The sequence below is a fragment of the Spea bombifrons genome, chromosome 13 (assembly GCF_027358695.1).
Source record: "Spea bombifrons isolate aSpeBom1 chromosome 13, aSpeBom1.2.pri, whole genome shotgun sequence".
NCBI classification, from domain to species: domain Eukaryota; kingdom Metazoa; phylum Chordata; class Amphibia; order Anura; family Pelobatidae; genus Spea; species Spea bombifrons.
In genome coordinates, this window is record NC_071099.1 from 21,815,423 (window position 1) to 22,103,780 (window position 288,358).

Genomic DNA, 288,358 nt, shown 5'->3' on the forward strand with positions numbered 1-288,358 from the left:
ATATCACTTAAATATTGTTTATGAGAACATTAATTTGTAATAAAGGCAGGTGTCCACATGACGCTCTTCAAGGTTCCAAGTCTAGAACCCTGTCTCGAGGTTGGATCTCCATTAGCTACGGTTGTAACATTCAAGGTTCCTTTACTTACGCAGGACGAGGACACCCTCGATATTACTGTTTATTTTGAATATGTTGAATCGTCTCCGTATCCTTAAATACTGTCCGTGTTCCTCTCTGTTACAGGAACTAGATTGCGATCCGAAGAATGATACAATGGCCACCTCCTTGGAGCCCATTGCAGTCAGCGAGCAGAGCAGTGGGGAGAGGTCCTCTTCTTCTGAGTCCAAGGACCTGGTCACAAGCAGAACTGAGAGCACTCTCTACAGCAGCTCCAGAAGCGAGTCCCTTTGGACCACGGCCCACAGGAGCGCCTGGGACACCTATCAGAAGCCAGTGGTCATCATGTCTATTGGAGGGTCAGTGTTCCTCCTGGGTATTGTACTGACCACCATGTATTTTATGAGTGCCAGTGCGCCCATATCTAAAAACCTTGGACCCGTCGCCTTCTCCATTGGACTCATGGTTCTGATCGTCGGATTGGTTTGGGTCCCGATCATCAAGAAAAAACAAAAACAAAGGTCTCACTCCAGGATCTTTAACCATCAAAGGGGGCTTTTCTTCCATTTTTGAATGTTTTTGGAAGCCAAGCCCAAAGACCAGGCATTGTTGCGGGACTTGGGCGATCCGCTCAGCGGTCCTCTCGGTGGATCTGACCAGAAATGGAGCTGCCACGTAATCCCCGTGACTGTTGAGCGTCGGATTTTGCGACCCTTAAAAACCGGAGGGTTTTATTTTTTATTTATTATGGATGAACGGACGTAGAGGTCTCACCACATCACGTGCGGGAAAACTTCAGAGCTTTCGGCTACAGATACCACAATTATTCGGCATGAGAAGAAAATATGCTAAACTCAGCGTTTTGTCTTGGCTTCTGGGAATGAACCCGTGCTTACCGAGCGTCTCGGTGCCAGGTGGGCTAGCAATCTATTGCGCAGGAAGGCAAAGCTCTGCCCTCTGGCACTGAAAGGGCTAACATGGGACCAACCGGTTAACGGACGGCTATTTTTACTTAATGGGTTGTTTTTTTTAGCATTTTGCTATTTTCTGATAATTACGCTCTTTTTCTGCTGTGAGAGATCGGGGCTTCCCAGGTGACCTGAAGAGCTCAGGTATAACCTGGGATGGGTAAGTGCAAATATCAGATTGGGATAAGAAATAGATACCCCGACACCAAAGAGATCTCCTGCCTCAATCCTAGAGATCCTATTCCTCACTGATCCACTGAATTGATCCCTCTGTGATCTCGTTTCCCATTTGGAATCTGCTGATCCCACGAGATACCATTTCTCACTGATGATCACCTGATCCAAGATAGATCCTGTTCCTCTATTGTAATTTACTGATCCTACAGAGACCTTGTTCCGTCCTAGTAATCTCTGATTCCATGTAGATCCCACCATTCCTATTAATCTCGTAATCTCTGATCCCACAGAGATCACGTTCCACCCTTGTGATCTCCCGATCCCCCAGAGATTCTGCTCTCTACTAGTAATCTCCTGATCACAGAGATCCCATTCCCTACTAGTAATCTCCTAAACCCACAGAGATCCTGTTCCTCATTAGTGAGATCACTAAAATCACTGAGATCTCTGGAGCCCACAGAGATCCTGTTCCTCACTGCTTATCTTCTGACCCCACTGAGATCCCATTCCCTACTAGTAATCTCCTAAACCCACAGAGATCCTGTTCCTCATTAGTGAGATCACTAAAATCACTGAGATCTCTGGAGCCCACAGAGATCCTGTTCCTCACTGCTTATCTTCTGACCCCACTGAGATCCCATTCCCCACTAGCAATCTCCTGATCCCACCGAGGTCCCGTTTCTCACGAATGATCTCCTGATCCCACAGAGATTCTGTTCCTCACTGCTTATCTTCTGATCCCACAGAGATCCCATTCCCAACTAGTAATCTCCTGATCAACAGGATCCCATTCCCCACCAGTAAGATCCTTTGCCACCAATCAGCCTCCCTGTTCACGATTTCCAATAAAAAAGACGAGACTCCAGAGATCTGCCCTCCCAATATCCCCGGGCTGCCCGTTACCATTAAACATACTGGTTTCCAGTGAGATTTCCAGTTAACGGGCGCTGACACTTGAGTCTCTAATCGCAGCCCCTCCATGTATTAGCGAGTGGTCTGCAGGGGCCCGAGAGCCACAGGGGAAGCCGCTAAGTACTGGGGGCCCGCACTAATTTCCAGTACAAACCAATTAAATATAGGAAGGGGGGTAAGGGCCCCTAGCAGTTGGGTTGGTATCTCAGTATCTCGTAGGAAAGCTGACATTTTTATTGTGCCCAGGAATGAAGGGAATGTTTCCTTAGGTACATGGAGAAAAAAAAGATTGCTAGCTCTTAAGGTCACAGGAAATGAGTCTGCAAACACCCCCCCATAGCCCTCCCCTCACCCACGTGATGGCTGTAAACTGTGCAAACAGGTACATGGGGGGAGGGTGGCAAAAGGGGTAAACACAGGCGCCATCAGCCCCGAGCACAGTCCTGCTGTTAGATTGTTTGCATAAAGTGCTCTTCCGCGGCTCTGCTGTCTCCCGGCAGATTTTTTTTCCATTTCCGCTGCTTTTTAAAAAAGATACCAAAAAAAAAATATGCGGCGATGATCATTGTATGATGTAATCAGCTTGTTTGTATCACCCGTTCGAATAAAGTTACAATTTAATCGTATATTTTGTGTGTTTCCGCTAAAAACACACATTTACGGATTGTGCTAATTGTTTTCCGCCTCGTGTTCACTCGGCCGGGTTCCCAAGCCCGAGATATTTTGGGGTCCCTCTCCACTGCGGTACATGGGGTATCAGGGGTCTCACATTCCTGGCAGTCTCTAAGAGAAGCACGGAGGTCTCACAGACACAGGGGCCGTCTTCCTCCTGCCTTCCTGTGCGTTATGACATCACACTGGGTCCTCATCATCACACTGCGTCCTCATCAACTTGCGGGGCTGTCGTCACGGCAACTGAGCAATTGAATAAGAAAAGTCTTATCTGCTGGTATTCGTATTTCTTTGCGTCATGAAAACCAATGCAAATCTTATCTGCGTTACTGGAATCCGCCAGAAGCCCGCGTTCCGCGTAAAAGCTCTTCACAAGCCGCGCCGCGACACGAGAAATGTTTTTTTTGGGTATAAAAAGCCTAATTCGAGGGCCTTATCTCTGGATTTTCTACTCTAAAGAATCCTTAAAAAAAGAAAAGGCTTTTATCCCAAACCTTGTGTCAGTGCCTTTATTTCCAGCCGCCAATCAACTGGTTTGCCATTCAGGGTCCCGTAACATGGAGGCGCGGAATGGAGTGACTTCATAATCCCCTCGTCCTGGCAGTTAAACGGTTAAAGCCCCGAAGGATCCGAATAAAACAAATAAAGAGGAGAAGAGAATGTTGGGATTTTCTTTCCGGTACCCGCTGCGTTTCGCGCTTGGTTCCGCTCCCTCGCGCCGGGCTCTGTTGCCGGGCAGCAGGCTTTCGCTTGCGGTTAATCGAGGCTCTGGCTCCTCCTCCCGCCCGCGAGATGACTTTTCAGTTACTAAGTGGATCAAATGCACTTTTTGCTCTTAATCCAATTTGATTAGCGAGCGATTCAGGAAATTTACTGCTGCCAACAGCATTAGGAATTAACCATTAAACCGCCAGCCGCCGACGGCGAGGCACGGGCTACACCCTTCGCGCGCCAGAGGGAAATCGCTTTCTTTTAAATGGGGTAATAAAGGTTTTGGGTAAAGGAAGCGTCGAAACGATATAACGTCAGATTCATAACACGTGATGCGATTGAAGCCGCGAGTAATTTAGTCTGATGTCAGCGAAACTTTATTAAATATGGATGGAGGAACAGCGAGAGTTAGGAGTGCAGACTATTACTCACTAATGGGCTATCAGACACTTCATACGGGTTCTTCTTCGTTCTCCTTTTCCACCGCTAGGTTACAGGCAGAGGCGCGACTAGGAAAGGGTAAACAGGAGAGTCTCTAGAAAGGAGTCAGAACGCAGCAGAAAAAGACAAGAAGCTCTTAAAGCTTTTAAATAAGCAGCCGAGGGTTAGAGGAGGAGAAGGAGGGGGGGGTTTCAACGGATTCATTTTCCTGATCACGCTTTAAACTGTAGGCTGTAAACGTACGTGAAACACCGCTTGGGTTTTGGAAATGTATTTTATGGAATTAACTAGATGATTGCCGATGAATATTATTACAATCCTGTACAAAACATATTGTGCAGGTTGGTTGACAATAAAGGCAAAGGAAAGGCATTTGCCCTCCAGCCCCACACTATAGGGTTAATCATTTATTTATAGGGGCTGTTATTACACCAAACACTCACAGCCTGAAACATCGCAGCCGAGACGGGACTAAGTAAGGTAACGTCTGCCCCAAGGAGCTTACAATCTAACATCTGCCCCAAAGAGCTTACAATCTAGCGGACATCTGCACCCTGGTGGGATTCTCTCCAAGGTCATGACACATGGAGGGATGCCCTGCAGAACCTCTCACCTTGGGCAGATGCCCTGCAGAGCCCCCTGGAACGCGATGCGATGCCCTGCAGAGCCCCCTGGAACGCGGTGCGATAGCCTGCATGCTGCTCTGTGGAGGACGGGATGAACAGGCGTGGAAAGGTGATCGCACTCACGGTCCGGGCAGGTAGAGACAGGTCCTCTCTGCACCTAATCTGCACCTTTATGCAAAAGAAAGTGGAAAGTCAGGCTGAGCCGCTGGGCGTGTCTTCCCAAAATATGTAAATGTGGAGTGAGGTAAGGGGGTGGGGATCAAGGTGAGACTCAGAGCGCTGGGCTGGGGGCTACCTGTGGCTCAGGAGGGATGCCTTGCCCCAGGAGGCTCGCTGGAAGGTGTCCGGCCTTCTTCCTGTTCGCCGTGTCCTTCGATGTTCTGGGACTCGGCCTCATCCTGGTTGGAATCTTCGTGAATCTGGAGAAGGACGGCAGGAGCTTTGGCGAGTTCCTCATCTATGGCGGTGGGATTATGGTCTTCTTCAGTCTGCTCTGGTGGCTGGCTTGGTATTCCTTCAACCTGGAGGTGTCCATGCAGGACCTGCTCAAGGACCCCAGTGTGGCCCCCAGGAGGAGCAACCTGGTGCAGCTTGCAAGAAAGTTCTCGGAGAGGTTCTCCAAAAGGAGCAGGAGAAAGGGGGTCTCTAAAGATGCACTGGGGATCTCAAACCCACCTGGAGACCCCCTCCATTTGACCCCCACAGCCTTTTTCAACACTGGATTCTCAACCCAACTGGATTCCCCCAGTGCTAATGGGAGACACCTGGAGCTGAGCAGAGTCGGTAGTTTGGGGGGTTCCCCTGGGATTGTGGGGACCCCTGACCCTGTGGACAGGCTGATTTAATCATGAGAGGTAAGGTGTCCTATATCAGCGACTTTCTATGATTGATCCCATACCCTTGCCAGGTCTGCTATCCCTCTACTCCTACTGCAGACCAATCTATTGTTTAACCCTTTCTGTGGATGATGAATGCCTCCCTCCTGGCCATGAAAGGGTAGAATGTGTGGCTTTGGCCAGTTGTCTGTTTGTGTTGCCTTTTCAATGAGATGATACAATGTGTCCGTGTGATGTTGTAATCATGCAGTGATTGACACCCGAGTCCTAATTATACCCCATTTACACATAAAGTTACCTTCGCAATAAAGCTTATCCTGATTTTACCCCCTACTCCTGCCCCCTGCCCCCCCCCGACCTTCACAGGAATGTAAAACCCTCCCAGGAATCCTCTGAATGCAATCCGCTCCGGGACTTGTGAGGTCTGCTCTACTGCCCTGGGTGGAATGGGAGATATTTGCCCCATGCGTGCAGCTGCGGGTAACCTTGTTATTGCATATGCTTCTAGCTTGGCTCTAAATTGCATTATTGCCCCTTCCAGGTCACAGTTTGCCCCAAAGATGTCCAAAGTGACAAAAGGGCAGCTGTGCCACGGAAGGGTCCAAGGGCACAGAACATTCCAGCGGGGCTGATATACTAAACCCCAATCTGCCCCTCGACTAATGCAGACAATTAACCAATTTTTCTGGGGTATATTATTATCACTATGATTATTATTTAAATAGCACCGGCGTATGCTGCAGCGCTGTACAGCGGAATAGGGTGAAATGAACAGCGTTGAGAGGACACATACTGAGGGTTGTAGAGGGGGCAGATTTGCAGGGTGTCCGAGTGAATGGGCAGATTCCTGGGAATGGCCGTGAGTCGATACACAGCGGTTCCCTCATAAACACCCGCTGCGCACGCCCCACGTGGGACCCTCGCACGCCCCACGCGGGACCCTCGCACGCAAAATCAGGCAGCAGACAGACGTCTGGGCTGCACAAACTCTCAAGCGTCAAAGGAGATCGTTGTAAAGTTTGCGGCGCTGATTAATGTGACGCAAATCAGAGTCCGGCTCATGTTTTACACCAAAACATTGTATAGATCAAAAGTTTCCCCTATTTGAGTCATGACTGGTCAGAAGGTAGAGATATTCTAAATGGAGTCACCTGTATTCAAGCAGGGATTCCAGCTGGGAGAAAAGCACCAGTGGCGATGCTCAGATTTATTAAATCGGAGAGGAGAATATGAAGGAGGCAGCTCCAGACTCTATCACCCTGAGGATCTGCCCATTTACCCTGAGACTGGGGTAAAAAACCTGAGAATCTGCCCATTCACCCCAAGACACTGAGGCTGGGGAAAAAAACCTGACCATCGGCATGTCACTGCTAATAGGCTGCGTGATCCTGACACCTACTGGTCAGATACAGTATTGCAACATAATAGGGACTGTGTCTCGCCCAATAGGAGCTCAATATTACTGCCCCTGATACTGCATCACCCGTCAATCAAGGAGAAGCCAAGCTTTGCTCTCCCATCACAGAATAGACGCGTTATAGTATGTGTCAGACCGGCCCCCGTCTAGTCACCCCATAACGCCTGCCGTAAAGACTGAAACCTTAAACAGTCTTTGGTCTCGTCTTAGATTCAGGAGCTGTATGTCTATCCCATCCATGTTTAATACCCTCACTGTATTACCCTCTGCTGGGAGGCTGGGAGGCTATTCCATTTATCTACCACTCTCTCAGCAAAGTAAATGTTAATCTTGGTGTGATCTCTGCATTAACCTCGGGTATCTTTGATTTTAGGTTCATGGAGAGGTAACGTTTACATAAAGTCTCCCCTCCGAAGACCTTTGGCTGTTCTGAAGACTTCATCGGGTAGCAAATTCTCCCTCCCTCCCCCAAAATGTCGGATTCGGGGTTTACGGGCAGCACAGACACTTTTTATATCTCTTCCTGCACTGAACGTACTTTCGTTTAAGGATCGTTATCGAGTTGTGTATTTCTTGACCATTTGGTGCTGAGACTTTGTTGCGGATTCTTATACTTCATCGCATTTTGGGCTGGAATAACCTCTGTTGAAATGCGTCCTCTTGGCCTGGAGAGAGTTAAACCAAGTGCTCAAGAGGTCAGGACTCCATCTCATTGATGCACTCAAAGGGTTAATGTCTCCAGTGTCGAATGTACCGATGCAGAGAGGGGGTCTCTTTTTTTATTTACGTTTTTTGGATAATCTTCTTCATAAGTATCTATTTTGCTTTTTTGCAACATTGTGTTCGCATCGACCAAAAATCTTCTTTCCTTTTTCATGGCATTCAATACTGAAATAGAATTCCTCTGTGTTAATGACAGGGTTGATGTCACGCGGCAGTAAGTTTAGTTGGCTTCAGATAAAAATAACACATTTAGTATTTCCCTTTTTCCCCTTTTATATAGGATTATAATAAAGGATGGTAAACCTGGCGGCGTCTGGCTTTTTCCGTTATACGCGCTTTCCGGAAAATTGCGTTCAATTTGATTTGACAAAAATCGCAGATTCTGCACCATTTCAACAGCAATATTTTTATCATTATCGGCTGCCTAATGCACGCCCCGCAAGGAAAAATTAACATTACAAAGGTTACAAACCCTTGAAAAAGTAACCGGCCAATCAGGAAGAAGTTGACCAGTGCATGATGGGTAACATGTTCTAAGCAAAAGAATCTCGTTTGACTTTCTATATCTTCGTTGATTTTGGATTTGCCCTTTAGGGGAATCTGATTGTTTCCCCTCCATGGGAAGACCCCTCTAAACCGGACTAGAAAAGCCAAGTCAACCGCTACGAGATAACAGAATGCTGTCACCATAGCAACAACCAATCAGGGTGATCTGTTTCAGAATGTTCCATGCGTGGCACTGAGCAGAGGGGAAAGAAACCTAAAAAGTCTTTAAACTTTTTTTTTGGGGGGGGGGTATTTTACTCAGGAGGGGGGGTTATTCAGCTTGTATTTTTCTTTTAAATATATATAATGTGATACGAGGCTCTTCCAGATACGGCGGCTGGGCTCGGAATGTTTCTTTCCTTCGTCTGTTTTTCCTTTTCTGTTTCGAATCGCTGTGTCCAAAAAATGTCTGTTTTAAATGTTTATAAAGGATGTTTGTTTTTTTGGGGTTTTTTAAATGTATTTTTTTTACGCTGTCGGATATTAAGTCAGACACAATAAAAATCGGGTTTTTGTTTTCAATTTGTTTTTTTTCAAATTTGTTGCACATTTATAGTTTTTCCAAAACAGAAGAAGGATTGGTCGCTTCCCAGCATGTATGGTCTGCGTGTTGTGCTTTTTTTGTTGTCACCACTAGAGGGAGCCGCATGCAGCCGCTTAGAATCCTTGACGGCGTTGACGCAGTTCATTCATTTATTTATTTATTTTACCCCTGAAAGTTGTCTTTCTGTCATATTTGGGCCGGCTGGATCATTTTACTTTATTTTTGTCTCGCCAAAATGAGCAGTTTAGTAATTTTCATCTTCCAAAAAAACATTACGCCACTTTGTAAAAATAGAATCTGCTGGCAGATCGGCCCCATCCGGCCCCCGTCTAGTCGCCCATTTCAACTGCTGTAAAGACTCAAACCTTAATCAGTCGTTGGTCTCGTCTTAGATTCAGGAGCTGTATGTCTATCCCATGCATGTTTAATACCCTCACTGTATTACCCTCTACCACTTCTGCTGGGAGGCTGTTCCATGTATCTACAATTATCTCTGTATTTGATAGCTATATGCCTGATGCATGTTTAAAGTCCCTCGCTGCATTAGCCTCCAACCATTTAGGGTGGAAAAGAATAGTGGGCTTCTTTAACTACTTCATGGTCTTGCACCAAGTGGTTAATGTACAGGGTGGGGCCCGGGGCCAGTCACGGTCCTCTCTGCTTGCTAAGTGACTGCACGCAATCTGTTCAGGTAACAAAACAGAACAAAGAGGTAACAGCCGCGGGACAAAAAGGTGAAAGGTAATCCGGGATGTGAGTGACACTCGATACGACTGCGAGTCAAGAAAACAGCGTCACCAACAAAGCGAGAGACAGTAACAGTCCAACGAGGCGCTCGTCCGGATTACAGGCGCTCGCCCCGGGCCAGGTTGCAGGCGCTCGCCCCCGGCGTGGATTACAGGCGCTCGCCCCGGGCCAGGTTACAGGCACTTGCCCCCGGCGCGGATTACAGGCGTTATTCCGTAACGCTTCGAGAATTAAAACCTAGCGCCGCGGACAATCTCCCCGTCCCTCTGGAACATTCCGGCCTCGGATTTCTCTCCACAGATCCATTCAGATGTCTTGGGGGGGGGGTTAATTCTCGTCTAATGTCATGTGACAGTTTTTATTGCCATAGCAGCAGAAAATCAGTTTTATTTATTCAAATAACAGATCTAGATTTCCACAAAAAAATTAACGTTTCAGGATCTGTGAGGAGGAAAAAGGAACGTTTCCCGAGATAAGGGGCAAAATATATTTTAATATATAAGGGGCAGTATTATGTAGGGGGTACTAGATAAGGATATAAGGGGCAATAATATGTAGGGGGCAATATATATTTATTGATATGAGGGGCAGTATTATGTAAGGGGTAATATATATTATATGGGGCAATATTTCTAGTTAAAAATGTGATTGTTTCATTTTTTTGTTTGTTTTGTTCATTTGTTTGTTGTTTTTTTGCAAATAATGGATTTTACGGCTACTGAATCATTTCCGTGACACACAGACGACGAGTTTCTGAACCCGTCCCGCAGGGTGAGCGCTACCTCCGGCACTCAAGGAATGTACCCTGGAATTAGAACACAAAGCGGAGTCAACCGTCAGGTTTTTCGGGGTTGACGGGCCGTTTGAGCCGCCGCGGCCACCAAACGGTTAACAGCCATCCGTGTTAAATCGCTGTCATCGCACAAGGTGTGTTCTGTTTAAACGGCTCGGTCTGTAAGTCGCGTCCAGCGCCTCAGACACTCGAGTGTGCGAGCGCCGAGCCCGGCCACCATGAGGTTCTCCCGGTTCATCGGCCGCTGCGCTTTCCTCTTTGTCCTGGCCGTGATCTTCGACGTGGCCGGGATTATTCTGCTCCTGCTGGGAATATGCTCCGGCTTTACTTCGTGGGATTTCTTCGTGTTCACCGGGGCCGTGGTCCTCGGGCTCAGTTTAGTTTTGTGGAGCCTCTGGTACACGTTCAACGTGGAAGTCTCCTACAAAGAGCTGGGGCTGGCCTTGTGACCGACGCGTTTCGGGGACTCAATATATTCTTTACTTTTGGGGACCAAATGGGAACGATTGTGCTTTTCTGTCTTCCGAAAGTTTATAAAAATCAAAGTTTTTTTTTTACCAAACCCCGTTACCGGAAGGAGGAAGGGGTCGCGACTACAACCCCGCGCTTTGACAAGAGGTATATTGAGGTTTCTTTCGAGTATAAAAGTAAATTATCCCTTTACTGACTTACAAGAGCTGGTTAATGATATTTTTGTTTTCTGAGCTTTTTGGAGGTTTTTAGATATTTCTTTCCTGTAATTAAGATCCGTGACTTCCTCCTAAAGTAACGAGGCATCTATACTGGGATAAAACGGGGCAGATTTTACCAGCCGGGGACCCGCTGCCCCATGTATATTAGGTGGGGAGAGGCGATGGCGAGAGATGGGGGGGTGTTCTAGAGGAAGGAGGGGGTTCTAGGATGGCATGGAGGAGAACATGGACCCGATGGGGTAATCCTGTTGGACGAGCAGAGGTTTTGCCCAGGGCTCCTTTTGCTTTAATGACAGCCCTGTGGCAATTAACTCAGTATCTCTCATGGCCCATGGGTAAAGGTGTGATCCGGAACACTCTAGAGTAAAATGCCATTATTTTGACAGCTATACGAGCGTAATTTATGTTTATGCTTCACACATTTCATGCACTTTCCTAATAAACCCATCAGCAGCCTTACATTACAATGCAGTAAAACCACCGGTGATTTCTGGAATGGAAGTCCTTCAACAAAAAAGATAGGGAACAAACGTAACAGCCGTGTTTGAGCGTCACGGACCCTTATAAAAAATGGGGTAGGTTCCGTTGTAACGTTTTTAATAGACGGAGGCAGACAATGTGGGGTTGGGATCCGAAGAATGCACCGTGTTTGTCCAGGGAAGTTTTGCCGAAAGACACCTGTTCTTACACTCATTGAAATTCCAAGACTTGGCCGACAGGAAAAACCGTCCCGTTGGCCTGAGGGTCTTTCTCAAAAATCTCAGTGGTATCACCTTTCCTAAAAAAAACTAATGGCAGAAAACGCTCTCATCTGATAAAGAATCCTAAGTCACTAAATGGAGACGTGCTAAAGGAGACGTGCCCTCATTCCTCCATGCTCGCTCCATTCCTCCATACTCGCTCCATTCCTCCATGCTCCTCCATGCTCACTCCATTCCTCCATGCTCGCTCCATTCCTCCATACTCGCTCCATTCCTCCATGCTCGCTCCATTCCTCCATGCTCACTCCATTCCTCCATGCTCGCTCCATTCCTCCATGCTCGTTCCCTCATACTTCTCTCCAACGTATGGTCCTTCTTTGACGCTTCCACCCAACCATTCATCCACCTCTCTCTTGCTTGTACTGTCTCTCAAACCTACGGTCTCTCCTCCCTCCTTGGCTCAATTTTGGTGGAATTGCCCCGACTCTCTCTATTTGTTGGGCTTCAGACTGACGCCTGTCTGTTAAAGGAAATTGCTACAAATTTTGGGGTGGTTTATATTTTTCTAATCTTCATCCTATTTTTTTTTTCTTTATACTTAACCATTTACCGTGGTGGATCTAACATGTCTTTCCTTCTCCAGCGTATTAAGAAGGCTGTGTCGTGATACCAGAAGAAGAAGAAGAGTCCCCGGACCTCTCCTAATGACCCCCTAGAAGGTGAAAGACACTGCCAGCCCACCCCGAAACGGGGGCGAGAAGCCGGTATTTATAGTTGTCTGAGAGCGGCCATTTTGGATCGTTGGTTACGATGGAACGCGATGCTTTGGGGTTCTGTAACGGGGGGATCCTAATAAGTTGGTGGAGGGTTCTGTGTCCTCAAATGGGACGCTCTTTGAAATTGGGGTGACTTTATGTGGGGGATATGTCAGTTCTTTGGCACTTCAACAAAAAACGATGGAATCTACCTCAATGTGGACAAGCAAGCCTACTTGATACTGTTACAACCTTTGGGTTACAATGTATGACACCGGTGTGCCCCTAAACCGCTATTCCTCACCTCCTCCGACTGGTGATTCCGCAAATCACCCCGACGTACCGGACGTAAACGGTCGGAGAAAGCGCCTCGCGCGGTTGGAGGCATCTCACAGGCTTCTGTAGACTTGCTGATCTTGTTTACCAACCTCCCCAATCCCATGCAATATCTACGCGGTGCTACAGAACTATAATCCATAGTTAGAACGAGTTACATAACAACTCGAAAAGTATATGCTGTGGTAACGACACGTCGGTAAAATTCCAAAGAATGATGGAGGTCCGTAGACCCTACTGAGACCACCAAGTCTGATTGTTGGCTTCTGGAACCTCGAGAACCCAACCAGAGTCACCAGGAAGGGGAATTACTTAAATTACTTACTACTTATCAGAACGTAAGCACTAAGGCAGAGGGATGTGGTTTTGCCAAGTTTCTATATATATTTACGTGAAGATTTTTTTTTGTATTGTTCCTCTTGACGTCAAACGTGAAAAAAAAGAAATACAAAGATTTTGAGCTTTGAGATTTGTGTTGATTCATTTAAGTGTAAAATTAATAAAAAGTTAATAAAGTAATAATGTTTCTTTTTTTAAAAAACGTTGTATCAAAGTGTGTTTATTTATTTTTTATCTGATCCGATGGAAAGAACCCGATAAGCCGGAGGCCGGGCTCGGCTCTGGATTCTCACACCGCAGGAAGTGTTTCACCCGCAGGGTGGATGCAAGAAGATTCCTAAAATAGCGATGCTTCTTTTAACGAGCCCCAAGTCGCCGGGCAAGTTTAATGCACTCACGCCTAACCGCCGGGTTTGTTTATATTTGTCGCCGGCTCGACATTCATGTAAAACAACATTTTTGTACACGAGGAAGAGAATTTTTCTCCAAAGAAACCCCCCCCAAAAAATACACATTATTATTATATATTTATATATACATTATCTTATTTAAACCCTTAAGGACAATGGGCGGTCCCTAAGCCCATTGGAAACAATGCATTTTGAACCCGTACATGTACGGGCTTTGTCATTAAGGGGTTAAAAAAAATAAAATGTTCTGTTTTGGAAACAGAATATTTATTTGAGTTATTATCGATTCATCGTTAGGTTTGAAGCAAGACAGCCTACAGGACTCTGGATAGAAACAGACCCTGCCGGCAGATCGGCCCCATCCGGCCCCCGTCTAGTCGCCCGTTTCTCCTTCTGTAAAGACCCAAACCTTAATCAGACGTTGGTCTCGTCTTAGATTCAGGAGCCGTATGCCTATCCCATGCATGTTTAATACCCTCACTGTATTACCCTCTACCACTTCTGCTGGGAGGCTGTTCCACTGAACAGTTTATGAAAGAAGAGACACAGAAGCAGAAGTTGTGGGCAGAGAAGGTAGGGAGACATTCAGAGAGTGTAAGTGGGAGTGAAGGGGCCCGAGAAATTTTGTAGCTTTTTTTCTTGTTTTTGTCCGGGGGGTCCGTAGGCAATAGCCTAGTCACCCGTTGGCTGTTTTTCTTGGGTGACGCGTGGTTTCTCATACCAAATTCTGCCCAAATTCACCCAAATTGCTGCAAAAAAAATGTTTCCATTGGACCCTGGGAAATAAAGCCTCATGTCTGCTCACAAGGTCCCAGTCCTTCTCAGCACCCACCGCGCATGTTCCTGGCATAACTACTTTTGGAGATACATGTTTGTTTCCTCTAATCCTCTATCAATCTTACAATCAAAAATAATGTCGCCTTCACTTCGCACAACAGACGCTCACAATCCATTGCCGTAAATAATTCATCGATGGAGATTAAATATGATTTATCTTCAGCCAACAAAGTCAGGTTTCTTAATAGCGGCGCCATTAACATAGGATGCGGATCTTCGTCAATCCCTCATCTGCTCAACGACTTCAAAGGGGAAACGTTCAGTAAACAGAGAAGCTCTTTACATTAGCGTCAATTACAGCGAGAGCCATCGGATCCTGAATTATTCAGCAGCTTCTTGAAAGGGATTGCTCTGACACCCTTCCAAAATAATGAAAGTAAAGATACAAACCGTACGAGAGCAGCCATCTCATTTCTTTATGATATGCAATTAATATTATATGGTGCAATACTATGGGTTTTTTTGCTTATTTACTATCAGCAGTGTTATAAATGATTGTCTCTATGATAAAAATGTAACATTGCAAACATTCTGAAATTAGAATGCGGCGTGGGGAAGTTTTGGAAGCATCCTGTACCAATGCAGCCACTTCGGTGAGTGCCAAAAAGGTACTTAAAATGATCTATAGTGTTTGCCGTGGGCACTACAGGATAGGAATATTTATCCACATAAAAACAAAAAGCACAAGTATTTTCTGGCTATAACGAGAAATAAAACATTCCAGACGTAGCATTAGCTGTTTTTAATACGCTTACTGTATTTTCTGCGAAATAAACAGGCGAAATTGTCACTGGTGATGACAATATGTTGCTATTCAGTAATGCTTAATGCATGAGTGACATCACTCGTGAGGTCATAACTGTAAATACTGTGTTCAACACCAAAATTCTTAAAAGAATTCTTTATTGAAAGAATCATAATTCTTTCAATAACTCTTATGGAAGGGCGACACCTAGTGGGGCAGAATGGAAGCGCTGCTTGTCTAGACTGAAAGTGAGAGGACGGGGTAATCTGGCGCCACCTGCTGGACAATCAGGGGACATGCACGTCCCTAGAGGCTAGTAGGATTTTTGCCTGCATTGTCCAGCAGAGAAGCTTCCCCACTTCCTATAGTAACCTGCAGCCATCTAAAGCGCCAACATATTCTGTAGCGAAAATAGTGAAAATGAATAGTAACATTAAACCTGGCAGGATACAATGTGACAATAAGATAAGAAGTGCACTGTTCTTGTGAGCTTACATTCTATTAGGAATACCTGCCCCTTTGGTGACCCTCAAGGTCTGTTGAATTCTGCATATTATGTCCCCAGTGCCATTGGGGGCATTACTTCGCCCTTTATTACCCTAAGGTGTAAGGGTCCAGATACACCGCATTGCTCACATACCACCGACAGTCCCCTCCCCCAGCCTTTGTCTTAGTGACAGATACGCAAAAGAGAATAAAGGAACAATAAATCCTTTTTTAAACAACCTGTTATTTGTTATACCATATATGGTCAACGAAGTCACTATTCCGGGTGCTTTTAGGCAGAGAGGTAAGAGGGATACTTACAATTATCTGCAGTCTCCTTCCAAATGCCATTAAGCTGCATGACTACAGGTCTTATCATCCTTGAGAATGTGATTGCATATCCTGACAGCAGGCCCGGGCATTTAAGACTGAGCAGCCCATTTTTATTTATTTATTGTTAAACCAAATTCTGACAAATGTAATATACCATTTCTTGTTGTCTATTAGTTATATTTCAGCATGCTTTTGTCACTGTAATCAATTAGCATTACATAAATATATAATAAATGAATCATAACGTCATGCAATTTATAAAGCGCTAGATTTTTTATGAAAGATTTAAAACAGTAACTCATCTTTGACCATTTAGAGGCAGTGTGGCCTTCCTTGGGCCTCGGCTGGTCAGATCACCCTCACGACGAGCGAGTCTGTCAGTCACAGACTCACCGCACAGCAGAGAAGAAACTCAGACCTCAGACCACCCCAACCGAATTGCGGCACTCAGCCAATCCTCTAGGCAGAGCAATGTGACTAAAAATAAAGTCATCGTACACGGGACCCCTGAAGCCACAGTTCACTGCCACTGATCCTTTTCAATAAGATACGCAGGTTGAAATAGAATAAATAACACAATACCTTTACTTTTGCTCTCACTGATTTCTGGGCCTAGAATGTTTTGTCCTCTGAAGTGACTACAAATTCGGGAGGGCGTTTTATCGTTCTGGATAAGAAAAATTAAACGGTTCAATTTAGTCCTGCAGAAAGTAAAGGGCCACAAAACAGATGACTAAATACACGTGTGTTATTGCAGCGATCAGTGACACGCAAGTTCCACGGCCACAATGACAACGCAGGACCCTAACACAATGCATCAACTGCACACACTATGCACACGCATCCCCTGTACACACACTGTACACACGCATCAACTGCACACACACTATGCACACGCATCAACTGCACACACGCTATGCACACGCATCCCCTGCACACACGCTATGCAGAAGCATCAACTGCACACACACGCTATGCAGAAGCATCAACTACAGACTTTTTTCAGGCTGTATACGGGTAACGCGGGAGCCCCCGGGGGCCACAACCTCTCAAACATACAAATAATTGGGGAAAAAACAATAAAGACACAAAATGTACTTAGAGTGTAAGCTTCTGAGACCACCAAGGTCTTTTATTCAGTTACGTTATGCTGTCCTAAAGGGCAGGTTATTGGCCTAGAAGCTTGCACTCTACTGCAAGGCCCATTGAGTTGAATTTTCCTCTATTTTATTGTTACTATATCACTGCCTCTCCCCTCTGCCCCTTCTCACTGCACCCCCACCCCCTCACTATGTACCCCCTCTCCCTGCTTACCTTGTTGCCGGAGTCCTGCTGTGGGGGCGCGAGGAGTTCGTCTTCCCGCTCTGCCGCGGTGCGCGCTTCACAGCTGAGCGCCGGAATAAGCCACCATTTCCGGCGCTCAGAATGAAACGCCGGCACCGCGACGGAGTACGAAGAGTGAGGGGCGCCGAGCGGTTGCTGAAAACATCACGAGCGACCGCTCGGCGCCCTGGCCCTGAACTTCAATTAAAACATCGGGGGGGGGGTTAACTTTATTTAACAGGATGTTAAATAAAGTTTTTAAAAAATAAAAAAAAAACACCGATGTTTTAATTTAAATCCCGGGCAGGCGCCAGTTGCTGCGGGCCTAAGGGGCAGGTGCCCCTTTTGCCCTGCGTTAGGCCCAGTCAGTCCGGTATTTTAATGCACGTTACAGGCTTATGTTATGGGGACAGTTTATCAGTTAATTTATTTTAACCCTACATTCGCCAAAAGAACCATACATATGCAGTATTATCACCATTAAAGGATACCTCCAAGTATATATTAAACAGTCAAGGGGCATTCTCTTTCAGGGGGTGTAGTTAGAATGAGTGGTTGGAGCGTTGCCATGGAGATAAGTCCACTTTTAAAGCTTTGCACCAAAATAGCTCTTTCCTGGGGATGTAACACAATATGCAGTACTCCATTTTATTGTTACGATATCCAGCTACAGACATGCCCGGCTCCGCAGGCTGGGGCACACGCAGGCCCGGCTCTATGGCTACCATGCTGCCTCCTGCCCTCATTGCAGGAAAAGGCCATTGCTGCCTGACAATCAACCTTGCTAGCGTCAACCAAACACGTAACCCCGCCCCTCCCGGCTGTCACAGAGTGCTTCAGCGACAGTGCGGCCACACCCACTTGGTTCAAACAGCCTTCTCTTGGCTCACGCCTCAACCGAACGCCTGGCCCCGCCCCGCCCCTGTCAGTGCCGGCTCCTCCTATTGGCTGCGTGCGCTTCACGGTTGGGCTGCGCCTCCCCCTTTCCTTTTCTCCTGCTGGCGGAGGGGTTGGAGCCGCCGCCGCACCCGGAGCTCCCGTCACCTGCCCGGGCGTGCTGGAAAGATGGCGGCGGGCAGCGGGGTGCCGATCGTGGCCCGGTTGGAGGGCCGCGAGTTCGAGTACCTAATGAAGAAGCGCTCGGTGACCATAGGCCGCAACTCGTCGCAGGGCTCGGTGGACGTGAGCATGGGCCACTCAAGCTTCATCTCCCGCCGGCACCTGGAGATCTTCACGGCCGGCGGCGGGGACGGTGAGGGCGGCGGGGATTTCTACCTGCGCTGCCTGGGCAAGAACGGGGTGTTCGTGGACGGCGTGTTCCAGAGGAGGGGGGCCCCGCCGCTGCAACTACCCCGAGTGTGAGTGGGGTACTGGGGGGCGGGGCGGAGTGGTTGGATTATGTATGAGGGGCGGAGCTAACGGGGGCGGGCTAACGAGATTGGGGGTGCAGGGGCGGAGCAGAGACAGTGGGGGGGACAAGGATGGGACAAAGATGCAGGGTCAGTGGTGTAGAGGAGCTGAGGGTGATGGGAGGTGCTGTTAGTGGGGTACAGAGTGATGGGGGGTGAGTGGGGGTACTGGGTGCAGAGATGGGGTGATCTGGGTGGAAGGGGTATTGTGTGTTGGTGTATGTGGCGCTGTCATGTCCTGTGGGGTATCTGGGCTGATGACAAAGTGCTGAAGAGTTTAGTGATTTGTAAAGATACCCTGGTCGGGTACGAGGTTACTGCCCCGGGGGGGCCGTGTGGGTTGTGTTTATAGGATTGTGGCCCCGGGCCCCGTGTGTTGTGGATCTGGTGGTCTGTTGTGATTGTTTACATGTGGCGCGGGGTTATACACAAGCAGCCTCTGTTTTGCACTGTAGGGTTTAGGTGACAGATTCTTGCCCTGTTCGGGGGCCGCTGGACGTTTGCCCCGCTTGCCCCCGGTGTCAGTGCACCCGCCGAGGGTGGCGACGGGCTCCCGGGGGACGTGTCACCAGCCACCAAAACAACAACATTTGTCTTGGAGCCGATCCTGACGAGCAACAAACCCGGCCATTCATTGAGCGTCACGTGGCCGGGCGGCAGGCACTGTTTACAGTCGCATCTCCCGTCATGCACCGTTATATTGCTTTGTATATGTGGACGCTCTCGCCCGCCACGGCGCTCCGTGGCTCGCCTGTTACGCGCTTCATTCTGATGTCGAATCGCGGTTGCTACGGAAATATCGCACATAACGCCATCGCTGTTCTGGGCGCCGCACTCTAATCAGAACGTCCCGTGGTCTCCTTTTGCGCCGCGGTGTTGCGGACGCGACCTTCGCCGGGCCACGGTTACCGTTGGCGGTTCATGAGCTCCGTGAAGCTGCCGCTTGGCACCTGCAGGATATTTTAGGGGTCTTTTAGAGCGCCGCGTGACGAGCTGTAGTGACCCCTGATTATTTGGGGACTGTAAATAGAAATTCGTGGATGCGAGTCGCACGTCTTCCATCCTTTCGCGGCTCCGTTTTAATAATTATCACAGTTTAACCGATTCACTGCCTGCTTAGTTTTCCACCCATCGCCTAAAGAGTTAAACCGCGTGTGCCTATGCAGCGGATGTAGATATTTGCCCAGAAATGCCCCGCGGTGGCCCGTCCACTCTAAGCGCCTGAGCCACGCACCTGCAGGATGTGGCAGTCTGGCTGGGCAGTGAGGGGTTAATCCATCCTTACGGTACGGAAACACGCCTCCACCCCTGGCGTGTTTGTCTCCCATGTGTTCTGCGCTGTTAGTATGCTAGAGGGATCCGTGTTTATTTTTTACACGCGTTGCCGCGGCGACTTCTGTTTTGTCCTCTCACACGCGTGGTCGGCTCGGGCGCCTGGCGCTGAGTGTTTGTGTTTTTTTTGTTGTTGTTGACAGAAATCGAGGTTTTTTTTTCCTTGTAGTTTTGGGTGTTTTAGGAACTCACTGTGCGTCGCCCCGGCGTGTTTCACGGACAACACATATGACCTGCGCCGTGTACACGCCACGCTGTGTGGTTTTTGTGGCTTTCCCTAAGTTAGGCAGAGGTTGCAGATGGTTTTTGGCTGACTGTGGTCTTACGGGCGAAGGGCCACACGGCCCAGGGGCCCCTTTCCGCGGTGTCCGTGGCATTATGTTGCACCTCGTAAGCCCCCTGACTCTCTAGTCGCCGTCTGTTCCCGTTCTCTAGTGTTTAAGACGTAGAGCGCTAATGCACCAGTAAGAAGCTTATTGTGTTTGACGTGGATTTGTGTCTGTCCGTGACGGCCGTCCGTAATGTCTCCCGTAATCCGTGGCCAGGGGTCTGCCCCCCGCGGGGTTAAAACTGCAGCTTTGGATTCTTCTGAGGACTCTGAACCTGTTAGGAGCCGAGCGGCAAACGTGACTCCGGTGACTGCCTTCCTGCCCCGGCTGATTAATGATTACCCCCCCCCAGCGTCCGTAACGGGGTTAAATCATGTTAAACCCCACCCCCTCGGTGCCCGTAACAGGGTGAAATGAGGATTACCCCCACCCCCCCTGGTACCCGTAAGAGGGTGAAATGATGATTACCCCTGGTGCCTGTAACGGGGTGAAATGCGTAAAGCTGCGCTGGACGCGCGTTTTCTGCCGGCAGCTTCTGTTTTTCAGGTTTCTTCTCTTTTTATGTCGGCAGGAAAATGATCGGATTTGTAGACTTTCAGCAATTTCGTTTTTTTTGACGTTTTTGTGGCGTCCGGTGCATGTAAGACGTTTTCTGAAGGCATAACATTGTGTCTCTTGTGCTTTGAGCTTCTCCCAGCCCCCGGCGGCTCGGTAAGTATCGGGGGGGGGGTATCTGACGGGGCGTTCTGCGTATTATTTATAACGATATGCCTGCCGCTCTTCATTAAGGAATGTCTGCCTCGACAATAGAGTGCAAGCTCCACAGTCCAGGGTCCTCTCTCCTCCTTTGGGCGGCGCTGCATGTAAAGCGTGTGTATTGCCACCGCCGCTGCTGGACGTGAAGGTGTTAAAAGGCGGCCCACCCTGCGATGTCATGACGGCTGGGTCAGTAGGGAGTCTGTGTTGCCGTGGCAACATCCCGTAAACAATGCCGGGGAAAACAGCAGCCGAATGCGGCGTTGCCATGTATGGGCTGCTGGCAGATGCCTCCTCTGTGTCCGCGGATTGTTTGTAGCCGATTGTTTTTCCTCCCCACCTCCTGGGTCACGTGAGCCTTTGTTTACAACAGACGCCGCTCAAAATAAAACAGCCGGACTTTGTTTGCCGCGCGGGAAGCGATGGGATTTCTGCGGGGCCGTCTAAATACAAAGCGTGTGGAAGGGCGCTGCGTGCCGACGGTGTGAGGGGCCGGGGTTTGTGCACGGCGGGGGGAGTCATTAGGGGGGCTCCGGGCTGACCCCCCCCATTCCTTCTCTGCCTTTTAAACATCAGTATAATAGTTAATACAATTCATATGGGGGGGGCGCGTGTGACCCTCTCTCTGCCCAGCGACCGTTTCTTCTGCGTTTTTGTTTTTGTTTAATAAAGTTAAACAAAAATAAAAACATTTTCCTAAAGTGTGTGTTGGGTTTTGTTTGTTTTTGGTTTTGCTCCTTTGTTTTGCTTGTTTTGGGTGGGTGTTTGGGTTGTCATGGATTTAACTCTTTCTTCCCCAGTCCCGGAGAGGCGTGAAGGCGCAGCGCCGGTTATTCTCGGCGGTCTCGCCACTTCGTTCTCGGAGATAAAGCCGACTCGCTTTGTGTTTAAGGACCGGTCACCTAAATGGCGATCGGCTGCAGTCCGTGTTGGGAATTATATTGGCAGTTCCGGTGAATGTCCCTCAGTGTCCTTTGCTTGTAGCCGTCACGCGTGTTACGTCACCGCGCCGGATAGTTCAGATTGGTGGAGATGCTCGTCCTCGCCTGCCGTGCTGCAAATGAATTAACCCCTCCTGTGAGCGTGAATGAACCGTCCGACGTCTGAATCTGTGCAGCTGCAGCTTCTCCTGCGCGGGTTACGTCTGTTTACTTGTTGGTCTTTAACACTTGCATTGCCGGGGTGTAGTGGATACGTGGAGAGAGCCGCCTGAGAGGAGTTTAAATCGTCCCGCGGGTGAATTCGCTTGTGTGCATTCCTGAAACCCGCTCAAGGGGAAGCTGCAGCTCCAGAGCTGCCTCCGTGGTCTGGTGTTTCATGCCATTGATTGGCTGCTTCATGTGCAGGGGGTGGGGCATATGGGGGCTTCTGCAGCCTCCCCCAAACCCTTGCTATGTGAACACATAGATTTAAAGGAACCCCTCGCCATTAAAGTGCATGTGTCGCTTTATACCTGGCATGCTTCTGGGCGGCGGATCGCGGTGGGCACTTTATCCTTTCGGGGTCCGTGGCTTCGTGTTCGGAGAAGGGCTGTTTATTTTCTGCGCCGCGTGTTGTATGTGGTTCCGTCTGGAGCGTGTACAGGCAAAGGCGTGATCAGCGATTGTTTGCTTGTGTAAACAGGGAAGCGGCGCATGCACACGCTTGCAGCTTTGTCTGATGCCCCCAGCAGCGTTGCGTAACCCCCATTACCTGCATTGTTTTTAACGCTTTTGTTTATGTTGCTGCCGAGCGGCGGATTTAATACGGGAGTCCATTGTCAAGGACTCCGGTATTAAGGAAGCCGAGCGCCATCTCTGGGATCCTTGGTGACCTGGGGGCTCGGATGGACTTTTTTGGGTACGTTTTGTCGCGTTTGTGCCACCTGCGCCGGGTTTAGGAAGTTCAGTAAAGTTGGCAGTACGGTGCCACAAACCACGGTGGTCTCCCGCTGGGGCAATCTTTGGAAACAGCAGTAACGTTACTCGTTTATGGTTTTGAGTGCGGCCAGCGCTATACGCTTCGGCAACTCGGTTTTCATTGTGCCTGCCTCCACGCGGCCCAATTACATCTCCCCCGCCCTAATTTGTCTAATTAATTAAAACAGAACGAAGTTAGCGGCCTGCGCCGGAGAACAAACAGACCGCCTGCCCCCCGGACTCGTCCACACGCCTGCCCCCCGGACACGCCGGCCTGCCCGTGAACTCATCGACACGCGTGCCCCGGACCGGATTAAAGAGGCCAAATGACGCTGCCCTGCAAAGGCACGGAAAGGAGCTTTGGCGACCCGTTTAGTCGTTAATCCTCCGTCTGTGACTTTTAGAGCATGTACCCCTTTATCCGCGCCGGAGCCTTCGCCGTGTACCGAAGGGGTCTTTCCACCTTGGCAACAAACGCAACGCTCCCATCAGCAGCATGGACGTGAATTGGTTACTATGGTATTAACACCTAAAGCTAATGCTTTGATCTATAGAGGGGTTAACGCTTTTGCCGGGACAATGTATAGATCAAATAAACTCACTAGAAAGGCTTCCTAAACCGTATTTTCATGACGAGTGCCTCTGCAAAGTGTTTATTTTTTGTTTAAGATGCAGAATATGTTGCCCTATGTCGGCTGTGAGTGATGGGTGTCTCGGAAGTCCATTTGGCCAGAGACTGTTCGTGAAGCTTTGCTGCAGACCACCAAGGGGAAGGTGTCACGGCCGCCTCCTCCGTATAGCTGCTCCACGTCTTTCAGTCTGAACACAAAAGCTCAGCGCTGTTCCCACTGCAGACTGGGGGGGGCTCAAATTCCTCCGGCATTACGCAATCGGGGGTTAACACGTTGGTCGCCGGCAGCCCATCTGACAAGGCAAATGTCAACTGTGGCTCCTGAGTATTTCCGCCCCTTCCTTTAAGCAGTTGTTCCCTCTCCATCTTTTGTGCCCACACTCCTTTCCATCACGAGCAAAAGCGAGAGGGGGGAGAGGCAGAAATGCAGGGAATCGCTAAAAAGCTGGTTTCTACAGTAACAGGCTGCCCACCATGCGGCCCTCTGCCGGCGGCTTCATGTTTCCCTCAGCCTCGAAGAGACCCTTCAGCCCCCGCGCGTCCTTCCCCCAGCTTCTTCCATTGCTCTGACTTCTCCAAGCACTTAAATGGTTAAAAATGGTTTAAATGGTTAAAATTGACTCCTTTTTGGTTCTGCCTGGTTTTGCCGTTCAGTGTGTGTGTGTATGTATGTATATGTGTGTGTGTATATATATATATATAAAATTACACACACATACATATATACACCCGGGCACTAGTTGTCAGGGTTCTGGTTTAATTTTGTTGCCTTTTCATCGCCGTCCAAGGGGCCAAAATGGTTTCTTAAGGCTTTCCTGACGTCTTTGCTGTTTGGCGGAGTGACGCTGGCGGACGGCGAAGGGTTAACGGGCCGCGTGGATTCGCAGCCGCTACGAGCCGCTGCCGACCGCCGAGTGCTTCCTCGTATTCAGCGACATCCTATTTGCTGTTCTGTGGTTTGGGAGGATGTAAGCCTTTCCGGCAAGCAGAATATTACTGTTAACCCCGCGTGTTATCGCTCCCAGCTGTGGCCCCTGGGCTGTGCGCGGCCCCCGGTCTTTACCGCGTCGCAGGCCAATAACCCAGCCGTGGTTTCCAGTAATGTCACAGTCTGCCCGATCTCAGTCTCCCCTGTGATGCAAGACCCTGTCAGCAGATCGGCACCATTAGGCCCCCCTCTAGTCGCCGTATGTCTATCCCATTCATGTTTTACCCTCTACCACTTCTGCTGGGAGGCTGTTCCACTTACCTCCCACCCTCTCAGTAAAGTAATGGAGGCTGATTAATGAGGCCGTTTAATGGGAAGGCAGCTTTAGATGTCTGATCGTTCCTGTCCGTTCGGCCCTTTACAGGTACGGAGTCCCGGGGAGTAGTTGGCTGAGCGTCTGCCCCGGGGTAGTGGAAATTTCCAGCTTGTTGTTCAGATGTTTCTTTTGGGTCTTAAAGGTGAAAGGCGGCCCCCCGGTTTACGGCTCTAATAAGCAGCGAGGGATTAGCGCGAGCCGGTGGTGCTTTAATCCGGTCTCCAGAGGAAGTGATTAACTCTCTACTTCCACATATTAATCCAGCAAAAGCGCGGCCATAAAATAAAAATTTGGGTTGTAATCGAACGTCTAGTCGGTAGCGGCTCTATTAAACGGGCAATGGGGGGGCGATAGATTTACTCACCAGCCTGTTCCTCTCCCTCACAGATGCACCTTCAGGTTTCCGAGCACAAACATCAAGATCACGTTCACAGCTCTGGCCAGTGACAAGAAAGAGAAGCAGGAGGCGCCCGAATCCCCCGTTAAGCCGGTGCAGCCGCAGATCTCCCCCCTGACCATAAACATTCCAGAGAACATGGCCCATCTGATCAGTCCTCTGCCCTCCCCTACAGGAACTATAAGGTACGGGCCAGCCTGGGCAGTACATTAAAAAGAATGAGTAATGGTGACTTAATGCAGAACCTATATAAATAGCAAGTACTTAAGCCCCACCCCCGAGGAACCTGACTTCTAATTTTAACTTTTAAATATATATTTTTAATATTTTTTGAGGAGTCTTGCTCATAAATTGCAGGCCTCTTTAGCGCCTACTTGTTGAGTCATCACGTGAACACCTATCCATTTTCTCTCGTGCAGCGCTGCAAACTCTTGCCCCTCCAGTCCGCGGGGTGCAGGGTCGTCGGGGTTCAAAATGGGCCGAGTCATTGCTTCAGACCTTCACTTAATGACAGAAAACTCCCAGTCTGAGAATGACAAGGAGGCCTCGGGAGGAGACAGCCCCAAGGTAGGTGCCCGGCGCCCGTTAAGCCACCGCATTCCCCGCTCTGCCCAGATACATCGATGATTTACTTTAGATACAGGCAGTTAACGTCCGATTGCTAGCTCTTGGGGTGTAGATTTAACCTTTTGGATACAGGAAGGTTAGGATAAATCATTACTTCACCCCGACCCGGTGGCTGGATTTCTGCGGAGACCCCCGTGTACTCTGGGCATTGTAACGCTCTCTCCTCTCTCTCTCGCCCGCAGGATGACTCGAAGCCCCCGTACTCCTATGCACAGCTCATAGTTCAAGCGATCACTATGGCTCCCGACAAACAGCTGACGTTAAACGGAATCTACACACACATCACAAAGAACTACCCGTACTATCGAACCGCAGATAAAGGGTGGCAGGTGAGCTCACAGCATGATTGTCTCTGATTGGCTGGTTACTAAAATGGTGAGCAGGCGGTATGAATGGGTCTTGACATCATACAGTCGTTTAACCGGCGAAGGGCTGACCTCTCGTGGTCGTCGAGTAACCGCAGGGGGTTCTGTGTAACTTTTTTCTTTTCTCCTGTAGAACTCCATACGTCACAACCTCTCCCTGAACCGATACTTTATCAAAGTCCCCCGATCGCAGGAAGAGCCTGGCAAGGGTTCATTTTGGAGGATAGATCCATCCTCTGAGAGCAAGTTAATAGAGCAGGCGTTTAGGAAACGCAGGCCGCGGGGAGTTCCTTGCTTCAGGACCCCTCTAGGACCTCTCTCCTCAAGGTAAGTTGGTGGGAGAGGGCAAAGAACCCTGTCCGGGGGGGGGGGGCGAGAGAGACGGCAAGAAGCCAGTACCCCGCGGTTCCACCAGCTGTGTGAGCGATGGCACGGCGGCCATGCGCGGGGTGGGGAATATGCCAGAGGCAGAATAATTGGCGCTGCGTTAAATACATAATACAGGTTACTTTAATGGTGCGGTAAATATGTTTACAAGCCGTGGATACGGTTCTCAAAGTTGAACCTTAACAGGGTAACTTCGTGCCTCAGTGGGGTGTTAGCCCCCTCGTGTGTTGACATTTGGTATTACATGCAGTCAACTGAAGCAGTGTTTCCAACCTTCTTATATATTATTCATATATATATATATATATATATATAATATTTATTTAGCATGTGTGTTAATCCCTGTTGTACTAAAGTCAGAATTGGGTCCTGTGCAGTTGCCCGGAGACTTTATGGTGGTCGTACCTGAGTCCTGGGCTGTACGCTTAGGGCCGCTGGGCGCCTGTGTTCTCGCACGGGCCGATGATTTGACGCGTCGGTGCGGTTTCGAGCCGATATTTAATTCTTCTGTTTCCCGGGGCAGGAGTGCACCAGCGTCTCCAAACCACTCCGGAGTTTTATCGGCCCATTCTAGTGGCGTCCAGACCCCAGAGAGCCTGTCCAGAGAAGGTTCCCCCGTCCCTCTGGATCCTGAACCTTCCATCCAGCCAAAGCTCGCAGTGATCCAGGAAGCGCGGTTTGCACAGAGCGCTCCAGGTACGGAATGAGCCACAAAGCGCTCCTTTGCAGGTCCCGTTCCTGCTTGGGACCTCCTTGCCCTCTCTGCGTGACACCAAGCGTTGGGCCCTCGTTCTCATTAAAACTCCTTCCTTTGGGTTTGTAGGATCTCCGCTCTCCAGCCAGCCGGTCCTCATCACTGTGCAACGGCAGCTCCCACAAACCATGAAACCGGTCACGTACACGGTGGCCACGCCGGTCACCACCTCCACGTCCCAACAGACGGTCATGCAGACCGTGCATGTTGTGCACCAGATTCCAGCGGGATCGGTGACCGGCGTGACAGGCCTGACCCCGGTCAGCACCTATACTGTGGCAGGGCAAGCGGTGGTCGCGCAGGCTGCTGTGATGGCCCAACCCAAGCTAGAGCCACAAGAGAACGGAGACCACAAAGAGGTCAAAGGTGAGCGTGCACCGTGATCCGCTAATCCCAGGCTTTTAGCTCCGTTAGTCCTCCTTGCGGCTTTTTTCTTTAACTTGTAGTTTTTGTTGGCAGTTAAAGTAGAAGCGATCCCCGCGATCGGCCACCCGGCGATCAGCCACCCCACTCTCAGCACGGCGAGCCGAATCATCCAGACGTCTGCGTCGGCTCCCCTCCAGACGGTTACTATCGTTCAGCAGACACCTCTAGGTCAACACCAGCTCCCGATCAAAGCCGTGACGCAGAACGGGACACACGTGGTCCCGATCACCGCTGCCATACAGGGACAGGTCACCGCAGGTAAGCGGGAAGAGGGTGCCATCAGCCAGCCGGGGCGTACGATGATGCTGCAGGGTGTCTTCAAGGAGAAGAGCGGGCGGATTGGGGTTTTAGCCGATAGACCTTGTCTGTGTTTGATAGGAGTCGCATTTCAATTAGTGGGAAATCCTTAATTGTTAACTTGTAGGAATCTCAGCATGTTCAGGGTCCTTCCAGCTGTAAGACTGGGTCCTTCTAGACTGCGCTTATCCCGTATAATCTCAGCCGGTGACTTCTCAATGTTACGGCCCTTTGGGACACGCCGTTTGAAACATTACTTGAAAATGACCGCAGTGACCCCCTGCGTCCGTGTATCCAGCCTGTATATACGCCAGCGTGTCCGGGACGGTGGGGGTCTTTCTTTGATCAGTATGAATATTCAGATGATCGCTCCCCATGTTCTCCCTGCGCCCCCAAGTTTTCCCGGGACAGGTGATTGTGTCCCGTTCCTACATGCAACCAGATCTTTAGCTGAATATTTCTTTCAGCGAACGCCATCTCCTCGCTGATTGAGAGTCCCTGGCAGTGGAGAGGAAGTGGAAACAGAGGTAGGACTCGGCCGCGAACCGGTCAATGTCTGCTTTTTCTCTCTGATGAAATGAACTCTGCACAGCCGTGTGAGTGTGCGCGCATGGGGGTGTGCGCATGGGGGTGTGTGGTTTAGTAACACGATGGTGTCGCTGCCGGCCAGCACCCGGTGTAATAGTAACCACGGGCTGGGGGAGCGGATATTCCGCAGTAGATGCCGGTGTTGGCGCGCTCTCTTTTCTGGCCCCCGCCGCTCACCTCTTGTCGCTTCTCTCCCAACCTGCAGCCGCAGCGAGCCCGCTCCACATGCTGGCGACGCACGCCTCCGCCTCGGCCTCCCTCCCAACCAAGAGACAGAACGGAGACCAGACCGAGCAGCCCGACTTGAAACGGGGCAAAACTGGAGACCGAGAAGAATTGGTGATTGCCGTCAACCTCGACGCCCAAAAAGAGGGAACCGCCGCGTCAAACAACCAGGACGCCAAAAAATAGGACCTGTGACGTCATTTTTCTTTTTCTTTTTCTTCTTTGTTCTCATTGTGTGTTTTTTGTTTATGTTTGGAAGTTACACACATTAGGAAACGCAGAAGAAAAGGTGCCAAAAGCAGACACTGTCTTATCAAACGGGGCCCTGTGGAAAAGATACGAACTTAGTAGATCAGCACTGAAATATAACACAGGCGGCCTTAGGAACTTTTAACAATTTCCAAAAAAACAAACAAAAAAAATAAACCAGGATCCAAACCGCGACGAGGGCGTACTGTCTCTTCCCCGGTTATTGTAAAGGCTGCTCCTCTCCGTTGGCTCGGTACCCGCTAGCGAGGAACACGGCGGCTCTTAAATGACTGCATTCGTAGAAGCGTTGTTACTGAATTTTATTTTTAGTTTTCCCCCCCCCTGATACTGAGCACATTATTGTGGTTTCGCATGATAAGCGCTTGGTGTGGACTGGATAAGATTTCTAAAAAACCTTTTTTAAAAGGGAGAAGCGATGATTTCCACCTTGTCGGCAGCTAGCCTCCTTTTCTTTTCTTTTTTTCCACTACCGAGCTAGGCAAGAGCTCGGTGCTGGTTGTGAAAGGGTTAATACACCTTCTATTGCGTTTGTTTTGCAGTATTTTGTGCTACACCAATTTTTAATTATTTTTTTTGCTTTCCAACCTCAGAGACGGTCTTACATTTCACCGTTTTCTACCCAGACTACTTTATATTGCAAATCAGCGTTCATGCTTTTTTTTTTTTCTTCTTCATAAAACTGAATGTAGATTTTTTTTTTATATTTGCGTTAGGTTTTTTTTTTTCTTTTTTAGATTGCCCCCCCCCCTTTTTCAGTCTGTCCGAGTAAACGCTACATTACTACACTTGTATTTGTATTATTTTAGCCTAACAAACGCTACCCCATTGTTTTTTGTGTTTTTTTTTTTTTGTTTTTTTTTTGTGGTGATCAAAAATATTTTTTAAATATTTTTTGGGCGTGCATGTAAAAGACTTTTTGGGAAGAAGAAAAGGAAAAAGAAGAAAAAAAACAAAACAAAATCCAAATCAAGACATTTAACAAATTGTAAAGAAACTGCTATGAGTTTTGATGAGAGCTGCACTTAACTCCTCCCCCTTCCATTTTCTGCCCTATCATGTCCTCCCGTCACTCCCCTCCCACCACTTCTAGATTAAATCGTCTCGGCTTCATATTGTGTATGTTTAAAAGGCAGAAGCAATTGTTGAGCTCCCACTTAGAGAAGAAAAACAACAAAAAAAAAAGAACCTCAAGATTTAAAACAAAAATATAATAAAAAAAATTGTAAAGCAATCGTGTCCGGGGTAAATCTGAAAGTTTTTTTTGTTTTTTTTTAACCAGCTTCGCCGTCGTTGACCAATCGTTTAGTTTAATGACACCGTTTTATTTTTGTTTTATTGTTCATGCTGCTTTATAGTCTCCACCAATCCAGCAGGACCTCGCTAAGGACAGGGGCCGCCTGGCACATTTACAGGGTCATATTTTTATTTTTTTTGGGGACCATTAAGATATTTATACTCTTGAAATGAATAGAGCCAAGAGTATAAACTTTTCACAAGATATCTGCTTTGTTACAAGAGGGGCGGTTGATGCTTTGGGCTCAGATTCCGCAGAATCTGGTTCTTTTTAATAGTTTTCTCATCGCCATTAAATGACACCGGACTCTCCTCCTAACCGTTTCTGCCATCTCTTCCATACTTTGTATTCTAAAAACGTAAGAGCTGATTGGTCGGGAGCCCCCGAGTCTCTTCATTCGACTGAAACGTTATTGGGTAATAATCCGTGAATACTAATTTAACGGCCGCCATTCTTAAGTGTCTACATACAGCTGTCTTACAAAGTGGGGGGTCGGCGTTAAGCCCCCTGCTGACGATCTATGGGGGGGTACGAGATTCCATAGCGCACGTGACACACAAGCAGGTAACATGGACCGCTTTGCTGTCATATGCATTAAAGTGAACATGATGGCCGGAGTGTCATTTAAAGGCATGTTTTTAATGATTGAAATTATGCATTTTGGGAACGGGTGCGAAGTGTTCCCTGGAATCAAACAATTTATAGACTTAAAGATCAAACTGACAGGCTGATGGCGGCACATGCTGCATTGTGGAGTCATTATATAAATATAATATATATTATACAGGTCCTAGGTTGCCTCCTGAACATATAGTAGAAGTACTTGAATATGCATTATTTAAATCTGGCAATAAATAAATGACTTACCCACAGGAGAAGCTGCAGTGAAATGCTTTCTGCGTAGTCCAACATTGGCTCCACTGATTAACGGGACCGCGTTCCTGCAGCCAAACGCTTGTTGACCAAAATGTATGACAGCTGGAGCGTCCCTGTAACGTAGCGGGGATTGGGGTACACCCCAGGGCCGCGCACGGCAGGGAAACCTGATGTTAAAATAGAAACTCTTCCAAGGGGGACTCTCAATAACTTTATACGCTTTGGAATTTGGTCACATTTTATTAAAAAGCAAACATATCTTACAAACAAGTGTGCAAAACCTAAAGAAGTTATGATTAATTACACAAAGCAACATGCACAACCCTACAGGCAAAAAAAATTATCTAAAATGTTTAGTATTGAAAATGAATTGAATTTCAGAGGCAACAAAAGTGGCTTTTCTTTCCCTAGAATCGCAAATCCAAGTGGTCTTCTGATAACGATCGAGGCCGGAGGCAGCCGACGGCCGGCTCAGACCACAACTCCCATGAGTCTCAGCGTGCAGAGGTCCAGCCAAGTGCTGACTGAGACTCATGGGAGTTGCAGTTAAAACACCAGAGAGTTGGCTATTGGTTACCCCTGAAATAAAATAGCAGTGCTGACCGCGGTCGGGTCCTGCAGTTTGTGGCAGCAGATAAATGGGTAAATATCCACTGATTAAAGCATTTTGCAGTAAAAACACTAGTGTGACATGGAGTAGTTTTTGGGGGACGTGCTGGAGGGGTGGGGGGTGTTTGGTACAGTATTAACTCATTAAATGCCAAGCAGGTGAACAAGGCATTTGGCTGTCAGAGATGTCGGGGAACTCTGTCCTCAGACATTTCGCTCGGGTCTGTTATTTATTAAATAGTCTATCTTCATATAGATAATATCTGTACTAAATCCCATAACGCTTCTGAAACGCGTACAGCTTAAAAAAAAACCCAACAAAACGGCATCCGGCAGATGTATTAATCGCTGGCAGGAAATGAAGGAATTTAAGGACGGGCTTCATTAACTAAATTCCTTTATCCGAGTGTTAAAAGAGCACCTCCGATCAGGTGACGACAGGACAGAGAAAAGACAATCCGAAGCCTTACGGTAATGAAATGATCTGAGCGCTACTACCCGGCGGAACGTGAAACCCAACGGAAAGGAGTTCGCTGTAAGAATGCCGGAGCTACCTTCTGCTCGTCCTGTTTCTGCATCCAGAATGAGTTCCTTCAGCAAAAGCTTCCCCGCTCAGCCCCATCAGAGTTTGTCGTCCGTCATTTCCAAAAACTGCGCGTAGACGTCGCGCGTGCACTCGCCCTTCTGGTTAAACTGGAACTTGTAGTAGCTGCCGTCTGCGCAAATTGCTAAAGGAGACACACAAAAAAAAAAACGCGTCAGCCACACAGCTCAGCACAAGAGACCCCAATGGCTTTCTCCAAAGAGGGGGGGGGCAGGGGGCTTACCTATGACTGAATTGGGCTCGGTTCCGAAGGCACAAACACAAGGCGATCCAGAGGGGACCTGAAACTTTGAGAAACTCCACTTGGAGCTGAAGTACTTCGGGAGGAAGCTGGCGGAGGCCAAACTGAAAAAGAAAAAAGGGAATTAAAATATAGAGCAGGGCATCATCACGCAACCAATGTGAGCTACGCTATGATGTCATTTTACATCATCGCTTTAATAGAGGACACATAATATCTACTTAAGGAATTACCCTTTACAAATCTCTTACTTAGCAGCAGTAGACGGCACAAGGCTTTGTCCCGCCAGGGCTTAAAACTCACTAATTGTATGTATTCATTTTATGGCACCGCAGAAATACCGGTAGGTAGCTACCGACCCACGTACCTGGACTGCTTATTTCTCTTTGGATCCTCTGCAGCAAAGACGTGAATGGTACCATGATCGCTAGAGACGCAGATCAGAGAGGCGTCTTCATTGAAATTAATACTGCAACAAGACAGAGACAGACACTGAATTCCGTTGCAGTGAAATCTGCTTCTCAACCGCCCTGACTGTACAGCAGGAGAATGACGTATAAACACAGGTGACGGCATCAGCCGTGAGAGCAAAAGGTTCCAGTGACTCGGACAAAGCGTTCAAAAGATTTGATTTCCCTTCGCTATTAAAAAGCTGACTGTAATACAGAGCGAAGAAAAGGAAACTGTACTAGTTCGGACCTCGTAAGCACCCTTGAAATAAGGCAGGTATGAAGAACAAGGCGCAACTCACCAATATATGTTAGCCGCTTGTGATCCTCGGCGCAGCTCCTGGATTAAATGCCCGGATGACGTATCAAATATTCTTATGAGAGTTCCCTGCGTTAGAGATACAGAACATAACCTCGTATCACGCGGCTGCCAGACAGTACATAACGCGTGTTAATTACACAAACAGGAATGCCCTCCATATCATGTATTTTATCTTCAGGACTGCGTGTTAAAATATTCTTTCAAAGGGTAGGGCGGCTGTTTCGAAACCCCATCCTATTTATTTGAGCTGTTATACAAAAGCCCAAACTTTAGTAAGGACACTGCAGAGGCTCACGGTTTCGCTCCCAGACTAATTGCTCTTAGTGAATCGACCCCGACAGCGTATCTGCTACGAATTGGGCTCACCTTCTCCGACGCAGTTGCGATTCTGGTCCCTTGTAGGTTTAGCGCGATGCAGCTCAGCACTCCCTCGTGAGCCGGGATATCCAGAGGGGGCTTCTCAGTGCTGGCCAGATCCACAATCTGTACGTGGCCGGTGTGAGCTCCTGGGAACGCCAGGAACGAGTTGTTGCTGTTCGGACACAGGACGCACAACCCTGGAACGCACAGGTTTCATACAGGTCACGGACATAGCAAGGAAGGACGTATCGGTAACAGAGCATCGTCACTTTATTAGGTGCGAAACGCGACAAGGAAATAGGTGATAAAGCAGAAAGGTAAACACAAGAGATGCCTTCAACAAAAGAAGCTCAAAGGTTAACCCAACAGGCGGTATAAGTCACACCTCACCTTTAGGGTTATAACACGTCTCGAACACATGAAGCTGGTGAGGGTTGTGTGTGAAAGTGAACACTTTAATCATGGAATCCAAAACCACCACAATCCTGCAAGACACAGAACAAGGAGCATCCGGTTATACCCCAGACACCCCGCACAATAAAAGGTGGGGGCTACAAACAAAAAATCCCTGCTTTCTAGGACAATCTTCCAGGGCCTGTGTTTGCCAAAATAAACTCGTCTTCTGTGATTTTAAATGTCGGAGATCGGCAAGTACCTTGTATACTAAAGTATAAATCATAAAGGAATCCTGGGTTAAAATAAAAATATCCCACCGCTGAGGTACAGCAGGCGAGGGGTTAACGATTACTCAGGAAGCCTGTAAGGTCCAAAAGGTTTTATTGCGGAGATACAGACCGGTCTCTGCGAAGTTTCACCGCCTTCACCTCCGTGGAAAACTCAATTTCAATCACGGTTTTCTTCTTTAAATCGTCCCAAATCATCACTGAGGGGAGAGGGGGGAAAATGAGAAATTTGGTACAAAGTAGTAAAAGGCATGGAATTTGCTGATAATTTAGTATCTGCTTAACTACAGATGCCTTGTAACCAGTGGCGTCTCCAGCTTTCATATTTAGGGGGGGCACATGGGGGGCCAGGGACCAAAGTAGGGGGGCCAATTATAAAACGGTACATATACACTATATATATATATATATATATATATATACATACACACGTTAGACGTGCATTTTTAACTACGTAATATGTATTTATCTCTTTGAAGTAAAGACTGTGATTAAAATATGATTTCAAAATAAAGTGACAGTTATTTTTAATTCTTTAATATTAGCCCCTGCTGACAATATATATAAATATTAGACCCTGCTGCAGATATATAGAAATATTACACCCTGCTTCCGATATATATTAATATTAACCCCTGCTGCGGATATATATTAATATTAGCCCCTGCTGCGGATACATACTAATATTATTCCCTGCTGCCGATATACATAGAAATTATACCCTGCTGCCAACATATATTAATATTAGCCCCTACTGCCGATATATATTATTAGTCCCTGCAGCCAATATATATAAATATTAGCCCCTGCAGCCAATATTTATTGATAATAGGCCCTGCCGCCAATATATATTAATATTAGCCCCTGCTGCCGATATATATAAATATTAGTCCCAGCTTCCGATATATATTAATATTAGCCCCTGTAGCCAATATATATTAATATTAAACCCTGCTGCCAATATATTTGCCACACTGACTGCAGATCAGGGGAAGACAGTGAGAGTCAGTGCAGTGTTCCCTCCTTCTGACTGCACCGTGACATTGAGAGGTCCTCTCCCCTGTAATCATCCCCAGAGTCCCTTTGTCCCCTCATTCACTAAACCATACCGCTCTTTTACTTACACCCTGTAGTTCAGGTATAGATCAAATAAACAACACATGGAAACAGCACACGCAACTGAATGAGAAAAAAAAACCTGTATTTGCATGAATACATAAATAATGTATGGAAACATAGCAGATACAGATCAACAGAATTTGACACACTATTTGACATCCAAACAACTATAAATCATTCTTTTTTATCACATTATTAAAATCCCAGAAATCAAAAAAGTTAAAAGGCCCAAATAAATTAAGGAGATTAGACATAATGGAAACTTCAACAAAACTTTTAGCCATTAATGCATCACAACCATTTTAGCGCTGCGTCACCAAATGAACAAATGAACACTCATCACAGATAACACAATGCATACAGCTGCATATAACTAAGCTGAGTAGCACTTGGTCTGTGAAGGCCGTGAAACCAAAGGGGAATAGCGTCCTGTATAATGAAATCAAGAACTGAGTTTCTCAAACTCTCAACCAACATCTAACTTTTAATAATATATTCAGATTGAAATAAGAGTAAATAACACAAAACCTTTACTTTTCCTCCGATTTCTAGGCCTAGAAAGTTTTGTCCTCTGAAGTGACAACAAAATCTGGATAAATAAAAATTACAAAGTTCTATTTAACCCTCTACAGCAAGTAAAGTGCCAGGAAACAGATGACCAAACACATATCAGGCTCTGCCACACTGACACCCAAACACATACCCCAGGACAGGCTCTGCTGCCACATGGACCCCCACATCAGGATGGGATAACACATTGCTTTGCTGTTTGTGTGTATTGACCCTTGTGTATTTGTGCCCCCCCAGCCACCCCCCTTTGTGCATTTTTGCAATACACCCTTCTGTATTGATTTATTTGATGCCCCCAGCCAGCCCCCCTCCCTTGTGTATTGATTTATTTGATGCCCCCAGCCAGCCCCCCCTCCCTTCTGTATTGATTTATTTAATGCCCCCAGCCAGCCCCCCTCCCTTGTGTATTGATTTATTTGATGCCCCCAGCCAGCCCCCCCTCCCTTGTGTATTGATTTATTTGATGCCCCCAGCCAGCCCCCTCCCTTGTGTATTGATTTATTTGATGCCCCCAGCCAGCCCCCCTCCCTTGTGTATTGATTTATTTGATGCCCCCAGCCAGCCCCCCCCTTGTGTATTGATGCACCAACCCCTTGTACTGGTTAATATAATGGCCCCCATACCCATGTGTATTAACACCCCCCATTTGTGTATTGATATATGTGACATCCTTCTAACCACCCTGATGTGTAATTATGTCCCCAGCCACCATCTTTTTGTATTATTTAATTTTCCCAATGCAGCCCCCCCTTGTTAATGTCCCTCCTTCTGTCACCTCCACTATTTATTTAAAATAAAATACTTTTTTTGCTGGCCTTCATTCTTCCACTGTAACACAGCAGGCTGCTCTTCTCCCTCACGCTCTTCTCCCTGTCAGGCAGTGACAAGCAACTGCTCCGTAAGAGCCCGCCCCCTTCAAAGGGGCGGGACGAAGAGCCTCAGTCAGTGATCGGCATGCCTGCAATCCATTAAGCAGTCAGCGGAGGCGGTTTTACAGCCGCTTTGAAACTGTCAGCCGCATCGGCTGCAATTAGAGCTTAGTGTTCCGGCACACCGGGTCAATGGTATAGCGTTTCAATTGGGGGGGGCACACTGGGGGGCACAGCATAATGTAGGGGGGGCCATGGCCCCCTCTGGCCCCCCCCTGGCGACGCCACTGCTTGTAACCCTAATCCCATCTCTTCATCACATAGAAATGGTTTGGGTTTCCAGTATGATTTATTACACCCGTCACATTTATACCCCAAACCATTACAGCCACGTAGAGACTGCCAGAGACGGCACCGAAGGAAGCTTAGAATTATCACATGACATATTTTACCTTTGTTGGGGGGGTATTTTGGTTTCTTCCCCCCTCCCACCAGAGCCAGGTAGTTGCAGCGAAAGAGCATTTCCACGTAGCCGATGCCGCCTTCCATAAACTCTGCGGAGAGAAAAACACAAAAGGTTCTAGAGTTAGTCGGACAAACAGCTAAAAATGCAACATCGCCCCAGACACACAGATCGGGATCCAGCCTACCGGATATATAACCCAGTGACCGCCAGACGTGAGCCGCCCCCGGCACCGCAACTAAACCTGTCACTGCACAATGTACGGAGTATCACAAAGGGTCACAGCACCTGCTTCAGAATATGAATTTACGCACAGAACACGCCCCAGACGTCGGAACCCGTCTCCGTGTGAAGGGGTGCATTATTAGGCGTGTGTCGCCAGCCGCCATCAACTGTATACTAACAGATGCGGTCTTACTAGCCGACATTGGCCGCTGTCATTAATGATGTAAGAGCGTCTTGGACGTTACAGTTAACCGGGATTGCTGGCCGGTCCGTGCGGTCACAGAGTCTCCTCACCTTGTTTCTCCTTCTCTTTTAGCGGGTCTGTGTTGTACACGCGGAACCCGTTCTCCATCCCACATGCAAAACAGCCTGCAACGCAGAACAGGAAAACCATTAGAAGCGGTGATCAGACGGCTGCGTATACCGGAGAGAGGCGAGCTACACGTATCGTGGATAGAATCATATCTCATTATTTAACTAGAAATATTATATGATTTATATTATTATACAATATATATATATATAAAGGTTATATATTCCCAGACAGCTAGCAGAAACAAACACCCCATTAGAAAAAGAATGTTACAACGTGTCAGTGGATGAATGTAACATTTTTTCAGACAGTAGCTAATTAAGATTAGAAGAGTTTTTTTTCTACAGAAACTATTTTCTGGGTTTTCTCCCTAAATATGTTTTACAAAAAGGATAAAATAATAGCCGTATGAGCCAGCAAAGAGTTAATGGCCGTTACAGAAATCAGGAGCCGGAGCCCAGTCAGCATCCTGGGTTTGGTTGGAACGTGCGAGTGAATGTTGAGGGACGGCAGGAACGCTTAGTCAGGGGGACACAGGAACATACGCGTTTCTGGTATTGCATATTATCTATAGGTTCCAGAGAGATCAGCCATTCCTCTGATAATGTTATTCCATACGCACAACACTACAGACTGGTGACTTCTTCTGTGTATTCACTAAACACTCTTATTAACGAATATTAAATTAATTTCATGGTTAAAAAAGAAATGACAATGAGCTGAGATCTGCTGCTTCCCTGAACTCGGGGAAAATCACGAGGAAAAAAAATAAATGAAAAACCCAAAAGCTGCTGCGTTAATTCTCTCTCCATGAACCCTATGGGGGTAAGTATAAAAAGTGTCTGTGATGCATAGTGTGGTCCTATCACCATAGCAACAGATGGAATGGTCCAAGCAGCTACAACCTTCCAGCTGGTTGCTATGGTAATAAGACAACTTTTGCATCATCATCACCTCCTGCATATAAGCCCCATAGATGTGTCTCTCCTTTATCACTATTCACCGGCTAATGCGCTCCTCGCTGTCAAGTGCTCAGTCTCCATCATGTCACCCCCACTGTCTCCAGAAGCTTCTCTCCCTGACACTCCATCCAGGAGCCCCCACGTCTCACACTCCACATCATTGTCATTCTTTCATACACTGACTCACCGCCCTCAAGACTCATTTTGCCCTCTCACTCACACTCACTGCCTAGTCTTTACTCCCATATCCTGCCTGCTTACCCTCACACACCCCTATTCCATTTCCACCTCAGGCCCCTGCTTTTCACCTATACTCCGGGCCCCTTACCCTTCCCTCTTACCCCAGCTGTATGTCCCTTTCTGCCCCGTCTCTCCTTTTCACCTGGCAGCCCCACTCCATGCCCCTCTCTGACCCCTGTCCCCCTTTTACACCAACTCCTTGCCCTTCTCTGCCCCTCTCACTCACACCATTCATTGCCTCTTTGTCACCTGCCCCTCCCTTTCACCCCAACTCCTTGCTATCCCCTGCCACTCCCTCTCACCTCCACTCATTGCCCCTTTCTGTCCCCTGCCCCTCCCTTTTGCCCCTCTTCGCTCACCGTGGTCCTGGTTGAAGCCCGCATACAGCAGGCCGTTGCCGTGCGGGTTACTGGGTAACAAATTCATGCTGGCAGCTTTCTCTCCGTCCCACTATCGCTGTTAGAGCCCCGGCGCCGCCGGTTACATCATCACCGGGAGACCGAGACGCTTCCACCACCGTGACACAAAACAACTTCCGGCTTCCGCAGGCAACTTAGCAGAGCCCCGAGCTGCACGACCAATCCCAGCCACGTGACGCCTCCCAGCAGAGCCGATCCCCAGCACGTGACGCACTTGACGAGTGCCGAGCAATCGAACAGAGCTTATTCCCAGCAGGATAATAAAAACAATAAAATAATTAAAAATAAATAAAAAAAATATTATGACTATTAGGATTATTATTGTTTATTATTATAAAAAGACAGTAAACATAATCCCTCGATATAATGCTGGTTTTGGAGTCTAGAAATAATTATTTTTATATATAGGGTTATCATGTCTTGAAAATACTCTGTACTGGTTATTACCTTCCCCTACTGTACCAAGTGTCCCGGGTTTACTTTGGGCAGTCCCTCTCTGGGCCCCAATTCTTGTATAGAATTATTTTTTTTTGCGACGAGTCTTTTCTGCTGCGCGCAGCGTTATGAACACAATAAACCCGAGCAATCGGTTCGTTGGGTTACCTGCCTGACGCACCCAAAAACGCCCTGCGCCAGCAATCCTGATTGGCAGGAAGTGCGATCGTATAAGGGAAGGATTGGACGATACTTGTTGGACGGTGGATCACGCTTACTCCCCTCTCCTATACCAAAATCCACTTAGCGAACAAATCATTGAGATCTAGGACATACGGCAGACGAGGCGGGATAATCCACATATGCCATATACATTAATTCATATACATTCAATTCATTCACATTCAATTCATTCATATACATTAATGGATATCCATTCAATTCATATACATTAATTCATATACATCCCATTCATATACATTCAATTCATTTACATTCAATTCATATAAATTAAATTCATATACATTCAATTCATATACATCCCATTTATATAAATTCATATACATCCCATTCATATACATTCAATTCATTTACATTCAATTCATATACATCCCATTTATATATGTTCAATTCATTTAAATCCCATTCATATACATCCCATTTATATAAATTCATATACATTCAATTCAGACTATTCTATTGATTCTATTTTCTTGTAATTTTGGGCGCGTCAATAATACGCAACCATTTTTCGGGGCTGATTGCATCATATGCAGGATTTTTACAATGTGTGAATTTGGGACAAAGAACAATACTTGTGCAATCACCATGGTAACGATGGAATGTTCCTGCCGTTCTTGTTCAGTTTATGGTTGTAAAGAAGCGCTTAATCTTTTCTATAATCCGTATTCCGGGGTCAGGGCTGTTTCCATGGAGATTTCTCTAGTGCTGGAACACTTCTGTATAATCAGTCCGCGCATTCCTGGGTGTGTAGGCGGCCGAGGTCTTCAACATCCTAATGCCTTTACTCAAAACACCAGCCAGATATACAGCCATATTCATCACACCCATCACTCTGATCCGTTATCCATCTGCGTAAAATCTAATCTAATTTCTTTCCGACAGATTATCTGCACATCTGATAGAGGTTCACAGATTACTTGATGACAGATTAGGACATTTTACACAATGCACGCTTTAGGAGACGGGGGCAATTTTAATCAGGGTGACATATATCAGCTATTCACCTCGGTACTAGTCTTACTTTACTGACAGGGTGGTGGATAAGTGAAACAGCGTCCCAGCAGAAGTGGTAGAGGGTAATACAGTGAGGGTATTAAACAAGCATGGGATAGACATACGGCTCCTGAATCTAAGACGAGGCCAACGACTGATTGTTTGACAGCAGGAAAAGGGGGCTGACTAGATGGGCCGAAAGGGGCCGAGCTGGTGTCAGATTCTATGTGTTTATTTTATGACCGCTAAAGAAAAACTACTAATTTCTAACCCCACTTAATGAAACCCAAATGTCACTCGTGATCTTTTCTTATGTTAAATCAATTTCAGGAGCCTGCTGATGGATGGGAGGGACGTGTTGGGCCAAAAAATAATAAAATATACATTAATATAATATATTGATTTTGTGTATATTTGCAAATAACGGCGAGCAGTCCGGCTGTTGAAAGACATTTATTTTTTAAATAATAGTGTTCTCTCTTATAAAACAGTTCATCAAATCACGTCCCGTTCACCGATTCCTCGCACGAGAAAACGCTCAAAAGTCAAACACGTCTTTGGCTTTTTTTGTTTTTTTTTCCTCCTCTTTAAAACACGGCAACGCTTATTACATCTGGTACAAAATGGTCAATTTTACAGAAATAGAAGCATATATATTATATATAATCACTGATTAATCCCAGAAAATATTAAATAACAATTAAAATAAAAACGCAAAAAAAAACCAAACCATTATCAAAGAACCGGTTTCATACACAAATATAACGGTGAGTGCATCCTTTGTACATCTCTGCAGCGTATGTAGTGCCTCTGGGTTACAAATCTGAACTTCATTTTAAAGTTTTATTAAAAAAAGCAATAAAAATCTAGAAAGATCAGATTATAGTTTGGGTCGCTGCACCCCTTGTTTGCTGGGGGGGTCCGCGCTCTCTAAATGTTCCCGTCTGCGATTATTCCGCAAATTAACTTACCTTAAAAAAATAAAAGCAAGTGTGCAGTTGGCGTGTTACACGGAAACGCGAGGCTGGGTACGGATTCCATCACAAGCTCTGAATTACGCAAAATGAATTCCCTTTATAAGCACAAAAAAAGGTCAAACACAAAAAAAAAAAAGGAAATAAAAATCCTCATGCATTTTGTACGCGGCGGTTACCGCACGGCGACGGCTCGCAGACTCGTAAGAACGCGTCCTTTCGCCCAAATCAAAGCAGCTTTATCACCAGAAGACAGATCCTTCCGTTACTTCCCGCTCCGCGGAACGCTCTCTCGCTCCTCCCGGCTCCGGAGACAGGCGGCTCTCCCGAGGCTCCGCTCCAGCTTGGCGGTCGGCGACTAGGAGATCTTGCAGCTGTTTCTGGAGCAGTTTTTCGGGGGGCTCTGGGGGGGACGGATAATCTTGGCTTTTTTGAGGCTGTTCCTCTTGTTGGCGTTGTTGGCAGTGAGAGAGTAGGAGCGGCCGTGCATCATTCTGGCGTTCAGGCCGTTGGCCATGGAGAAAGACTTCAGATGGCTTCTTAAGGCAACCGGCAGAGGGAGCTTGTCCACCAAATGCACCGGCGTGCAGGACACGATCGCCCGGCAGCAGAGGTCCTGCAAGCTCAGTACTGCGATTAAAAAAAAAGAGCGATAGGGGTTGTTAAGATCCATCACGCGAGACAGAAAGTATTTAAGGGTTAAATCATTATTTAGATTTAGAACTTCTGTAATTTGGTCTGTTGGACGGCCACTAGGTGGCAGTGTGTGCCAATTAGTAGTCACCCGGAGCGACTTCCCAGCGAAGGCGGCTGTTTTTATTATTCTCTTTTATTTATATAGCGCCAGCATCTCCCGCGGAGCTTCTTACAGCGACAGTCCCTGCATTTAAAGGGTCTGACAAGACTAGAATTACAGATTAACACAAAATGGATACATCATGTAAAGAGGACTCGGCCCGCAGGCTTACAATCTAAAGGATTAACGTGAAAGCATTCTTTGGCAGACGTACCCTTGTTTGGCCTCCACAATCGGTCCATGCCATGGCGCATTAACACTATCCTTGCCAGCTCCGTGAAGGACTCCGTGATATTAAAGTTGCACAACGGACTGACTTCAAAAAACGTCATCCCCAGGCGCTCGGCGTAGCTCTGGGCTTGCTCCGTAGAGACCTGGCGCTTGAACGCCAGGTGGAGGCGGTTTCCCACCAGGATTTTGGGCACCCCAGGGGCATGCTGAAGGAACGAAGGGAAACAGAAGCTTAAAGGGGAAATCGCATCAAATCCTACCTTTTAAACATTCATAGTTTTTTTTTTAGTCACATTCTCAGGAGCGGATAAAGATATTTGACGAGTAAACACCACATACCCTCACCTGCAACATTAAAATATGACTATTATAAGCGGGATTGTGGGTGGGCTACCACTTAGCCACACCCCCATACCACCCACGGAGTGGGTGTGACCAAATGACGCACTGCCACCATAGGGTGATACCGATAAACACGAGAGGAAGCGACCGGATCACCAACCTCATCAATCTCCTTTATCCATCGGTCAATTCCATCAAAAGACCACCGATTTGTGATGTCATAAACCAGGATCACGCCCTGCAGACGGAAAAAAAGGGTTTTTTAATCATAATTTGGTAAATTAAATGTTACAATGGCATCGCTCATCAAAGCGAGATCTACTCTATTGCCGTAATGCTGGCATGACCGAAGATTTTCATGTTTTCTTTAATTTACCCTTTTAGCCCTTTACAAAGAAAAAAAAAGGTTTCTTAATACCTTCCTTGGGGCATAAAAAAAAGTACTAATTATTTCCATAATGCCGCTGCGAGGCGGATGGATATATTTGCTGTAATCTCACCTGAGCTCCCCGGGAATAAGAACGAAAAATAGTGCAAAACCGTCCTTGTCCTGAGGTGTCCCTGAACGGGAGAGAAAAAAAAAAACGACGGGTTCGTTAATACTACATATTAATATATTTTACATTTCTTTTACTTTCTTGGAGAGGAGCTGATTGGACGACCCCTTGAGATCATATAGGGTTAAATAACACATTCGGTGGAAGGCCGGGCGCCTGTTTAGAGGAGGCTGTGATTGGACACGTGGAAAAAAGGGTGTTTAAGGGATGGGGATGATTCTCCTTAGCCAAGAACTGTGGCCCCTGGGGCCAAAACTCATTCGATAGGTAAACTGAAGAATGAAAGCACTCACCAGAGCTGCAGTTTTATCCTCCGGCCGTCCAGAAGGATGGTTGTCGTTTTGTAGTCAATTCCTGAAAGATAAGAGAATTTTATTTGCCAAATATTTTACAATCTATCGTTTCCCTCAATAAAACCCTAACAATAAATCGGTATTTCCGGTAATCCCGGTAAAGCCAACTTCATGTAAAAAGGGAGAGAAAAAGCTCCTGCGAAAATGTACAATCGCCTCCCGCTACTCAAAAAAAAAAAAGAGATATAAATATTTAACACACACACTCATACGCACACATTCACGCTCGCACTCATTCATTCATACACACACATACACGCTCGCACACACTCACTAATATGCACATACACACGCGTGCGCCAGAAAAAACAGCAAATCCTGACTGATATTGGTGTACCGGTGTCATTACGACGGCGCACGAACAATCCGTGTCCCTCAGCGTGAAGCTACTTCAATGTGATAAAATTAAATATAGGACTTATTTTGTAATCCTTTGCTGTACTGGATGCTGAGTGGGCACTCTGGGCATGTTACCCGAGCTGCATTCACTTAAAACCAAACAGATAACTTTAACAGTAACAATAATATTAAAGACGATAAACCTAAAGCATCCAAAGAGTTAAATAGGGACAGCTCAGCGTGACACCCGGCAGCCGGTAATGGAGGTGTGATTCATTCTCTTCACAACGGGTTATTTATATCAGCCACGGGAGGTGTGATTTCCCCCGTGGAATCGTCTCCCTGTAATGGTTAAACTCACTTTGTGAGTGCTTTGTTTGGTATTGCACAGGTTAAAGGACTGGCCTTTTAACCCACTGGTACTGCACGGGTTAAAGGGCTGGGCACTGGCCTTTTAACCCACTGGTACTGAACGGGTTAAAGGGCTGGCCACTTGCCTTTTAACCCACTGGTACTGAACAGGTTAAAGGGCCGGCCACTGGCAGCCCTCTGGATCCCGCTTCCCGTGACGACGCGGCTTCCTGTTAGTTTCCGGGAGGCGGTGGAAACGTCGGGGTCCCGGCTGATAAAATATTCCGGAAAACAGGACAAGCAGAGCTTAAAATCTGACGGTGAATCGGCTAAAACCCGGCTTCCGTATGACATCATTTCACGCGAAGGCATTCAGAGCCGCTCACCCATTCACCGGTACAGAGGTTCCTGCGGGGTTATTCTCCATGATACCACTTACACTACTAGCGCCCTCTGGGGTGACGTGTGGCTCTGTGCATGTCATACATGTGCTTGGCGTGTATCTGTCCAGGTGAGTATGCCACTCGGCGGTTTCAGACTTGGCCCGACCCTCATCCTTTCCACTCGCCCAGACGACCTTCACCCAACCTTTGGCCTCGTCACCCGCCTGGCAGAACCTCGCCGACGGAGCCAGCGGTTACAACGTAGCGTTAGAAGATATAACGATGCTAAAAACATTCCTTCTGATCCCGAAACCTCACTGAAGACGGTGCTGACATTTCATTATCCCCACGGCACGGTTACCGATCAGGTGATCCCTCTTGGTCTCCTCCAAGTCCGAGCGAGGCTCGGTTAGCTTGGCTCCATTGTGTTAATGATGTCATCGTTTGAATTTGGAGAGCTGTAGCCTGAATGTTAACAAGCAGCAAACCATGTGAAATAAGCTGGAAATGAGACAATTCCCCACCTCCCCTGACCATGGAGGACGAGCGCGAAGGAAGACATGGAAAGGTCAGGAGAGGTTTCCACCAAGGACTCCACGCAAAGCCCCAGCCGCCGGCCAAGTTCTTCTCAGCAGCGCAGACCCGGAGGGGTTTTGTTTTCAAACTCCCTGACCTGAAGCTTTAAAGCACACGATGCGTCAGCGCAGCCGATAAACATGAATAATTTAAGAGTACAAAGCAACAGCGAAGCTGCGAGCCGAGCCAACTCCGGCGGAGGACCAGCTCCTAACGCACACAACAAACACGGAGCTCCATCACGCCGAGCAGAGCTTCGGTAATCGCAGGAGACGCTCTACGGAGTCAGAACCTCGGGGGAGTCAGAAACCCGGAGGGGGTTTGGAACTTTCAGGGTTCCGTGTCTCATATATCAAACCGGCAAAAAAAAAAAAAAAAAAAAAGATTTCCCAGGCCACGGTGGAGATCGGTGGGTTAATGAGTGAGGTCATGGTTGGTAAACCTGGGTTCTGGGAGCCCCAAGTGCACCCTAAGTACTCCTCGTAGGGTAGTCGAGATAGGGGGCAAATGTTTGCTCCCATTTGTAAAGACCCCCCCTCCAAGAGTAAAACCTCAGTGTTCCGTGCTATGATGTCATAACCCACCAAAGATCCATCCTCTACGCAGATCTACATCAACTCCATAAAATTAACAGCCAATGATTGAGTCAATAATAATAACCCCGATCAGCGCTTTATTATCGCCGGAGGATTCACGTCCCCCGGTATAGAAAATGCCCCCCACCCATGATTTTTTTTTCTTTACCCCAATAAAGGTTTCGGGTACAGCTTCCCAGCCGCGAGGGTTAAACGGCTTGCTTTGCGGGGGTAATTACGTAAGAAAATGTAAAGAGGACAAAGAGAATATTTTTAATCCGTGACGGGCAGATAATTGGCTGTGTAGGAGTGTAAGCGCGACAGGTTGGCAGCGAGGGGGAGGTGGGAAGCGCCAACGGCTTCTGATAAACCCGACGACCGGAAGATCTCCGGAGAACGCGGCCGGGGAGGGTGCCGCCCCACAAACGCAAAAATACTAAAACGCGTGCTTAGTAGACCAGCCCCAGGGAGTATAAGAGAATGCGTGCTAATATACGCTCCTAGCCGATTAACCAAGTCCAGCTCTATGCTGGTTTATACAAAAAACATCCGCCCTGTACAGATACCTTATGTTTTTACCCCAAACTGAATGACCCGCACCAGTCTGGTATTAACCCTTCCACTTTCTAACGAGATCCTTTAAAGGTTCTGTTCCCCTTACACAAAAAACTCAAACTCCCTCCAGTATGTTATGCAAATAAACTTTAGCGGGTCTCATTTTAGCATAGAAAGGGTTTACAAAGCTTTCTTTTTTTATTTTTAGCTTCTATGGCAACAACCTATCAGTGCCTGCTTTTGTGTCACATGGTAATTACGCATTCCCAGGCAAAAAATATAAATGTAGCAAGATTCCAATAGATTCCGTGGATGACGACTCCCAGCTACTTCCCCCGAGGGCCACGGGAAGAGAACAGACGCCCCCCCCCCTCCCCGGCAGCCGGAGCAACCGCTAATGAAATATTCAATTTCTCCTTCTTCCTGCGATCTATTATTTAAAATGAAAACTGTGCCGCCATATGTTCCTGCATCTTATTCCCTCGCAGCCCAGGGAACCTGCATTTCTCAGAAGCCGGGTGGATTTAACCCTTTATTCTACAATAGTCAGGTCCCCGTCCCATCAGTGACACTAGGGGGGTTGTTACTGTCTACAGCGCTGGGGGGGTTGGCACCGTCTACAGTGCTGGGGGGGTTGTTACCGTCTATAGCGCTGGGGGGGTGTTGTTACCGTCTACAGCGCTGGGGGGGGCTGTTACCGTCTACAGCGAAGAGAAGTGTCCATTCATTAAGAAAAGTCTTAGTTATGGGACACAGAAGGTGTTTTACTGACCCCGTTTAAAACCAATGTCCGTGGTAACAGGAAAGCACGGGCTCCTGGCTGTTTGTTGCCCCTGTGCTTGCGCGGCGGATGCCCCTCTAACGGATACGCTGCTTTGCGTAATAAATGCTGACGAGGCCGATGGAATAACAGGTTATCGCAGCCGCGCGGGAATCGAGTTCTGTAGCATTCCTCGGGACAATTATCGTTCTGCGATCTCTCCTTCCGTCAGAGGCAATCATCGTACGAAGCTTCTGCTCGGAATCTCAGAATGAGCTCCAACCGGCCGTTAGTGGCCATCGAGAAGGTCTTCTGATTAACGCACCCGACGCGGACATCGCTTTTAACACCGGGACTGTCCGTCGGCAGGCAAGTCCCAGCTTGTTCTAGATCACGGTGCATGAGGTAACACGGCATGGAGATTCGCTTTCATGCAAGTCCTGGGGAGAACCTTTAAAGCAGGAGAAGTCCCACCATCCTTAAGGGATTATGGGAACTGTATTCCTAAAAGCAACCCTGCTATTAACAGGTCCCAGCGGTCTCTTTCCGGGAAGGTAATATTTAATCATTGAAGATGTTGTTATAAACTCTCACAAGCCTTAGGCTGTCAAGCGGAAAGCTTTCAAAATGATGATCGGGGATCCCTGAGAACTTCTTTCCAGACGAGTTCTAGAAAATGACTCGCTCCGTAAGGGCCGGGCATACAGGCTGGCTGAGGGTTATGAGACTTTAACTCAAAAAGTTAGCTTTTAGTGCCTTTATTTTAAGGGAAAAGTCTCAAGGTGTACCCAAACCAGAAGTCTGTCCAACGCTCCGGTGAAACGCCTGCCCGACGGGCAGTTCAAGGTGACAACAGGAAGCTATTTCATCATCATCGGTAGTGATGACATCATGGTTTCCCATGGATTGTATCTGCTAAGCAGATTGGCACGTATGGCGAAAACGGGACATGACAGAGCAGACCTCGCCTTTAGTTCCCTAACCTGTCCCCGTTTAACGAGTTGACCTCGGCCATCATCTCCTGATCCAACTGCGAGCGGTGGCTTCGTTGTCACAATATGTGAAGACAACAGACCAAAAACGAGACTTCACAAGCCTGGCGCTTTCAAACCATTGCATGACATCATCAAGGACGTCAAAATAAATATTGTTTCATAGAAACGACTCGCAGTACGGGAAGCGGTGGGTTAAGGGAACGGCGGGAATCAGCCGTGTCATTAGAAATGCGCGGGGCCGGGTAACCATGGCCGTGTTCAGACGTTCCTCCTCGTTGCTACAAGGTTTCTGGGAATAAATAAATCCCTCTGCATATCTCGCCCACTCGCAAGTGACTAAGTAGCGGGAGTGGGAGAGATCGCGCACTCGCTCTATAACAGGGTGGGTGACAGAAATCAGCACCCCCTCTCGCTAACGAGAACAGCAATTATCTGCACTATCCAAATAACTACAATCCCCATCACCCTGCAACCGAGCAAGATGGGACTTGTAGTCCCGCAGCCAGCTTGCGTTCATGTGGTGGCCCAACAGCATCCGTTTGTTTAAACCCATGAGACAGAGTAGTAGATACAGGGCCTTGGGAAACAGCGAGATCAAAGGGCATCTGGCACGTGGTGGCGAATATTAGAAGGCCGGCTACCGGGGGGGGCTACCATTGCCAGAATGTAACACTGTTTGTGATTGGCCCGCGGCCACACGAATTCCATACAATATGCTCGGCTCTGATTGGATATCTGAGCTGTTAAAGCTGATAACGGCGTGACTTTTGGATCTGCAAACAAAACAAGCGGTAACTACAGACGGCAAGACGGAGCCAAAAAGAAGTTACGAGCCGGATGTAAAAATCTAGAAACCCAGCTCCTCGGGGGTATCCGGCCCCCCGATCAGAGCTATTTACTAAACATTCCTCGGAGAAGAAATACCCCGTCCCCCCGGTCCCCTGCTGTGCCGAGGGGGTTTCCAGAAGAAGCCCGATCCGTGCTCTCTGGGAACGGAGACGCTCTCCGAGCGCAAAGCAGATAATCATCCCGAAGCCGCGGAACATCGGGAACAGCTGCTCTGCATTACGCAGTCCGTAAACAACAACAACAACAACGAAAGCTGGACGTTCTAGAGCGTCCCAAGTTAGAACCGGTTCTTAACGACGCCAAGTCCGAAGCTTCCAGAAAGAAAAAACAGAAAAAAAACCCAGAAAAAACATCGTTTCCCTCCGGTTTATCTAAATTGCGAAATCACCCAAATATACAATTTTTTTTCTAGTTCACGTTATGATGATAGAACCCTCCGGCAGATCGGCCCCCGTCCAGTCGCCCGTTTCTCCTGCTGTAAAGACTCAAACCTTAATCAGTCGTTGGCCTCGTCTTAGATTCAGGAGCCGTATGTCTATCCCATGCATGTTTAATCCCCTCACTGTATTACCCCCTACCACTTCTGCTGGGAGGCTGTTCCACTTATCTACCAAAGCTTTTAGGGGGTGATGCATATTGCTCTATCATGCAAACAGTTAAATCTCAATACTCGGCCCCAGAGCCTGTTTGTGAACGTGCCAGATTGCAATTATTTATGTGCTGGAACCAAAATTAGAATCCACCTCCTGGAACACGCACACAGCTCCCACACGCTCCATCCCTCTTAACACCCGCATGTAACACGCCTGCCGGTTCCACCAGCTAAACAGACCAAGAACCCACCTGGCGCTCGCGCTGTTTAGTTATGGGGTCTCAGAGGACTCAGAGGTTTTAGTGACGTCACAGCAGTCAGCCAACACCTGAAGCTTTACGGACGAGATATTCCGGGTTACACAAGGAGCTCACGGGCAGATCTATCACAACATGGCAAACCGCCAAGACCCGCGGCTACAGCTGAGCAGATAAAGCCCTATACATGCTTCTACTCCTTACACCAGGTCCTGCTGCCATAACCGAGCAGATAAAGCCCTATCCATGCTTCTACTCCTTACACCAGGTCCTGGTGCCATAACCGAGCAGATAAAGCCCTATCCATGCTTCTGCTTCCTACACCAGGTCCTGCTGCCATAACCGAGCAGATAAAGCCCTATCCATGCTTCTACTCCTTACACCAGGTCCTGCTGCCATAACCGAGCAGATAAAGCCCTATCCATGCTTCTACTCCTTACACCAGGTCCTGGTGCCATAACCGAGCAGATAAAGCCCTATCCATGCTTCTGCTTCCTACACCAGGTCCTGCTGCCATAACCGAGCAGATAAAGCCCTATCCATGCTTCTACTCCTTACACCAGGTCCTGCTGCCATAACTGAGCAGATAAAGCCCTATCCATGCTTCTTCTTCCTACACCAGGTCCTGCTGCCATAACCGAGCAGATAAAGCCCTATCCATGCTTCTACTCCTTACACCAGGTCCTGCTGCCATAACCGAGCAGATAAAGCCCTATCCATGCTTCTACTCCTTACACCAGGTCCTGCTGCCATAACCGAGCAGATAAAGCCCTATCCATGCTTCTACTCCTTACACCAGGTCCTGCTGCCATAACCGAGCAGATAAAGCCCTATCCATGCTTCTACTCCTTACACCAGGTCCTGCTGCCATAACTGAGCAGATAAAGCCCTATCCATGCTTCTTCTTCCTACACCAGGTCCTGCTGCCATAACCGAGCAGATAAAGCCCTATCCATGCTTCTACTCCTTACACCAGGTCCTGCTGCCATAACCGAGCAGATAAAGCCCTATCCATGCTTCTACTCCTTACACCAGGTCCTGCTGCCATAACTGAGCAGATAAAGCCCTATCCATGCTTCTGCTTCCTACACCAGGTCCTGCTGCCATAACCGAGCAGATAAAGCCCTATCCATGCTTCTACTCCTTACACCAGGTCCTGCTGCCATAACCGAGCAGATAAAGCCCTATCCATGCTTCTACTCCTTACACCAGGTCCTGGTGCCATAACCGAGCAGATAAAGCCCTATCCATGCTTCTACTTCCTACACCAGGTCCTGCTGCCATAACCGAGCAGATAAAGCCCTATCCATGCTTCTACTCCTTACACCAGGTCCTGCTGCCATAACCGAGCAGATAAAGCCCTATCCATGCTTCTGCTTCCTACACCAGGTCGGACTCCGAGGCAGGGCGAATTGTTACAGGGCCGTCACGATGTTGAATATTACCTCCATCTTTACAGTCTCTCGGGGAAGCAGGATCTCCAGCTCTCCGTGAATCAGGAGGCAGAAGCACAAAAGAGGTTTTATCCGCTAACCTCTCGCAGCAAGAATTCCAGTAAAAACGCGGCTATTTATGAAGCAGGGAAAAAAAAAACACGACACACTACTCGCTCTTTCATGGTCCTTTGCCAAAAGCTGTCAAAACTGTTTATTGCTTTTCACATACCCCAAAAATGTGGAAAATAAAAAAAAAACCCTTACAATAAATTTCTTATGTACGTTACAAAAACCTCTTACATTTGGCACCAGATCTTCAGAGCAGAAATTAGGTGGAAAGACAGCGGCGTATTCACGGGGGCCGTATAATTATTCAGTCCGCGCAAAAGCCCTCTCTTTGTGCCAACGTCAAAGAAACAGTGGTAGGTGGGACGCGACTACGGAGCCTGCATCTCTGGAGGGTTTTTAACCTACGGAATAATCGTGTTTAGCGGAGCCAGGCTACAGAATCCGTTAATAGACGGAAAGGTGATAAAAAAGTCATAGATTATCGGGCTCCTTCCGCTAAATGGCGCTTTGTTGCGTTTTATTTGCGGCTCCTTTCAATTCATTATTTTTGGGAGTTTCAATCAGGGAGACACTTCGAGAGACGGTGCAGTCCCACTGATTCAGCTCCGTAACAAGCAATGTAGCCATTAAAAATTAGATCAGACTCGCCAAACTTGGGGTGCTCTGACGAAGCGACGGGCGAAGCGACACATGGCCACAGAGTGTGACGGGATCCCCAATATTTATGCCGCGGATAGGTGTCTTTGTGAACGGTATCATCTGGGGGCACGTGTTCTGCTACGTCACCTCCTGACACACCACTTGACCCCAACTCAGATTCTGCTGCCCACCCTGACCTCTGACCACAAAGCGTTTCCCGTTATCGGCAGAGTCGGTGAGCCGGGATAGACTTCTTCTGATGGCACGGCCCACGCGGTGGCCAACGCACAATTCTTTTCATTGTGTCACCCCAGTCCCTCCTCACGTCACCCATTTATTATCAGGTATCCTTAGACCATTAAATTAGCATTAATTAATACCCCTGAACTCCGGAGACCTTTCCCGACGTCGTGTTCAATGAACTCCTGGGTGATTTTCACACGTTAAATCATTCAGATTTCCAAAAATAAATCCCAATAATGTCCCTTTAAAGACGGAACTTATTGTCCACCATTAATAAATTATATTAAAATAATAATAAATAAATAAATAAAAATAAAACAGACCCCAGGGCTGAAGATAAGACCATGTCTTTCTATATTTTAAGTAAACAATTGGCCGGGATGACAGAAGCCCCGGTGACGGGAAGCACGCGCAAGCACATTCCACGGACAGAAGAGTAAACACTTCACTCTTAGCGGTATCTGGACTATTTAAAGGGCCGGCGTCCTCACGAGGGGGGGGGATGTCAGCGTCGATGTTTTGAGAAGCCAAAGTATTTGGAGCAGAAAGGGAATCCTTGAAGGACCCGCCGAGCGCCAGAGACTATATTTAGAAGATGAATTTGACTTTGGAAAGTAACATCTTCACGTGTCGTTGGCCGCGACGCAGGAAACCGTCCGAGAGATCGGAAAAGCGTTAAACGGAGGTGGTAGAGGGTAATACAGCGAGGGGATTAAACATGCATGGGATAGACATACGGCTCCTGAATCTAAGACGAGACCAACGACTGATTAAGGTTTCAGTCTTTACAGCAGGAGAAACGGGCAACTAGATGGGCCGACGGGGGCCGATCTGCTGCCAGGTTCTATGTAAGTTCTAAACAACTCTTTAGATAAAAATACAGTTTTTGATGTGTTAGGTCATATGTTTGGGGTTGCCTCATCATTTTGCCCGAATCACGGATATGTCGGTGGCGTGTTGGATATTACGTGTTCCAATAAAGTCATCAAAAAAACCCACAAAAACATAAATAAGGTTTACTGAATATCCCCCAATGAAACTGGGATTTAAGCTTAGTTCGAAAGGAACGACAGATGGAAAAAAAAAAAAAGTTGTTTTTAAAATGCAGAGTCATAAAAATACAGGAAAAACCTGAAATAACAACTAAAAAGACTATTAGTCACCAGAATTCAATACGTAACCGGTAATCCGCGGGTGATATTACCGCAAAATATGCGAATAAGTCAATTATTTGATGTTTCAGAAAGATCTCCGGAAACCCAAGAGATTCCAAATCCCAAGTAAGGTACTTTCTGAAATAAATACCGAATTCTGACTGATCTGGTCCATAAAAAAAAACTTCTGTACCCAAAGTATTCCTAATAAACAGAAATGAGAAGGTATGAAGCGCGGAGAAAATATAAGATTGCATAAAAACGGATTTAATATTAATTTCATTTCTAAATCATAGAGCTATTTTATTTATATTTATTATTATTATTATAATTATTATAGCAATTAATTGTTACCGATTTCATTTTTAAATCACATAGCTATTTATTTTTAAGAATATTTATTTATATTTATTATGATTATTATAGCAATTAATATTTATAATCATAGTGATTTTTAGGTATAATTATTTATGATTATTATAGCAATTAATATTTAATATTAATTTCATTTTTAAATCATATAGCGATTTATATATTTTTATTTAGAATTATTTATTAGTATAGCGATTCATATTTAATATAAATTTTTAAATCACATAGCGATTTATGTATTTTTTATTTAGAATTATTTATTATGATTATTATAGCGATTAATATTTAATATTAATTTCATTTTTAAATCATATAGCGGTTATTTATTTATTTCTGCGGCCGGCACGGCTCACACCAAGCGTTTCTTGGCAGTGAAAGTGTCCTCGCCCTCCCGGGGAGATCCTGCGCAGGTGAACTCCCTCGGCAAGCAGATCTCACGCAGGTGGAGGCACCGGAGGGGATTTAACCAGCTTACTGGGTGAATTCGGAACAAGCCGCGCGACCCCCAGGTCGTGGGGATAAATATTACGTATTAGATCGAGAAGGAAACGAGGCACAAAAGTCTCTATTGTAAGGAGGAGGCAGCCGTCGGAGATTAGAAGGGATAAGTAAGCCTTTAGCGGAAGGAATAAATAATACTGTGAATACCGGGCTGGACGTGTACCGGCTCAGGGACCCTTACCGCAGAAACCCCCATTATGTGTAGATTATACAGGTAAGCGGCGGCCAACATTAAACTACACAGATGGCGACGAACGGGGTGCGTGAGCCTAAACGAGCAATAACCTGCTAAGATTTGTGAAAGCTGCTTTCAGAGCCAGGAGGGTAAGATAAGATAGGGACTAGCCATGAAAACCCAGGGCAGCTGGCACGTACCGTGAGTAACTGGGCAACTTAGCTTACAGCACCTGCTAAGAGCGCAGTATGTGTGAGCTTCTGATCTATTATTAAACCATTAACGGCGGTATATCGGACACGGATTCCGCCGGCTTATCATTGTATTGCCGGAATCAGATCCCAAATGATGTCACCGGATTCCTTTCCCCCACCTGCTGGCGGATGTCACGCTGACCGGGGGCAATAACTTCACCCGCCCCGACACAGATCACCCATATACGCACCCGCCGCGACACAGATCACTCATATACGCACCCGGCGCGACACAGATCACTCATATACGCACCCGCCGCGACACAGATCACTCATATACGCACCCGCCGCGACACAGATCACTCATATACGCACCCGCCGCGACACAGATCACTCATATACGCACCCGGCGCGACACAGATCACTCATATACGCACCCGCCGCGACACAGATCACTCATATACGCACCCGCCGTGACACAGATCACTCATATACGCACCCGCCGCGACACAGATCACTCATATACGCACCCGCCGCGACACAGATCACTCATATACGCACCCGCCGTGACACAGATCACTCATATACGCACCCGCCGCGACACAGATCACTCATATACGCACCCGCCGTGACACAGATCACTCATATACGCACCCGCCGTGACACAGATCACTCATATACGCACCCGCCGCGACACAGATCACTCATATACGTACCCAACGTGTCCAGCAGATCAGCCCAAAATACCCCTGAAATCAGTAATTGAGTGGTATTCGCATATCTTTTGCCGCCGGTGCCGCGCGGACCCAGCGTGGGTGAAGCCCCGGCAATCACAGCGCTGTCTGGCAGGAGTCCACGGATGCCATGTCTAATTACACGAGAAACGAGGCGTCTCTTCCCCGGGGCTCGTTCTCAGCACTCACACCCAACGCTGCACCTTCACCCTCGGCAGAACGCAAGCGGAACAAGAAAGAGCGTATACGGCAAGACCCCAAACCAACGAGACCCCAGAACATCTGGACACGTTATCGGCACAGACCTTCATACATGATCCACCACACATATCATGGACCTCAGCACGTGATCTACCAATAATATCGAGGACCTCAACACATAATCCATCACACATATTGAGATCCTCGGGAACCTGGAGGAGGCCACACAGGGTCAGCCGTCACGTGGGGGCCGGACTCGCCGGTGACTCGAACTTCCGACGTTCTGAGGTTACAAATATTCGGAAAATTGACCAAAACGTGGTGAGCCGTAGGGGGACTCACCCATGTTGTAGCCGTAAGGGCGCTCACCCACGTTACAGCTGTAAAGGGGGCTCATCCACGTTACAGCTGTAAGGGGGGGGCTCACCCACGTTACAGCCATAGGGGGACTCACCCATGTTATAGCCGTAGGGGGACTCGGTGGCGCCGTCCTGCAGGCTGGCCAGGATCTCTCCTTTGCCGACATCGCTGTCTCCGACCAGCAGGAACTTGAGCAGGAAGTCGTAGGCTTTCACCGGGCTGGCTCTGTGGGTCATCCTCCTCGCGCAGGTCGCTCTCAGCCCATCATGGGGAGTTCGGGGTCATAAATCCAGAAGGAGCCGGAGACTCATAATCCAGAAGATCTAAGGGGGAGAGGCAAGATCCAGTTACTCGTCACCGCTATACGCCGCGTGTTGTCTCTGTTAGTCAATTTGTTATGTTACATACTACTTGTCATGTCCTGTTTACCCATTGTACAGCGCTATGGAATTTGATGGCGCTATATAAAACAATAAATAATAATAATGTATACGTGGCGAGTCATTATTACATGTGCAAAGTGACATCAGGGTGACATCAGCGTGACACACCAGAGCGGTACAGCCTTCAGCCTCCGTGACAGTAACCCGCTGAGGGGCATACAGAAAGGTGGCTACGGGATCCTGAGCCAAACCTGCCCCGGGTCAATGAGCCAAGCCTATAAAGCACTAAATGTGGAGCAGTCACCATGGAAACCAGGAACACGTCCCCACATTCCCAAGGTTTGGCTCCTCTTTTGGGCAGCGGAAGCCTTCCACCCGTCACAAGCCAGGCTTACACCTCCGGGGCCCGACTACCGCCCCCCCCACCCCCAAGACGCTTACACCGGGGCAACAACACAAATACTAAGCCAAAGGGGCAAAAGAAAAAGCAGAGAAAAATGGGAGAAGTGACCGGACACCCAGCACTCCCAGCCAGAGAGTGGCCGACAAGCAGAGCCGCAGGGTACGGGGGCAACACGTAGGAAAGAGGGCAAATATGCGAGGCTGACTATAAGAATTTACCCCAATACTAGAGAGAGGGGGCAGCTTCGCGTTCTACGGATTAAGCGACTTCCTAAAATACAAAATGATTAGTCGGCTGTGCGGCGTTCACACACCCAGCAACCTCAGCCGCATATATACACCCGCTCACACACACTCAAACACTAACCCTGCCACAGGCTGCCACACGGCGTAACACGCAGAGGACACGCACAGGGTAACACGCACAGCTCCGATCTGCCCCCCACAGCCTCTATACCCGGTGTCTGCGTCCCCCATTTACCTAGCGCTGTACCCCCAGTGTACCCACTGTCGTACCTCCAGTGTACCCGGTACTGCCCCTCTAAGTGTGTCAGTGCTGTACCCCTCCCCTGTGAATCCGCTAATATGTCCCCCTGGTGTAACCAGTACTGAGTACCCAGCGCTGTGCCCCCCATGTACGCGTAGTATTCCCCTCAGCGTGCCCATTGCTGTGCCCCCAATATATCCGGTACTGTGTACCTCATTGTGCCCAGTTCTGTGCCCCCAATATATCCGGTACTGTGTACCTCATTGTACCCAGTACCGTGCCCATCAGTGTCCCTGGCGTTGTAGCCCTATTTGACCCTCAGCGTGCCTGGTACTGTACCCCCTGCAGTGCCCGTCAGTGTACCTGGTGCTGTGCCCCCAGTGTTGTACTTCCCTGCGTACCCAATACTGTGCACCTCAGTGTATCCGGTGCTGCGTCCCTCAGCGTATTGCTCGCGGTACCCAACGCCAGCCCGCTTCGCTCTCCGCTACAGCGCGATCTGCCAGACGTGTGGAACTGCGTTCAGCCTGACAGCGCATGCCCCGCCCTCGCACACCCATCATTGGCCAATAGAGTAGTTGCTAAGGGACCCCTCCTCTTCCATTGGTTGGAGGGGCCATCCATCAGAGGGTTAGACGTGAACACACCCACTTATCGGCTCACCTCCAGGTAAGGGAAAGTAGGGGTGGTTTCATGGAAAAGGGGCGGGTAGGGGGAGCGGTTTTGGTTGTTTACAAACGCGCGGAAGCTTCTGCTTGGTGCATGCGCAATGACAGCTGTCTGTGTGTCTAAAGAGATCTGAGCGCACGAGCCTAATGCAGAGAGAGCGCTATACAGGGATCACTTACCTGAAAGGGTGCACTATACAGGGATCACTTACCTGAGAGGGAGCACTATACAGGGATCACTTACCTGAGAGGGAGCACTATACAGGGATCACTTACCTGAGAGGGAGCACTACACAGGGATCACTTACCTGAGAGGGAGCACTACACAGGGATCACTTACCTGAGAGGGAGCACTATACAGGGATAACTTACCTGAGTGGAGTGCTATACAGGGATCACTTACCTGAGAGGGAGCACTACACAGGAATCACTTACCTGAGAGGGAGCACTACACAGGGATCACTACACAGGGATCACTTACCTGAGAGGGAGCACTATACAGGGATCACTTACCTGAGAGGGAGCACTATACAGGGATCACTTACCTGAAAGGGTGCACTATACAGGGATCACTTACCTGAGAGGGAGCACTATACAGGGATCACTTACCTGAGAGGGAGCACTATACAGGGATCACTTACCTGAGAGGGAGCACTACACAGGGATCACTTACCTGAGAGGGAGCACTACACAGGGATCACTTACCTGAGAGGGAGCACTATACAGGGATAACTTACCTGAGTGGAGTGCTATACAGGGATCACTTACCTGAGAGGGAGCACTACACAGGGATCACTTACCTGAGAGGGAGCACTACACAGGGATCACTACACAGGGATCACTTACCTGAGAGGGAGCACTATACAGGGATCACTTACCTGAGAGGGAGCACTATACAGGGATCACTTACCTGAGAGGGAGCACTATACAGGGATCACTTACCTGAGAGGGAGCGCTATACAGGGGGCAGTTACCTCAGAGGGTGCACTATACAGGAGGCAGTTACATAAGAGGAGTGCTATACAGGGGGCAGTTACCTGAGAGGGAGAGGGAGCACTATACAGGGGCAGTTACCTGAGAGGGTGCACTATACAGGGAGCACTTACCTCAGAGGTTGTACTATACAGGGGGCAGTTACATAAGAGGGAGTGCTATACAGGGGGCAGTTACATGAGAGGGAGCATTATACAGAGCTGTTACCTGAGTCTAATACAGAGTGAAAAAATTATACTGAGCCCTGTATGTATAGGGAATGTTTTATCCCTGTATACCACCATCCCAGAAATATCCCAAATATCTAACCCCTTATTATACATTATTATATATTCCTGCCCCTCTTATTATACATTATTATATATTCCTGCCCCTCTTATTATACATTATTATATATTTCTGCCCCTCTTACTATATATAATATATTTCTGCCCCTATACTATATATAATATATTTCTGCCCCTTTTACTATATATAATATATTTCTGCCCCTCATATATTTTTGCCCCCTTATTATAGATTATTATATATTTCTGGCCCCTTATTGAGACGCTCCTGTGCTTCCTTGCATTATATGTAATAATGTAATAGGAATAATATGCCTGGGGGGGGTTGACTTGGATAGTCCTAGAAGCTTGCAATCTATCGTACTTCCGGTGAAGGGATCCCGGCTGTCGCCGTGCCGTTCTGTACCGCGTTCTCGTCTCCATTCTGTTGATGGCGAGTAGATATTTAAGCTGCTCAGAGTTCTCCGGAGCGGCCCTTCCCGTTCTGCCCGATTGCCCTTAATACCTCCTGACAGCGGATCCTGTCCTCTCCCCGGATCCCCCCCCCAGAATAAACGCTCCAGCCTGCCTTTCCCTTTAGGCTCATGAAGCTCCGGTTTCATTTTTCCGACCCGATAAACCCCGTATCCAGATTAATTTTTAAAAATTTCATGAAATTAGGTCAAAAAAAGATAAAAACCTCTAAAAAAAATCCCGCGTGGCATTTCCCATGAACCTTGGCGGCGTAACATATTTCTCGTGGCCACTGACCACCAAGCTGTTGAATCACCGTTATTAGCCGCACTCGAGATATTTGGGGTCTGGAACCGTTTCCTCTGCTAAACTTATCTTAGGAATTCACCGGGGCGAAAAAAACATTTTCTAAATACCTTCCAGCTGCTAGAACAGGTGAAAGGGGAACCTGATGACATTCTTCCTGTTGGTCACGAGTTTATCATACCAGTCCCGTGATGGTATGTGGCACCTTCTTATTTTAAGGGTAAAGCCGTGCTAACAATAGCAAACCCCTATACCGCGGCGTCACGCAGCCGGAGCGCTAAGCTCTGCCACAAATAGCAAGCGCGTAACTTCTTATTGTTAACAGACATCCTGGCAAAGAATGTATCTAAAAATATAAGTGAATTAAGGCCGCCCGGCTACGGCTAGCGAAGGGGGTCTCCGCGCAGATTCAACTTTAAATTATTAATATTATTAAAAAATGGGAAATCCGTTAAAAGTAGATAATGCGTCATTTTATTTTTCACCCCCAAATTAGCAACTCGTCTTCATACCTGTGAATGCTCTAAGAGTACCGACGCTGAGACTCCTGAAATATTAACCCTTTAAGGGCCCGTCGCGAAGATCCGGTGCAGCGTGCTACCCAAATGCCTCTAATACCGGTCGTCATGGATACCCTGACTTGTCATTATTTAAATATACACTTCATTCAGTCACCTGCATTCAAGCAGGGATATCAGCCACATACTAGGAGTAAAAGCACCAACTGGGAGTCTTATATATGATCAAAGTGGGGAGAATAGGCCGGGGGGGGGCAGCTGCAGACTGTGTGACCCCCAGAATCTGCCTCTTCACCCTGAGATTGGGGCAAATCCTGAGAGTTCACAGATATGCTCATCTTTCATTGTATCTGTTGTTACCCACGGGGAGGGTAACTTTAACTCTTGATGGGTTTTGGTGGCCCTTTAAGCAGACTAGGTGGCCGCTGTGCAGCAGCTGTGACATTCCTGGCATCTCGCGGCCGGGATGAATTTGCCGGAGAGCGGGGGTCACAGTTGTTAGAAATGCACAGAATTGTTTTAGATTCAAATTTTAGAAGACGATGAGAGGTCAGTGTATAGAACAGGCGGGTCATACCTGCCACCATGCCTGGATTCCATGAAACAGTCCCAAGGTCGTGCTTCCTATTGGTTGTGATTAAAGGGTTAATATAGTTCAGTCATCATGATTTATCACCGTTATTTTATGTGTCTTGCTGCAGCGATACGTAATATGTCTACGATTTCACTTTAACGCACGCTTCGTGATATAAGCACCTATATACTTCTGGCGGGCGGCCAACCCTGTCATATGTGTTTTACAAATAAAACCTGTGGTCTCGATAATGAGACTTCCGTGTCCTGTGTTGGCATCATTTTGTAGAGAGGGCAGTTATATATACCCCGAGGCCCACAGATGCTGTTTCGTACTGTGGTGCATCTTAGGTCAGGGTATTAAGGGGACGATGGAACGCGGAGACAAGTCGGTTCCTGACTCTAAATCTCAGGTGAAGGGTTTGAAGAGATTTCCGTAATCCGTGAGATTAGCCGGGATCCTCGCAGCCTGATACGTACCGCTTGCCTCCATCCTAACCATATCTCTAATCAGCCTCCGCTTGGGAACCCTTTTACGTATTAGGGGTCCGGATACCCCCTCTTTAAGTAATGATTATGGGGGGGGGTCTGAGTTACCATGGCTGCAAAGATCATCCGATGTTACTTATACCTCTGTGCTGTGTGTTATCTTTATGGAGTTTATTGCTCGTTGGCTGCCATGAGCGGGTCCACGGTGTGGCTTCTATCCTGCCCTGGTAACCCAGCTTGCTGCCTGGGATTAAGGCCGTGGGACGTATCCTCTATACATCGTCCTGGTCACATTTGCTGCCAGATGTATAGATGAAGCAGCGTCTCATGTGAGAGATTTCAGTCTCCACACGGAGTATCATGGAGCTTCAGATGCATGTCCTCCATACATGCTAGCTGTCCTAATTCCGGCTGTCCAGGCCAGTGGTACAACATGCTAACTTGCATCTGATGGGGCATGGCGCATGCGCTTACCCTGCAGGACAGACCTGGGCCCAGCATGGTATAACATCACGCCGCCGCCATGTAAAGTGTGCAGCTCAGGACATATGTCTTGCCGTCGCTTGATTAGAGCATGATGTCGAAACAAATCTAGATACAAAGCTGGCAGCTATAATGCTCCACTTGCATCAACAGAAAGCCATGTGGCCCTTCTGGCGCCCCCAAAAGTGATACATAAACTGCCCTGTATGTATAATTTACACCTTTATAATTAGATAAATCCTAAACCTCTGCATTTGACACCCCTGATCTATTTTTATAGCCCCTCTGCCCCCTATCCCTGTTCCTATTGGTCCCTCTCTCCTGTTATTATTTATTTTCGCACTGTTGTTTTATAATCCATGCGACTACCGCCACCCAGTGGTCAGGGATATGTACTGCCGTGCTATAGAGAACATGCCTAGCCTGGCCTCTATAAAACTGGTGAGGGGGGCGCGGCTGCTGGAGCCAATCACCGAATGAGTTATGCTTGGAACGCAGCTCTGGGCGTTTTGTGATAACGTCAGTGGAACGCATTTGGAACGCAAAGCAGCCTAGGAAGAGCAGCATGGAATCCTTGCTGAAGAAGGAGCTGGGATCCTCCTTGATGAAGCCTTCTGGCCACTCAGGAGGAGGCTGCATCAGCCAAGGGCAGAGCTATGACACCGACAAGGGCCGGGTCTTTGTGAAGATCAACCACAAGCCTGAGGTTCCCATAGTCTGAGAGGCAGCGAGAAATCTCCATAATCACATGAATATGCACTTATTATATGTATATCATGCAAGAGGAGGAATAAGCAATACACTGGGCTTCAGTGGCATGGGACTACAGCTCCTAGTATGTGGCTATGTGGTTGGCTGAACATCCTGGGAGTTGCAGTCCATGGTCACCGGAGTTACAAAGATGCAAGTTATCTAAGGAATGGTTATTTAAGTATATTTAAGTAACTTTATAATATCCATAGTGAGTCATTCTGGAAGATAATACATGAATTTGATTCATTTGTTTGCAGTGATGCTTGTACAAAGATTGAAAAGTGTTCTTATCACCATAGCAACCAAATGAGATGGTCCAATCAGGGAGTTACATTCCATTGGTTGCCATAGTGACAACATCCACTTTTCAGTCTTTGCACCAGGATCACTTTTTTATACACATCAGTGTTTGCTGTGATGTTTATTATGAATAATGACATCATATATTATTATATATTTTTAATATGTGGAAATTGAGAATCACTTTTTTTTTAGTTTTGTTTATATATTGATGAATTGATTAGTATTTAAATATATTTAATCTTGTTTTGACTTCACGTAAAGCTGGAACACGTACTATTATAAAGTGCTAGATGTGTACGTTCTAGCCTTAGTGTGTTAGTGGGTTGTGTTAATTTGTTCCTGATCAGTGTGGAATATTCTGGGGAATAAATGAAAAGAGTCCTGATTGTGAATAGGACTGGGATCTGCTGAATAGTGAGTTTTTCCTCCTCTGTGTTATTTGAGTGGGTATTATGTGCCTCCCAGAGATTTAGCGGCTGTACTGCTTGTCTCAATGCCAGGCCCCTCTATAGTGCTCTACGCCGGATAAAGCATGTGCACACGTCTAGTACACGCCGTTGTTAATCACATGTGATCCCTCTACACATGATCGGGTGTATGTGCTTCAGATAAAAGCATATGTACCCCCTTAATATTGCAGTTACTGATTATTGTCCTCCTGAGAAAAGCATGTGTCTAGTTTGTGGTGGAGGTAATAGAATGGTCCATGTGGCTTTGTTCTCATGCCCCCTTTTGGGGTAACATGGTGACCTGTTACTACTGCCTGCGTTTTTAGGCACGGAGGATGTTCCTAGGAGAGATGGCCAGCTTAGAAGCCATTCACCGAACGGGTACCGTCCTTGTCCCGAAACCCATCAAGGTCATAGACCAGCCGGATGGTGGGGCGATGCTGGTCATGGAACATCTGGACATGAGAAGCCTCAACAGGTACTGAAGCCTCAGGAACCTACAGACCCCGTTCACCAACGTGGGGTTGTTGTTTTTTTGGCTCAGTCAGTAGTCATATCTGGACTTCCAGCTGGCATTGGACCACAACTCTCATCAACCGGTGTCATATGGGAGATGGTCTCCTATGACGGCTGGGGGGTTCCTGCAGATTTCAGGGGCTTCTCCCATGTAGTAACTGGCTTCTTATTTGTAGATATTCGGCCAAGCTTGGTGAGCAGATGGCAGATCTCCACCTCCATAACCAGGGACTGCGGCACAAGCTGTCTAAGGAGGGAGGCACCATAGGTAGGTATGGCATCCTTGACCATTTGCAAAGATGGTGGTTAAGGACTATAATTTTTATCTAAAAGTGGTCTAAATTGAGTAGTCTTCACCCATTAACGACAGTCCGTTAGCTGAGTGCCATAGATCTAGATAAGTAATTGCCGGCATGCGCCAACTCTAATTGTTTTTTTATGTAATTATAATTATTGTGTGATTTCCAAGGTAAAGGCCCCGGCCAGTCTGACCTCCAGTACGTAGACAAGTTTGGCTTCCATACGGTGACGTGCTGCGGATACATTCCCCAGGTAGAGGCTGACATTAAATCATTCATTTCCCAACAGGAAAAGTTTTGCCAACAAGTTTAATGTCAGGGGGTGCTTGTGCCATCAGCCCCCAGTCCATACCTGATCTATTGTCCCCTGAACCCCACCAGTCTGCACGTTAGTAGAAACTAATTGCATCATGTTATGATGTCATAACACAATGGCAGGGGAGGAGAGTGCAGGCGGATGTGGGGGAGGCAAACCATTTGTATCCTGAGTCTTATTCCTCATTACCTCACCTCACAGTTTCCTCTTTGACTATTTTTTTTACTGTTTTTGACATTATATATGGTCCTTTCGTGGCAGGTGAATGATTGGCAGGAGGACTGGGTCTCCTTCTACACCCGTCAGAGGATCCAGACCCAAATAGACTTGATTGAGAAATCATCGGGGGATCGGGAGGCCAGAGAGCTTTGGTCACAGTTACAGGTGGGTGATTTCAATCAGGAGTACTTTATTTCATGGATATTGTGTCATTTATTTATCACTACGCAGCTTTTTAACTTTTTGAGGCCTATTGCTAGCCTTTTACGTGACCTCCTCTATCCGAATTATTTTTGGCTGCAGCTGAAGATACCCCAGCTGTTCGCTGACATCGAGGTAGTACCGGCTCTTCTTCATGGAGATTTGTGGGGAGGAAACGTGGCAGAAGTGGAGTCAGGGCCCGTTATTTTCGACCCTGCCTCTTTTTACGGCCATTCGGAGTTCGAGCTGGCCATTGCTGGCATGTTTGGAGGATTCGGTGGTTCTTTTTACTCTGCCTTCCACGACAAGATCCCCAAGGCTCCTGGGTTTGACAAGCGGCTGAAGCTCTATCAGCTTTTTCATTACCTGAACCACTGGAACCATTTTGGAAGTGGTTATAGAGGGTCTTCCCTGAGCATCATGAGGGGTCTTCTGAAGTGACTTTCCTGACCATATACTATACAGGAGTCCACACAATGTTCCTAGAACACCATCTATTCAAATGACCAACTACTGCAGTGACTAACATGATATATAATCAGTGGCGTCTCCAGCTTTCATATTTAGGGGGGGGCACATGGGGGGCCAGGGACCAAAGTAGGGGGGCCAATTATAAAACGGTACATATACACTATATATATATATATATATATATATATATATATATATACATACACACGTTAGACGTGCATTTTTAACTACGTAATATGTATTTATCTCTTTGAAGTAAAGACTGTGATTAAAATATGATTTCAAAATAAAGTGACAGTTATTTTTAATTCTTTAATATTAGCCCCTGCTGACAATATATATAAATATTAGACCCTGCTGCAGATATATAGAAATATTACACCCTGCTTCCGATATATATTAATATTAACCCCTGCTGCGGATATATATTAATATTAGCCCCTGCTGCGGATACATACTAATATTATTCCCTGCTGCCGATATACATAGAAATTATACCCTGCTGCCAACATATATTAATATTAGCCCCTACTGCCGATATATATTATTAGTCCCTGCAGCCAATATATATAAATATTAGCCCCTGCAGCCAATATTTATTGATAATAGGCCCTGCCGCCAATATATATTAATATTAGCCCCTGCTGCCAATATATATAAATATTAGTCCCAGCTTCCGATATATATTAATATTAGCCCCTGTAGCCAATATATATTAATATTAAACCCTGCTGCCAATATATTTGCCACACTGACTGCAGATCAGGGGAAGACAGTGAGAGTCAGTGCAGTGTTCCCTCCTTCTGACTGCACCGTGACATTGAGAGGTCCTCTCCCCTGTAATCATCCCCAGAGTCCCTTTGTCCCCTCATTCACTAAACCATACCGCTCTTTTACTTACACCCTGTAGTTCAGGTATAGATCAAATAAACAACACATGGAAACAGCACACGCAACTGAATGAGGAAAAAAAACCTGTATTTGCATGAATACATAAATAATGTATGGAAACATAGCAGATACAGATCAACAGAATTTGACACACTATTTGACATCCAAACAACTATAAATCATTCTTTTTTATCACATTATTAAAATCCCAGAAATCAAAAAAGTTAAAAGGCCCAAATAAATTAAGGAGATTAGACATAATGGAAACTTCAACAAAACTTTTAGCCATTAATGCATCACAACCATCTTAGCGCTGCGTCACCAAATGAACAAATGAACAAATGAACACTCATCACAGATAACACAATGCATACAGCTGCATATAACTAAGCTGAGTAGCACTTGGTCTGTGAAGGCCGTGAAACCAAAGGGGAATAACGTCCTGTATAATGAAATCAAGAACTGAGTTTCTCAAACTCTGAACCAACATCTAACTTTTAATAATATATTCAGATTGAAATAAGAGTAAATAACACAAAACCTTTACTTTTCCTCCGATTTCTAGGCCTAGAAAGTTTTGTCCTCTGAAGTGACAACAAAATCTGGATAAATAAAAATTACAAAGTTCTATTTAACCCTCTAGAGCAAGTAAAGTGCCAGGAAACAGATGACCAAACACATATCAGGACAGGCTCTGCCACACTGACACCCAAATACACACCCCAGGGCAGGCTCTGCTGCCACATGGACCCCCACACCAGGATGGGATAACCATATAAAATGCCTTCCACATTGCTTTGCTGTTTGTGTGTATTGACCCTTGTGTATGTGTGCCCCCCCAGCCACCCCCCTTTGTGCATTTTTGCAATACACCCTTCTGTATTGATTTATTTGATGCCCCCAACCAGCCCCCCTCCCTTGTGTATTGATTTATTTGATGCCCCCAGCCAGCCCCCCCTCCCTTGTGTATTGATTTATTTGATGCCCCCAGCCAGCCCCCTCCCTTGTGTATTGATTTATTTGATGCCCCCAGCCAGCCCCCCTCCCTTGTGTATTGATTTATTTGATGCCCCCAGCCAGCCCCCCCTCCCTTGTGTATTGATTTATTTGATGCCCCCAGCCAGCCCCCCCCTTGTGTATTGATGCACCAACCCCTTGTACTGGTTAATATAATGGCCCCCATACCCATGTGTATTAACACCCCCCATTTGTGTATTGATATATGTGACATCCTTCTAACCACCCTGATGTGTAATTATGTCCCCAGCCACCATCTTTTTGTATTATTTAATTTTCCCAATGCAGCCCCCCCTTGTTAATGTCCCTCCTTCTGTCACCTCCACTATTTATTTAAAATAAAATACTTTTTTGCTGGCCTTCATTCTTCCACTGTAACACAGCAGGCTGCTCTTCTCCCTCACGCTCTTCTCCCTGTCAGGCAGTGACAAGCAACTGCTCCGTAAGAGCCCGCCCCCTTCAAAGGGGCGGGAAAAAGAGCCTCAGTCAGTGATCGGCATCCCTGCAATCCATTAAGCAGCCAGCGGAGGCGGTTTTACAGCCGCTTTGAAACTGTCAGCCGCATCGGCTGCAATTAGAGCTTAGTGTTCCGGCACACCGGGTCAATGGTATAGCGTTTCAATTGGGGGGGGCACACTGGGGGGCACAGCATAATGTAGGGGGGGCCATGGCCCCCTCTGGCCCCCCCCTGGCGACTCTAGACACTCGGGGGGTGAGAGGGGACACTCGTCTCTAGACACTTGGGGGGTGAGCAGATACACTCGGGGGTGAGAGGGGACACTCTCAGGGGGGTGTGTTCACTCACATCTAGAGCCCGGCATCAGGCAGATTGGGGCAAACTGTCTGACCTGAAATAATAGTTTGTATGTATTTTGGGCTGAGGAATACTATAGACGTAGCTGCCGCCAAAGAGTGATGGGAGTTTGAGCGCAAGGCTTTTTTCTGTGTGTTTGACCTAAAATAATTAAGCGATTTCCTCTGACCCCTCGGTTCAGAAATTGGGGTGTATTTGTAGCTTCTCTCCCCGTGCAGGAATCTAACGCCCTCCACTTACTGTCCTCTCTGTCTGACAGACGCCGTGACGGCCTTCAACTTATTACCCAACTACCCCGGGAGGGCATGTTGGGGTGGGTGTGCGGTGACAGAGCTGGCTCCCGGTGCAGGACGGTACTATGTCACCCACCATACCTGGAGCGGGCGAGCGTCGCGGAGGGATATCGGGGTACATGCCGAGAACCCTTTCATTGTCAGAATAGAAAGCATTAAGTGTGATGTTCTAGAGCAGACTACATAATAAAGACTCTGGGGAGTGCTCACTCACTCGCAATCTGCCTCTTTCTCTCGGACGCTCCAAGTTCTCAGCAGGGTCCCTGGAAACTCCTAACAGTGCTGAATATGGAGCAGTCGCCATGGAAATTAGGTAATTAGGCATACACATAGTTAACACAGATCAGACGCGGATGCTGTTACACGGATTTATTTCAGGTTTGTGGCTTGCACACAGGTGTAAAGGATATCGCATGCAAACACGTCGCCCTCTGCTGGGCGCAGGCGGAATCGCACAGAACCGTTGGTCGTCGGGTTGGATGAGAGGTCACAGAACATCGCGCTTCTTGTGAACGTCACGGCCCCTGCGGGGAATAAAGAGCGCTGCGTTAAGGTGTAAATGCAGAGATTATTGTTAAATCCCATAAAGTCGGAACAGGTGGGTTTTCTGTGACCCGGAGCGGAAGCGCGCATGTTCCCCGCCGCGATACCCTCTCAGCATCTGTCCTGGGGCTTATTCACTAAACTGAGGATTGCTGCAGCATGAGGAAGGGGCTATAAGGGTGAGTCTAGGGTTATAGGCTTCTGCCCCACTACCATGGGGGTCACGTAACCCCCTGCTGGGGCAATCGCTTGCCTTAGCGCACCCTTAAGTGTGATGGAAAGAGTTAACGGCTGGCATTTTCTATCTGCCGAGTTCCTGTTGCCAATGCACTAACGCCGCCGAGTGCTTGCCGTGATACTCCGTTTTAAGACGTATCGAGTATCTGGTCAGTGATAACCCCGGCCCCCCGCTTACCTTTGCCACCAGCGTGGGCTTCGGCACATTCATCAAGTCGCACAGATAATTGCGCTTCTCCCTCAGGCTGGGCAGATCGGCGTCCCTGAGGAGAAAGGTGGCAGGTGTCAGACGTGCGGGGGGGCTTTGCAGCCGTATGGGGAGACGTGCCGACCACTAACTGTACAGAGTATCAGGGGGCGCACCGACCTCTAACTGTACAGAGTATCAGGGGGGCACACTGACCACTAATTGTACAGAGTATCGGGGGGCACACTGACCTAACTGTACAGAGTATCAGGGGGGCACACCGACCTAACTGTACAGAGTATCAGGAGGCGCACCGACCTCTAACTGTACAGAGTATCAGGGGGCGCACCGACCTCTAACTGTACAGAGTATCAGGGGGGGCACGCGCTGACCGCTAAGTGTACAAAGTATCAGACGGGCGCGCACCAACCGCTAACTGTACAGAGTACCGGGGGGGCGCGCTGACCGCTAACTGTATCAGGGTGGGCACACGCCGACTGCTAACTGTACAGAGTATCAGGGGGGGGGGCGCTCGCTGACCGCTAACTGTACAGAGTATCAGGGGGGCTTGCCGGCCTCTAACTGTACAGAGTATCGGGGGCGCACTGACCGCTAACTGTACAGAGTATCAGGGGGGCGCGCCGGCTGCAGGCGTTTATTTTCCCAGCCGCAGCCTTCAAAGACCTCTGGAACGTCAACACTATATTTCTAATAACCTCCAGAAATCCTTCGCTGGAACTTCCAGAAGCGCGAAATTCCAAAGAAACCCGAAGGATTAAATGTAACGGCTCGGTGTTTATACGACGGCATCTGAACCTGAACCTCTGCCTTATTCCTCCCCGATACAGGGAAACAGCCACAAGGGAATCACTCCAACAGATTTTAACATTTTAACTTAAAATCAAACCCAGAACCTGCTGGTAGATCAGCCCCCCGTCTAGCCTCCCCGTTTCTCCTGCTGTAAAGACCCAAACCTTAATCTCATTTTAGATTCAGGAGCCACCCTCACTGTATTACCCTCTACCACCTCTGCTGGGAGGCTGCTCCATCCATCTACCAGTAAAGTAAAAATAGCAGGACTCAAAAAATCATCAATCCAGATAGAAGGAACTACTCACCAGTTGGTGTCGCTTAGAACAGCCATGACATCATCCAGGATTTCTGGTCCTATGACATCATCGTAAGTCAGCAGCATTTCGTACACCTGGCTGGCTGTCGTCTTTCTTATCTGCACAGAGAGATTTATTAGAAGAAGGACCCCCCTCGGCACGTGGGACCCCGGGTGGACTTAAAGATAGAGGGGATCTGGAGCTCCTGTACCGTTTTGGGGGGTAAGAAAGAGTTAATTTCAATATAGAAGAAGGAAAAATCCCTCCTCCTGATTGGCCGAGCGGAGATCTGCATCTTACAAAGTAATTTGGTCTTTTTCCGGGTTATTTTAAAAGCTGGAAACATTTTCTCCTGAATATTTTATGGTCGGGGGAGGGGGGTTCAGGTCGGTGGAATTTGGCGCTTTGTGTTATTTCAGGAGCCGCGGTCCGGCCGCGCATGTCTGTGGGAGCCAAGTATTTTCATGACTGTTACAAAAAACGATTATCGGACGCGGAGTGGAGGACTGTAATCTCTGAAACGGTACCCAGCGAGGGGCTCTCAGGGCAATTGGGAGGGGGGCAGTAGGAAGGGGGTAGTTGGGAAGGGGGTAGTTGGGAGGGGGGCAGTTGATAACAGAGAGCGAGGCCGTGACACTCACAATCGGGAACGGATGACAAACTAGTAGCAGCAGCTGGAACAGGATCTTCTTTCTGATCTCTCCGGGGAACTGGACCAATCCGCAGAACCTGAGGAGCAACGAGAGCCGCAGCGTTTAGCGTAACATGCGCGGGTACGTAGCTGATCATGTGCTCAGCGCAAACAAGTCTGTGCACTTAGCCAGTGAGCTACCCCTCTGCCAGGTGCATTTACCCCACGTTCACATCCTCCATGTACGTTTTCGGAAATGCATAGACTGTGCAGAGCACATAACGGATCCAGCCAGATCCCATAATGCATGAAGAGCAGGCTTCTAATTACCCCAGGTGCCAAGCGGGCCGGATGTGAACTGCACGAGTCTAGCTGACGGAGCGGCCGCCCCTTGGACATCATTCTATGGCCAGCGTCGCCGGCCAGGAGGGGTGACTGTCGGGGACGGCAGCGCTCGTTGTAGCTAAACGTGAGTCCAGACGAGGGGAGGCGTCCCGCAGCAGGTGTCACGTTGGAATTGCGCCAGATCGGAGCTCGCGGGGTAACAAAAGCCGAGTCAGCGAAATACCGACTGAGCCGACAGCGAGCGTTAACCCATCGCGTGCCGGAGTGCAGGAACGCCGCCGCCTCCTCTGGGATTCACAACAAAACGGCCACCTCGCTACCGGATCAGACTCCGGATCAGACTCTGAATTACTTCCGGACGGCTTCTAAAGGGATCTCAAGCAGGATTCCGCTGCAGCAGCCGTGAGAAGCAGGAGTTAGGGGTCCGGTAAAGACCCCGCGGCGCGTTTCCCAGATACTCACACGGCGACGCTGGAGCGAAGCTTCTGGACATCCTTGGTCTTCCGAATCTCCTCCTTAGTGAGCAGCAGGAGACGTTCAGCAAACGGGTGGCTGCAGAGAGAGATTTAAAACACGCGATTACATGAGAAACGCGCCTGTAACGTGTAAACACGTCGCCGTCACTGAGCTCTACACGTGTGACGGACAGAGACTTCATCTACCAGCACATCGCAGGTTAAGGATGCAGAACACGCAGCGGTCACTCGTATGTCTGGACGTGTAACACGCTTAAGCCGTCGCACTAATTCCACTCACACTCCAGAGATCACAATGCGGCCAATCGAGAGACATTTTAAACCGAACTGGCGGCAGTGGGACAGAAGTCGCGCGGAAACATCTGGAATCATTTTAACAAGAACGCCAAGACCCCAACTCAACCCCAACGCTGTCACCAAACGCCCCCCCACACCGTCACCCGTCAGAAACGTTCATTCACTTTTAGTCATTAAAAGACGGAAACTGGCTAATTTCCTCCAATTTTAGAGAAAAGCTAGAAATCAGCGTTTGGGGGGGCATCGGGTGACTTCTCATCTCTCCATCAAGCAAAAGTTTATACATTTGGAGAACGAGAGATAGAGATGTGTATCGCCCCACGTGCCCCGGGGTGAGGAGCCTAGGCCCAGCGCGGGGTAGAAGGGCAGGTTCGCTGTTGGCTGGCGTTAAAGGGGTAAAATTGTGTAGAAATCAATACTTACTTTTCCTCCAGCGTGAAGAGATCAAAGCAGCCGTTGGCCAACATCTGGTCCAACATCTTCATCAGCGGAACGGAAACCCTGGGAGGAAAGAACAGCGTTTATAACGAATCACAACGAGACGGGTGACGCGTTTCACAGAGGGAGGCCGGAACGCGTGGCTGCGCAGGATGGGGGCGCTTGCCGCAGGAGATTGCGCAGGTTTGGCTTCCGGACCGGGTTACCTGTCATTGTGTTGATTGTCTCTGAAGACCTGCAGGAGAGTTTTGGAGAAGGAATCGAGAGACTCTGCATCGCTCTGGATCAGCCGCAGATAGTCAAACAGGCTCTGAGCAGAGTATCGCACCTGCGCGGGACAAACAGTGGACTACTACATATACATATAATGTAAAGAGCGCTTCTGTGCAGTTTGAAGAGTGTTAAATACCTGGTTTCTAGGAGGTAGGAAGTAACGCAGCGTCTGAAGAGCAAAAAGCTCAAACCTTGAACACAGGTTTATTAACGCTCTTTGGCTGTTATAGGGTTAATATTGTTGGCCGGGGGCCGGGTCGGACCAGGTTCATGGAAACCGGGCCGGGAAGGACTTACCGTTGACTCCGTTAATCCTCCGACCGACACAGCGAGTCCCGTCAGCACGTAGTATCGATACGTCGGTAGCCCCAAAAGCTGAGTGATTTGGGGGAAGGCCTGCGATGGAGCCCCCCAATTCAGCGAGTCTGCCTGCGACCTACAGAGAAGAGCCGCGCGTTAGCATTTAGTAGCCAGGCCCCCGATATACACTGCAAGTAACGGGGGTCCGGCTGTTACCTGGGGAAGAGTCTCTCCAGATCCTCGCGATGTGGAATGTGTGGAACGGAAGGTTTGTCGAAGTACAGGAGGCCGAGGAAGACGGACGCCGCGTGGGCTCGGAACCGATCGATCTTCTCCGCCGATTGCTGGGACAGAGAACACATCATCCGCCGGCAGCTGCAGAAACCACAGAGGTCGGCTCAGGAGCACGAGGCACGCCCACGGCCCCCCCCCGTCTTCATCGGGGCCCGCCCACGGCCCCCCCGTCTTCATCGGGGCCTGCCCACGGCCCCCCCCGTCTGCATCGGGGCCCGCTCACAACGCCCCCCGCCTGCATCGGGGCATCACGTATTTACCCAGCGACCTCTTATCATATGGGCCCAGGTGTGAAAGCCGGACACCGACCGATCCACCTGAGCTCATCCGAGGAGATCCTGAAAGCTGCAGGAGGAGATCCTGGGACATACGCACTAGAGTAATATATAAGTATATATATATGTATATATAGAGAGAGCGATGCCGGGTAAATGGAGTTAAAGGGTCCCCGGCTGGGTTATAACTCGGCGTTAATTCTGTTAAACGTCGCTTACAAGTCTTCGGTTATCAGCCCCGGCTCGCTCCGCGCCAGTAACATCGTGACGTCCATCAGACCGGCCATCGCCGCTTCCCGCACCCTGCACAACGACACAGAACAAGAGTGACCCCCAAACCTGCTACACCACCCTTTGGGGTCATTTTACACGAATCAAACCAATTGTGTTTTTCCTCAAACACGAGATCTCTTTGTGAAAGAGCCGGTTCGGGTGACAATGGTGCCGTCGCCTCGTGTGTCGCCGTGTGCCTCGGGTGTGCCGTGCCGTATGGCCTAACGCTCAGCGCGTTCTACCACATTCCTACTCGATGCGGCGCCCGCACTTCACCCTCCGAGCGCGCCCTGCGCTCCAACGCCACGAGAGTCCCAACCGAAGCGCTGACCGGCCCTGCGGCTCGTGCGGGACCCCTAGGACCCCGGCTCTGTGTCAGTGTTTAGACAGAATCTAACAACTTGATCTCTAACCGAATGGCACTTAAATCATCAGCAAAGAAATGTTTAACGGAGAAAAATATATCTCCAAAAAATAAAGAAAAATCCTAAAAGCGAAATCTGATTAAAAACACCCAGAGAGAAAGAATACGGCGACACATAAGACAGTTCGTAGACGAGAGGCCGAGACTGCTCCGAGACTGCTCCGTGAGCAGCGGCTGACACGTTCTGCGTCGCTGCAAAAGCTGTACAATGTCGCCCCCTACAGCTCAATCTATAACATGACACAAGGCGCCTCGCTGTGTAACGACCCGAGCTCTCTGCGCGTTATCTCCGGATCAGAATATCAGGGAATCTCCTGCGGGCGCCCATCACACCCTTTACTGCCCATCACACCCTTTACTGCCCATCACACCCTTTATGTATATATATAGAGACACAGTTATATTAAATTCCGTTATAATGGCCCCTTTGCGGCACACCGGACAGCAGCTCTTACCAGGTCCCCACGTCTCCGCGGCTGTCCGTTGTGTAGTCGTTCATGCACCCCAATAACGTGTTGTACACAAGGGGGACATTTTCCGCGCAGAGGACCTCGGTCTGACACCCGTCGGCTTTCGCTCCAACTGTCTGGCAGACTCTAAAAGGGGCAAAAAGAGGCAATAAATCAGCCAAAGGGGGGGGCGATATCTGAACAGCAAACACGGGAGTAGAAGCAACACGCTACACGGGATAACATACCGAGCGATCGCTTTCAGCGCGTCCCTCCTGGACTCGGCGAAACGGACGTCTCTCCCGGTAATGAGGGTGACGTTCCTCAGACCCTCCAGGACCTAACAAAATAAAACAGAGTAAAGCGGAGGTCTGCGGGGGTCCGACGCGGGACTAACGGAAACGTTCGGTGAGGTTGAGACCCCTCAGAGACCGGCTGGTACCGGAGGCTAATCTGCAACCTTTTTTACATCATTTTCACAGATTGTAGAAATATTTCCCGATACCCGGAAGCCTGATCCGCCGACGGGCAGAGTGTTTCCGACTTTCCCCGTCGAGACGATTTGCATATTTCGGGAGCGATCATAGTTTCTAATGAATGAGCAACGGTTTCTATCACCCAAACAGGAGCCCAGCGAGCCGCCGGGGGGCAGGAAGGTACCTGTTGCAGCTTGAATCTCAGCATAAACCGAGGAAGGGCCCCCAGGGCCAGAGAGAAGCCGCAGCGAGTCATCTCCTCAGCGCTCTGCAGCTCCGCAACGTACAGCGTCACCAAGTCACCTGTCCAGAGAGAAGGGGGAAGAATATTACCGGTAACACCGCGCCATCACCCATACACCTCGCTATGGTACAGGGGCCCCTGTAACCCAATAACACCAGTCAGGCCTAGATACACAAGTATCACAACGGCATCCGCCGACTGCCAGGGGTGGCCAGAAGGACTCTGGAGGAAACGGCCCCAGTCCTTTCCCCAATTAAACCAGCGGGGCAGCCAATGGAAGGCAGAGTGTTTTCCCTGCTGGTCTCCCGTCGGCTGCACCCAGGATTCTATAAAATTCAATAAAGACTAATAACCCCCCCCCCCGGACACTCGTTTCTCTCTTTAGGGTTTTGCTGCCCCCTGCTGGCGCTCAGAAGCTTTTCATTCCGATTTATTTGTAATGAAATCACAGAGAGCAGCAGAGTACGGAGCCGACGGCCGCCATCCTGGGCCGCAAAAGGAAATCCACCCAGATATGGGGGGGGGGGGTAACTAATGGACTGTAAGCTTAGCAGCCCAGAACAGATGCACTGCAGGAAATTGGCTGTTAAAAGACTTCTTCTCGCTGCAAGTTCAGCTTTTTAGAATTACCTGTCTGAGGCGACGCATTTTACTCGGAACGAAGCCCTTACTCGAGCGGGGGACGCGATCCTCGCACCCGGCTGAGAACCATCCTTTCTCAGGCTAACTTCTCCAGATCACGGAAATGCCAGATCGGGGAGAGTTGGTTAGAGAGGCTGCCAGCCCCTGGTGCCTGGGGGGGGGGGGGTAATGAAAGCTGCCCCTTTAAAGGAGTTATTCGCTTACCCTGCACAGCGGGATCGGCGTCGCCTGCCGGGTTCCGGTAAAAGGCATCGCACAGCGCGGACAGGGCCGAGACGGCAGCTTCCTGGAAGACAGATCACAGGATTAAGACGTCTGAAATACACATCGACGCTCAGCGGCTGCAGGCCGACGACGAGCGAGGAGGCGAGACGCGAAGAGACCAGCGCTGCGGGGGATTAACAGAGAGCACGCTGTCAGCAGGAGACCAACGAGTCCTCCGCACCACAGCAAAAGTACTCTGAGGTGTGGCCCGGGTCCGAACACATTCATCGTGGGCAGTTTTCTTTTTCGGGGTATCTGTCTTATCTGCCCCCCATGTGATCATAAATCAGTAAATGATGCATAGTCTGCCCCGCTACAGGAAGTGCATTAACATAAAGCAGATCCAAATTCAGCCTGGCTTTAAAGGGCCGCCTGGTGCCGGGTCCGCGGGGATTTCATCTCGGCAGATACCCGGGGGGGAATAATCACACGATGTGGCGGTACCTTTATCCTGGGTCTGGACGAGCTGGAGACCAGATGAAGGTTTTTCAGACTGTCGTTTATGAGCGACTGCCATCCGGCTGCAAGAGAAGCGAAGTCAGAAACCGAGGGAACGTACAGAGGGACGCGCCGGGCCGGCAGCAACACCACCAGCAACCCCGCCAACCACGCCGTCAGCCACGGAGCTCCCATCACAGCGAGCGCATCAACAAAAATCACCCAAAGAACGAGAAACAAACAGCTTTCTGAGAAAGACGTCGGACGCGAGCCGCCCGGACCGGAGTAACGGTCGCTTTATTTTACTTTATCACAAGCAGACGAATCGCTTACCGACTGCCTGCCCGGGGTGCCCGATTCCTGAGAGGGATAACTTTTCAATCAGGCAGCAGACTGTGAGGGAGAAAAATCACGTTTACACCACGGACTTCCATACAAAATCACGTTAACCCTTCCCTGCCATGACATAAACACCGCTCTGGCACTACGGGGGTTAATAGAACACCTTCTTCCCTTTTTAACCAATAATCCCTTTGATCTCTAGATTGTAAGCAGGGCTCTCTCCACCAAATGTATCGGTTTGTCTCCGTCTGTCAGTTCTTGTCTTGTCAGATCCCTTGAATTTATGGATTGTATTAAGCGCTGCGTAAACTGTTGGCGCCATATAAATAAAGGATAATAATAATAATAATAATAATAATAAATAAAGTAAGAAATCATCCAATCATCCGCGATCGCTGGCTACTGTCTGCCCCCCGCTGCAGCTGTCACCGCGTGGGGGCCGCTAACTACTGTCCATCAAATCATCTTATCGGCAGCGATTACCCAACATGCGCCAAACCCGGGGGAAACGTGTAAAAACTTACCGGCGGGTCTCATTAACTCTCCGCCCAGACCCCTGAGAAAACACAGAAAAGAATCACATTTTAATGAAACGTCTATTTAAATAAGTCGAGTGTCAGCGGCCGGCGCGGCTCGTCGCTGAGAGAGGTCCTGGGGGTCCCGGGGGCCGCGCTCTGTTACATTCCCCAAATAAAAATCCAACAAAGACGCCTTAACGCAGAAATGTCACATTCTGGTCTCTTGTAACTTTTCTCCTCTTTTATAATACATTTTCCTCCTTTAACCCTTTATGTATTAAAATGTCTCTCTCTCTCGTCTCTCGCCGAATATATATAATGCATTTAGCAGATAAGCCCCGTCCCGTTCTATTGAGAGATGCGGTATTGGCTGCGGGGGCCGCGGGGGGCCGGGGCAGAGAGGAATCCGCAGGATGTGAGGCAGAGATAAGAATCAGATTGCCGGGAAATGAAAGAAGCCGGCGGGATTCATGTGGCTTGTGCCAAGCAGCAAACGTAAACAAACAAACAAACAAACAAACAAACAAACATGCTCCATGGGGCCGTTTAAAGGTAAACAAATGCCCCCCCCCCCAGGACCGCAGAGGATGGGGCTGCTGCCTAAATTAAATATGTGATCTCTGTGATCCGCCCAAAGAGACCTACTGGAGATTAGGAAAGATGTGACATAAAATTCAACCCCCCCCCCCCCCCCGCAACAGAAACTGAAACAAATCATTACCCAGAACCACTTAGACTGCCACCTCTGCTGGAAGGCTATACTTCATATCTGCAAACCTTTCTGGGTAATAATCTCCCAGCGGAACCCCTCTCTCGTGATTGTTACTAAATGATCTCCGGTCGGACTCCTCGGGTAATCAGTGAAATCTACATAATGAATGGACGTCAGGACTGTTTACACAGCGAGCGGCATGATGCCGGCCCGCCAGACAATGATCTATATCACAGGATCAAGGCTTGGCGGGGGCTGTGTGCGGACCCCCAGCACGGACCCCCGCTGCCCGGCGTGTGATCTGTCTCTGCAGATGTGAAGCCCTCGTGTTTATTAGTAAATACAGAGCCCGGGGTGTTTATTTACTGTACGCGCCAGGCACAGGGACCCCCCCAGAGGAAGATACTGCTCACAGAGTCTTCACTCCCCCCATCCATGAAATAACGATTATTCTCACCTGAATAACTGGCGCTCCTGGAGCTGCAAGAGACGACAGCGCGTTAGGGGCGCGTTTACTAAATGGGGTTACGCGTAACGAAGGGTGATAACGATTCAACAAACGGGAAATAAATAATCCAGGCGACGGCAGCCATCTTTATACCCGCGGGGTCCCTCCTCCCCAGCCGGTACAGACCCCCCCCCCGTGTCTTTTCTTACCTTTTGATTAATGGCTATTAATTCACACAGGATTTCGCTGTCCAAATAATCAGAGACGGGTCTGGGAAAGGAAAGATTATTATTAAAATGTATTCGTAGCGACTGTCCTCGTGACATCATAATGATAGAAGATTAATATACCCCCCCCCCAACAGCTGGGGCATCTAACAATCCCAGTACCAGAACTACCCTCCCAGGGCAATTACATTTTACTAAGTCAGGGGAAATCACATGACCGTATATCACATGTTGGTCGCGGCGCGGGATGTATGGCGACATCTACCTGTTACTCTTGGACGCCATCTTGTACAACGCGTGGGTTATTTCGGCACAAGCCAAGATGGCACCGTGGCGGGTGTGCAGGTCCGATCCAGTGGCCAGGGGCAGCAGCCGTGGCAAAACTGTCCAAGACAAAGTTGGATGATTATTTAGTAACCATAGCAACCCAAAAAATGCAGTTTCCAGCGAGAAGACAGACAGGGGAATCCGGGGAGTAAGGAAGAGCGTTGGTTGCCCCTTCCAATGGATTATTGCCCCAAGGAGTCAATTCTCCAATAGTCCAGCGGGGCTGTAATGATATTTGCCCTTGAGGCACTAATACCTTTTCGTTCTCCCTTACTAACCCTCGTCCAGGCAGCCGACGGCCGGCAGACTCACCGTCCTTTCTGATGTAATCCGGGGCGGTCGGAGTGAGGTTGTGCAGGGCCTTAGTTGATAGTTCCCGTATTACGCTGAAACGACAAAACCGGTATGGATTATAATCCGAGATAATAATATCTCCGCAGCCCCCCGGGAAGCCCCCGCAGAGCATCTCGGAAAGCTTCAGGTTTATTTGGCGCTGTTATTACCCTGAATTACACACACGAGGGGTGACGGAGAGGCAAATCCTAGCCTGCGAGGGGCAGATTTTGCCCGGGGATAGTTGTGGGGCTGCTGCTTTGAAGTCTCCTGCAGTCTCCTCGTTAAGGCTGTGTGGGGTCCGGGGCATGCGCAGAGACCCCAGCTCCAGGGACCAGGCAGCGTGAGGGTCCCGCCACGGCTGACACTAGGGGGGCTTTTGTTTCACCATCAGCCACGGCCTCGGGAGCTTAAACCAAATTTCTCTTCATTTCTGTAAAACGATTCTTGTTTTTTGTTCTCGGATTCTGCCCCAAACGCTGGTTTGTGCGTTTATTGCCCCCCTTTGCCCGGCACTGACCTGTCCCAGTGGTTGATCTTCATTTCTGCCAGGTGGTCTATCATCGGCTTGGTGTATTCGGCAAATCCGGCGACAAACACGCTGCGAAAAACGCAAAGAAATCAAAATTCAAACGGAACACCGCAAACCTGCCACGGGTCTCCGAGACTACAATTCCTACAATCCTCTGCTATGTATCTAATCTGCATAGAGAGTAAAGGGTTAAACTCTGTAACTGCTCTTTCCAGGTTTTAATACAGGCAGATGTTGGGCCTCCTTCTTACCCCGGAGCAGGGCAAACATGGAAATTCTACCCACGTGCAATAAAATGCCGGTCTAGGTACTATCAATTTCAGGTTAACCCTTTAATGACCCGGGTGCTAATACCCCCCTCTCTGGTCTAAATCTACCTGCCCCCCACCATTTCAAACATACCTGATATTTAAGTAGCAGTTGGCTTGGTTTCCGACGGAGAAATAATCGGCGGCCGTTAAGATGTCGATGCCGTGCGGGAACGTCCCCTGCGGAGACAGCAACGGCGGTCAAATATACCAACCCCAGCCTATGGGGGGGTGCACCCACAATCCTTTGCAGTGGCGGTTTAAAATGCCCCTAGTTACCTCTGCCGCAGGGCAAACACTACACTGGGACATTACCCAGAATGCCCGGCTACAGCAAAACTGGGGTTATTGTAGTAGAATCTATTGCTGGTGTCCATTTTGGGACAAAAAAAGCTTTTATTCGATAAAAATCCATTATTCAGAATATATGGAATATCTAGTAACTTGGTGATTTGGGGGGGGAGAGGGTATTTCCTGGTAAAGTGTAAGTGGCACATGCAGTGTAGTCTTGGGGGGGGGTAATTACCCCTCCTTCCAGTGGAAACTTTGCACAACTTGTCATTGAGAGACATTAAGAAATCACCCGGAATCCGCAGGCCACTTCCCCGAACCGCTCGCCGTCTTCATACCACCCCGGGGTAATTAATACCTCCCCGGGGTAATTAATACCTCGTTGTGCAATTGGCCCAGAGGTTGGGTGTGAATAGAAGGGTGGCACGCCATGGGTTAAAGGAGACGGCCGGCAGAAAGTTAACGTACCTGTCTCCCCACATTCTCCTGGAAGGCTGCCTGCGGAAAGCAGAACAAACAAAGCAAAATGAGACGCCTCGGCTTCTGACCAAACCCCGGCAGATGAATTCTAAACAAACAGAGCGCGGTATTAATGACCCGTGGCTTTACATTCTGGGATAAAGGACACGTCGCGGGTGGAGCGAGGCCCATGGGGCCCGCGGGGCCTTTTCTCGCTGCCGTTGTTAAGACACTTGTAGCGCAACATTTCATCTGCCGTCCGCACACGATGCGGGTCCCCGCCGCCGCCGCCGCCTCTCCTGCGCAGGGACATCGTTTGCATTCTTCTTCCTTTTCCTTGTTGCACAATCAGGTGTCACTCGGGGAGAAATGTCACAGAGCTGCGTTTGTAGCCTCCAGTCACACTTTCAATCCGAGCCTCTGCCCCTGATTCTGGAGGCCAAGAACTAGAAGAACCTCCGCCATGTTTACCCCGAAATCAGGGGCAGCAATGGCAGAGTGTAGGCAGGGTAATCAATAGCTTAAAGCCCTATTTCTCCCGTTATTTTTCTTGCCGTCAGCAATACTTTTAGACAACGATCGCTCTGACCTTTCAAGCAGACCCTGAAAGACGGGTTAGAGGCCAGAGGCTCGCGATCAGGTCATTAAATGCCGGGACTCCCGGTACGAAGGGACACCCAGGAGGCGAAAGCCACTGACACGCAGGTCACTACATGCTCAGCCGGGAGGCCGGGCGCTCGCACTACTACCCCGGGGCTACAACTCCAACGCCGAGACCCGAGGCGACCTTTACACGCAAACACCGCTCCACTCCACGCAGACGCGAGAAAACTCACAACAGCCACGGAGATCACCAGATCACCATAACTAATGTGTGCACCCCCGCCAGATTAACGCCTCCGCCTGACGGCGGATGCTAGTAGTGACCGCTGCTGGACACCATGATGAGTCTTGGAAGTGCGCCGGTTTTCCTGCGATTAAAACAGATCGATATAGCACGCCGCGGAGAGCGCAAGCAAAGAAATGGACGGTGACTTACCGAGGCGGCTCTTCTGCAGTTTATGTCCCGGTCGAACACGGCGGCCACGACCAGCGCACTGCGGGGACAGAAGGAGAGATCATTCACACGCATCGCACGGTGACGCTTCATTCATTCGAAAAGGAATTAAACACGAAGCTCTGCGAAACGTCACCCAACGACAGAACTCTACCCCCCCCCCGTGCCCAACAACCACGACCCCGACACGAGCCGTGACCCCAACACGAGCCGTGACCCCGACACGAGCCGTGACCCCTCTGTGGGAACCGTGTTTAGGTGGTATGTTTTTGGGGGACCGGCGTAGTATTATTACCATTGTTCAACAATATAATTTCCAATGATGTCATACTGCGCGATTCTGATGCGTCTGTCCCTTAGTTACGAGGCAGCCCTGGTAGGTCTTGCGCTCGGCTGCCTGACGCGGGGTTCCTCTCGGCTTCGTTTAGCTTAACGAATAAACTTTACTTTCCCCCCCATCTCGGCGGAAGTCGTCTGGGAGGCAGAATCGTTCTGCACCTGTCCCCCCCCCAAGGGAAGTTAGAGCCGTCCTTCAAACCTCAGATTCCTCGTGTGATTTAATAACCGCGGGCCCGGCGATTATACAGAGATTACTTCCAGCTGTAAGGAAAGTCACCCGTCTGGGGGCAAAACACGCGGGATAGAGGGGCAGCCAACGAGCCCGCGTGCCGCACTTCGATTTACCTATGATGGAGCCGATTGCCCCTTTTGGGCAGATGATGCGTGCCGGGGGCCATTTACATTTACCCGACCCGCTCGCTCGCGCTCTCACCCTCCCTGACATACTGTCGTCCTCCCCGACCGCCGCTCTAACCCTCCCTAACCCGCTCCCCTCTCTCACCCGCTCCCCTCTCTCACCCTCCCCGACCCGCTCCCCTCTCTCGCCCTCCCCGAGCCGCTCTCATTTGTGGCCGTTTAGTAAATAATACAGTTAGTAGAGGTGGTGGAGATCTGGGGTCTGCATGTTATCGACTAATGGTAATAATCAGAGATGATCTATGTATTCTTATTGCTGGGGGGGTTAATTTTCCTTTGGCAGCGTTACAGACCGGCGACTTTTATCGGATTATTTGCACTTATTTGCTTTTGTTCTGCGAGTTTCTGTGATACTCCTCGCAAGGATTTCCTAACCGCTTCACTTCGCACGACGTGGGAAAACCGTGGCGTTCGGGCTCCGGCGTGCCTGGACTTGCCGCACCACACCTGAACGCCAGCGAGTGCAGCGGGGGCCGGCTCGCTTCCCCCAACGCAGGCGGCCACTCGGCGGAGCCGTACCCTGCCGGCCAGGGCTGCCCACTGCCCCCCCGACGCTTACATTTTACCCCCCGCGGGGGTAGATTCCTACATACCTCCCTGCACCTGCTACAACGCGGAGGGAGAAATCACATTTAGGCGAACGGACCCTAAAATCACATACGCTTTATATAACACTATATATTATTATTATCATTATTATTATTATTATTTCACCGGCCGCGGGATCCCGCACGATATTTGCTGTTTTTACACCAATAAAATATTTAAGGGGTCAGGCTGCTGAAAGCTAATTGAATGACTTGGCATAACCGGAAAGGGTCGCTTCTGTACGCTATATACGTGCATGCCGGGGCTCCACGTTCCCGGATATCCAGGCAGATCACGCGTGTTCTCGTCGTGCCGTGAAGCTGCTCGGCCACAAGACGTAGCTCAGAGCGATGCCTGGCGTGTCGTCACCCCGTGGGACAGTTTAGCCCCGGAGCAAAGTTATCTGAGACTGCGAGGCTTGGGAACCCAACACGCCCAGCAGCCTCTCGCCCTCGGGGAAGGTGAAACCGCCGTCACTCCCACAGCTCACGCTCCGTTTCAATTGTGTGCCGATGGGCTCCGAGCCGCTCTCGATGAGCTCACATGTCATAAAACACATTAGCCTGATTCAGCGCTTTCCTCCCAGCGATGGCGGCTCGTCGTGAGATCTGCCGGGGGGGGGGGAGCCGCGCCACGGTCGCTTCTCACTACAACTCTCCCCACCCTCAGCCACCCTGCAACAGCCAGTGTACAGAAGGGGGCTGTTGTGTAACCCCCACGTACCCCACTGCTGCATGCCACGTAAGGAACGCAGAACCCACTGCCGCATATTAACAGAGTGTTTACGTGGCGGCCCCGCGCATGGTGCGAATGGGCAGATCCTCAGCGTAATAGGGCAGGTTCCGGGGGCCACACATCGCGGCGCTGGCTTCATAATCTGCAGCGATCTGATGCAGGAGACCCCAGACCGGTGCTTTTTGTTTGGGTTGTTGTTAAAAATACCCCCGAAGCTCCCAGCTGGGGGTAATTTAGGGTGAAAGCGAGTCTCCTCTCCGCTGAGTGCGTGTCTCTGCAACAACTCCGACGGCAGCCAAAACCTGCGCAGCCAACGCATCCCTCAAGCAAATGCTTTACACGACCGTAATCCCACAATATTAGTAACAGCGATTCCCACAAACCCCACACACCGCGGGCAGAGCGAGCCAGGAACCGACGGGCCGACCGGCCAGGAACCGACGGGCCGACCGGCCAGGAACCGACGGGCCGACCGGCCAGGAACCGACGGGCCGACTGCGGGCGATTGGCCAGGAAGGCGGCCATACGGTGGGGGAGATCGGCCAGGAACCGACGGGGACCCCGGGGACGGATTTCATGCTAATTACACGGGAAGGAAGACGTTCCCCGTCCTCAAAGTCTGCAAGCTAAACAACGAGAGCAAGCAGGGAAAGCGCAGAACCGATGTGGTCGCCGACTAGAAGATGCTCCGGTGAACGTCGGCTAATGGTTGCCCCCTCTCTGCATCGGATCTAAAACACCCCACATCACTCTGAGACGGTGCTGAACGTTTAGGCACATGACACCCGCAGAAAGAGCCCTTTGAGGCTTCCCATAAGAATGCTGTTTCAGGTAAAAAGGGCCAGTGGCCCCATCTGGTTACTAGTCACTGCTTCCCAGCGAGGGAGCGGAGATTCTGGCACGAGCGGGACGGCGCGGCTCCGAACTGGGACAAGCGTTAGCAGGGACTTCTCGTCAATACCGGGCGGAAAGGTGCTATAGTGAGATAAACGCGCCATTTAGCGGAAAATGCGCAGAGAGTTTAACCAAAAGGCAGACGTTTCCTACTCGGCTTCCAGCGACTCGGAGCAGGCACTCCGGGCTACGGCGCGGTTACTCCGTCCGCTGCGGCTCGGCCTACATATAATTACAGATTCTGTCAGTATTTCCTCCCCTCCCAGGTGTGGGTTTGGAGGTTTAAATATATTAAAGGAAGGGCAGACCCAGAACCGGTTCTGCAGAGCGTTACCCGCTGGGCCGCCGCGTCATCCATTGCCGGGAAATCATTCCTTACGGAGATTTTTGCTTGTGTTTTTTTAACGTTTAGAGGAGAAAATATTGGAAATGCTGAGAAAACGGGCTTTTATTTTCCATCAGACGGGATCTTCATCGATCTGAGCACCGAAACGTATTTACAGAGCAAAGACTCACCACTCGGCCCCCGAGCTTCATCCGAAACAATCACCGAGCGCTCGGTGCGGCGGGCAATACTCGCTTAGTAAGCGTGCCTGGAGCGAAACGCGTCTGGCATCTGTCTGGCGACAGACCAATAAAGTTTTAGAGTTGACAATGCGTAACACGGGGAGTTCTGGGTTTCCCTTGTAGTCCTGTGGAGGACCCCGGGGGGCCGCATGTCTCAAAGATTCAATAGAAATGATTCATATTCTATAAGAAATCCAAAAATAACTAGAAAAAAAATGACCAAATCTGATGCGTTTTGCTTAAAAAAATCTTTTTTGGTGATGATTGTATTTTTAATCGTATTATGAAGAAAAAAAAGGTGCTGATTCATGAAAAACTAAAAATAACGTATTATTTGGTTATTTCAATTGTCTTTCCTGATTTTCCTCCGAAGCGGCGGTGAGCAGAATCGGCAGCGTATCCATGGAGCGGCACGCGTTGCCGGATGCTGTTTTGAGGCATTAACCCGCTTTTAAGTGAATTTCTTTGTTCTTGGAGATTCTCTCGGAACTCTTTGATGGATCCCTCGGCTTTCTTCTCTCTCTCGGTTGACACCCAAAAAATCATTGTTTTTGGATTGCAATAAAATCTTTTGATGGTAAAAAAAAAAACATAAAAAAAAAACTATCATCAACGCAGCATCGTCTAAAAACGGCTTCCTACCGAGCCAGAGACCCCATAATCTCCCGGGGACCCCGGAGCCGTCAGATGACCTGAATATCGCTTTATGCTTCTTTTCAGAGTAACAAATGTTACAATGTGAAAAATAAACATAAAACGGTTACCAAAACGGAAGCAATTCTGGGGATAAGAGTGAAACCTGAACGAATCTACATGAAGCCAGAGAAACGTTTCTGCAGCCAAACAGAACCCCATACATAGAACACAGAACCCACCGGCAGATCGGCCCCATTCGGCCCCCGCCTAGTCACCAGTTCCTCCTGCTGTAAAGACGCAATCATTAGCCTCGTCTTAAATTCAGGAGCCGTATGCCTACCCCATGCATGTTTAATGCCCTCACTGTATTACCCTCTACCACTTCTGCTGGGAGGCTGTTCCCCTTATCTGCCACCTACTCCATAAAGTAAAACTTCCTTCCATTCCGGTCTCTTGTTGTAATTTTTCTCCTCCTTTGGAATAAACTTCCCTCCTGTACTTTGTTACATCCCCGTATGTGTTTACTCTCTCTCTCCTTTCCCTCTCTTATTTCCTCTCTCTCTCCCTCTCTCCTTTCCTCTCTCTCTTCTTTCTTCTCTCTCCTTTCCTCTCTCTTTTCCATTCCACCCCTCGTGTTCCAAAGTACTCGACGTAACTCCTCAGACAGAAAGCTAGACTGTGACATCAGAGGCGTCGAGGTGATGAAATCATTGGGATGGTGGCTCTTTCAGGTCTAATCATAGAGTAAGGATGAAGCAATGGAATCAATCTTCAGTCCTTGCCTTCAAATTAGCACCTGAGACGTCCACCCAGTCCACGTGACTCCGTGCAACGGACTGACCGCCGTCCGCACGGCACGGCGAAGCCAAAACATGGCACCGGCTGGCCAAGTGGGCAGCAGAAAGGAGGCCGAGGGGCAAATAAACCTTTCAAAGCGGCTGCCGTGTTATTGAATAACCGTTCGTGGTCAGGCAGCCTTCTAGGTGTTGGACTACATCTCCCATGATGCCTCAGTGCAGTTAAACACCCGGAGGTCTGCCGCAGAGGAACGCTTTTGGTTGGTTTTCCGTGACTTTCGTCGTTATATAATTGTCTGTGCGCAGGGAGTGTCGATACCGGGGCTCTCCGCCACACCTGCGGGAGGCTGACAGCGCTCTCGGCGTCTATTAAACGCGCCGGCTAAATGCTGATATTTTCATACATATTCCCCACGCCCTAAACTCCTCACACAAGCGTAATCAATTCACTTTTGTGGGATGATTCACATCATTTAAAAGCCTTTAAACGTCGTCGTCATCCTGACTTAAAAAACACGGCAATAAAGAAGGAGCCCGACGCGCGTCCGATAAACCCCACTGTAAGAACGGAGCGGGGCGGAATAATTAACGCTTCCTGCCCACTTTCACAAACCGCGTCACCAGAGCTCGGAACCAGAACGTCCGCCCGGCGACCCAAAGCACGTCCCGGGGGCTCGGAACCAGAACGTCCCCCCGGCGACTCAAAGCACGTCCCGGGGGATCGGAACCAGAACGTCCGCCCGGCGATCCAAAGCACGTCCCGGGGGATCGGAACCAGAACATCCGCCCGGCGACCCAAAGCACGTCCCGGGGGCTCGGAACCGGAACGTCCGCCCGGCGACCCAAAGCACGTCCCGGGGGCTCGGAACCGGAACATCCGCCCGGCGACCCAAAGCACGTCCCGGGGGCTCGGAACCGGAACATCCGCCCGGCGACCCAAAGCACGTCCCGGGGGCTCGGTTTCTCGGCGATGCATGGGACTCACCTCGCAATCGGGTTGACGAAGGACTTCATCTCGAGCGGCTCGTAGGCGCGAGCAAACGCCCAGCACACGTAACACGCGGCGTCCCGGACGTTGGAGCCCACGCTGCAAGCGCCGCGCTTCTCATCGTAGATCAGGGCCTTTAGGATGACCGGAACGACTGCAAAAAAAAACACAGAGGGGGTTATTAAGATCCAGGAGATCTGATGCAGCTCCCCGTTTACGGACTCCGGCTCCAGCACACAGGGGGAGGAGGTTCTGAGTGGTGGGGGGCAGTTCTGGAGACCCCCATCTGCAGGAGGACATAGAAATACTGGAGAGAGTTCAGGGGAGAGCTAGAGAAACGGTTTGCAGGATATAAATTATCAGGAAAGGGAACTCAATATGCCCGGCGTGGGGGAGAGAAGAGGGGATAGGAAAGAGACATTTAAATGGTAGATAAGTGGAACAGCCGCCCAGCAGAAGTGGTAGAGGGTAATACAGTGAGGGTATTAAACATGCATGGGGTAGACGGCTCCTGAATCTAAGACGAGATCGACGACTGATTAAGGTTGGAGTCTTTAATATGCAGAAAAGCGAAATTATTTTTAACCTTTTGCGGTGCAGCCGGGGCAGATGGACTAAGTGCGGCCACCTTTTAACTCTCTAGTTACCCCATTACCTGTGCGGTACAGACAGCCGTGGACAGATAGCAGACTGCCTATTAGTAAAGGCAGAAATTCCGGATCAGCGGCTGAATTCCTCCGGCGCTCACACAATGCGAGGTGCTGTCTGCTTTCTGACCCCCCCAGGCTTCCTCTTGGCGAATCCCCGCGTAATAATATAACCCGCGCCGGTTCCGCGTGAGTGCAGCCCATAGGCGCAGCCAGACTGGCAACCAGGGGCCCGACGCAGCATATGCATGGAGGGAGCTTCTTGACTGTGAGAGGGGCAATAGTCGCCACGGCGACCATCGTATCTGCCGAGTGCAGAGTGACACGGAGAATAACATATGATGCTTCAGGGCCGCACAGCTCCCCGAGGGTCACAAACAGGCCATGAATTCTGTTCCCTGCCTGAAAACAGGTTTCATGGGTTTTTCAGACACCTGTGCTCCAAAAACTTGGATTCGGCCCTCGGGGGCCAGGGTCGTGCAGCCCTGATTATTAGGGAGGGTAAACCGAGCAAGAATGGGGGCAATTAACGGTCAACTAAGTGCAAAGTATCCTTTGGTCGTGAAAGGGTCAAACAGCCACCTGTGGCATAGCAGGAGAACCGGGAAACTTCTTTAGGCTTCTAGAAATACCGTTCCGCCATTTACTCCGCCGAGCGGAGATCTCGTAAGTCTCAAGAACGCTTAGTCTGTCTTCACTGATTAAATATCCAGAGGCATCGAGCAAACCCTCGGAACCTGGCAGCTGCAGCTCCAACGCTTCTGCTCACGCGCGTTCCTTACTAACGCAAGCCCACCGTTTAGTGAACGATCCCCTTGGCTATTACACCTCGTTTCAACGTTTAGGAATTTAACGTAAAATTTGCATATCACTCCAAAAAGAACGCTGGAATGAAGCAACATTAACCCCGCCTCGTACGCCTCGATTCACAGGGTTACCCTGTTGTCATCCCGCGCCCGGTATGCCAGGGGTTAATAACATCACTTCTTCCGATTAGTTAGAGGCTCATAAGCTGCTCCCAAAAAGGCCGAGAGACGTTATTTGCGTTTTCCGCATCCGACCCGACAACGAGCGCAAAAACCGAGGCGTTCAGAAAATGCCGTCGGACCGGCTGCCGGAATGTGTACGAAGTGCCGGGAAAGCGGGCCCGGGGGGGGGGCGTGGGGAGACCATCACTCTCATCACTCCTGCTGCTGCGAGCGACACAGAGCTGCAGCTCCTGGCTGGGATTTGGCGGCGTGCCGTTCGGCCCCCGGGGACACTCGCAGCATCGCTCCTCGCTCTCTTGCCGGTGGGTGCGAGGAGGTCTCGAGCGGCGCGGACCCCCGGTTTTGTTAATTGCATTTTTGTGCAGATATTTGCAGGCAGGTGGCATCGCCGCCCGACCCGGATGTTTACCGGCCGAAAAACAAAAATATCGGATCCACCGGAAACGCCTTAAAAGGCTGCGGCGGAAACCAACGAGGGCGTTTTAAGGATTAAGGCAGTAATAATAAATGGGTCACACGCCTCGGTCCGCCCCGGCTGCGAGTACAAAGAGCTCAACCCTAATAACTGGCAGGACGATCGACTAACGACGGCTTCCTGCAAAACCGAATATATATAGCTAATAATAATTATTATTGCGCAAGGCCCCGGGACGCGCCACTGCGGGCTAACGTTGGTGACAAAAATACATCATGCTTGCAGGCAGCTCTGTGATCTGAGCCCAATCTACCAGAAAAACTATGGAATGGCTCGGTCTTAGTCACTTAGCTGGTATCTCTGATTAATGAGAGTCTATGGAGGAAGGGACTTCATTAGCATCGCCATAAAGCATCAGCTCAGTGTGGTGATTGAGCTGGGAAAGTCACCCAAAATATCACATGACTGACAGCAACGGCGGCTCCAGATTAAAGGGAGATTATTGGAGCAAAATTAGATAAAATCAGGTTTCTGTTACCGACCAACATTACTGTATACAGCGCTGGGGTTATAATACTGTATACAGCGCTGGGGGTTATATTACTGTATACAGCGCTGGGGGTTATATTACTGTATACAGCGCTGGGGTTATATTACTGTATACAGCACTGGGGGTTATATTACTGTATACAGCGCTGGGGGGGGTTATATTACTGTATACAGCGCTGGGGTTATAATACTGTATACAGCGCTGGGGGTTATATTACTGTATACAGCGCTGGGGGTTATATTACTGTATACAGCGCTGGGGTTATAATACTGTATACAGCACTGGGGGGGGTTATATTACTGTATACAGCACTGGGGGGTTATATTACTGTATACAGCGCTGGGGGTTATATTACTGTATACAGCGCTGGGGGGTTATATTACTGTATACAGTGCTGGGGGTTATATTATTGTATACAGCGCTGGGGGGGTTTATTACTGTATACAGCGCTGGGGGGGTTATATTACTGTATACAGCGCTGGGGGGTTATATTACTGTATACAGCGCTGGGGAGTTATATCACTGTATACAGCACTGGGGGGGTATATTACTGTATACAGCGCTGGGGAGTTATATTACTGTATACAGTGCTGGGGGGGTATATCACTGTATACAGCACTGGGGGGGTTATATTACTGTATACAGTGCTGGGGTTATAATACTGTATACAGTATTCTACGGGACTTGCCCTTTAAAGGTGCCGAGTTGCCCCCCCTGTGCAGGCTGTAAAGCTCGTGGGAGTCGCTCTCCGCCCCGGAAAGCTTATCCACCTGCTAAGCTGTGAGCGTCGGACGGCAGCTCGCAGTCACCACTAGCTGTAGCCCGGAGGCATTAATACGCACCTGCTGGATTCCACCTCCCAACCCGAGAGCCGCCTTCCAACAGAGCTGTCCCGACGCCAGCGCCTCTCGCCTTCCCCGCATCTCTTACAACATTCGGGGGGGGGGGATATCATTTCAGTGATCGGGGAAACTTTAGAACTTGACATTTTGTGCAGAAAATTCTCTCTTTTTGCCCGGTTGTGAAGCTTTTGATTAACCCTCCGAGTATCAGAACATAAAGCACAGAAACCAATTACACAAACAGACAAAATGATACGAAAGACTAAAACAATACGAGCGGTCAGAGAGCTGCCTGCCGGCGGGTATTATATCTCCTGCATTTAGCTGCATGCCGGCGGGTATTTTATCTCCTGCATTTAGCTGCATGCCGGCGGGTATTATATCTCCTGCATTTAGCTGCATGCCGGCGGGTATTATATCTCCTGCATTTAGCTGCATGCCGGCGGGTATTATATCTCCTGCATCTAGCTGCATGCCGGCGAGTATTATATCTCCTGCATTTAGCTGCATGCCGGCGGGTATTATATCTCCTGCATTTAGCTGCATGCCGGCGGGTATTATATCTCCTGCATTTAGCTGCATGCCGGGGAGTATTATATCTCCTGCATTTAGCTGCATGCCGGCGGGTATTATATCTCCTGCATCTAGCTGCATGCCGGCGAGTATTATATCTCCTGCATTTAGCTGCATGCCGGCGAGTATTATATCTCCTGCATTTAGCTGCATGCCGGCGGGTATTATATCTCCTGCATTTAGCTGCATGCCGGCGGGTATTATATCTTCTGCATTTAGCTGCATGCCGGCGGGTATTATATCTCCTGCATTTAGCTGCATGCCGGCGGGTATTATATCTCCTGCATTTAGCTGCATGCCGGCGGGTATTATATCTCATTTATCATTTACCATCCCACTAATAAACTGCCTGTTTTAGAGAAACGTGGGACGCGCATCGCTGTTGAATGTAAAGGGATTTGGACAACAGGTTCATTTTAACGAGCGCCGGCCGGGATCAGGAAGCAGGTGATGTGGCTCCTGCGGCCCCTGCAGAGTAGTACGCTGCCCCCCCCGGGTGTGTTCCAGCCCAGGAGTTCAGCCTTTTAAAAACCTCCAATTAACAACTTTTAATTAAAGCAATTATCAATTTCTTCACCCAGCCGGGTAATGACATTAAGCTGTTGGATCTAAAGACGCCTCTGGGGAGCTTGCCGAGGACCTCCGTCATTTAATAGATAAGGTGAAGAAGCACTGGATACATTTTCAATAATTTCAGAAATCCGTCTTCCGGAATGTTCTGGGGTTTGGTTTTAGATGACCGGATAAACCCACGGCCGGGGTTACTGTATGCAGGGGGACAGGGGTTTCCACAGCTGCAGTAAGAGGGGCTGCACATTGAGGTGAGCTATCAGGGTGCCTGTTCATTTAGTGACATTAATTTACTGAGAGGGTGATACAGCAAGGGTATTAAACATGCATGGGTTAGACATCCGGCTCCTGAATCCAAGACCAAACCAACGACTAATTATGGTTTCAGTCTTTACAGCAGGAGAAACGGGGAGACTAGAAGAGGGCCGATGGGGGCCGATCTGCCGGCTGGTTTCTATTGAGCCCTAGCTGTGCCCTTGAGTCAGTCTGTCCCTGGATTGTGATATCGGTGGAAATAAATATCAGTAGAAAACATTCTTTCCCAATCCTTGCACAACGATATCGCTGCTCTGTCATCAGGAACGCAGCCCATTTAATACCACGTTATACAATATATCCTTCCAGACACTGCAGGGACAAACAGCGGGTGAGGAAGGGCCGGCACGGACTTTCTATGAGGCTTTGTGCCCCACTGCAGGGTATTTGTGTAACTGAGTGGGGCATTTAGAAGAAGAAGAATGGCTTTCATTTCCCCCGGTTAGTTTATAAAGCCGTTACTATCGGGGCTATTAGGGCTGTAGAACCCTGCGATCCCCTCATACCCAGCAAACATTCCGACCTCCTAGAAAAGAGGGGCAACAGGGGAGGAGAGAAGCATCAGGGGAGGACAGAGGGGTATATTTGGGGAACAAAGAGGGACTGGACAAACTAAATATGGACACTTGGGGGATATTTTATTATAAGAAATCAATAAATAAAACACCAGTATATTGTAAGACGCCATGTGGCCGATCTTTACTGCGAAGCGTAACCGTGCCGACCGACGCATTTTCCCTGTCTGAGGTTTGACAGTTGAAGAGCCGGTGTCATGGCGTGATGAGTTTATTTGCTCTCAAACCCAAACCAGTAATACCAGTAAGCTAGGATTCTCTGCGAATAGCTCAGCCCCACCTGCCCCCCCCATCCCTTCCACACTGAAGCAATGCGCAGAAATCACTGCCGGACTCTCTGGTGGTGAATGGGTTAAATAACTGCCCCAACTGCATTTGGGGACCTTTGGCTTTCTGGCCAACGCAAATAATGATACAGAAACACTTTAATAAAAACGTTTCTAGAGGTGGAACGCGTGCTGCGCAGGAGGATGGATGCGCGAGGGCTCGGCACATTAACACAGTATAATCAGTCTCCGACGGCGGACCGCAAACACGCACACAGGGGGCGCCGCACCGGCCTGGGGTACGGATCTTACCGAAAATAACTGGATACAAATACCCTGCATGACATCATCAACAAATGTTATGTAACGTTTAAATAATAAAGGGGCAGCTTTGGATATTCTACATCCTGAATATGATACCCTCTAGATTGTAAGCGCCTGTGATCAGGGCCCTCCTCGCCTGTTGTTTCTGTAAGTGAAATCATTATGTTACTTGTTATGCCCTGTCTACCCACTGTACAGCGCTACGGAATATGATGGCGCTATACAATAAATAATAATACGAGCCTCACACAAGCTTGCCGGAGGAGACACCGTCATGTAAATGAACTCAAAATACCAGCCAGACTCTAATAAGATCAACTTAAAGCCCGGACTTCCCAGCTTAGCAGGGACCAGGAAGCGCGGCTCGTCCGTAATACCCAATTACTCTGAAATCAGGCTGGAGCCATCCACTAATACCAATTAATCTTTGATAAGGGGCTTCCCCAAATCCCCCCGCCTTAAACCCCTTTCACTCAAATCTCCTGAAAACATGCTCCGGTGAAAAGGGCCGGCAGGAGATTTACTAACAAGTATAATCCGTGATGTCACTGTTTGAAATGACCTAATCATACTCTAAATAAGTCTTCAGACACGATTCACCCCACGGGGGCCGCCGAGTGCTTCATATTCTCCCCGCAAGCTGAGCCTACATGATGCCAAGTGTTACGACTAAAGCAGATTTTAGAGATTTTTCACCCAAAAGGCTCTGCCAGACTCACCGGGATCGCCCACCAAACAGCGAGCCGTCCGTCGACAGCAAGAACTGTGCTTCTTAGATGTCAGTTCGCTGCTAACACCCTCGTTGCACTGAAAGTGTTAAACAGCCCCTAGATACCACCATCCAAGACAGACTCATCCATAGCTAGATCACAGATAAGACCCCCAGGACCCCCCCCCCACTGTGTCAGGGACAGTACAGGTTACAGGTAAGTAGTGCAGTCGCCATGGTAACCAATGAAATGTTTGTGCTGATTGCTTATCAGGTTGTACCAGAGCTGCCCACAATACCAAACCCCGAAGGAACATAAAGCCTGTGATTTCCCAAATAAAGTCCGTGTTACTTTTCCTGACTCGCTTCAAATCCATCCTTAAAAAACCGATTCTGGACAAAGGAGCTAAAAAAACAATAGTTTCTCCACGGGAACAGAGGCCGAAATGTGACAAAGAGAAGGCGGTTTCACCCCAAACATCCTCTTTCCCCAAAACACCTTTATATTCACAACACGCGATAAACGTTCCGAGCCCCTTATATCTCCTTCCCAAATCAGCATCAAAACCTCCCCCAACCGCACACAATATACGACTTTACATCTTCTGACACAATTCGCAAGATCTCTAGCGTAGACTTAAGACGATGACATCACTAAGGCAACACACTTTTGTTGCGTAGACTTAAGACGATGACATCACTAAGGCATCACATTTTTCTAGCGTAGACTTAAGACAATGACACCAATTGTAAAGCTGGGGTAGACAGAGAAAGACTGAAAGCAAAATGTCGATGGCAGCCGAGCGCGATTATCTACCCCGTAACCAGAGCGATCCGAAAATTGGCAGAAGAATTTATATATATATATACATTATTAAAAAATATATATATATAAATATATATACACACACATAGACACATATATAAATATATACATACGCATTTTATTATATATATATATATACACACACACTTTTATCATATAATTATATATAAAATGAGTCTCCAAGATGGAAAACGCTGGGTACGTTGGATGTGGTAACATTTATGGCCGTAATTACATAGATATGAAAATCTTGGAAACGATCCAATAAAGAGATGGGCGGCTGGAAACACTTTTTATTTTTTTTTTTTTTTTTATCGACGGGGTATAATTTCCCTTAAAAATAAAAGTTTGCCTTCTCCCCCCCTTTAGCCGCCGCTGCGCAGGTAGGAATCATGTTTGTTAATAGTGTGTGTTTTTCTCACGCTCTCGGACAGGCTTTGGCAGGTCTGTTACCTCCGTTCACCCCACGCCGATAAATAAAAAGATACAGAACGCGCGATCTGGGGGTCTCTTCAAACCGTATTTACAGAAAACAGCCATCCGGGGCTTTGAAATCTATACAGGGACAGAGCCCACGCCATGGTAAAAGAGCCCGAGACAAAACAAGGCTCTGTTAAGATCTGTCCGTTTGCTTACGAGTAAATACCCAGAACCGGCGGAGATCGAGTCATTCGCTGGGGTGGATGAAGTGAAACAAGTACTGATGCAAACACATGAACTGTTGCTTGGGGCACGAATCTGATCAGGTGCATCTACACGGCCCCGGGGCTCGGCTCTCGCTCCTTAAAACCCTCCCAGAGAGACACGGTGCTGCTCACTCCTTACCTGGCCGCGGCACAGAACAGGTAGCTCTCCCCGCTCCTCCCCGCGCTCCTCAGCTGGTAAGTTTCTCTTAAAGAACTCTTTTTATTATTATTATTGTTATTCCTCCCCGGATAGAAGCTCGCGCCGGGGGGCTCCTCTACAATAGACTGTATGTAGAAATGATTTAGGATTTGCGGGGAATTCTCTGCTCTCGCTTTCTTGGCTGCTTATATAATACAGCAGGTGCTTTGCCCCGACTTCTTTCCTATCAAACATTAGCAACAATATATCGCCGATTCCTTTCAAATCAGGCAAAAAATAACAATATTATGTACTTTATTTGTATTTTGTTACATTTTATTTACATTTCAACACCAGAGTCATTTTTTCTATTTTTATTTTGTCTTTTAAAACATATTTGTGGGTTTTAGTGATTTTTGGTATTTTTTTTTAAAAGGCAGCGACGAGATTTTTTTTTTTTTGGGAAACTTTACAGAAACTTTCTTTTTTAGCTGCAAGTGAATAGAGTTTCGGTTTAGAGTAAAGCTTATCAAAAGCCTGTCGTGAAACCAAGGCTTAGACACCTGCTGGGCTGCTTTTCCAGGCTGCGCTGAGAGATACGGATGTTATATATGTCCCCGTGTATACGCACGGCCCTTAAACGCACCGTATATAAAAGCTGGGATGCTCAACAATTCATATCATATTTATATATATATCACAATATAATATTATCTCATTAAATACCACTTTCAGGCTGTGATAACCCAATCTGGCAGGTGAATTCCCAGCACTGGATATAGACTATGAGCTGTCCTATTATTATTATTCATTTTTACTATTTATTCTTATTAATATTCATTCTTATTATTACTATTTATTATTAATTCATATTATTATTATTAATTCTTATTATTACTATATACCGGTCTTATTATTATTATTACTATTATTACTATTTATTATTAATTCATATTAATACTATTTATTAATTCTTATTATTACTATTTACCGGTATTATTTTTATTATTATTACTATTATTATTATTAAAGGAGCCTCTGAAACAGGTCAGGCTGAGTATGAGTGAAACCGCCTGCTGTTGCGACACGCAGGGCTGGGTGACAGCGGCATGTCCCCGGGTTATGCAATAAATGCCACATCACAAGCTTTGAGATGAGCTGATATGCCCTTCCAGATCCTCCCTGGTGTCCCTCCTTAACGAGAATGGGTGCCACCAAAACTATTTGTGATATTCCGATTACGAGACGGGTAATTAGGGTGACTCAGGTATGCAGAACACACAGCGACGGGCGTCAGGAGCCGCCAAACCTCTATAACAAGCCAGGCAGACTGTGCCGCGGCACGATCCCGAACGTTCCGCGCGGTCGGTAAGCTTGTTCTAGATCATTCGCAGCATAATGGATAATAATAATATAGAGGGGAGGGTATTAAAACGTTCGTGCGCCACGCTTTATTGTGGGGCTTAAATTAAGCATTATCAGAAACCTGGTGCAAAGTGATTATTTTAGGGGACTAGATGCGATTTGTTTGGGGAGGAAAAACATGCCCCAACAGATACCGGACAGAAACTCCTAACGTTTACGCAAACAATGGGATGCTCTCGGGGGCTTTGTCCCCTCTGAATGGAAATGCAGAATTCAAACAGTTCCTGCGAACGGCCGGACTGGGAAAGTTTGGGGATTTGTTTGTTTTGACAACAGTCACCTTCAGGGGTAATTAGCACAGGAACTGTCAGGAGCTGCCCTGAGAACAGCAGGCGGAAACTGCCCCGGCCGTGCGCGGCCTCACAGCACCGGCCCGGACCGGGGGACGCGGGATCCAGAACAACGGCTTCTGTGTGTGATCGTAGAGATCGGATATTTAAAAGGGTATACACCCATTATGCATTCACACGTACCTATATGTATGTGTGTGTCTGTGTATATATATATAACATTTTATGTTTATGTATTATATACTTTATATTTTTTAAGTGGTTGAGTAATACCCTTTTTTTTTTATAACACTATTTTTTTATAACACTATTTTCCTAAAAATAAAAGAAAAGTATAAATATAAAATACATTTTAATACACTTTTGCATCCTTTAAGAGGCAGAAGCGTTGCTAATCCCTCTGGTTCCCAAAGGGTTAATAGATGTCCTAATGTGTGGACCTCTCTCCGGTACCGATAGGGTTAAAACCACTGAAACGAGGCAGCGGACGCCGTTCGGGGCACTAGGCCACTGTAAAGCATACGGTCGGGGAGTGCGTGTTAACACGTGCTGCCTCTCACGCCGGGGATCGGATCAGATCTATCGCTCAAAGCCCAGATAAGACTTTTCTCTAGAAATCGGTGCCCCGCGGCTCCCAGGCAATTAGTTCGGCTGCCGTGAAGACGTATCTGTCAAAAGTTTTGTAAGAATCATCATTAAAAGTATGATGCTCGGAGCTAGTGATGAAATCACCTTTTTTTTTTCCTCTCTTTTTTTTCCTCCAATTTTTTTTTCTTCATTTTAATCCTTGCCATAACACATCCAGATCCTGAGAACGCCGCTCGGCAGCAATTCTCACGCTTAAGACGTGGGTAAAATAATGGGGCAAGCTGTTACAAGCTCCCCCAACGTATCCGAGCAGCGCGAGGGAGCTGGAAGGTTACACAGCAGAACCGTGACTTCTGTTTAACCCGTCAGCGAGAAACGTGCCCACCGGGGCTTGGCCTCGAGAATACCCATTCGGCGTTTGCCAAAAAATCGTGGATCCAACCAGAAAGTCTGCGCGCCAACAATAGTAAAGAGAGCGGAAGGCGAGCCGAGCCGTTTGGTTACTTTGTTAACTTAAAGTTCCAAGAAACTTTGTGACAACTCGGGAGACGTAGAGCGCGAAGCTTCCGATAATCCGCCGACTCGGCCACAATTAGATTTCATCATTTTCTCCACCTGACAGATATTTACCGAACTGGAGATAAAATAGCCTCATGTACTATCACGTAGGAAGCGGAGGTTAAAGACGGGGGAGGTGTGCTGTTATACCCAATTGTCGCATCATTTTGCATGCGACGCTGCATTGTGAATAGCTCCGGCATGCAAGGGGAAGCATTCCTTTAACACTTCATGATAATTCTCTTGGGCAGGAAAGGGTTAAGTTTGTGTATCCCCCTACATGCTGCCCTCTGCCGGTCTCACCCTGCATATTACACCCCAGATCACCAACACTCCCTACTGAGAGGCTTCAGTGTTCTGATGGTCAGCAGGGGAGGACGACCATAATCCGGCCGTCAGGAGTCAGCTGCTGCAGCACCTCTTGTGACCCGGAGCGTCTATGCAGCCGCCGCTGAGGGAACCGGAGACGTTCTCTACCGGGATGGCTTTGTGGGTCGGTTTTAGACGTACTCTGCTCCTGTTGTGCTTAAATACGCCCTCGCATTCAATTTCTAGCACCAAAAAAGGGTTAAAGTGACATATTTGCCAAGTTTCCGTGTGTTCTTCCAAACAATTTGTATCGCAAGCAAACATTCCAGGTTTCAAATCAGGTTCGCCATAAAGCGCCATCTGTCATGAAATATCTCGTTATATATATTTATATATATATTTGGTACATTTTTTATGAATGCGTAATCTGGTGCCGATCACTAATTTCCTCTTGTTTGTCATTCACAGTTTCCCGTACTAAAAAGTGACAGTTGATCTTCTGGAGGAAGAAAAGAAAAAAAAACGTCAGTTTCTGATTTAACTGATTTTTCAGCAGCCGTTTGAAAAACCTGAAATACTGGAATTGTTTCAAAGGCCGGTACAAGGAAGCAGCTTCTGCTCGCAAGCGCCAGGCGGGTTCATCACCCGAGAGGGGAAAAAAATGTCTGTGAAAGAACGAAAGCCCAAAAAGCCTCATTACATTCCCCGGCCCCCGGGGAAGCCTTTTAAATACAAGTGTTTCCAGTGCCCCTTCACCTGCAATGAGAAATCTCACCTCTTTAACCACATGAAGTACGGGCTCTGTAAGAACTCCATCACGCTGGTCACGGAGCAAGACCGAGGGGTCAAGAGCCCAAAGTCCAACTCGCTGGAACCAAAGCAGGCCAACGCGGAGGTCTTCGTGAAGCCCACGGCAGCCGTCGTGAACGGGCAGAATGCTCTGGACTCCAAAGCCCAACGCGACGTGACAAGAGAGGAGGCGAAAGAAAACGTAGACTTAAAAAACGAGGCGAAAGCTCACGTCGAGAAGACGGCCAGCCTAAAAGAGGCAAACCTGCCGCCGTCAGCGGGTCACTCCTTGGTTAACCGGCCGCCTTCGCTGGACGGTATTGCACGGCCTTCAGCTTTCATGCCCGTTGGGGATCACAGGATTAAGAAGAGCTCGGAGGGCGTTCGCATGCCCGAAATTACAGCGTCTGGTGAACACCACAAAGCAGGACAGAGTGTGAGGCTAGCCTTCCAAGACCTCCCAACCCCATGGAAAACAGGACTGGTCCCATCTGAAATGAGCCATAAGACACCGATTCCTCGGTACGTGATACCAGAATACGCTCCTCGGTTTTACCCAGAACATGCCGTGTCTACCGTGTACGCTCCTTACCTCTTTCATGGAAATCCCCCCGAGTGCGACAATCCGATGCTCTCTGTCTATCCCGCTCCCGAGCAAAGACCCTTCCTTAGCCATCCTCTGCAAACCTCAGGACTATCCCTTCCCAAACCCATCAACCCATCGTACGAGTATTATAGACTCCTACAGCAGTTCCACCAAAACCCACAGATGTCGTGTGGGTTCTACAGGCCAAGTGAAAACCCGTTCTTGCCATACGGGCTGAAAGTTCCCCCCGCGCCTGGCCTTTCCAAAGACCCCGGCTCTCAGACCATGGAGAACGCGCACTTTATCTACCAGTCTTCAAGTCCACCCAGGCTGTACCCAGTGGACTTCTTCCCAAAGCGTAGCGAATGTCAAAGGGATTCCCTGCAAGTCAAAGACGACTCTAAGAGCGAACCAGAAATACTGAAAATGAGTCCCCGGGCAGGAACCGCCGCAACGGGATCTCCAGGCAGGCCGAGTCCAACAAGCTTCACCCAGAACAGCCAAGGCTACGAAGGAATCTTTGACCTCTCATTGAAGTCCAGCTCGGCGTTGGATAACGAGGAGAAGTCAGGACAAACATCTACAGCCTTCAAGCCGGTCCGGAAAAGCAAAGACCTGCAGATGGCGCCAAGCAGAGGAGACTCTCCATGGTAAGCAGGCAACAGCTTGGTTTGAGTCCACTTTTTTTTGGCCGTCATGGCGGAAAATGTAAATGGCGCACGATATTGTTAGGTTGGAGCTTTTACTAGAGGTCCAGAGCCTTAATTAAGGCGTTAAGTCTCTGTCATACTCACGGTGCCTTAAAAGCCCTGATGAGTAGAGTGTTTTATGAGGAGGCGATTGTGCAACATGTTTAATTAGCGTTTAAAACACAGATTAATGGTGTTGTATTTTTCTTCTAGCTCTGAAAATGAAGACACCCAATCCCACCCAGAAAGATTCACCGCTGGCTCCGACGGCATGTCATTAATCCACGAGGAAGACGCTGCACCCCTGAACCTTTCAAAGAAGCAAGAGGTGGAGGACAGAACAGGCTACGGCTACGTCCGCACCGACGCATCAGAAGGAGAACACGGGGGACCCGAGGAGACCCAAGACATGCCCCTCAATCTGTCTGTAAAAGACACTCGCAACAGCCCCTCGCTTCGCACCGAGAGCCCCGTGTCACAGAGAGGCTCGTCCCCGAGCCACCAGATCCAAGTTAGCCCAGAGAGAGACATCCAAACGCAAACTTTGGGGGCCCTCGGAAACTGCGACGAGCAAAAGCAGTTCGCTGCTGTGGCCCTTTGCCAACTGGCCACGTACAGCCACGGTGCAGCGGTCAGAACAAGAGAAGATGGCTCTGAAGATCCAGCCCCGGAAACTCAACCCGCTGCCAGCGACGTGCCAGAGGTCCAAGAGGCGGACAGTCAAGCTAAGCAGAGAGGACAGAAGCGGGCACATCCCAGGGACCCTCCGAAACCCCAAACATCCAACAAAAAAGCCAAAGCCGCCGACTCCAGCCGAGTGTGCTCCCTGAGGAGGAGACCACGGGTGTCGTAACTCGCGGAGCTGCCTGCGGACTCTTTAACCTTAAAAAGCGAGGGCGCGGGTGAACCCGGCACCGAGAACCGGACCGACCTTGTACTTAACGGACCCTCAAACCTCCTTATAGTATTAGCCGCAAGCAGCAAACTTTGATCTTAAGCTAAAGGGCTGTTTATGCGCAACTTTTTACCGGAATGAAGTGTTTAAGCACTAAAAAAACAAAAAAAAGGTTATTTGAAGTTATATTTTTACCTGTAGGATACAGGTTGCAAAAAAAAAAAACAGATAAATTAACTTCTTTAAAGGGAAATTAACAGACTGCACTGTATCGCCAGCTAACATTTAGCTGCAAGTCCATAAGCCATGTGTAGCTTTTCACCTATTTAATTTGTAAATTTATTTTAAAAAAATCTTATTATATTGAGATACTTTTCTAAATTGAAATGTGAAAACGTTGTTTTCTTTGTACAGCCGACACTGATTTTGAGGAAGAAAAGCAGGATATTTATAATTGTAATTTATTTTTGTATAAAAGATGCGATGATGATGATATGGGTGATGGGTTTCCCCCCCGGATGTATTATAATTCCGTCGCCGTTGTTATACGTCGTCGCGGCGTTTATTCACGTTATTTGTAGAAATGGTTTGAATAAACAGTTTTACGTGTGAATGAAAAGTCATCATTTTATTTTTGGGGGGGGTGCACGGCCGTCGTATTATTAAACTGTTCTCAAACTTTTCTCTGATCCGAGCGATAACGAGTTATTTTAATATTAGGACCCAAATATGGTCCAAAAATAAATAAATAAATAAAAAAAAACAAACATATCACCTAAAAGCAACAATACTTCACAAGTGGTATAACTCCTGTCTCTTGGCTCATTCCGCTCATCTGTCTCTTGTGCGGAGCCGATACTCCCAGCATGCACCTGACTCCCTCTCCCTGATTTGTTCCTCCTTTTGGAATCTTTCTGTTTGTTAACGTGTAACTTATCCAGACATTATTTGTTCCCCAACTCTATAGGTATAACAGGTTCTATTTCATAAAAATCCCCAGACATTTTTCCTGGGTCAGAGGCTTAGCTATAATGTAAGAAAGTTTTACAGATACATGGAACAGCCTCCCAGCAGAAGTGGTAGAGGGTAATACAGCGAGGGGATTAAACATGCATGGGATAGACATACGGCTCCTGAATCTAAGACGAGACCAACGACTGATTAGGGTTTGAGTCTTTACAGCAGGAGAAACGGGCGACTAGACGGGCCGATGGGGGCCGATCTGCCAGCAGGTTCTGCGTTTCCTAAAAGTTGATCAAAGTAGGTACATAAAATGATTCCCGATGGAAACCTCGGTGTCATTGAGGATAACAAGAAACTAAACAGAGAAGAACCATTTAAGTTTGAATGCGAGTCAAAGCGAGTCTGTAAGGCTGTGGGATCGCCCCAGGGCAACACAAACCGAACTTGTTACCCATGAATAGCTTCGGGTAACACAGCCTGGCGAAGAACGTGATGTATACAGCGCTGCCACTGCTTCCCAACACAAACATGTGATATATATACACAGATACACCGGTATATATATATACATACATACATATATATATATACACACAGACATGGAACGGCACGTATTCTGGCAGCCATACACGCCACCCATGTACACCCTGACCTCACCCAACTGCCCCGGGCAGCACGGTCCAGGACTCACACCTACCAGCTAGGGGCATTTCTTAGAAAAAAAATGTTTCTTTGGAAAGAAGCCTCCAGTAAACATACTTTCTGTATCAAATATCAGTAATTCTGCTAACCAGAATGCCAAGAGGGCAACAAAATAGCACACGGTCCATTCCAATTCGTGGTGTTTTAATTGACTTTCCCGAGAAAAGAAATGATTCTGGGGTGAAACAGCCTGACATATCCTCCAGCACATTACCCCAAATCGCTTACTTAAACAAAAAAGCAGATCTGAGGCGTTCACGGGTGATATTTTGTTTATCTAACCTGTTTGGGCTGCTTTCGTGTTACTTATGTGTTAGCGTGTCTAGCGTGTCCCGGTCCCTTTAAAGAATGTTATTTTAATGGTTTCTTAACTGTGTCTGCGAAAACATGGCAGTGTTCTAATTCAGAACACGGGGTGGCCAACGGGAAGCCAGCAGCACACGTGTTCTGTACATGCCATCTCCTTCTCAGCCAATCACAACTGACCAATATCACCCATGGCCGCTCGGAGGCCAAAAGATGTCTTCCCCGGGCCTCTTAACACTCACCGTCTGGAAGGCGTGATGGAAGCAGAAGACCTCTTCGTCCTAATTCAGCCAAAGCCAGACAGCCCCCATGCCAGGCGTTATTAGTCTCCTGAAAACTGATCATATAGCGTATTAAAATCAAGCAGTGCGGAGAATTGGGGACAATTTAAAAAACGGTGACTTTCCCATTTTCTTTCGGAGTAATGAATTTAGTAACGTACGCATAGCGGGTGTTAAAACCACAAAAGCGTTTAAGATCTTCGGCTGGCGTTAGGCGACAGCTCGCAATGAACCGCCACGGATATACAGCGCCGGCTAAGAAAACATTTACTGAATGTAAATAAATACGCACTCGGTTTGTTCAGGTGGGAAGCAAACTCCCAAAGTTCTCTCCAACCTCTTTAGCTGGAACGTTTTTAAGGAAGCAGGAATTGCATTTATTTTTAAAATGTAAATTAATGAATGTAATTAAAGTGGCCGATGGTCCAGGGTGAAACCTCGATCCATCGCGCTGGTCAGTAGGACGCCGGCACGGGGGATCTGAAAGGCTGCCGACAGCCAAACAACCCCCCAAATCAAAAAGATCAGCCATCGCAACCACACGACGGCCATCGAGGGGCCCCTCGCTGTTAAAGCTGGTGGGAACCGAAGCTTCACGAGAACAGCGTCCCCTTATCTCGTTAAGTTAACCGATCGGGTTGGTTTTCGGGAAGCCTCCTGTCCAGGCTGCGAGCGCGAGCCGAAGACCAGCATTGATATTCACACGTTCTGGTTTTTCTAGCTGCTGTTTAGCTCTGAATCTTTAATGTTTCCATAACAAGCCGAGATTTAGCACAGAAAAAAAAATAAGTACATATTTTGCTCGCAGCAAAGATAAATAATAATAAAAAAATACTAAAAATATTATGTTTCCAATTTACCTAAAACAGTCGAGGACAGATCCCACAACATCGTCTGCCAACTCTTTGGGGAGCCTGCCAGTTAGTCTGCCGATCCTAGAGGAGAAAGAAGGGTTAAAATCGTCTTAAAGGAACAGACGCAGCGTCCTCGATTCCTGATATATTAGCTGGAAGGAGAACACAGGGCAGGGAACACAAGAAACTCGGCAAACACGCTTGGTGAATGCCCACGGGGCTCAACAAATTCGACAACAGTGATGTTTACTCTGCCAACTGCAAGAGACCTTTAACCGCCGGGCCAAAAATATATTAATCTTTTAACCGCAAAGGAGGATCGGCCTACCCTTTTGCCGCAGACCATCTGACAATGGTGTCTTTGTCCTTCAGTCCAACCAGCAACTGTTCTGTGAATAGACAAAAACGTGAGAACGTTCCTGTTAGTTTATCAGGAAAACAGAACATTCGGAACTTTTCTCAAAGTTGCTCGCTTTAACACCTTTGTAACTGTTTGCCTCATTCATTCTTATTGCCGGGAGCACGTAATTGTCATGTGACTTAAAAGCAGACACGGACAGGTCGCGATAAGCCGTAGGAACCCATCGCCATGTCACCGATACATCATTCCCGTTGTTTGGGTGTCAAAGTTATCAGTACAACAAAAGTCAAAACCCAAGCGAATGTCGGGAATAAGATAGACTTGGGTAACAGGGTATTCCATCACATTGTTTTCAAACGGAAGAGCTCAGTTCAGTTAGTGGCAAAAGGCCCCTTACCTAGTAAAGCACGCTGTTGAATATAAGTGACTGATAACCGGTGTCACGCCCTTGGGGGTGATTTTATCGGCATTTTGCCCTTGCCGCCTTAAGACAATATTACTGGCATTATACCCCGATTAGCCTTTTAGCCTAAAAAGAGCTCCAGCTGAAAAGGCGGGCAAGGAGAAAATTCTTCATACTCTCATTCACGGGCGCTCTGTACCCTCTTGTTAAACATTTGTTTGCAGAGATTTATGATATGTAAGAATCTTCCCACGGGCTTTATTATCTAGCGCATGATTAAAGAGAAAAAAATAATATATATATACGATGGGTCCATATACATGATTTAACTATGCAAGCCTAGCTGGTATCCGCTCATTCAGTATGGATTCATTATGGATGGGGGCCGAGGCCAACCCATAAAATGCTTATGCAATATCCTAGCTCTGACAATGACATCATAATGCAGCAGCACTGGGATATGTTGTCACATGGTGATGTTATAATTGATATTATTCTTATAATTATTATAAGATACACCATTTGTTAGGGTTTGCCGGGTTGTTTGTACTTAACCCTTTGTGTGTCTTAAGTGTGATCCACGCAGAGCTCTGTTTAACACCCTGAATAAAAGTAAAAAAAGAACAAATTGTCTCAATGACAGAGAATGCGCTGCTCTCCCCGACAGGTGGTGCAGACCGCGGGTTACCGTCAGCTTCCATGAGAATGTTTACAGAGCGAGAGGACCTATTAGCCTCCTTGTATAAACTAAAACGTTCCGAAGCATTGTGTCCGTCAACACAGCCGAAGTGAGGAGGCGCAAGCACAATGCTGATCGCGTATCACACAATTACCCCTTTCACTCCACAATCCCTGTCTACACAGAAACAGGGCTGGGAAGCCACAGGCTCTTTCAAACAACGCAGACGGAGCGTACATGCGCGCCCTGAACCCCGCAAAGACAATCGCAAAGACAAAAAAAAAGCTGCCTCAGCAGAAACCGTGATACGAGTCGGCTTCACGAGAAATAAACAAGGTACAGATCATGCGAGAAGAGCGAACCCCCCCCCCACACACACACACATAGTGTGACGCGCACACAAAATACAGATACAATCGTGTCGATTTTTAATCCAAGGACGGGAAGAAAGCACAAAAAGGATCCCTCCATGCTGGATCTACCCCCTGAACAAACAGCCTGCGTATTACCCAAGCTGCCGGTGGCCAAATGTGGAATTTGAAAAGACTGATATATATTATACATTATATATATATATATGTGCAGCAAATAAGACTTTGAGAAGCCGTATAGAATAGGCACGGCCCGTGGACGTGTCTCTGTGATCACGTCTCCTCCGGGGTCACAAACCATGCCTGTCTTTCTCGAGACACAGCCCGATTCCTGGAAGTAGATGGAGGAAGAACAGACAAACATACGCTTTCTCAGAAAATGCACGTTTTTGGCCTCTCCGGCATGTCTAGCATTCCCCCGGCCCTCATACTTCTGCAGTCAGGGTGACCGAGGACAAAACCGAACACAAAGTATTTGGCCGAAGGGTCTTCGCGATCATCGACTCCACGAAGCTGCTGCGTTTTCCTTACCGATGCCCACCCAACATACCTACAATGTTCTCAATCTCTTCGGGGATATCGTACTCCTCGTCTTCCTCCGGCGAGTGACTCGGCTCCGGCGCTTGGGTGTCGGAGGGAGACTGCAGTAAGTTGGCTGCCAGACACCTGGACCCGCGCTGATACCTGCGTGACACGGAAAGCACATGGTAAGAACACACCAACACGCCACCATCAACTTTCATACCATATTCACACATCCAGAAATAAACAATAAAGCTGCGGGGGGATTAAAATTACAGACTCGTCATAAAAAAAAAACTTTCTCCAAAAGTATATTAATTTGTACTTTTCTGGGAGTTGCGATAGAGAGCGATACTAACCCAAAACGCATTCTTCTCACGTTCCGGAGGATCAAAGACCGTTCTCTACATACTTCTGGTTTAGTTTAGGGAATGTTTTATTGTGCAGTTATGTTAAATTTTCATGGACGCCTCTAAATTATTCCAAAGACATATCAGTTATATTAAATATATACATTATGAATCCTAAAAGGGCGCTGCGAGTGCTGCATGCGCACGTGAATCATTTTATTAATAATATTATATATATAATATCAGGTGGAAGAGAATAAAAGATGGCGGAAATTATCAAGAATAAAACGCTGCAAACCGCAAGCCTTCCAAATTGCCCATTATATATATATATATATATATATATACGGTATATACAATATATACACAACATATATAATATATATATATATAAATATATATATATATACGGTATATACTATATATACAATATATATATATAATCATCACGAACAGTATATGCAATGAATCGCACAGCTTTATTGTTCTGCTGCTGCAGGGGCCAAATAAACATGAATCCTGAAATCTATGTGTACGCCGCGTGTTATCTGCCACCGGAAAACCATTCAGAACAAGATCTGAGCGAACGAGACCGACTCTCACCAGGGGGCAAGCGGGTGGAAAAGGCTTCCCGGCCGACTCCCGAAGGGATATTCCCTCGGCTGACATGAAACGGAGGGACTGGAACCGGAAAGATGGGGTATATCAGCACGGGAAATCTAAGCTCGTGCCTGCGGGAACTACAATAACCCCAGAGGAGATCCGAGCGCCTGAGTCTGCAGGAGACGGCGGCTGCCTGCGCGCCCGGCCCTCGCAGCATCACCTTGTATAAAGCCCAGCGGCACAGACTGCGGGACAGACGGGAGTTATGAGAACGCGCGCGTCCGAAATGACAGCCATTTATTCTTCTCACCAACCCCGGTACGGCCCTCAATACGAACGATTCGATTTGGTACCGACCGTCGTTTCTTACGTTTGTTCCATCAGACGCGGCCCCCGGCACTGAAAGTTCAGTAAATTAACCGAAAGCGGGGTGCAGCCGGGCTCCGCATACCGAAACGGGCCATTTTCATGTCATTTGATGAGTATGTTTTATCCACCAACCTCCACTTGGCCACCTTGGTTTTCAGGAAGGTGAGCCCGAGGCGCTGAACCAGTTTGGTGCCCAGCTTGCGCAGGATCGTCTGGTTGCTGTCGGATAGTCTGCAGCTGTCCAGGGCGCTCAGGACGGCGGACGCTGGGAAGAGAGAAGCGAGGGCCGGCTGTTAGAGGGGGCGTCGCGGGGATAACTTTAATTGGAAAAGTAGATAACAATAAAACAACTAATCTTTAATACCAATAAAAACCAGGCCTCTCACCGTGCGGCAGACAGTCTTCTCTCTTCCCGTGTTTGAAGAGCTGAGCCTGAAAAAGAAATTGTCGGCTTTCAGACAAAAATACACCTTCTGACAAAAATTTTATTCTGTGCAACCCCCCCCCTCGGCACCAAAACCTCCTCTACGCGAATGTAACCCAAGCCCTGCCTGTGTGAATACACAGAACCCGACGGCAGATCGGCCCCATCCGGCCCCCGTTGTCTCTCCTGCTGTAAAGACTCAAACCTTAATCAGTCGTTGGTCTCATCTTAGATTCAGGAGCCGTATGTCTATCCCATGCATGTTTAATACCCTCACTGTATTACCCTCTACCGCTTCTGCTGGGAGGCTCTTCCACTTATCTAACACCCCTTCTATATTCAGGAGCCACACATTTATCCCATGAATGCCGTGTATACCCAGCCACGCCGAGATCACACACCATGCTACCCAAAAGGCTAAACCCCGAACGCTCCGTTATTACACACCCTGATCATGTCACGAGCATGCAGCCCGGCGACTCAGGGGCCCATGTAGCTTATTTCATGCGTGTGTGCTGGGGGGGTTATCATGGTTGTGATATGATGGCCGGAGAAATACCCATTTGCCGTAAGATGGCAGAGTAAACACTCCTGACCCTGCGGCCAAACGCGGGCGCATCGGAGGCTTCACATTTCTGAAGATTGACTCAGCCACATAAAACACAATATTAATGCCCCGGCCGCTCCGCGATGACCTCATTATCTGCATTCCGGGAACGGGCGCCGCATTCCCCAACGTTCAGGTTAAACACAGAGACGACCCGATTCCCAGCCCGGAATTACCGGCCCAGCGAGTCGCCGAGGCTTCTCGTCCCGCAGAGAAATGTTTTCCATTCCTTCCCAACACCGGCAGAACTTTACAGATAAATAATAAGCAGCCGCGGGAAGAAACCGCAGCCCTTACATTCGGGAGCCGTATGCCTATCCCATGCCAGTCTAAATTCCCTCGCTGTATTACCCTCTACCACCTCTGCTGGGAGGCTTTTCCACTTAACTACCACATTCTCAGCGAAGTAAAACGTTCTAGTTTTCGGAGCACGCTCCATTTACTGACACTACGCCTCGCCGTGACCCTCCTGCTCCTCATCCAGTGTTGACATACACATCGTAACATCACTTTGGGAGACTCAAGTGACCTCTCTGATAAAGAGGTCCGGGGCCCTCGGGAAAGAACATACAAAGTGGTTTGGGCGCGCGGAGACAGAGAGGCTCTTCAGGACAATGTGTCAGAAATGTTCTCGCCATCAGCATAAGAAAACCCAGCAGCTCCCGAGAGGATTAACCTGATAATAGGCGAGTATTTAACACACAATGAGCCTGCGAGTCGCGCATGTATGGAAAGCACAATCCATTGCATGCGACAATACACAGTATTAGCAATATAAACACACAGGGGATAGGCATACGGCTCCTGAATATTTAGAAGTGGAACAGCCACCCAGCAGAAGTGGTAGAGGGCAATACAGTGAGGGGATTAAACATGCATGGGATAGACATACGGCTCCTGAATCTAAGATGAGACCAACGACTGATTAAGGTTTGAGTCTTTACAGCAGGAGAAGCGGGCGACTAGACGGGGGCCGGATGGGGCTTATTCTCTCTTTTTCTGTATTAAGGGGCTCAAACAGTAAAGTCACTCGGGATGAAATCACAGAAATAATATCTCTGTTACATTTCCTCGGGCAGCAATATTTTGGTTCTTTTACACAATATTATTTTTCTGGAAGGCAGCGAGGAGGTTTCATTTAAAAATATGTATTTTTAAATAAATAACAAACAGGTGAGCGGAACTCCGGTACGGATACAATGTATCCAGAAAGTGACGGCAACAACGTGTTTGAATGTACGTTAATGTGTTTGAATGTACGTCAATGTGTTTGAATGTACGTCAATGTGTTTGAATGCACGTCAATGTGTTTGAATGCATGTCAATATGTTTGAATGAGCGGTAAGGATCCAGAGTTTAATCAGATTAGCACTTTTTTGTATTCCGGGAGCTGGCTTTGCGGGGCAGATACTGAAGCCCCGGGGGGGTATTTTGAAAGCAGTACTAATTGTAATAAGTGCCTTAAAAGGGTATATTAGTGAAACCGTCATTAACAAAATTAGGAGGCCACACCGGCTTTGTAAAAGAGTGTCGATGCCGTCTCATCAGACCTATTCATTCATTCCTAATTTCGGTCACATTTATTTATTATTATTATTTATTTATTATTATTTATTAAAGTCAGAACCAGTGGGAAGACGACGGGCCCGATCGCCTTAATCTGGCTACACGTTCATATTTTTGACGTGTTTCAGATTTTTAGGCTTCCAGTATTAATTAAAAGAACTGGAATAAGAAGAAGACCTGAATTTATGCCAAGAAGGACAGCTTGACGGTGTGTACGGCGCTGTGCCGATAACAGCTCAGTCTGCACCAGTCCTGCAAACCATCGACCTTAAAGTAAAGTGACAGCGCCGGCTTCTATTAATACATTATTCATACATTTATTCACATTAATATCAATAATAATTAGCTCAGAGACACGGACAGGACATGGACAGGACACGGACCGCACTCCCAGCCGGAGCGCGGCGGTGAATGGAGACGGGGATCCGGTGTTGCCGTTCTGCCGTGTAACGCGGCGCGAGGTGTACGTGTAACACGTCTCCGTGTGATCACCAAACAAGCACCACACCTAACACTCCTCCACGTAACGCGCCGGGGCTCGGTTTTATGGGCTGGAGCCGCGGAACATCTTCCCCAAGCTACATAAACGGCCATTATTAATAAACGATGACGCCAGCGCCCCGTCTCGCATGCCTCGGCATCGCGTTCAATTACGGCAGCTGACACAGTGGGATTATAACATCACAACCGGTTCGATGACCTATAAACGCCTCAGACATGACACGCGGCTTTCATTCCGGATCGGAACAATTATGTAACCCTGATAGATTTCATAATCTCCGAGCCGGCCGCGGTCAGTCCGCAGGATCGCAGCCCCGGCCGAGGTATCTGCGCTTAACGTTCTAACAGCCAATCAAAGGGGTCGCTGGAGACCGCCATTCATTTACAAATAGGGTCTTTCAACTAAATCAGCTTATTAGTTATTTATTTATATAGTGCCACCATATTCCGCAGCGCTCACGCACACACTATATATATATATACACACACACACACTATATATATATATACACACACACACACACACTATATATAAATATATATATATAGAATTCTTTCACGGTAAGAAAAGATAAGCCCCAGAGGTTAAACTCCTTCCTGCTTCATCTCAGCTCCCCGCACCTTCAGATATAAAGATTTTAAGGCGACGTTCGCGTGAAACTGTGACTTTTAGTGCCTCTGGGTCCCGTAGAACAGGATCATAGAAGAGTCACCTGTTTCAGGTGCCTGGGGCCGGCTTCGTGTGTTTACAGCTCCTCCGAGAAACGCCGGGGAGATGCTTAAGAAAGAGATATAGAGCGGGTAGAGAGGGGAAAACACAGAAACTAATGGGGTTTTAACCAAAAATAGCCTGGAACTGACATATTCAGCGCGCTGTGATAGCCTCTCTAACATGGTCCAGCGGTACGTTTTAATGACAGATACGTACTCGTGCGCGTAGAACATTATATTCCCAGCATGCGCCCGAACGCTGATCGCTTTGTATCTCTGTGAATAACGTTGGTATTGGCGCAAGGTTGTGATTTTTCATTTAATTATAGTAAAAAAAACGCAGCTACATTTGTAGTGAAATTCAGTGATAAAGAGAGAATAATAGTTTATTAAAATAGTAGTGGATGTATGGAACTGCCAACCAGCAGAACTCACAAATGCATGTACATCTGCCTTGAGCAAGGAAAGTAATATCTGAGGCTTTAATGAGTGCTTTTAAAAACTATGTTAAAAATGCAGGATCAGCAGTTGTTTTTTTTTCTGAATCTATGCTGTTTGAGACATTCATGGATCACCTGTGTTCATGAAGGAGATCCAGAAAGCTTGGGTCACTTAAGGGCCGAAGTTTCAGCATAGCTGGACGAGGGCGATCGAGCCATGAAATATCTGGGTCACGATGCCTGCTATTATCACTCTCGTTAATCAACCCTCTAATTAAAAAGTATTTCTGAATTGTTTTGTTCAGTCGCGGAGCCCCAGGCTACCCCGACGAGGTGGCATCCGTGTCACGCTACAAAAGGGAGTGCCGAGGCCGTGAGCTCTATCCAAGCCGGGCTGTCATCTGACTTTTAATCATCGGGATCCAAAAGGTGGACCCTAAGATCCCACAAACCTCAGCCGGCCCTCTCGGGACTCTGATATTAACCCTCGGGCTGCCAGAAAACAACCCGAAGGAGACAAAAGGAATATCTACAAACTGATTAACAAAATCCATCAGTTCTGTAGGTTTTCCTGCCCGTTAAACCCACCGCTGACCCGGGCAGCTACTGGATTTGTGTTCTATGTTAAAAAAACACAACTTTCAGTAAAGTTTGTAAGGGTTAAAAAACATCAACTTTTTTTTATTTTTTTTATTTTGCAGCCCATCCGTTTCTCCTGCTGTAAAGACTCAAACCTTAATCAGTCGTTGGTCTCGTCTTAGATTCAGGAGCCGTCTGTCTACCCCATGCATGTTTAATCCCCTCATGGTATCACCCTCTACCACCTCTGCAGGGAAGCTGTTCCCACCCTACCAAGGCGCTGTCAAATTTTTTCACAAGGCAGCCGCTGATAGGATAGCCAGCGATTTCGGATTCTATGAACCTGTAAATCAGATTGAGATGTGAATATTGTAAAGCGGGACCCCAACACACCCCCCCTTACAGCAAAGAAAGCCGCTTAATTAATGGGGACATTATTTACCCCCTCGGGGCGCCGGAGCAGCGTATTGTTCCAGCGTGACGGACACACGCGATTACAGGTGACCGATCACTGGTCGCGCACGTTTTGCCGTTCATTCCCTGCACCTGTAACTCCAGGCTGACGCAGCACACCTGCAGCAGGTGTAGCCCAGGTAGCGAGTGTCACGGTCTGACGTGCCCCAACACGCTCGCTGGAAACCGTTTCGCTGCGTAGCTGCACCTCAAACAATGGCCTGCGTGTAACCGGAGGTGTTAAGGGGAACAAAAGCAAGAAACAGGCTCATCTGCATCGATGCGACCCCACACCTGGGCCGCTGGGTATCGGGGTAACTTTTGACAAATTACAAATATAATATAAGATATAATCAGAATATAAGATATATAGATCCTCTCGAGGCCTCGGGTCTCCTTTGTTCTCTGTCAGAGAGACCTATGAGGTTTATGTGATATATATGACTATGTATATATTGTTCTAGAAAAATAAGATGGATAAAAGAGTGAAAATAAGAGGAACAGAGGAGCTGCGGTGATCAGAGCGCACGTCCCATCTAATTAAGGACAATTAATCCTCTTCAAAAGCAAAGTGAGACCTTCCACGACAAGTGACAGATAAAGCCGACAGTCTGGGGAGGGAGATGCCTGCGCTGTAACCCCAGCTAAAGCTAATTAACCGTCTAAACCCTGTGATCATTAGCAGATTAGTGCAAAGCCCCGTACTTGTGTCTCAGACCTCCCTGCCCCGTCGATCCCAGGCAAAGAATTGTGCGGCGCGGGAGGGACGAGCTCAGCGAACAGGTCGGGGCTGTTCTCTCCCCGGAATTAATGCCCCAGTCCTGAAACTGGAGTTTCGAGTTGATGAAACGGGTAGAACCGCCTGATCTTAAGATATTTGTTTTTTTATTTGAAGCCTAATGAAGAAGTTGAGGTGAAGGAACACACAATGTACTCAACGACGGGCGTAACAAGGGTGAGGGAGTCTTTTTACCGCCCGCCATCAAAAGGGCATATTACCTGGATTACAGAGCGCACGCTGCCTCTTTAAAAGCCCAATTAAGTCCTATTTATCTCAAATTCCGTATGAATTGTATGGGATATAATATGTTTGGGTTTTTTTGTTTTTTTTTTCGTTTCCAAGCCAAGCAAGGAAACAAAAAAGAAACTGGTAATTATGATACATCTGCAATAAAAATGAATGACCAAAAAAATGAAAAAATAAAGCGTGTACACAGTAGAAATACAGAATTTTTACAAAAAAAATTGAAAAATATAAAATAAATATATATAAATATATATATATAATCAAAACAAACAAATAATACTTGTGAAGTGTCTTTAGGAGACTTTCTGTATATCAGCCCATAATAAGCAGACTCGCGAGTTCCCCCTGGATGAATGTCAGGCCGCGCATGTGAATGAGGAATCCAGCTGTCGCTGGACTGGCAAGAACTGGAGGCCAGTAACGGAGACGGTGAAAGACGGTGAAGTATAATAAAATGTACCCTTGGTAAAGCCGGTTCTGGCACAAGTCCTGTGTTTAGTACATTGATATAAAGTATCCCACCTTTAAATGGTCATCAGCATTAACCCAGTAGGTTCTACGCCCAAAAAATAAACAAAAAGCACAGCTAATTGAAATGGTTCATTCCGTTTTCAGTACGCTGCCTCCTGGGTTTAATCAGTGGTGCCGGGTACCCACACGCACCCCGCACGTGTGTGCAGAGCAGCCCTACAACGTGTTCCGTGTAAATACACCACACGGCACATGCCAGCTGGGAGAACTTCATTATTGTTTCATTAAGGTGATGTTAAAAACGACAGTACTGTCCCTTTAACAGCAGACTACTCACAATGCATGTGGCTGCACAGAGACTGATACTTTGCTGCGAGGCAAAACTTGGGCCGGGTTTCTGTAATACTTAAGCAGTATCGCTTCGGCGTAAAGCTAATGAACAGGTGAACAGAGACAGCAGCCAAAGCCTAAGAGATTAGCCAGCAGAACAAGGACGGCAGGTTACAGCACGACGGGGAGGAAGGAGCCGACAGTCACCATGCAGAGGTGTGATGTAACGCTGGCCTCGGCGTAAAAGACAAGTCATGTATTTATTGGAATAGTTTTCATTGAAATGTTTACCGTGAAAGATAATCGTTATTACTCAGGACTTGTGTGTCCTCGTCGGTTTCATTCCAACGTTACAAAATCTGGGTTCGTTTCCCCCCGTTTCAGAGCATAATGTGCCCAGGGACCAAAACTGTACATTCTACACCGACTACGTTATCCATAGTGATTGAGTTTCCAGGGTTTTTAAGCGTGGCAAATTACACCACGGCAGATGACCGACGGACAGCAGGGGCAAATATGGGGTAGTTGTCTCTTGATGGTAAAGTTTGCATTAATTGGTGCATTCACATAAATGCAAAGGTTACCAGTTTTGGAGCGTTTTATCCCCCACACAGCGCATCATGTGTTACAGGAATAACCCAGTTTCTAATCATTTAAAAGAATAAAGCAATTACCAGGGCCTGTAGCATCCCGTCCATTGTGACCGTGCCCTCCATGGTCAGGTACGTGGCTTTGGATAACGTGGACAGGCACCAGTTTAGGAAGTCGGCCATTCTCTTCTGCTTGACATCAGGCCGTGTGACAAACCTGCCAAATACAGAATGTACCTCAGCCATTTGTGATTTACTCCATCCTTCCCCTCAAAACCTACGAAGCCTCAAACGGCGTCTCACACTATGAGAAACGTAATTCGGTGATGCAGGAGACAGCTGCCACACACACATATACACACTCTCACATTTACACATACTTACACACAGACGTTAACACACACTCACGCTAACACACAGTCCTCCTCACACACTTACACGCACACACACACACACACTCTAACATACAAATGCGTTCCTCCCTCCCAGGGCCGGTCCAAGACTGATCACATAAGGCTGATCTGACCACGTTCCAGGCCGGACAGGCCCTTTGGGAATAATTTCGGACCGGCTCTCTGGCATAAGCATTTACAGGAAAATGTATCTCCTAAGCGTTTGCTGTTACATTGTCCTCAAACCGCGCGGACAATTCCAGATTATATTACTCATCATTCTGTTTTCATACTGAATACATTAGGCGTTAATATTTGTAAATTGCCTCTTAGCGGTAATTACGGCTCCGCAGAGCAGAGGAATGGAGTCAGGTGTAAAGGCCGCCCGAGGCTACATTCAGATCATCAAACCCAAGAGACGCGCAAACGGAGCTCTGGGGCCACCGTGTGGCTTCTCTACAGCAAAACAGCTACGACTACGGTGCAAAATACCATGCGTTGAAAACAGATATAGGATACCGGCACTTTTTATTAGAGTAACGTAAAAATTCTATGTAGGGACATATATCATTAAAACACAGAACAGCAATACTATTGTGAGAACATAGCTAATTAAATTGGTATGTTTATTCTTTAATATAATGGTATATGCTAGGTGTTTTCTGATATAATTGCTTTTATTTGGGGTATTAATAATATAAAAGAATTATTAATAGAATATTATATAAATAATATTAATATAATAAATCAGGATGTGATTGGTAGTAAGCGAACCTGCGCCTAATTCCTGTTCATTTTAAGGGCTGTTGCAAAAGCATAAACAGGCCCTGTCATATGTGGCACTGCAGCAAATACAAATAATATTCATGTACAGACTTACTTCGAAACAAGCACAGCAGCAGCATCCCGAGCCTTGTCACTCACCACCAGGTAGGACTAACGGGGGGGAAAAGATAGTCAAAATGTGTATGTTGCCCCAGCCTCAATAAATATGAGTTGTGCAAAAAAGGCAAACGTTGTAAAATACCTTAGCAATTTCCAGGATCTGATCCATGGTTGACCGGCGCGTTTCGCTGGCCTCACTGGAGAGGTTTCCATCCAAACGAGAGAGGTCAAAGGGTATGAGGCAAGTCATGGATAGCCATAATAACAACATGTAGCGGGTTTCCCATGTCTGGGGGGAAACAAAGGAGTCGAATTAAGAGATTTCACGAAGTACCCTGCGCGGCAGCATGATCCAGTAATATCAGAGTACAGACGCAAGGTGACCCAAATGAACACTCTGCCGGAGATCACGCTTCGAGATCCCCCAGAATCACGCGGTTATGTCACATGAAGGGTCTGGAGCTGCACATCCAGGAGCAGAAAGCGTGCAGCGCATGGCCCCCTGTACGTGGTAAGGGCCGACGCATCACATGTTCCCCTGTACGTGGTAAGGGCCGACGCAACACATGTTCCCCTGTACGTGGTAAGGGCCGACGCAACACATGTTCCCCTGTACGTGGTAAGGGCCGACGCAGCACATGCCCCCTGTACGTGGCAAGGGCCGACGCAGCACATGCCCCCTGTACGTGGCAAGGGCCGACGACCAATCTTACACCTGTGCTCCTACCTCATGGTCCGAGGGATTCTGCGCTGAAATCATTTCCAACACGGGGTGCACGTCTACGACTTCATGAGGGAACAGCCGCAGAAACGTCTTATAGCCCCGAACCTGCGCAAAAATTATGGTTACTTAACTTTCTGTGAAGATCTCGTGTGCAAAACGAGCGAAGGAAATTAACACTTTGATTTACGTGGCGGTTGTAGCACATTTTTATACTTCTGTTCCAAAAACCAGCGCCAGAAGAACCAGGGGAGGCCCCCAATGGCTGCTCATTCTTAAAATGTATTTATGGGAGACACTAAATAAATCATAGAAAAGGGACAAAAAAAATCCACAAAAAAAACCAAAAAACTGAAAAAGGAGTGAATGGACAGAAAAAAAAAACAGATTTAAAGACAGGAGGATGAAAAAAATGAATAATAGGGGGACAGAGAAAACAAAAATGGGGGTCGGGACGATTACCTTTGAAATGAGATAGAGGAATTTGAAAGCCAAGTGAATGAGGACAGCAGAGGAGGTCTTGTCTCGAATAATGTCCAGCAACATGTCCAGCATCCACTCTGAGAGAGAGAAATTCAGAGTTACAGCGGGTCTCGTGACATCACACCCACACAGGCGTTTAGCCCGATAAGATGATGACATCATACCCCTCTTGACCCCTTACACAAAACTGCAAGGTCCTGGGATATTAACACATGAAAGTCTGAGGGAAGTCAGGACCTCTTACACCACGGCAGAAGACAGACGGCGTTACAAGAAGTAGAATGGAATCTGAAGCCTGCTTTTAAACCTTAAGCTCAAAAGAAAAACTCTGCTTTTCTTTAAAAAAACACGTTTTGTGTTACATACCTAGGTGCGGGTCCAAGAGATGGGGCTGCTCCTGATATTTGTCCACTATTACTAAAAAAAATAATAATAATATAAATATAATAATAATATTTAAAAATAAATGCATTTAATGGAGCATTTCTCAATACATTTCTATTACAGATCAGAGACACATTGTGGGAGATGGGGGGGGATATCACTTCACAAATATTTTTTTTTTTTTTAAAGGTGCCGTACCATTCATTGCACTTTGGTATATAAAGCGGCTCTCTCATCACGGTGGCGCTAAATGGTGGAACGGCATCTTTAACGGTCGGTGGGACGCACACTACGTTTTATGCATTTGCTGGTCAGTACGGGGAGAGTCACAGTACTCCCAGCCGGCAGAGAGGAGGAGGAGGCTGTCAGGTGATTTACCTACCTACAAACCTTTGTATGCAAACCTCCCTGTTCACAAGCTCCTCCCACGCCACCCGCAGGCTACCAATCAGATCTCTGATCTCCGTGCCCTCTGTGAATGACTCCAAAATGTTGCCCCTGGCAATGACATCAGGGCTCCCATCTTCCTCATGTTCTGACCCGTCCGCTGCCATTTCAATGGCACCTGAGAAGAGAGAGAGATGGGTTAAGCAGTCACACAGTGTATAAGGGAGGTTGTCAAGCACAGTATATAGGGGAACCTGTCACACGAACAATGTATTGGGGGGCGGAGGAGCTGTCAAATGCACAGTGTATTGGGGGGGCTGTCACGCAGTGTATGGGGGAAGCTGTCACGTGCACAGTGTATAGGGGAAGCTGCCACGTGCACCGTCTATAGGGGAAGCTGCCACGTGCATAGTGTATGGGGGAAGCTGTCACGTGCACAGTGTATGGGGGAAGCTGTCACGTGCACAGTGTATGGGGGAAGCTGTCACGTGCACAGTGTATGGGGGAAGCTGTCACGTGCACAGTGTATGGGGGAAGCTGTCACGTGCCCAGTGTATAGGGGAAGCTGTCACATGCCCAGTGTATAGGGGAAGCTGTCACATGCCCAGTGTATAGGGGAAGCTGTCACATGCCCAGTGTATAGGGGAACCTGTCACATGCAGAATGTATAGGGGAACCTGTCACATGCACAGTGTATAGGGTAACGTGTCACATGCACAGTGTATAGGGGAAGCTGTCACGTGCACAGTGTATGGGGGAAGCTGTCACGTGCACAGTGTATAGGAGAAGCTGTCACGTGCACAGTGTATGGGGGAAGCTGTCACGTGCACAGTGTATGGGGGAAGCTGTCACGTGCACAGTGTATAGGAGAAGCTGTCACGTGCACAGTGTATGGGGGAAGCTGTCACGTGCACAGTGTATGGGGGAAGCTGTCACGTGCACAGTGTATGGGGGAAGCTGTCACGTGCACAGTGTATGGGGGAAGCTGTCACGTGCACAGTGTATGGGGGAAGCTGTCACGTGCACAGTGTATGGGGGAAGCTGTCACGTGCACAGTGTATGGGGGAAGCTGTCACGTGCACAGTGTATGGGGGAAGCTGTCACGTGCACAGTGTATAGGGGAACCTGTCACGTGCACAGTGTATAGAGGAACTTGTCACGTGCACAGTGTATAGGGGAACCTGTCACATGCAGAATGAATAGGGAAACCTGTCACATGCCCAGTGTATAGGGGAAGCTGTCACATGCACAGTGTATAGGGGAAGCTGTCACATGCAGAATGTATAGGGAAACCTGTCACATGCCCAGTGTATAGGGGAAGCTGTCACATGCACAGTGTATAGGGGAAGCTGTCACATGCACAGTGTATAGGGGAAGCTGTCACATGCACAGTGTATAGGGGAACCTGTCACATGCAGAATGTATAGGGGAACCTGTCACATGCACAGTGTATAGGGGAAGCGGGGGTAAAGCTGTCACATGCGCAGTGTATAAGGAAGGCTGTCACATACAGTGTATAGGGAAGGCTGTCACATACAGTGTATAGGGGCGGCGGGCGAACCTGTTGTCCCGGTATTCGTTGGTGTCCCTTTGTCAACCGGGGGTCTTTTTCCGCCCTAATCTCACGTGAGGCGCCCTCTGACTGGCTGTCTCTGTCTGTGAGAAACAGAAACACTGCGTCTCTACGGTGTCCTGCGAGGGACAGGAAGGGGCGGCGCGAAGCTTGAATCCCTCCGGCGGGATCTGGTAATGCTAGTATTCATAACTGCCATGTGTCTGTGTATAACGATAAGTCCCTCTGTGGTTCCCAGATCTCGCTTTTTCCTCTCCTGATGCCCCTCTTTCCCTCCTCTGTGTAAAATAATGATACTTTTTATTTATTTTAAAGAAAACATTAAATATTGCCCAAAAAACAAATAAATAAGGAAAGTAGTTGTGGGGATCATCAAATCGCCATCCCCAATTTGCGCAAACACATATGTGTCCACGTCTCGGCGCAGGCTGTATGGGGTACAAACCCTGAGAATCTGCCCGTTCCTCTGAGACCGGGGTACAAAGCCTGAGAATCTGCCTATTCTCTCCAGACCCCTCAGAAGCCACCCATTTACCCAGGACTAGGGTAAAACACGAAAATCTGCCCCTTTCACCTGAGACCGGGGTAAAAACCCAGACGGTTCCCGCACGACAAATACAATAAAGTGAGAATCGCAGTAAAACACGGGTTTATTAGCACGTTCTTCACACCCCGCGGACCCCGTTAATGCCGCTCACATCGTTCTTATTTTATTTTCCATGATCCCCGCTGAAAGTACGTCCGTCCGAGATTCCGGGGACAGGGCAGTCAGCGCATCCCCGGGTATAATCCCTGAGCGGCGGAATAACAGCAATACCATTAACTCTTAAAACGCTGAATAGGCACATTTCAGGGTCTGCTTTCCTTCACAGAACGTCCAGGAGGCTTCTCATGTGGGTCACGGTGCTCTCCCTGAACTCCGGCCCAAAGTGGTTCCAGTTGTTAAAGCAGTGGAAGAGCTGATAGAGCCGATGGCGGGTTCCAAAGCCGGGCGCTCTGGGGATTTTCCGGTGGTAGGCGGAATAAAATTCCGAGCAGTGAACCCCGAACATGTCTCCTACGGACAGCTCATACTCCGAATGGCCGTAGAAACATCCCGGGTCAAAGAGAAGCGGACCCGCGTCGTCTTCAGCAACGTTCCCTTCCCAGAAGTCCCCGTGCAGGAGAGACGGGACGATCGCCGTGTCCTTGAAGGCGTTCTGCACCTTTAACTGGAAAACCCAATTCATATAAAATTATATCTTCCTTCCGTAAAGATTCAAACCTTAATCAGTCCTTGGTCTCGTCTTAGATTCAGGAGCCGTATGTCTATCCCATGCATATTTAATACCCTCACTGTATAACCCTCTACCACTTCTGCTGGGAGCCTGTTCCACTTACCTAAGACCCTCTCAATAAAGTAAAACTTCCTCACAACCCTCTACCACTTCTGCTGGGAGCCTGTTCCACTTACCTAAGACCCTCTCAATAAAGTAAAACTTCCTCACAAGCCTCACTTCAGTTACCCCTCACCTGGAGCTCAGACCAGAGGCCCCGGAGGGTCCGATCCCCGTAGTCCTTCTCGATTAAGCTGACCTGCGGTTGGAGACGCTGCGCCGTGAAGAAGGTCACCCAATCTTCTTGCCATTCGTTTACCTGGAGATACGGAGAGTCTAGAATGAGACGATCGCCCGTCTAATAATGCTCTCAATACTTTCTAGAACTTAATACATGCCCCCCCCCTCTTCTGCCCTCCTCCCGGGGCACTCCGGGTATAGGATCGCCAAGTAGAGAGGCTGCGGATCCAGGGTAATAAACCCGCAGATTAGCGCAGGACTCGGGGCGTATATTAAGAGTTCTGCTACGACCATAAAACACATTTAGAGCCCTACCTGCGGGATGTACCCACAACACGTCACAGTATGAAACCCAAACCTGTCCACACCCCGGGCATCTGCAGGACACCGGCCTATAAGAGAAACACGAAGAGTACAGGGTTAAAAAATAATGGAAGACTAGATACCCGGACGCATGCAACAGCCTATGGGCAGAGGGGGCATTTTCTATGTTATAGGGGCTTCTTTGGCTGAGTCGGCTGCCCTCGCTGCATAGACGACGAGCTGAGAGTCCACTCACCGATTTTACCCCTCTGCTTCTGGTCCTTCTTCAGCATTGTCAGGTTGTGAAGGTGCAAATCGGCCAGCTGATCCCCCAGAGCCCCGGCAAACCTGTCAATCAAAGACCAAATATTCACAAATAATACCCCCCACCCCAGTGCAGGGGCAAAATGACAATGTCAATGTTTGTCCCTTCAGTTTTGGTTTATTTAGTGTTACAGGGAATGTAATACTATCTTGAGATCTATAGAGCAGATCCCAGGAGGACACAGAGAGCTAATAATTCTACATTATACCGGGGGGGGGGGGGGATCTACAGCTGAATCTCACCTACTTATATTTTGCATCTGAAGATGTCTCATGATGAGGATTGCGCCCCCCGTTGGCAGCTCTGTCATGGTAATGGGCTCGGGGACGCGTATCGCGCCAGTTTCTCTGATAGCCTTCAAACTTGCCACCTCTCCACTGAACATCGTCGCCGCCTGCAATACAGAAAGCTTGTTCAAAGTGGATACCAAAGTGGCATTCAAGTAGTTAAATGATATCCAAATATTCATATTTCAGGGCTTATATATATGATGAACCTTCAGACGGACACCCAAAACATGGCAGTTAGGCTAAAGGTGAAGGTCTCACTGTTGGCCGTAGAGTTGACCATGTCCCCTCTTAACCAGTTTAAGATGTACTGGTAAGGAATGGGAGCGCTTGGGATTATATCGCAAAACAATGAAGAATTGTGTCATTGCATCAACAAAAAGTATTCTATCTAAACCTCCAGTCCTGTTTTGGACCTCCAAGACCAGGAATTCAACCATCTCAGCCACAAACTTCACTGTGGAACCAAGCGTCACCCTATTTTCCTTGTGGGCTTCCCAATTCCGTGTATAAAAGTAAATGCATGACCTGCGGCCCCGCGTGTGTTTTCACAAACACCCGTCCTCGGTCCGTGTCGAAGCTCTGACAGTGACTGATGAGTCCACCTTTGGAGAGTCCAGCTGGTCTCAAGACCGACGTTCTCAGAACCTTTCTCAGCTGATCCTCTAAACCCGAATACCCCGTGGGATCGGGCCGCAGAATAAACATGTCCATGGAGCCGATGGTGTCAGACTTTCCTGCGAGATAACCAATGAAGTCCTCAATCCCAAAATATATCTCCGGGCATCAGGCGGCGTCATCATTTATTACTACGCTTGTGATACTATGTTACCAAAAACTATTTCTGTAACAAACAGATGGGTGGACAAGCAAGACTTACGGAAGCGCTTAGAGCATTACAGGCCATATATATATATATATACACTTACAGATTAGGAATCAAGAGACTTTTCAGAGGAATAAATAATATTTATTCCATACATTAGGGGTCCAAGCCCCAGGTGCACTCACCGGCCATCGGGTAACGTGATGGTCGCCGTCCTTCGATGAAGTGACCGAGGCTCTCTCTCTCGTACCTGCTTTTCTTGTCTTCCCTCCTCCTTGAGATTATTTAAATTCCTTTGTTGTCCAAGATGACCCCAGACAGAGTAACGCTCGGGTATATTGACTGAGAGACATTATAGACATTATAGAAATTGTATACACGGACAGCCCCGCCGTAGACCATCGTCTGCAGACAATATGTGAAGGCGCGTATTGGGACTGGAAAGGTCTGAGACGGTTCTCGTTGACGTAGACAGCCCACGACCGCTTGGTAATCACACCCCATGCTAAGAAACATCTCAGATTCCGTCTTTTTTAGAAATATTTAGAATGTTAAAAAGGATCTTGGTTCCTGTGCGTACGTTTTCAGCATATACCACGTACGCTGCCATTGCAGAGGGTTAATTTACATGGTGCCATAAAACTAGACAGCCATTAAGGGGAGTAAGAATATTAAGAGCGTAATAGATGTAAGATAGGAAATGGGGTTGTTTAACCTGTTGCATGCCGGGGGTTCGCCGTGCGCTGTGATCGCGATATACATTGCATTGTAACATTATGTTTCCCATATAAGCCAATTTGCTTACAAAGGGATAGAAGGTGTTTAACGTCTCTAATCTGTTTAAAAGGATTGAGTACGGCTTTCATTATGAGTGGATTTAGAGATATCATCAGAATTGTGTGGTGATTTCAGGAGTGAAAGGAAAAGGGGCGGGTCTTACAGACACAAAATGGCTCCCTCCATGCAGAAATCATAAACTCCCGAATAATGAATCCCGTCACATAACCTTTTGTGCATCACTAATGTCTGCGATCAGGTTTTATATTTAAGAATAAAAAGTGTTTGTATTTCTTTGTTCAGAGGGATGGTTTCACGTGTAGTAATCCAATCGGGCTCTGAATTATCACGCCAAAACCCCGTTAGTCTTCGTTTAATGATCTCACAGAGACTTATAAATTGTCAAAGAACTTTAATCAAAGTTGGTCAACATTCAATTGTTATGTATATTTTGTATTATATACAGTGGCGTCGCCAGGGGGGGCCAGAGGGGGCCATGGCCCCCCCTACATTATGCTGTGCCCCCCAGTGTGCCCCCCCCAATTGAAACGCTATACCATTGACCCGGTGTGCCGGAACACTAAGCTCTAATTGCAGCCGATGCGGCTGACAGTTTCAAAGCGGCTGTAAAACCGCCTCCGCTGACTGCTTAATGGATTGCAGGCATGCCGATCACTGACTGAGGCTCTTCGTCCCGCCCCTTTGAAGGGGGCGGGCTCTTACGGAGCAGTTGCTTGTCACTGCCTGACAGGGAGAAGAGCGTGAGGGAGAAGAGCAGCCTGGTGTGTTACAGTGGAAGAATGAAGGCCAGCAAAAAAAGTATTTTATTTTAAATAAATAGTGGAGGTGACAGAAGGAGGGACATTAACAAGGGGGGGCTGCATTGGGAAAATTAAATAATACAAAAAGATGGTGGCTGGGGACATAATTACACATCAGGGTGGTTAGAAGGATGTCACATATATCAATACACAAATGGGGGGTGTTAATACACATGGGTATGGGGGCCATTATATTAACCAGTACAAGGGGTTGGTGCATCAATACACAAGGGGGGGGCTGGCTGGGGGCATCAAATAAATCAATACACAAGGGAGGGGGGCTGGCTGGGGGCATCAAATAAATCAATACACAAGGGAGGGGGCTGGCTGGGGGCATCAAATAAATCAATACACAAGGGAGGGGGGGCTGGCTGGGGGCATCAAATAAATCAATACACAAGGGAGGGGGGCTGGCTGGGGGCATCAAATAAATCAATACACAAGGGAGGGGGCTGGCTGGGGGCATCAAATAAATCAATACACAAGGGAGGGGGGCTGGCTGGGGGCATCAAATAAATCAATACACAAGGGAGGGGGGCTGGCTGGGGGCATCAAATAAATCAATACAGAAGGGTGTATTGCAAAAATGCACAAAGGGGGGTGGCTGGGGGGGCACAAATACACAAGGGTCAATACACACAAACAGCAAAGCAATGTGGAAGGCATTTTATATGGTTATCCCATCCTGATGTGGGGGTCCATGTGGCAGCAGAGCCTGTCCTGGGGTATGTGTTTGGGTGTCAGTGTGGCAGAGCCTGATATGAGTTTGGTCATCTGTTTCCTGGCACTTTACTTGCTGTAGAACTTTGTAATTTTTATTTATCCAGATTTTGTTGTCACTTCAGAGGACAAAACTTTCTAGGCCTAGAAATCGGAGGAAAAGTAAAGGTTTTGTGTTATTTACTCTTATTTCAATCTGAATATATTATTAAAAGTTAGATGTTGGTTCAGAGTTTGTGAAACTCAGTTCTTGATTTCATTATACAGGACGCTATTCCCCTTTGGTTTCACGGCCTTCACAGACCAAGTGCTACTCAGCTTAGTTATATGCAGCTGTATGCATTGTGTTATCTGTGATGAGTGTTCATTTGTTCATTTGGTGACGCAGCGCTAAAATGGTTGTGATGCATTAATGGCTAAAAGTTTTGTTGAAGTTTCTATTATGTCTAATCTCCTTAATTTATTTGGGCCTTTTAACTTTTTTGATTTCTGGGATTTTAATAATGTGATAAAAAAGAATGATTTATAGTTGTTTGGATGTCAAATAGTGTGTCAAATTCTGTTGATCTGTATCTGCTATGTTTCCATACATTATTTATGTATTCATGCAAATACAGGTTTTTTTTTCTCATTCAGTTGCGTGTGCTGTTTCCATGTGTTGTTTATTTGATCTATACCTGAACTACAGGGTGTAAGTAAAAGAGCGGTATGGTTTAGTGAATGAGGGGACAAAGGGACTCTGGGGATGATTACAGGGGAGAGGACCTCTCAATGTCACGGTGCAGTCAGAAGGAGGGAACACTGCACTGACTCTCACTGTCTTCCCCTGATCTGCAGTCAGTGTGGCAAATATATTGGCAGCAGGGTTTAATATTAATATATATTGGCTACAGGGGCTAATATTAATATATATCGGAAGCTGGGACTAATATTTATATATATCGGCAGCAGGGGCTAATATTAATATATATTGGCGGCAGGGCCTATTATCAATAAATATTGGCTGCAGGGGCTAATATTTATATATATTGGCTGCAGGGACTAATAATATATATCGGCAGTAGGGGCTAATATTAATATATGTTGGCAGCAGGGTATAATTTCTATGTATATCGGCAGCAGGGAATAATATTAGTATGTATCCGCAGCAGGGGCTAATATTAATATATATCCGCAGCAGGGGTTAATATTAATATATATCGGAAGCAGGGTGTAATATTTCTATATATCTGCAGCAGGGTCTAATATTTATATATATTGTCAGCAGGGGCTAATATTAAAGAATTAAAAATAACTGTCACTTTATTTTGAAATCATATTTTAATCACAGTCTTTACTTCAAAAGAGATAAATACATATTACGTAGTTAAAAATGCACGTCTAACGTGTGTATGTATATATATATACCGTATTGGCTCGAATATAGGCCGCACTTTTTTCCCCCACTTTAAGTTTTTAAAGTGGGGGTGCGGCCTATATTCGGGGTCTAGCGCCCGACGCCCGGGACATGCAGTCCCGGGCGCCGGGCAGGCAGCGGGGTTAAGATACAGATCCCCCGCAGCGGTGCAGGGGACCTGCATCCTTCTCCCCGATACACTCAGACAGCCTCCCCTGCCAGCACTTCCCACGGGGGGGGGTGCCGGCACGGGAGGTTATCTAAGCGTTTTACCTCTGCCCACCCCCGACTTACCGGAGCAGACTCCCGGGTGTCTTGCGGGGCCGGCGGGAGACATTTACGCAATACGCAAATGCAACTTCCGGTAACGGTACCGGAAGTTGCATACGCGTATTGCGTAGATGTCCCTCGCCGGCCTTGAAGACACCCGGGAGTCTGCTCCGGTAAGTCGAGGAGGGGGGGCAGAGGAGGACAGCGGCAGCGTATCGCGGGGAGGGAGGACAGCGGCAGCGTATCGCGGGGAGGGAGGACAGCGGCAGCGGATCGCGGGGAGGGAGGGCAGCGGATCGCGGGGAGGGAGGGCAGGGGCAGCGGATCGCGGGGAGGGAGGGCAGGGGCAGTGGATCGCGGGGAGGGAGGGCAGGGGCAGCGTATCGCGGGGAGGGAGGGCAGTGGCAGCATATCTCGGGGGGGAGGACAGTGGTAGCATATCTCGGGGAGGGAGGACAGTGGCAGCATGTTTTTTTTGGTGCTTTTTTAAAGAAAAAAAACTTTTTCTTTAAAAAAGCACCAAACTTTTAGGGTGCGGCCTATATACGGGGGCGGCCTATATCCGAGCCAATACGGTATATATATATATATATATATATAGTGTATATGTACCGTTTTATAATTGGCCCCCCTACTTTGGTCCCTGGCCCCCCATGTGCCCCCCCTAAATATGAAAGCTGGAGACGCCACTGTCTAGAGACGAGTGTCCCCTCTCACCCCCCGAGTGTCTAGAGACGAGTGTCAACTCTCACCCCCGAGTGTCTAGAGACGAGTGTCCCCTCTCACCCCCGAGTGTCTAGAGACGAGTGTCCCCTCTCACCCCCGAGTGTCTAGAGAGGAGTGTATCCGCTCACCCCCCGAGTGTCTAGAGACGAGTGTCCCCTCTCACCCCCCGAGTGTCTAGAGACGAGTGTCCCCTCTCACCCCCGAGTGTCTAGAGACGAGTGTATCCGCTCACCCCCCGAGTGTCTAGAGACGAGTGTCCCCTCTCACCCCCCGAGTGTCTAGAGGCGAGTGTCCCCTCTCACCCCCGAGTGTCTAGAGACGAGTGTATCCGCTCACCCCCCGTGTGTCTAGAGGCGAGTGTACCTGTTCACTGAGGTCAGTTGAAATGGTAGAAATCCACGCCTTCCCTGAGATTGAGAGATTTCAGGTTCTCTTCAAACCCTCCGCCTGTCAGGTCCTTAAAATAAAGGAGAAAGTCCAGATTAATGTCTCCAGGAAAGTCTCAGAACCAACTCCCCGCCCCCGAGGATCACTGAGATTATGGGGACGCCCCCAGGGTGTTAGTGACCCCCCCCTTCTGGCAAAGCGAGCAGCGTACAGGCTGTTTATATTCTCTATAGGTTAATGGGGACCTGTAATGAATTCCAGGAGCCACTTTAAGTGACCGGCCCTCTATAGGAACAGCAGCCCAAGCTCAGGTTTGCCAGACGTGCCGAGCTCACCCGGATGAAAAGAGACACCTGCCTCGGGGCCACCATTAAGCCACGCGAGACACGGCTCCTGAGTCCCGGCCTTCCGTCAGTTTACGAGGCCCGGATGAAAGGGAGAGATAATGACTCCATTACCGGCGTTTGAAACAGGACTGCTTTACTCCGCCGCTACGAGCCTTTGATGAACAGTAAAGCCTTCAAACTCCGTTCCCGTGTACAGTAAGCCCCAAATTAATCGCCGGGTCCAAAACTGGAAAACGCCGGCGCATGCACAGATCGTAAAAACAAGCTATAAAACTCAGGAACAAGACATCCCTCAGATCTACGGTCAGATTACAAACGGTCCCGGCTGTCGGGAGGCGGTCCCCTGTACGGACACACCACCTGGTAACAAAATATCAGATAATTACCGTACTACAAGAAGAAGCGAAAAGGAAACATTTCTACCAGAAATTGGGCATTAAGTAGAGTTGGCGTCTTACAATTAAAAGGACATATTTCTCATTGGCTGCGCCAGCTGATTGCTGTTACCATGGATACATGTATTAATAAGCTAAACGGAATGTTTCACCAATGATTTATTAGTAAATCCAGCTAATGCCACCTACACCAAACATACACATGACCCATGTAATCGAACTGACGCTACTGTGAGTATGCGTATAGTGTATGGTGTTGGAGAGTGTGAGTATGTGTATGGTGTTGGAGAGTGTGAGTATGAGTATGGTGTTAGAGTGTGAGTATGTGTATAGTGTATGGTGTTGGAGAGTGTGAGTATGTGTATGGTGTTGGAGAGTGTGAGTATGTGTATGGTGTTAGAGTGTGAGTATGTGGACGTGTGTGGTAGCAGAGACACTGTATGCAGGCGTTATTGTATGTTAGCTTGAGTGTGTTACTGTATAGAGGCAAAGTGTGCATGTGTTAGTGTATGATAACAAGTGATTTATGGTGTTAGCATGTGTGAGTAAGAGTGTGAAGTGTATGCTGATACATGTGTATGTGTACATGTTACTGTATGATGGTTGCCTACATACAGTAACACGCACATATCGAGTGTGAATGTGATAGTGTATAGTGTTAGCGGGTGTGTTAGTGTATGCTGAGTGTGTGCGCATATGGTGTCTGTGTCTGAGTGTGCTTGTTACTACATGATAAGAGTGTATAAGTGTTATGGTGTATAATGTTAGCATGTGTTACTGTATGGAGGTAGAATGTGTATGTGTGCGTGTTACTGTATGGAGGAACAATGTGTGTGTGCGTGTTACTGTATGGAGGTACAATGTGTATGTCTGCGTGTTACTGTATGGAGGTAGAATGTGTATGTGTGCGTGTTACTGTATGGAGGTAGAATGTGTATGTGTGCGTGTTACTGTATGGAGGTAGAATGTGTGTGTGTGTGCGTGTTACTGTATGGAGGTAGAATGTGTGTATGTGTGCGTGTTACTGTATGGAGGTAGAATGTGTGTGTGTGTGTGTTACTGTATGGAGGTACAATGTGTATGTGTGTGTGTTACTGTATGGAGGTACAATGTGTATGTGTGCGTGTTACTGTATGGAGGTAGTGTGTGTGTGTGTGTGTGTGTGTGCGTGTTACTGTATGGAGGAACAATGTGTATGTGTGCGTGTTACTGTATGGAGGTAGAATGTGTATGTGTGTGTGTTACTGTATGGAGGTACAATGTGTATGTGTGCGTGTTACTGTATGGAGGTAGAATGTGTGTGTGTGTGCGTGTTACTGTATGGAGGTAGAATGTGTGTATGTGTGCGTGTTACTGTATGGAGGTAGAATGTGTGTGTGTGCGTGTTACTGTATGGAGGTAGAATGTGTATGTGTGTGTGTTACTGTATGGAGGTAGAATGTGTATGTCTGCGTGTTAATGTATGGAGGTAGAATGTGTGTGTGTGTGTGTTACTGTATGGAGGTACAATGTGTGTGTGTTACTGTATGGAGGAATAATGTGTATGTGTGCGTGTTACTGTATGGAGGTAGAATGTGTATGTGTGCGTGTTACTGTATGGAGGTAGAATGTGTATGTGTGCGTGTTACTGTATGATAAGTGTGTATAAGTGTATGAAGTCAGAGTGTGTGTTTGTATGTGTTAAGTATGTGAGTGTATATATTAGCGTGTGTTACTGCATGATGTTAGACTGAGTGTGCGTATGATGTTAGCGTGCACGTGTCAGTGCAGTTAGTATTATTTATCAATATAGCACCAACATACTCTGCAGCGCAGTTTCTGACCTGTGTGTCGTGTCACGCGCCCTCCGAAAGACTCACGCGTGTCAGACGCTTTAACACGCATGACCCAGAACTCACCAGTTTCACGCAGACAATAAAAGGAGGCTTCGCGTCTTGAAAGTGAATGACGGGAATCTTCGGCTTCGGCTGCTCCTGATAGAGAGACAAGAAACGTCATGTGATGCCGGGGGGCCGATGGTCTGCGTAGAGCTGCAGCGGGGGGCCGAGGGTCTGGGTAGAGCTGAAGCGGGGGGCCGAGGGTCTGGGTAGAGCTGCAGCGGGGGGGCTGAGGGTCTGGGTAGAGCTGCAGCGGGGGGGGGCCGAGGGTCTGGGTAGAGCTGCCAAGAGGCAAGTCAGGTGTTTGGCCATAAGCGTTTAATGCGCTAATACTGCTATGTAACGGCGGCAGAGAACAGGGTGCCGGCTCCAAACCCCAGCCTCGCGTGGCCCTAAAAAACCAAACCCAGAAAGACCCCTCGCTCCTTTCTGTATAAATCTTATTTGGGCCACAGAAGACCCCAAACATGAAAGCAAACAGAACACGTGATTCAGCGAGATCATTCCGGAGCTCATGCCTGTTTAACCCCTTCCCTCCTGACACGGGCCCCAGCCTCTCGTTTCCTATTACCGGCCGCTGCCCCCGGCCGCATTAATGCCCCGTCTGGCTTATCTGCCCACAATGGATTGAGCCGGATCCGCTGGCCCCGGGAACACCTGCCAGAGGCCTCCAGAAACGTAAAACACTCACCTGCGATTCCTCGAACGTGTAAAACCCTTTGGAGATTTTATTCTTATCGACGTCACAGAAAGCGACAACCTGGGGAGAGAAAACAGGATTTCAGTAGGGCTTCGACGGCTGGAGACCGGGGAGGAAAAACCGAGAGCAGAGTCAGGATCTGACCCTATGCATCGCCCCCGCCGCATCATACAAGCCCCGGACCATGAATATTTTTTGAAAAAGCGCCGCACGTCTGTTATTTACGAATGTCAACAAACACCGCGGTAAGAAAGCACTGACGGGGTAAAAGCCGTCGGCCGGCAGGCTGGGTGGTCTCTCCGCTGTCTTTGATTAAGTTAGTAAAACGGTTTTATTTGCTTTTGTAGAAATCGCGGCGTCTGTCGGAATGGAGATGCCGGCTTTGCGTGTTTACAGAGCGGTCTCCGCATCACCCGCGTGATCTCTCTTATTCTCCAATCAATCGGCTTTTACCCGCCGGGTTCATCGGGACGCCGGGACCGACACGGGAGTCACAGACGGAGCGATATTCCTAGAGCGGCCCTTTCCCCAGATCACCCGGTGGGAACCCTATATACTCCTATATATCCTCCCATATATATATCCTCCCATATATATCCCCTATATCCTCCCATATATATCCTCTATATCCTCCCATATATATCATCTATATCCTCCCATATATATCCTCTATATCCTCCCATATATATGTCCTCAATATCCTCCCATATATATATCCTCAATATCCTCCCATATATATCCTATATATCCTCCCATATATATTCTCTATATCCTCCTATATATCCTCCCATATATATTCTCTATATCTCTGTATTAATTATTGTTTTATATAACGCCATCAAATGAAGAGCACGAGGAGCCACAAAACCCACCGTGTCACAGAAGCCCCTTACTGATCATCAATAAGCTCTGCGACGCAGAAGACCCCGGAGACATCGGAGGGTTGCTTTGGAGAATGCGGTAAAACATCGCCCGAATCCCGCAGAGCTATCACCGGGGGACACGGGCTTCAGGGAGTATCTGCCCGTCCATCAATGGCCCCCTGGCACGTCCGAGGCGAGGGCCCGGTGCGTCCCTACAAGCTACGGTGCAGGATTAGGTTTTAATCTCTGGTGGGAAGCTGCGGGTGGTCCGGGACCCTAATGGCCATCATACGCCCAACGTTTGTAAAGTTATTAAAAGAAAACACGTCAGGGAGACAGCGGCAATCGTCTATCATCATCATCATCCGCGCACATCTGCCCGGATCCCGCACCTCAACGTGTTATGAGAATAAATAGACGCGGCAAACATCCCCGAACCTGCCTTTAACTCACTAATCCTGCGGGGAGGACTAAAGAAAACACGGCGGAATCCCTACAGTCATTCATTACGCGAACAGAACCCGGGACAGAAACTCGTACTCTGAAAAATATGCCTTTTACTGAAAAATGGTGAATCCGAGGTGAGAAAAGGTCTCTGTTTATGGAGACGCGGGGGGGTTCTGTACGTAGCCCCCTAACCCGATCTAATGAGCTTTCATCAATCTGCCCAATCACCCGGGTGCAACGCGGGACTCAGTATGAGGGACGGGCAATAAAGCCGTTTGTTTGGGGTTATAAAGCCCTAGATATTAACGTTCAGAAAATATGTATAAAAAAAAACACAAAACGTAACTTATTCCGACACTTGGATTGAGAAACGTAACATTGATTAACAAAACGTAACGGTACCGGCAGACACTGACCTTCGCCCGGTTGTCGGCCGTCAGGCTGCGGTAAAGCTTCCTTCCTTGCTTCCCGGCATTCCAGATGGTGAAGGACGGCCAGTGCCGAAGGACCCTCTCCTCGAGGAAGCGTACGCGGTGCTCCCAGATGGTGTCCCTAAAGAAGATGGGGCACGATTAACAAACCAGCGCTACATAGAGACAGGTTGCAGCGGTTACCGGCGATGCGCATGCGCGTCACCCAGCACACAGTATAACCGGTACACGGCGCCCGCGTCAAGCCGCCCTCGCGGACTCATATCGGACACCAGATATTTCAGCAAACCCATCTCGCCCGGAGCCCGGGGTAATAACAGCCGCGGGGTAACGCAGCGCCGGAATCTCACTAGTGTTTTCAGAGCTCACCCTCTGGGGGTACAAGACGCGGTTCCACGGAGCGACCTCTTCGCCGAGATCCTAATCGGGTTGATTCAGCAGTTTTTTCTATTTCCTGCTGTTTAAAACGTTTTAACCCGCGCAGGACCAGAAGAAACCTATACGCCTAGAATAAAGAATATGGGACCGGCCGCACTTTGGTCTCCGTCTCGCCTCGACTTTACCAGCACATCCTAGGCCAAGAACGTTGGCTCCCTGCCTGTGGCCCCGGGGCGGTCCCAGCCGGAGTACCTGGGTCTGGCAGGGCTGGGGGCTCCTTCACACGCATTTCCCAGCGAGGAGCCGGGACAGCTGCAGCCCGAGCCGCAGGGACTTGCTGTTTTATCGCCTCCGAGCGACTGATAAGAGTGTGAGAACCCACTGACGGAGAACAGCAAGTGGGGGGTTTAACCAAAAACCCAGCTATTTGCCCCGATCTCTCTGGCAGGCAGGTGGTAAATGCAGCTGCCGGAAACCTTTTGCTCACCTGGCTTCTCCTGGGTTAAATCAGAGTCTCCGAGCAGCCGTTAATTACCGACTCGAAAGGACAGTCTATTAAATGAAAAGAGGACATATTGCGGCAAACGCCAGTCACTACGTGGAAGAGGCTGCCGGCCCGGCACACGGCTTCCGCAACGGCCCACAAGCGTCATCAACGGCGCTTCTTACAAATAATTACAAATCCAGCAACAATGGAAAATCAAGATTATCCCAGAAAACAATCGTTTGCCGGGAAATGATACTTTACTGAGAGGTCTAAATAAAAAATCACGCGGGTTCCTCGTAAATCATTTCTAATACTGCTGAATTGGCACAAAACGTTTATAAGGAGACGGGGAGCCTCTGGCACTGAACGCGTTAAGATAATGAAGATCTCCGCCGTGTGAAACCCCCCCGAGCAAACTTCTCAAACTGTCCATCAAAGATCAGAAGCGATCCGTTTTATCTCCCATCTCGCCGGTCTTAACATGTTTGATGTTTCAAACCAGGCCGGGCGATGTCTCTCTGCAAGGCGCTCGGATCCAACAGGTTGGATGTCTCTTTAACCCCGGTGTCCGTGAGCTTCTCTAGAGAGTAAACCTGCGCCGCTCGGACACCGCGGGGCTCGCCCTAGATCAGACTCCGGTTACCATTCCAGACAACTCAGGGAGCCCCGGCAGCTCGGCAGACAACCCAGAGAGCCCCAGCAGCAACGCAGACAACTCAGGGAGCCCCGGCAGCAACACAGACAACTCAGGGAGCCCCGGCAGCTCGGCAGACAGCTCAGAGAGCCCCGGCAGCCACGCAGACAGCTCAGAGAGCCCCGGCAGCCACGCAGACAACTCAGGGAGCCCCGGCAGCTCGGCAGACAGCTCAGAGAGCCCCGGCAGCCACGCAGACAACTCAGGGAGCCCCGGCAGCTCGGCAGACAGCTCAGAGAGCCCCAGCAGCAACGCAGACAACTCAGGGAGCCCCGGCAGCAACGCAGATAGCTCAAAGAGCCCCGGCAGCTTGGCAGACAACTCAGAGAGCCCCGGCAGAACCTGGGAGAGATTGGTGCAAACAACCAGCATGCACCGCATGCCATAAGCTCCCTCGCCAGCACTTACTGCATTCCAACAGCCCAGGAAACGAAAATCAACATAATTCTCTATTAAAGATCAGTCCTGTGATTTCATTTGAATATTTTATAATTTATAATCGCTACATTTCCAGGAATTATTATAACCAGCATCATCATTTCCACCGCTTACTAAGAAAGAGGCCAGGTGCATGCTGGGATATTACAAGCTGCAATGTTTGCTAATAAATAATCATCACAAATAATTTCCCGAGGCGCTAGGCTGCACAGACCACTCACTTATGTTTCATATATAACGACAGACACGTGGCTGTGTGTGGGGAGGACTTACTCTGACACCGAGTGCGTGGCAGCATGCTCGTGGTAGCGATATTTCAGGAGACACTCATCCACCCGCTGCACATCGCCACCCTTGCGAAGGTGCTCGTAAAAAAACAGCAAGTCTTCTGGGGTCCCCTAAAAAATAAAAAAAAGTTAAAATGTGGGGTTTTCTTTAGAGAATAGGAAACATTATTTGACCTCCGGTTACAGCCCCCCCCCAGCGCGATAAGATTACCAATTATTGGATTATTATTCACACATCACAGACGCAAGGAGATGAAAGTAACATCAGGGGCCACAAAACCAGGTGTGGGGAGCCCTCTACACATCATGGACAGAATACGTTCTCAGGGTTATGTTCATTCGCTGTATTTGTTACTTTGTCTCCCGTTGTCTCGCTTTCATTCCCGCGATGTAACAGGGAAGCGACAAACCCAACACAAGGCGCCGGATCAGAAATCCAGCGACCTCGGGTGGGAAACAGGGGGCGATTTACGTAATAATTCCACCCCAGGTAGAACGTTAAATGATTTCCCCTCCGTGCCAGAGACAGAACAGCCTCCTGTTGTGCGCCGGTGATTGCCGGAGGCGTAACGGCAGCAGAGGCTTCAGGAAGCTGTGGCCGACGTCTTGCTGACGGTTTCATTCCTCTCTCAGCTTGTTCCCCCGGCTCTGCGCAAAACTAACATTATTCTAGCGGCTGCATTTCACACCCCAAGCCCTGGCACTGAATTCGCGCAGGTACAGCTAACATTTGGTGCAATTAGTACAGAACACAATAAACGCACAGTTACCCCGCAGCGTCAGGGGGCTTTTAGCTCTAGAACATGCAATTAATTAGTTATCATAACTGCTTTCTCCAGTGAAAATCCCCCAAAACAACTGGGGAGTTAATGCTATAAAAAAATCATGAGCACTTTGTGTGCCTAAAGGCCAGCGCGGGGGCCGCGTGTGATTACTGATAGCGGTGATGGAAGAGGCTTTCCTCACCTAGTGCCACCTCCACGAGGAACTTACACCGGGAAGCAGCGGAAGACGGCATTTCTTATTTCTACGAGTGGGGAAAATGTTCCAGCGCTAGACTAGACGTTTATCAGTCTCTCATTATACCGTTAGATTGGGAGCCCTTGTGACAGCTAATGATCACAATCCCCCCATCACTGACGATCTTGGGGGTGTCATTGCTCTGTTAACGTATCGCACGCTGTAACATGTAGCACAGAGGACCTTCTCCAGCATCAGTAACACGATATATAATCCCAACGTATTGCGCTCATCGCGGCCGATCCTCGCTGCTTTGACATAATAAACACACCAGCCCTCTGTCCCGCGACATCGCTTGGTGATCTTTGGTACCGGATGAGCCCGGCTGCGGCGATGTTGATCCTGGCACCGTGACAGCCTGTCCTCATCGCTCGGGATTCTGATAATAAGTGGAAAAGCGCCGGCCTTTAAAGGCTGAAGAAATAAGAAGCGTCAGAGGTCGGCCGAGACGTCTCCTTATAAAGCGAATTCTTAATCCCTATAAATATTCCTTATACGGTTCCCTCAAAGGCAGCGCCTCGCGGGTAACGGCCCCCGGACACCTACCGGTACCCACAAAGGAATGAGGCGTAACCCTGAGGTTAAGGTAAGGGGGTACACTCATTACGCGCACCCCAGCCCGGTAAAACAGTTTGGGTGTTTAATGCACGGCGCGTATCTCTCGGGGAGGATCATGACCCCCGGAGCACGCGGTGATTTGCTGGGCTCACCGTGCCGTCCTCGACAAACTGTCCGACGTGGCAGAACCACTCCCTGGAGCAGAACCATGTGGGCATGATGACCGAGGGTCCGTGGGAAGTGTAGACCTGCAGGAATAAGGAGAAACGGATGTTATTAACAGCCAATCAGAGCAGACCGCCCCCCCCATGTCAAATCGTACAAATCTAAACCGACTGGAACAATGTTACCACTGAGGTGAACGAACCAACCCTGAAACGAAAGGCATAATTCAACGAAGACGAAAAACAGGCACAATGTTTCTGTAAAGTATCCTTTTTTAACTGTTTCTGCGCTGGGTTGTGTCTCAGAACGCACAGCTGTGATTTATGAACCGAAAGCCCGAATTACTCAATAACTCCCGGCCCAAAGTGGGTGACGCCGGCATCCGTCCGCCTGACCCGTCTCAACGAGCGAAGGAACCGCGCGAGGTCTGCTCTCCCGTGTTTATCAAACATGTCCCCCTGTCCCAGGAGAAATAAAGCAGGAGATCCGGATGACGTGGAGGAGGCCGGCTCCAGACCCACGGGCGAGAAACTGTCAGGTACAGAGGGATAAAAAACGGCCTGCGCGCCGCGCTGACCTCCGGACCTCTCACACGTCCAAGGTAAGCGTGGGTAATTCTCACGCAACATCAACAACGCAGGGTACTGCCAGCCCCGGGGGCCGCGGACAGAGAGGAGAAGACACCTGGCGGGGGCCCGGGTGGTTTCCGGCTCTGGATACGGAGAAAGTCGTGTAAATCCTGTTTATACTCGTAATGTCAGCCTTTTCGCAGAGGATGATGTATAATGATGATTTATAATGTATATAAACACATACATCATAGCCCGGAGCTGCATGGAGGGGGTCCCTGTCCCCCCCCCCATCCGCAGGGACGGCTCCAGCACAATATCTGGATAATACGCCACGTCTCTTTGTGATGTCATAGAAACGCACGCGTAATGTCGTACTACTCCATAATAACTCCAGCCTGCCAGCCACGCCGTGGGGCCCCCAGGAGCAAACCACAAGGGCCACACCATGCAGGGCCACACCACGCAGGGCCACACCATGCAGGGCCACACCACGCAGGGCCACACCACGCAGCCGCCACACCACGCAGGGCCACACCACGCAGCTGCCACACCACGCAGCTGCCACACCACGCAGCTGCCACACCACGCAGCTGCCACACCACGCAGCTGCCACACCACGCAGGGCCACACCACGCAGCTGCCACACCACGCAGCTGCCACACCACGCAGCTGCCACACCACGCAGGGCCACACCACGCAGGGCCACACCACGCAGGGCCACACCACGCAGTCGCCAGGATCCCCAGACGGGACTCGAGAGCGCTGCAAACGACTACGCAGGGGGAACGAGACGCTCGCGGTGCCGCTTCATCCAAGCGGCTCATTTACTCGTATGAAATACGACGTGGAGCAAAACAGGCCGTTTTACCCTAAAACTAAACAAATGACCTTAACTTTTTGAAAAATGTAGCTCTGTCTGTTCAGTTTGGGGGGTAAAAAAAAGTCACAGAAAGCAGGTTTTTTCCATTGGAGAGGATTAGGACTTGTCACACCAAATCTACACATCCGCTTACACATGTAACACGCCGAGCCACGCGTGTTGATGTACAGAACCTCCTCGCTTCCTGCGGGGAATTAGCTCTATTAACCATTTCATTTACAAATCGGTAGCAGACATGGGGCCGTGGAGCGAGCGCACTGACCAAAAAGCAGGATTTCACATCAAATCTCATGGTAATATTATATATATTTATAAAAGATTTTCTGTAATCCGCGGCGGAGAAAACGACAGAAAAGCAGAAGAGGGGCCGATATTATAAAATGATAAAACTGTCCTTATCCTGAAACAGAGGCTTCCAGACGAGCGTACGACAATGAAGACATTAATAAAAGAAGCCAAACAAGAAAAACCAGACAGCACAGAAAGGAAAATCAATGAAAAAAACACCCACAAAATAAAAACAGCAAGTCCGGGCCGGCGGCCGGCGTGAGAATGCCGTTTATTTACACGCATTCACCCTTCTCTGCGCGGATTCCCGCCGACTCCGCAGCTCCGGGTCGTGCCAGGGCTTGTTACTCGGCTGTCTCCCCAAAGAGAGAGAGGGGCATTAGAGGAAGAGAGAGAGGCAAAGAGGGGGAGAGAGGGGCATTAGAGGAAGAGAGAGGGGCAAAGAGGGAGGAGAGGGGCATTAGAGGAAGAGAGAGGGGCAAAGAGGGGGAGAGAGGGGCATTAGAGGAAGAGAGAGAGGCAAAGAGGGGGAGAGAGGGGCATTAGAGGAAGAGAGAGGGGCAATGGGGGGAGAGAGGGGCATTAGGGGAGTAAGGATGGGTTCATTGATTTGGGGAGCAGAGGGACTGGATAATCTAAGATGACGGATGGCAGGTACAGAGGTTAAAGTAAATCCTTTGGAAGAATGACTGTATGTGAACGGTAAAGGTCCGGTTGTAAAAGTTTCACGGGGTGAATCTCACTGCGGGGTCACACGTCACTGCGGGGTCACACGTCACTGCGGGGTCACACGTCACTGCGGGGTCACACGTCACTGCGGGGTCACACCTCGCCGCAGCAGCTTCTCCGGAGCTCCCGGTTCCGTTTCTACTTCCCGGTCTCTGCTGCTCTGCAGCCGGTTCTGGAATACGAGTCTCTCCCGCCGGCTCAGCGGCCGAAACGGCTTTGGAGTTTATTTACTAAAGTGGGAGTTTGCAGGAGAGCTGGAGTTTCAACTCCCTAAATTCACTGCATTATACAGAACTAAATTCAGGGAGCCTGATCCACAAGAAGTGAGTTTCACTTAAATCCACCCGCTGACTTATGCATTATCCAGGGCCAGCTCAGCCGATCCTACAGAACCTTTCCTGAGACGAGACGGCCTTCATCGTGCATAAAGAATTCAGTGCAAATTCTTAGTGAATAAACTCCTCCACCTTATAAATCCCACCTCGCTGACACGGTATGACCCCCGTCCAAGCGGCCATACGGGGAAACGCTGCGGTCTACTTACATCCAGCAGACCCTCCGTGAGCCGCCGCATCTTCCTCCTCAGCGCCCGGGGCAGCCGGACCATCGCGTCTTTACAAAGAGAGAGCAGCGAATCCCGGCCCCCGGCTGCCATGACACGGAGAACACGACCAGAACGCTTCATTCATAACACAACATGTGCCAAGGTCCAGAGTCACCACCACGGGCAAAGGTAAACCCTGACCGCCTGCGGGGCGCGTAACCGGTCAAAATGCAGCATTTCTGTCAATCATTACACCGCGTACACCGGCTGATCACCTAAACGGCTGGGAAATGGATTAAGGGGTCCGATGTTATCAGCACCAGCCCCGGCCGACTATCCTGCAAGGAACGGCCTGATCGGCAAGACTTACAGGGCCGACTTACTGATTTAACCATACATTATACAGGGCCGACTTACTGATCTAACTATACATTATACAGGGCCGACTTACTGATCTAACTATACATTATACAGGGCCGACTTACTGATTTAACCATACATTATACAGGGCCGACTTACGGATCAAACCATACATTATACAGGGCCGACTTACTGATCAAACCATACATTATACAGGGCCGACTTACTGATTTAACTATACATTATACAGGGCCGACTTACTGATCTAACCATACGTTATACAGGGCCGACTTACTGATCTAACCATACGTTATACAGGGCCGACTTACTGATTTAACCATACATTATACAGGGCCAACTTACTGATTTAACCATACATTATACAGGGCCGACTTACTGATCAAACCATACATTATACAGGGCCGACTTACTGATTTAACCATACATTATACAGGGCCAACTTACTGATCAAACCATACATTATACAGAGCCGACTTACTGATTTAACCATACATTATACAGGGCCAACTTACTGATCAAACCATACATTATACAGGGCCGACTTACTGATCTAACCATACATTATACAGGGCCGACTTACTGATTTAACCATACATTATACAGGGCCGACTTACTGATTTAACCATACATTATACAGGGCCAACAGTAGCCCCCAGACTGGTTCTTTTCCCTGCACTCTAAGCCAATGAGCGAGCACTCGCTGCCCGTACGTGGTGTCCCGGCGTGGTCTGCGGCGTGGTGTCCCGGCATGGTCTGCGGCAGCGTGCGTTTGACACAGCTGATAAACCCGACTGACCTCAGAGCTCTCGTTCTTCTGTTGGCTTTTAGATAATTCAGGTCGATCTCGGTAAACAGAGCGTTCTATACATACAGATACCGTGCAGATACCGTGCAGATACCGTGCAGATACCGCGCAGATACCGCATAGATACCGTGCAGATACCGTGAGATGCGCAAATATTTGGAGTCCACCGATCAGCGACAGAGACCCCCCGACCCGATGCCCCCATCAGACTGCCGGCGAGTGCACTTAACGTTTTATTGGAATAAATCGGCTGTCTACGGGCTCACAATGCATTGTCCTTAAGGGGTTAATTCACCCGCTTCATTACGCACTACAAAGCATTGCACTTGTAACGCACAGCGAAGTTGTCGAGCCGACATTTTACTTCTCACACCAACTCGTGGTTTAGTGAATAAGGCTCTCAGGTGCTGACGGAACCGTGGCAGTACAGAAGCGGGGAATCCCGACGTATCGGCAAGAGCTTTGAGCTTCATAAGCCCCCCCGCGGAACCTCCATCCACCAGCGAGCTGCTTATTTTACAATTATCACCGAAAAAAAAAGAAAAAAAAAGAAAAGAAAAACAAGATTTGAGGGCATGGACCGATTCTCCAGTATCGGAGGAGAACGAAGAGGCCAAGGGACGTGCGTGGAGACTTCACCAGTTTGGAGACTGAGGAGCAGACGTGTGTGGCCCCCCGGGCAGGATTTCTCAAGCACACGGGGGCCGGTATATCTCGATTTGCAGGCTGGGTGACCGGCAATCTGCATCAACAAACAGAGGAGACTTTGAACCTCAGATGAAGACCTCAAACATCACGAGGCCAACTCAACTTTAGCTCTTTTGTTGTTTTTTCCTCCCGTTTGATAGAAATAATTCTTGTTTTCTTCAGTAATCCTCGTCGGGTTTAACCGTTCCCCTTAGAGAGAGAATTATCTCTGAGTCACAGAAACGGCTTTTACAACTTAAAGCCGTTCATTGTTTTCTTGTAAAGTTAGAAACAAAGTCTCGAGGACCAGCGTCCCGGCAGCTCACCCGGTGAAATCCGTGCATCCGGTTTATAATCGCTGATGCATCATTGTAACGCTGACGCTCTCTTTTAGAATTGTAATTATTGTTTTGTTTTTTCTTTCCTTTTATTACGTTGCGTTCATGAAAACCTGGATCTTGGAGGGCCAGGAAGACCGGATGTCGGGGGGCCAGGAAGACCGGATGCCGGGGGGCCAGGAAGACCGGATGTCGGGGGGCCAGGAAGACCTGATGTCGGGGGGCCAGGAAGACCTGATGTTGGGGGGCCAGGAAGACCAGATGTCGGGGGGCCAGGAAAACCAGATGTCAGGGGGCCAGGAAGACCAGATGTCGGGGGCCAGTCTCCTGTGCCCCAGTAAATGGGGTGAAGCGGACACTATTACTGCCACGGTAAAGGTGCCGAGAGCCCCCTGATAACACAAGAGCTCCCGTCTCGGCTTTTTATCTCCACGTGAGAGCCGGTAACCTCGTACTATAAACACCTCTTCATTCCGCAGTCAAATGAGGAATCCACAGGAAAAACTGATAAGAACGGGACTCCATTTTTACTTCTGAGTTTAACTATTTGTGAATCACGCACGACACCGGTCTGTGTAAGAACAAGGGGATCTAGAAGAGACCCATTGTACAGCGCCACTGAATATGATGGCGCTATATAAAACAAGCCGTCAATAAATAAATTGTCGGAAAGTCCAGATACGACGGAGGCAAGAAGGCTCTAACTCTTTGACAAAAGCCACACGGCCCTGACAGCTTTTATCTGACACCCTCGTTAGTTAAACAGACGTGTGATCAGAGGACGCAGGATAACTCTTATCACTCTAAGGCATTACAGAGGCCCAGAAGAATCCCGGATGATTTATTCTCCCGTCTGCTCTCTTCTCCAGGACCCCCATTTACAGAGATCTGGAAACAGACACTTTGCGGAGAGATTTAAAACCTAAACACCCGAACCCTTGAAGTAACTTTTCCATTAAATGTTTTATGTCGGAAGGTCTGACGGCGACCGACGCACCCCCAAAGTCCTCAATCCGTCTTCCTTAGAGGCGTCTGCAGCCCCTGGACCTGTGACTACAGAAACCCCTGACAGAGGTCTCGGGGGAAGGTTCCCAAAAGCCCTTATCAGAATAATTGCCCCCATTACCAGGCCAAACCCCGCACGGGGCATGCGGGTGCCAACAGACTGACTCGGCTACGGGGGATCTGCATGGAGTTGGGTAAAAAGAGGAGACGTTCTGGTTTACTGATCCCGGGTTTCTGCCTCCGGGGTGCGACATTCTATCCAAAATATTCCTGGAAACATTCGGAATCAAACAACGGCAACCCCGGCCCCCGAGATGTAATGTTCAGAGGGGCAATCGTAGATAATATCTACCCTAAGCAGACCCCGCGAGTGTCTCAGGGCTGCCCCCCGGAATTCTCCCATGTAACCCCAGACTCCGGAGCGGCTGAGGATAATGAGCGTTGCTGTCCCGTAACCGTTTCCGTCCCCCCGTAGCTAATGGTTTTGCAGTAAATGACAGTAATGGTATTTATCGCATGTTTTCCTCCCGCAAGCAAACGGCGCATGAATGACAGCATTATTCCCAGCCGCGGTTAGTTCCTGCCGCTCGGATACATTAAACCCGGACGCACGCTATCATCTCGCTGCTTTATCTGCACAGAAACTTGGCTCGGGGCGAGTGCAATCTGCCGAAGGCCGCGGCTGGGAGCTCGCCAAAACGTCCATCATTTCACTAACTACGTATAACCACGAACGCTGACCGCGCATGAACGCTCTCTATCGCCGACTTTGAGCGCGCAGTCTTGGTCTCGTCTTAGATTCAGGAGCCGTACGTCTATCCCATGCACTGTATTACCCTCTACCGCTTCTGCTGGGAGGCTGTTCCACTTATCTACCACCCTCTCTGTAAAGTAAAACTTTCCATTCCATTAAAGCCTCCGACCCTGTAGTTTACGGTCTCTTGTATCTTTTTTCTCTTCTTTTGAGATAAACGTCCCTCCCGTCCTTCGTTAAATCCCTTTATGTATTTAATTATTGGTCCGATTATTGATTGAGCGATGTAGCGGCGTCATACTCCGCGGCGGTGTTCACGGAGTGAGGGGGTCTGCGGAGCTCGGAAGCAGCGCTCCGGCGTTCTTCAGGCAGAAGATTAGATCTGGTTCATTAGCGGGTCCTGACACTACCTGTCAGCGGGAGAAAACCCGGGGATTCCAGCGCTGAATGAGAAGCCCTCGGACCGAACAATCAGATCCTGTCCGGACAAGCTCGCAACTGCAGCTTCTGTCAACATGACACAATCAGCTTTGTTCGGATAAAGTCGGGGAGTTTCTGCGTGATATTTAACACGGGCAATTTGACAAAATGACTGCTTTTCAGAAATTAGCGGCTGCCAATCTAATGGAGCAAACAGGTGCGGCACGGACCGAAAAACTAAAAGAAACGTAAAAAGCTGACTCTTCTATCCACCCAACCGATCCAACGGCCTCCACGGCAGGCGGGGTAACGCTGATCGTATCCGAGTGAAGTATCACAGCTAAACAGCGTTTAATCCAAGACTGTGATTGGTTGGTTTCAGATGAAACAAACCAAAAGAAATGTTTAGGTGTGAGAGACGCCCCCCCCCAGATACCGGAGACAGTCTGACCCAATGCCAGAGACGAGCCGGTACCGGCACGCAAGGAAACCCTACGATGCCTTCAGAAAATCAGTAGGAAGAACCTACAGGGAGCAGCCATTTTGGGCCCAGCTACGAGCACTTCCTGTTCGAGGCAGGAAGTATCACGTAAACAGCAACCCAACAACGCAGAAGCCTTTGAATGGGTTACCGATTTAAAAAAGAGCTGGCATGTGGCACGCTGTCTAAATGAAAACATCATTTTAGTTGCGATCCCTCCTCTGTGACATCATTTTAGTTGCGTCCCCTCCTCTGTGACATCATTTTCTAATGAACTAGACTGTTCTGAGTCCCCCCTCCCTGACCAGGGACCAAGTCCAAGGCTCCGCACCGCCGTGAATGCCATGGAGCCAATTTGGATGCTTCACGGACGATCCATCGCGTTTAATTCCTCATTTGAATTCTTGACGAGCCGGCAGCACAGCGACCGGAAAAGCTTTTCATTTCTGGGTCGGAAACAAAAGACAGAGCGGGCAGACTCCTTCCCTGGAGCAGATCCAAGCCTCGGAGCGGCGAGTCAGACGACGGCGAGCGCCACCGGCATCCGGGAGGATGTGTCTGTCTTGTCTTCCAGCAGATGTGGTATGAAAGCATGCCCGTTTCCGGGCGGCATCGCTGTGCACTTAACCCCTTTTGGCTAGGAAGCCCCTCTGCACTTCAAGGGTCTCACAACAGATTATTTAAGGGATACAGAAGACTGCTTGCATACATTGTCTGTGGTCCCTGGGGGCATCCTTGGTCCCTGGGGGCATCCGTGGTCCCCAGCTCATCCGGAGATGAAAGCGAAGATGTTTCTATCCCAAGCGCTCGATGCATTTTAGCCATTACTAGGAGATTTGTTGCTCGTATCATTTAACTTTTGCTCAGAGCTATGAAACAAGGAACACTATGCCGCCCCTTCATGGGTTAACTGCCAATAGCACGGGGTTAATAATACGTCCCCGTGGGCAAAATATTTCAATCAGCTTCCCTACCGCTGCCTGTCCAAAGACCCTTCAATCACCAGGAGAGAGCCGGACCCCTTATTACTGTCATTAGGAACTGACCTCTCACAGACAGCACCCTGCCCCGGGATCAGGGCAACAAACAGGACCTGGTCTGTGTTTACCGCCTGCCATGAAACCGAAACCAAACGCTGATGATTACATCCCGCAGCGGCCCGAGTGACCCGACTAATTAACCCCAGCTACAAATACAAAGGGGTTATTTACAGGAAGGCATGTGGGGGGCAGTTAAACATACAACTTGGCAGGACTATACACGGAGAATAATGCAAGTTAAAACTGCTCAAAGGAGCTTACAATCTAATGGCATCATGTCAGACCACGTGGTTATTTAATGGTGACTCTGCTTCAATGGCTATATTGTCTAGGGGGGATATGGGGGGCATCATGGGAGTTGTAGTCACATTCTAACAACAGGAATCTCTGGAACAAGAAGCCTACTGCCTACGGGTATGACGGGGTAATCTTGCCTGAGGAGCTTACACTTTAATAGGATAATCAAAATATTGTAGCACACAGCTTTTGGTCTGTTAGCACAATGGCAAGTAGTCAAGCAAAGGCCGGCCCAAAGAGCTTAACGTCTAGCTGAGAACCCTGACCCAAAAAGCTTGCAGTCGTACAAAGGGAGACTCGCGGTCTAGTGGTGCCAACACAGAATAGAGAAGGAATAACTAAAACGGGGTGAATTTACCCGCGCCTGCGCTGAATACATAGACGCCCTCTGAAAAGACTTTGATGGGCTCTGTGAGAAAGAAAGGGAGTGAAAGGCCACACAGGAGCAGAGATGGATTGGGCGCACTGAGCAGCCTCCGAGCAGAGGTGGTTAGGTGAATATTTGGGATCACCGTTGACGGCACACAGATAGGCGAGCCGATTCCCAGGGGGTGGAGGTGCGAACCGATCACGGAGCGCGTCCCCGGAACACCTTCACAATGCTGCGTTAAGACCCGGGTACACAAAGAGCGTTTCCCATCTCATAATTCATCGGCAGGCAGGTTCTGTGTCACCAAGCGCTGTCAGCCAGATAAAGCATGACTGCTCGCTGGTTCCCACCACGGCCATTTGTCAAACTGGCGGCTCCATTACCTGGAGCGGAGCCATCGGCGGCTTCTCACACCATTGTGTCGTTCCTGCCGTGGGATCGCTTACCTGGGAGTGCGAGCGGCCGGCCCGTCACTCCTACATTCATTAAACGTCTTGTGGGGAAGGTGAAGCCGACGGCAGGGAAAGGGGTGGACGTCGGGGGTATTTCGGACTCAAGACCTCCAGCTGCTCTCATTTAGTACCACCCCGCAGAAAATCTGTGCACAGCTCGGCCAGACATTCCCAGCCACGGAAGGCTGGCCTGGTACTAAAACCCCCATGATCCCCGGCCAGCCCGCGGTCCCATCATTTAGGCCACGTACTTCTTGGTGGAAAGATTCCAAGATCTGCAAGTTACCCAAATCCTCAGAAGCCCCCCATGGGTCACAGGAAGCCCCCCGGTGGCTGCGCGTGTCCGCCGGGGCAACAAGCCGAAACCGTAGCAGGATATCAAATAAGTGTTAAAGTGCTGCGTGGGTGACACGGAGCAGAGGTGCGAATAAAGCTTCGAGCCGCGTCCTGAGGAAATCAGTCGTTAAGATAATGTAGAAATTGGTGGTTTTGTGGCCAGAATGCGGCTGCGAGGGGTTAGAGGAAAGCAAGACTAAACCCGAGGAGCAGAGACAGCGCGTCCGCAGCATCGGGGCGAGTAAAGACCCCGCTCTTCAAACTGTTTAGGAACGTTTCGATCAGTCCGGGGATTCCCTAACACACCGAGTGCCGCTGCTCAGATACAAGTCCCCGGCGTTAGCGTCCGCTTCCGGCAGAACAAGATGTCTTCAGAAAGGGATGATGGGTGTTAATGTCTGCCTCTTCTCTGCGCGGACATGGAGGAGATGATGGACTCCTCTGACAAGGAAAGAAAGGAGCTACTGAGCATCCCCGTGGGCTCTCTCGCTTGTGGTATTTGGGCTCTCTCTAAAGGTTTAAGAAAGAACGAGAAAGACAAACGATAGGTCTGCTTTCCCAAGAACCCGGTTCCTTATCTTCCTCTGTAGTCTCTGTTTGCTCTGGCGCCGCATCAAACTTTCCGAAAATATATCTTGAAATGTAACAAATTTCCAGCGTTCTTTCTGCAGAAACGTCGGCCGCGGCTCTCCAAAAAAACCAAAGTCCCCGTAGCCGAAGCCGTCATCATATCTCTACATCCAGCCGGGCTTCACATGGGCGCGCAAGCCCGAAATGTAATATTTGTGTTATGGGGACGAAAAACACAAAGCCTGTTTTATTCTATATATTATAATTTCATGGAAACTCCATCTAGAAACGCGCGCTATCACCAGCCGATAGAACAAAAAGAGCGCAGAACGCGAGGATTTCCTGATTTATTGAGCTCCAGGAAACTGTAGATCACACCGGCTGTCACATAATTCTTACCCGACGGAAGAACTTACAGCCCAACAAACGTAACGTCTGACTGTCCCGTCCCTACTTTATATGATAACTCGGGACCCTGCGCGGAAGCCGCACGTAAATCTCTCAGCGGCCGGCCGTTGGTAATACGACGAGCGCTGCGGTCGGTCATCGGCTACATTGTATAAAGAGGATAGCGGCGCCGTGTTATCAGACAGCCGGGGATCCGAGCAAATTCCACCCCCGACGCCTTCCCAGCCGTAATAACGGATCCAGTAAAGTCTCTGATGAGTTATTTAATCCCTGCAATGGCATTAAGAACCCCCAAACGCTGTCTGACCATTAAAGCCCCCCGGCGCTAATCAAGTAACCCCTTACGGGGTCGATGCGGAAACGCGTCGGTTCTATTTCTAGCAGGGAAGGGAGGTTTAGGAAGAGAAAGCCGAGATGTTCGGAGATTTCCTATAAATACTCCGGTGCCAGCAGCCCCCCCCCCGAGCTCTGGGGACAGAGTGAGAGTAACCAGGACGCTCTGTAATTAACGTCAAATGCAAAAAATATTATTTTTCTTTCAGTTTTAATTGCGATGTGGTGATTGCATCAGCGAGGGACAAAGAGAAAAATAAACCTCTCAGCCGTGCCCCATAAATCATGTGCAAACGCGACCCCTGCAAAAAAGAAAGCCGTGTCTTAATTACTAAAACAAACAAGGCTTCCTGCAGTGGAGAAGTTCTGCGCCCGGCGCGTGCATCATAATTCGCAGCTTTATACGCGGCGCTGCGCGGTAAATCACTTTGCACATCGATGAAACGCAGCGGCTCACCTTGGCGCAGAAGCCATTTTTCAGGTTGCGCAACGGACTTCTGTGTCATTGTTTTATATTCTTATTAACGGACCCCTTTGCGGCTTTTTTCTGTCGCTCGAATGCATTTAGCTTTTGTGATGTCACCGCTGCTTAGCACAGATGTGATGTCATGTGTAATTTTATGACACGTTTGAGCACAGCAAGACTTTTTAGCACTTTTTATTATTGTCTAGCACAAGACTAACGTGTTTTATGCACAAGAGATTTACGGTAATAGTAACTATATTATGGGGGGGGTAACAGCGGTACGCGCCGACTGCCGGTTCTGCTCCGCTTCTCCGGAATAACCCAGCCCTGGAAAGGCGCAGGCGCGGCGTCTGGAACACAGGCTCTGTTTTATTGAAACTCTGCAGAAATGTCACTTTCTGAACACTGCCCCGTTTGTCAGGGCGTTTTGTTAGCCACCGCGGGGCTTTATGAAGTATTTTGACTGGGGCTCGCTTTCCGACCCCTGATAAAAGAGCTGTTGTTTCAAACTTTTCTTTCCCAGGGTTAACAAAATAATAATTATACACGGAAAACGAGTGGTGATTCATGATGTATCCGCACAGATATCATATCGCTGCAGCCGAAGTGACGATGAGGCGCAGGCACTCCTGAGCGCGGTTTCCCTGTGAGATCCGGGTGGTTGCCATACGGTTACCGGGATGCTTTACCCTCTCAATCAATCAGGATAATGTAATTGCTGTTGCCTTCCAAACCAGCGCATGCATATTCCTCTGTGGTGTATAACAAAAATAAGGGGATTTGAACCTCGTGGGTATCCTTAATGTCGGCAAAAGGTTTCTTGTATCCCTTTAAGTGCGATTTCACGGCTGCGTGTCGGAGGCCGATGACCTAGAGCTCACATATCCCTTGTTTGGGTTACTCGGTGAGTCGGGCGCGTGTTTCACTACGAGGAATATGTCGTATGACTCCTTACTGACCTTAAAGACAAGTGAGCAGCAGGACCAAAAAAAAGGGATGAGATGCATCCATCGTACGGCCTGCTCGGCGATTATTAACTACAGTATTGTCTCGGGGAAGAACCCAAGAAACAGCGCAGCGTATCCGGAAACGCCATTCTTCATCCCGTCTATTGTGAAAACTCACTGGAGTTTGGAAATTCTGAAAGGCAAAGCCGCCCCAAACTTGCTTTAACTTCCACTAATTAGCAAAGTTGTAGACGAATGTGATTGTCCTGGGACAGTGAAGTGATTCACGGGGGCGCGGATCGGTGGCCAGGAATCTGGACAGAGGGATGAACAGACGGACGGACGGACGGACGGACGGCTGCGAGGGCAGATAAACCCGGAGGCTCTTTGCATCTTCAGAATGTCCTGTGAGAACCCAGGTCTACCCCAAACACTGGCGTGGGTCAAACAGCAAAGTTTTCCTCGCCCCGCGTTACTGGGAACCGCTTCTGCTCAAAAAAAACTCTAACATTTAGGAAAAGCCGAGACGGTTACTTTGTAGCAGCTGATTTCTGCAACAACAATGTTACAAAGTGAAACGTAGAGCTCCTAACGAGCATAAAAGCAATAAGTCCGTCCCTCACAGGCATCCTGAGAACGTTTAAACCAAGCACGTTAATTACAGGCTTACCGGGATTTTCATTTGAAGAAATATTTGAATTGGCGGCACATATGAGCCACGCAGCCCACCCTGTGGAATTAATATGTTCTTTCCGCAGGACGTCCCGCGGCGACAAGTGACAGAAATTGCATACCACACCAAGAGCGCTTTAATGAGTGCGCCTCAGAAGTGCAGTGCCAAGTATATAACTGGCTGCAGACGCGTTTCTCTTAATGTATTCGTCACAAACACAGCCGGATATTGCATGCGTTATGAAACTCGCTGGCTCATCCCGGAGAACGGTATCGGGGGGCAGACGGGGTGTCATACACAAACCCTCCAGCTAATGCCGACGAGACATTCTCATCTAAAGTGTGCGAGTAACGCGTTTGCGGTCGTACTTGGGGAGTTTATCAAGTGTTTCCACTAACAATTCAGCCACCTAGTAAAGGTGTTTCATACAGCAATGTTCCATACGGGAAGGGGTGTCCCAGTGGCCTCCATTAGAGAAGCGGCTGCGTGGGGCTCGATCTTCCATCCATAGAGCGGGAGATTCCTGGACGCTGGGGCTGTCGCCTTCTTTAGGGCTTGCTGCGGAGGGGACCGACCCATAATCATGTCGCTGTCATGGGTCGCCGGCCCTGGAAGGGTCTGACCGTCTCACTGACATCCGGGAACGGGAGATTCTGTCTGCGTGTAGCCGCTATGGAACCAAAAACCAACCTGAAACTTTGACGCCTCAGACCTAACCTCCTTTCTTCCTGTTTCGTGAACATACTTCCTATCCAAACGTCTGGGCTTCAGGGCAAAAAAACCCCATAACAATTTTCTAGAGAAAACGTGTGAAATTAAATCGCAGGTGTCTTCTCTCCACCACATTATCTGTCGAACAAACTCACTTCTTCTGATCGGTAAACCATACACCGGTTTGTGGTCCTTCCTGGTGCTGAAGAGATACGTGTGCGGAGTTCCGGTGGTCTGCATTCAACACGGGCCAGCCCAGGGCTCATGCAACTAGCCCACAGCATCCCAATGGGTGCCAGCGTTCACCAGGCTGTTTCCAAGGCCTGAAGTGCTGAGCGTGGAAGGCAGATCAGAAAGGGAGGAGGTTACTGAGACGCCCCAGAAGAATGGAGGGTGAAACATTGTTACATTTTGTCTGGTGGCCGATTAGAAGTATAGGAGAAAGTAAAATGGAGGAAACCAGCGATCTCAGAGACAGGGGCGCCCCAGAGCCTTTTATCTGCAGGAACACCAAGAGAAATGCGCTCCAGACCCATAGACGTACAACCATTCCCCCTTACCCCCTGCCAACTGGGTGTGAAATGGGGTAATTCCACTCCTGTGCCCTTATCAAATCTTCATCAGGTCTGCAAACCAAGCTCCCTCTCCAACCGGGCTTTGTGACCCCTTCTAGCCCCAGTAGAGGGGCCGTGTCCCCACTGAGCGGCCCGTGTCTCCCCCTTTCGCAGGGACGCACAGAGGTGGCGGTGACAGATTTTACCGACATGCACAGGAAGCTTCCGTCCGCAGAGCTGCAGTCACAATAACTCCGGTTATCTCCTGTTTATCACCTGCTTTCACTTTCACCACATCAGGCCAGGGTACAAGCCTCCCGGATCCGGCGGGTCGCCGCACATCTGCACCTGGCACCGGCGGCCTGGCAAAGCTCCCCGTTCAACAACAGGAAGGGAAGCGGCTCATACCAAGCCTGGGGGGGGGGTCAGGAAGCGTGCGCGGGACGGTCCAATCCCCGGATCTTACGCGCCGAACTCCTGCCGCCATCGGGCCAAGCTTTTGCCCCGGCGTAATTCCACTTTCAGAAATCGTGCGTAGTCATGGTTACGGTCTGGCAGCGTCGTGCGTCAGGTTTAAACATTTTCATAGCTTTAGCTGAACTGATTTCATGAAACACCATTTCCCCATCAACATCAACAGTTTGTGCCGCTTTTTCCCCTCAGATGTTTCCCCACACGTGATACATTTCTACTTCTTTACAAAGGGAATTGCTTAATGTATTTATAAACCGGTCAGTACTTCCTTGGGGAAACTGACAGGTGCATTTAACCCCTCCCGTGCCGGGCCGGTATCGAAAGGGTTAACTCCCCAAGTTCTGGACAGGCACTGAAGGGGTTAACATGTGCCTGCAGCCTCTGATCACCACTTGGCTGCTGTCTCTAACTTTAATAACTTAAATATTAATATTTATTAATAGCAGGGGCTGCGCGCACATTTTAACCTCTCAAGTGCCGGGTCTTTAATGACGTTTTTGACCCATTTAAAGTTATAAAGCCTCGTATTAACACACAATCCTGATGCGTTTTGGGTTTTTTTCTTCTCTTTACCGGTGGTAAATTCCACCCAAATCCAACATTACTGGATATATTTACCCTGACATTTTTTTGACCCTGACAGTAGCTTCATAACAGATCTTGATAAAAAGTCTTTTCTACCACCTACTGCCGACTTCGAAGCCATTGGGACCGGTTTGTAATGGATGTGACCCGAGAATTACCAGTGCTGTGATCCTCGGCAAAGCGACAAGTCCAGCGAGGGCTCCAAATGTTTTTTAACGGAGATCAAGAGCGCAAAGAGCGATGGAATGTTCCTCTGTTTCTGCGGTCGATGCTATAGAGAGACATTGTATCCCAGCTCTCCGGCTAAGCTAGTTAACTCCTTCCAAGCATCTGGATTTCATATGCGGGTTTTGATTATCCGTTGAAATAATACGTTTGCGCGGGGAAATAAATGCCCTTTGTGTTTAAAACGGGCTTTAAATGAAAAGTTCTGTGCACCGCAATGAATCTGGAAAATCTGGAGCGAGAGGGGTTTATTATTTTTAACGCGAGATTAGATTAACGAGCAGGAGGCACACGGAGCACAATGCGGCTTTCTCTGTTACGCTTCCCCGATATGGCAGTCATCTGCAAACGCTTCCAATGAATTCGGCCACTAAAGGGCCCCCGCGGTTTCCAAGGGTTTAGCGGTCTTTGAGGGGTACAGAGAATTTTAATAGTCACTTAACCTGCCTCTAAAAGCGATGGATAGAGAGGCGGCACCGGGATCCTTCAACCATCTTTAGGATGGGATGCAGCAACCAACCTGACGAAGCCCATGAAAGGCCAAAACGCACAGGTTCGTTAAAAAGTTTGGGGTCACTCGGGTGTTTTCATGGAAAACAAGGACATTTCTGGCTGTAACATAATTACAAAAGGGTTTTCTAACCATCAATTAGCCTTTTAAACCTAAACTCGGATCAGTGAACACAACGTGCCATTGGGACACAGGAGTGATGGGAGTGATAAAGGGCCATTGGAACACAGGAGTGATGGGAGTGATAAAGGGCCATTGGGACACAGGAGTGATGGGAGTGATAAAGGGCCATTGGGACACAGGAGTGATGGGAGTGACAGGAGTGATGGGAGTGATAAAGGGCCATTGGGACACAGTCTTCAGCTCAACGTATCGTAAATTCCTTTACATCTACGGGGACCGGGAATTAAATCTCACCCCACGTCCCACCAGCGCTTGTCCTACCCATTAATCTTATTTATTCTGTACAGACTGAAGGAAGAAAGACAGCTGTCCGCTCCGGAGCCATTAAAGCAGCTTCGACCGAGACGAGACGCAGAAGATGTGGTAACAGCGAAAAAACAGAAGCGCCGGAGGTTTAAGAGCATCTCAAAAAATGATTACAAAAACCTACAAACCTCACAACAAACACTAAAAAAGGAAGTATAACGGGAACGGTGACTGTCCAAGCGGCACGCGATAGAGCCGGCCGACCGGCGTGTCTTATCGAGGGGCCGGCAGATCTGGGTGCTGCCTGCTATTATTTCAGTTTACGAGAACCAGATGGGCATTAAGATCGTATTAACCCTTACGGGCACCGACTCGGAACATTTCTACCCTCTTTTTTCTGGTAACAAATCAGTGGGACTTTCCTTTTTTGACAGATTTGCCCATTAAGAAACCGCACAGAGGGCCTCAAGTTCCTCTTTTATATCAAAATAGCAGTTAAAAAATATTTCCCGTTGGGTGAAAAAAAGGGAAGTTTAGGGCAGGTCCACTTGCAATTTGTTTGGTTCTGCGTGTCACGCAGATCATGGAGAGAAACCGAGGACGTGAACTTTAAATAGGGCACGGGCCGGCCCAAAACACGTGCCGGGGTGGTATATACGACAGACCACATATACCACCGGCCACCAAAGTCACAGCCGCGCTCCGAGAGGAGCCCGCGGGGGCCGACCACCGGCGCGTTTTTCTACAGTTACAAAGCGTTACATTCACCGGGGAATCAGGATTTTATATTAATAAAAAAAAGCCAACCGTAAGATGGTGCCTACCGCTGTCCGACAGGGTCACTGGTTGGCTTCTCACCAACTCCATGTATAATATGGAGTAGACTTGGACTCTCACGGCAGCAGTCCGACGACCCAACAAGACCAAAGGTTTAAGCTACTGCCCACATAGTTCCACATACTGGCGAGCGCTTATAGGTACCCTTGTAGGGTTGCTGGGCCCTGGCAGTGAAAGGGACAAAAATTATTTATTCCTATTCCATTAGCTGTTGCTTTAAAGGCAGAATTATAAGGAGAAACGGCACGGTGACATCTGAAAACTATTAACGTGCAATAAAAATCAGAGTCTCTGCGAGAGAACACAATATATTACACATAAGTCGGCGTAACGAAGTCAGCGAACAAAATTCAATAAAAAATAAAAAAAAAATCAATAAAAAAAGACCTTTGATATACCCAGCGTGATGCGAGGAGGACGTGGCCAAAGGCGGCCATCGCTTTTAACTATAGATGTTTGGATTTGGTCTCTATAATAGAGATCACGCTGTCCCAGGGGAGAACTCGCGCCCCCAGGAGACATACAGATGTTAACACTAAACGAGAGCGTGGAGGGGGCCACACCAGCCACGTCTAAAGCAATTTGTGTTTGAAGAGTGAAACAAATTGATCACAATTAGTAACTCCTAATTTCAGTTGAGCTTCGGCCAGTCTCGGTCCCGCTGATTAAAGCCATTACTCTGTGACTTTTCGGCTGACCCCCCAGACCTTACAAGTCAGGTGGTAACATCTGGTCAGCGGGGACCTCCCTAATTTGTATCGTTAGTAAGAGACCACCCAAAATCCACTAAGAGAGAGGAGAGCCCCTGGAAGAGCCAGGCTGTAGGACATGGGGGGGGGGTTGTTATTTAAGTCAATACTAGAGGTTTTAGTCTACAGGAGGCGCAGGGAAATGTTTTCTTGTTGGCTCCGCCGGACACAATGAAGCTGAAAGCTGATGGGGCAATTTACTGAACACTTGACTTTCCTGCCTTGAAGACTTCTAATTGGGTTGAAGAAAAAAAGGGTCTATTCATTGACGTTAACAAAGCGCAGAATGCGCACAAAGCCTTAAGTCACTACCCCACAGGGCCGTGATGAGGAACGACTTCAATGCCGATACAGTTTGGGGTGCGGATCCCCCAAGTCAGCAGAAATTACGGGATACGAGACGCTACTGTCGCTGAATGCCCCCCGGCGGGCGGATGCGGAGTGTGGGAAGAGACGGGGGTCTCACTATGACATGGGAGAAGGTGCCACCCCGTGTGCAGGACACAAATATTCTACCCAGCTTGCTGAATCCAAAGTTATTTTAATAAAATAAAAACGGAAACGCGTGAAGGCTTTGTCGGGGGTCCTGTTTTGTTAGTAGCGGGACGGGGGGTTTTCTGCTTAAGGACGAAGCCGACTCGCATTGACTACGAGCGCCGTGGATTGATTCCGTAGTCAGGAAGTGTTTCACGAGCCTGCGAAGAGCAAAGAAGGGGTTAACCCCGCAGCACTGAAAAGGCAGGAGGAGAAGCACAAAAGTGACATTGTGAGGCTGCTCGGTGTGCCGGCTCCCCGGCCGCCCGGCCGCACTCGCCGGAAGCACTTACTGCCTTTAGCTGCAGCCGGCCCACGTGCACCAGAGCCCGCCGGCCGACCACAGAGCCGCCTCTGTTCCCCGCGTAATTATCAACATCTGCTGAGCAGAGATCAGATGGGTTGCAGCTAAACCAAATATACAGAGACCCCGGCCCTTGTGGTCTCAGGAAGGAACCCTTCAAATCAGACAGAGACGTGGATCCCCGGGGACGGTGCGCAGAGAGCATCGTCCAAAACAAATTGAAACGTTACTTTAAATATCTGCCGGTCCGGGGATTATTTTTAGGTTTCGTTTTGTTGGTTTTTTTTGCAATAAAAATAATTTTTCTGAACTTCTGAATACAAAAGTCATTCCAAGTTGATTAAGCTCCCCTTTCGAACAGTCCGCTGATATCTAGAACGCGGCCGGTTTCTCGCAGAACTTGGAACATATACACGGACGGCTTTCAGATAAGGGACTCGGCGAGTTGGAAATATCACCCTATTTTCTTTGGGTGATGAAATAAAATCATTATAATCCTGCAGAGAAGCGCAGAGTTTCTAAAACGTGGCACATAAATAAAAATAATAAAAAGAATAATAATGATAACCCGAACAGGTTTTCCCAAACAGGGGACTCCGAGCCTTTCTTCTTCCGGACGCTATTGTTTGCTTCCTAATCGGTGAGATAGAAATGTGTGCTGTGGGTTTAAGATTAACGGGCGATATCACCCATCAAACATGTTTAGATATTTGCAGGTCAGGCAGCGCAGACCTCGGTATTGGGGTCAGAACGAGGGATCGATTCCGCGAATGATAAAGTCACTTAATGACTAACAGAAGAGTTTCTCCATAAACTATTGCTGGACATTTTAATGCGAATTGCAGGCTGGGAAGCATCCAGGCACACGATGTGATAGGAACACAACGAGATGCAAAGTATTCTAAACACCCGCCGGACGCCGAGTGCCAACCGCATCATAATCCCCGAGACTCCGGGACACAGACGGGAGTGTAAACCCCGAGACTCCGGGACACAGACAGGAGTGTAAACCCCAAGACTCCGCGGTGCAAACCGCAGCATAAACCCCGTTACTCTGTGTGACCGACTAAAGTATAAACCCTGAGACACCGAGGCAACCTGTTGACCCCTAGGTACGTGCAGGTAACAGACTGTGGTTCATGTCAGCACTTCTAACAAACTTACGAAAAGTCCAGGAGAATGATTCACAGCTTCCATCAAACCAAGAATTGCAAAAACAAAATATCACGTGCCTCCCCCCAGCCCTGGCAACAGCGAGCCGGCCACGAAAATATGAGTAAGAGAAATATTATTTACTGTGGTCAGCGAGCAGCCGGGGAGGGAGTACGGAGAGAGAGAGGGAGAGAGAGAGGGAGAGGGAGAGAGAGAGAGAGAGGGAGAGAGAGAAGGAGAGAGAGGGAGAGAGAGAGGGAGAGAGAGAGGGAGAGAGAAGGAGAGAGAGAAGGAGAGAGAGGGAGAGAGAGAGGGAGAGAGAGAGAGGGAGAGAGAGAGAGGGAGAGAGACCGCTCGCAGACGGCACCTCTGGAGCAACATTACTGGCCAACAGATTTTGCCTAAACCTCTCGCCAATCTATACAATCCCAGGTGAAGCGGGAACGAAGCTCCGCATTTCACATTTATGCCGAATCCAAAATCACACAGCTTCCCTCTAAACTATTCAAGTGTTTCGTAAAAAGAAATACTTTTTTTTTTTTTTTTTTTTGAAACCACGGGTTTTGTTGTGAAAGTTTAATACTCTCGCCCCACGACGCTGGCCACACGGAGCTGAGGTTATACAAAATACCGAAGGCAGCACCAGATGCAAACCATTTCCTTCTCTTTTAGGTGACAAATCATTTTCAGGGCGGAACATTCCAAATGAACGATCCGGATTCCGAGCCACACACAAGCCCAACGTTAAAGCGTTTCCCCGCAGACGTGGCCGGTTCCCCCGGATAGGACACCCATTTTGAATTTCTTTTAAATGGAGAAGGGCCATTTTTATTATGATACGTTCCGCGTGACAACCGGCAGCCGGCGGCATTAACGTTACACCGGAGACTCGCGATGTCCTCCTTCAGCCCAAAGAGGGTAAAAAAGGAGAGCCAAGCGTTATTACGAGACTCTTCCAATAGAGCATTAACCCTTTCAGGGAGAGGCTCTGGGTATTCCATGCAGGTGTCGGGGAAACTCCGTTTGGTTTCATGGATTCTTTGTGTAGCGCCGGTGAGAGGCTCTCGTTAAAGAACATTTCACACATTTGCTTGAGTGAGATAAAAAGCTCCGCGGCTCATTTATTCTGAAGAGCCGCTGTATCTGTTTGTTCAGTAGGATGTTCTAAGAGTGTCCGGCCCACGGATGACTGCTTGGGACGCATGGATTACTACGCATCCTTACTTTCTGGCTTCCTCTTCTTTTGGCGAGACGTGAAGCACACCGGGACGCGTGGTTTAAGCTCCAAGCTCCAAGCCACCTGTCCCCCCGGCTGCGATCAGAAAGCCGAGACACTTCCCTGCTCGCAGCTCGGCCACGTACCCGATAACGCGCGTTACGGTGTACTTTTCCAGCACTCCGTCTCCATAATCGCTAACAATGAGACGTTAAAACAATAATGAATGCCACCAAGATAACGCCTTACAAATCGCTTCTTAATGAATAGGCGAAGTGTACTTAAGAACATGACAATCTAGATAAGAAAGCGCGGGGTAAATATTTCCCAGGTTCTGTAAACTGGCCGCGGAACCGCGCCGTGAGAGCTTAATGAGAGATCCGGGATCCGCGACATAAACCTGACGGGGGCACTTTACACGCACTCAGCCCGGCTGCTCCGAGTACACGTGATTTCAAACGCTCCGTGTGTTTGTTAAAGAGACGGCTTTGGTTACAGCTCCGCGATGTATGAACCGCGACACAATACTGCAGTGCGTCACTCCGGATAACCGGCCGTGCGACGAGCTCCGCCGCTCGGCAGAGCTGGTTTCTGGAGGTCGCTGCTCCGTGACCTCGCATAGTTCTGCAGCAAAGCCAATTAGGCCGGGCCACTCGTTCCGGGTGCTCTGCTTTACAGATGCGGACGAGTCAGTTCCCATTATCTCCTAAGTGCCTCTTATAATCCGGGATTACGGTCCGCCAGACCGCTCGAGGCTTTTCCAAACCTGCTGAGTCGGTGTTTTCTTTTTTTTTTTGCCCTGAACTCGACTAATTTGTTATTTAAAAAAAAAAAAAGCTGAAGTTTTAATTCCAGTCTGATGAAAACAGGACACGACTTAACTAAACACGGCGCTTGTTTTAAAGTAAAGGGCGAGATGTTTTGGGTTTCCTTCAACGCCAACGGATTCCTCTAACTATAAACTTTCATTCTGCAGCAGCGTAACGCCGAGCCTCTCGTTATTTTATTATTTCGTACAAGAAATCCGATCTCCGGAGAAAAGATTTGCATAATAACGGGAAGCTGACACTCTGGTAATTCTAGAGTTTGGGCTGAAGAGCAAACATTTCATTGAACCGGGGAGATAAGGAGCGCCAGCGTCCCGCTACCCATTGTACATACCCCAATAGTGATAGCGGGACTAGGCTATTGTACTGAATGTGCTGGCAATTGTACTGTAAAGCCAGTCCTTGTATCAACAACCCTTTCAGTAAATCGATGATCCATGGCATCACGCACCAGCCCCTGGTTTTGACCCCATGAACCGAATGTTAAAGGGTCTGATGTTTTGGGGGTAACTCTTCCTTAACCCCCCCAATCGCATACTGTCTGCCGGGATTAGCGAGTGGGAGCCTCTGACACATCTGAAACATTTAAAGATCCTAATCCCGGAGTTACTGGAGTTTTTCATTTCCTCGTCCTTATTCATCTCTGGGTCGCCGAGCCGGACGAATAAACCTTTTCTTCGGAGATGATTTATGAAGTAGTTGTGACGGGCGCTCCGCAGGCTGCAGCGCTTTATCGCGGGGATCCGTTTCTACGCGGTCTCCCTTATACACAAAGCCGGAGTTAAAGGATAGGAAGAGCTTAATTTAGAAGCCAATTCAAACCAAATGTCCCCAAAAAATGAAAGAAAAGAGCCTTATAAACATGCATTTTCAGTATAAAGGAGTCTAAAGTACGGCCTATATTATTGTATTCCCCCTCCCTAGGAGCTAAAGGACCCCATGTGATGGGGAAGTTCCACTACTTTCCGATACGGCCCATTTTTTTTAATGATAATTAAGGTGCATTTTGGGAAGGTTTTCTTCTCTCGTCTTCGAATGAAGCTGAAATGCTTGTTTGCGACGGACGTTTTTACTCCCCCTGCACTCCGCAGAAGACCCTCAGATACGCCTTGTGGCTCAGCGTTTGTTACAGAGCACAATAACCAAAGATAACGACGCGGGGGGAGCGCGGCCGCTCATTTTCTTTGTTGTACTATGCAGGACGCTGGTCGTTTTCACATATGGGTTTAAGACGGACAGCAGCATGTGTTAAGACGCGCATGTTTTCACATCAGGAACAAGAGGGAAAAGACTTCCACCCAGCGGCTTCAAAGGCCAAAGCTCCGAGCGCTTGCACCTGTCTGTAACCTGTAACGCTTAATCCGGGGGGATCGGAGACCCCTGTTAACTGCTAAGCCAGGAAGGTAGGGTTGCACAGAGTAGGTTATAACGTGAACGATGACTTTTCACATGAAAACCAAGCAGCGGACCACAAAAAGAAACATATTTTATGATGCGAGGCTAACAGAATACACGTGCGAAAAAACGCGGACTTTACAAGAATATCAGGCGGTCGCGCGGGGCGAGAGGACGGCGGAAATTCATTTCACAACCCAAAACTTCAGCAACCGGTTTATGAGCAGCTCGGACATTATTTATACCCAAACGGGGTTCCTCCAATCATTTTATATAGAGGGCTTTCTTTGCTTCTTTGCAGCATTTAAAAAAAAAGCAATGAAGCAGAATTACTAAACTTACGGTTTTCTGGAGATTTTTCCGCTTCTTCTCGTAGAACAATTCAGCAAAAATAAACGATTCAGCAATTTCAGTAAAATATTTCCCGATAGGATTAAAAAGCTGTTATAATAACGATCCCGGAAGCCATCGTTACCTGCGTGACGAGCTGATCCGGCGTCAGGCCGTTGATCCATCGGGTGTAACGTTCAGTGGCCCCCGCTGGCTCTCTCACCACCCGACAACCAATAATCTGCCAGAAGCATAGAAAAGGGGTATTATTTCCCAATAAGCCAAAAATCTTTATTCACACAAACGTATCGTTATGTGTTAGGTGCGTCTGCGTCACCCAGCGGTGCTACCGACTCTCCAGATGATTGGAATCACGCGAGACATCCCGGGGGTGTTTAATCGTTTATTCCTTGAGTGTCAGATGACCAGAATTCATTATCTCGCTTAATTATAATGAAGTGCTGGTATAAGAGAGGGTCTGAACGGGGAGAGAGGGGCAGCGGCCAGCTGTACAGGAAGGGAGACGCAGAGGAATCCGAGAGGTAACCAAAACATCGAGATAAGGAGACATCCCCGCGCAGGCACATCCGAGCCTTTCCAAACACACTAATGAACAGGTGCTGATTTGGGGGGGATTATTAGGATCAGGATACCCCACGGCCTCCTTCGCAGCCCGGTAGCTAAAGGGTTAATCGTTCTGTTGTGTATACATGGATTTAGAATTGGAAAGCTGGAAAAACAGAAGAGTTTAGTCCTTAAAAAAAACGTAGTTTTGGTTTTTTATGGATGAGTTTACGGTCTGGGGCGATTCTGAAACAAACGGCTACTTAATGCAAAAGCAGCAGGGGTGCGTGTTACAAACACGTGATCCGTGTAGTGTGATGGAAACAAAGTCTCCTTCTACATAGATCATAATGTATGTAATGCTTTCACAGCTTTTATCTCAATGGAGTTGGTAAAAAGGAGCAAAGTTTTTATGCACGGACCCCCAATCCACCGTGCCCACCCCTGATGCTAAAACCTTTAGAAGTATTCTTTGGAATATACAATCTGCGAGAGAGCAGCGAGCCGGCGGCGGGAAGTTTGCGAAGTTAAACTGGATTGGTTACGAAGCTCGAGGACTGAGAAGACGTAAAAAGGTGTGCGGCGGCCCAAAGGATCCGAGACAGCGGCCCGCGGGATTCCCAGAAATCTGGCACGCAGGCAGGGTACTCCGAACCTCTCTCTGCCTGCCGGACGCCCCGCGGACTTTCCCAATCCCATCCATCACAAGCTGTTTCCTTGGAACAGACAGCGAGAGAATGAACGCCGTCAGTCAGCAGAACAATCGCTGCCGGCGCCACAATACCCCTGCCAGTCCCACAGGGGTAGTGCCAGCAGCCGCCTCGGGAGCGGAATGCTAAACGCGGCCCGACCGCCTCCGGAAGCTGGAGAGTAAAGAGACGACCAGAAGGACAGAGAGCAAGGGGCGGAAAAAGCCCTGAAACTGCTCATCGGAGCAGAAACAAAGAGAAAATAAGTATCTGCCACTCTGTAGCCACTAAAGCTGACGGCGAATGCAAGCTCTTTGGGCTAGGATGAAACCCGACACAGAATATGTCACGCAGGCTGACGGAGCACTGCATGCCGCCGCAAACATGCACACGCGGTCACACATACAAAGGCGGCACGCAGAAACAGGTGACACCCCCGCCAACGTACAGAACATCTTGGGCAAGATTTCTGAGTCAGCTTCCTTCCTATTTCTGGTTAATGACCTCGTGTCCGCTTTTAAGAACTGATCAGAGAAACTTTCCACGGCGGAGCGCGCCTTCCGATAAAAGAACGAGTAGGCAGGAGATAACGAGCGAGCCGGAGAGATAGAAAGAAAGGGCATCGCGGCGGCAGAATGACATCACGCTTACGGGAACGCGTGTGCGTGTCTGGCCATGGCACGTGTTACACTGTGCACGCGTGTTACAGGCACGGCAGATACACATTTCCCATGCAGCCATGGACGGCTCCGGAGATTGTCCATAAACTATATGTGGAGAAGCTGTAACAACGTGAAAACACGGCATTGTCACGTCTTCATGTTACGTTATTACCAGCCATAAGCCTCTCCTCAACATACTTATCACTGATCTATAACAGTAGCCGCCGTACTGCGCCAAACAGCCGAGCAGGGACACACCACGGGAGGGAAGCCTGCACGGAGTGGAGCGAGAGGCCATAGTCTGGAGTTTGCACGCGGTGGCAGAACGTACCCCATCCGTCCATCGGCTCCAACAGCGAGGAATTAAAAGCAGACCGAGAAACACCCCGCGGAGATTTAAAAACCCACATGAAGAGCGCAGCAAACACATGGAGCGCGAGGAGGACAGGGCGTGGGGCGCGAGGAGGACGGGGCGTGGGGCACGAGGAGGACGGGGCGTGGGGCGCGAGGAGGACGGGGCGTGGGGTGCGAGGAGGACACGGCATGGGGTGCGAGGAGGACGGGGCGTGCGAGGAGGACGGGGCGTGCGAGGAGGACGGGGCGTGGGGTGCGAGGAGGACGGGGCGTGGGGTGCGAGGAGGAAATGAATCCCAAACCGGCACGTGAGAGAGTGAATTAGGAAAAGATGTCCATGAAAATCAAACCAAAACAACACGAGAAAAGATGGGACGAGAAGGGACCAGAGGAGAGGGAAAATGACAACTTGTCATTTCAACCGAAGTTACTATGTTACCAGAACAGAGATCCACGAAAGGCCTGCAGACGAGCCGGTGTTGGCGGAGGAACAGAACCATTGCTTCCAAAGTGATGTCACAGAACCCGGGGAATAATATCACCGGCACGCAGACAATTAGTAAATAGTTTCATATAATTAGATCATTAATCTGCGTAGTTTCTGGTTACTGTGAATGAAGACACTTGGTGGGCCATTGGAGGCCCGGACAGACAGATGTCGCTCAGCCGACGGCTTGGGTTCCTGCCAGCCTCGGAGCCAAGCATGGGGTCACCCAGCGCCCTGAAACCTAGAAAGGCATCGAATGAGTAAATCACGGAGTGATAAATTCTCCGGGTGATGCGGCCCCCGCTGTGGTTTTAAACACGAATCACTCTGTGTCAGAGAATCTGGCAGCCGGATTTGACACTAATATCCTGTTGACTTTATTTACTTTGGAGTTTATTTTTTGTCTTTTAATATTGTATTCTATCCCCCCCCAAGGGGTCCAGACAGATGTCCGAGGGTTGTTTCTTTGCTGACAGAGACAGTGTTCCATGAGACAGACACACCGATAACACACAGACACACAGATGGGGGGGCTTAGTGACAGACGGGGGGCTTAGTGACAACAGGAGAGATCACTGTCGGGATGTATCCAGCTTCGTCTTCAGTGGGGTGAAATAACAATCAGCGTCCGTCCCCCCGTTCTAAACCTCCTGATACCCTCTTTATAGTGAGTTAATGTCTTTTCTGGCGCTAATTCTTACGATTCATGCACATAGCACGTCAGGAGGGTGACTTTGAAAATAAAAGGCTGAACCTGGCACGGCCAATGGGAAACGGGATCTCGGCTCTTTTATCATTCATTGGCTGTCCCGGTTTCTATTAAACGCACACGTATACCGCCTATGCCGGCACATAATAAAAAGGCAGAAATGTTGCTAATCAAGCTTTGTTTTTGTCGCGTTTCTATCTGCCTGTGAGGATGCCGGACATAAAAAAACAAACATCAAAATAGTGAATGAATTCCAAAATAAACATTCACAAGTACTTTGTGAAAGCGAAGAACGCCGCTATATTTTCTTGGATCTCTGCAGAGCACCAGATGTTCCTCTGACTCGCGCTTCGTAGACATGGGGGCTGCCCAGAACGCGGCGGGTTAACAGCCGCATTCATCTATCTCTGACCTCCGACCATCCTCCTATCTCTATCTAGTGCTGTCGAAACGTTCAATAAACCATCACACGATCCCGGCGTTTCAAATGAAACGGCTGCTGTGCTCGGCGCGTTCCGGGGTCTTCTATTTCCAGCGTGTTCCGGGGTCTTCTATTTCCAGCGTGTTCCGGGGTCTTCTATTTCCGGCGCATCCCGGGGTCTTCTATTTCCGGCGCGTTCCGGGGTCTTCTATTTCCGGCGCGTTCCGGGGTCTTCTATTTCCGGCGCGTTCCGGGGTCTTCTATTTCCAGCGTGTTCCGGGGTCTTCTATTTCCGGCGCATCCCGGGGTCTTCTATTTCCGGCGCGTTCCAGGGTCTTCTATTTCCCGCGCGTTCCAGGGTCTTCTATTTCCCGCGCGTTCCGGGGCCTTCTATTTCTTTAGTTATGAGTATTTCACGCCTCGGTTTTGGACTCTATTCAGATTCCAGACAAAGACACCGTGAGGAATAATAACAGCGACGCGCGGACGGATTCCCAGCACAATGTAAACGGAGAGTGGCGGCTCAGCGTATAGAGAGGGATGGAGAGACGCGCTGGGGGTCACACCTTTCCTGTTCTGGGAATGGCCAGTCCGATGCGGCCCTTAAACAATGTGGAACCAGCGCTGGCGGAAGACACGGAATCTGCTTCGCTCGAGTCCCTGGACGATTTCAGCCGAAAAGAGCCAGCGCAGGTTACAATGTATCAGCGAAAGGGAAATCCACTTAAAACCACACCATTAACCCTTACACTGCTTGCGGAGCCGTCTTCTTGTACTGAACACATTAGAGACTTGGCAAGTAGGAACCGTTAAAAGTGAGCGACCTTTGCGATCCTTAAGACGGCCAACAGCAAGCGAACTCCTGTGGTTTGGATGAGGAGACAATAGGTGAGCGACCCAAATACCGGGGTCCACTGTAGACCCTCTTCGTTTGGGATCTTCCGGGCAGACCTGTTCCGATCCGGATCTACCAAGTACCGCTGAGTTTCACATTCACCTTCCGAAAAATGAGTGAAATGTGTTTACATACGGGCTCCTCGCTGATTAAAGCCACTAAACCACATTGCTTGCGCCTTTGTGCTGAACCAGAAACAAAGAAACCTAAAGTAACATTTTTTCTGTCAACAACTCTGCTTTTATTTCAGGCCGGCCAACGTCGTTACCGTCGGATGAATTGAGCGAGATTTCAGGTTCTTTTAGGGCAAAACAGCAGCTCGCCGGCACTTACAAATCCAGACAATTTGGGTGTTTAAAACGGAACGCAAATTATTTTAAATTATCCCGTAGATCATTTCTTGTATTTTTCATGAAATAATTACTGGCCGAGATATAATTAAAGCCGAGACTATAGATAACATACATAAATGTATCCGGAGGATTTCTACGAATAAATCGGGGAGGAAAATGTAGACGGCCGGTCCAGCTGGAGGCAGGAATTGCCGGCGATCGATGCGTCTTAAAAGAAGAAATATTTTATTTATGCATCTCGGGGGCCCAGATGTTTGTTACGAGGAACAACTGCAGACCGTTAAACCCAGGATGATGTTTCGGGGTGAGTGAACTCGAGGGGGGACATAAAATGTTTGGCAGGTTAATGGCGAGACAGGTGCAAGGGGTCCCGATCGGCCCACATAAGGGCTGCAGTCTTCACCCAGCTCGCGCGGGGCCAGGCACACAACTTATCGGGGTCCAAAGCCCGATTTCTACACGATCAGGAAATTATTTGCATATTCCGACTGATATGTGATGGATAAAACGCGACTTCCCCGGGGGATTTATAACGGCCTCTGAGCCATTTCCAAAGCGAAGCCTGACGTATTTAGAGGTAAAAGACCCCGCCATGCTTTGATAGACGCAGAAGATGAGGTTTTAATCCCAGATATAGGGGACAGCTGTGGCATTTACCCCAAAAAAGCCCCCCTGCGGAGGATAACTCCTTGCCCCGGCACGCGGAATAATTATCTGCTTCGGCGCGAAAGCTTCTAAATACTCGCTTGTGATTGTTTTACCCGCGCAGGTTCTGTAAGCTTCGCTTACTCGGGATCTCTAAAAAACTTTTACAGCTTTTGACTTTGAAACGTAAAAGAAACCCTAACAAATAATCGAGGATCCCTGTCAGTCCGGCTGCCGTTGGTCTGGCTGTCAGTAGAAGACTCTGAGTGACAAGAAAAATAAATACAAAAAATGGTATTTGTTGGCAGTTTACGAAGCCCGTCTGTCACAGGCTGTCACCGAGGGCGGAAAAAATGTGTGGCATTAGGTCTTGAGTGATCCCCGTGAGTGGATTCCACTTGTGTAGTTAAGACAGAAATAACTCAGCCTTTATCTCTCTTGTTAGAGTAACCGGCGCTCATTATCTTTGCTCTTACTGGAATGTTCCAAACTATCCGGCTCGACCAATAAAGAGAACGCGGCGAGACCTCACCTCCTGGTTCCACCGGACTGGAATGCAGAACTTCCCGGCGCCGCCAACACCGCAGAAATGTGTAGGAGAGGGGCGGCCGATCGCTTATGATTATATATATATATATATATATATATACATACACGCTGCCAACAAACCGCCGCAGAGCCTTACACAACACATGGGCAAGACAGACTCCAAGAAACCCAGAACCCGCCGGCAGATCGGCCCCATTCGGCCCCTTATCTAGTCGCCCGTTTCTCCTGCTGTAAAGACTCAAGCCTTAGTCAGTCCTTGGTCTTGTCTTAGATAAAAGATTGGCCTCTACCACTTCTGCTGGGAGGTTGTTCCATGAATCTCCTTTAATGCATTTAAGTGTTTCAGACGGATACATAAAACAGAGGGGACCCTCCTGGCATCTTACAGACCAGAGGCAGAAAAGCCACAGCTCCATCATCATGTGGATAGTTTTGTCTATAAACCCCCGCACTGGATAACGTGCCGCGGACGTTCTCTAACACGCTACGAGTTATCTGGGAATGAAAGGGTTACTGATGTGTACTCACGCTGGTTGGGTGCCGGACGGTGGCCTCGTACTGCAGCTGGATTCGCTGCGGCATCATAACATCATCCTGCGGGAACACAAAGACAGTAATCGTGTTAAACAGAGTTACAAAAAACACAGAAATGTCACCTTAATGGCACTAAATGTCACAGAAATGTCACCCTAATGGCACTAAATGTCCCAGAAATGTCCTTGGGGCAACTAAACAAGGGAGGAATGATTAGGAACATTTGGTGAAACACACTGAAAGTGATCTTTATTATTATTTATTATTATTATTTTATTATTTATTTTGTATTATTATTATTATAGAACATGGCGGCTCCATTTAATAACATTATCGATATGGGGTTCGTATCACATACAGCCCACGGCCTGGTCGGTACCGGCTTTGTCGCCTCGACATACGTTATTACTAGAGGGGTACAATCTGAAGCTAAAACTCCAGAAAAAGGAGAAACGACAAAAATAGAAATCGAGGAAGTGGCTAATTTCAGGAAGGTCCGACGGTGTTACCGGGTGCAGCCGCGTTCTGAAGGCAGAGACGTTTATATAACCTTCAGCGCGCCGTTTAACACCATGCCCTGGGCCAACGAATTCCAAACACCCGTCCACCTGAACGCTGGAGTCAGACGCAGAGCTAAGGCTTCTGCCGTAAAAAACATTACGTTTTGGTTTATGGAAGCTCTGATCTGACTCTGATCCGCTGGGGTGGGGGACGCAAGGCTTTATAAATGTAATGAATCACTCACACAAAACATCGATAAGGAAAAGCATGCAGATCTGTCGTTTCAGGCTTCTCTTATTGACGTAAGACATTAAAACACGTCAGAGCTTGAAAAATCCCTTTCTGCTGCTACGGCAACAAAGCCGGTCACCCCAGAAGTCCCCTTTATGTAACTGTGGAGGGGGTATTTGGAGAAGAGTCGATAAAGATAAATGTCGTCGCGGGTCCAGCCTTCAGGTTGTTAATCTTTGGAAGTGTTCCGGTTCATACGGTGTTAATACAGCCGTGGCCAATGCCCTTGCCCCATTCTCAGTGCCCCGTGTCTTCATGTGGGTGTTGACAAAATAGCAGATTTTAGCTGAATCCCAAAAATGTATCAGCCTGACGATTTCTTTTACTTTACATGAAACTGGATGATACAGAAAAGAGTCAGCAGGAATTACACAAAAAACCCACAAAAGAATCGAAAATGTTGCAAAAAGTTGGGGCCGAGAGAAGCAGGAAGGGCTTATGACATCACAAACCACAAGACGAAAGGTTAAGTGATGTGTCGCTGCTGCCTTCCCTCGTCCCGATGAAATTACATCCATTTGCACAATTGTTTGGTTACGCTGACACCCGCTCTAATCGCTTCCAGCACGCAGAGTTTAACCCCCCGCCGACGGCATGCTGGCTTAGAGCGCGTCGCTCTCCGAAGTGAGAAACGTTGTGTGGCCCTTAAATGGTTAACAGATATGTCTGAGGAAGACTATTTCAGCCGCAACCGCAGCAGCCAAAACCCGAAATTAGACTTCAGCGGAGCGTATCGGGATATTAACCCACTCCCTGCCACACAGTAGGAGCGCAAGGGCAACAAGGAATGCCAGGGAGGGCAAATCTGCAAAGGTGACAAGGGTCACCTTTGGGATACTTTTGCCATTATTTGCACATTAGATTGTTTAGCAAACTTTAAAGCACTTGGGGTCCAAACTCAAGACAGAAACGTAAAGTCACCGCAGAGCCAGAACCAGGTTTTTCTTAATCAATTGGACATAAAAACCAGTGGTCCCGATTCTGGTGTCCCACCTTCCAGAGGGAGCTGCGAGCCGGTACACAGCCCCCCCGGGACGGGATCCCATAGGCGTGAGTCAGACCTCAGGCCGCGCACGCTGCTGGACCGTTACAGGAAAAAGCTCCCCGTCGAGTCTGACACCAGTCCTCCTGCATCCAATCTGCAGATGTCTGAACTTATCTGAGTCACTCCAATGATTCTCCGCGGACATAAAAAGGAAAAGATTGGCGGGGAAATAACGCAACGGAACAGAATGTTTAGTGGGAGTTTTAGGGATTGGGAAATAATCATCGCAAGAAACCGGTAGCGCCGAGCGGGAAGGGTAAAGGGCAGCCACCCTTCCCTGACACGGGTCTCAGATACGGTCCATGAGACACCATAAGCAGTGTGGATATCAGAATCCCCTCTTCTGTATGCTGGAGACCCCCAACCCCGGTGCAGGCTGACATCTAAGTGCATTAATAACCTTCCGTTCTTGTAACCACGGGCCATGCTTTGAAGCTGCAGAGTGTCGGGTTAAAGAGGAATCTCTGTGTTACTTTGTAGCTGAGACGGATCGTTCACCGGGTCGGCCTCGGATTCTTACGCTGGAATAAAGGTGAATCTGAAAAGTATTGCTTTACAGCACCGAGGCCGGAGGGGGGTGACGGCTGAAACGCCACCTGACACTAGAGATCGGGGAGCAACAAATAAAAGAAAGGACCGATGTTTTTAGTCCTGTTCTAGCGTTAACTTACACGCTTGGTCTATAGGTGCCGTAAATTGAGGACGTATATGAAAAAGGAGTAAAGCTCTGAGTATATGATGTGTGAAAGGAATAAGAGTGCCATGCGCAGGTGCAGCAGCTGCAAGCAGGGAAACATCTGGATTAGAGCCTGAGAAGCTCAAACCTATCCCACCCCACAGAGAAGACCCCTGACGCGGACAGAATGCATCTGTCAGGGACGTTACCGCGGCCCCTGTGAGGAGCCGGTCTCCGGCAGCGCCCGGCAGGAGACGAGCTGTAATGTTATCTGGTGCGGCCGAGATATTCCAGGATCAGATTAGGAACGCTTCGGTCACCTGTGGCTGGGATAAGAAGGCAATGCCCTCCGAGAGGCAGGTAACGGCCCCCAAACTGTATCTATAAGACATAGTTCTATAACGCTCCACATCATTTATTTATCTTATTTTTGCTCGGATTCCTGGAGTATATTCCTGAGTCATAGAGGCAGCTGTCCTCTACAGAAGGCTTAACGCTTTGGTGACTCAGCTGGGTGAGGATGGGACTCGGTGCTTCCCAAGTCATGAAATTCAAGCGAATCCAGAATTAACAGTCAGGGATGTCCAAATAACTCATTTTCCATGGGAAATCCACCCAACTGATTACATTCTAGCGGTTAAATGAACGCTAGGGTCTCGGTCATATCTGAACATCATGGTGGACTCGAGAAGGGTTTGAGTCCTCGGTCAACAAGAAGCCTGAGGGCTTCTGTTTGATTACGGAGCGACCTTGAGACGTACGAAGGAACCGCACAGCGTTAGGAGGACGAGACACAACGTTACCAGGAAGTCAACCGATTAACCATCAAGGTCATAAAAAAAAGCCTGAAATACAGGCTGCTCCTCGGCTACACGGAGATCATATCGCTGTTACTTAGTTTCTTAAGAAGGAATTGCGTGGGGTTTATCTCAAGGTTCCTTCATAAAGAATTCTTACGCTCAGGAACATCCAACTTTCTACTTTATCTCAGTTACAAAAGTAGACAAAATTAAACCCAACTGTTTCGCTGAGTTTAGACACGCAGGCACAGAGTCTCAGGGCCGCGCAGGCTTTCTACATCAACGTGTTCCATCCAAGCTGGGCGGACAAACTCTATATCGACTGCAGACACTGTAGCATCGCTGAAGTGTGAAGAGAACACGGACGGAGAAAGGACACGTTCGAGAACGTTACATTATTTAAACCAAACTGTCCAAATTTTGTGTTTTTAAAGAATTTCTACGAATGTGCATTGCATCTCTTGTGTTTGGAACAAAACCTTTCAAATTCTGTATCAGATTCCTGCTCCTTTAAATCATTTTTGACATTTTTGTAAGGTGTTTTGATTAAAAAAATCTGAATATAATGCCTGAATAACAAAGCGAGTGTCACATTTTGTGGAAAAAACGTGCGACCTGCTCCTTACTCAATTATAAATACATTTAAAAAAAGAAAGTTTCCCATCGCCGGCCTATCCCCTGTCCTAAGCAGGTGTGGAAAGGAAGCTGTTTGGTTAAAAAATGCTGCAAATTATGACCACTTTGAGAAAAGAAAAAAAAACTGGTGGCTATTTGTTTTGGGTACGTTCCCACGGTTAAAGATACAGAAACCCTTTATAAAAAGTGCTCTGCGTTTGTAAGAAAAAAAAGTAAATGTTTAAACACAAGCGTGAAACCGACGTTTCTAAGGCTTCAGTCCGAGGAATGACAGCCGGACCGGGGAGTGAGAGAGAGAGAGGGGGAGTGAGAGAGAGAGGGGGGGGGAGAGAGAGAGAGTGAGAGAGACAGAGGGGGGGAGAGTGAGAGAGTGAGTGAGTGAGAGAGAGAGAGTGAGAGTGAGAGAGAGTGAGTGAGAGAGAGTGAGGGTTATTTTGCCAGGGTCCTGACTCGCGAGGAACGCGTTGGCTCCATATCACCATCATAGACTCAGATCACTAGACCCGGTGAATGAAAGGGACAGGATCACGCGTGAGAACCAACACGCCAACACGTTTACATATAATATGGATGCTTATTTTAACCGATGTTTATTCAGGTTTCCAAGTCATGATAAGAAACAGCGAGCGCCGCCATCAAAGCCATCTGGCAAATAGAGAAGATAAGAATCTCCGTAAGAAAAATAAAAAGAGTCAGACCTGGGATTCTGAGCGTTATCTCAGCGCTATTATCTGCTTCTTTCACAGATTTTACTCTGGTCGTAGAAACCATCCGCAGCACAGAGATCCGCCATACGGGAGACAAAAGTCCATGCGGGTTCCTTGGGTAGGTGGATGGTAGGTAGGTAGGTAGGTGCTCTAAACACACGTGCCCCTGAATCTCATCCGCTTAACGCTCTCACAGAATTCTCTATTACAGGACGCACTGTAATTAAGCATTTATCAGTCATTATCATATTGCATGGGTTCTGCCCCAAAAGCTCTGACAAAGAGAAAAAGATACTTTTGTATTCCGTTTCGGGGGTTTTCTGCCCTTTTAAATGCACGGCGTTTGAGTAGAAAGATAAAAGAGGCAGGAGGGGAGATCAGGAGGAGAGCAATAAGTGATGAGACCTTGGAAGGGAGATAAACACCAAACACAACATAAAAATGAGGCCTGCTCTTAATAACACCATGTACCCTGAGCATATAAACCCCAGATGTGCAGCGCAAATATTCCACTAAGACACAACAAACATAATATAAAGAGAGGGAGGAGAGAAGAGAAGAGAGGAGAGAGAGAAGAATAAAGAGAGAAAGAGAATGATGCCACAATACTTTTGTCACTAGTCTGTTTTAAACCAAAACAGAGGGAAAATATCCCAAAAAGTTGGCCAGTCAGCGGCAGAGGGGTAATTGCAGTCCATCGTGTACCCTTGTGCTTCTTGTTCTGTTCTATCCTCGGAGGTTAGTAATTAGCATCTGACGTGGAAGCTTCTGGCACTGGTTGAAAGCGTGTGCCACGAATGGATTACTTCATGCAACAATCACGCGTCCGGCAAATTATTATTCTTATGGGCGGAAGAATTTCCTCGTAAATTCATAAATGTGGTGACTAGCTGGGGAAAGAAGCCGTGCTTTGGGAAGTATTCAGGAAGAAGGTGCCCAGGCAGCAGATAACACAGGGCCTATGGGCAGAAAGAGGGGAGAACTCTCCCAGCAGGAAGGAAAGCCATCGTACACGTCACAAAGCTTCTCTGATGTCATCAGTCTGAGTATTAAATAATAAACCAAGTAACAGGCCAATGGCAGACAGTCCTGGGCTCTTCTGTCTACGTCTATCTTCTGTATTGGGTGCCCCAAGGGGCAAAAGGGCCAAGGATCCCTGCCCCAGTGCCATGCAGGAGCCAGATCCATACATATGGTAGCAGCCGCTAACCTTGCCGAGCTATGACATCATATCCGCGCTCCATCAATCATTCGAGCAACATAAGGTGTGGGGGTGATGATCTGTGGAAATAGGGTGCGGATCCCATTGCTCCCCACTCTTTGATCTTCGGATTTTGGGTGAGATCAGTGCACTTTATTGCTAACAGAAGTGCCGAGTCCCAGTCCCACCCTCGCTGGGTGCCGCAGCACATGGTCTTGGCGCGGCAAATGATGACAACGGGAAAATCGTTGCGAGCCCACTCACAGTACGTGAAGCCAGAGCTACGCCTCTTATTACAGCTCCCCGGGGCCGTTCATCAATAACAGTCTTCTGTAATCGCTCTCATCTGGTGATTCTTATTTTCTTCAATCACCAGAAACCCACAAATTTACCTTGGGTTTTTTTCCCACATGTTTCTAATTTTCTTCGCTTTCTCCCCTTGAATGTCCAAGGAAGAGAGACTTTGTAACAGCGCTGACCGTACAGACATTTCTGTGCCGTCGGGCGGCATGGTGACGACGTCCGATAATCAGATATTCACAGCCGGGGCATCTTCTCAGATATTAAGGGTGTGTTGGCTCAGGGGTCTCGGCTTTACCACGGACCACGGGATAAAACGCTTACACTGCTGTCGATGGACGGCTACTATCTGGTTACTTGGGCTGAAACCGAAGCCGGGGACCGTGCCTTGGAAGTGCAGGATCCGGTTAATTGCAAACATTCCTCGTGACAGAAGCAGTTTGCTGAGAGACGGCTCAATGAAAGGGGCTTTATTTGGATTGAAGAAGGGCTCGCTAAACAAAGCCAGATGGGAGCGGGATGGGTGACGGAGAAGATACCTACGTGATAAGATGACGGGCGGCTCGCTGCGTCCATCGCTACGCTGTGTGTGTCCACATAGTGCCGCGGAACAGATGGACAACCGGGGAAGATACGTTCTCCTTCACTCTTAGAACCTCGCACCCAACGGGGCAAATCAAGCTGTACCTCGCACGACTTTTCATCAGTAAAGCACACAGTGTAATGTGAGAAAGTTTGACTTTACTGAGAGGGTGGTAGATAAATGGAACAGCCTCTCAGCAGAAGTGGTAGAGGGTAATACAGTGAGGGTATTAAACATGCATGGGATAGACATCCGGCTCCTGAATCTAAGACAAGACCAAGGTTTGATCTTTACAGCAGGAGAAACGGGCGACGATCTGCAATCAAATTCTATGTATTGTTCCTGAACTTTGAGACAAGGGAACATACTTTTAAAAGACCCGACTAGATACACTCATCAGAATATACCTTCCCCGGGGAATTCATATATATATATATTTTGTAGTTGAAAGTTTTTTCAAGTTGTCAGGGATACAGAAGGGGGGAGTATAAGAGGGGCTCAATAAATCACATATTGCACCACATGCTAACCTAGTCCGGTGAGCGATGTAAGGCAGAGGATCTGCAGCATATCGCACCTCGTCCAGCGAATCTTATCCCGTCCGGTGAACGAGGAGGCTGGCGCTGGTTACAAGCTGGAGGGAAGGCCGTCCATACGCAGCGCACGAGTGCATTAAGGGCAAGTACGAGGGGCAACGCAGCCTCAGTCAGCCTTTGCTAGCAGGAAACGGATGCAATATTGAGCTCAGAAGTATATATTTTGGTATTTTGGGAAGGATTGTCCGCTCTAAATAGTTTTCTTCTCCTAGATTCGAACTTTTCTGTCGGTGCCGAGCGGTGATCGGCAGACGGTTATTAACCTCTCCGGGCAGGATGGGAAAAGCACACAACTGGTGAGCCGGGGAATGGAGACCGTTGGAGTCTAAACAAACGTGAGTGACAAGTGTCACCGATACGGCCCTCCCGGCCCTTCAGCAGATGTGTTTTTTAACAATACGTTTTAATCCAGCTGTCACAGGATTCATTATTCTCAGCGCAGCTCGGGTAGAACGCCGCGCGTTATCGTTAAAAAGAGATCTGTCACTACTACGGGTCAAAACACTAAATCATTTACTGATTAAATAAGTCATATACGTTACATTTATTTATATAGCGCCTGCAGATTCCGTAGCGCTGTTACAATAGCGTATAGCTGTGAAAATAAGACAGAGAATTTCTAAAAAATCATTGACGAAGGTTAAACATACTGGTATAGAAGGAGAAGAGCTTACACTCTATTTGGTGGTTGAGGGGGAGGGAGACAGTGGGAGAGGACTGCTTGGTTGAGTTGATTAGAAACCCCCCAGCTTATTTGTATACCATGAGAGCAGCCATCTTAACGTCCTGTTCTCAGGAACTGCAGGATTATTCCTCCCCATGAGGGTTGTGTCTCCCCGGATTATTGTTGAGACTCACTGTTTGCGTTAGGCGATTCATTAGAGGTCTGCGTTACTGAAACCCTATTAACTCTCCCTGTTAAAGAGGAGGTTCCATAAAATTTCACGTTGAGGAATTATCTGCAGTTGTTGAAACTGCCGTTTGGAATTCTGACACACAAAGCCGTAAACTCTAAATACACACCGAGTTTCTCAGCTTTAAAGGAAGTAGGTGACATATATGCAGCGATAACTCAGAAGCTCGCAAATGCCCCGGGGCAATGCTTCTGTTCCACCGGCTTGGCTTTTAATGGCATTTAGAGCTGTCCAAGAACAACAGGGTAAGCGGATGGTAAAACGAGCAACAGGCAGGCACAGTGCGTAGAGGCCAAGGCACTGCTCCCTATTATGGAGGAGCTCCGGGGCCGAGGGGGTTATAGAGGAGCTCCGGGGACGAGGTACGAGGGGGTTATAGAGGAGCTCCGGGGACGAGGTACGAGGGGGTTATAGAGGAGCTCCGGGGCCGAGGGGGTTATAGAGAAGCTCCGGGGCGCAGAGGCGTGAGGGGGTTATAGAGGAGTTCCGGGGCCGAGGGGGTTATAGAGGAGCTCCGGGGCGCAGAGGCGTGAGGGGGTTATAGAGGAGTTCCGGGGCCGAGGGGGTTATAAAGGAGCTCCGGGGCCGAGGGGGTTATAGAGGAGTTCCGGGGCCGAGGGGGTTATAAAGGAGCTCCGGGGTCGAGGGGTTTATAGAGGAGTTCCGGGGCCGAGGCACGAGGGGGTTATAGAGTCTGAGACGCTTTCAAGAGCCGCACACAAACTACTGAATTTCCAAAATAATAACGCTCATTAGAAGCTATGAACCTCTGCCAAGCCAAACACAAGTTGATTTAACCCTGTGCCAAGCTCTATAGCATCCCCCGAGCATTAAAGCCTCCGTCGACCAAGCAAGGTTTATATTTACATTGGAAAGCGCAGCAGAACAAAGCGGCGTTCAGATTACAGTCATTATTTCATATTAGAATGAGGTGTATTGTACTCAGGTGGGGGATGGAGGCTTCAGGTAGAGAGAAGAGTCCCGCGAATGCCCAGCGTCTAGTGGTAGAAGTGGTAGAGGGTAATACAGTGAGGGCATTAAACATGCATGGGATAGACATCCGGCTCCTGAATCTAAGACGAGACCAACGACTGATTAAGGTTTGAGTCTTTACAGCAGGAGAAACAGAAGACTAGACGGGGGCCGGATGGGGCCGATCTGCCTGCAGAGTCTGTGTTTCAAAATAGCCAATGACCTGTTTTCTAAAAGTGCCAAATTCTAGCAAAAGATGACTTTAAAGTGAGAGATGAAGAGAAGTTTGGGAAGTTTTAGGAGTTTCTTAAAACACTCCGGATTAGAGTAGATTTGTCATCGGAGAGGCATGGGAGAGCGACGTCTGCACAATGTCAGGAGTGGAAGTAAAAGCGAATGCGATTTGTCTTCTACCTCCGTGAGAAGCGCTAAAATCATAAATATTCACACTATTCTGGGCAGGTCTCGGGGAATGTACATAAAGAATCAATCTTTCCGCAGGAGCACAAAAGAGAAAACACACATTATCTGTGTTTCCGTCAACGCGACTTCTCAGGCCGGCGGAAACTCCCACAGGTTACCGTTGGCCATTCCAAGGGCCGGGCCGCTTTACGTACTTGACCCTTTTCAAGCCGCGCTCGGGGAGAATGGGCTACTATTGAAATGTGGAAGCTTTCTAAACAGATGTGAGATGTGTGCAAACAAGCCGGTGGCTGCCAGACTCGGACCAAACTGTCACTTCTAGAGCGAAGCCGAGGTATTTGACAACTTGTCTCCGACGTGTTGCATTTTTCTTCCATGTTTCCCACGGGGACATTGCGAGTGTGACCATACGGCGCTGCCAGCTGCGATTAGCTTCCCCTCGGAGCGTCCACGGGCCGTACTGCGTGTACGTCTATTAACCCATACCTGCCGGCACGTCGCGGTGTAGTAATAAAATAGTTCCCGGAAACATCTCAGCCGTAACTATTCCTCAAACATCTGTCACGTTTCTCAGTAATAATAAAACTTATTGGGGTTGGGCAAATGTATAAATGTGTCGGAACTCCCGGAAACATTCCCAGAAAATCATACGCTGTCCGCCGGGTTCGAAACGTTTTCTTGATTGATCTGTTGGTTTCGATTAGTTTGGCAAAACATTTATAACAAAACAATCCATTCTGTTTAATCTTTCAGAAGGAGATACCCAGGCACTGATATCAGGGAGGGGGTGTCCAAATGGCACACGTTTGTTAGTGTAACCATTTCATTGTTTATCCAGTGCCAACAGATAAAGTAGTACACAAGAGCTTACAATTGAAAGAGGACTTTAGAGGGGACTGGAAGTCTTTTTGCACCAGGACTTTATATTCATAGCAGGATCATACGTTCTTAAGACAGAAATCTATTTACAATGATGTAGCCATAAAGAGGTCATCAAAGTACTTACAGAATCCAGAAAGCATAAGTAGCGTCCGGAACTCTGCCGAATCGATTGGTTCTTTGCAAAGCCAACTGAAAAAGAGAAATAAAATAAACTCAGGTCAAATAAAAAAGAGACTGAAAAACAAAACACAGGACAGCCACATGAGTTTTGTATAAATCGTCTACATCACCCAGCTGGACTCTCTGACTAATGAAAGTCTATGGAGGAACGGACTTCATTAGCATCGCCATAAAGCACCAGCTCAGTGTGGTGTCTGAGCCAGGAAAGTCACCTAAAATATCACATGACTGACAGCAACGGCGGCTCCAGGTCTACAGGTAAAGGGAGTTTATTGGAGCAAAATGAGATAAAAACTGATTTTCTTCAATGTCGACCGACTTTACTGTATACAGTGCTGGGGGTTTACTACTATATACTTTGCTGTGGGGGTTGTTGCTGTATACAGTGCTGGGGGTTTACTACTGTATACTTTGCTGTGGGGGTTGTTGCTGTTTACAGTGCTAGGGGTTTACTACTGTATAATTTGCTGTGGGGGTTGTTGCTGTATACAGCGCTGGGGATAAGAGAGACCTTTTGGGCCAGAACACAGCAATATTGAGCAAACAGATGGAAACCCTTTATGAACCCAACATAGTTCTAACCTCTGTGTCAGAAAAACAGCATTTCCATCTTTAGCACACGAGAAAAGTCTTAATTGAAATCCTCAGTTGTGTTTTTTCCAAAAAACAACCATATATTACTAAAATAATAGGAGGTTTAACAAAATATTCTGCAAAAATGTATTTACTTTAACGAAGGAGGATGGAGGAGCCAGGTGTTTGTTCCTCTCTAATACTAAAGAGGTTAATACAGAAACACATAGATTCAGCTAAGTGTATTTAATGCTCCGGTTAACTGATTCTGTAAAAAAAACAAAAAGCACAAATGACTCATTTCTGCCATTTTCTTTAGAACTGGCAACGTTTCCGCGCTGCTGATACCGGCCAAGGTTGATGACATCGTAACATCTGGAATCCATTACCTTCCAGCCAGGAGCTTTGAGAGTTCAATAAATAGCGGGATATTTTTAGACCAGGGCCAGTATTTTCACCTGGGGGCAACAATATTCCCAGAGTCGGGATGGGAAACAGGATGCCCCCTCATCCCCAATCCAAAAAAGATCACCCAGAGTCAATGTGGTTTGAATTTTTGTTTTGTTTTTTATTAACAGTGAGAAGTAGAATTTCATGTTACTCTCACAAATCCAGCTTCCCATGCATCGGCTCCAACCCCCACTTCCTCCTGTCCAAAACGAGGGGGTCCTCTCCACCTTCGCTTCCTCCTGATCCAAAAATGGAGCAACAATATTTAATAGATCCTGCCAATAATTACATTTGGTCTCTTTTGCTGAATACATTTTGGGTTTGAAAGGGTTTTGGCAGAGGGCCTCCCCATTGGGCAAGGGGATCGGAGGTCAACTGATCTGAGGTGCAAAATGTGGCCCTGAAAGTGTCTCGTCCGTCTTTGCAAAGGAGGAATCGTGTCACACAGGATGGCCGACGTCGTCATAAAGTGTCTCCTCGAAGTGACTCCTATACATATACCCGTTGGGTCCCGCCACACTATGTGCACCTATGACCCCCCCAGACTTCTATGATGTTCTACGGTCCTCCTGGCATTGCTTCTCTATGATACAGTAAGCGCTGCCTGCCGTAGTCCGTACGGATTGTTATTTTGGAGTCCTGTTTGATCCACGTAAGGCGTACGAATACCGTCTGCTTATAACGAGCAGGAGGTCCTCACAAGGAATCACTGCTGCATAACTGTGAAGGTATCTTCTGCCTGACATAACCAACCGGGGTCTCAAATATTTACGGCAAGCTGACCCTCTCAGCATGTCAGCGGCTGTCTGATAATCATCTTTCTGTGGGGTCTCTTGTGATGTTTCACATGATTTCAAATGCCGAGGGTTTGCAGCCTTAAATCGCGTCACATGAAAGGCGAGATTTCATGGTAAAAACATGATGCCCGCCGGAGGGGCCATTTTTAGAGTGTGGGGGGGAAAGGGCTCAGAGGAGCCTGCGGACATGATTATTGTGGTCATGCTCAATGTATAGGCTGTGAACTCCTCATGTCGATTTTTGGGGAGTCTTATATTTCACATCGATATTTCTTCCCCACGTTAAGCATGTAATAACCTCCCTCAGTCGTGCTGATGGGGCTCGGGTCTGTGTAGGTGGGACAGCGCCTTTAAACTGCTGAGAAATAAGGAAAGGATTGCTACATACTTCGTACGTAAGAGTCTACTGAGGCCCCTTACCCTGCGCTTGACCTGAGCGGCTTTCCAACAAACTGCACACGGATTCAGTGTGTGATTTAAGTGCAGAAAAAAACAAAATAAGAGTGATTATTTCGTGTTTTTTTTCTGGCAATTTCCAGCAGATTATCTCCAAGAAAACGATATAAAATAATCTGGGTGGGTCTGGCTTTCAGATTTACAGCCCGCGGCAATCTCCAAATGTCTCCGTCATATATTACTTTATTATCTGTCTCCTGGAGGAGACCCCCAGCCAGCAGCACGTTACATTTAGCAGCTTTTGTATCAATTTCCGCTTATTTATTTATTTTTTAGTATTATCTCGCAAAACAGATTTAGTAAATGAACATAATACTCATTAAAAAAAATGAGTGCCAATTGTATGATCTCCGGTTGCTGGTGAACCACAACTCCCAGTACTGGCTGGCACTCCCAACAGGTACTTTAAGCAGTAGAGCGCGCGCAACAAATGGTTCCTCTCGTCTGGCAAACGCCGCGCTCCCGCGTAAACAATGTTTTGCCAGAGAAATTAACAAACTCTAAATAACATTCCAGTCTCGGGCTGGAAAGCCGATTTCGCAATGAAAGTCAGAGATATTTCTATAAATTCTGTGTGATGCTTTCCGGTGCAAATGCGGGGAAATCAGGGAATCATCAAGAATGGAGGGCATGCCCTCTGGCCAGGTAGGAACTCATAGAGCTTAAACCTAATAAAATGACTCTGTGTTTCAAAAAAAACCCAACCCAAAAACTTAGGATACAAGTGTTGCTCTTGGCACCGGTCACCAAGCGTAGTTTGTGCTCAAGCCTTGGCGTGGACGACCAGGAACTTTTGCCATGTGGCAGCTGTCAGCGGGGAATGATATGAAATATGGACTGCGGGTGACCTTTCCACACGGACATTTGCATTAAATCATCTGGACATGAAGGCTGCAGCCAGTGATCACAGCATTACCACCTCCGACTGTGCCAAGGGTGTTGCCAGCTGGACGTGACGCACACTCAGCCCCTAGAAAGGATGCTGCGGGGGGATCTGGTCAGCGGAGGGTGAGGACCACAGAGCCCCCAGAGCACAGGGTGTCCAAAATGTTACTATCGTAGCATGAAAAAGGCACAAAACAGTCTGTAAAGTTTCCAAAACACAAGAAAGCGCTTCTTCTCGGATACAATCACTGGAATAATATTTCTGTTCTCAGCAAACTAATTAAAGTTTTAGCACATCTGGCAGATGCTGGGCAGGGTCCTGAAAACATCTGTGTTCGGCTTCAAAATAGGCAGCCAGTGTATCGTTTGACTTAAAGAGGAACGATCACCACGTTACCAGCTACGGTCGCTGATACGGCACGGCAGGGCTGTCCTTATCGGGGATATAAAGGGAACTTTGGATTCCTTTTCTTCCGTCAACTGTATGCCGGCCGACGTATCTGCGGCTCTCTCCCCTCCTCATTTTCTTCTTGTCTCTTCCTTCTGAGCATGTTTTTTATTTTATCCATTCTATTTTAGTTGTAAATGTTCTATCTTCTTATTGTGTTTGGAACACCGGCTCATTTTCTGTTCTGGGACGCATCCTTATTGTCCATTAATGTGACCAAAGCAATGTCTCCAGCCCACTCTGTATGAACATCTAACGAACGTGGTGTTTACTGCGTTAAGTGTTGCCATCGGATGTCGTCAAAATACCAAATCAAAACAACATCTTGTGTTATGTTGTTAATACGCAAACAATCCTATAAACAAATATTCTAAATCATAAAAAAAAAAACATTTTGAGGCAAAAACATCCATATGACTGAAAATGTCCTTATTTTTATCATGATTTCAATCTAAGCTGTTTTTACAGGAAAGAAATGAGTCTCCCGCTATGGGCTTAATGTTCACAATAGTGAAGTATTTGGTTTAATATCAGTTTGCTTGGGAAGGGGGGGAGGCAGCTCATATGTCTTTGCCAAAAGATCTGAATCCAATCCGGGCTTTTCTGGTTAAGAGAGAAAATGTTACTATAGTTTCAAGCTGACAAATGCGAGTTCGGTCGGATAGTAACATTCCTCGCCGCAGCATGACGGAGAGATCATGCACTTCACAGTGAGAAATTCTTTACACTTTTTTTTTTTTTAATTTCAAACTCAAATTCCTGGGTAGTATTTGAAGGAACGAGAAGCAATTGATGCAGTTTATTAAGCAATTATGGGGGGGCATTTAATAACTGTGAGAGCAGGGGTTCCAATCTGTCAATCATGTGACCGAGAAACCATATTACTTGGTTCCTTTTTATTTTATTAATGTCTCATAGCCTCACTCTGGAAAGGAGTTAAAATGTCTTTCTATGTCTCCTCTTACCTCCACGTGGCTCGGGGGAATCATGACCTCCAACGACCAAACTAATTCCTCGTTCTTCAAACTTCGGCCTCCAGGCCTCTATTATTTCTATTGAGCGGTCCTAGAAAACGTGAACACTCTTAAAAAAATGTGGATGCTTGCAAAAAAAGGTATTAACAGCCCCATTGTGTCATGGCAAAAAGAGACTGACTTACCACTAGAGCAACCTAATCAAAACATTAAACCCCGTTATACACTTCCAAAAATTATAGAATGAAATGTAGTTTCAATGTTTGAATTAACTACCCCCCCGTGTCACACGGACATTAATGTAAGGCCAGTAATGCGGGAGTACATAGAGGCATGTCTAAGATTAATACAGGTGTTTGTTAAGTTTTATTAATAAAGTTGTGTGAAAGTTGGATGAAGTTCCCTACCTTGCTAGCATCATTGAAGACAGACACCTCCAAAGATCCATCAAAGCCTTGGTCTACAATGGATCTCATGCAGTCGTCCAGCCATAGCGCTGCGTTGTACGTGGGGAGAATCACAGACTGAAATATAAAACGATTTAGTGATTATCGACCTGCTGGCAGCGCAAGATACTAGATACGGGAAAAGGCGTACTTTCTACTGGACATTATAAGAAATCCTTTCCATTGGGATATGTGCAAAGAGTTAAAAAAACCCTAAATGACTATTTAACCTATATCCCAATTGCACTGATTATAATGGTATGGCAAGGACGATTCACTCACAAGACTCCCAGCACGCCAGGGAACTGGATTTGTGAACGGAATTATGCGGGTGAACAGAGAACAGAATATGAGAGTTCACGGCACCAGAGCAAAGGAAATAACGTGAGATTCCGATTCCCCTATTGGGATTTCCACCCCTGAGTTCAACACTCTATTCTAAGAACTTCTCATACTTTAAAATGAAAGTTTTTCCCCCAATTCTTTCTAAGAAATATATATTTTTAATGTATAACTCGCACCGGCTCAACAAGTAATGTTCGTGGAATCCATATTCCATCCTATTTTAACGACAGCTGAATATATTGTGATTCAGTTTTTATGGGTGTCTGGGGGCCTGGAACCCAAACTTTCACATCTTGTAACGAGACTGATTTTTTTTTTAAGCATTTATTTTAAAGAGGGAAAAAAATTAGAAAAATGTACCAATTTCCATGAAATGATTTACCTCCCCGTGAAATAGCTGAAAACAATGAATTCTTACAATAGCCCCGTGAATAAAGAAGGATGGGGGTAAAGGGACAGGAACAGCTGCTCTCTACGTTCTGACCCCTTGGATAATCCTTGTTCACCAAAACATGCCCTCATTCCACCCTCTTAAAATTAAGTGGGTCACATGTTAAGCGTAAACTGCCAGATGTTTATGGGCGATAAAACCCAGCCCGAAAAAAGGCAAATGTTGGATGGGAAAGCAGAGCATTCACACATATAATCACATGTGTTAAACACATGTAACTGTTAGCACCTAGTAATGCCTACCCGCTGCCCTCAGGTAACGTCTGCCCGCTGTCCCCTAGTGATGTCTGCCCGCTGTCCCCTAGCAATGTCTGCCCGCTGTCCCCTAGTAATGCATACCCGCTGCCCTCAGGTAACGTCTGCCCGCAGTCCCCTAGTAATGTCTGCCCACAATCCTCTAGTAATGTCTGCCCACAGTCCCCTAGTAATGTCTGCCCACAGTCCCCTAGTAATGTCTACCTATCTTAGTATCTATCATGTATATAGTATATACAACGAGCTGGGCCCAGGGGTCCCTTTAAACACTGGAGCGAGAAGGTCTGTCATGTCACCACACCTACCACGTCTGGCACGCTCTCTTTCCTGGCGCTCTCGCCGAGATCCCCCGAATTCTGCATGTGGCCAGCTGGAAACACAAGAGCGCACGTTACAGGGGTACACGCATGAATGCTTAACGGGTATGTGATGCACTGACCACTACGCCTTGTTTACATCGCTGTGGAGTATGATAGCGATATATAAGTAACATATTGTACAGCGCTGCGGAGTATGGTGGCGATATATAAATAACATTGCACAGCGCTGCGGTGTATGATGGTGATATATAAATAACACATTGTACAGTGCTGTGGTGCATGATAGCGATATAGAAGTAACATATTGTACAGCGCTGTGGAGTATGGAGATGATATATAAATAACATTGTACAGCGCTGTGTGGTATGGTGGTGATATATAGTACTGACTGGTCCATAAACCCGGCACTTGGGGCGCTGGGTCTGGGGCCCACGGCCCACATTATGTAGTTTATAATTTCCCTGAGAGTTTCTGGGTTTGTTACACACGGACAGTATTGATTATTACTTATAAAGCGCATCATATTCCGCAGCGCTGTACATACAGCAGAGTCTGTGGAGAGTTTGGCGCGGGAGGCGATCACCTGAGGTAAACACCTGAGTGTGAGTGCAGAGACGGGCCAGGCTGGGCGTGCACTCACACTCACTCCCTGCGTGTGTCCCTCCCACTCTTCGTGTCGCTCTCTCCCACTCTCCTCGTCACTCTCTCGTTCCACGTGTCCCTCTCCCACTCCCCCCGTGTCACTCTGCCACACGCACCCCAAGCCACCAACCTGGGCCGCCGGGGTCCGCCTTCTCCGCGAGGCCCGTCGGCTCATTGGCTGTGAGCTACAGCCTGGTTATCGCTGATTGGCCGCCCTAGGTGTCAGTTCGGCACTGTCGCCAAAGCCCGGGGTGTGATGTCACTTTGGCTAGTAACCCTTACGGTGCCAGAGCAGACTTACAAATCAGCACAGAGGCACATTAACCCCTCCAATGCCAGCTCAGTGTGAGCTGCTGCTTATTGCTAACAGATACTGGAAGGTCTGCATGAAAATGGTTTTCATCATAGCAACCAATGGAACCTTCCTGGTACATGGACCATTGCTTTGGTTGCTATGGTAATAAGACCGCTTTGCACCAGTACCATTTGCACCTAAACAGGTTTTACCTCCCTTTTCCAGTCTCCTTCAGGCTATTTGCCCTGTGCTGCTGGCTGTTGCCCCCCGTTGTGTGCTCACATCACTCAGCAGAACAATGAGCTGCCCCTTCATCGCACAGAAGGGGTTACGATGGTTATCAGGCTACACCCCTGGGGTCTATACTGAGGGCCAATGCCAGGGGGCACCGGGGCAGATACTGGGCCCTCTATTGTGGTGCCGGTCTGCTCCACGTTTACCGCTTTCCACAAGAAATGTTTTTATACCTCAAATGGCTTCATCAAGGGACCGTTGGCTGTTATTTGGAACTCTGATACCTGTCTCGAGGGGCAGCATTGACCCCCTGGGCAGAGGTCAGGGGTCCCGTCCATCAGACAGATTCTACAAAATAACATGTCAGCAGGACTTGGCCTCCTTGCACCGAGACAGCTTGTATCTGAAAACAATCTCACGAAAGGGATTCCTGTGGGCACCGGCAGAGAAAGAAGCTTCCATGCGGCCTGAAAAACAGCACAACCACGAAACGAAGTGACCACGGAGTCATAATACACAGCAGGCGCCCCCGGGCAGCTCCTCCGAGAACATTATAATAAACAGCTAGAGAAACTGTATCGGAATTCCTGCGGTCTGAGCCTCAAGCAGTAATATAAGGACCGGGGTTATGGGGCCTCCCGGCTACTAATCCACATAGGACACAATTCACAAAGAGCACCCCACGTCCCTCCCGCCCCGCTCCCCATCCTCATATCCTATCCACGTCGCCGGTCTCGGATGGTGGGGTTGCTGTTGGTCCGGATGAAGTTAGTTGAGCGGCGCGTGTGCTTGCGCTCTATATTTCGTGTTTGTTTAATAAGAGAGCAGCGGTTACGTCGGTCTACGGCGCCCAATCCAAACAGGAGATTAATATCGGTTTACTGATTGCTTCATTCATCGCTGGAACACAAAAGGTGCCGATGGCGCTCTTTTAAAGTCAGACGTTTCGGTTTTGGAGTAAAAGGGGAGAATTTTGTAAAATAAGTTCATGCAACTTTGGTTATTTTGACCTATTACAAATCTCAGGAATAAAGCGGGAGATGGGCGATGCTGAAAACAGTGTGTCGGCTCCATACACCGTGTCGCGGGGCTCGGACGATTACCCTGGCGGGGGTGCCAGGAACGCAAAAATGATTAAAAAGCAACTTTGTAAGCGCAGAGTTGCCGATTCAGCCCTTTTGCCTCCACAGGATGGAAAATGATACTGAGCTTCCCCGCCGGGCCGACCCGAAAAGAAGAAAAAGATTAAAAAATATATAATAACAGGCATGACAACAGCCCATTCATGGAGATGAAAAGGCTCTCTCTGTGCCACGGCTGGCGGAACCGACATCTCGGAACGCAGGAAATTAATGTTTGACTCTCGGACAGCTAAAGACTTCAGGATTTCAAAAATTTGGATTACAGCCTCCAGATCGGATAACGAAACTCTTAATAAATGAAAAATACAAGAAAAAAAACAAACCCACAAACAATATAATTTGGGTGTGTTTTTGGCTGAAAACTTTTCCAATTATGAACTTGCCCCTGTGAAACGTAAAGGGTTAAAAGCTGCGTAAATTGTTGGCGCTATATAAATAAAAGATAATAATAATAAAAGGTATTTTTCAGCAGGTATCAGCGTGGGTGAAAGTGTGTGTGTGTGTGTGTGTGTATACTGTATATATTGTTTCATTATTCCCTTTTATGCTTCCATTCTGATTCCTTCAATGTAGGGACTACATTCTGTCTACATTCAAGGGGTCGGACAGAACTAGAACCGACAGACTGAGACGAACCGATACATTAGAGTATCAAGGATACAAATGTTTGGGGAAAACAATAATAATAATAATAATAATAATAACGAATTGTATATAAATCAGGCAAACTCTGAATGCAGTTTTGAGTTTTTCAGCTCAATATACCTGGGGGTGGGGGGGGCAGCAGGGGGCCCTTCAATAGCTGGATACACGGATTAACCCCTTAAATTCCAATGTGAGATCATCAACTATGCTACATTTTTTAAGATCTCACATTGGAATGTAAGGGGTTAATCCGTATAAATATGATGAGTAAGGAATGCCAGTTTTACTGCTTGCACTCAGGTGTGCACCAGTAATGATACAGTGCGGCTTTAATAACCCTGCTCTGTACGGTGAATGCATGATGCCTGCGATCAGATCGCTGGAGCTCTGGGTCCCGCCCACTGTGGGAGGAGTCCACCTGGAACTGAGCCCAGTGTGTGTGTCCTGTGGTGGTCGCCCCGCCTCCGGGGGTGTAGCCAGTGCAGGGGGTGTAGCCGGTGCAGTGTGTGCAGTGAGCCGAGTCCAGCCTCACTGGCAGTTTGGGTGAGCAGTGAGTGAGTGAGCAGGATCTGCAGCAGCAGCAGCCCAGCTGTGGCCGAGAGTGATGGGGAGAGCGGGGCAAGTCTGTCCTGGATAAGTGTTCTGCCCCGGGCAATGCCCACAGCTGCTGCCAGTGCCCCAGCCCCCTGGATTAACTGCACCGTGAGCTGGATCTGCCCTGCATGGGCTTTGCAAACATGTTAAGGAGGCTCCTGCTGAGTGTGCTCATGGCGACTGTGCTGGGCAGAGGGACCTCGCTGCAATACTCCAGTGACATGTGCAATTGGAAAGGCAGGTGAGTGCCATGTGTGCCCCATGCCAGCGCCGGCTGGCTGCAGACACTGGGAGTTGTGTTATCCTCCCGGGGCTTCAGATTGCCCACAGAGCTTACAATTTATTGTGTACCTTGAAGGGGTTTCTCATGCCCCACGACTCTGGGGCTCTACCTCTTCTCCCCTGCATCATAAAGCCCCTGTATTACCCTCGGAACTCCTAACCCACCTGGCGCTGAAAGTGTTAAGCCCCTTCAGTGCCCTCTGTCAGGGTGGATTATTAGGCATATTACCCCAGCCTAATAATTGCCACACTGGCTCTGTGCTGGAATATGTTATATCGGGATTGTACATGGCTATGGAGTATGTTGGCGCGTCGTCGTATATATGATATGTAAATGAATTAACTAGTTGTGTGCCAGTGGGGATTGCGAAATCCCGATGCTGCGGTTGAAATATTTAATTAGTGTTGTTGTGCAGAGGCGCTTCTTTCCCAAAACCCAAGAATTCCATACGCAGAGCCGCGGGCGGATAGAGTTACTCCGGTTTCTGGATCTGGATCAGAGCTCTTTGTATTGTGAGAGGCGCACCCCCCCCCCTTCCAAAACCGCTTTTCATGGCCATTTAAATCCAAAAGTTCTGGATGATTTTTTTACCCTCCTCAGCACTTTTTTCCGTTTTTTTTTTTTCGTGCCCGCTTTAATAACTTGCAGCTGATTCGAGGCAAAGGTTGCTCAGCCTGATTTCCAGCTCAAGGTCCGTAGATTGTAAGACAGCTGATCGTCAGACGCTTCAGTCCACAATGGAAAGTTTTATGCTGCCCGCTGAATTCCGATACTCCCAGTTTCCCTAATGTAGGTCGAGCGGGTCCTGCGTATGGGGCGGGAGTCGATTTTCTTGGAATCCACACATTCAGCTCAGTTTACTGTATGAAGAATACACGGGACTCTAATTCCCATTATCCAACCCCAATCCGCTTACTGAAATACGAAGTTCAGCCAGAGTGACTTAATAAGTGGTCAAAGTCTGGCCAAATACCACGGATTCCTCTCTTAATTTCGTGTTTTTGGAAGAATTTCAAGTATTTTGATCCGTGTCTTTGATGTCGCGGGGATTACACGGGACTCTGGCCGCGCGGTCGTTCCGAATGGATGTTTTTATTAGTATCGTTTGGGACATGTTGGTGACGCTACCACGTCAAACAGATTTCTGAAAGATCCTTGGGTTGGGTCTGGCGGAATCTCCTTTCACGTTACCAGACGGTAACCGTGTGCTGCTCGTTATCTTATTTGTGGTCGCAAAGTTCCACGTGGATCTGCCTTTCGTGGTATTTCTGTGTTTTGTTATGGTTGGTTGCAAAGAGGTTGTTAAGCTCGGTTAAGCTCCATGCACAGGGCCGGTCGGCGAAGCGTACAGTAATATTAACGGCGTGTCCTGGGTCACTGCCCTGATCCTCTTGCCTGATGGGGCAGAGTGAAAATATTACCCCCTCCCCGGGCGGGGGGGGGGTATTCTGATATGCTTGGTTTATATGCCACCATCCGCCTAGTAACCCAACTATAGAAGAGCCTCGAAATTCCATTCCGTAGCAATTAGTAGGAATGTAATTTTGTTTATGTAACACGGGGCGGTTGTGTGGCCGCACGTACTGTATATCTCCGTATTTGGGATCGATTTTTGTGGTTCTGGACACAGGGCTGTAGAAAAGGTCTGGCTGTTAGTGGGTATTTTCGCCATATCTTGGTCGTTTTACAAGGGAGAAAGGTTAATGCGCGACAAAACTAGTTTCACAACAAGGTGCCATGGACTTTCTTCTGTTTCAGGCGAGGGTGTGTAGTGTCGAGACGTCTTTGCTGATCTTTTGGTTATTAGATGCAGGTTAGTCCTAAAGTCTCAAAGTCCCCTCTACTGGAAGGTTGGCAGGAGCCTTTTGGAAGGTTACTCGTGGTAGTAAGCGGGCCGGAGGCTCCCTGCTGTTATTAAAAAGTTACATTTGTCTTGAAGAATCTGAATTCTTGTTACAAAGTATTAGCTGCCATATCACACTGTGCCAGATAGCCCTTCTTCTGCCCCTCTTGGAAGGGGTCGTTTATATGATCTTTCCGACACGCGCTTGCGAACGCCGGTCGTTATTTTCCGTGTGATAATTCCATCTCATGTTTTCTCCCCAGTGGCCTCACCCACGAGTCGCACAAGAAGGACGTCGAGCAAGTCTACCTCCGATGCGCGGAAGGATCCGTAGAATGGCTTTACCCAACTGGAGCGCTCATCGTCAACCTGAGGCCAAACACCTTCACGTCGGCTTACAAGCATTTGACGGTCTGCATCAAACCATTCAAAGACTCCAAAGGAGCCAATATTTATTTGGAAAAAACTGGAGAACTCAAACTTTTGGTGAAAGATGGCGATAATAACCCTAACAGAGTCCACTGCTTTGGCATTGGCCAAGGGGGATTGTTTATTGAGGCAACACCCCAGCAAGACATTAGCCGCAAAATTACTGGTTTCCAGTATGAACTGATAAGCCAGAGGACGCTTTCGGATTTGCACACAGTCTCTGGTAAGGAATGAGTCAAGCGAACCTTTTGTACATGACTTGCGTTCTCCGGCATTTGTTATTACAGCGTGCCGAAACCAGCCTAGATATTTCCTTCACTCCTACAGATAATCGTATATACTTGCTAGATTGTGCAGTACGCGGCGTGACTGGTAGGTGGCGCCATGCAAGCAAACAAAATACGAGCTTTTCTTATAGAATATTAAGATTTTTTTATATTTAGAAAGTACATTGTAACGATTCGGAGGCATTTTTAGCCCAATTTAAATAAAACGTGAAATAATTGTAACATTGTAACACGACGCTGCCTGGGGTTTGAAGGTTTTGGTAGGATTATTACGGATTGAGTCTCTGCTCAAAGTCTTAGAGTCAAACTAGAAGCTCATCTTCCATCCTTTGAGCTCTCGGATGACCCACGTCACCAGCTAACAGGTCCTGCTGCCTCGCTCTGCCGGTAACGTGTAATCGTGATGACTTCATGTTACGAGAGGTCACAGCAGAGAAGCACGGCGTGGTGTAATTGTCAGATTATCCCAAATAATTGCTTGAAGTTGTTTACATCGTGGTGCACACCCAGATTTTAAATAGTACCAACTGTGGCTGCTTCCATTGAGCGCTCTTACAACCCGGTGATTAGTTGCAGGGAGAGCCTCCCTGTTGTGTCTGAGTCAGCGGGTTTTATGGAGACCTCAATAACAGAGAGTTGGGTGTGTAAATGGCGGCACTCCCTGAGTAAGGACCGGTCTACCTCCCCGGCACAGACACTCATACGCTGTAGCTTCTGTCTCGTTAAATACTATGGGTGGGTGACACGGCTGACTATGGAAGGAAGGAGTGCGGTCCTTTCTCCACTTGGATAGTTATGGGATATGTTGGGGAAAAATGGCAAAACTACGCCTCTAGCCCGACCCCAAGGTAGAGGACGTTGGCTGCTTTAAATTACGCCCTTAATGACGTTTCTTTAATGGAAAATCATTTGCGACGGCCTTTCTGTAACTCATTAACCCAATTTGTGAAAAGTAAGGATTTTTACTCGGTAGAAAGGAAATTAGTAACACTGAGTCGGTTTGACCTTCACATTCCTTCAATGTCACCAAGAACATTTAGACCTTTTTTCTAGAAGCCAGTAGTCGATATATTTATCATGTCATCTATAAGTACACTCAGGCTGCTCTGATCTTGAAATACTACTTGCCCAATAGGCTTGCAATCTAATCTAATAATTTCTCATCTTTCTCATACTATCCATAATGATATATAATATATTATTATATATGTTATCTTCACAGAACTCTACCCAGTGGTGGGGCAAACAATTTTATTTAAGCATACCCCCTGTGCAATTAGCGGGCCCTTTACAGGCAAGCTGATGCCCAAAGAGAGACCAAACATACGGGAGAAGAACTTATTACAAATAACAATCGCCTTATGGAAAACCCTTTCCCGTATTATCGATGTTAGGAAAAGTTATTTCCGCACTGATATCGGCCGATCGTGGAATGGCCTTTTTATCTTGGTGGCATCTGCCTGCGTCCGCTCCCATGGAGCGATGGTGCCAGCAAAGCATGAAAAATGGTCGTTTATCAGACTTTCTGTGGAGCTGGAAGCAGCCGGCGGCTACGACTCCGTGATAAACATCTATTGGATTTCCTTCCAATTTGTAACAAGTCGTTAATTTCTAAAGACTGCTGAAAAAGGGCAAAGATTTCGGAATCCCATTTGCTCGGCTACTGGTAAAAGCGAGCTTCTAAAATTCAGAGTTTAGACCAAACTTAACTGTTTTAGCAGATTGGAGCCGGCGTCCCTCCCAGAGATGAGAAACGCAACATTTTGGTCAAAAATAAGCAAAAAAGAAAATATATATATATATTGAACCCTTTGTTGTGACTGTTACATCTTCCTGGTAGTCTGTAAACACGCCAGCAACATAAAGAGAACATACAATAAAAGCCAACACATGAGTCTCCCATTAACAGGGCACACATCTGGGCTTAGCCGAGAGCCCGGGGCAATGTTTGAAGTGGGACAAGGAGGTATTTAGGTCTTTTTTTCCTGGGGACAATTGTTTTTTTAGAGCTATACACACAGCTGTGAGTGGGGGGTGGGTTGGAGCGCCATGAAAATAATGAGTGTTGCTGCTAGACTGGCCATGAATTGCTTGTCTGCCATTCCTGTGCTTAGAAGGTCTTCAGAAAGCCGTCAGGTGCTGAGACGGAGAGATGCGGTTAAGCCCCGGGACCCTTTGGTATCAAGGAGACCTTTAGAAATCTCCTAATTCTGGGGATTCCTCTCTTGTGCTAAATCCACCTCCTGCAAAGTCGGATTTGACTCGGCTGAGATTTCTTCTTTTCATGGGGGTTAAGTGGATCGTTTGAAGGGTCACACAAAGAGTGGAACTGTCTATTTTTACCTTCGTTACGTGTATAAAAAAAAAAACAACAGTAGAACCTTTCAATAGCGACAAAAGTCAAGGGTTGGGAATGTGGTCCGATGAGATCTCTCTAGATACGTTGGCTTCACAGACCCAGACTTCGTAACCAAGCAGAAGAGAGAGGTCTAAATACCAGAAGTTTTGTAAAGGAGCTATTTAATGAGACGTTCATCTACATCGACGCACAGATCTGACGACAAGTTCGGCTGGTACGTTGTATCCGTTTCGGTTGTCGCCGTTCCTTTAAGTTCCGACAGTGTAACGGTTATAACGCGGACTATTATGCAAATATGTATTTACATGAAACAGAAGGTTAAGCGCCATCACTTATGGCCACGTTCACATGTAAACACTGTTAAATAACGTGTATTTACCCAAAACAGAATATAACGTTGTCCGTATTTAAAGGACTTGAAGATATTTACTTTACTGTATTACCTGGGTTAGCGTTATGATGCAAACTATACCATTTCAGATGGTTTCTGTAGCTCTTGAATTAGGAGATCGGGGTAAGCAAACGCTTCATCAGTTGTTGGACTACAATTCCTATCATCCATAGAGATGGTTCCGCCCTTTGAGGGTTACTGTTAATCTATATAGTATTAGACTAAAACCAGGAGCTGTGGCTCCTGAGAACGCTTTGGGCCCTTAAAGTCCCCGCTGATGGTTAAAGACCAGAAGTACCCTCACGTCCGGCAGATTTGGGAAATCGAGCCTCTCGAGCGCTGTTTACAGTTTCAGATTTTATTGGCGCACGTTGTAACGTCCGTATAAACTGTGTACGTTTGGTTAATGCTCCCGCGGCCCGCGTGTGTAACATTGTGGAGTTGTGTTTATTTGTTAAGTTCCGTAAAGTGGATCTCTGGGGAAAAGCCAGCTAATGACCCCGATAAGAGATTGTAAAGTATCAGGAACCTTTATTTGCGATTCCTAAAAGCCATTAAAAATGTCAATATTTGAAGTCTTTTTACAGCCTTTTTATCTATCTGATATCGAGATCTTTTCCCCTAATAGCTCCAGTCACAGAGTAACCCTTTATGTTCACCTAAATTGTGAGCGTTTCATGCTGGATTCCACGTACAGTCAGTAATGACCATCTTCTATGTATTAAGAGGGCTGAGTCAACAGCTGTTAATACCAAACCTTTAAGAAAACAGCCATTTGTTATGTTAATTTCTTTAATGGTTGACCAGTTTGAATTTACTTCCACTGATAGATTTCAAGGTTCCTGCCAAGTCACTCATTATGCTGGAGGCACTGAAACCAACAGCAGACCAACCAGGGGGTCTCCTGCCCCGTAAACCAGATAAAAAATAAGATTAATTACAGATAAAACACAATAAGGAATTGGAAATCAAGATGCATGTTGGGAATTTGCATTCGAAGGGAAGAGGGCAAGTCATTCCAGATGCCCCACGATCATGGCATCGGGGATACTCCTGTTGACGTAGCCAGGATGGCACGATGGTTATTAAGTCCTCATCTGTTCTGGAACCCCAAGACACAACCATTAGTTGGATTATTTGAACGTGGCGAGCGCGAGACGTTTCCATGGTGGTTTGGTGGCTTCATCACAGGGTTTCATCTCATGGACCTCCAGCTGGATCAGGTCTACGTATCAAACGCAAATGTCCCGTGTTTACCAAACACAGAGACTTGACCTGCTTTAACGCGCTAAACGTCTGTAATGTTACATGTATAACGCTGGCATTGTCTACCAATATTAGATGTTGACAAGTTCTACAGATCTTACATCAAAACCTGTTTAACAAGGCTGCGGGCCAACAAGTGTTCTCCTTTGTTAGCTCAGAAATGTTTTCTTCTGTAGCACTGGAATCTCTCATAGCGGCTGGAACAGGAGCCCGGGCCGGTCAGGGCTGATAAAATTACATCTTGTGGTCTGAGCCACCGAGACCTTTGGCAGGTTCTGCCGAGGAACTGCTTCGGGTTACCTGAGGATACCGCCGGAATCGGTTAAAGAAATTCCCCGCAGGTTTAGGCAGCTGACCCGCACAAAGCCGACATTATCCTGCGAGGAGCTGTCTCGTAGTCCTTGAGGCTTTAGAAGAATGTAATAAGACCCCAGCCTTTGAGCCAAATGAATAGGGGCTTGTTGGGCTCAAGCCGCAGAGGCGGAAAAATTAGCATTCTGCCATATGTACATAAACCCTTCGCTTCCAACTGTCCAAGGCATTTCCGGTTCTGGACGGAAAAGCTCCGCCATCAAGAGCAGTGAGGGCAGCTGAGTTACGTAGTCCCCTCATCCTTGCCGTTCAGCGTCCTTAAGTATTTGCGGCTTGTGACCACAGCTGTGATCCCGAGTAATCGTTAGACACTCATTGTCTTGTCGAGTGATAAATACTTTGTGTGATTTGGGTTAAATAATCCTTATTACAACAAAGAGAGCAAAATAGCTGAAATTTTCGGAGGAACGCTTGATGCATTCTTGAAATCAGGTGGTATTATGCGATCGTACATGCGCACCCGGAGCACGCTGCCTTCAGGCTCTTCTGTAGAGAAACGCTGGGAATTGTCCTGAGAGCAGACTATATTTTTAAAAACCGTCCAGCCAAAAAATCATTATTTCTTTGGTTTCAGCGATTGCTTTTTTACTAATAAACACAGAAAAAACATGAAAGAAAGTTTTGAGGATAAAAACTTGATTTATCACACAAAGTAACGTTTTATTTTGTTGCTTTGTTTTTTTCAGACCCCTGCCGTCCTTGCGGTGACACCGAGGTGCTCCTGGCCGTCTGCATTAGCGATTTCGGTGAGTATTTCAAAATCAGACGTCAAGCGTTTACCAACTGCCGTAAATAATTCTCTTTTCCCGGCGACTTGTTACAATGTTGCCAGAGCTGAGCGTTCACAGAACTTTATCAGGAGGCCAGTCAGTCTCTATTACACCAGTACTCGCTGTACTTGCAATGTAAGGAAGTTTAAAGAGATTGTGGTAGCCTCCCAGCAGAAGTGGTAGAGGGTAATACAGTGAGGGTATTAAACATGCATGGGATAGACATACGGCTCCTGAATCTAAGACGAGACCAACGACTGATTAAGGTTTCAGTCTTTACAGCAGGAGAGACGGTCGCGTAGATGCCAGGTTCTAGGTTTCTATGATCCTGATGCACAGAACGTGCTCATTATTTTTAGGAGGACTCTGATTAAAGTCTCTGGTCCATCCTGGTTAAGGTGTAAACTATAACCTTTCCAAAAATTATCAATTAACCCCCCCCCCCTTTTTGTTTCCCCAGTTGTCAGAGGTTCTATCAGAGCGGTGACCGATGACGCGGAACAGCAGGAATCCATCATAGAGGTTTCTGTGGACAAACTCTTCAAGCAAAAAAGCAAAGTCTTCTTACCTAACAAAGAAGGTGGGGGTTGGGAAGGACTCATCAGGACGCCTCTGGAATGCGGCGTGAAGGCAGGGGCCGGCGACTTCCTGTTTACGGGACGGATGCACTTTGGGGAACCCCGCCTCGGCTGCGCACCCCGATATAGAGACTTCCAAAGAATATACCAAGAAGCGAAAAATAAAGGGTTAAACCCCTGTGAAATCACCACGGACTGAAGGGACTCTCCACCCCGCCATTAAACGTACTTTTTATTCAATAAAACAGAGACTGGGTTAAACTGTTTTACGGACGGCACATATTCTGAAGGAATTGTCCGCGGCGGACGCCCGTGAATGCTGGACCACGCGTGTAATATGTTACACCGACGAGTACGTGGAGGTACGACCCGCGCCGGATATATGCAACAAGACTCCATACTAAGCCTTACCGCGGAAATCTTAAATTATTATTTTTAAAGAAAAAATATTCTCAGAGTCTTAACGGAAAGAGAAAAACTGCCTTTGTACTTTTTTTTTTTTTATTACTAATACACGGAAGAAGAAAAATGGCTTTTTTTTACGTAAACAGTGTAGCATTCAGGCGCAGTCTGTAAAAACCCGGTGTGAATGTGATAGAGCACAGATACGATATTTCTTAACATTGATGCTTTTGTAAAAAGCTTGGTGTATAAATTTCAAAGTTGTTTCTTATGAAAGAAATGGATGAACGCAAATACGGTTCTGTTTTTATTTTATTTTTCTCGTTTTTATGGCGCAATCCTGGTCTGCCATATTGTCCAGACTGTCGGATTGTGGAAATTTTCTTATTTTCATTTTTTTTTCACATTTTTTTTTTTTTTTGGTCCAGAGAAATAAAACTCCCCTGGAACTGAAGCCCCCTTTTGTTTGGTGGTTGTTTGTATGCGTCTCGTTGTGGTTGATTGAGCCCGGCTTGTAAATATTGGGATAAACACGCGGGTCATTGTGAAGCCATCTCCATTTACTGCCCCGAACAAAAGGCAACATGAAAGCTCGGAGGAGCACTTCCTATTCCCCCAACCTCCCCGTTACTTTGTGTCAAAGGGGATTGATAAATAGAACTTTGCACAGTTACATTTACATAAGGAAAACTCCTTATCTGTATATAATTACAGCTGGAATTCCTCTTTTTTAAAGGCACCCGATCATTGTTAAGAAATCGTCCAATGGAATGTCTCGGAGTCAGGGATGTAGAACGCTACTTTAGCCTTTCTACTTGGTTTTATTCATCATTGTGTTGCTTTCTAGCGGAAAGATTACTGCTTGACCTTTTGGAAATGCTTCTTTAGAGTTTTTTTTTATAGGGGTAAATGGTTGGCTGATTTATTTTACTTTATTGAGAGGGTGGTGGCTAAGTGGAACAGCCTCCTAGCAGAAGTGGTAGAGGGTAATACAGTGAGGGGATTAAACATGCATGGGATAGACATACGGCTCCTGAATCTAAGACGAGACCAGCGACTGATTAAGGTTTGGGTCGTTACCGCAGGAGAAAGGGGCGACTAGACGGGGGCCGGATGGGGCCGATCTGCCGGCAGCTTCTGTGTTTTCTGGAACTTGTTTATTTACAACAATGCAGAAAAAAAATCGAATTTGGAATTTGTTGAGCGACATAAAAATAAGAATCCTAAACCTTTCACAAATATTCACCAATCAATATTGGTTTAAAGAAATGAAATTTTTAGGTTCTATATATACTCACATATATATATATATATATATATACACACACACACATTATATATATATATATATATATATATATATAGATGTAACACATACATACACACACACACATACATACACTTATAAATTAACATTCTTTAGCTGCCGGTCGGAATAAAAGGCTTGCTTTGTTTCCAAAGAGCACAAATGGTCGTAGTTAAGATTGACAGCCGGGCTCAGGAGTGATTCTGCGAGCGGAGTTAATTATAGACCATTTGCCCGACAGAATTGATTTTGTCGCATTCTTTACATATTTCCCTTAATTATTTCTTTGGGCAGAATGTAGAATGTTGACAGAGTCTGACCCCCCCAGGCGTCCGCGTGGAATCAATTCAGTGTAAAAAAAGAAAATAAATATTCTGAGATATACTGAGAACCTTTAAGAGAAACTCGGAGCTTTCTGATCACAGTTCCCCTCCCCCACCTCCGCCTCTAGATGACATCATTAAATGTAACCCAGCCTCTATTTATTTATAAGCATTCGGTGACATCACAACCGCTCATAGAGATCCAGGTTAGGCTGCGATTTACGGCTAAAAGCCGAGTCCAATCTAGAAGAAAAGCTTCTTTTTTGTTATTGACCAAAGAAGGCAGAGTCTGAGCCAATATTGTTAAAACATTTAATATATTATTTGCAATTAAATATGGATCAAGGTAGGGAATATAACCCTAAAAAGTGCAAATTAAATGCCAATTACGCTCAAACGTAAAGCGAGCAAATTAACCGATGATTGACTTCGCTGTTGGGTGGGAACTGGAAGGTTTTCCGGATATGTCCGGACCCTCCACCCCGATTACTGCCGGATTATGGAGTCTCCGCGACCCAAACTCAAAAAAAATAAAAAGACAATGATTCTGGATATTTCTGGAGAAAAGTAAATATTGCGAGGATTCATTAAATCCTCTGCATGGCCAACTGTTCCCAGTTAGAGGGACCCTCTCCTTACCGTAGTCTACTGGTTCTCAAAGGGTTTGCGGGAAAGTCAGGGTTATTGAGGTCGGGTATTGGGGGCTAAAACTAAAACGCTGACTCTGTGGGTCGCCGGGTGAAAGTGACATCATTTTGATATTTTCAGCAGAAAAATACATTTAAAATCTGGCGATTTCTGGATTTGCTGCTGTCGGGCTGGGCAGAAATTGCTAACCCCGGCTCCTGACCCCCGCACCTCCCCTCCTTCTGTGGGGAGAGAGATTCATCATTTTTAATCCACATTAAATGAGAGCGCACAGAACTCGGGACGCTCTCTTCCTGGAAGTGATGTCACCGGCGTGCAAATAAAGACCCCTTTGTTTGGGGACCTTGCTCAGAAATAACACACTTTAAAAAGCCATGGAGAGCGAGCGTGTCCTTTTTATTCCGTTTGGCTCATCTCAGAGCGCTAGCACTCACTCTATTAACCCTGCGTTTGCCGGACGGCGTCACAAGACTAGACGTCAATTTTTCTGGAAAAGATGCTAATATTGGGATTTTTTTGTTTTATGAAACTGAAATGCACCATTCTGGTAGAGAAAGAGGAGAGGCCGTCGACCTTCCCCGCCGTGTATACTGTCACCTACTTCAGCAGCAAATCTAGATTAACCATTGGCATGCTGGTGGTGCTTGCAATCAGTTGTGCCTCCCCCCGGGTTGTGGTGGTATTGTCACCGCCGTATAAACCGGATTAAGAAATGTTTCTCTTGTGTTTATATATCCCGCGGGGAAGTAATACAGATGGGTTTGGATTTGTCCTGGTTAAAAAAAATGGTCGATTTGGCAACCTTAGCCCCGAAACTTGCTGGGGAGGAAAAAAAAAATGTCATATTACAGGTTTGTCACCTGCTGGAAGGCAGAGAGTCCAAAATGCTGCAGGTTTAAGCTTGAAGGGTTAATTATGAACACTACCTGCCCCCAGACAGAGCTTGCCCTTTCATTTATAACCCAGGCAGGCAGGGGCAGCCCCACTGCCCTATTTTTTACCTTTAAACCTATTCAGGGCAGATTTGCATTATTTGAGGAGCAGGCCTGGAGTCTTTCAGAGTGATGGGAGTGGGGGACGTGAAGGAAAATGAACCCGCTCCTGGGTATTACTACTCCCCTACTAGCGGAGTCCAGACTCGCCTGCGCAGGCACAGCCCGGAAAGCAGAAGCCTCTTTTCTGCATCCTGTAAGACCAAGTAGGTGCATCAACAGGTCGTAATGTCAAAAGTCTGGGAGACCCCGTAGAAGGGGTTTGCAAACCCCCCCTTTAGAATAGCGGGAGATCCAGTCCTACAGCATGGTGGGAGGTAAAATTCTCGATAATCCTTAATATTTAGTAAATATGTAACAAAGTCGCGAACCCCTGAGCTCGGCGGCACCAGCGTCAACCGGCAAGCGAGCCGAGGTTCCACGGAGAGCGAGACTCGTGTAGAAAGCCAGTGACCGGCGCTGTCATCCAGCTCGTCCTCTCATTATCCCAACAAGGGTCCGACTTGTCTGACCCCGGAAACTAATTTGAAGTTGTTGAAGGAGTTGAAATGCAAAATACCTGGCAGGGATACCTGCGAGATATTACATTGTAACGAGTGATGAATACTCTGGCTCCGGGGTACAACCAGTTTTTAATGAGAAGGGAGATGATCAGGAAGGCGAATGTCTTCTTCACCCTCGTGCTGCAAAATGTGGGTTATTAGGAATTAGGAGAGACGGGGGCTCTATTCACTAAATAGAGACCTAAAACGCATCTCCTTAGGAGCGCTTCAAGCGATAATACGCCCTAAATAATAATAGTTTCCAGAAAGTAAACATTTTATAGGGAGGTTCGCGACTTTTTCCTTTTGCACGTGTTGAACATATCTCTGGTTTTAGGAAATTATGACTTTTGAGTTTTCGGAGCCATCATCTGGTGGATAGATTTTTATTTCGGGGGGTGGAATGTCTGAATTCCTTTATTATTAAGCAACCGCACATCTGGCTGAAATGGAAAGAAATTTGGGAGATTTAGAGGGATCTTAACGTTTTCCTGCTTGGTTTGGTTTAAAAAAAAACTTGTGTCTGAAAAGTCCACGAGGTGAGCAGATGAATCCCACCGCCCCAACCCGGCCCATACGGGCCAAACATTATCTTACGCAAGAAAACTCTAACTAAAAAATAACATCAAACTGGTACCAAAACCACAACAACACTAAAATTCTTTCTACTCCCCATCTGTCCACCAATCGCATTATAATTAATAATAACTCCTCGTCCATCAGTTTCTTTTCCTCTTTGGCCTCGACGCTCTCCACACCATCTGTCCGTCTCCATATGTCAGAAACATTTATGCGTTCCCCGCCGTACCGATCTGCTGATTATGTGCTATGCTGTAAATATTCCATACGATAAATGCCTACATGAGCCCAGTGAGATATGCCTCTAAATTACGGGCCGCGAAACGCGTCATTTGTTAGCGACTTCATGAAGATGGTCATGGTCTCCTTTTCCACCGGGCATCCCATTGACCGTCGTCTGATACTTAGTATCTGTCCTTCCGATCGAGTCTATGGATGAAATGTATTGAGCCCAAAGAGACAGCTGCCAATAATCCATGAGGATCTCTATCTATACAACCCCGGAAGGGGCTGCACTCAGAGGACGTGACTGCGCAGGCTCATATTGCTGTCCAAAACAGACGTTTTTGGTCGATTTTTAAAAAAAAGAGCGTAGTCAAGTTGCTGGCGGATGTTGGTAAAACGTGATTATTGTGGACCGTACACCAATGGTTCCAGTTTTAGGGGTAGGGGGATAATGCCTAATCCCTACTACCCATTAGGAAGCGTTTATCGCTGTGGTACGGCGCTGTTTGCTGTGGGAGGAACAAGAGGATTGTTTTGTCTGCAAAGTAGATTATTTCCCTTTAAACACCAATGAAGAATACAATATTGTGACAATAGGCAACATTTCTGCAAGCATTCAGATCCATTAAAGCGTAAGTTTCACAAACAGTCCACAAATAATACACCCGTGTTTTCTATTTAAGTAGACACATCTACAGTTCACCTGTTATGATGTCATACGCCTCAAAAGGATTCACGTTCGCATCACAGGGGAGCGGTTTCAGAATAGACAACAATAGGTGTAGGGAAGTCTGTGTAATAATGTGTGTGTTCATAGCGGGGACCTCTCCTGTGTCCAACGTGACCTCCCGCTGAATGGCTTTGGGTTGGGCTCTGAACACAGGTGCACGGACTGGTGGTGCTGACTCACATGATAATAACTGGTTCCATTCATATGAAGTAATCCATTCAGACAGTCAGGGGAGGAATCACTGTACAATCATCACAGTCCGGTGACAAAACGCAACCTAAAAACAAACCAAATACAAGGAAAACTTCCTTCTTTTTAATGCCTGCTTGTTGTGTGAGGAGATATCCATTCCCCTCCCCAGAGCACAGTTACTACTTCCGTTTGCCCGCAGAGGTTAGATTGTAAGCTCTGTGGGATAGGGCTGAAGATGAATGCGGGTTTCCTCAGAAGTTCCCGAATGTCTCTGCCTGAGTAGATGCCGGCCGCGGCTCATGGGCTGGGATCCCTTTACATCCGAGAGATCTTTAAGGCTGGTTAAAAAATAACTCATCTGCGTTGTGCTCGTCGGTACCGGTAACGGCAGCTTTTGTCTAGTTCTAGAGCAGGAGAGACAAAATCTCACGTTTTCACGGCCACAAAATGTGTATATTTGATTTAATTGAGCTGAAAATAAATAGATAACTGCCACATATTGCGGTGGGTCGGCGTCGGTGGGATCTCCATGAAGAACCCGGCAGATATCAGGGGATTTCTCTTGATACTTTGTGGCTTTTTTCATGCCAGCTTCTGTGTCCCTGCCGGATGTCTGGGCCACGTCTCAGCAGACAGGCGCATGTTCAGCCAGACGCAGACCAGTAGGTAGACCTTGTTCGTATTATCTTTGCCCCCTGTTTATTGGTAACGGGGTGGTCCCGAACAACTCGAGCACTTCGCAATCCAAACAAGGCCATTAAGATGCCGGCTGCCTTGGTTACCCCAGAAAGACATCTGACATCCGACACAGAATGCGATGCCGAGGAATGCGAGGAATCCGTCCCAGCGTCCCCCCCCACCGAGGAGTCCCATCTATAGGGGGCATTGGGCAAAACTGATTAGCACATAGACCTTTAATTAACTTTGTAAGTGCCACATGGGGGGGAATAACGTGATGCACTTCAAACGGTTAACCCATATGGCACCTGAAGGCTGGCAAACCCCTGGCATCCAAAGGAGTAACGGGGCAGCCTTTACCCCATTTCAACAAAATGTTCCAGGAAAATGGTTTTCGAGGACCCACCAACTAATCCAATTTACCTTCAAATCTTGAATTTTGAATTGAACGTTGGCCCAGATAACGATTATGATCACTCGGGACGGCAGAATTAATTATATAACCGGAATACTACTTGTGGCGTCTGTAACCAGCGCCGGGGCTAACGGCAGAGGAACGCTCCGTCGTCACGACTCTGCGACAAACCCAAACCCTCAGAAATTGAGAGTTGAGTCACGTTTTATTTCATCTTGTGATGTCATGACGGAACTTTGCGAGGTCACATGCGTTAACCTGCAGAGGACACGGTGGTGACGGGTTCATAAAATTGTTTTATAGCCACGTGAGACATGGCTACTTAACATGCAAACCAAAAAAGACCAAATAATAAATTTGTTTTTTCACACACTTGTTTTTTTTTTTACACTTCCAACTCTTGATTCTTTCCAAATATCGTGTTCCTCGACACGCTCCTCGCTTGCTCCGGAGCTATAAGGGTTAAGCGGACGCGTGTGGACTATGCACACAAACATTGACCCAAACATCTCATTAGACAGCCTAATGTCGGCTGAGTGACAGCTTTCCGGGAAGGCGTCCATCTCAACGTGTCCTCCTTTTTCCGTGGGGACTTTGACTGCCCCATTTTTTTCTTCCTGGGCTCCGTCGCCCCCTTGAAGACGCGTCAGGGGGTCCTTTGGTAGGAGGAAATATTGGCAGGTGGGTTAAAAGAAGAAAGAAATATTCCTTGTGTCTGGAGCCATGCAGATGGTTTTCATTGAGAAATCATTCCTCGCGCTGACTCATTTATCTGCTATTACCATTAACACGCAGAAAAAAACAGTCTACAAAAAACCGACACATTTTGCCCAATTTCAGCATCTGCTACAGGAATCTCCGCCGTCACCTCATCGTGCCGGGGAGACGACCAAAGGCTGAGAGAGAATGCATGTCCCAAAAACCTAAGATTATTGCCAAATATGTTCCCTGACTGTATGGTAAACTACTTGCCGAGAGTCAGATAATGTGAAATAAAGCTGCCCCCGTCGCGCTCGTTGTTAGCCCCGGGACGCAGACCTAAAATCAAATGCCAGCAGATTGCAGAGTGAAAGAATTTAGAGAAAGAGCAGTAGATTCCATGCGCCGCCTGCCAGCAGACAGTGGAAGGCAAACTCCTCCAAAGAAGCGTTGGACTCGTTGGATAAACCATGGCGGCATTAATTGAGGGCGCGTGGATGAATTTGGATAAATTACATCAGGTTCAGTGAAGGATTTGGCAGATCCACTAGAAGCCACTTTAATACTTCTCAAAGTAAATCGTCTCCAGCTCTTCGCTGTTTGGTAGATCTCTCCCGTTGGTTACAATCTATGACATAATCTATGACATAAGAGCGCTCAGATCTTGGAGTATCTTCTGCTGGTTCAAGGTCCTCTCCGCGCGGCTGGCACCGGCCGATGTCGGCACAGAAAGTTTATCGTTGGCAATAACCGACACGGCCGGGTAGAGCGATGACATTCAGGACCCAACTTCCCGTTTTAATTGATGTTTAACTTTTGACTTTTAACTAAACCGAGGACTGTAGAATATGCCGTCTCCGTGCAACTGAACGAAACCCGTTGAAGGCCAACGGATCACACATCGGGGAACAGAGAAGATAACGGCTTATGGTCCCGCTTATGGTTCCGAGGTCCAAATATTACTATTAAGCTGCAAACGTTCCGTGTGACGGATCCTCGCGTTATTCCAAAGAAACATTCAGCGACTCGGAGTGATAAATGTGGCCCTAATTGATCTCCCTGGTAAGCAATGAAATGTCAGATGTTAATGTTCAGTTATCGAGACAATAATTCATTTTCCTGGACAAATATCTTTAATCCGTCACATAAAAACATCTATTCCTATGCCGTGAATTTGCCGTATATAACGCCGTGACATCTTTACGAGGGAGGAGGGCATGTTTATAAGCTTCTCTTTTTACATTTTATAGGTCAGGGTTTAAAGGGAAGAACTAAAGACCAGAAACTATTCTTTTCAAAAACTTTCCTTCGGTTTCTAATGGCTTGGAAAAAAAACCAAAAAAAACCTTTTGGTAAAATAAAAAAAATACATATATTTTTAAGAGAGCAAACTAATGTATCAAGAGCCATTCCAGGATCTTTGTTATGACTATCAAGCCCAGAGACAAGAAATAAGTGCAAGGAAACATTCATTCCTCAGCCCCCAACTTAATTGGAGAATTAGTCTGGATATTTATTTCCCCAGCTGTTCTTTTGCCGATTAAAGGAACTAAGATGTCTGTCGTGCGACCCCGCGATGCTCTTTGGCGCTTTTTAATATTATTATGCTGAACAAATAGATATTTTTCTAATTGATTTTGAGGTTCCAAAACCAAATAAAAATATTTTGCTAGGATTCTGGTCTTCGGGACGTTAACGTCGGTTAATCGACTTTCAGAAAAAAATATAAAGGAAGCGTCGGCTTCCCGGACAAAGATAATGAAGTCTGGTGGATGCGACACAGAGCCGTTCTCCAGATGCAATCAGGGCGACGTTTCCAGGTTATTTCGGTGGAAGGAGAAACGCGGATGGTTTTGGTTTAATAATCATTAATCTGGCTTTTATCGTGGGCTAATAGCTCCGATCTACAAAAGGCTAAGGAGACTGAGCAGAAACGAGAGGCCGGCAATTTCATCTAATCTGCCCCGATTGCCCGAGGGCGCAGGACCCCGCCACAAAGCCCCAAAACGCAAACAGGTGTCTCTTCATTGTGCGTGATGAATTCTTCTCCTACAGGGGAATTTTTGCCACTAATCTGAGCTCTTTTTCACTAAAACGTGGAATTGTTTCTTAAAATGGTTTGTAAATTTTCTGGCAAAAGAGATATTTAAAAATGTAAATCTTATGGTATATAAAACAAATACTAATAATAATATTAATAATATAATTATTATAATTAATAATATAGAATAGCATACACCAGAGTGATGGGAGTTACAGCACATATACACCAACCTGTTATTTATTTTAAACGTCAGATATATAAAATGTATCGGATTTTTGGCTCCTGCTGCCAGAAAGCGATTGCCTTCCGCAAAAAGAGGATGATTATATTCAATTTAAATGCCACGATGTGTTCTTTCCAACGTTAGTCCTCACAAAAATTGTTCAGCAATAAACGATTGTCTTTAAAGTTCGTATAACTGATTGTAGCATTCATCAAAGACTCGCAATTACAAAAAAAAATCCCGCTGGGATCCGAGAAGTAAGGATAAGAGGAAGAAATGAGTGTTTCTAGAAATGTGTAATTATAGCATGGGCCTGAAGGGTAAGATAATAGCGGGTCGGGAAATGTTAGTTTAATCTTCTCATAGACCTCAATGGGGGTCCTTATCAACCCCCCTCCAGCCGCGTGCCAGGGAGCGGAGAATCGGTCATCAGCCCCCTAAACTCGGCATATTCTGGTATCACCTCTTCCATCTAGTCCTTCTGCAAACGATTAAAATGCAATAAAGGGCCTGTCTGCCGTGGAAACAGCCCCGTAATTTGCTTTGAAACTTGAGAAGATTGATGATAACATCGGCGGTGACAGGCTTTGTATCTGTTACAGATTAGGAGCTGATTTTATAGGTGAACGTGAGGGGGAGGAATAAACCAGAGGAGTCCACACAGGTCACCTCTAAACACATTCTAAAGTAAATACAGCAGAGAGGGAGACGATGCCTCCGGAAATGTGGCCCAGATCAGCTAACAGCAGAGTATTTAGGGAAAGCAAACCCCCAAGACACTCGTCCGCGGGTAACAGTAATAAAGACGGGTTTTCAGGCATAACAGCAGCTGGATGAGGTTTATCCCGGGAGCTTCTTAATTCCACGTCCGATGACACGATACAAAGTATCCTCCTCCTCCGGAACTCACGCACACCCCGTCCTGACAATATCACTTAAAATATCAGCATTCTGGGCTCTTCGGTTTGATTTTTTTATATGAATTGCACTTTTACGCGCGTTGGCCCCCGCTGGCGAAGCGAGTGCCATCTATTGCTTTAGAACGACTAAACAAGAAACCCTTTGGCATAGAAAGCGTGAAACGTCCAACTTGATGACAAATAGCAGTTTTTATTTAGGCAGCATGTGGCTAGCATGCGTATAACACGACTGGCCGACGTTGCTGTATGTGCCCCCGAAATATGTATTAATAAAAATACTTAAAAATCCACAAAAGAATAAAAAACGCACAAGGCGCTCCGTTCTGTGACATCTAACGTTTGGAATTCATCACGGATGTTTAAGAAAAAAAGCCTTGGAGAAGACGAGCTTCAAAGCCGCGTGTGGAATACATCATGGACTGCGAAGTTAAAAGGAGGTTTAAATGTCCGGCGTACATTAATTACCCGGACTGTTCCCCCCGAGGAAGGGACAGCTAATTGTCAGTCCATAAAATGCATCGCCAAAAAACCGCCACGGGGTCTTACAAACCATAACTCAATGAGAGCAACGTCAGGGGGTCCTAACAACCATAACTCAGCCGCTGTCTGAAGTGAGGAGACGATCGGGTTGCTCGTGGAAATTGTCAGTGACATCGGAGACGAGGAGCAAATCTGAAAACCCAATTCAGAGCGTTTGAAGGTGGAACGAAACTCCTCTCGTTGGGGAAAAGGAGACTTCATAGAATCACTCATCAGTCTCTGCAGATCATGGAAAAGCCACCTAAAGGATACACGCTGGTAGCGTGACCCGGCATCCCGTGGTCCACAACGGTCTTTTCTGGTCAATACAAATAATCGTTTTATATGCATAACCCGGGGTGTTCTTCACCTCTAACTACATGAGACCCATTGAGGGGTCAGAAGAGTCCCAAATCCCTAAAGAAACACAATTCCCGTCATTATTGTCCAAATTTTGTCCTGGTGACAAGGCTGTTTTTATACGTATTGGTCGGAGACCGATCAAACCGGTCTGTCTGGAGAAATCTGTTAAGCTGATCCGGCATCGCACTATTGGGAGTCATTTTCTTGATTGTGTTTTTGCAGCGGGGGGACGATGCGAGGGGTCCCACCCTTTGCCTACTTTCTCCTTTCCGCTGTATAAACGTGACAGCGATGATAAATGGTCGGAGGCTTTTTCCTCTGTAGGACCCGGCGCACGTTCCTTCGCAGCGGAGAGAGGTTAAATGAGCATTCCTTGTTTTCCTGTCCCATTGAAGCTGCTCTTTTTGAAGCTGCCAAGTTACACAATCCGTGCAAGGTGACATTTAGGAGCAGGAAGAAAGTTTGGGAGGAAGAGAGAACAGCCGGGTTTATCCTCCCATTGATGTCCTTTGGATTCAATCAATTTTCTGTGACAGATGTGGAATTGCGCCAGCTCCTCGACCTGGCGGGTCGCGTTCTCCGGTACCTCGTTTTCACAAACAATCCTTAAAGAATGTGAAATCCTTAAAGGACTCGGAGGCTCTCCACGATCATCCAGATTTAATGGCAAAGGGCCTACTGGATGAGACCTAATTTAACCCTTTCACTTGGGAAGTGGTTTTGGTAACATAAGGTACCTCACAGCTATACTGGAGGAACCCCGTTGAACCAAATCAAGTATTAACGTACTACGTTACCCCCGGCCAGGCAAATAGTTCTTCCATCGGGTATTAGAAGAGACCCTCCGTGCCTCTCCAAAAAAGGTTAAAATTAACCTTACGGTTAACAAAAAAAAAAGAGAAGAAAAAGCAAACAAGAGCCAAGAAAGACATTCGTTTTTCCAAATAAATCAAGAATGAATACGGAGAGTTTATTAATTAGCCGTCCTCACGGCCCGGCTCATGGCGACGGTTACCAAGATATAGTTACAATGGGGAGCGTAAAAAAAAAAGTATTAATCAAGTTCTAAAAACATACATTTATTGCAGGGACGCATAAAAATGTTACCAAATAAGGAATAAAGGTCGGCCGGAGACGTGGTAACAGGGGACCCCACGGAACATTAATCCTCGCCAGGGACGAATTAAAAGCGGCACAGGAAGTTATTAAACGCATGGAAGTATGAGTGTCACGCACCGCGACAAATGAGAGAAATATTACATATACACAGTGCAGCAAGAAAATAAAGACGCTCAACGGTGGCAGATACCGCTTGGTTTTTGAGGCTATTGGGTTCATGGTTTTAGTAAATATAGAGTGATTTCACACGTAGTCCGCTATTCACCGGGTCACCCGTTAACGGAAACGTTAGGTGAACATTTCCCTTTCTTTCCCTTGGCTAGTCGGGCCGGCTGTGTGAACAGAACCACGTGCCGTTACATTGTATTTCGGCAACGCTTCCAGAGAACATGCCGTGCGAAATAATAAAAGGATCTGGGAGCAGACAAAAAAAAAACCCAACTCCATATTTTCGCAATCAGGAAAGAAATTGACATTGAAAGCTCAGTTATTCGCCGACGGGCTCCGCTGAGTCAGGATACGGTTTTGTTTTGGAAGCAATTAATTTGCATAATTTTAGCTGACGCGATGGGAAAACCTGAAATCCTTTGTGAAGACAAACGAACAAGAAACAATGAAAAATTCCGGGATTCCCAGCTTTACCGAAAAAAAAACGAGTGCGTTAGACCTCGGCGATCGACGTGGGATTTAGCAGTAATTAGCAGCCCCTCGTTATACTCGACGGCTTCGGGGCCTCTATGGGAACGAGATACTAAACTTCGTAACTTATAACTGGTGAGAAGAATAAGATTTGTGACCTAAATACCAGAATATCCGCGACAAGGGGGGTTTGAATTCTTCATTGGAATATTGTTAAGAAAATGTTACCGCGCGTTATTTAAAGCTTCTGATTAATGCACTTTGTTAAACGTCTGGACTCCTTAAAAAAAATAATCATTACGCTCCAGCAAGGGTAACGTTACCCCCATTTATCAATTCGGCCGCATCCCAGGTAACGGACATGTCGTTCGTTGTCATGGAGACTTTCCTGGTGAAATCATTTAGTTTTCAACACAAACTTGGATCCCATTGAGAGAAGGAGGCATTTTTCTCCCCGGGACCGGGTTCATCAGACGTCTCGCTGTCAGAAGGATATTAAAAGCGGGGTGAGAAATGAGAGTGTGAATGAATCCTCCGGAGCGAGGTCCGAGCAGAAACCAATGGGTGACAGCTCTAAATCCAGCAGACGGTTCCGTGATAAGTAAATAATGCGATAATTACATGCCCCACGCATGGCGGCTTTTGGCAGAAGCGAAATGTATTCTTATTTCTTGCAAAGTCTTAGAAAGTTCTGCAGGGAGCAGCCTGAGTTGTTAACGTTCACAACTTCTGTCCCTTATTTCTTTCTCCTTAACGGCTCTTATGAGAAGTACATTCAAGTTGTCTTTAGCCGGGGATTTATAAAAGTGGGATCACTAGGCCTTCACTATAGAACTGATTACAATACTCTAGGGGAGATCTCCCAAGGATCTATAAAGTGGGATCACTAGATCTCTATATAGACCTCATCACAACACTCTATAGGAGATCTTCCCAGGGATCTATTAGGTTTTGTCACTGGCTCTTGGAGATCTCCCAAGGATCTTTAAAGTGGGATCACTAGATCTGTGTCCTTCTGGAGATCTCTCTATATACCTCATCACAACACTCTATAGGAGATCTTCCCAGGGATCTATTACGTTGGGTCCTCCTGGGATCTGCTCTATAGAACTGATCACAATACTAGGGGAGATCTTGCCAGGGATCTATAAAGTGTAATGACAGCCAGTTAGACTGGGGTGCCACTGTATAGCTTTTCCAGAAAGAAAGAAAAAAAAAAAACACGTAGGGAATTTTTTTTTTTTTTTAGGAAATGATAAAAAAATAATGCAAAAAGAATTTATAGAACTCCAACTTTGATTCATTTTCCATGAAAAAAATTGACGTGGCTGCTCTCTGAAATCACACAGCTGGTTTGATCATTTAGTGCGTGAACGTCCATACGGTAATACAGAGATTTTTATTCATCATTTATTCCAGTAAAGTTTATTTTTTTAGGTGACAGCTACATTTAGCCAGGCATAAAGCTGGAGCAGATATCCTGCGCTCGGTTACCGGATCTGGCAGGAGCATGACTACCTCTCTCTCTCAATAAAACCCTTTCAGCTGAAGCCGGCAACCTCCGTAACTACTATTCCACACGCGTTTCACATAACCCAACCCGCTCTCCTGCTGCTGGCAGAGGAACCCCGTCAGCTGCGCTTCAGACCTTAAACCTAATAAAGAAAAGAAGTTTATATTAAAAATGAGCTGCCGTCGGCAGGAAACACCTGCCTCTCTCTCTCCGGCCCCGAACGGGACGCCGGTAGCTAACGAGGGTAAATACTTTCATATGGAGAGGAATACAAACCAGAAACCCAACAGAGAAGAAAAAAACCCAAAACATTAAAAACTCATCCTTTTCCTATAAAGCGATTGAGGGACGCAAGGCCGTACAAAGCCACTGCTTGGCCCACTTGTCTGGCCACAAAAGGGTTAATAGCTGTGCTTAAGAAACTTGTCAAACGCCTAACTTAACAAAAACATATCAGTCCTGCAAAACTCTCTGGATCTCACCCCAGGACTGGTTGGGGCCAGGAAAAACAAACACGAAACGGCCCACGAAAAGAGACGCAGAATACCGCGATTGTTTCTGTTTCTGCCGAAAGGGACGGCCAGTTCTTAGCTTTGTCTAGGAACGAGTCCGGGGCCAGACTTTCGGCAAGAACCCCCTTTTTCCATGGATACGGGATTGTCGCAGAAGAAGTGTTGAGAGCTTCATCATACTTAACCCTTCCCTCCCAATAAAAGAGCTTAAAAGCAACCTGATAGCTTCAGCTCTGCATGGAATCGGTTCCAGCGGGGAACAAGGGGGGTTGCGGGATTAATTCCTAAAGATCCAGGTAGATCTGCCCCACTTGCACGGGGAGAATGAAAGACAAGGGGGCAACAGCTCTTGGTTGCCCATCCCTTCACCTGTCATTGGCATCAGTGAATGGTAAATTAGGGATATGATGTCATACCCGGGCACCACATCATCACAGCTGTGGAACGCATCATCCTTACATTTTTAGAACATTCTCACTACTTCTTAAAAGTGGTTTCTAATTATCCAAACAATGGTGGATATCAGGGGGCGACCACATTTCTAAACTGCTCTACGGACAGTAGGTGAGATTATTGTTACGTCAAGTTATCCCGTTTAGTCTTGCGATTTTCTTTTATTCTTACATAATTCTAAACTGTAAACGTCAACTTTTCCGGTTCTTGCAACCCGAGACCACTTGCGAGGTCTCCTTCAATACCAACATGGCTCCCACCGGCAGATTATTTTGATCTGATTCTACTTAAAAAAATACCAGTTGATGGAAGTTACTTGCGTATATTTTGAGGAGGTACAGGTTTAATGAATTAACTGTTCTGACACCGGCGTTATTCTGTGGTGTTGCTCTTCTGCAGACAGAGGTTTATTAAATTTACCCTGCATGTTCTTGAATGACTTTCCCTGCTCTCAGATATAAATGCCACGGGGCTATTTCTGGCTCATGCTGCACACATTACCGAGCTGGACTCTCCTGAAGTTTGCAGGGACCCCCCGCCTGCCGAATTCCTGGAGCACCTTAGACAGTAGGACAGCCATCTCTGTATATTAAGACTTTCTCATGACCCTCAGAGGTCACTGGCAGCAGGACTTGGGAGCCTGGTGTGGAATTCTACATGATGAGAGGTGGCTTTAAGCAAATCTCTGAAGCTCTGTTAGAATTTCCATCACAATGTCATCTCCAAGTCTTCCCACATAGTGTCAGGATGTCACAGGATGTCGAGCAGCAGTGTCGGCATCCCACTGAAAAGATAGGGCCACTAAAATTAGGAGACCCCATGATCTCTTAGAGAGCGCCCACCAGATGTTTTAGTGAAAAGAATCCCAATAATAAGTATATTACGGAGAAGGCCATATATATAGGTTAGACGGATCAATTTTTGAATTTTTAATTTAGAACAACAAGCAGCGAATGGTAATTCAGCAGAGTAAAGATGCCATCTCTCATTGGCTGCCATGGTTTGCCTTAATATATAAACAAGTGTGAGCACTAAAGTACAGAGAGGGTATGGATCAAGCCCCCGTCTGCTTTACTCTTCCTATTATTACTTTGTAAGACGTAAGCATCTCTCCTCGTCCTGAGCGGGTGACACAGCTGCCCCCGTGCAGTTGCTGGTAATGATTTCACTGAAAAGTTCACGACTTTCCCTGGCCAGAATAGAATTCCCCAGGCATGACCCCTCTGGAGCTGCATCATTCCTCCTTCACTTTAAGATTCTTTATAACGACTTCTAATTATAAACGTGTCGGCTACTGTGACAAGGATCTCAGCAAACGCGCTCTATAGAAGTCACAGCACCTGCTTAAATAGTGTGTGGGGGGCTCCTGTGGGAGTCTTTGTGGAGATGGCCAAGTCAAAGACATCTAATGGTTTTACGATCAAAAAACACACCAACACTATAGATTTTCTGAACTGGTAACTATGAGAATCTTGTTTCCTATTTTGAGAAATTCTATATTTTTATCACCTATATTGTGATTTTCACAAGCAGCAATACTTAAAAAAATAAAAAAATAATGTGTTTTTTATCAGTTTGTCTGCGTTTGCACACACGGTAGAAGCCTAAGACACTCAGTCTTGCCAAAAACTATCTTGGCAAAAATTTCCAGGCTCCACCTGTTGCTGTTGCACAGGTATCTGGCGGACGTCTCGTTACAAGGAGGATACTTGAAATGCGACCAAGAAAACTTGGTTGTTATCTGAAAATTACTGACGAGTCCATAATTTCATTGACAATAGGTCTTATTCTAGGGTTGTAGAGGTATGAAGAATTACGTGGCATTGTCGCCCAGCAGCATTACTACTTGATGGCTGTGTGTCCAAGTACCTAAACACTCTCATGTGTCACACAACGTCACATTGTATCAGTATGCTTCTAAGTGTTATTGCGGGCGTGATCCGAGGACCTTTAATACACGAAGCTTTTAAAAGGTTTTAGTGCTCAGGTGATCGGGGCAGTGAAACGTGGTCTTTGTGCTCCGTCTGCTCTTGCACAACAGGCAGGTAGTTTATAAGGCAATCGCCGGCTACGTGTTCCAGCTTGTGTGCCTCTTGTGAACCCATTTGCAGTGAAACTGTTTAAACACACACTATAAGCACGTTAATGTACACAAATACTCACGAGAAAAAAGGACCCTTACGTAGTTAAGTGTGAGATATTATGAGGGCGAGACTCCTATGTACTAATTCAGCCCAACCTACGTGGAACTGATCCCCTGCCCGTGGAACATACTACAAGATCCCAATCTACCCCAACAGCACCGAGGGGCTGGTCAGATTTTAAGGGTGAAGGGGCATGTTTTCAGGGTCTCCATGTGGGCGGAAGATCCTCAGGGTGATCGTGGACAGTAGGTTCTCCGGTACTTGGCTAAATTTATTGATTCTCAATGTGAATTGCAATATTCCTCAGGGTTCCAGTTGGGAACCAGCTGCTTCATGGCCGAAGGAATAAGGAACGGGACACAGTTGCTCAAAATGTATATTTTGATAAAATAGACGTCCCCCTGGCAAGCAGAAGAAATGACTCCCCAGCCCACAAAAGGCCGGTGAAATTCACATGGCTTATTTTTAGAGATGTATCATTTATCCAGCGATGTTTAATTGTGGAATGAGTCTTCTAACTTTAAATTATTTCATCTATTTTAATCCACCCCTGGGAACGCGTCTTCAGGAACCCTTGTGGCCTATGAAGCATTCGTCCAGGGCAAATGCGAGGGGTATTTCGTTTCCCCCTCCGTCCCCCCTTGAGCTTTTAAACACATCAGCTGTTGGCGTAGCTGTTCAAGGAATGTCCACCCCTGATAATTTGATCAAGTTAGCACCCGTTAGCCTATGGCCCTCATGCCAAGGACTCTGCTGTCCAAAGTCATTCCTGGGATTCTGAAGATAGAGAAAGGTGACTTTCTCAGACACAGAGAGGGTCTTGACCTTCTTTTGTAGGATTCTTGGCTGACGTGGGGTCCGGACAGGTTCCTGTATCAGTTCTCCGGGTCCACGACCAACAACAGGAAAATCGTTTTGGTGAAAGCTCAGGTGGCAAGGACACGATATCTCTAGGGGAAAACGGAATGAGCTATTCGGACAAACAATAATGTCGTTATCTCCGTGGACCCAAGCTAAGTAAATGTGGCCACTCTTGCTCTTTGCTGACCCAAGTGCTGTTGTTTCAGCTAATGTTACATTCCTGCTATCCTCGCATTGTCTCTCAATTAGGGGTCGCTGGCTAATGGGTAAATTCCAACGGAGTCCGCTTCTTCACTAGAGATACATTTGCTGTCGAAAGGGTCTATGTCCCTTAAATATGGTTAGGTTATGAGCAAAATCAAGAAAGCACGTGTCCCCCGGATGTCTCCTTTTTGGGGCAAACTGGAATGGAATTTATACGACATATGATTCGGTCTGTCAAAGCAATTACATTTTTTTCATTGTGTGTACCAGTAAGACCAGTAATGACCAGGCTGCAATAGAGAGCATATAAAAGGTATTTAGACTGGTTTGTACCCCACAGATCTCATGAAGATCATTGATACGGGATTATTTCCCCTCTGATTGCCGATTGAAGCTGGATTCCCCCCCCCCACAGGTAGTGAATCACGTAACAGCTCTCCGTTATAAGGATTATTTCTGTATATAATGCACCAACAGGGCCTTTCATACATGCAGGGTTTCATTATAAGGATGCTGAAAAGGATTCTGGTGCTTTCGATGGACGGACCTCCTTGATGTACTGTAATAAAGTGATTATCCTGTACTAGAATGGACAAAACTAGGGGTGAACATCCTATGCCAAATAGCAGTCAGGATGAATTATTGAAGAAAATACCTGAATCTGTGTCTTTTATTCAGATGGCAGCAGTTAGGAGCCGATAATGACTGAGCCGATCACTGGCACTGGAAGGCCCCGTTCAGAGCCAACGTCGGCACAAGAGGAATTAAGTGAAACCCATAATTCTGTGTATTCTCTGTGCTTGGGGTGAGTTCAGGTCATGTCTGGCAAAGCAGCAGAACCCTATAAAACTTAGCAAGACAACAGGGTTTAAGAGAGGAAAAAACACTTTCGGCTGTTTTCGGGGAAGCAGCCTGTGGTTCCTTTTCAATTCCCTTTCTCCGCAGATGCACGCAGAATGGGTAATGAGGGGTTTTCAGAGAGAGCGACCATTTCTTAAACTTTATCCATCTGAGTAGGGATGATCTCCTCTATACATCCTCAGGAGAAGAAACAGGGCATATGGGATTCCAGGAGAAGGGACCACGAAGACAGAGGAGTTTCAATCACCTGGGGCAGAAGGTCACGTTAGACAAGCGACCTAAAGCCCGAGCATGGAAAGGTCCGTATGGATGGATACAAAACTATCCAAGTATCCACTTCTCGTAGAGAACCCACTCACTGCCCAGGTGTTAAAAAGGGTAACAAATGTCTCCTGTGGTTTTCAGCAGTTTTCTCCAGGGGGTTCACGCCTGCGAAAAGAAGTCTAAATGAAACAAAGTTTCTGCATGCACTGACTTGTAGGCAGTCCAATGTCTCACACCCAGGGCCCTACAGTCTAATATTTACAAAAGAAGGGCTAGCAGACTGTCACGGAAGCAGTGGAAGGGCTACATGCATTTATATAACAAACAAGAACTTCGAGGGCTGTCACCCTTCATACGTGTGATGTCCAGCGGATGCCCTGATCCCGTGTCAAATCTATCCTTTCCTATGCAAACCCTGCTCCGGAGTATAATATAAGCTCTACAGCCTCTGCCGGTGAGGAGACTCGTGTGGTTGCGCAACTAAAGGCCACAGTAACATCAAGAATGACAGTTCTAAAGGTTCCATTGGCAAGTTAAGTCTTGTTTTTGGGTATAATTTTTCAAGGTCGGCTATAAAGCAGGTAAACTTGTTTTACTGCGTGACACAAAAATGTTTCCATATTCACTGACGGATTTTCTTTTGGGGTATCCATTAAGTGCGGATCATACTTTTCCTTGATAACTAAGAGTGGGATTGGGGGGGGTTCATTCATAAGATCCTGACTGCAAATAAAGGGGGGGAGCTCAGCGTCGAACTGACTTTTTCCCAAGGGAAAAAAAAAAAGAAAAGAAATAATTGCCCGGCGGTTGTAAAGGTTTGGTAGACGACCCAAAACAACAACTTGCGTGACCTCTTTGAAAAGTCTCAAAGTTGACCACGGAATGTAACAACGCATCCCGTTAACAACGTTTTTTCACCTCTTTTCAGGAGTCAGACGCCATTGCTTTACAGCCTCAGAAACCCCGTTCCTTTATACGTCGTATTGTTCGGCCATTTCCATACAAAACATATGGAAACGATGTTTACTTATTTCAATGCACGTTGCAGCCCTGCTGATGCGGAGGCTGTTGTCATGGAGACCCGGCAACAGCTGATGTCATCGCCTTTTGTACGGCCGAAGACCCCTTTCAGCTGAGCTGCTCTGGCTTAAAACTCTTTAAAATGCCAAGACACTGGGTAATTCTCCAACGCTTCCACTATCAGGAAACGCATAAAAGATGCGAATCGAATGGCACCACGAGACTGCCGTGGCATTGATGGGAAACTAGCCGTGACTTGCCTCTTCTGAGCAGGCTCCAGCGTTGCATTGTGGGTAGACAAAAAAAAACGTTCCTTTAAGGGGCTATAATCAACAAGGAAGCCAATTTAATTCAATGAATGGACGGAGGAGACAAAAATTCACAAAAGCCTCGGAAAATCTAATAAGTTGTTTGCCTGGTGTTATCGTTTCCGCGAAAAGTGTCAGGCGGAGTGATAAATGTTTTTGCACAATCATTAACGACGTGGGAATTTTTTTTTTATATATATATATTTGTATCGGCCGTCGAATTGCCGGGGAGGTTGCAAAGACATGTTTAGCTTTTAATAAGATCGGATCCGAGTGTCTTTTTTTGGCACTAAGTTGAAGTTGCTTTTGAGATTGTGCCTGGAATCCTTAACTGGGTGGGGGAGAGGTTATAAAAATGTCACCGCGACAAAAAAAACGACACGGCTAATGCCGGTACGGATCCATAAAATGATTAACTCCAGGAAAAGAACAACCCCAACCAGCTGAGTGCACATAAAAAGAAAAATGTATAATGTAATAATTATTATTTTTCTTATAATTATTATTATTATTAATAATTAAACGTAGCCATGTATAAAGCAGTTGCAACATTGTGAGATATCCTGCATTATTTGATGAAGTTCCGTTTCTCCGCCATCCATTGGGTTGATTTGTATAGATAGAGGCTACACACCTCCAGTCCTCGAAGGCCATAAAGGGGCCGGGAATTCTGTGTATGCCTGCCCTTTAATTAATTTACAATGGCGATGCCCGTACGAAAGCTGGGATGTCCAAAAATGAAGCCCCGTTTTGCAACTCTTAAGGGCCGGAGCGGTTTGCTCCGGTATACGGATACTCAGATACCTGTATATTTATTACTAGGAGCAGAGACAATGAATGGCATCACACTAGAATTTGTGAATTAAACCGTCTTATAGTTACACGCAGAGAGATTATTGCGTACGCTCGAACGTTACAATGGTTCATTCTTCCCAGAAGCAGCCGTCATCCGGCCATTAAAGTTCACATAACTTTCTGATGTTTCTGTTCTTGTTTTTTTTTTAATCTGAGTCTCTGTGTGGTCTTCACCGCCTCTCGATATGTCGCTTTTGTTTTTCATTGTGAGAATGTACAGTAGCCGCGGACAGTCCTGAAAACAAAGGCTTCTTAATTTAGCACCGTGTAGCAGATGGAGCCGACGTGCGTTTCCACTGGCGATGCGCTCGGTATGTGAACTTATAAATGACTCATTTTCATGAAACGTTAAACTCAATAAGACCCTCGCAGATGGACTTCGGCGGTAAGCACGGGGGGGGGGCAAATATACAATCTATGTTTGGGCTGTCAATACGGAAACCTGTCTGGAAACAGATCGTTAGAAATGTGCTCGTCCGTGAAAACGGATGATGTCATAGCGAGGACCCAATGGAGGGTACGGCCCAAAAGCCAAGACATTAATGAGTGCCAGATAAGTGGCGCCCCCCGTTTTTAACCTCTCAATCTTCATGGTCCTTACAACATTTTGGCCAATTAACAAAACATTTTCCGGTAAAAAGCAAGAGTATCTGCTTAATGGAGACATCTTTGGGAGGAAAGAGTATCTTTTGGTAACATGTATTTTGAAGTTCTGTACCGGTTATAAAACAAATCACAAAAGATTCAAAATGATACAAAAAGATCATTCTGGGATTTAATGTGATTTTTTTGAATGGTTTTGATAACAGAATCTAAATCAGAATACGGTCGTTTCTTCTTCCCGGGTTATTGTTACTTTTTTAGACGACAGATGAGCTTTAAAGAGAGGGGAAGACAATTCCAGCTCCGGCACACAAAGCATTACCGCCCCGCAGCTGAGGACTATTTATTACTTTGTAGCTCTTGAGTCATTTTAATGATTGTGCCGATCGCAGAGCAGTGACCGGCAGCCACGCTCCCCGGGTAAGGACCGGGACCAGCGCGGATCTATCTCAGACACGCCGTGTCTCTGCTGAGCCTGGCTGGGCACCAGATCCGTGTTGGAGCCACCTGTACGACGTGATGATCTCTGGTTACTATTTGCACTTCCTAGTCGTGTATCGGATGGATGTTGTTTTAAGACGATCCTCGTCACCCTTCACCCTGTTTTAAATTTCTGCCCAGAAACCCTCCGGTGCCCTCTACTTACCCCGGCTGGAAAGCGATCTACGGCTGCGGATCAATCTCCCCATTCTTCTTGCCCAAACGCAGATGCAAAATCTCAGTTTTAGATTTCCCTCCTGCCACCAACTCCATCTTTAACTTTAAGAAAAGCTTGAATTCTAGAAATAATGTTTTTCTTTCTGGCAGACCGTCACTGGCTGGCACAGACATGGCGTCCTAGGAATTCTGTTTATATTACTTTGCTATGTTTCACCTGGCCAGTGCCGAGCACTGTGTACACAGCCGGGCTCTAGATTTAATGGGCAGAATTTGATTACTCTAAACCTGCACTCGTCCCCTGCGCACGCTCTAACCCCGCACTCGTCCCCTGCGCACGCTCTAACCCCGCACTTGTCTCCTGCTCACACTAACTCTCTCTCCAGATCATTCCCGGTCTCCCGTTTTTTAGATCATTACTCGCATACTTTATACAGTCCAGGCAAATTATTTTAACAGAAGGAAACAAACCATTAAAGTAGGCAGTAAGAGCTCAGCCCACAAGCTTACAATCTAGCGTATATTTATATTCAGCGTTCAGGGCAGACGGCCAGGCTGCGAGTTTGCAGGGAGCTGAAATTATGCCACGTTCTGCATTTTGGTTTTACTATAACTGCTCTTTTGTGATGTTATTTATAAAAAGGAAATAACAGGTTATGGAAATAGAAATCTTAAACTTAAAAATGGTTCAAACCCACAGGCAGCCCCGGGACCGTAAATTGGGGGGTACACGGAGATCGGGCCCTATCGTCACAGCGTTTCCAATCACAACAATGCTACTTAAATTGGCGTGAGGAACGGCCAGGGTGATAAAAACTTAGATATGGGTTATAATAAGCAGCGGCCGTACATCCTGGAACATATTCTATCCGTATTTTCTCAGTGATAAAAAGGTCCTTGCTGTTAATTTTCAGTATCTTAAAATGTTTTATTATCTAAAGACAAATAGCAGGCAGTTTTCTCTTAATGGCTACGTTTTACGTACAAAATAAAGAACTTTGATTTGAAAACTGGAGTGCGATTAAAAGAACGGAGACATGGGCAGCGCATTGAGCATGGGCATAATGTGCCAGGCTGATGGAGAACACGGGTAACGTCTTGCTCTAGATTGTAAGCTCCTGTGATAAGGGCCCTCCTCACCTGTAAGACAAATTGTTATGTTATCTACTACTTATGTCCTGCTTACCTATTGTACAGCGCTATGGAATTTAATGGCGCTATATAAAACAATAAATAATAACATTACATGCTGCACATGGGTAAAGAGGCGTCTGTGCAGATACACCCGATGGCCTCGGAGTGTACGTTATCTGCCCCTTACTCATTACTCGGGTAGGGCAGACAGATCACCGAGTAATAACCCTTATTGCTAAATAGCAACGAGTCACTCGCAGTATATATAGAACGACACAGAGTAGAGACGGTTTAAAGAACACACGTGATTCGTTTTCTTATTAAATCATCATTTTACAGATCTTGCTTTTTCTAAAGGCAAACAGATGTCTTCCTTACTCAGAAAGTAGGTTTAAATCATTGAAACCACCAAGACTCCCTCTCTCTCTTCAAAGAATAATGGCTTTTTAAGCTAATAAAGTAGGTTGCGATCTTCCAAGAAAAACACGAACCCCGTCACTTACGGCTGAGAAAAGGTCACCTCACTCACTGGGCGAGCTAGACGCCAGAGCGCCAGGAGCGCGTTCCTCCCCGCAAACTCAACCATGAGGGCTTTAGGACCTCTTCCTGAGAACGTCTCACCGTGGCCCTTTCTAAATGGCGTTTACGTGAATACGGCAAGTTTTATTTTGGTGAAATTATACATCGTCCTGGGGGCACCGGCAACTACGGACAAGCAGAGCCCTCCTGGTCTGTTTGGGGGCCAAACCCCAATAGGGAGTGGTAGTGCGGCCATGGGAATAGGCGGCCGGGGCCCCGGCTATGCAAATACATTATTTTACTTGGCAACGCACGTAGCGGTAGAGAAGAAGGTAGCATGTTAATAAAGTGAGAACCACAGTAAGCGCCAAGGAACAGAGAAACACTAAGTAAACACTTAGAAAGAAGATTCTTCTCCAAAAGAGTCCACTCGTTGGGGTGAAATGGACCAAGTTAACCCTCAAAATGAAATTCTGCTTTGTAAACCCAGTAAAAGTACTGGTGGCCTTAACTCTAAAGTGGTGAGACCAGTGAAAACGGCATCATCGGCAAACTGTTTACTGCGGCGGAGCGCGTCTTCCGGCAGGAATAATAATGCAAATTAACTTTCTCTGCTACAAATAACATGCTTAATGATAGCTGCAGATCCATGGAGTAAGAGAGCTGCTGATCAAGGTAAAAAAAAGTCAGTTTAGCAAATTCCACCAGCATCATATAATGCATGGAACCATGGAATCTGTATGTCAACATACATGTTACCCCAACACTGCCCCATGAAACAAATGCCACTACGTTTCTAATAATAATAATTAAATGAAATGGACCTCTGGGCAAAGAAAATATTAAAATATTCAAAAAATGTAATTTTGCTTTGTTCCTGCTTGTCATGGAGGTTAGAATGTTTCATAAGCCTCGTTATCGTTTAAGAAGGGGTTAAACGTGAAATAGGTGGGTACGACTCTTACTCCCTTCATGCAAATTCTGCGGATTCACTTTTTGCATTGTCAGAAGTACGGCTATCACATCCAATATTTTGTTTGGCTCGGGCTCCCGGCTCTCTTGGCGTTGTCTAATTTCTCACTGCTTATTTCGAGTGGAAAGCGCTCTTCCTAATATTGTCTCGGCTTAAGGAGGGGATTAAAAGAGAGGTGAAGCTTATTTGGACGCGGAATACATGTGGTGTAGGTTAGACGTTTGGAGGGCATCCAGTCTGGGAAGACACAATGCGATGTGACCTGAAAAATAGGACCTTCTCCAACCCGGGCGTGGAAGAACGTCGGATAATTCTCAAGAACTTTCTTATGACCATAAAAAAAAGACCATAAACCACTGGCTTAGAACAAGCACCATAGCCAATGCCTGTCCTACACAAACGATGTCAACTCCAATGGCCTCGGGTACCACAGAAGGCCTTGATCCAGGTGAAACATTGTTTCTCCTGGAAGAGTCATTTATGGGGCGGCTTGGGCCGAATTCACAATCTAAATTGTAACTCTTTATAGTCTAATAAGAAACTTGGAAGACCTTTCCCTTGTCCTTTACGGTCTGTTTAAAACAGAAGCGTGCCAACGCACTTTACATCACTTCTAACGGGTATGCAACGCCTTAGAATTTGACAGGTATCCTGAGAATCTTTAAGCTTTAATATTTCTGTTTAAATATGATTATTTTTTAAACAGTCTTATACCCTATAAAACACAGCACAGCAGGGCAGATAGCCGTATTGAGAGCCATGCTGTCTGCAAACATCAAAATCCATAATCCGGAGTTTGATGTTTGCAGACGGCATGGCTCTCAATACGGCTATCTGGTTCCACATCAATGACTCGATGTTATGTCAATTGGGTTTCTGCAGAAATTTAAAAAAAAAATAAAACATTTTTATTGTGTTTACCTTGAAAGTTTAATTTCATCTTGCTTAATGTACTTCAGCGAGGATTCGTTTACTCACCACATCTCCCTCGCTAGAGCCGTGAAAAGTTTAGCCAGAGAAAACACGCGACCAAGCCAACTTGTCTAGACGCAAGACGCAGCAGCAAAACCCAGAATGTAACTGGCTCGCTTCTCGGAGACTTCGCGCTAAAAAAATATTATTAGCTGTCCAGCGGTGGGCTCGCCTAATAGACTGACTGAAATAAACTTTCAAAGCTACAGCCATTTTTCTGTAACTTAACACCTCCATGGAATTTGGTTAAGAAGGAATATGAATCATATATTTCATTAAAAGGGGTACGGCGGGCCAAAGAGTTTGTCCTACGCGATATCGGAAAAAGTTTAAAAATAGCGCAAGGTATTTTAGTGATATATCCCCAGAAACTGCTGACAGCTCTAGGTAACAACATTAACAGATTGCAAGCTTTTAGGAACAGCCTGTGATCCACGGAACATGGCCATACATCACCCTACCGACTACTGATTATTGATATAAATGGCATCTCCCTCAGGTTCTTGATTCTATAAAATAGCAAAACACCGACTCTAAGACGAGTTTAACTCCTTATCAATGTACGAAACAAGTTAGTTCTTTAATGTTATACCAGGAGCCATCGCCAGATACAGTAGCTTTCCTGAACTACAACTACTATACTTTCCACGTGATCAAATGATGACAGTCATAAGAAGAGACGTTCAACCACAGCTGGAGAACTCGCTCCAAGCTGCTCCTCTTCCATACAGTTAAGGATAGTATAGATTTGCTATATGTAAGCAATTTAAGAACATTGAATGTTCACGTTGGAGACCTCTCTGAGACGGACACCAGAGGACCAACTTGGGATGACTCCCCCCGAGTCATAATTCAGTTTAAGACAATAGCGAAAGCATTCATCTCTTAGCTTTCAGAGGGATTACCATGTTAGAATGTTATACAGATACAAAGTTTATCAACTACGTTCTTCAAGTTCTCCCAGGTGAGCAAGTCCCTTCTCAGGAGAATTGGTGGCATTTATCAGAGGAGATCCTTAAAGCCGCTACAATTAATCTATGATAGACACACTCTCCATGTGATAGATTACGTTTGTGTTTAAGGTTCTGCCATATATTTTTGAGTTATTTATGATTTCAGATAATGTGAGCGATAAGACTAGGGTAATATGCGTCATATATCCAAGCCTTTGTTGACCTCAAAATGTCTTCCTCTTTCCCATGAAAGCGTCTGGTTTTCAAGGTTGGTTTTTTTCCAAGAGCAAATTTGCATCTAGCAGCTGTTCTTTAGATACAGTATTTTAAAAAAAAAAGATAAAATAGAACAGGTAGGAGTAAGGAGATAGGGCGAACACCATTTACTCTTGTCTATTGATGAATAAAGTCCCATCACTAGAGAAAGGCTGCGCAGAAATATTCCCTGGGCTTACTCATTCTGAAGCGATAAGCCCGATAACGTAGTCGCTAAGTGCTCCGCTTAAAAGCACTGTTTGTTTGGAGAGGGTGGGCCTCAACCTTTCTAAACACCGGGTTATAAGACCACAGGATCTATTTGGTTTGATCCCGTAGTCTACTAAAGGTGTGCTTATTTACAGACAGAGCCCATTTTTAAAAAGTACACTCAAATAATCTGCTACCTTTTGTTTGAGATCCTCTGTGCGGAGCTTAGCAGAGCAATTCTCCCAAGACTGCTGCGCAAAAGTAAAAACGTTCTCACCATTCAAAGGATCGGAGGACCAAACGAGCGTGGGACAAATGTTCTTGATGCTTTACGGGGCTTTTCCTTGGGTAAAATGGACAAAAAAGGCCCTAGTTGGCTCCCCCAAGCTAGAAATTTCCCCCAGTCCACACGTCGTTCTTACACCAAGCACCAAAGCATCAAGGCAGTTATTGTCCTTTGCCAAGTGTCTCCTGCTTGTCTAGAAGGAGTAAGCACTATTTTACCAAAACATTACATTGTAGGTTACTGTCTCTAAAAGTCATGGGGAAACAATGTATTCACTAAATTATGCTGGCTTTAATAATGTTTAAAATTCAATTAGAATTATATAGAATTCCCCAAAACTCTCTTTAGAATCTTTCAACTGACAACGAGCGAATAGTTGAGAAATAGCAACTAAAAGACCCCCAAGGTCTTTTAACCCAGAAGCTAGCCCAAAGACCAGCCAAAAAAATGGGTGGTGGTCCAGACCCTAGAGAATGAATGTTCCTTGGAAAAGAAAAATGAAAACTATGTATCTAGACGGTGTAACAATTTAACTTTGCAAACTCTGAGAAGGTTTAGGCAAAGTCCATAAACTAAACCAGTTGGCTCCAGCATCCAGCGTTACATAAGCGGTAAATAGTCCTTGCCTCGGGAGACGGACGTTTCCGCATCACCTTAACATTTTACAGAACTTTCCACTTATAAAAACACCGCTTTATAACATCTGTAAACCTGTAACCGAGCTGGGTCAGTAACATGTATCCAGTCCATGGGTTCCAAGCCCATCTAGCAAGCTTGGTCACTTTTCACATCGGGTCCCATAGGGCCAGCACTAATGTTTTTGGATGAAGTGGGGGAAAAAAAAGCGTTTCTTAAAAGATATCGCTGGATTCACCGAAGGGCAGATCTGAGGAACTGTAACAGAGCTGGGGATTTTATCCAGGTTCCCACAGAGGGCTCTGGAGAATTTGTTCTGGGAGCGGGCACAAAACAGGTGAAATCTTCCTGGGGGCCTCATTTTCATTAAAATGGATTTAACGTATATCGATGGGAGTTTGAAATTAGCCGGGGGATTACTGCATTCAGTGGCAGGGAGCTGGAGATTAGGAGGTTCTATAAGACCCATCACAAATTCTTTACTCTTTGGCTGAGACGGTACTGCGACGGAGGAACTCTAAATGCTATCACTGCTAAAGATCCAGTGAGTGTTCATATAGAGACGGATACAGAGATCTAAAAACACAGAATCCGCAGAAAAAAACAGCGATGAAACTGCAGCTTTATGAAACCCGACATCTATATCACGATTAGGCTGCACTTGATATATTTCGACGTCTAGCAGAAAAGAATTTAGAATCGATTATTTTTATTACCGCTACTCTTAGGCGTGATTAAGGAAAAATTATTTTTTTATGTTTAATGCATTTTCTTAGAAATGTAAACGATTCACACAAGTAACGGGAGCAGCCACCTTTAGGGCCAGCTACGCAGACAAGTTGAAGCTGAGGTCATTGAGATAGGCATCCATCCAACGTAAACCAATCCCACTGATAGGGTACAACCAACATGACAGCGCTGATTGTCACTTCCCGTTAGGAGGGGGGGGGTCACCCACAGACACGCAAGAAGCTCATTCACCGAGCCGGCTGATCGCACGATTATATAGTTAATATCTGTATAAGAGGAATATGGAGGAGATCAGCCAACTCCCACTTAATTCCCAGCAAGCCGTCTTTTTCAGAGCTGCACCACTCCATACGAGAAGCCAACACTCAACAGAACGCACATTCCATTCAGGGGGCTCAAAGGTGCTGCTGCTTGAGCACAGGTGTGATCACCTACAGCCCAATATCTCTGGGGGTAGTTTAACCAACCATGGAGTTCATAGGAGAAATTCAGCATATTAAACAGTAATGCACATGGATATACATTTCCTTATATGCTAATACTAAAGGCAAGTCATAAGCGGAGATGGGTGGAGCATGGGAGAAGTGGGTGGAGTAAAAATGTAACCACTCCTATATCACCCACCAATAAAAACTCCTCTAAAGGACAGGCCAGGCAGACTGACAACGATGACGACTAACCCACGCATCTAGATTATTATTATTCTTGTTATAATTCTCTCTTAGCAATCAGAGATTTAGAACACAAATCTCTGCATTCCAGATGAAAAATAATAAATCATGTGAAAAAAGTGCATTGTTATTTTTGAATAAATGTAATATTTATTTTTTCCATCGCAGCCGGCAGATTTACGTGCCGCGGTGCTCCGTGGGGTCAGACTACAATCCCATTATATTCCGGGAGGCTAATGCCCTCTTCACCTATCACATGGCCCGGCTTCCTTAAAGCCCCTGCACACACTCACGTCTTATTGTGTATCCGATAACCATCTTCTGCCGCTAACATCATTAGCTAAGATAACTCCCCACTGGATAACGTTACACGTTTTCTTCGGTTCCTGCCATTATTTATAATCTCATTTTGAAGAATAGTTGAGATATATCGAGCTCGGGGATCCTGTGTTTGGCAAGAGATAAATTAAAGCAGGGTTTCTGTTGGGTTACCTCTGATCTCAGGCCCTGGTTACCCCCTGTTAATCCTGTTTTTGACACATTCTTACACAGAAGACCCCCAACTCCTTTTTGTACGGATGACGGCGTTTGTCTGCTTTTCATAAATGCTGACTTTATTACGGAGTTCAGAGCGGGTTTTTGTGGCATATGGATTTTATTACAAAGAGCAGCAGGGGCGAGAGGAAATCAAAGTTTATTTTTCCTGTACCTTGAATTCTAGATCCCTCGCAGCATTTAAATCACCCTCCCCTGCCTCGAGTTCTGCTGCATTGTGCATTTTATTGCTCTGACTCCAATGTTTCGGAAGTATATCGGGCAAACTGATGAATTTTGCACGTGTCTCTTATTAGCTTCTTTTTGGCTAAACCGCAGGCATTGTGGTATGGGGAGGGGGGGGGCGACCAAAACCGGTGCCCTAAAGAGCCCCAAAAAAACCTGATATAGTCTAAAAACGGCTCATATTGGATTTGGGGAAAGTTACAAAAGGCCTAGAATTTGTGCAAAATAATTATAAATTGTTGCTAACCTCACCCCAGATCTCATATGATCTAAAGTCAGAGTCGCTGTAGTAAAGTCATTAAATGTCGCTTGGATCTTCCTTTGAAGTTTTATAACGCTGGACCCCAGACAAACAAAATAAAGTGGGGCATGAAACTCTCCCGGGTCACTCAATAAATCAGGATTCTGGACGGTCTCTGGGGCTGATAAGGAGACCAGGCTTGGAAGGAAGGTGGTAATCAGCGGGGAGATAATTGGGAAGAATCTCAGAGCACCACTTCTAGACACCAACAGCAGCTGAAACATAACATTTCTTGTCAAGACGCTGACGGACGCATCACCCACCACGTTCCAGGGCCAGGGCCGGGTTACGGGGCTGTAAGGCAGGTTTTGTTAATAACCTGCGAGATACATGTTACTGGCTCCTTTCAGTGGGTTCATTCATGGGAACATGCGTGTTAAGTGCCTTGTCACATACCATCCTCGGGGTACTAGGAAGATCCTTCACCATCACCGAGGACCAGAACTTGCAATGTTTACATAAACTTCTCCGACCAACATAAAGGAATTTGGAAAGATGAGGGACCGGGGCCCCGGGGGCCGAGGACGACGTTCTTTTAAGGGACTGTATTCCTCTAACCAATAGGCTGTTAAGTCAAAGGAGCCTCCCTGTCATATGTTCTGCGCTCCGGTTACCTTTTAAGATTCTTAAATAACTTAATTTCCAATAAACATTTTTTGTTCAGGTTTATTATTGTTTATTTAGAAAGCGCCAACGCATTCCGAATTCCTGTCCTAACGCAGACTGAATAGATGCAGAACCAACCCAGAGATAATAGCCGATAACAGTCCTTGGTCGGTTGTTGCTTTAGGTTTTCTGAGATCCCATCAACTTTATAAAAAAAAACTTTGGAAACTTGCCATTTATGTTAAACGTTGCGGTTATAAATAATGGTGGAAACTGGGATGAGAGCGCACGTGGTAGAAACTGGTTGATTATATATAAACCAGTAATTTTTATTTATTTTTTACTGTTTAACCCTTTCAGTAAGAGGTTTCGGACGAGACAAAGCATAATAACGACGCGGCTTACTTTCTGCGCACGTCTTTGGATTTTATGGTTAATCCCAGCCAGAAAAACCAGAATTTGTCATCCTCGCAAATTTGGAATTTATAAGCTCTCTGATGATCCTTGTAAACTCTGCTGACAAAGTCTTGCAAAATCAGAATCCTAAACCAGTATATCTAGTTCTGGATAATTGAACGTGGATGAGTGTCATTTGCGCGCACAACTTTTATCTGTCCTGGAAGGTATCCAGAGCTAGTGAGATCATTTGTATCTGTTACTCTGTTCCCCCGAACAAAAATATAATGGGGCTTCTCTACGAAACATAGAATAAGAACCAGACCGGCCCCATTCGGCCCCCCGTCTAGTCCCGGTTGCTACATGCAGTCAGAGATATATATGCGTCCTATTTATAAGTCCTTCACGGGCATCACAGAACGGCTAATACTTTCCTGGCCCAAGATACGATGATAATCAGGAGAAATTCAAATAGGAATCTAATGGCATCACGGGCATTTCCACCCGGTGCCCATCTTTTACGGCCGGGGGTTTGTAACGTACACAGTTTTCTGCTGAAATGACTCACCAATTCGTAGAAAAAGTCCTTCCCGGACAGGTTTAATTTTGACCGCTTGAGTAGCAGTAACTGTCAGAATATCAATTTCATTCTAACCGACGATGTGAAAGAGAAACACAAATAGCCATTTTAGTTGGCGTATTAACAAAAAACATTACGGGGTGATTATGGTTATACTTTATATTACATAAAGTATGCTCACTTGGAACAGTGACTTCATACAACCGTGACATCACATACACACAATGACATTAGTGAGCAGGACGCAGAAGGCAGAACGAGAAGGAACAGGAATTTGGTAATTTAATATTAAAGGTCCTAGGAGTCTTTTTTTTGTTTTTACTGAAAAACAAGCCGATGAGGTCCGTTTGGGGGTAAAAACCATCAACCTGTGTTAGGGCTCCACAGGGAAACGGAGGGGCATTTAAAAATAATAAATAATGCATAGGGGTATCTTTTTCAAAGCCACCAAGTTGTGATTAAAAGAGAAGTGTATCGGAGACGTGATTGTAAAAGGAGAGTCTGGCTGGAACTTTTTGGAGAGTTTGTGAGTCCCTCAGACTTTGATCAGCAGCAGGTGTCTGTGTTCTCCTTCTATCCACTTTATTATATACACTCCTTCCATTGTGCTTCGTGTTCTTTCCTGACCCGCATCACAACCGCCTGCTGTGTCCGTGGCTTAAAGGGTCTTGTTTTCTGCAAACCTTGCGTTCACACAAGGCCTCCTTTCATCAGCCTCCTAACAGGATAGAAAAATCAATAAATCCCTGAATACGGCGCAGGAGGATTAAAGAGATTCCTCTCCCGGTTCTCTCACAGCCAGAGATCTCGCTGATACCAAATTATTTAACACCTTGCAGACTGGCCGGTTATATGATGGCGCACGGTCCAAAAGTTTTTACAGACCATTACCCCCCGAGAGCATCGGAATGATCCGGATAACACCCTTCTCCTAGGCTTTTTCCCCTCTTGTGTGTTTATGCAGCCATTGCCACAAACTAACTTTCAAGGCTTATGTTGATAAACTTTGAGTAACTTTTTTTATTTTTATTATTTAACCGGTATTTCGGCCCCGGAGCCGTGCGCCGCACGAAGGGCAGCCAGGAACGAAAGATTAAAACAATGCGAATGAATGTCTTATGTAACAGCAGAATAACTGGCCTTTTCTTTCCAGAACAATAAGGCTGGTGTGATGTGTCCCGAGGCTGCCCGGTTATCTAACGCCTTCTTATTTTCTCTCTAATTCCGGACTATAAATGAATGACGAGCGCCCTCTGCTGGTAAATCCTGCTCACCCCCCCCCCGTCGGAAACGCATTCAGATATAGTGAGGTTCAAAAAGTCCAAATCTATCCAACCTGTGCAAGGTTTCCCTAACCGAACTGGGCCAAATGATGACAAAAAAAACTATTAAGCACATGCTAATTTAACCCAACGGGTAACATTACTTTTCGATACATTATTTGTATCTATGAATACCGTTTCTTGACAATTTTTCACCTGCTGCCACCATCTTGGGTGGATTCCGGAGCTTTACGGCCCTTGCTGCAGAAGAACATCTTCGCTCTGAGGATCAACCCCTTCTTCTTGCCTGAAACCTGCCCAATCCCACCACAATCTGGTTGATTTCCCAGCGGTTACGGTTACTGAATACGAGTGGATTCCGGATCTGTTTTTGGATTAGTGGCCCTGCTCCTGGGCGCTGCATTAGTCTGTTTTTCGGTGAGAAAGTATGAGATTGGGGTTTTTATAATTATTTAGCAATTCTCCGTTTTCCTTATTCTCTTCTATCCCAAACGAGACTCATTTTAAAAAATAACCCAGACCCGTTGACCATATTTGAGGGCGGAGGATTAATCGTTTCGGAGTCAACTGACTGAACAGCTTTAAAGAGCCTAAAATACGGCTTCTCATCCCATCTGAACGCGTGCGTTTGATCATCTGATTAACAAAAGTTAAAAAAGAGACATCTCGTGATTTTACGGTCTAATCCCAGATGACTGCCCGAGGTCATTTACTCAGAAAATGAGCTTCATCTTCATGATAAAAGAGAATCTCCGACAATGATAAAATCCCCCAAATACATGGCTTCTGATTCATTAAACAGGGAATCGTCCAATAGCCACCAGTGAAAAAGGCATTTTTCAGATGAAGCTTGAAAATGAAAATGTGGCGACAATTTTTTTCCAAAGATTTTTGTAATCTAGGTGCACTTCCTTCGACGGTTACGATATATCCCGGCATCGTTTCATTTTCTCTGTCCGGCTGTCCATCAATAGTTTTTAAATGACTTTGTAACATTGCAAAACAGGAAATACGAGGAGGTACAAGTCCCCAAAGTGCCCGACAGAACTCAAGTTGGGCCGACCGACATCATCGTTCAAAAATTTCTACAAAAAAACAAACCCAGCAATGTGGAGCATTAAATGTCTTTTTTTTTTTAGATTGTAAGCTCTTTAGGACACGGCCTTGCTAAAAATGCTTTTTTTTCCCTTTTTCACCTATACAGTAACGTCATGGAAGAAAGACAAGAGTTACGTATTAGGGTTCCATATACTAAACGGGTTCGCAAAGTATATATTACAACACGCTTAAGGAGCTGGAGAAGCCAAGACAGGAAAAGAGGAAGATCAAGAAAGTTTAATTCTTTCAGTTATACTAATATATATATATATATATTTTTTAAATTAAGGCAAAATAAAGACCTAATTTCTAAATGAGTGTCATACAGCTATGTTCTGAGATTTAGCGGTGATTGTAGAGAATATTTATAGTCTTTATCTCTCGATTTCATTCATCATGATTTTTGGAAAAACCGTCCCCGCTATAATTATCCCGTCAGACTGTCAGCGATAACTAGAATATTTCAGCCCACGGTATTATTAAAACAAGGTTTTTGAAAAATATAATTAAAATAAAGTCACAGAAATGATGTTATCTTTTACAGTGGAATCGTGCGTAAAAAATATTTACAAACCCCCAAAAATTCCACAAGATAAAATATAATTACAGAAACAATGTTTTCGGAGGGGCAATTCTGTAAATGAATACATTGCGCCCATTAAAAAAAGGAAAATATGAAGCTTTGAAAATACAAATTACATTTAATCTTATAAAACACAGAGCGAGATGAGGGACGATCCTGCTGATCCCCTGTAATTACTCCCCGGATCTGCTGAAATAGTTCTTTTTTTCTGCTGTATTTAGAATTTACATCATTTTATTCTGCCGAGTTCACAGAAACTCTTATATTACCAAGTCCACACCCTATAGATTCCCAGAGAAAAGAAAAAACACTAAACCAAGAGGGAAATTGGAAAAATCATACAGAGCTTCGGAATTTTTTCCACGGGAGAAACGTTAAAATGCGGTTACTCCGCGGAACGCTAGATCTTATGAATATTTACTGAGAACAGCGAATGATCTAAAATGTTAAATCCTCCAAAATCCCAAATAACTGCACTTGGGATATTTACAAAGGAATCAAAGAGCTCTGCCAGAAACCCAGGGTAATACCTCCAGCTTTATGAAAGGCGAATGCATTGGGGAGCCAACCACAAAGTAACCTCGGCTACTGTTTGTGGCCCCCAGCAATGCGGGGTATCTTAAAATGGGCCACAGAAAGTAATGCAGATTAATGTTGTTGAAGCAAATCTAATGCAAAGCATAAATGAAAACTACTCCACATTAGAACTCTGCCACAAACTAGAGCTGCAGAATATGATGGCGCTATAGAAATCAACAAATAATAATAACACATTCCATAGAATCACACATCCCTCCGGCCCACGACATACGGCCGTGTTAAAGTAAGAATTTATTGATAATTAAATATGGGTAATATTTTTATTTTACCCAAAGTTTGCCAAACATGTGACTCTGCTGCTCTCTGTTGGCCATTACAGGGTATTACATGCAGCTAGTCATAGGGCTCGGATCACGATACATTTAAACATGTCTGCTTTATCATTAGTTAGGAATCCTTGTGCATAGGTAGATGTTTTGTGTTTTTACCACATACAGCCCACTTCGGAAATGCTTAAGTTGCAGAACGAGGGAGGTTTACAGATCTCTGGCCAGACCTCACCTAGAGTATTGGGTACGGTTCTGGAGAACACATCTCTAGAAGGATGCTGACATTCTGGAGACAGTATCAAGGAGGGGACTAAAAATGGGAAAAGGTTTGTAGGATAAAAACGACCAGGAACCACTAAGCGATATCAATATGTTCAGTTTAGGGGAGAGAAAGGATGGGACAGAAATATTCAAATATATCTTGTAACAAACAAAAAAAAAAGAGAGACCAATAACTTGCATTGTGAAGCTTTTCTGGTTGCCCCCCGTGACCACCACCATGTTTATAGACGTATTCCATCAGGATACAGCTTAGGAACCGAAGGGGTAATCGGTAGTGATGTGATTCTGCATTCACCAACTCCTACTAAACATTCATATGATTTTCAGCAATGCCATGCATGGGATAGACATACGGCTCCTGCTTCTAAGACGAGACCAACGACTGAATGAGTAAGGTTTGAGTCCTTACAGCAGAGAAACGGGCGACTAGACGGGCCGATGGGGGGCCGATCTACCGGCTGGTTCTATGTTTCTATTAAAAAAAAGAAGCTCCAGTCGAGATTATCTTTTCTGTAGCAAATTTTGTTGGTTTTGCTATTTTTTGGAATGGACCCCATATTTCCTGGGTTGAAGTTGACGACTCTAGGACGCTGATCTACTCGGCTCAATAGAGGACCTGGGGCATGCCCTGTCGCTAATTATTATTACTTATTGATCAATTTATAAGATGGGATCATCAGCACAAACAGACGGCTATAAAACCAGACATAGCTAAACTACAACTCCCATGATGCTTTGGTAATAACTACAGGCTGACCAGCTTTGCATCATGGGATTTGTAGTTTCACAAGAGCAGGTCTGTCGGCTACCCCAATATTCCATTATTATACACATTATTTCACTTTTAAGTTTTCGAAGCAGGCCAATGATTCTCTTGGCGTCACTGTCTGTAACGGCTGTAAGCAATTCTCTCAATGTTTGTGTTGGGGAGAGGATTACAAAAGCACAGGATTTGCACCTTCAGGTTTTTGTATGATTAATTAAATGTTGGTTGCTAGAAGGAAATCTCAAGTTTAAAACCCTTTGCCAAAAGTTATTAGTGAACCTGTCCCCACTTTCTGCAGGGAGTCAAGGGGTTAAAGAGTCGCTGGCAGCTTTCCCGTCAGGTGTGGCTTGTGTGTGAAACCTGACCTCCTGCGAGAGACGGGAAAGTTACCGACTTCCACCGCCAGAAACTCTTTGGTCATGGCGGACGCTAACATCACCCCAAAGCCGGTCTCCAAATGCCAGAGCTGCGAAGAGTTCTCTGCCATGAAATTCTCCGACGGCAGCAAAGAACTGAAATACTGCAAAAGCCACTCCGTTTCCCAGCTGGGGGCATTAAGCGGATCAGCAAAGGAACCAGTCGTGGACCCTGGAAATTTCACCCCTTCCCCAGAAGGAAAGACAGCGGAAGAGAAGAGCGCCGAAGACCCCATCGACGACGCCGACAAAGTCCTGTGTGACTTCTGCCTGGAGCAGAAGGTCGCGGCCGTGAAGACCTGCTTGACCTGCATGGTGAACTACTGCGAAACGCACCTGAAACCCCATTTAAATAACCCCAAACTGCAGAGCCACCGGGTGGTGGAGCCGGTGAACGACGCCGACCTGAGAACATGCAGCATCCACAACAAGGGCTTGGACTGGTTCTGCCAAGAGGACCTGGCGTGTCTGTGTGAAGACTGCGCCGCAGAGAAGCACGCCGGCCACGCCACCATCACCTGCGTCGCCGCGAAGAAAGAGAAAGAGGTAGGTGGCCGCCCAAAAGAAAAGGGGCTCGCAGAACGAGTATCGGCTCGCTGTGACCGCCTGCCGTATAAAGAGCTGACATATACCACGGCGCTGGCACGCTTAACCAATGCATTTTAACGCATTTAGTAATACTTTTCCCCCATGGCCGGATTGTCTTTCAAAGGCATCCACGTCGGATTCTCAGACTCGATGCTGTGATGAAACATGTGCGGCCGCGTCTAAACGAACGTGTTGGATCATGCGAAGCTTCTGGTGCGAGCAGCATTCCATCTCCATGCTAGTTTCCAGGATTGTAGCTGCTGTGAATCACAACTCCCATGATGCCCAGGACAACAGCCATTAGTTTCCCAGTCTCTGCAAGGTTCCAAGGGATGCATGCGCAGACTCGTGCTCTGGGATTATATATATTATATATATATATATATAGACACAGTAGAGTTGTTATGATAAACACACCCTTCCTTGGCAGAGTCTTCGCAGGCCGAACGAGGCTGCCTCCGTTCATTGTAATGGGTCACACCAACGCCCTCCAAATTACAAAAATTTCCTGTGTTTAAACTTCTCTACATCCCGGAGACAGCGAGACACCTACTGCAAAAAGAGACAAGCAAAAGCAGGGAGGATATAAAGGAAGCGGCAGTCTCATTAAAGAGTGGTGCATGCATGGAGCCGACTCCCCACTGTAGGAATATTCAAAACATACATGTTTTAAATATTAGGATTTTTGGCAAGAGGAATGGGGTGTCCAGACTTAATCCAGGGCATAATCTGTTGCAGAATTGTATGGTTATATGCAAAACGGGGAACTAATTCATTTATAGAGTTCCTTTGGTGAATAGCGTATCTATAGTGTGACTAGTGCTCACATTTCTGTATAGAGTACTCCATGTGTATAGGGTACATGCCCACAGTATGGTGGATACAAGGACGTGCACTCAAGAGGAGGTGGCAGCGTATTAAAAAGAAAGAAATTCAGGAATATTCGAATAAATGGAAAGTGCTATTTTTGCTGTTCAGAAGCGCAGTTTTAATCCATGTTATTTTATGTTATTTTTCAGGCTGAAGTTCAGCAGGTCATGTCGGACTACGAGTGGAAGCTGTCGTCCGCGGAGAACGCTATTGTTAAGCTGGAAGCCAATACCGCGTCCATCCAGGTGGGGACTTTCACACGATTTATTTTTGTGTATTCAGTAATGATCGGAATGATCCATCCCAATGATCCATCCCAACGATCCATCGGCAGAGCAGCGATACTTAGTAACGAGTATCTACACGAACAATGTATTTCTTCTCAGAACTCTGTTGGCGAAGCCCGGAGAGCCATCGACCTTCAGTTTGCAAACCTTCAAGACGCTGTGAAGAAAGCCCACTCCAAAGTCATCGAGTTTCTGGAACAGAGAGAGCGAGCGTCCCTCAACCAAGCCGACGGCATCAAGACTCACCTGGAACAGAAGTGCAACGAACTCAAGAAGAGCAAAGCCAAGGTGGAGAGAATTGCCAGCCGGAGGAATGAATTCTATTTCCTCCAGGTAAGAAATCCAACAGAGCAATGGCCACAGCTCGGCCCCATTCGGCCCCTGTGTAGTCGCCTGTTTCGCCTGCTCTAAAGAATCATCCCATGCATGATTAATACCCTCGCTGTATTATCCTCTACCACGTAGCCAAAAAACACACCATAAAGACAATAGTGACCTAACTGGGCATCTTCTAACCCCTCCAACGCAGAGAAGCCCCCAGGGGAGACCTTTGTGCTAAGGAAGGCTTTTCATTTCCTTAGGAGTACTGCGAGTTCAAGAAAGCAAAAGGAGACGACACGCTGCCCAGCGTTTACATCGGGCTGAAAGACAAGCTGTCGGGAATCCAAAAGGTTATTACAGATTCCACGGAGAAAATTATCCAAGCGCTCCAAACTTCATACACGGAGAAACTCCATGAGTTCGCCAAGGAAGGTGAGTCACGGCGGGTGCCGAGTGCCGGGGGGGGGGACACATTCGCTGCAACCGGTCAGATAACATTATGAGATCGGGTTAATATTTAAGACAATGTTTGGGTATCATTGAATGACTTTAGCGTTTTAACCCCGTGATAGCATTACAGAAGTGTTAAAACGTCTTTACCCCAAGGTCACAGTAATAGGACTTCCCTAAATATGATCTCGGAAAAAAAATATTTTTCAAGGACATGCGCTAAATTATAAAGAAACTTACATTTGGGCCAAGCAGGCAGGAGACGATGTCATCATTATTAATAGTAATCATTGATAATATTAATAATTTACATAGTAAGGATACTTCCTCTCCTTAAGAATAATTTATAAAACCAATAATATACGCTACATTACATCACAGACGCGCGGCTTATTTTTTATGAATTAGGCAACAATTTTACTATACATTTTTGGTTTCGTCTATTAAAGACCTCTGCGTTTGGAAGATACAGAAGGTTTTGTGTTATTTATGGAAATACTGGGAATAAAAAGCTAAAGCTGTGATTTCGACCTTTTTGCAGAGGATCTTGGCATTAAGACAGTGGTGTCCGCCTTAGTTCCAGCCAAGCACCGGATATCCGCGCCCGAACCTTCCACCCGGGAGGACTTTCTGAAATGTAAGCGTACGGACACGACGACACATTAACCTCGTGTATGCTGGTCCAGTCACTGGCCGGTCGGCTAATCTCATCCGTATTGTGCGGCCAGCTTTCAGAGCCCCACGTGTATTTTAGCTTTTTTTCCCAGTTAAAACATTTTAATGGAATTTTGTGTTTTTCATGCTTTGTTTTTGCACTCAGTTTTATTTCGGCTGAAACTAATACGCCCTCTTGCTGTTTTGTAACAAACAATACAATTCTTAGTTATTAATTATCATTAAAATATTAGACTAAACAACGTTGACGGGCAAAGATATTAACAAAGTGCTCACTGCCCTTACGGGAAAGAAAGGACGGAGGAATACAAGCTAAGAATCCTGAACGAGTCTACACGACGAAGCTCCTCTCCATTAAGTATTTAAAGGTCATATAAGATAAGTCTGATGCCGGTAGGAGAATCCGGTAGCTTCAGCAAACCCTCCGCCCCTCGCTCTCAGCCGAAATTATTAGTCACCGCTAATAACAAGGTGCGAACGCGATGTCCCACCCTATAAACCGGGACATAGAGACCTTAAGACAAACTGGCTTGACGAGTTCAGAATAGAAAACAATGCATCCCAACGCAGTTTTAATCACATAATTGTCATTTTTCTCAGTCCTGAGCCCCGCTTCCCGTACTTTTCACTTTTTTTTTGTAACAATGTTGCCAGGGCAAACAGATTAAGCAAATCAAACAAACGGTAGCATTAAACTTATTTGAACCCTGCGGAAGTCCCAACAAAAGCTGCAGTCAATATTAATTTAAATAATACATTTTATTAATATATAATCTTCAGAATGTTTTATCCATATTTAGCAAAACCTTAAGCATTATTTCTTGAGGGCCATGGAGGTCCCTGTAACATTCGGGCAGAGCGTGGCCCCTAATTTCTCTCTTTTTTTTTGTATTTAGATACCTCCAACGTTACTTTGGATCCAGACAGCGCTCATCGGTTTCTCAGGTTGCTACAGGATAACCGCAAAGTCACCAACTCTGCCCCCTGGCAGCACCAATATCCCGAGCACCCGGAGAGGTTCGAGCACTGGCGTCAGGTCCTCAGCGAGGAGAGCTTTTATATGGGCAGGCATTATTTCGAGGTTGAGTTCAAAGGCGAAGCCATCCACATTGGGGTGACCTACAAATGTATCGACAGGAAAGGATCGGAGAGCAACGGCAACATCACCGGGAATGATTTCTCGTGGACCTTGAAATGGAACGGAAAAGAATTCTCTGCGTGGCATAGCGACGTAGAAACGCCTCTGAAGACGGAAAAATACACCAGGGTGGGCGTATATGTGAACTACCAGGGGGGAACGGTGGCATTTTACGGCGTCACCAACACCTTGAAACTTCTGCACCAGTTTGAGGGTAATTTTGCAGAACCTCTGTATGCAGCCTTCTGGCTCCCCAAAAAAGAAAACTCTGTGACGGTGATTGCACCGGACAACATGTCTTTGCCCCAAACCGCTTCTTCATCTCCCGTGGAAGCATCATCATCATCATCTCCAATGGCTTCAGAAGGATCTTCTTCCAACACAAAGGCCGAGGTCTTGGTGAACACCACAGTTCACACCATCAGAGTGGAGACTAGCAACGTCACCGACTCCGCCAACCCTACGACAGCAACACAATCTTCCAATGTTATCCTTATCCAAACATCTTCAGAACCGATGACGGAACCGACCACTGCCAAAGTTACCACCGTTTAGACTTTTGTTGGTTAAATGTCATTGTCCTCAACAAAATAATCAGTCGCATACCTTGCGTGACATTGTTGTCCAAACAGCTTCAAGAGGACGAGGTCAAAGATATGTACTGCACTGAATGGCTTCAACGTAAGTGTTAAGTTATGATAGACCAAATGGATTGCGCAATCTCCGATAACGTAAACACTGACATTTTCTCTTACGCTTTAATATTAACCTCTTCACAACCATTAACGTTTTTAAGACACAGCTTTGTATCTGACAATAAAGAAAATAAAATGGAAACATTTAGCGTATTTAAGTCGATGTCTTATAATAAGTATCTTTACTAGAAATAAAAGCTTTTTAGTCTCAGAAAGGTTTATTTTTTGTTCTGGAAACTTCCTCGACCAATCAGCAACTTAACAATAGGGGAGATACAACTTAATGGGGAGGGATAATTACGGAGATCATGAGAAAAGTACGTTGAGATAGCTGTTCCCATGATATAAACAAAAAGCATGTTTCCCATACATATAGATTTCAACATGAGTCTGGATGTAACGCCAATCCGGCATCGGTAGGCTGAGAGTGGTGGGAGTGGTGCTCTGCAGTATATTGGCAATTTCTGGCTCTCTAATTCTGCATATTCTTATCTCTTAGTTCAAAAATCGACGCACGTCCCAGGTCCCCGAGCAGTGATAGCCATTATTGCCAGCGTTTAATGCCTACCGCTCTCTCTGCTTCTCTTCTGACACAAAAGTAGAATTTATACGTACTCTCCCTGGAAAATCTCTGACATTTCGACTTAGAAATGCCAACCGTTCCGCCGAGCTTTTGCTAATACCCGCTGCGGCGTAGAGGAGATTGCATTCATTCATTCTTGATTAGCGTGGTAATTGTTATGTGCAAATGAGGCTACTTGTGAGCCGATATAAATGCTTACGTTAATGAAATTAAGTGATTTAAACTTGTAATTGGGTAAAGAACATATTTGGCCAAATGTCTCCGATTATAGGTAGCCGGTACTTTGTTACGGTTTAATGTAGAAAGTTTGACGTTACCTGCGTTAAAAATACACTTTAGCAGATAAACTTTCTGATAGATTATGGAGCACATGGCAGAGATAATGCCCGTTTTCCAATGTGTTTGTAAAGATGCAGATTTATAAATACGGACCTTTTGAATGTAAGAGAGGAAAAACATTAAAGGAAGAAAAGTCTGCTCATCCAAGATTTCCAAGCTTTTCTGCCGTCATCGGGATCAGACGCATAGACACAGAGGACATGTTGCGTTTTTCCATGACCGCCTCCATTGAAAAATCATTAAAACTCTTCTTTTTTAATCAGTTTGTCCTTGATGGGATACCTGCTGTCAGACCTCATCTCCGTGGATGCAGGAGACCCCTGCGATGCTGCTCCTCCGCATCATCGTCTTCCTCTCTATACACAACCTCATGACAGCTCAGTGCTGCGGGTGCGCGTTAGTGATGTCATGCGTGTATGACATCACTTGCTGCACCTTATTTGATGTCGCTTTATTTCTTTTATTTATACCCTGGGTCTTCAGTAGGACCTTTAGTAGGACCTTGTCCATTGTTGGTGGTGTTTTGTGCGCTGACCCAGCGTGCTCTTTGGTACCAGAACCAACAGTCCCCTGCGGACGGTGATTATTGTCATCTGATTCAGCTCAATGGTACCAGACTCTGCTCGTTCCTGTTGACTCCTATTCAACTTCTTCCTGGTCCAGTTAACGTTTTCAGAGTCGCCCCCATCCTTTCTGACTATTATGCTGATCTCCACAATGGAAAATGGAAGCATGTGATACATTTTTATTCTGCATGCTCACTATTCTTCATAACAGCATTTAAACCTACATTTTTTAAAAAAACATTAAAATCCATATCACTTTTTCCAGGCCCATCCTCTTGGACTTGGCACATTTTCTGACTTATCTGGGCAATATATTTTATAACTTCTCTTCATCTCTGTCCAGGGATCCAATATCAGATGATTCCGCAGTAAAATAAAGTCGCCATTACCTCATTGTCAAGCATCAACTAGTCACAATAACTTGCATCTTCAGACCGTGTCAAGTCTGGATGGATCAGAACTGTGACTCGTTTGAATGAACGCAAAGAAAAAAACATTGCTCATGTTTCTGCCCGCAGCGTCCTTCGCGATGAGTGAATTATGGGGAGATATGAGGGCCTCACCCGGATCTGCCTATGACCTCAACGTGGTGGGGGACCTCCGCTGGCCAAGCCTGCTTTCCATCTTCACCGAGCGCAGCTGTTCGAGAGCCCAGTTTTCTTTCTAAATCCTCGCTCCGAGCATATCACTTGTGAAACTGATGTCACCTTTCCCGGCCCCCTGAACGACTATCGGATTGAAAACAGATGCGTATGGTACGCACGTTCTGGGGATAAGGTGTTGGGGCTCTCGTCTTTGGTTACTGTGCAAACTCCGGAGGCCGATTTCATGGATAGTAACCAGGGAATCTAAGATTCCAGATATTCACCAAGATTCCAATGTCACTGATCAACTGTATCTGGAATTCCTCACTTACAGAACAAAATCCTATTTGTTCTCACGGCGTCCAAAATGGAATCGGGCTGTACGTGGCTGAAAGAGTAGTCAACCGTTCAAAGGAGACCCAAAAGGAAGACACCTCCATAAGATAGTATACGTGGCAAGATCTCCGAAGACGTGAAGTTCACGCGCTCGTACTCACGGCTCATATAGAATATCAGAATGTATGATCGGAACCCAGCATCCACTGCTATTGAGTTACAAAAAGAAAACTTTCAAAGCAATTGTTCTGAGAGGTTTTGGAAAGGCGAGAGGGGAATCAGAATTCTTTGGGACGTGCAGCCACAGAAGAAACACCAAAAATCTTTATATGCATTTGCTTTATTTTCATGATTCTTTAAAGTTCCATTTTACTATTTTTCTTAATACTTTAAGTATTATCTGGATAAACACCCCATAAAAGTTCATTTTTTTAAAAGTTACAGTATTTCCAAAAGCTCCATTATGTTTGCAGAAAAGGATTTAGATTTATGATCATATTATTGTTTGTGGGTATTTTGCCGAGGTATGAGTAGAAGACAGAATTAAAGGGTGACAGAAAGTTGTGGATGCATAGATTCGGATTAAGGCTGAGGTGGAGCGCGTTTATCAAATGGGGCACAATTCCCAGAAAAAGCAACTAAAAATTTGTTGTTTTTTTTAGTCAAATTCTACTTGAAAAAGGGGTTCTTAGAAGTCAAAATCTAGGTTTCTTCAATCTGAATTGAAGATGTAAACAAGTCTTGCCACAAGGGGTCTCCAACGAACTGGAGTTTATGAAACGGACTCCGGGACGGTTGGTTTTTATGAAAAGGACATCATTAAAGTTAAGCAGCCTCGGGGTGTATAGACGCTGACGCAGGACCAAACATGTCACCACTTCAGATCCCCAACATCACGTCCAAATAACATGACCTCAGTCCCAAAATATTTCTCCATGTTTCCAATCCCACCTGGCACCCAGAGCCTCACACACCTCTTGTCAAACAGCCAGGTCTAATTAATGAGCCAAACTCCCTGTAATCACTATTGGCATCTATATGCGTGTGGGTTGCATGATCCCCCCATAAATATACACGCGGCCCTTTACTATTACATCCAGAGCCCGGAGTGAGGAGTCCGGGGGGTGCAAGCATCACGAAATATTCACATGAGTGACATCCAACAGTCTAATGATTACAGCAGTTAGACTTAACAGAAAATTTAATGGAAAAATTCACTAGATGTGGTGTTTTACCTAAAGTGGTGAAATCACAAACTGATGGGTTTAAGAATATACGTATCGTAGCGTCCAATGCATTTTTGTTTTTGTCTGTGCTACTTTCTGATCACTGAAATGCCCCAACTCCCTGGAGGAAGACAAGTATCGAGTGGCTCTATCTACTAAATGGTCATTGATAAACGTAACATTCTCCTGCCTAAACATTGAAAAACACCACGCGGTAACACTTTATTAATGTATCCGTGCATACGCACCGAGTAGCAGCTAATTCTTGTTTGTATTAGAATTCATTGAAACAGAAGAGCCATTAGAACAATGGGAGTTTTATCGGCGGCTGAGAATTCCTACGGCACAGTGACATCATGGAACCCTGAAAGCGTGTGCCCATAGGGCTCGTTACTCCCTTAAGAACAAATCCAGACTGAAATTACACAAGACTTACAGAAGTGTCTTTTCCCCTCTAACTTGATGTAAATTTTAATAATCTCTATAGTGTATTTTCTTTGCAGCACTGCTTTCATGGTAGTATTTTTAAGAGAGCTTGGGGTAGTTTTATCAGCCCTTCTTGAACTCATTCAGAGTGGGGTAAAATCAACAGGCTGGAGTTTTTCCTATGCCGAGGTTTAAAACGTAAGTCATGCGGGATGGTAAAAGAGATCGTAAATAATGAGGTTTATACAATAACCTGTACTCATTAGCGCGAACAGGCTCCGCGCGATATAACTCCAGCGTGAACAGAAAAGAAAATATTCCTTGGCTTAGGAAAAAGAGAGAGAGGGTTTACAAGGCACCTGAATACACAAATCCTCACCGAGAAGAGATATAAAGATTGTAAAGAATTATGGACAGGATTTCCTAACCCTGAAATATGTCATCAATAAACAATTTATATCTCTAAAGAGCATTGCTAAAAAGGCCACACATTGGATAGGCGTTTGTGTGCTCCTTCTAGCGAGATCATCTCCTCCAACTGGAGTTTTGGTGGTTGTTAGTTTTTGTTTTTTTTATAGCGCCATCATATTCCTTAGTGCATAGCATCATTCACATAAAGGATGAGCCATGTTAACTATTCTTGTTAATTGAAACTGCACTCTACCAGCCCCCAGCCCATGTAAGTTACCCGGGTTTGCCTCTGAACCTCAAGGTGAATGGGCAGATTCTCACGGTCGCAGTTTGGAGCCGACTCCTTGATATTATACTCTGAGCATCCCAATTGGTGCTTTTCTCCCTGTTATATCACAGCTGAAATCCCTGCTTGAATACAGGTGGCCTAATTCAGGATATCTTTACCTCCTGACAAGTTATGTCTTTCATCGGGGCAGTTATTAGAAGCTGTTTGATTGTCATCGTCGAGTGACAATAGAATCTGTGTGATGTAAATTTTAGGGCGAGTTACAGAAGTGGCCACAGGAGGGAGACGTCGTGCTGCTGTTTTTATGCCTCCTGGAAGTCCCAAAAAAACATTTGGCATCTGCCGGTATGAACCCTTCGGCTAAAAGCAGAAAAAAAAAACCGGAGAAGGGCTGCTTGGCTGAGGATAATTTTAGTGTACTGAGGTAGTCAAGTGTGACGCCAAGGGGGCGACTTGGGCTGTTGGGTAAATTGTGCAACTCTCACAAGTGATGGGGATATCAGGAATGGGGGATTGAGGAACCAGAGGAGTAAAAAGAAGCTCAGTCTTGGAGATGTTGAGCTTGAGGCAAAGAGATGAGATCTTATAGAGACAGTAAGCGAGGCGCGTTAGAAGGTGAGAGGTCAGGAGAAGAAAAGTAAATTAGCATGACACTGGAATCCAAAAGAAGAGATTAGTTATCCAAGACAGGTGATGTAGATAGAGAAGAGCAAAGATTTCAGAACAGATAGGTCAGAGAGTAAGGATTTGACCCAGTAGAGAGCCATGTCATGGATGCCATGAGAATGAAGGGTTTGAAGGAGAAGGCTGCAGAGAGGTCCATGGGGATAAGCAAGGTTACCCTCGAATTTTGGGCCGTCTCAGGCGGTTACGGACAGGAACCAACTGTAAGAAGTCAAGTAGGGAGTAAGAAGATGGGTTTTGATTGTAACCGGCTTGGTTTTGCAGGATTGTGTCCATATAATTAAAGATGTTTTTTTGGGGTGGGTCATGGCCTTCTGGGTTTCACACAGGTTGTCGGATGCTATAAGGCTGCCCCCTGGTGGCCAGTGTTAATTTGCAGTTACGGCGGCTTTTGTCCCATAATGAAAAAAGTGGCCTTCCTCCAACTAAACCTCAAACCAGAACCCCCTGTCTGACCCACCTTGTGCTAATAAACTGCGACTGGATGACTTTTAAAGTTAAATTTCCACTAACCATTATCCAATTCCTTTTTTCTTTCGGCGGTGTTGCTGAAATGTTGATGGCTTCCCACACTCCCCAAACCATTCTCCGTCTCAACCAGCAATTGACTGAGCTCAGATCGTATGTGTGAATTAAAAAAAAGGGAAAAAATCTGTTTTCTTAAATGTATGTAGGGTGACCATAGGGAGCCGAATTCAAGCACTTAACCCGGGGACTTCAATGCTTCCCCACCTGGATATTAGCTGAGGGGCATGTGTTCCATCTCACGATAGATCATCAATTACGCTCTCGGCAGAAACATCTGGTTTGGGACGCTGAATTATTAGCTAATATTGAACACAGACGTTTATAGCATCGGATATATAACATTGTTGATTAGCGGCACTGAGTATGGTAACTGGGCACAAAGGGAGATGTTTGCTACAAGGTAGCAGGAGAGAGGGAATCAAGATTCCAATTTAATAACCCCCCCCGTTTGTGTCGCGTACCAAACATCTGTGCTTTGCTCCCGTGGCACGGGGAGGGTTTCAGGTGTGTTCTGTTTGAGATTATTCGCAGAAGTTCGAAAGGACATTTATCGAGTAACAATTACCCTCCAGACCCTCTCCCGCGCGTATCAGCTTTATGGTTTATAGAACCTGGGCTCCAGATATTGAAATCCAGCTGCTGGATTTGGGGATATTTGATGCCAAATAAAAACTGTTAGATTTTACAAACGGGGAAATGAAGCCATTTAAAAGGCAATATGATCTCCGGCACGAAGAGCTGATGGTCGTAATTAGAGATTGCAGGTATACAGGTTTCAAGTAAAAGTATATTTCTGTGATATGTTTCAAGCCGCCCCTGTGCGCGTCAGCTGAAATAGACAACCCCGGACGCTGGCTTCACCAAAGCATCTCCCACGATGCGTCACGTTCTGGACTTCCAACCCATATCTGTCACAGTACGCCCGCTAAAACTCCTTCGACTGGACTACATGCCGGAGATCAATCACAAAAAATGGGAGAATAAAAGAGTGCTATACTGGGCCAAACTCATACTGAGATACAGTTGATCACACTTATCACATTCTGAGCTTTTTCGCTTTGTTTACTACATGTCCTGAAATAATTTATATTGATGGTTTGGTTCCTCAAGGGTCAGGATCTCAGAACCATGTAAAAATCCCAATCACACAAACAGTGTCTCGAGTAGAGAAGATACCGTTCAAATCATACAGCATGGACAGCCTTCCCAACAGACTTGGAAGAGGATAGCTTTAGGAACCGAATTGTAACCTGGCCACGGATGGGCGATACTGAAGCCCTCAGCGTATTAAAATACAATAGATAAGAGATACAGTTGCATATTTCCGCATCTAATGTATCAATGAAATGAATGTGCGATGAACGAATGTGACAGATCCCCAGTAGAACCAGTTCTGATCAGATACATTGTTCATATTCTTCCTTTAACAAAAGCTGTCGCAAAGATCAGGTCAGCTCAACTGAGATAATGGAAATAAGCGCCTCTTTACACAGAACGGCCTGATTTCTCCATTCACAGTCTGCACAGGGAGGCCAAAGCTGTTGTGTAGTCGCTGGTTTTTCACAGGCTTCCTATCTTCACTGGCCCAGAGGTTTCACCCGGTTTATGCGTATGGAGATCAGAGTACATATGGCGCTAGCCGTCACCATTTTTAATAAGTCTTTTTAGTAACATAGGTTCAGTGTGGGCTCAAAGAAGGTGAATGTATCTGTATATGCGCCGGTGTTAGCGCAACCCACACACCAGCATCGGAACTATATATGCTTCCACCCTGTAATTAATAATAATAATAAAAAAAACTATGTATTTATCTACCCCCCCCAAAGAGCCCCCCAGAGTCATTTTACCGCGACAGCAGCACTTTAAAGACTTTTAAAAGTACAGCCTTATTTTAGAATTGGTTTTTCCATTAATGTATCGCAGGCATGTTACGAAGTGCTTATGAAGTATATATAAGTGCTGTTATGGTGACCCTTCACAAGTAGCTGACAGATTTATGGAGGAAATTAAGACGGTTTAATCTGTTTAAAAGATTTTTGAACTCTGCAGCTCAGTGAAAACACAAAAAGCAGGCTTAAGGAGGTGCGGCGGCCGCGAGCGGAACGTTCATTTGTGGATTGGATATTCCCATGCTAATTGGAAAGCGATTTGGACGTTCTTTGCTGGATGAAACATAGCTCTTATTTATAGCGTGTCTAAAGAGTATTCCTCGGAGCGAAGCCTGGAGGGGTGATGTGAAACACTCGGTATGATGGCAATTTTTACCGGATTAGGTGGCGAATCTTACATAGCCCTGCTGTTAACGTGTTCTAAAAGAAGCATGCTGTCACCGCAGGAAGAGCTACCTCCGCGCACGGATAAAGAAAATGTAAAGCTTGTGTCAGTCATTTCAAACACTGAAAACAATGTTTATGCCACCAATTAAAAGAACAGAAAAACAAATGTGATTTTTAGTGCTTCTTGTGCCCTGTCACAGGGTATCTGTGTAACCGAGCGGGGCATTTAGAAGAAGAATAATGGGTTTTATTTACCCCATTTAATTTATAAAGCCGTTTCTATACACATTTTTAGGGCTGTAGAACCCTGCGTTACCCTCATACCCAGCAAACATTCCGACCTCCTAGAAAAGAGGGGCATCAGGTACAGGAGAGGGTACAGGATTTTGGGGATAAGGAAGGACTGGCCACACTACAGGACACATTGGAGGTATGACTCCACCCTCTCTTACATGGCTAAATAATTTAAAAGTGCTGTTTCATCGACACAAAGAATAACCAAAAATGCATAAATTCATTTTTTCCTGAAAACTACATTAAAATACATGAAAACAGCAAGAAGAAGTTATCAAAGCTATGGCAACAAAACATTGCAACCTATCAGTGCCCACATCCCACGAGTCCAGGCAGGAACTAAGCAGCACCTAATAAAATAGGATCAGACCAAAGATGAAAGAATTGTTTCCGCATTCACACAAACATGGTTTCTAAGGTGAAATTTAATTTTCAGATTTTGTATTTATTAGCCTAAAAAAATGTTGGGAATTATTGCAGGCTACGGAGAGGGTAAATAATTGCGACCTTGCTATGAATAAAGGTGGATATTAGTCCCTTGGGGTCAAACATGACATTACAGATTAAAACCATTTATTTTTCTAATTTTTGTTGGCGGTTTCAAAAGGGAATTTCGTAAACTCATTATCTTGTGTTTAATCTCTCGCCTGTTGGCCTTGATTGATAGAAACAGGGCTTGTGTGAAGGCACGTAATCCGCTTCTCATCAGACATCTGTTTAAAGGTATTGTCTCTGTCATAACAAGCGATTTAATGGGCTAATGAAATGTATGCGAGAGTAATTATGTAGCATGCGCCGGCTCAGCACAGGAACATCACGGCCCTGATCAAGACAGGCATCTGAGGTGGTATATGTATGCACCGGACACGTTAACCCTCGTCCTTTATTAAATATTATTTTACATTCTGAGAATAGTTCAGTTAACATCTTACCAGGAAGAGCGTTAGCTGCCTCAAGGTGATGACGTTTGGGAGCGTGGAAACTGACCCTTTTTGCCCAACGTACAACAAAATGCTGCGACCTCCTGCTCTAGCGTTGGCCGAACCATTGTCAAGGCCAGGAATGGTCTAAAAGGTTGACGGTCACCATATTATAATCAGGTTAGAACAGAGTTTAGCCCAGCTTAACCCAGAAAGGCGTTTGGGAACATGTTGCGTTCACACGGAGGTAGATACAACAAATTCTTCAGCGCGGATAAGCAAGAACTTGCTTTAATTCAGCATGAAGCCGAATCTTTGGCCACATTACGAGGTTCTGGTTACCGGGGGCTTTCATGTGGGCCGTTTCAAAGTGGCCACCAGCAAGAACAGACGGAAACAGCCAGCCTGCCCAGTGGGTGGCATTTACCAGTATGAGGTCTGCAAAGATACTTCAAATTATTTTAGTGAATAATTTAATTGTGTCCCCATTGTATGAAAAACTAGCCTTCCTGTCATACCCTCACTGGTGAATTTTTATAATTTATGGATTATGTTACCGTTTTGTTATTTGCATTCATGTCCGACGACATCACATGCTCTATGAAATTTGCATTACATGGAAACTGCAATGCATACATAAAAATGAAGCCTGTATGCATTTCTGTGATGTCATATGCCTGCCACCAGGACCGGAAAGAAATGATCAGGGATGATGGATGATCAGGGATGAGTTTTGCTGAATTCCCTACATCTGGGGCTGAATTTCCAAGAATTTTGGTTAATAAACACGGCAGCAAAATCCCACGCCACGGCTTTGGTGATCCAAGAAAGAGGTGAACGGAGAAAGTGAGGGTGAACTGTTGATGTTGGGATGGGTTTATATAATCAGTTATGCTCTGGTGCAAGATCAACGTGAAGATCTCTGTAGGAACATTGAACATGGAACTGAAGTGTCCTCCAGAGTATAATATGAAAAAGCCTGGTCCCCATCTGTGTTCACGTATGAAGACAACATGAATTGGATGGGAAGTTTGCCCGAGCTCTTGGAGCTCTCTGGTGTTCTCATAAAAGCCATCTAAAAATGTAAGAGACAGAAAGTCCAGGTGAACGGAGCGCGGCGCGTCCCCCCATTCCGGCGTGGAACGAGTCAGCACCTGCTGGAAACTGGGACCATTGTTCTGCATGGAAAAGCCTGGTAGGAGACTAAGGATCTGACGAGGCTTTGCGCTTGATTTATGAAGTGTGAGCACAGGGGGTGAGGTCATTTATTTGGCTAAAGTGGAGGTATGCGCTCATTTGGTTAAGGTGACAATATCCAGAATGCGGAACAAGAACACTCTAGCAAACCCAGACCAGGTGGCGACAGGTAAAAAGTGCCCCTCCAAATGATGCTTCTAACATGTAAATGGACGGGAGTGCACGCGTGACGTGTGATTGGTGGGATGCAGTAACGGCTGGAGAAAGCGTTAACGGCTGAGTGCCGACCACAGCTCCTGCGCTGCTTAACATGGAGCTCCCTTGAGGGCCGACGCTTTGCAGCTGCATGCATTAAGAATGACAGCGTGTTTTCAAGCAACACCCCGCAGTGTGGCATTTTTACACAATTTATGTTCTTCAGTTTGGAAAAATTTAGGAATATTAACTTTTTTTACGACTGCGTACATTTTAAACACACCTACTTAAAGAGGTGGTAACACACAGCTCATTTTATGCTTGGGTACACAGACTGGATTCCACAGCCTAAAGAGATGATAATGCGATTTCACATACAAGCACAGTATTATTACAGAATGTGAGTGTAAGTGTTCTTCAACAGGTTCTCCTAGACTAAATTAGAAAAGTAAATGATAAAATGCTTGAGTTTTTCATTATATGGATAAAATATAAACACTTTGTAATCAAACTTTGAGTCTCACATTGTTTCACTAGAATGTAAGCTCCATGGAACATTGTCTCCCTTTTACACCACGGCATTGTACATTCCTTGTAACATGGTATCTTATTACATTGTAAGCGCCTTGAACTGGGGCATTTGTTACCCCACAAGACCAATGGTACGCAAAATGGCGTCAATGCCATTTGAAAGCGGTCCCCAAATGTAAGACGTTGGAGAAATCCTTCACCAGACTAAGGTTACAAACCATAAATAGTTATCCATAAATGATGCAAACTGAAGCTGTATTAACCGCTACTACGTAAACACCAACTGGAGTCTGGGCTGCATTGACCTCATTACATCAGAACACACTTGAGATCCATCCGCTTTCCCATCTATGCCCCCGAATATGCTGGAAGAGACAGTTAGGAGGTGTTTGATGCCCTCACTGCAGACCAATGCTACAGACACCAACCTTCAACCCATATCTCTTAAAAAAATAAGACCGTCTTAAGGATTCTATGTGAAGATGATGGTGCGAAAGCCTGTAAGACCAGCTCATAGCATTTACATGGCGCCCCACAGACTAAAGCCATCTGCTGTCCGAGTCATGGCCACCTTCCACTTCACCGACGCAGTTAATCTTTTATTACTTCCATGTATCCCGTGCCAAATCGCTGGGACTATCAGAATGGTTCCATAATCTCAAGGAGCTCCATAACATCATAGAACGCAATTAGTGAATAACGTTTGTGCTTCACTGCAACGTGCATTGGCTACAAATCTCTCCTCGCTATCGCTGGCACACATTTGTAAGCTATTCCAACATTAATGGAATACACAATAGTCAACACTTTCAAAGAATGCCAAGCCCTGACTACATACGACTTGGAATGTAAAACTCCCTCTTACTCACAAGGTGAAGAGTAGAAACGTGCGCAGCTTTTACCTAAAAAAAAAAAGAAAAAAAAACCTGCGGCACGGATCACTTCTCCAAGTACTTTCTGCATTGCCAAGAATGGTCCTGCTGTGTGCTCGTGATTTACACAAATTGTAGATAGAGACACAGCAATTTTGGGTATGTCTAGGAAATCTGAGATATAGCTCAGACTGCCTCGCTGAAGGGAAACAGAGATCCTATTGTATGAAAAAAAAGCAGTAATTGAATTTTTGAGGTGTGTGTCACCATCCATGGACTTGGAAGGGGGAAATCAGCCTTTTTTCAGCGGTTTTTGGCAGGGGGGGTGATTAAGAATGTTTTTATGTCACACTACCGATGCGAAAGGTTTTTTTCACATCTGTAAGAGGCAGGAGATAGGGGAGCAGTAGCTCAGAGTTATGAGATTTGTCACACAGTTCAAGATAAGAGTGTGCGTGAATGTGGACTCTGCATTCATTCTTCACTCGATAATGGGTGCAGACCTGGCAGATAGCTTAGTTTTTTTAAGTAAAAAAAAATGTTTTATTGTATTTTTTGCAACTAAGCAGTGCCATGTCTAAAAATAACTAGTCATTTCTAATTATTTTATTCTGATGCAGAAGTTGTGTCCCTCTGATGGAGGGGAATATATTTTATTTTGCGGTCTTGCATTGTTAAGCAGCATTAGTGACGTAAAGCAATGGGATATGATGTCACATGGTATCACCCCTCAGTCCCTTAAAGAGAAGCCCACAAAAAAGGAGATAAGACACCATGAAAAATGACTAATTTCTCAAAAACCATCAGTAACTGTTTAACTACAAGTCCTATCAGCCTGACGGTGAGAAAGATTCCTTCCACATGCAGCAACAATCTGTCAAATCTGAATGATACTAGCTTGCCACAAGCGCATATATATTTGTGGATGATGCTTTCACTTAGACGAATAAACGATGTAAGCAATTCCACTTCTCTTTGCCAGACAATCAAACATACAACACTCTTCCTTTAATTCGCTCGCTTTGGTTCACCCGGGAGAAACCGAGATGTATTTTCATTCTGCGATTCCCTGAAGATACATTTTAACGTAATTCTTCAATCAACACATCCCTATTTAACTCTAGTGATGTAGACAGAAGGATTAGAAATGCTTCAGTTTAATTTAAGAATAAATCCTTGTGCCCCCAAAACTAAGTCACCACGCAGGGCTAATTCGGTGGTATTTTCCAAATATATATTTTTTTTGTTAAAAGAAGATTTATTTCTGATTATTTTTCTCTCCAGGGCGTAACAACAGAAGAGCCCCTTGTTCAAAAATTATTTATTTAAGCTGTTTGCAGTGAAAACCACAATTGTTTCATTTGACCGTCGGAACGTGACCTTATTTCACATTGGCAGCGTGCTTTTTTCTCCCCACTGTAATAAATTAGCACTTAAAAGTATCATGCATGATCAAGCCATAAGAATTCCTAAATCTACCACATTTTATTGTAACTTTTTAAACATCCTTGCGTCCCACTGAAAGGTGGTGCATTTGTCAATGTATCATTTTAAACAAAGAGATGTCCTGGAAAACAGAAATAACGCCTTAAATAAGATTTTCTGAGTTTTTGCAGGGGGGGGCAGTGAAACACAGAATTACATAGTCCTGTTCCAGATTTGCGTGGACGGATTCACGGCAGCCTGCTACGCGTTTATATCGGGGGATATTAGCACCTCTTTCCAGATGCAGGCTTAAGAAAATCCTCCCGATCTAACTTGATCGGATTCCATAATTGCGCTCAGGTATTTTGCAAATAAATAGCAGATGGGTGTTTAATGAGAGCCGTAACTCCTGTATTCACAGTCATGTAACGTGCGTGTATCTGCTCAGGTTAAAGTACATGTTCTACATATATGTACACACATGTTCTATGCATGACCAGGTTGTATATATCATTCATGCACCTCCTTGGGGTTTGTGCGTTGCATGCTATGTAATGCATATATTTTCTATTAGTATCTATGCATGAATACCCCTACAAATCTGGAGGGGTAACACAAGGAATTAGAACAGTACTTGGTATATTAAAAACAGTATTAAATACAGCAGGTTGACCCAAAGAGCTTACAATCCATGGCACGACATGTATGGTTTTTCCAGCAGAAGTTTGCCCCGGCTAACATCCTCAATTGCAGAAGTCACTACGGTCTAACCCTACACTTTCCTTCTATAGAGATGAAATAAACGTTCTTTAAATGAATGTAACACTCTTGCTTTTTTAATTAACTTCTTGCTCGTCCCTGGTAGTAATTATATTGTAATCTGATCAGTGTATAAGCAGGCTGGGCTTGGCTACCTTGCAAAGATAGGTGGTATAAAGATTAACTTAATTAGCTTGTCAGGCCTTTTCTAAAATATGGTTTTATTGGGGGGGAAAAATGTCTCTCCTTGGTGCTCCAAGGTTAATTAAAATATATGGCGCATTGGAGTCAAGTCAAACACTGGTTTCTCTCCAGTACTTATTTGTCATGCTTTCTGGAGGAAACACATGAAATTATAGCCTAGTTAATCAATCAGTGAACTTCTAAGGTGAAAAGAAGTGCGTGGGCAGAGCGCAAGGTAACAAAGGAATAATATATCTCTGCTCCGCAAGGTATATTTATTATAAAGTGCACCCACGTGAAGCTAAACCCTTTCAGAATAATCACAGGATTTATGCATATTGCTGGATATAACTTTATATAGAAGTTCACATTGCATATTTTCTTTAAGAGCGTAAAATCCCAGTCTTTAACCATGTGCCACAAGCATGGGTGCTAGTATACATTGCCATAGCAGCAGAAAACAAAATTTGTTTTCCGTGTTGCTGGAATACTTTTAAAAAAAAAACATTGATACTTAAAATTCTACTTTGTCATATATAGGTGACCGTATATATATTTATTGCAACAGTAAATTATGCAGTTTTCATTTGAAATCTATTCTTTTATCTACTAAAAAAAATAGTGATTTACTTACAATATAACATTTTTTTCTCTGTTGTTAAGTGTTGTGGCTCTTATCTCAAGCTGAACGTTCTCATAGTTCTTATGGAACCTACACATCGCAAGGAACAGAAAGAGAAAGAAATTTGTTAACATAAATTGAATAATCAAATAATAATCACAGACGGATGACGCCTGAATATTCAAAATATTTACACCTGGCATATATTGATTTTAATAATCTATCCATAATCCATAGAACATTTCAGACATTCTTGGAACAATGTTAAAAATAAAAAATCGCTTACACGGATCAATAAACTATAATAGATCAATAATAAATTGATTATTATATCTACTACAAAATATAAAAAAATAACAATAGCTCAATAATCTATAGAACATTTCAGGCATTCTTGGAACGATGTTAACGATGAATGAATAATCGATTGATTTATAGATCAATAACCTAGCATAAGAATAATAAGAAGCAATAATCTATAGATTACGAATGTTCAGAACCGGCACCTTTATTTTTGAGATAATTGCTGGTTCGCCGTAATGTAAAAAGTTTCAGCGACACTCCTGAGTTCTAGGTAAAGAAAAGCAGTAGACGCAGCACTTAGGATAAGTTTAATCCCCGCAGAGCTGTTATTTTTTTCTACTCCTCCTGTTTCTAAAATGAATCTTTACGGTGTTTTACGGTCCTGCTATTACGCTATTTATTGCTGCACGAGAAGTACTCCAAGAATCACTTCTAATCTATTCCAAAGGCGGTAATTAAGTTCCGGGAGGCTGAAAAGTTTTGCGTACAAAGATTTAACTTGTGCTGAATTTGTGGCCAAGGCAAGTAAAACATAATAGGGATTTTAAATGGTTACGGGAGAGGAGACAGGGGGCTTGGGGGTCTCGACCGCACATAAAAAATAAAGGCAATTCATTTAAATCATTCAGTTCTTATCTTAAGATACATGGGTGTGGGACCAGGATATATGGGGATAAGCCTCGTCTCACACACTGGGTTCTATAACCTTGGTTATACCCCTTTATTATTAAATAGGTAAGGAGGCCAAATTATTTAACCCATAAAGACTCTGTGGATAAGACCTCTTAAGTGAGTAATGTAAGAAGAGCACACCCCAACTGGCTCCATATGCATAATGAGTGTTACTTTTAGCTCTCAAAAGGGGTTCAATTGAGTTTGCAAGACCAGTCTTACTTAACTGAGAGGGTGGCAGATAAATGGAACGGCCTCCCATCAGAAGCGGTAGAGGGTAATACAGTGAGGGTATTAAACATGCATGGAATGGGCATACGGCTTAGACAAGACTAACGACTGATTAAGGTTCGGGTCGTTATATCACGAAAAATGGGCCAACTAGATGGGCTGAATGATCTGCTGACATATTTTATGGTTCTATGCAATACCCCAAGGGGTTAAATAGAGAATTCTTGGGCCCAATTCCTCCAAAGATCATCCAACACATTTAAAATAACCATAAAATACAAAAAACACTAAACCATTGGAACTTGCATGCAATAACACTAGACACATATAGAAAGCTCGTCCGTATATAACACACTCATTTTTTAAATTATTTTTTAAACATTTATGGTGGATGATTTGCAAGAAAACAACGAGACCTGCTGGGATTGAATTTGTCAAATCCATGCAACGTCTTCAATAAAAATAGAAAGCCTTCCAGATATTTCCGTGGAATTACCGGCCAGAAATCTGAAATCCGAGGAGGAATTTCAAAACTCGCTACAATCGCGATGCCCTCGTCTAATTAACGTGATGGGATCGAGGGCTCTGCGCGAGGATTTTGTGACAGTTTTAAACCACAAGACGGATCCCCGGATAGCAGAAGGAATTAAAAAAGTGAGTGAAACAGAAAGAGGAAAAGTGATTGAATGAATACACTGAGAACGAAAAAAGGACGAGCCAAGAATTACGCCCATGGAATAAAATGCAGACATTCTGATGAGGAGAATAGAGGGATTTTTTCTTTTCTCTTAATAAAATCATAATGCGGCTAATCTGTGAAGGCATCTTGGAAACGCGTTGGCAGGGGGAATATGTGGAGATGATGAAAAGCTGTAAGGAAACACTTAGTCATAAGTAAAAGATTACAATTTAATGAAATACCTTGTGATTTTGGAAGTACACCCATGTTGAGGAAGGCTACTTATATCTCTCCCTTTCTGGAAAGAATTATCTTGGTCTGGCTTCATCTCGCCGTCTTGTGCCAGAAACATCACTTGTAATATATCTGCTACTTCATCTCACTGAGTTCTGTCGGAGGAGTCCAGAAACACTCAGAAGAGGACACTTGAGTTTTTGGAACCAACATATACTTTTCTTAAAGTGCCTGTGTCCCTTTCCTGCATTCCAAGCTGTATACCTCAGTACACCTTATAAACCGGTATAATGATAGAAAGATAGATTAGATAGATAGATTAGATAGATATGAATTAGTTCTGTGTATGAATTAGAAATCCACCCTATTGCCCCTGAGTGGGCGTTGGCGGATTTGGGTAATTGGAAGGAATGCTCAGGGGCGCTCAGCTGTGTTTACTGCCAATGGGGGCCGCCGGGAAAGTGGATACCACTATAGATGACTGTATTTTACCCTGATACTGTCACGGAACTGGGTCCATACGGACGACTGTAATGACCCAGCGCGCCCAAAGATGGAGTTCAGGAGTTTAGTATGCAGTAGCGGAGTCTCAGGACAGGGCCTAGTGCGGTACAAACGGCACTCACCCAGGTGTTGAGCATTTAGGGTTGTGCAGCCAGATACCAGCGCCCTAATATAGCAGTGGATATAGACCAGAATGAAGGTAAATCCTGCAGGCACCCAGGAACAGGCATGAGACATAGCACAAGACTCATGTGTGGGATGCTGCAGGCTGGGAGTGTGGAAGCTAAGCAGAGAATATGGCTGAAACATAACAAGCAAGGGATAGGGAGACCAGGCAAGAAACATAAGAGACAGACAAACATGAATACAGGACTAGCCTAGAACTATGTGATAACAATTGGAGATTCCGTCACATCATATGGCCAAAGTACTCCAATGACGGCGGGTCCTAACGCTAATCCCTGCTGACGGTGGTACGAAACAAACCAAACATGTAATCAAACCACATAGCACTGAGACAAACAGAACACCCGGGTGGGGCGCACCTTATAAAGGAAACAGAGCTGAAGCAAAGAGCCGGAGCAGAAGCACGGAATGGAAGATCAGAACAGAGCATAAGGAAATCCAGGAATGGATCGAAGCAAAACAGGGAAACTGAAGCAAGACAGATATGCAGCTCCACAGCCTGGGTAGGATCATGACAGATACAGTCTGACATAAACAGCCCTGTTATGCAACCCTAAGCCCAGACACAGGTACACAATCCCCTATACACAATGGTACACAATACTCTGTCTTTACCAAACTATACAACTCTGAGCCCAGACAAAGATACACAATCCCCTACACAGTATGGTACACAGTACTCTACATATACTAAAGTACACAATCCCATACATAATGATACACAATATGCTCTATATACACAAGCATACCATCTTCATCCCAGGCAAAGGTACACAATCCCCTTTATATACAGTCTGGTACACAATCCCATATATATATATATATATATATATCCTCAGGTGAACTATCCCCTATATATACATTCAGGTGCACTATCCCCTATATATACATTCAGGTGCACTATCCCCTATCAATACGCAGGTATACAATCCCCTATATATACAGTCAGGTACACAATCCCCTATGTAAAAATGCTCTTATATACACATACAGGTGCACTTACATTGCCCTGCTATATGCATGTGACAAAATACAGTAGCATATGAATAGATAGATAGATAGATAGATAGATAGATAGATAGATAGATAGATAGATAGATATGACTGCTTGTAGTATAACTCACCTTCACAGCTGCCGCAGCCTCTACACACAGGAGGGGCCTGACAGGAAAGTGGAGAGTGGGCGTGGCTCAGCAAGTGCGGACCATTCAGCGCGCGGAGCTTCTCGAGCGGGTCGCTGTGAGGTAACTAGGCGCCTCCTTCTAGTAAATACGCGGGCTGCGAACTGCAAGAATGTGCTAGAGCCCCTAAGGATGACTAAGGCCCTATTAAATACTATCCTGTGGCCCCGACGACGGGTGGGCTTCTACAGGAGGCAGCCCTGGAGCCCATAAGGACGTGTGGGTCCCTAGAAGAGGCAGCTCTAGGCCCTGCAAGAGGCAGCTCTGGAGCCCATACGGATGTATGGGCCCTTACAAGAGGAGGGTCTAAGCCTCGCTGAGTTCCTACTAGAGACAGCCCTGGGGCACTTGAGGATGACTGGACTCCTATATTAAGCGAACTGCTGCCCTGAAGACGGCTGGGCCCCTGCAAGAGGCAGCCCTGGAGCCCCTGATAATAACTGGGCCCCTGCAAGAGGCAGCCCTGGAGGCCCTGAGAATGACTGGGGCCCTGCAAGAGGCAGCCCTTGAGGCCCTGAGAATGACTGGGGCCCTGCAAGAGGCAGCCCTGGAGGCTCTGAGAATGACTGGGGCCCTGCAAGAGGCAGCCCTGGAGGCCCTGATAATGACTGGGCCACAGCAAGAGGCGGCCTTGGAGGCCCTGATAATGACTGGGCCCCTGCAAGAGGCAGCCCTGGAGCCCCTTATAATGACTGGGCCCCTGCAAGAGGCAGCCCTGGAGCCCCTTATAATGACTGGGCCCCTGCAAGAGGCAGCCGTGGAGCCCCTGAGAATGAGTGGGCCCCTGCAAGAGGCAGCCCTGGAGCCCCTGCAAGAGGCTGCCATGGAACAACCAGAGAAGAGGTCGTTCTTGGGCGCCTGGGTCTGCTGGGCCCCTACAAGAGACGGCCCTGGCACCCTTGAGGAAGACTGGACTCCTGACAGAGGGCTTGCTGAGCACACGGCCCTGAGGTAAGCCCCGTGATTAGTTTGTTGGCTGTACCTTAATGTCTAACATCTCCAACACTAACTAGACAAACTAAATATCCTGGGGGCATCAGGAGAGCATGAGGGACCACCGGGGGTGGGGGGCTGCGGGGCTGCTACAGGGGCCAGAGCACCAAGTCTGACAGGATTTATGTTTGGGAAACACCATAATTGCCAATAGACCCAGTGGTGTTTGGGGAGTCCCTTCAGCACAGCCTACCCCCTGTTTCCTGAACTTGTCTTAATAGCCAAACAGACAAAACCTTATGTATAAAAAGTCATCCTTATGCCAACTTTAAAATGGTTCTCATCACCATAGCAACCAATGGACTGCCAATTAGCTGAAACATTCCATTTGTTTGCCCTGCTAATACTTTGCACCATTTTCTTGTAAGATTACATGAACGTGTTTAACTGATATTGTAACCATATTCCATGGATTTATATATTTTAGACTTTAAATTAATACATATAAACCAGAAGCTGGAGTATTCTCTGGGATCACAATACACATTAGAGTTTGGGGCTTATGGCTTTTAAACTTCTCTATTAATGCCCTTGGGAATGTTGTATTCTAGTAATATTTTATTACTGGTGCATTTAAAAGGAGTAGTACATCTTTTATAAGGCCTAGCAGAGACCCAGGTGGTATATATATATATATATATATATATTAGGCCGGCCACTTTATGCAACTACCGTATTTGCTTGTAGATCATATTTAAAATAAAATGTATAAAAATGTCCCTTTAACAGCGATACTAAAAAAACATTTTGTCAAACCAGAAGCCTAAAGATAACTACAATTAAGATGTAGGTTTTGGGAATACTTGTTTTAATTTGTTTTATACCTGGGAATACAATGTTTTATTTTTTTGATGTTGGGAACAGATTTGGGGTTAGGGGTCTATGTTCAAAACTGCCATGGTCTTTGACACTGGACACATTGAATGGTAGCCCACAAGGCCAGATGTGTGTTGGGTGTTTTCCTTGCATGCCATGGGATAAGTGAACTGAGCTTATATTAGTTTGCGCTAAGGCAGTGCATACTAAATGGTGCCTAGTTATAGGGGTAAAAAATCTCTCATAGCTGCCAACAATCCTGAATTTGTAGGGACAGGGTTATGGCCTAGCTATTCCAGCAAATCTATTTATAGCGGATACCATCTGCTTTGCACACATAATGCCCTGATTATGCAGTAGAAAGGGTCATTTCAGGAAATGTTGCTATGTATGGTCCAGTTTAACTATGAATTACTGTGCCCATTGTTTAAGTTACAAGATATATGGTGTATATACGTGTGGGTGACACACACACACACACGCACGGGAATATTTTGGACAATGCTCTGCTTCCAACTTTGTGGGAACAGTTTGGGGAAAAGCCCTTTTCTATTCCAGCATGACTGTGCCCCAGCGCACAAAGCAAGCTCCATAAAGACATGGTTGGGTGAGTGTGGCGCTGGAGAATTTGACCGGCCGCACAGAGCCCCGACCTCCACCCCATTGAATGCCTTTGGGATGAATTGGAACGGAGATTGCGAGCCAGGCCTTTTAATTGACATCAGTGCCCACAGAAACTCCCCAAAATCTTGTGGAAAAGCCGTTATAGCTGCAAAGGGGGGACCAACTACATATTAATGTGTATGTGTTTAGAATGTGATGTCATCAAAGTCCCTGTTGGTGTAATGGGCAGGGGTCCCAATACTTTTGTCCTTTTATACTGTGTGTGTGTATATATATATATATGTGTATATATGTATGTGTGTGTCTTTTTTACTTCTACACTACAACTTTACTCAAAGCCGATTATTTAAAGTTCCGTTTTGAGATAATTTCAGAAGCAGCTCAGATCATCACTCACTTGAAGAGAATAAAAATATTAGACAAATCACACTTCTTTATCACCCCCACCCATTTATCTGGTATTTCAGATTTAAGAGGATTTTACATCACACTAACGAATTCCAACAGTACTTTGAACTTTTAATATGTATGCAGAGAAATGCGGAAAGGCCCAAAATATGATTAGTGTCACAGTGTGACATACTATGTCCTTATCTCCCCGAACCAGCAGACAGGAGCGTTTGGAGGGATCTCGCCTTAACTTAACGCACTATTGTTTCTTCTCGGCAGAACACAGCCTTTGAGGCCAGACGCGTGTGTTCTGCTACTTCTGCTGTCATGTTCCTTTGTTCAAACCTCGAAGATTTTCTGCTGTTTGTGTCTTCAGTTTTTTTTCTTGCATTGACATTATTTTGCGATCAAGGGACATCATATTTAAAGATGGCAGGCTGTGGATTTAACTCTTCCTGCAATGATAAGCACATGCATATGAAAAACAGAAGAAAAATCTAAATCAAATCAACATTTTTTGGACAAATCTTTGCCTTCAAAACAGCATCAGTTCTTCTAGGTTCGCTCACAGAGGCCAGGTATTATACCAAACAGGTGGCAATGACCATGAATTTAATATGTAGGCTGAAACATAATGATTAAAATAGAAATAGTTTGTGTAGGAGGAATAAAACTGGGTGAGGAACTCGCTAATAAGATAAGGTTGCTGAAGACAGTTTAATGTCAAAAGCCATGCACCGGGGGGGCGTGGCTGGACGTGAACCAAGATGGCCGTGTAGTGCCTTTTCTCCTCCACACAGCCTCTACATAAGCTACTATTATTAGCCTTTATTCTACCCCCTGCCGTTCCGAATCGCGGGGATCTTCTGCAGCATGCCCGGGGGACCGCGTAAGTCCACTAAGAAGTCGACGGTCCCAGATATCTTCCATCGAAAATCGACTTCTCCTGAGCTTCCCGCGCTGCCTCCGCCCGAGCCGTTGGGCCTACCGCGCGACATGGCGACAGTCTGCACCAGGCAAGATATCGATGACATCAAATCCCTTGTCCTCTCGGTCAAACACGATTTGATGGATCATATCCGCACGGAACTGCGAGAATTGAAGAGGGACATCGCCGAGATTGGGACGCGGACTGACACTTTGGAACGAGCCCAGGCCTCCCTGCAACGTGCTCATGGCAAGATGGCTGAGGACATCGTCTCCCTCCACACGGAGGTACAATCCTTACAGGACGCTCAAGAGGACCTGGAAAACAGGTCGAGGAGGGCGAATTTCCACCTTCGCGGGGTCCCGGAGACATACCTTGATTTGACGCAGGTGTTGCACGGTCTTCTCCCTCAATTGTTGCCTGATACTCCGCCGGATCAAGTCCTGATTGATCGCGTGCATAGGGCCCTGAAACCGAGGCCGAAGACTGATGAGAGACCGAGGGACATTATAGTCAAGCTCACCGACTATTCTCTCAAAGAGAGTATCATGAAGGCTGCCCGGACACCCACTCTATCGCTAGACAACAGGGAGGTCCAAGTCTATTCGGACCTGGCTCCTAGGACTCTCCAGCGGCGTAAAGCCCTTAAACCCTTGACAGACCACCTCCGGGCCCATAATGTCAGGTATCGTTGGAGATTTCCATTTGCACTTCAGGCCTCTGTCGGAGATAGAAGCTATACTATTAAATCTCTCGCCGAGGCTGAAGACTTACTGATGGAACTGGATGTTCCACCGTTATCCCTGGGCCGCAAACGGAATCGGATTGAGCCCGGCTTGCACCCCGCGGACGCATGGACCGACATTCCACGACGCCGGATGACCGATGACACCGCCCCGCGATCTGCAGATGCGTCGCCTGGATGCACCGCACCTACCTCCCATCGCTGCCGGTGTGCGCCTTCGACACTCCGTTTGCCTGCGTTAGCTGCTCTACCTCTGCTATCCGCGCCGCTTCAGGTGGGCCGCTACGTTTGCCAAGGCTGCTGACCCCGTCCGTGTGGGGCTTTGGCTCCTTCTAGGGGTCTAGACGTCCATCCCACCCACCGCATTGGACCTTTTTTGGGGACTTCTTCTGCTTCGAGCACCCGGTCACCCGTTCACACCTATTGCGTCTGGGTCAGCTAAGTCCTGGTTTTTCTTTTAGGTTCTTTTTTTTTATTGTTTGATTATGGCTTTCGGGCGCGGTTTACCTACCACGCCGCATTTAACGTTGTGTTACCATTGTTTGGCTCCGCACTGTGTCTCCAAGGTGCCTATGGTTGGTTCCCCTACATGTTTTCGTTAACTCGATCCCTCTAACCTGCTCCCTATGTGGGTAGTTTAACTTTATTATCCATTGAGGCTGTGGAGGCCGTTTTGGTTGCTGAAGGTTACATCCCCATTTCACCTGACCGTTAGGGTCTATCTACTGCCTGTCCACTCCACAGTGTCAGTGCAGTAGCCCACCTCACTGGTTACGTAGTTTGAGAATGTTTTTTTTTGCATTTGTTTTTTTCTTTTATTCACTCGTCGTTTCTCTCGTCTGTCCTTTCTTCTTCTCTTCTCTTTTTTTTCCCGTCTCTATACGGGGGTCATACTATTTTGGTCCCTTCGACCCACCCTTGTCGCCTATGCCTACCTTCACATTAAATGGCTTCTTTCTCCACCGGATCCCATGGCTGGCGATCTCAAAATAATTACACACAATGTTAGGGGTCTTAATACGCCTCAAAAGCGACGGATGGCCATGCGCTACTACCAAAAGCTTCACTGTGACGTGGTTATGTTGCAAGAGACACATCTGCGCAAGACTCATATACCTACCTACTGGCATCGCTATTATAATGTACACTTCCACGCTGCTCACCCGCGACAAAAGAAAAACGGGGTTAGCATCTTTCTCAGATCTTCCCTGGGATTCCAGCTTCACACCTCGAAATCGGATAAATGGGGCAGATATCTACTCCTTACTGGGACTCTACGCAACATTCCGATAGTACTTCTCAATGTCTACGCGCCCTCCACTAACGCTGTATCATTTTACTCCCTTCTCACTGACCTCCTCTTACCTTATCGCTCTCAGCAGATTATAGTGGGAGGCGATTTTAATGCGATCTGGGACCCATACCTGGATAGGAAAGGGGACACCCCATTACTGCACACTCCGCAGAATACGAAATATCTCCGGGACTTTGTGAAGACGATAGCTCTGACTGATGCTTGGAGATTGCGTTATCCCAAAGAGTTGGACTACTCGTTTTACTCCCATCCTCACTGCTCCTATTCGCGTATAGACTATATATTTTTGAGTCAACATATGGTACCCTCTGCTTTCTCGGCGCGAATTCACCCTATCTCCTGGTCAGATCACGGTGCGGTAGAATGCTCCATCGTTTTGTCTCCCCGGACTCCTACTGCAAGACACTGGAGGCTGGATGAATTTTTGTTGACGGACCCATCGCTTGTTGCTGAAATTAACAGAGACCTCACAGAGTACTTTTCTATAAACGACACCCCTGACGTGAGCCAGCAGACGATTTGGTTGGCTCATAAGGCTTACATTCGCGGCTCCTTCCTTCGAATTTCGGCTAGGCGTAAACGACTCCATCAGGCTGCAATCAACGCTCTCACAACTACTCTTACCGACTTAGAAGCGCAACATAAGCGTACGTTAGATGCCTCGACCCTACAGTCTATTATACGCACCAGAGGTGAATTGAATTTGTTGCTCAGCCAGGAGGTCTTGCATTCATTGAATCTAACGAAACAGAAGTTTTTTGCTAAAGCCAACAAGCCGGATACAATGTTGGCGAGACGGTTGAGAGCACAACGTAAAACGCAAAACATAGCCAAGATCATTGATGCTACTCACAAGACATGGGTGAACCCAGCGGATATAGCGGAACAATTCGCATCTTATTATAAATCCCTTTATGACGGCAACAAGGCTCCTAGAAACCACGCAGGCTCCGAACATATCTTGCGCTTTCTAGACTCGTTGTCGCTCCCGAAAGTGTCAGCGTCCAACGCCGCTTCCCTGAGTTTGCCCTTTACGGAGGACGATCTTAAGGCTGCCTTATCTTCCCTTAAAGCATCCAAAGCGCCGGGTCCGGATGGTCTACCAGGCACATATTACAAAAAATTCCAACAGATCTTAATTCCGCGTTTGTTGCCGCTCTTTAATGCACTACTGGACGGGGGCTCCCTTGCGCCCGAATTGCTGGCTGCCAGGATTATAGTCATTCATAAAGATGGGAAAGATCCTTCTAACTGTGGCAGTTACAGACCGATATCCCTCATCAACGCTGACATCAAATTGTATGCTAAGCTTCTCGCCTCACGCCTCAGTGCTGTCATCTCGACCATCATCCACCCTGATCAAGTTGGTTTCATCCCACAGAGGGAAGCCCCCGATAACATTCGGCGCACGGTCAATCTGATTGACTTAGCTAAATCGACCGGTCAATCTGCCATGTTACTAGCTCTGGACGCCGAAAAGGCGTTTGACCGCGTTGATTGGAGGTACATGTGGGAAGTTTTAGCCAAATTTGGATTTGACGGCGGGTTCCTGAATGGAGTTCGTGCTCTTTATGGGGACCCGCGAGCATCTGTGGCTTTAATGGGTCATGAGTCGTTGCCCTTTGCGATTCGCAACGGTACCCGGCAGGGGTGCCCGCTCTCGCCATTGTTGTTCGCACTCTGCCTGGAGCCATTGGCTGTCGCTATACGTAACAATCCCGATATCAACGGCATAATTGCTCATGGCCGCCAATATAAATTAAGTTTATTTGCGGATGACATCCTTCTCACCTTAACGAATCCTTTGATCTCTCTTCCTAACCTTTATTCTCAACTCAGTGAATTCTCCCAGATCTCCGGCTATAAAATCAATGATGCAAAATGTGAAGCGTTGAATGTTACTGTGTCAGACGACCTAGTACGGAGGATTGGAGCTGCTTTTAAGTTTGTGTGGCGCCAGTCTCATATCCGGTATTTGGGTATCAACATTACGAATGACCCGTCTACTTTGTATCAATCTAATTATCCTCCTCTTCTGTCTACGCTTCGTAAAGAACTAGCGCAGTGGTCCCACTATCCCATCTCTTGGCTGGGCCGAATCTACGCCATAAAGATGAACACTTTATCTCGACTGCTCTATCTGTTCCGTGCTCTTCCTGTGCCAATTAAGAAGTCGGATATTGACGCTTTCCAATCACATATACTCACCTTTATCTGGAATTCCAAACGAGCGCGTGTCCAGAGGAGGACGTTGTACATGCCCAAACGCAAGGGGGGCCTGGCTGTACCGCATCTTTATCTCTACTATTTAGCTGCAAGGGTTTCCCAGTTGGAAGCCTGGTCCTTTCCTGAGGGAGTCTTGCCGTGGGTGGATATTGAACGCGGTTGCCTTTCACACCATCAACTGCAGCTGATTCTCTGGACTGACACTTTGAACTTCCAGAACTCAAACGCCCTCGTGACCATGAAAGCATCTTACCGCATTTGGTCCACATATAAACACAAATTACGTCTTACAGAACGCTCGTCTTCCTTGACCCCCATAATACATAATCCAGCCTTTCCAGAGGGACTTACACCAACTAAATTCGCCTGGTGGATAGAAGCGGGACTTGGTAGAGCGGGCCAGTTGATACACCAAGGCAAGGTGATTTCGTACCAGACCCTACGTGACACCAAACACATCCCGCCCCAGGAATTGTTCCGCTACTTACAACTCCGACACTTTATGCTGACCTTACTTGAGCGGGGGTACGTGGGTGACCAGACACTGTTTGAACGGAGATTTTTAGTGCGTAAACGTCTACACCACTCCATTTCCTCCCATTACGACCATTTTTTGGCCGTTAAATTTGGCTCTTCCCCTTCGTATAGGCAGAGTTGGCATCTGGATCTGCACAGGGAGTTCTCGGACGAGGCTTGGGACGATGCTGCTGAGTCTATGCATAAAATTACCATCAACACTATGGTTAAAGAACGTCTCTACAAAGTGGTAGCACGGTGGTACCTCTCGCCTGCGAAGCTATCTCACATGGGCCCTGGGGGTGATCGTCGGTGCTTTCGTGGCTGTGGGGAGACGGGCTCTTATATTCATGCGTGGTGGTCGTGTCAATATATAGCGCCGCTCTGGCACCACTGTTTTCAGCGACTGTCTCAGGCCTTACACTCTCCTATTCCGGAATCTCCTGAAGTAGCGCTGCTGGTGATGGATGTGGACGTTCCAGATCTTTCTTCATATAACCACAGTCTGATACATAGAATTTGTGCGGCTGTCAAACAAGCAGTAGCACGCAGGTGGAAGGGGCGCCCACCTACGGCGGGAGAAATCGACTCCAATATATGGCACATGATCACTATGGAAAAGATCACGGCGAAACTTCACGACACTATGCGCAGGTTTGAGGCGATTTGGGACCCATGGCTTACGGAGTTTGCTGACAAGGACCAGGTGTTGCCTCTATTACACCTTTAGCTCCCATCAGGTCTCCCTGGGAGTTCGGCGCGACTCCTCCTTGCTCCCCCCCTTCTCTCGTGTCCCCCCTTTTTCCTCTAGGTTTCCTTTCTTTTCTTTTCTCTTATACTTCTCCTCCCTTTCTTCTCTCTTCTCATCTCTTTTTTTTTTACTGCTCCCGGTTCGCATTTCTTTTATTTCTGTTGTTTTGATTTCTATGTATAAAAACGTGAAAACCACATCTGTGATCTGCTCTGTCTGATACGTCTCTCATGTCAGGATTGAAGTGACTTATGTCTGCCGGTTGTACCTGGCTCCTCTGCTTTATTGAGACATTTGTTTGCTTCGTCATGTTTTGCTGATGTAACCCTGCTGGACATTGTCTCTTGCGTCTCTTCATGTGTTGTACGACATGCTTTGTTTTGGTCAACAGATGTCAATAAAAACGATTTAAAAAAAAAAAAAAAGCCATGCACCATGGCAAGAATAAGCACACCAACAAGACACAAGGTAGTTACACTGTATCAGCAAGGTCTCTCAAAAGGGTTTCCAGATGTTCTGTCTACGCAAAGAAACGGGTAACGTTGAGGACTGTAGACACTGGTCAATCAACTAGTCTTGGTGAAACATGCATCATGCTTCACTTCACAATCCGAAGATGTCCAGTAGCACCATCAGATCAGCCTTATCAGAAAACAGTGGGACCCAAGTACACTCATCTTTTTTCCCGAGAAGTCTGGTCAGAAGTCTTCATGGAGGACTTGCGGCCAAAAAGCCAAACCTCCGACGTGGAAACAAGGCCAAGCGGCTCAACTATTCACGAAAACACAGGAACCGTGAGAACAAAAATGGCAGCAGGTGCTTTAGACTGATGAGTCAAAATTTTAAATATTTGGCTGTAGCAGAAGGCTGTTTGTTCTCCGAAGGGCCAGGGAGCTGTACAATAATGAGAATTTGAAGGCAACATTGAAGCATGGGGCTGCATTTCTGTAAATTGGTTGGGGGAATTGGTCAGAATTAATGGTCTCCTCAATGCTGAGAAGTACAGCCAGATCCATCATGCAATACCATCAGGGAGGCTTCTGATTGGCCCCAAATTTATTTTGCAGCATGACAAGACATACAGCCAAAGGCATTAAAACCATATTTAGTATAAAGAAGAACAAGGAGTCCGAGATGTGGTGCTAGGGCCCCCACAGAGCCCTGATCTCAACATCATTGAATCTGTCTGTGATTACATGAAGAAAATGAAGCAACTGAAGATGCGTAAATCCACAGAAGAGCTGTGGTTTCCTAGAAGAATTGATGCTGTCTTAAAGGGAACGGGTGGTCGCACCAAATATTTTTATATTTAGGTTTTTCTTCTGTTCGCTCATGTTTTGTTAAATGATACATTCTGTTAAAGGATTAAAATAAACTATTGTCTATTTTTTAAAGCATTCTTACAGCATTTTTCACACGTGTCTAAAACTTTTGCACAGTACTGTAACTTTTATATTATTCTTGAGTTTGAAGGTTATCGCAGTGTTCCAATACACGGATTGGGTTCCCAACAAATGCATTTCATAATGTGTCCTATTCATGGTGCTGCATAAAAGAAACATTACAAGTGAAATATTAAAGGAAAAAGATTCTATGATGTTGCTGTGTCTTTAACAAATACTGTCTATGATACATTTCCTTGAATAACGTCTAGCTGCCAAAACTCCCTGGTTTTTCCCTTTACGCCTCCCCTATGCATTTCTCATTTTTACTCTTTTTAACTTACTCACTGAAGGTTCTTCAAAGTGAGAATCAGAGGAAGAAGCTTAATTATTAGGTCCCTTTCACAGACCAAACCGTTGCTGTTTATCTGCTGGGAAGTGCTGTCTGGGCAGTTTTACGCTGATTTATTCACATTTCTAAGGTCTTCCATGTCAACAACTGCAGGCACGGGATAAAGGATTTTTTTTAATCTTCTATAATTTTATAGAGACTTTCATTCGCCCCTGTGAATGCAGCATCCAATATATATACAAGCTGTAAAAAATATACGATTTTTAAAAACCATAGTAACAAACTTTAAGTGTTTAGTCTTAGAAGCAGCTGCAGGGTTGCAGGCTTTTTATTTTAATGTTATTTATAATGAGCCCACTTATCTCACAGTTATTTAAAGAAGCAATGTTTGAAAATGACATTTTATACTAATATGTGCAGAAAGGGTCATTGTTTTTGAAAATTACTAGTTGCGATAGCCCAGTTTTATTTTTTTTTTAAAAACCGGACTTGCTAGCACAATCATGGCCTGTGGACATCAAACGTTCGATGGGGACCATCTCCCTGGTGCAGGATTATGGATGCAGACATCTGTAGTTTATGGAATCTTAATCCCCCTTTCTCACCTTCTGCACTCAGACGTTACTTTATAAATATTACGACCTAGAATTAGAACTCTGTGCGTGGCTACACAGTCGCCGGAACTCATTCCTCATTCATTCCACCACCATCCGCAGATGATATTTTTGCTCAAAGAATATACGGGCGCAGTGCCAGCTGAGATTTAAAGATTTCCAAACACAGCAACAGCTGTCTGCCTCAAAAACAAAACAGTTTAAGGAATGTTCAAAGACTATCTTTGCATTTAATAAGTCCTGGGGACCACATGGAATGCAAATGAGAATTCTTCTTCAAGTTAGGGATTACAGAGCAGTGAATATTGGACTTGATGGGAAATTAGAGCCATCAGAAATGTGATCTGCCAGTGGGTCCTTCCATCTGGCATGAGAATCTAGTAAGGATTCCGAAAAAGACACTCTGGTTTTGGCTCTATTCTGTGTGACGTACAAGCATAGAATCTGCCGGCAGATTGTCCCCATTCGTACCCCATTCTCTTTAATGTAAAATCCAAAACAAAATGATACTCTGTAGACGCCAAGAGATGTATTTCTTCACAGTGTGGAAACTATTAAAATTAACAATATAAATGGCTTGTTTGTTAAACAAGCTGTAATATAAATGACACACGTACCCCCACAGGAAGCAGATCATTCATGAAATGCAGGAAGAAATGGGAATCCTATAATATCTGAGCCATTTCCAAGCCTCATATTTCATTTTGATTATATTATAAACAAAAATGGCCAAAATTAGATTTGAATAATGAAAATACAAAATTTAAAAGGAAACCTATTGCTGTTCTGCTACAAATCATAATTTAAATGGACATTGTAATTAAATTGTAACATTTAGTTTGCAGATCTTATAAGCATTTTATTGGTTAAATAACGCGAGGGCTCCTATTGCTTTGGAAGGGTTGAAAAAATATTTATGTAATTAAAATTTACAAAGTAATATTTGAAAGAAAAAAAAAAAAAAGTTTACGAAGTATTGTTAATGCTCTTCAAAATAAAATCTTGGACCGGGAGGACAGATCTTCTCATGCGAGAGTTGTAAAACTGCTATTTTGTCTTGTTTAACCCTGTATTTGCGCAGCCCTTCTGATCATAGTGTCATTGACATATTTCTATATATTGCCGTCATATAGGATACAATAGAGTGAATGTTGTATTCCTATAAGGAATCATATACTATGTGGTCTGAGCCCTGGTTTTGTGTCTTACATGAAATGAGTAGTAGGGTATGTTTATCTTAAGTGAAAGTGACTCAACCTCTGACCTACAAATTAGGGATTCATCAATCGGCAACCCAAGGAAGTTGTTTCAGGGGAGGATTGGGTGTTGTGCATGTCTCTTGCTTGACGTCACCTGTGATTTCGTTTAATTGCCTGGAACTCGGAAGAGCTCCTGGCACAGCAGGACATCTTCCGATCTGTACAAGCCTTTGTGTAATTAGAGGAACAAAATATGTTTAGAGACCATATGGAAAAGGCCGGAGAGGTCAAATAGCTCCTTTTTATGAACTGTGAGGAAAACCTTCTGATTCGGATGGGAGGCCAAGTTAATGCTTGACAGAAGTGCTCAGTCAGGTGTGCGGGACACAGTGATAATTGTGTTCAATTAGTGTTTTTCCTTTTCCTGCCTGTCAAGACACAACTGAGCCTTGGAAAAGACAGCTACTGGTTTATCCAGTGAAGAAGACGCTTCCCCCCTCGATCTCAAGACTACAGTTGGATATTTTTCTACAAACAATGTTGAACAAAATGTCCTTTGTGATTGAGCGCCTGTAAAGATGTAGTTAAAACAACAAAAAGAAAAATACTGATTTTCTTATATATTCTTTTTGTTTTAACAGTGGCTTTCAGAATATGTTATGATTATTCTGTGCCTGATAAATCTATGCCCTTGTGTTGTATAATAAGTAATTGCACTTGTAAAAGAAACGCATAACTTTGTGTTTGGCCTGATGCCAGAGAATGAAATGTATTTCCTGGCAATTGATGTATTGTGGCACAAATTTTACAGAATAAAAAAACTGACTTGAAGAAGATCATTGACCTTCAAATATATATACATGTTACAAAGACAGAATATCAATGTAACACTAGAGGTCAGTGGAACTAAAGTGACCTCAGGGTTTACTTTCACTTCCAATTGACATTCTTCTCATAAGGAAGTCTAAACATCTGTATTGTGAGAGTGTATCATTCTGTTGCACATTAGAGCCCCTGCGGTACAATTATACTTCCCATCTGATAACCGGCATATGTGTCTGTTCTACCAGCAGCTGGAGACGGCAGATATATCACTGAGAAATGTGTTTTCTCGACATAGAGGATCGGACCATGGCACGCCGCTGAATACTGAAATGGTCTGTCTTCCAAATGGAAGAATCATTTTGACCCATAATGATTAACTGTTAAAAAAAAAAATAAAAAAACCTGTGTGATGTAATGTGCCTCTTCTTAACAACTTATAGGAAGCTTAAGGATACATATGGAATATTTGGCATGGCATTTTCACTAAATTCTTCCTCCAAAACCTGCCAAAATAAGGCAGTGGCAATGTTATTAAGGGCTCTGTTTACATCTGAAGAAGGGACCTCGGAGATATTGAAAGCCATGTGACTTTTACAGTCTACTCTATTTGTTGGCAGCAAAAAAATATCACAAATAATGTGACCTAACAACATGTGTTAATCTTCTAGCTGCAAGTAAATCAACCCTCCCTTGAGTTTAGGACATAACTATTCTCACCATGCACCACTATTTTCCTTAAAAAATCTTCATAACATTTGTTCATCTGAGATGGTTGGGTTTTTTCTGTTTATGTTTTTTATTTTGGCGTTGTTTCTACAAAGCAATGAAATATATTAACTGGTATCATACAAGACAACTGTACAATGCAATTTAATGCAATTCCAGTCTGAAGCAGTATTTAATATAATTTTTTTCTGTAGGGAGCTTTTTTTAAGAGATTCCTTTTCTTGGAAAAATTTGATTCGACATCAGATTTATTTTGGTGTGCAACAAATTTGATTTGAAATTATAAAATGTATTTTCGGCCTTTACACTTTTTCTCAATATATTAAATTCTATGAACTTTGAGACGCGCGTGTAAATTATATGACAAATCAAAAATGTTCTTGCACGGGTCAAGCTGATATTTTAGAAACTATATTAAATGAGAAATAACCCAACAGCCTTTCTGTTCCTAATCATGATCCTCTGGGAACTGAATGATTGTTGAGATCTGCAATGATCGAATCACCTCGAAAGCCAATATTACCTTGTTATTGGTTTACACTTGAAATAGGGTCTATAAAAGATATATTAAATATATTGGTCATATCAATGTAAAGGATACCCTAGAATTGACCAGTCCCTGGGGGCTATCCACCACCAAAGATTAAAACATTTTAAACTCTAAATCAAAGGTCTCCTCCATCTCAACAGTTGCTAACAAAAACACCCCAGAGACGCATTGATCTACTTGTTATTTAATGGGGCTTATGAAAAAAGTATAACTTAATTTCTTGAACTCATTGGCTTACTTTTCTAGCATTTTCTAAATGTTTCATAAAAGGAAATTGTAAAAAAAAAAAAAAAAAAAAAAAAAAGCGCCTCTAGTTTGCTGGAATATATTTTTATTGAACCTTGCCAAGTATTCTTTTATAATCAGTTCTAATTGTATTTTTATATTTTTTCTTCCCCCAGGTAAATTTAATTTCAAATGTAAATAGTATTTTCACAGTAAAATAAGAATATTTGTGTTTCCCATTCCATCATCTTATGACTTTTCAACTCAAAAAACCTCAGTTTATTTAGAAAAAGTAAATCAACATGGGAAAAAGAGACCTCGGGAGGTTGTGCATTTCTGGTTTATAAAAATGATGAAGTAATTTTAAATGTAAAAAATGAATTCAGCATTGGTTTGGCCTGTATAATAATAATACCTTAAAGAGTATTTGATCAATACCACTTTGTAAAATAAAAAACAGTCAGGACTTCCCGGCTGGGAAGCCTTTCTTTGACCCCCTCTCTTTTTTTTTCTTCATGTTTCGGTAAAGATTGCAACTAATATTAGAGGGCAAATTCTTAATTTATTGCTTACCTCGCCTTGATACATGAATCTCGTGCTACCCACACTTTCTTTAAAATCTATAAAGTAACCCACCAAGGTATTGTTAGAACAACGTTACATTATAGCAGGAATATTAAAATCCACAATGTAACAATATATAAATGGGTGGCTGGGTGTATTAGATGGCAAGCACTACCTAGAGTGATCTGTTCCAGACCAGTATTAACTTCATGAACCAAACATTTAGCCAATATTGGTAGATTTTGTCAACTTCCATATCAATCCACCCAGTAGTTAACGATCGTGTTTGGTTTAAACGCGTTCCCTTGGATTCCATTACCTTTAGATGTCAGTATAATAAAGCAGGAAGGTGATGTCGTGTGCCGCGCTCCAGGTATAAGTTATACAGTCAGTTCTATGGAGCTGAATTTGTTTAACAAAGACATGTAAAATCAGCACGCGGTAGAAAGCGCATTGACGGCTCGTCCTATGAGCTATTTTTACGGCGTCACACATCACTGCCTCTACCCTGTCAGTCAGGCTTATAACGGGCCCACATGCCTTAAATAATTGATACTGTTCAAATTCCATCTATTTATATATTCAGAAGATGAGAAGCCGTGTTTGAGTTTTAAATAGAGTTCCCTCCCAAATGTGATTCTTAATTATTTAACCACTTCCGCTCCACAAAATGTTACTTTGAGAGGCACTTAAAGCTGTTCGTAATTTTGTAGAAGAAATGGTTTGATAGACCCCTCCAAGAGAGATTAAGGCAAGATGTCTTGTCACGGAAAGCACTGCTTGGTTCAAGTGGCTTATTCTCAGTGACTTGACAACACAAAGAGAATCACACCTGGGAGCTCAGCGTTTGCCCCCTGAGGCTGAGGGTTTTTACCCCAGCCTCAGTGTCTTGGGGTGAATGCGCAGATAATCAGGGTCACACAGCCTGGAGCCATGTGTGATTGCATATTCAAGAGCAATATGTTGGGCTGGGGTAAAACCCCATAGATTCAGGGGCAGACTCTGATATGGTATGGTTCCCTTTCATTGTAAAGCCAATAACCTTTGGAGATGTTTATGTGGAGTAGTAACCATAGAAACCAATGGATTGGTCCATTCTATTTTTTTACGTAACCATTTGAGAGCCAGAAGGTTCATCTTCTTTTTTTATGGATTTTACACTCCTTTTGTTCTGTATTAATTAACGTTATACTTCTGTAGGCCTGATGGTATTTTTTATTTTTGTTTGGTTCATTCCTCTACCCTATGATTTATTTAGAGCTTTAGGCCTAACTCAGTGTATTTCCATGAAAATTAGATTTTGGCTATTCGAGTGCTTTCACTTAACCACGCCACACAAATCTATCATATGTATTAAAGCTATATATTCTTTTTATCCTTCTTTCTTGGGTCAATAACCATATTTGTGTTTCTCTTAATTTATGGTAAGTACATTTCCAATTTGCGGGATTAATGTTTTGCATTACTTTTCTACAGTGACACCATATCGTTTCTTTCATCATTTTTCTTCAACATTTGACCTAAGTAATAAGATTACATCATGAGTTATAAGTTACATTATTTCTACTACCTGGCTTTGCAGAACCGCTGTGTTTTCACAATGGGATGGAACAGAAGACTAATATCCATATTAATGTCTATATTATTCAGATCTTAGATACAGAGAAATATTCTAAAAGAACTAGAATTTCAGATTTTGGTAGATAGGAAATATTTAGTGTTATTGTTAAAATTATGTTGTGTTTGGAAAATAACGTGCCACTCATAAGGTATGGCCTTAAGTGCCCTAGAGATGCCCGCAGAACTTACGCCACGTACATACTCTGCACACAGACTATTTGATCATCCCTCAGCTCTGCTTATATGTTCATCTTTCACATGTCTGTTACACATCAAGTTATAGGGAATCTCTGATCGTGGCAGAGCATCTCCCATCCTAAATTTGACAACATAGGGGTTGGGATCTGCATTTCTTTTTAATGAGCAAACTGACTTGGAAAAAGACACATTTCTCATGTCAGCAAATGGGTTTTAACAGAATTTCTACATATTTAGCTGTAGACGGTAACATATTTCAATTTGGCTCATTCTTTGCCAAGATTTTACAGTAGCTATCAACACTCAGAGTAGAAATCATAAAGGGCATTTATTCTCCCAATTTCTGGATATAAATTCTGCTTTGCGTTTGACCTGGTTCCAGTTACAAATAAAAATCCAGCGTTTCCTGGTAATTCTGGTGGTTAGTTATTGATTTTAATAGTATTTTTCTGCTGACCGTTGGAGGGATGTCTCAATCACCTTTATTCCCAGGAAGGTTATGTCTTTTAAAGGTCCTGATGTGAGCTTCAGAGAGGGTTATATATCTGCATACTGTAACAATGTGGCATATTCTCTGCCTTCAATCTTATGAGAAGGAAAAACCATACAGAATTTGACATGCGCCTTCTTTGTGTTACAGAAATTTGACATTATGCTTAGCTTCAGGCATTATGCAAATCTGTTATTTTTTCAAACACTGACACTAATCTGGAATACATGAATGTAAAATATAATTTTCCTTGCAAGTGTCAAGTTTTCTTTTAATGCTGACTAGCACATTATTCCGTTTTGAGATTACATTCTGCCGTACAGTGTACTTTGGAGGGCAGGATTCAGTAGAAGGCAGTGATTTTGGGGGGTTGAGAGAGACATTGGAGTGCTCACGTGTTTTCACGCACACATGGTGACAGAGGCAAAATATTCATTTGAGCTGATATATATATTTGCACAATGTGTGAATGTACAGTATAGGTACAACCAGAACCAGGGCCGTAGGAAGGGTGAAGCAAGAGAGGCAGCTGCGAGGGGGCGCACAGCTGCCTGATCAGCAGCTGCAGGACTAGTTGGGGTGATCAGTCCCTGCATTCTAGGGTCTCCGTGGTGAATCACAGTGCTGGCAGGAATGTGTGTGTGTATATATATAGAGGAGGGGCAAGCAGAGAGCCCTGGGCCGGTCTTTAGGGAAGTGCTGAGGCAGCTGCAAGATTATGATCTCCCCAACCGACCACACCCCCCCCAACGGGCCCAACATTAGGGAGCGCTTCTGTGTAGCCCAATCACGGTCTGCCAGAAAATGATGCAGGGCAGTGTGTTTGTGTGAATGGGCAGGTGTATGTAATAGCAGTGTAGGTATGTGTGTTTGTAAGCTGCTGTGTGTATGTGTATATATGTGTGTGTGTGTGTGTGTGTGTGTGTAAGGAGAGTGAATGTGTAAATATGTCTTTATGAGCAGGTGTGTGTAAAGGCAGCGTGTATGGGCAGGTGTGTGTAAAGGCAGTGTATGTGTATATGCATGTTAATGGGCAGTCATGTGTAAGGGCAGTGTATGTGTATGTGTGTTAATGGGCTGGTGTGTGTAGAGGCAGTGTGTATGGGCAGCCGTTTTTAAGGGCAGTGTGTGTGTAAAGGCAGTGTATGTGTATATGCATGTTAATGAGCAGTCGTGTGTAAGGGCAGTGTATGTGTATGTGTGTGTTAATGGGCAGGTGTGTGTATGGGCAGCCGTTTTTAAGGGCAGTGTGTGTGTAAAGGCAGTGTGTAAGAGCAGTGTAAATAAAAAAAAAAAAAAAAAAAAAAAAAAAAAAAAACCTTTTAAAAAAAAAAAAAATCAAAAAAATCTAGGAGACACAAATTTCCATTGTTACCTCGGTGCAAAAATAGCTAGCTACGGCTCTAACCAGAACCTCCCAGCAGGTAAGACCCATTTGGCCGTCTTGTCACCTGTTTGTCCTGCTATAAAGACTCAAACCTTTATTAGTTGTTGGTCTCGTCTTAGATTCAGGAGCCATATGTCTATTCCATGGATGTTTAAATCCCCTCGGTGTATTACCCTCTACCACGTCTGCTTGGAGGCTGGAACACTTATTTACCTCCTTCTCAGTAAAGCTTGCATTCTTAAATTACCATAATGTTTTTTTATAAATATAATTTTTATAAATGTATTTTTTTAATACTGCAGAATTTTTTTTAATACTGTACTGCACTGTACACCCCGTATGCATGTTTAGCTGTCCATGGTGCTGAAAGAGGGTATCTAAGGAAGCTTTGAAATCACCCCCTCCCCTGGGAATGGTTGTCTTTTGTCTACGTTAGTTAGCAAGTTAGTTGTCTAGTAAAGAGCTGCATTCCATTCTCACCTTGATATTATTGCAATCTACCTTTCATAGTTTGAATCTGTTGCCAAAAACATTTAGAGCATTTAATCGAAGTTAACAGGATACAGATGAGCAGGCAATGCACAGGTTGAGATAAAAAGCTTCTTTTTAAAACCAGTTACAGTTTTGGGTGAGAAGCTGTGAACTCAGCCCCTGCCAGGTGACATTTGCCATATGCCACAGCGATTGGCATAGCAAGCTGGGGGGGGGGATTGCCGGGAGGGCTGTGTGTGAAACGTAACCTTTTTCTAATTAATGTCTGTTAGCAACTCCACAAGTGTTATTTATATGTGTCATTTACTGTATACCTGCTCCTAAATAATCATGCGTGGCAGGATGCTTGCATTTCATGGTGATTAGCACTATCCGGGAATATTTCTGGAATATTAATTCCCAGTGTTATCTTTGGAATTGTTTGGTGCAGAGAAAACATTTAAAAAAAAAAAAAAAAATACTTTAACAAAAATGAAATTCTGTGTCTTCTTTCCATTAAACCCTTAAACCCCTGATGGACTTTGGGGGAAGAGGGATATAAGTAATTTAACTTCAATACCATAATAGCTATATTAGCAATCTTGAAAAGGTCAAGGTATGGTGTGACATATTAGTGCTAATATATATATATATATATATATATATATATATATATATATAACAAACCTATTCCGTAGCACTATATAGATTAAATATGGGGTGATTAGAAGACACACAGAAAATATACATTTACACTTACAGATAAAACAGGAGAAGAGGACTCTTAACCTTATAGCAATTTTCATGCAAAGTTCCTGGCAAGAATGATGGGCTTCTGAGGGCCCCTCTTCCAAGTTTACAATCTGCAGGTCAGTTTTATAAATTAGGACCCCATTCAATGAATGGAAGGCGAGCAAAGTACAGACTGTGTCCCTTGGCTACGCGGCGATTACACGTGTAGCCTTTGTAAATCCCCATGTGCAGTTTATGCACAAATAAAGCTCAACGTTGTGTTTATCATTTTTTAAAAAAAATAAACCTTACTTTTGCTGAATAGTGATAGTTTTGCTCAAATTTATCCTAACATATAACCTTTTATGAGTTAGACATTTAAGTTTTATGACAAGCTTGCTCCATGTACATAAATCACCCATAATTTCACATCTGACACTCGGCATTGTGCATAAGGCATGGCGTGCGTGAGAGTGGGATGAAAAATGAGAAAAACTCAGTATTTCTTTTATTCTGGAAATGAAAATAAAAGCTGCAATGAATGAATGAGTTATCTGACTAATATCTGTCTCCTTGATAAATGGATTTGGGGCTATTTATTTACACAGCTTCATGGCCAGGAGAGGAGACTTTACTTAACCAGCGTATATTAGTAGTAAATTAAACAAAGTGTAAATTAAGATTGAATAAACATAGAAAGTCGGGGATTGGTAGAATTCCCTTAAGGGATAGGCAAGCTCTAGCATTCCAGCGGCTGTGGGGTATGTGTCCCATGATGCTTAGTGTCTATTAGCACATTATTATGGGAATTGTGGAAAGCATGTCCCCTATCATTTGGGGGAATAACAGACATTTTCAATGTTAGAGAAGTGGATTTAATTTCCAAAAAAATATTTAAACTTGGCTCCTGCACCCGGCTGGAGATTTGTATCTTCCAAATGTGTATGAGAATGGTGCATATGCTTTGGACATCTGTGACCTCACACACCTGGCTACAAAAAGGAGCAGAAAGTCACCTTATGCTGAGTGATATCCCTGACTGTGGTAACCTGGTGCGAAGATTGCCGCTGGCGAAACTTTAAAGAATTCCAAGAGTCCTCGATCCAACAGAGACGCCTTTACTTTCCATCCATAATCCAACTTAAATTCTTATCAACCACAAGGTAAAACTGTCTAAGAACTGCTGGCTTTTACCTGCTACCAGACGGAAACAAAGTCAGCAACCAGACTAAAAGCAGACGAATGCCGTCAGGGGGAGACACCACAAAATAGACCATGCGTTTTATCGTGATCCGTGACATTATTACCCTATGAAGATGGATTGGTTTGGATACGTTAGGTTTTTCTTAGACTAATCAAACGAATCATCAACTCACACTTTCAAATAAAGTATCGATTTGAAAGGAAGTGATTTCACAATTCTTTTTATAAAACGTATAAACCATTCTTTTTAAAATTTCAGCGTTTCAACAGTATTTCTGTTACTGAAGCTGTTTCACAATCCCTGTTTTCAAGATGAGTACTGCTCACAATGGTTACAATTACGTCGTTTTCGGAGAAGTATTTTAATGACATATTCCCCTTTTCTATGAAGCTCTAAGGCTTATATGCAGTTGGAATATAATGACAGGATTCACATATTACTTCTTGAAGATGATGTCACAATTAAAAGTCTTACGATGGATTAGAACAGAATGATGGGTTGTGTATCCCTCGTAACGGGGAGATTAGCGGTTTGGCCACCGATCTCTGATATGATTTTATTACTGGAATTACGAAGAACACACTGCAGCATTTTCCATCATGTATATTCTCACATGCAAGATAACTGTTTCTTTCTTGTTCTCTTTAAAGTTTGAGCTGTGGTCCTCTTGACTTTATATGAGATGTGTTCTTGGCTCAAGTAGCTTTCACAAGTCATAATAAAATGACAAACGCGGATTGTGATAAAATAAATTGGTTTTATACCATGCCTTGTTTCTTAGGTACGGAGTAGTTACAAGGCCCTGGCCAAATCAGAAACCTATCAATGATGGTATACTCACAGAAGTCCTTTATAATGTCCCTGGTAGGATAATGAAATCCACTTATGTGAGAGGGTTGAAGCTCTAAATGAAAGGTCACAATAGCAGATGTAACAGACAAGTGCGTTCCTTGTGACCTGGCACAGACTAGAAATACATTCAAATATCGGAGGAACCAGACTCAAAGAGAGATGCAATTAAACAGGACTTGAGATGAAGAACTCATGTGAGCCTCTAAGCTTTGAAGGTACTGACTGCATACCCCGGATACCCGCTGCATGGATATAGATTCTCCAGAAGTAGAAATCAACAAGCGTTTGTTGGACGCAGCTGATGACGCGCAGGCCAAATAACTTCCACAGGACAAAGTTCCAGCAAGCACGACTGACCTGTCTCGTTCAGGACTTGAACTTCAAACTTCAAAGACAGTCAACATATAATTCCACAGGCACACTGCTTAGGATACAAAGTTTTATTATTAAAAATAAAAAAAGAAAACCAATTTAAGCACTTCTGTCAAATT

The 288,358-nt window shown here is 46.5% G+C and overlaps 11 protein-coding genes and 1 long non-coding RNA gene across 15 annotated transcripts; 7 read left to right on the forward strand and 5 right to left on the reverse strand.

Moving 5' to 3' along the window:
- Positions 1 to 274: 274 nt before the first annotated feature.
- PIRT (phosphoinositide interacting regulator of transient receptor potential channels) lies at positions 275 to 691 on the forward strand. The gene has a single exon (XM_053452801.1). It carries the CDS (start codon positions 275 to 277, stop codon positions 689 to 691), a length of 417 nt encoding a protein of 138 aa, XP_053308776.1.
- Positions 692 to 10,776: 10,085 nt separating this feature from the next.
- LOC128471509 (uncharacterized) lies at positions 10,777 to 13,256 on the forward strand. The gene is made up of 2 exons (XR_008346112.1): positions 10,777 to 10,849; positions 12,268 to 13,256. It is a non-coding gene; the product is annotated as an uncharacterized LOC128471509 (long non-coding RNA).
- A 4,997-nt stretch (positions 13,257 to 18,253) lies between these two features.
- FOXK2 (forkhead box K2) lies at positions 18,254 to 30,795 on the forward strand. Its single transcript, XM_053452802.1, has 10 exons — positions 18,254 to 18,546; positions 25,235 to 25,429; positions 25,664 to 25,811; positions 26,054 to 26,200; positions 26,370 to 26,563; positions 27,147 to 27,319; positions 27,447 to 27,743; positions 27,837 to 28,061; positions 28,568 to 28,627; positions 28,894 to 30,795. The coding sequence occupies exons 1-10, from the start codon at positions 18,254 to 18,256 to the stop codon at positions 29,097 to 29,099; spliced, it is 1,938 nt and encodes a 645-aa protein (XP_053308777.1). The 3' UTR covers positions 29,100 to 30,795.
- A 1,547-nt stretch (positions 30,796 to 32,342) lies between these two features.
- On the reverse strand, positions 32,343 to 39,944 carry WDR45B (WD repeat domain 45B). The gene is made up of 10 exons (XM_053453587.1): positions 39,742 to 39,944; positions 38,162 to 38,236; positions 37,632 to 37,733; positions 34,734 to 34,821; positions 34,329 to 34,423; positions 33,945 to 34,135; positions 33,559 to 33,644; positions 33,175 to 33,276; positions 32,790 to 32,911; positions 32,343 to 32,690 (listed from the first exon to the last, which is right to left on the reverse strand). Exons 1-10 carry the CDS (start codon positions 39,806 to 39,808, stop codon positions 32,584 to 32,586), a joined length of 1,035 nt encoding a protein of 344 aa, XP_053309562.1. The 5' UTR covers positions 39,809 to 39,944; the 3' UTR covers positions 32,343 to 32,583.
- Positions 39,945 to 41,909: 1,965 nt separating this feature from the next.
- RAB40B (RAB40B, member RAS oncogene family) lies at positions 41,910 to 58,828 on the reverse strand. Of its 2 annotated transcripts, none has more exons than XM_053453872.1 (7): positions 58,709 to 58,828; positions 57,130 to 57,358; positions 44,666 to 44,726; positions 44,316 to 44,376; positions 43,976 to 44,053; positions 43,457 to 43,679; positions 41,910 to 43,076 (listed from the first exon to the last, which is right to left on the reverse strand). In XM_053453872.1, exons 2-7 carry the CDS (start codon positions 57,269 to 57,271, stop codon positions 42,805 to 42,807), a joined length of 837 nt encoding a protein of 278 aa, XP_053309847.1. In that variant the 5' UTR covers positions 57,272 to 57,358; positions 58,709 to 58,828; the 3' UTR covers positions 41,910 to 42,804. The 2 variants fall into 2 exon arrangements, with proteins under 2 accessions (XP_053309847.1, XP_053309848.1); XM_053453873.1 differs by having other exon boundaries at positions 58,723 to 58,794.
- Positions 58,829 to 63,624: 4,796 nt separating this feature from the next.
- Positions 63,625 to 66,666, forward strand: FN3KRP (fructosamine 3 kinase related protein). Its single transcript, XM_053453374.1, has 6 exons — positions 63,625 to 63,783; positions 64,909 to 65,060; positions 65,275 to 65,366; positions 65,568 to 65,650; positions 65,975 to 66,097; positions 66,236 to 66,666. Exons 1-6 carry the CDS (start codon positions 63,643 to 63,645, stop codon positions 66,572 to 66,574), a joined length of 930 nt encoding a protein of 309 aa, XP_053309349.1. The 5' UTR covers positions 63,625 to 63,642; the 3' UTR covers positions 66,575 to 66,666.
- Positions 66,667 to 69,973: 3,307 nt separating this feature from the next.
- Positions 69,974 to 123,677, reverse strand: TBCD (tubulin folding cofactor D). Of its 2 annotated transcripts, none has more exons than XM_053453201.1 (40): positions 123,557 to 123,677; positions 122,015 to 122,197; positions 121,615 to 121,665; positions 121,228 to 121,325; positions 120,772 to 120,873; positions 120,187 to 120,333; positions 120,040 to 120,095; positions 118,852 to 118,984; positions 111,455 to 111,500; positions 111,201 to 111,333; positions 109,775 to 109,908; positions 107,739 to 107,799; positions 107,417 to 107,491; positions 106,518 to 106,612; positions 89,747 to 89,903; positions 83,771 to 83,828; positions 82,741 to 82,770; positions 82,076 to 82,161; positions 81,662 to 81,742; positions 81,121 to 81,194; positions 80,747 to 80,864; positions 80,464 to 80,524; positions 80,264 to 80,286; positions 79,101 to 79,132; positions 78,568 to 78,627; positions 78,241 to 78,317; positions 77,737 to 77,818; positions 76,831 to 76,949; positions 76,419 to 76,510; positions 76,177 to 76,317; positions 75,244 to 75,327; positions 74,672 to 74,830; positions 74,453 to 74,591; positions 74,089 to 74,210; positions 73,868 to 73,945; positions 73,134 to 73,223; positions 72,337 to 72,424; positions 71,705 to 71,814; positions 70,578 to 70,662; positions 69,974 to 70,143 (listed from the first exon to the last, which is right to left on the reverse strand). In XM_053453201.1, exons 2-40 carry the CDS (start codon positions 122,184 to 122,186, stop codon positions 70,135 to 70,137), a joined length of 3,558 nt encoding a protein of 1,185 aa, XP_053309176.1. In that variant the 5' UTR covers positions 122,187 to 122,197; positions 123,557 to 123,677; the 3' UTR covers positions 69,974 to 70,134. The 2 variants fall into 2 exon arrangements, with proteins under 2 accessions (XP_053309176.1, XP_053309177.1); XM_053453202.1 differs by lacking the exon at positions 123,557 to 123,677 and adding an exon at positions 123,531 to 123,548.
- Positions 98,027 to 104,518, forward strand: ZNF750 (zinc finger protein 750). The gene is made up of 4 exons (XM_053453203.1): positions 98,027 to 98,231; positions 101,814 to 103,370; positions 103,623 to 104,284; positions 104,325 to 104,518. The coding sequence occupies exons 2-3, from the start codon at positions 102,007 to 102,009 to the stop codon at positions 104,260 to 104,262; spliced, it is 2,004 nt and encodes a 667-aa protein (XP_053309178.1). The 5' UTR covers positions 98,027 to 98,231; positions 101,814 to 102,006; the 3' UTR covers positions 104,263 to 104,284; positions 104,325 to 104,518.
- Positions 123,678 to 124,236: 559 nt separating the features above from the next.
- LOC128471708 (fructosamine-3-kinase-like) lies at positions 124,237 to 127,318 on the reverse strand. Its single transcript, XM_053453666.1, has 7 exons — positions 127,075 to 127,318; positions 126,592 to 126,800; positions 126,019 to 126,170; positions 125,708 to 125,799; positions 125,464 to 125,540; positions 125,105 to 125,227; positions 124,237 to 124,803 (listed from the first exon to the last, which is right to left on the reverse strand). The coding sequence occupies exons 1-7, from the start codon at positions 127,079 to 127,081 to the stop codon at positions 124,459 to 124,461; spliced, it is 1,005 nt and encodes a 334-aa protein (XP_053309641.1). The 5' UTR covers positions 127,082 to 127,318; the 3' UTR covers positions 124,237 to 124,458.
- A 1,997-nt stretch (positions 127,319 to 129,315) lies between these two features.
- Positions 129,316 to 189,696, reverse strand: B3GNTL1 (UDP-GlcNAc:betaGal beta-1,3-N-acetylglucosaminyltransferase like 1). Its single transcript, XM_053453108.1, has 13 exons — positions 189,636 to 189,696; positions 188,242 to 188,358; positions 187,826 to 187,925; positions 183,196 to 183,260; positions 172,539 to 172,604; positions 165,828 to 165,923; positions 141,061 to 141,156; positions 139,317 to 139,441; positions 137,032 to 137,167; positions 135,297 to 135,365; positions 134,627 to 134,701; positions 131,963 to 132,056; positions 129,316 to 129,351 (listed from the first exon to the last, which is right to left on the reverse strand). The coding sequence occupies exons 1-12, from the start codon at positions 189,690 to 189,692 to the stop codon at positions 131,976 to 131,978; spliced, it is 1,083 nt and encodes a 360-aa protein (XP_053309083.1). The 5' UTR covers positions 189,693 to 189,696; the 3' UTR covers positions 129,316 to 129,351; positions 131,963 to 131,975.
- A 3,461-nt stretch (positions 189,697 to 193,157) lies between these two features.
- Positions 193,158 to 202,602, forward strand: METRNL (meteorin like, glial cell differentiation regulator). Its single transcript, XM_053453109.1, has 4 exons — positions 193,158 to 193,443; positions 195,592 to 195,980; positions 201,119 to 201,178; positions 201,663 to 202,602. The coding sequence occupies exons 1-4, from the start codon at positions 193,331 to 193,333 to the stop codon at positions 201,977 to 201,979; spliced, it is 879 nt and encodes a 292-aa protein (XP_053309084.1). The 5' UTR covers positions 193,158 to 193,330; the 3' UTR covers positions 201,980 to 202,602.
- Positions 202,603 to 240,639: 38,037 nt separating this feature from the next.
- On the forward strand, positions 240,640 to 246,151 carry TRIM16 (tripartite motif containing 16). Of its 2 annotated transcripts, none has more exons than XM_053453801.1 (6): positions 240,640 to 241,458; positions 242,520 to 242,615; positions 242,757 to 242,990; positions 243,239 to 243,410; positions 243,970 to 244,065; positions 245,000 to 246,151. In XM_053453801.1, exons 1-6 carry the CDS (start codon positions 240,916 to 240,918, stop codon positions 245,794 to 245,796), a joined length of 1,938 nt encoding a protein of 645 aa, XP_053309776.1. In that variant the 5' UTR covers positions 240,640 to 240,915; the 3' UTR covers positions 245,797 to 246,151. The 2 variants fall into 2 exon arrangements, with proteins under 2 accessions (XP_053309776.1, XP_053309777.1); XM_053453802.1 differs by lacking the exon at positions 240,640 to 241,458 and adding an exon at positions 241,889 to 242,143.
- The last annotated feature ends 42,207 nt before the right edge of the window (positions 246,152 to 288,358 follow it).

Bases quoted from the DNA above. Each gene is read 5' to 3' on its own strand.
- PIRT (XM_053452801.1), top strand. From the start codon at position 275: ATGGCCACCTCCTTGGAGCCCATTGCAGTCAGCGAGCAGAGCAGTGGG.
- FOXK2 (XM_053452802.1), top strand. From the start codon at position 18,254: ATGGCGGCGGGCAGCGGGGTGCCGATCGTGGCCCGGTTGGAGGGCCGC. The intron at 27,320-27,446 runs GTACGGAATGAG...TTGGGTTTGTAG, and splicing joins GTTTGCACAGAGCGCTCCAG to GATCTCCGCTCTCCAGCCAG. The intron at 28,062-28,567 runs GTAAGCGGGAAG...TATTTCTTTCAG, and splicing joins ACAGGGACAGGTCACCGCAG to CGAACGCCATCTCCTCGCTG.
- WDR45B (XM_053453587.1), bottom strand. From the start codon at position 39,808: ATGAATTTGTTACCCAGTAACCCGCACGGCAACGGCCTGCTGTATGCG. The intron at 37,734-38,161 runs GTGAGGAGACTC...TTCTCTCCGCAG, and splicing joins AAAAGAGAAGGAGAAACAAG to AGTTTATGGAAGGCGGCATC. The intron at 34,424-34,733 runs GTCTGTATCTCC...TGTGTCTTGCAG, and splicing joins GTGAAACTTCGCAGAGACCG to GATTGTGGTGGTTTTGGATT.
- RAB40B (XM_053453872.1), bottom strand. From the start codon at position 57,271: ATGACCCACAGAGCCAGCCCGGTGAAAGCCTACGACTTCCTGCTCAAG. The intron at 44,727-57,129 runs GTGAGTCCCCCT...CTTATCTTTCAG, and splicing joins CCCCTACGGCTATAACATGG to GAATTGACTACAAAACGACA. The intron at 43,680-43,975 runs GTTGGTGATCCG...TCGTTCCTTCAG, and splicing joins GGATAAAGGAGATTGATGAG to CATGCCCCTGGGGTGCCCAA.
- FN3KRP (XM_053453374.1), top strand. From the start codon at position 63,643: ATGGAATCCTTGCTGAAGAAGGAGCTGGGATCCTCCTTGATGAAGCCT. The intron at 65,367-65,567 runs GTAGGTATGGCA...GTGATTTCCAAG, and splicing joins TAAGGAGGGAGGCACCATAG to GTAAAGGCCCCGGCCAGTCT. The intron at 65,651-65,974 runs GTAGAGGCTGAC...CTTTCGTGGCAG, and splicing joins GCTGCGGATACATTCCCCAG to GTGAATGATTGGCAGGAGGA.
- ZNF750 (XM_053453203.1), top strand. From the start codon at position 102,007: ATGTCTGTGAAAGAACGAAAGCCCAAAAAGCCTCATTACATTCCCCGG. The intron at 103,371-103,622 runs GTAAGCAGGCAA...TTTTTCTTCTAG, and splicing joins AGCAGAGGAGACTCTCCATG to CTCTGAAAATGAAGACACCC.
- TBCD (XM_053453201.1), bottom strand. From the start codon at position 122,186: ATGGCAGCGGACGGGTCAGAACATGAGGAAGATGGGAGCCCTGATGTC. The intron at 120,874-121,227 runs GTAATCGTCCCG...ATTTTTGCGCAG, and splicing joins TCCTCTATCTCATTTCAAAG to GTTCGGGGCTATAAGACGTT. The intron at 75,328-76,176 runs GTAAGAGCTGCT...GTCGTTGTGCAG, and splicing joins CGCGGAGACGTGGGGACCTG to GGTGCGGGAAGCGGCGATGG.
- LOC128471708 (XM_053453666.1), bottom strand. The intron at 126,171-126,591 runs GTCATGCATTTA...TCTGTATTGCAG, and splicing joins AAACACACGCGGGGCCGCAG to GCGGCGACGATGTTCAGTGG. The intron at 125,228-125,463 runs GTAGGGCTCTAA...CCGTATCTCCAG, and splicing joins GTTGTGGGTACATCCCGCAG to GTAAACGAATGGCAAGAAGA.
- B3GNTL1 (XM_053453108.1), bottom strand. From the start codon at position 189,692: ATGCAGAATTCGGGGGATCTCGGCGAGAGCGCCAGGAAAGAGAGCGTG. The intron at 141,157-165,827 runs GTAACGATGGCT...TTATTCCTGCAG, and splicing joins CGGATCAGCTCGTCACGCAG to GTCTACACTTCCCACGGACC. The intron at 139,442-141,060 runs GTGAGCCCAGCA...TTTATTTTTTAG, and splicing joins AGTTTGTCGAGGACGGCACG to GGGACCCCAGAAGACTTGCT.
- METRNL (XM_053453109.1), top strand. From the start codon at position 193,331: ATGGGCTTTGCAAACATGTTAAGGAGGCTCCTGCTGAGTGTGCTCATG. The intron at 195,981-201,118 runs GTAAGGAATGAG...TGTTTTTTTCAG, and splicing joins GGATTTGCACACAGTCTCTG to ACCCCTGCCGTCCTTGCGGT. The intron at 201,179-201,662 runs GTGAGTATTTCA...TTGTTTCCCCAG, and splicing joins CGTCTGCATTAGCGATTTCG to TTGTCAGAGGTTCTATCAGA.
- TRIM16 (XM_053453801.1), top strand. From the start codon at position 240,916: ATGGCGGACGCTAACATCACCCCAAAGCCGGTCTCCAAATGCCAGAGC. The intron at 242,616-242,756 runs GTGGGGACTTTC...ATTTCTTCTCAG, and splicing joins CCAATACCGCGTCCATCCAG to AACTCTGTTGGCGAAGCCCG. The intron at 243,411-243,969 runs GTGAGTCACGGC...ACCTTTTTGCAG, and splicing joins CCATGAGTTCGCCAAGGAAG to AGGATCTTGGCATTAAGACA.